Genomic DNA, 207,328 nt, shown 5'->3' with positions numbered 1-207,328 from the left:
GCAAGGCCAGGCACAGCATATCTGTATCACAGCTCAGGCAAGGGCTTAAAAGCTTCCAGGCCACGGAGAGAAAGACGCACCAAAGGGGCCCAACATCTTTCTTAAAACTTAGCTGTTTTCACAGCTGTCTCATCCAGTATTCCATGGCTGTGCCATATCAGAGCTGACCTTGAAGCACAACTAGCCAAATCCCTAGGAGTCAGGGGGGGGAAGAGGTTGCAGAAAATGTGGTTACATGCTAGTTAAGGCAATTAAAGCCTTTTAAGACATAGAGATCTCTGATGGTCATGCAATTAACTGGTTATAGTGTGTTAATAGATGCTAATAGTATATACATGTTTGAAGCAACTTCTGTTCCATTTCAAAGTGCTTTTCATCACAGAGTTATCTTGGTGCACTTATGTCAACAAATCTATAGCATAATCAATGTTTATCATGGTATTTTATGCTCCCGCTTGGCATGTTTCATGGCTGAGGAAGTCACTTCTCATGCACAGCTGTGTTTTAGGATTCATTTCAGCTTTCAGTTAAAAATACGTTATTTCTATTTTTAAAACTTTCAATAGCTGCTACTAGAAATGACTAAGGCTGATTAGATAAACAAAAATGTTGAGTGCAAACCATATATTATTAAGCTGTTGGTTCTGTCCTTTCCTGAACAACTATACAGACCTGGTTAAAACATTTCAAAATGAGTGCAGAAGTAATTTCTGGTTTTTAAACTAAGAAACAGTTTAAGGTTACTTGATACCAAAACAGGAAAACTGCATTGAGAATTGATGTATCCCTGGAGCTGTGATGTCAAGAAGTCTATAGGTGACGGTGGCAGTGACTTGCAATAGCTATATTGGGACATCAGTGGTGGAGTGTATGTTGCCCCTTTTGGAGGTAAAAAATGTGCAGTTGTGCCTTGGAGCCTCTCTGAATTTGAGTGAAAATAAGCGCTTCCTAATCTCCAGATAGTACTTGAGCCAAATCTTCTTGCCTACTATTTTGGAAGTAGTGACTAAGCCCCAGGGGCCCTATGGCAGCATGATCTCCCAGTGTACTTTTATGTTTCTTTTTTAACAGCTGGCAATACAAATAACCAATATACTGTGCAGAGAGTCACCTCAAGCCAGCTCATAGGGAAACCTTAAGATGAAAGGGCTTTAGCCATTTCTTTTCAGAACTTCTCTGCCTTAGAGCTTTTCTTTCTTTGAAAGAGAAGAACCTACCTGCAGAAAATCGGAGGGTGTGTGTGTGGGGGGGAAGGGGAGATCTTTTTTCCTTTTAAAATATGGCTGGTTGAGGTCCTTTTCAGTAGAACACTGAATTCAGCATGAAAAACGCTCAACAAAGATGAGAAATGCAGATGAGAATTCCTTCTACTGTCTAAAAGGATTCAGATTCATACCTACCACTGCCTAGAAGACTTCAGTGACCTTCAGATTGAAGGTAAGGTAGGGGCATGCTTCATTCCTCTTGCTGAATCTGTCACTGTGCAGAAAAGTTGTAAACATTAGGGAAAATGAATCAAAGAATGAACAGCAGAGATTTAAATGGAACACAAGTGTCATCCCTGAGCACACAACAGGGGAAGAACAAGTCTCAGTGATCTCTATCTGAAGAATTACCTTTGTAACAGAGGCACAAAAATACATGATTTCAGAGTATGGAACCTCTTATATCTTCTACTGAACTTATTTCTCAAAAATTGGTCTATACCTTTCATCTGAATCAGCTGCCATCATAAACGAGGAAACAAAACGGGTTCCTCACTGCAGTTATTTTTTAAGGCCCCAAGAGGAGTTAAGTTTGAGACAAAAACCTACATTTGTGTGCCTGCATATGGGATCTGACATGAGGAGCTGTATAAACATGACAGTCAGTAAAGGTCTAGTCAGTACAGTCATTGGGGCCTGAAAAGCTAATCACCTTACCAGGAGCTTGACTCAGTTGTCTACACTTTTGGACGCTCTCAGGCATCCCAGACATCTGTAAGGGTTGACAAAATAAAGGTTATGATCACTCTGTTGCAGAGACTTGGAGAGAGACCATTCAGAGAATGACTATAATTTCATTGACCTGTCCTGATTTGTCACAAGACTGTTCAAAGGTAAAAGGATCTGTTTCCCATTTAACTGTTCATTTTTCTGTGGTCTCTCTTTTCCCCCTTTTTTGTAAAGGGAGATACTTGTTAGCAAGGTTTGCACTGCTCACTTTGCAATTAAAAATGATACGTTTTGAGTTTTGCAAAATAAGTAAACACTAGAACAAGTAGTTTTTCCTCTGATTCAGTCAAGATTTACAGACTTTACTATTTTGTAGTTATTAATTCTAGACTGTCTTTGTGTTACTGAGGAGCACTGTTACTTTACAAGATGCTTTTATAAAGTGCTTGGAATTTTGGGGAAGGGGGATTTCTGCACTTTGAACATTAATCAAGATCAAATTTTAAAGGCAGACTTCATTATTTGGAAATGATTCAAATAGTCATCTGTTGTATTTTTCATGCCTGAGCGAATGCCTCAGAAGCAAGGTTATGTTCTCAGGGGAACAACTTTGGTTTCCAGAGTGAAGAGGAACATAAAAGTTCTTGCAAACAGATTTCTTTAATACCAAGATCATCTCAGTTTAGAATTGCTTGGCTTGCCTGACTCTGACAGTAATAGCTCAAAACTTGCCACTTCTAGATTTTAGCATATTTCAGAGCCCTCTTGGCAGTACAAGGGTACATTTAGTGGGAACAAGCTTTGTCCATTAAATCTGAAACCTTTTGCGCTATGGTTAAAGCTCATTTGGAATACTTAATTTCCAGTCTTTCAGAATTTTTTATTATTGAAATAAGCTGCTAATGCAATGTCCTCCTTAAAGTGCTGCAGCAAAGAATTGTTTCGAAGTAGTTTTTACCACTTTGCACCACATTCCAGTGTGCATTGAAACAACGGAGTTAACTCAGTCATAAGAACAAGCAGATTTTTGAAGTATAATTGCCATACTCCCCAAATTGCATCTATTCCATTTTAGTTCCCTATTCAGTTCTCATTAGCAGGTATATATAACACCCTTAAGTAGGTTTGACTTGTCTTGGGAGGGCCGTATCATGGCTGCCAAGAGTGATTAGTGCTGTAGTACGGCAGGATTCTTGAAGGTGATAAACAGGTGAATGTGAATGTAGAAAAGCCAGCCCATTCCAGGAACTTCTTGAAAATGGTCTAAAAATATTTGTGTTCCAGTGGGTACTTGTTATATGGGGCTGTTCCTGTTTTTAATAAGCCTAAGTGATTTTTAACACCACAGATTCGGTAGTCTGCAACTAGCACTAGAAGAGATATCAATTGTACTGAGTTGCTCTACAAAATCTCTTCTCACACAGAGCAGCCAGCAAAGTGCAATGGCTTTCAGTTGTTCTCAACAGATTTCTTCACATATGTTTTTTCCAAGCCACTTTACTGGTAATTTGTCATTGGAAAAGGAGAGGAATAAAAGGAAATGGATGCACAGACTGAAGAAAGTTAGAGAAAGAAGCATAGGTATTATTTTTACAAGAATGGGCTTACGAGCTTTCTTTCTAGCCTCTTCTTTATACTGTTTTCTGAATGGTCAGTAATTAATACTGACTGCAATGGAGTTCACTTTATTCATGACTTCAGACTTCAGAATGCTCACTTCTAATCACAGTTCAAAATTCTTTGTTCACATTCCTTTGTTCAGACATAGAGCAAACAAAACGTATCACACTCTGTGCTGGTAATTAAATAAGATGCAAAGTCCAACTTTCCAGAAGTCACCTGCACATAATACAAAACAAAACTCCAACATATAGATGTGCATAATACTTTGTATCCTATCATACATTTTATTTGGTTACTTAGTGTATGTGTCAAGCACATACCAAAACTGCAGCTGTTATCAATGCCATAGGTTATTTTCACAGAATCAGTGAATAACAGGATTGTTGGGGTTGGAAGGGACCTCTAGAGATCATCTGCTGCAGCTCCCATGGGGAACCCAAAAAGGGACACGGCACTCCAGCCAAGGCCTTGCCAGGGCTAACTAGAAGGGAAGGATCATCTCCCTTGACCTACTGGCAATGCTCCTCCTAATGCAGCCCAGGATTCCACTGGCCTTCTTGGCCATGAGGACACATTGTTGGCTCTTGCTCAACTTTGTGCCCACCAGGACCCCCAGGACCTTCTCTGCAAAGCTCCTTTCTAGCCATCACACTCCTCCTTCTCCCCCCAGAGTAAGGTTATTCCTGCCTAGTTGAAGGACATTGCATTTCCCATTCCTGAACTTCATGAGGTTCCTCTCTGCCCATCTTTCCAGACTGTCAAGGCCCCTCTGAATGGCAGCACAGCCCTCTGGTGTATCAGCTGCTCCTGTCAGTTTTGTATCATCTGCAAACTTGCTGAAGATGCACTCTGTACCATCATGAATAAAGCTGTTAAACAGGATTGGACATTGTCAGGGTGACATCACTAGTAACTGGCCTCCAGCAGGACTTGGTGTCACTGATCATAACCCTCTGAGCCTGACAAGTTAGCCACTATTCAGTTCCCCTTGCTTTCCATTTATCTAGCCTGTACTTCATCAGCCTGTCTATGAAGATGTTCTGGGAGACAGTGTCAAAAGTCTTACTACAGTCGAGATAACACCTACTGCTCTCTTGTCATCCACTGGGCCAGTCATCTCATCATGGGAGGCTATCAAGTTGATCAGGCATTATTTCTGCTTCCTAAGTCAGCAAAGACTAATCCCAAGTACCTTCTTGTCATTTATATGTTTGGAAATAGTTCCGAGGAGGATTTGTGCCATCATGTTCCCTGCAATCAAGGTGAAGCTGAGTATTCTGTAGTTCCCTGGCTCCTCTTTCTTGAAGATGTGGGTAACATTTGCTTTCCTTCAGGCTTCAGGAACCTCCCCTAATCACCCTGACTTTTCAGAAGTAATTGAGAATGGCCTTTGCAATGACATCAGCCAGCTGTGTCATGTAATTAGCATCAGCATTATGGTAGGTATATCACATCAGGTCCCATGGACTTGTGTATTTCATGCAGTATCTCTTGGAACACCATATAAGGATATTTTGTGGCCTATATGTCCCCCTCATACAGCAACCGAGATGTTCTGCATAGATTTCTACTAGTCATTCGGTGGTTTATAGACCATCATAGTGAATGTAACATTAGTTTATCAGTTATGCAGATAAAGCATAATGTTTCAGTTGCACAGCTATAATATTCCTAGTTCCTATTTTTCAGGCTTGCTGTGTTGCTTTTTAGCCTACACAGTGATCCTTCAACTGCAAGGCCCTCCTCCCACTTTTGGAAATAAGTGTGTGAACAGGTTCCAGCCAACCTTTGCCAATACTTCTTTGTGTTACCAGCATTCAAGCAGCCCAGCATCAGTGGATGTTGGATGAGGGCTGCTTTAAAATGCTAAGACTTCAGTAGACTTTGAATAATCTGAGAAAAACTCAGTATGTACTAAAAACTGAAACACCCCGTATTTTCCAGACTGACCTAACATCATTGTTAACATTCACTAATGTTAAGACTTCAAACAAAAACAAGTTTATTCAAATAACTTCACAGTTAGGAAACTAGCTACTAGATTTAGAAACAGATAACTGCCTGAAACAATAGAGTGGCTCTTAGTTTAGTTTAGCCACAGGTGTTTTCCCTTGCTTCATCCAGGTAACATACTGTGAAGTCATACTAACTACTAGTATGATTCAGCCAGTCAACAGAACTGGGTCCAGTTCTCAGCGAAGGCAATTGCTTCAGACATTGTTTTTCGCATAGAAATAATTACTTACAGCTTATTTCTTTTCTGGGTGTAAATGCATCTTCTGAAATATCCTGAAATTTTAACCAGAATCAAAGATTCTGACTTACATTTTTGTTGACAGTCTGAATGTGCCAATTGCACATTCAGAGGACAGCAATGCCCTTGTGACAGCTGCTGAATTTGAGGATTTTTGTGATAGCACTGATTAAGCATAGTAATGTTTTTCTACTTTTGGCAAATATGCTTGCTGAGAAGGTCTAACAAAATATGAAATAGCCCTTTGTACCTTCAAGCAAATAAGTGATAAAACAAAGAGACAAATATTGATCTAATTTGTACTAGTATAACTCCACTAACGTCAAGCCACTCTAGATTTAGGTGGATAGAAATGCAATAGAATCTTGGCCAAGATAATTTAGAAATGGAGCATCCCACCCACCATTTTGGAAATCCATCACTTTTGTGTAAGCACAATGTGTAAGCAAAGAGACTGCAGGTATGTTTTTAGACAAATAGCTGAAGAACATGCCTGTTACATTCCTTTAGATATTGCTTTAATTTGTTGGAGCTCATCTTTCTGTTGGCATTCAGCTAACCATTGTTTAACATCTTGGAAGGCTCTGCCACTCTCTAATCTGATAAAGAGTAGTTTGATAAAACAAGTATTACAAATGTGAATAGATGTCTTATTTTATAATGCCTTTCTTTTCTACTGGATTAGAGCAACTCAAATGCAGAGATGGAGGAACAAAGAAGACAAACAAAAACTTTTTAAAAAAAATACAGCCTCAGCCTTGGCTGGATATAGCAACAAAACTAAGCAACTGATTTATTGTTCATAATGTGTGAATTAGTGGTAGCCTTGCAATACATAGGCTGGCCATGATGTACATGTGTATATTTTAAATTAATTTGGGAAAACAATTTGTAAATACAGTGTGATTAACACCTTCTTTCTCTCCTTGAGACAATGTGTAAAATAGGAAGGATTGCACAGCCATTTCACGTAAGCATTCTTGGCTTTCTGCTGCAACTTGCTTTTTCCTCATAGGCAGGAAAAGCCAGATTAGAAGCAAATAAAGAAGCTAGAGCTGATGATGGGATGGAAATCCATGTTGTACCTTTCTCACCTTCTGTGTGTGGCTCACCATGGATTCCTTCTAGTATATTACCACACACATAAACACACAAAAACGGATGCTCTATTTCATGCCTTTAAGAAGACTTCATGGCAAAGACACATTTGTGGGTTCCTTAGATGGAGCAAGGATGATTCAGAAAGAGAAATGAGTGGAGGAAAACACACTCTGTTTGCTTTCTGTATTTTCAAATGAAAAAGTGCACAGAAAGTTTTAAAATAGGAATGAAAGTTCTACACTTTTATTTTCTGTTTCTAGCTAATATTTTTTAAATCAAATTAAAAAAAAATTTAGAAATTTACCATAAAAACACCAAATAAGATTTTTTTTACTTAAAATTTCCAACAGAAATATCTTTTGACCAGCTTTGCTGTTTTCAGTCCATATACCTGCTCTGTTCAGTCTGTTGTCCTAGTTTTTTTAACATCCCCCAATGTGCTTGTGTTCCCTGTCAAATGCTTATTATTAAAGCCAAGTGCGTGTTGCAATCCAAATAATTCACTTCACCATTATATTGCTTTCTCCATTTGTACATTAGACTTGTATATTTACACTACAGTACAGCCTCATGCTGTAGTTGCTGGGTGGAAGAAGTATTTATTTGCCTCAGCAGATTTGAATGGAAGAGTATGTTCATGGTGATAGCTGTCATTCAATGAATTTCAGAATTAATATGTCACAGGGAGGGAGTACATTCAGAGTTCTGCTCTGTCTTGACCTGTTGTGTCGTGTTGGGTAAATTAGTTGTTTTGTCCAAATCTCCTTTCAGTGATAGAAAGCTGGCTGCTTATATAGTGACCAATACCAACAACAGAAAGCTCTAGGAAGAATTAATGTTAGCATTAGTGGTAAACAGCTCTTTGATCTGTTTAATATTTTCTGGGTGTTGAAATGAGGCAGTAGAAATATTGGAAAGACCTTTACAAACATGTTGGTGACCAGACAGAAATGCCATAATGCCCCAAGCTTTGGATCTTAGATCCTTCCCATGATTCGTGACGGAAGCTAGGAGAAGGTGATTGAGAACAGTCGGTGTGAATTTACCAACTTTTTGCTTTCTATGATAAAATGTCTACATTTGCAGATAAGGGGAGAGCAGCTCAAATTTAGCAAGGCCTTTGGGCCTGTCTCTTACAATATTCTTTTATCCAAAGTAGGATGTTGGTAAAAAACTGGCTGGATGATTGGGCTCAGATGGATCATGTTTTACCTGGTGCCAGTAAAAAGTGGAATACTGCAGGGGTCTCTGCTGGCACCTGTCCTGTTTAACATCTTCATCAACAATCTGGAGGAGGTGATGAAGTGCTTGGTCTTCAGGTATTCAGGTGACACCAAGATGGCACCAGCTCATGTGCTCAGTGCCAGGGCAGCAATCTAGAGGCACCTGGACAGGCTGGAGGAGTGAGCCAGGGAATGACCTTATGAAATTCAACAGGACCAAATGCAAAGTCCTGTGCCTGGGAAAAAAGAATCCCATGCAAGAGTACAGGCTGGGAACTGAGTGATAGGGGAACAGCTCTGTGGAAATGCATCTGGGGGACCTGGTGGGCAGCAAACTGGACATGAGCCAGAAGCATGCCTTGGCAGCAAGGATGGTCAGACCCTCCCCCTTCCCTCCTGCCTGTTTTGTGTCAGCTCCACAAAAGAAAATGTTGATATTTGGCACCACAATGCTGCTCTCCAGAAGCTTCACACACCACAGTGCTGCTAGCACCCAACTCATTTTAGCCTCTGCAATGAGGCTGGTTCGCCAGTAAAGTACCACCATCTCTTCCTACAAATTGGTGCCAAGTACTACAGAGCATTCCTCTCTGCTGTTTTTGCATCTTTTCAGCTATATTTCAGAAAAGGAAAGCACGAATTAGAAACATACATTAATTTCTAAACACTTTAGGATTTTTCTGGATGAAAATAGAGTGAGAAGCATGTGATGCTCCCAAACCATACATCAAAGAAGTAGTTTAACAGTTTCTCTTTTCCTTTCCAAAAGTTTGAGTCTCATTTGATCTTTTGATACCCTTATCACAGGCACCTCAGCCTCGGAGACACCATCCTGAATTATTCATGGTTATTGACAAGTGGAGAAATTAGCATTCCCTCCGAAGAAGGAGAAGCGGCTCAGTGCAGACCCGTGATAATACCGATCAAAGATTAGCCGAGATTACTGATGGCGCTTTAGGTAACTGGTGGAGGTCGGGGTTTCCCGCCGCCGCCGCCGACCGGCCCCGCCACTCCGGCGCCTGGGGCCCGGCGGAGGCGGGGGGGAGTGGAGGCGGTGGCGGCGGCGGGCCGCCAGGGGGCGCTGCCGCTCTGGCCTTGGCGCCGCGTTCCCGGCGCCCTCAGAAACCAGGCGACATAGTAACTTTTCTGGGGCGTACTCGTTTCCTCAGCGAGTCCAGGATGCCGCCTGCGGTATAACTATGAAGTTGAGCGGGGGCTCCCGGCGGGAGAGGTTCTGGGAAGAAGCGCTGCCCGCCCCAGTCGCCCGCCCCTGCCCTGGCAGCGACCTGCGCCGCTGGGGTGCGGCCCGAGTTGTTCGCCGCGGCTGTGGGGTAAGACTGTGGAAGTTGCTCTGCTCCGGCGTTGTGTGGCTGCTTATTGAATCTGGGCGAAGGAGGGCTGCACTCGCCGCTGGCTGCCCTTGCAGCTGCAGTAAATGTCAGTAAGGATGATGAGAGACTTGTAGGCCACAACATTTTATTTTGCTTCTCCTGGCTGTGTTGTGAACATAGAAGAGTATTTTTATTTAAAAGAGTGGGAATAAAATCAGAACAAAACACACAAGATAATCTGTTTATAAGTTTGCTTTGAGAGTATAGCTGATGAGGATATCTACACTGACATAACTGCCTAATGCCACACTGATTATTTTTGTCAGTTGTTCTCTCATTCAACACAATTGCTGCATGTGAGTTGATATGCTGACAACTCTTTGGGAAGCTAGATGAACTTACCTAACCTTTTTTTAAATAGCCTATTGGATCTAAACTCCACCATGTTCAGATGCAGGGAAAAAATACCCATGAAATATTGATGAGTGAGTGATGAACCTAACTTTTAATGCTGTCAGATATTATTCTTGCATGTTCTTCATTCCTCTCATTGCAATGTCTATTTACTGTAGAATTATGGAATAGAAAGCTCAAACGAGGTAAAACAGTGCAATTCTCATATAAGCCTGGACATTGGTTTGCATTGCAGGTGGCTAGTGAGAAGAACTTCACCCGGGGGCCTGTCAGAAGGCTTCAGGTTAGGTATATGTTAATTTAAGCCACAAGAATCAAAAAACCTTATGGTAGTGAAAATCTCTGATCTGCTTAAATTCTTCTAGATTTTGGTTTGAAGTTGAGTCATCATTATTTCCTGTCAAATGGTTTTGTGAAGTCCCCCAAAATAATGACATGTCACTTACCTGGATACATTAATAATTAGAAGGCTTTATAGCAGTAGGCATTATGGGAAAGTGTAACTTTCCCATTAGATGTCCTTAATTAGAAAAGAGTGTGTCAGATCAATGTAGAGGAACTACAACTATCCATTAAAAAGAGAAGGACAAATAACACGTGACAGCCCTTGCAGAGGTACAAAGATTTACATACTTTATAAATTAAGGTGATTGAAGGTTGCTCCTTTTCATCCCTAAAGGTCTTAGAGCTGTCTTCATCCTCAGAAGGATGCAGCCTTCAAACTGGATTAAAACAGGAAAACAAACCACACAACACAGAATGCTTTATATAATACTGATAAGAGTATATTTCTAGAATCAATGACTTTTTTCTTTTTATGTTATTCAGCAGCATCCCTTTGGAGTGGTACCAACAGCTTTGGAAGTTGTTCAGTTATACTAATAGGAAAATTTGGTAGTGAGAATAACACCCCTTGAACCACAAGAGCCACAGTCAGTGCATTTGTTCAGATGGTGCTGAGAGGTGGGATAAGGAAGTGGTTTGACTGGTCCTTAGATAGAATTTGGAGGTCTATTTAATAATCTAGTAATTGTATTATGTAGGAAGGATCACTGTAAATCCAGACAGAATGAGGTGCCTAACTACTTGGCTACTTATAAAGGGTTAATTTAAGCACCTGGATTTTGTGTCTTCTCTTTGGCTGTGGATAATTCTTCACAGACCAAGGCCAAAGATTTTACTGGATAGCAGAGAAGCTAGAGGAGTAATACTTATATTTACCAAACATTCATGAGTGAAATCAGTTTACACTCATATTTGTGCCTAGTATTTGGTTAACATACAGACATATATTTTATTTATGCAGTCTTAAAATCATGCCATAAATGACATCAAACCAAGAATAATTTAGAGAAGGGAAGAAAGAGTGTAATAAATATGTCTACAATTTACTTCAACTTGCAAGGAGATTGCACTCCAAGATGGGGAGATAAATGTTGAGGAGTATAAGCTGTGTTCTACCTCAGATTTGTTGGGTCTGTTCACCCCATGTCAGTTATATCTGAAAGTTGCTAAAAGCTAATGCCTTTTCTGTGGCCTTTAGGAAACCCATTAGTAGCATTGGACCAGTGCCTAACTGACAGGTGGTCACATTACCAAGTTACCAGCTCATTTGCTGCTCTTGATAAGTGTTTCATTAGAGCTGTTTTTGTAGGAAAGCTGGATTTGTTTCTTAAGGGCAGAGGAAATCCTCTAATAACAAGGTTGAACCACACAAACAGGGCCTTATTTGGTAAACTTTTGAGTTTGAGTGACCATTTTGTGCAGTATTTTGTGTGATAAATATGCTTCTGGTTTTATAACTCTTAGCCTGAAACATAATTGTGAACACTAGGCTTGGATTTACAAAGAAGTATACCTAGTTTACTAGAAGGCCTGGTGGAAATAGGCACTCAAAACTTACGCATGTAGTTCAGTGAAATTGGAAAACTGTGCTTGTATTTCACTCAGAAATTAATTAAAATATAGACTGTAGGTAGAACTTTAGAGGCATGTCATAAATGTTCGTAAGTGCTGGATGGGAGCCTTTCCTTTGCTATTGATTTAGCTTTCTTTTTTTCTAAATTGAACCTGTCATCCCATACTAACTTCTAAGAAGGCTAGGGGACATAGGGTGTATTCCAAGGGGATAGATAAAAATCGCCTGACTTCCATAAGTCATTAGCATCCTGCATTTGTGCTTTAATGAGCTGAAATAAAAAGTCTTGTAAACTAATCTGAACAAACTACAGTGCATCTCAAACGTCAATTAGATTATGAAAGTTTCTTTGCAAGGTACTTCTGTGAGAATCTTTCTTCCTAAAAATGACATTTGAGAACTGTGCAATAGATCTTGACAAGATTCACATGTGAATGCCCAAGAGATAAGTGATGTATTGTTTCACAGTGGAAGGTGGTATAAATATTCTACTTCTGAAGCTAGGTTTAAACAAAGCTTATCTGCTCATTAAAACATAATGGAACCTGACTATCTCGCATACTGCTTTGTAAATGAGATTTTATAACACACACCTTTAATTTCAAATCTCTAAAAAACCTTTAGAGAAAAATCAGGTTCTGTGTGATAAAGAGAATATTTTACGCAGCTTTAAGAGCTAGAATACCTGCCTCAGAAGTGTGTTACGCAGGATGTCCCCATGCCACCATCAGTGGAGTAGACTGTTCTCTTTTATTAGTAGTACTATAGGTTTAAATTAAAATCTGCCTGAAGCCACAGATGAGATCTCAGCTCCATGCAGTCTGAATAAGAATACAAATCAAATCTGGCGTTTTCCTCAGAAAACCACTTTGAAGATTAGCTGTCCACTTGGAGTGAGTGAAGCATCTTTGACTTAAGATTCCCATACTGCAGGCGCTTCCAAGCTTGCAGTACCCTCAAGCACCTCAGATCCGCAGAGTTCCACGATATTAAATGTGAAACAAATTACACTAGAGAAAAAGACAAAAAAAAAAAAAACTGTGTAGGTTGTCCTTTTTCTTTTTTTTTTTTTTTCTTTTGGAAGCAAAGGTCATCTCACATCTGAGGGCTTTCATGTTTTAAGATTAACTCTGTCACGTGAATTCAAACAGATGTAAACAAAACAATATCTGTTTGACTTTTCATGTGTTACTTAATTTTGCCAGTAAAGGCAGCATATTTGAACAGATTATACAATGAAAAAGGTGTCAAAACCAAATAGTTCATTTACCTATATCTACAGACATTGGAAACGCAAGTATTCAAACCATTTAAGATACCAAAATGTGCAGATAGATGTTTCAGGAGATTATGAAATACATCTAATGCCCCTTGAAATCAATGGGTAAGTGAGGAAATGCTGCCTCAGTCTTGCCTGTTTTGGTGGTATCCACAGTACAACAATCATGAATAAGTATATATCATTAGTCATGGATGTATGATTTAGCCAGATAGGGTCATGGCAAAACTAATACCCAGAGACCAAACACTGTACTGGGAGTTTAGGAGCTTGTGTAATATTAACAGTGATAAGAATTATAGTGATTATGCCATGTTATTATTTCAGATATGAAGATAGATTAAATAAAGAATTCTATTCTGTCTTCACAACTGAATAGCTGGATCAATAAGTGTAAAATATGAAGTGAGGAAAAGAACAGCAGAGAGGCAGGAGAACAATTGAAGAGACTACAGCTCTAAGGTAGGCATCCCTTAAAAACTTACCAGTGCTTTTGTTGTCTCATTTTGGACTTGCTTTGAGTAAGATAACTAGAGTATTGAAACAAGAATTAGATATCGAATGTATTTACTACTCTCAGGGTAAGAGGAAAAAGCAAGAGGCAAAAGAAGGGTCAGAGGAAAGAGACGGTTATTTCCAGGGGGTCTTGGCATTGTATCAGGAATATCTTACATGTTGTAGCCAGTTACCAGAACCACTGCAGATCTTTCCTGATATTCTGGTGGAGATGTCCTTAGCTGTTCACGGATGCAAGCGCTCCAGTTCAGCGTTCTTGAGCAACCTGGAGGCAGGACAAAAGTTCATTGGTATACTCCTCCCATTTATATCTTGATACTACTTACAAACAGAACTGTAGTCAATACTTTCATAAAGAAGAAGAGGTATGTAAACTGGCACCAAGAGGGTGTTACTGTAGCCATATTAATACAGGGGCACTAGAGCTACATCAGTTTGCAGTCCATTGTACAGAGGGCCTCTGACTGCAAGCTGAGTGAAATAGTTACGTACATATGGGGGTATATCTGAATTCTGCAGGAACTGAGTTTAAACATCTGTCTCAATTGTGTGGAGCATGGAGTGTAGTAATGAGCTTCCCAGAACGTTGTGGGACAAAGGAAGGGCATAGAAGACGGATTCTGCAAGAAGTACCTCTTCCTCTGCAATGATTTGTAAAGTCAATAGCTCGTTACTCCTCAGTGTGTTGGCCAAGAATGGTCTCTGTTTAGGGGTGGGAAAGTCAATGTAAAGAGTTAACATTATGTGCCTAGGCCCTTTTTATCTCCCTGATTATAAACATCCATGGATATTAGCATGGTTTGTGTATATTTTTCCAGTTACTATTGAAGAGAACATTTCTGCACTGTATTTCCATCCATTTTCCTTTTGTGTAAAACTGAGAAAAATGACCAGTTCCAGAGTATTGAAAATATTGCCAAATCAGTCAGTATTCAATGCAGATAATACAGATGTCCTCTTTGACCTATTGTCATGCCAGAAGTGAGGTTCTCGGAGAGTATTTTGACAGGCTTCATTTACCGAATTTCATTATCACTTTAATTAAGTAAGATTTTGGCTGTGATTTTAATTTATTTTTGTATATATATATTTTTTGCATGTGCAATATGAATCTGATTGGAATTTCTGGTATATCCAGTAAACATGCTATGAATTGTTTTTCTATGTGAAATAGTCCAGATATGATTACAAATATGAACAAAATCACCAAAGCATTTCCTGTTCCTTATGACCAAAAGGACTGAATTGGCTATCACTGCGTCTGATGACTGATGCTTCTGCTTTGCATCTTACATTTTTTCAAAGCGTAATGCAGTTCCTATTTCCCTGTTATGATTGTATGAGACAATTCCTAGCTTCAGAAAACGCAGCAGCAAGTCAGGACATTAAAATTAAAAGGGAAGAAATCTACACAAACCACTTAAGCACATTCATTATTATGGCCCTTGCTACCTCGGGCCACTGGAGAACTTATAATTTAGTCAGCATTATGCAGTTTGAAGTGTTTTATGTTCTGCATGGGAGCAGGCTGCAATTCAAATATCGGTGGCCGTGAAAAATATGCACATACGTTTAGTATGAAAATCTCCAAGGGCAGAACAGAAGAGACAGGCACATGTCGCTGAAGTGTGATGGAGAATTTCTGTGAATTAATCATTTGGACATAGTTTATCACCATTTTATATTATGCCGGAGACATTTCTTCACCATTTGTTGAGAACACTTATTATACATGCACATCTTAGAAATAAGACCAAAGCCTTTGATGCTTAAAGGCAACAGGCTTTGTTAAATTCTATTATGACACCAACAACTTCTCCACTGACAGTGCCATTCAGATAACAAGAGTAATTGCTTATTTTATCGAGTTTAGGGAATTGTGCTCCATTCTCCTTTCTTGCCTATTACATCAGCTATTATGACCTATTTTCTTTCATAATTTAGGGGGAGTGGAGTATGTGAATTTTGAAAGTATTTCTTGAAAGAATCGAGTGCTATATTTACATGTTTCCATCATTCTCCCAAAGTGCAAATACTTTAATGTATTCCTTCCAAAGAAACAGGGCAGCATGTGTGTGCATTTGTGTATCTGTTTATGTGCCTAGGTGTTTGCATATAGTTTACCATCTCTAGCTGGCAGAGGAACAAAAAGGATTTACTTAGTTGTTTCTCTACTATACCCTCTTCTGACTAGAGACAATACCATTGTAATTGGTATTAGCAAAACCACAGACACAGCAATCACTTCTTTCACTTTAAAATAACTTTATTGACATCCCCAAACACATAGGGAATTTTAAAGTAGAACTTCTCCATCTGTAAGACTTGGTATGATCAAAGATCAGATTGCAGCTCCAGATTACTGAAAATGAGGCTACAGAGCAATTTTCTGCTTCTCTTGAAGAGAAAGCTTTAAGTTTGAATCAACCTAATCCTCACAAAACTATGAGAAAAATAGCATCAGAAGGAAAGAATTAAAAAGAAAATATAGGTGCCTTTAAATTTTATGTGCCATCAAAAGATTTTAAAAGGTACAAACCCAAACTGTCAGTAGGATTCAGTATTTTAGAATGTTCCTATGTTGTGTAATTTTATTACATAGAATGACAAATAAACAATTTTCTCCACTTCTGAAATGGCCAGAGGCTGACTTCTTAAATATTCAAAACAATTGTAAGTTAAATGGAAATAAAAGAAAATTATATCTGTTTTACCATTTAAAAATGCAGCCATTTTTCAAAAGAGTAACAAAATATAGTAGCTAGTTCTGAGCAAATTCTGTCAGGTATTTTTTTGAAATTTAAGTTTGTGATTTTTTTCACAAATATGAAAGTGCAGTTTTGCATTCTGGAAGCATTATGCACTAGCAAAAAGGCTGATACTTCAAAAGCTTGAACTTTGTCTTCATTAGGGTTTGTTTTCCTGATTCAGGTGACTGTCCAGATAGAGTACGTGAACTCACTCACCTACTATCACTGCTATCAACTGGGTAGACTGGATGCCAACTTCATTTCCCTGATGCTTATTCTGTCTTCTTTTTTAATGAAAAGGTCTTGTTAATTCATGTTTTTCATATTTAAATAAGCAACCAGATTCTTAGTTTTGCAGAGACTTTTTCATCAGTCTATGAGACTGGTAACAAATGAGAGCTTACCAACTCTCATGAGGTCTGGGGATTGAGAATGAGGATTAACAACAAATTTTCCACAGCAGACATTCATGTGTTTGCTTTGTGGATGGCTGAGAGGACACAACTGTATTCTGCCTCTTTGTGGAGCAGCTGGCAAGATAAGGCAGTGTCTGGATAAATGTGCTCTGCTCAAATTAGCTGCACTAAGAGGCTCTTAACCTGGGCAGGGGCCTGTTACTGTACACTTTTTACACAACTACAATTTTTCTCAGGACCCCAGCTACTATTTTTGCTTAACATTCTTTTTTATAGATGGACCAACTCATTTGGGCCTGCTTGTTTATACTAAAATGCGTTCTATTTTGTTTGCTGCTTTATCATTTCCAACTGCAGAATCAGGAGTAAGATCACATCTTTTTAGACTTTATATTCTTGGCAAAACTAGTAAGATTTAGCCACTATATATTCAAACAGTTTTATGAAAGTGAGGGAAAGAGGACAACAATTTGATATTCCGTTTTTAAGACAGTCCATCTCTATTTTTCTTTATAGGAAAATCACTTTGATTTGTTCCCTGCAATGGCAACTATGACATTCTCCACCTCCATGACCACTTTGGTTGCATGGCTGTTGTGTCAGGAATGTGTTGAAATTGACAGGTAGATTTGTGCTGTCTCCTACAGGCTGTCCTGCTGCTACCCTCAAGTCTGTTGAATGTAGGCTCACAGTCTGTGGTCTTGCTGTAGCTGCAGTGCAGTTAGGACTTCAGATTGCCAGCAGCTTAGCACCCAGCTGTGCACTTGCAATGGTATGCACATATAATGAGTCTGACAAGCAAGTCCAGTCAGGCTTACCATGTGTGCCAGCTCTCTGTGTGCTGCAAATCTGATACAGTGAATTCACTGAGTTTGCAGTATGTGCCTTGAAGTTGTGTAGTAAGTCCAGAACTTGTGTGTGCACTGTGGTTATCTGTGCAGAAGTCCTGGGCATCAAGCAAGTAGTCAAAGCTACAGCTTCTGCCCTGTCCTGAAGTCAAAGACAAATATCCAAATTTCTTTCCGCTGTTCCAAGAACAAGAGGTCATGTCTAGGGAAGCTCAGACACGTGGCAGCTCTATGGGAGATAAGCCGGTAACACAAACGAGGAGTGACTGACAGCCAGTCTCAGAAATGATGGACCTGCCTTTTGATACATCGTACTGAGGCCAAATGGTATTTTACCTAGTTGCTTCTTGACAGCATTCTGAAATATTTTCTGACTGTGGCAAATAATTTGCATTATATCGCTGGCACTGCTCAACTCCTAGGTAGTCCAGTAGTTCTAGTACTAGAAAGAAGAAATGGCATCACTAATTTTTCAAGTTTGCTAAGAGTTCTTCATGGCTGCTTTGTAAGCCTTTTACAGTAGAGCTACTTCAAGATTGTCTGAAGCCTTCGCGGTGCTTTACTGCAGCTACCATTGAGTTGCTTGAATTATATTTGGAATACATGCTTCGCTGGCTGACATGCTCCTCCTTTCCACTTCAGACTCAACTCTGTCTCTCCTCCTTTCATTTTCCTTTTGATCTATACTCCTTTCTGTGTATGATTCTTGCTGCAGTGAGAATAAAAGAACAATAGTAAATGAGTATTAGTTCCAAAGCAAGAAGTATTGGAGCTACTGGAGTTTCCCTTCCCAGAACATGGGCAGGTGAGCTGGACAAAATTTTTGATGAAGAGTTCAGGATGATATTTCCCTTTGCAACAGTGTTTCAGGGAAATCACAGTCTATGATCTTTCTCTTTCTTGTGGTTTAAAAATTCTCATTTTTAGAAGCAGTGTATTTTGAATTCTTCTTTTTAGTGAGTGTGTTTCAAGTGGAAGTCACTGGCAATTTATTGATTTTTGTGGATTGCCACATCGTTTCCAGTTTGTGTCACTGGAACCTCCCTATGTGGAACAGATTCTCACTCATTTAGTTCATTTGTCTCTTCTTTGCTGCCCTGTTTCTCAGTGTTACTTTATTCTGTCTTAGTTTGGATCTGGCTCTAAACTATTTTATCATCTCATATGTTTAGCATTGTATATTGCTGTTTCATCTTGTCTTCAAATTAACAAATTTCTACATTATAGGTGCTCTGAAACGTGGAAAAATCCAGGTCACTTCTTTAGACTAAGCATAAACACTGTGGTCTAACAGCATAAGACCTAATAGAGCAGAAATCCTGTGGCCTGATTCTATTGCTTAATCGAGGTATATTAATAACAGAAAATGCAAAGGCAGCAGAAACTGCAGGTAGGGACAGACAAGATCAAAATGGAGAAGCAAGGCTATGGCAAAAATTATTTTAGACAGATAAGGTGTTTTTATTCCTTGGGACAAAGTATGAATGCAAGCTAAAATTGCAAGAGCAAATAACCCCAGAGCGTGGCAAGTTATACTTAGCTAGCATTAAGGTAATGTCATGTAGAAGCAGGATATTTGTGGTTAGCTAAAGTGACAGAAATACAGCTGCACTGATATTAATCCTGTATTAATCTTGTAAAGAAGTGGGATTTAAAGAAATAGAGGTCTTTAGCAGGGATGTACATGTTTCCCCTGCATAGACCAATTTTTTCTTTTTAGGCACTAAGTGAACTTGTTATTCTGCTTTTGTCATTGATAACTTGGTTAGGTAGAGGCCTAAGCTTTACTGGTCATTTATCTGTGAGTTTTATGATTTTATTTGCAATCCTTACAACAGCCCTTAAATTCTTCTAGTCATTACAGCTCACTGTTTGGGAGGGTTACTGATATTTTAATAGCTGGTCAGTAATTCAGTGTATTTTTTAAAGATGCAACTGCTGGCTGAATACCTTTCCACAGCAATGTGAAAATCTGAAGGGGTGTAATACGATTTCATAAACCATGGTTCTAATTTGGGTAAAGGTGAAGCTTATGCTTAAAGTTATGTGGGTACATTCTTGAGATAGCAGCTGAAGGCCTATGAATCTATTGTACAGATTTAAAAACATACCTTGGCTTGAAAGAGAGCATTACAGATGGTATAATTCCATTCTGCAGAGGGCACATGTATCTAATATTTTAGTATGAACAGAATTAGAATTATTCATTATGAAGTCACTGTCACTTGAAGAAAGAATGTGAGAGGTGAATCATGTAGTAGATGATAGTTGTTATTCAGTATTGCTACAACATTTGTTTCTCCTGAGATATAAGCAGGGAAAATACTAATAATTAAAGTAATTTGCTGTAAAAGTAGGTTTGGTTGAATCTGCCAGTTAGGCAGGCTAATAGTTAGCCCCTACAATTTATGCAATACTGCTGTATGATATACAGATCAGATTAGAAATGTAAGGTATTTGCAAGCTCTAGCTTTTCTTTTGTTGTCAAGGTATAATAAGCTGACCTTGAGAAGGGACCTTATACATTTGAACCAGAACAACAACCAGTATGCTTTTACTCTTTACTAATAGCTAATAAGATTCCATTCTATTTTAATCTCCTAGCATTTATGTTGTTATTTTCCTTTTAAATGCTTGTGTGAGAAATGTTTTTCAATATTGAGACTCTAAAAAGTCATTTTTTTTAATGGATACAGCTTGAGTAGGTCTAAAAACCCCTGAGCTTACATTATTGGACATTTACCTTGCTAACTAAATAACTTCTGAGCAGTATTTCTACTCAGTGAAATCGTTTCCAATGGTGTAAGGGGAAGAATCAACATCCTCGAGGTATTAGTTTAGCTTTGGTTTATGTTCATTTCCCTCTTCCAGTTTCCATTCCTGTCACTGTGCCTTTGGATATTTTACCTCACTCTCCACATTCTCCAGTGTTTAAAAACTGTCTGCTGTTTGCCCCAGATCTCTTCTTATTTTCTGTATTACTGGATTCTTAGTTATTGTGTTACTGGATTACTGTAAGACTATTGATGAATCCTGGGTGTTCATGACTTTTCTGCTCAGGAAAACACAGTGCTAAAGTGTGATTTCCTTTTAGCAAAGCAAAGGTTTCAGGTGACTGGTGAGTTTTCAAAGGGAAAACAAAGAAAGCAGATTTGGGACCACTCATGCTTACACTGTCATTTTAAAAATTGTAACATTGATATTCAACATGGATTTTCAGACTGTATTTAAGGTAGGACTCCTCAAAGATTTAATGTGTTGCAGAGGAAAATTCTGACTGATTTGGAGTTTATTCCTTAGATTGTATCCTCTGTAATTTAAGTGGGTAATTGGTGAGAAAATACTGCATGGCCAATTGTTTCACAATGCTCTGCAGCCTCAGAGCTGCTGCGTACTTAAGGAGAGAGAATTTTCAAGATGATTCTTGCTTTAGCAGGATGGGAACATATTTTAGACAGCTGCAAAAAAGAAAAGTATACAGGAATTTTAGGTGTTGGTGCTCTTACTGCCCCTTTCTGATTGACTAGAAATGTTGGTATTTCCTCAAGTGGAAGCTTTCTGGTAGTAATCTAATTGATTTCTGAATCAGTTTATTGGCTCAAATGTCATTAGCATTTACTTCTGTAAAGGAAAACTTCTATGGTGTGCATGCTCACTTGGTTTTTACGCACAACAGTCTCCAGCACAGTTCATGCACACTCCAGTGAATGGATGGTTTCTGTTAAATAATCTGCAAATTCTGGTCAGTATGGAAATGTGAATCTGTTACTCATTTTCAGTCAGATTTTTTTTTAATTGATGAAAGAGGAAACTGGATTATTCCAGGTGTCTTGAAAAAAAAAACATTTTTAGAACAGTGAGTATCATAGGAGAAGTAGAAAGACTCCGGTAAAACGGGAGAGAATATGCAGACTGTCGTTTGGGCAGCTGTATTCCTCTATTCGCTGCATTTTTAGTAGTTGCCTGCTAGCCACCTGCGTCTGCACAGAATGAGTGAGGGAGTTTCTCTGTTGGCTGTGTAAGCCACCAAGCCAGGAAAAGAGGATATTGAGTGGCTGTACATTAGTCTTGGAGAACAGATAGCTCAGAAGGTTTCCTTCTTGTAGAACCATTCTGTGCTGATTAGGAGAGGCAAGATACTAAGGATCAAAAATCAGCACTCTGCAAACTGACTGGGTCTTCTGGAAGAACCATCCATCTGGAGTGAGAAAATTATACATGTTCCATCTCTTCAGTATAACTCTAAGATAACCCAGCAAGGTGTCACTGGTGCTAGTCTTGCAAAAGAAGCACTTATTTGAAAGCTGAATATTTACATGGTTAGTGAGCAATGATAAGATACTGTTGATTTTTTCCTACAGTTGGTCAGTCTGAGCTAAATTTAAGTTATATGTTTAATGCATGTATCAAAAAAGGAATTTGAAAACCAACTCAGATATTAGAAATAAAAAATATAATTAAAAAAAGGAATCTGCCATTTAATGTTCCTTGGCTTTGTTTATAACACAATATCCCAAGCGTAGAAACAGTGATACAGTGTAATATAATTGTAATAATCAAATATAGTGCATTAGCAACACTTCCAGCTTATCCAGTAAAAACATACCAATATCACATAGACTTCATCCTTCATTATGTGTTACACTTTTAGTTGTTGGCAAACACAGATTAAATCACAATAAATTGCAATGAAAGTAAGGTGAATATAAAGGAATATTATTAAAGAACAAGATAAAGTAGCTTTAGAGTGGATAGCTTAATTGGAGGCCCAAATTGCTCAGTGGTTAAAGTTTACTTGTTCGTGGCAAATTACTCCTTTCCTTGTGCTCAGAGGTACTGATTTATGTTTTTTATATGACATTTTATATTTCAGGGTGAGTGAGTGGGAAAGCCAGTACCTTTCAGACACTAACTACATGCCAACCACTAGAAGCTGCATGCAGTGTAATCCTGTTGCAGCCATCTCATTATTGGAGTTTTTATATGAGAATGAAGCAGAGTATGTAAGGCAGAAAAATTCCTATTGACTTTAGTGGATATTGGCTTATGCATTCAGTGAGAGGTTCACCGTAATAAATGGAGAACAGAATAAAACAGAGAAAACAGAGAAAAACCTGGGAATGAAACGCTAGTCGCCACTTCCCTGACTCCAGATCATATAAAAAACCTATGGAGTGCTGACCTCTCCCTGCATTCAAATTTAATATAAAAGGCTTAGCTGAAGAAACTGAGATTTGTGAGGCTATGGTCCAGCCTGCATCTACTCCGTAGCTAAAAAAAGATGTGCTTTTCTCAGGGCTGTCAAACTGGTGTTGTTCATAAGCAATAAATTCATACAAATTAATTTTAAGAGATGGCAAAAGTGAGTTTGCTGACAGGTCACAGGTGATACATTTGGACTTCAACAATGTGAAAAATTGAGGAGAAAATGAAAGAAAAAAAAAGAGAGAGAGAAAGAGAAAGCAAGCCATATTTTTTTCCTGATATTTAATGAAGCAATGTGAATTTCTCATTCTGGGAAAGGTGTGTTACTAAGAGTCATTAGTGGAACTTGGGCTTAAAATACATTCAGTTGAATTGCTGAGTGAAGAAATGTCTGTGTAAAATTTAATATTTTCCCTTTTGTGAATATTTTAGAATCTTCAAAAAAAATTAGAAGAAATCAGCGTTATGTTTTTTTACCATTTGCTTTAAAAAGGTTTTTCACTTGCTAATTTCCAGAAGGTCATCTCTGCGATGTACAAGATAGCCTTTCATTTAGGTCTCCTCTTACATTCATATTTAACTTTCTTTCATTCTGTGGCCTTTATTAGCTGAGCTCAAGGAGCTTGTAGCACATTTTAAACAGCAACACTGGGAGGATGTAAATGCAGAATAATGTATCAGGACTCAAATTTGCATGGTCAAATGTCAAAAAAATTAGGCCTTCCCCAGAACCATGTCAAGAGAAATAACGTAAGTGGCCAGCTCAACAGCAGGCATGCCATTATCAGTTAGTTCAACCTGTCATCACTGACTGGTAGTGGAGGCAGTGGTCATTAGCTTTAACTCTGCCCGGGAACATTGCATTTCTTTTTATTTTATTATATATATTCTACACCATCTGACAGTGTTTCATAGAGCACCATAATGTTATGGTTTCTTTCTTGTCAGGGGAGGGGGATGTGCAGGTGAGGCAGAAGAGAAGAACACTTACAATCATCTATTGTCAGCTGGAGGGGGCAGGAATTGCATTGCCTATTGGATAAATACTCATTTAGAGTAATCACTTTATTTCAGCCCTATAATGACATTAACAAGCTTGGAATACACAGAATTACATGAGTCAGAACAAATAATTGAATATTCCATTGCTGAGAAATGCAGCCCAAGTCTGACTTAATGTCATGTCATTTCTGAAGCCAGCACAAGCATGCAATTAGATAATAAGCTTAAACAGCATAAAATTGGCACTACTTATACAAAAAATACAGTATTAATTGTTAAATTTTCACCTACTTGTAGCTTTTGTGAAACAAATGTGTCTTATGTGTCTTTTTATTTTAAAAAGAACCCAAGGGAACATTACAGTAAATTTTTAAGAAAATAAGGGTCTCAAGGAAGAAAAAGAGGAAAAATTGGAATTCAGGAACTAGAAGGAAGGATATCAACAAGAAAAAACAGAAAGCTTTTTTTGTAGGAAGGCATTTGTTTGAGAATGGGATGAAAATTCTAAATTATTCAATATATGATATTAAATGCTGTCATATTTTCGTATCCAAAGGGAAAGATCCATTTTTTTCCTATTTTCTTCAGTGTATTTTATTAATTTACTTTTCTTCTGCAGATGTTGTTGCCCCCCCCCCCGACATGTTCAGTTAGATAGGAATCAACCTGTGATCTCCCAGTTCTGAGCATTTTTTCAGTCACTCATTGCTCTTGGGATGTGGTTAATAATGCAAAGGCCTTTTTATAGAAATATGCCAAAACATCCAAAACTGGCAAACCAGAAGAGGGGTGATCTTGAAGTGAATCACTAACATGGAACACCTTGCTATCTGTTGGACTCATAAGCAAACTTGAGGTTTAATTTTTGACACATTGTTATAACAGCGCAAGTCTGTGTTACTTGGCAAGTTCCATCATTTTAAGCATCAATTAACCTGATTTAATTAATCAAATTATACACTCTACTGCAGAATATTAAGACGATTCAGCTGCATTATATATATTGAACAATTTGGTAGCAGCTACTACAAGTAGCAGAGTTCCTTCCAATATGTGCCTTAAGTAGAGACTGATGGCAGAAAAGTGTTGGAGAGAGAAAGTGTAAGCACAAAAGCAGCATCTTCTCCATCATATGCCTAGATTAGCTCTGAAACAAACAGCCTTATCCAAAAGATAGACATTAAATTTCAAACATTTAAACATGGTGGAGAATTCTCATTTATTATAAAGATGAAAGGATTAGGCTACCTTAGACCTAAAAGCCTGTTCTGGATCTTGGCCATGAATTTCAACAGTGTCTGAGCTTACTTAGAGCTAAAATAGTAATTGGTCCTGCAGTTGTCATCTTTTTCTCTTTTTTTCACCAGTCCTATCAGCAGCCCATCATTGACCGTTCTGTTGAGACTTAAGTAAAGTACTTTGGTACTCCACCTCTTGCTTTCCCCAAAATAAGGCATTCTGGGTGATCATGCTTTGGATTATTGCTGACATTTGGAAAACATGACCCATGTGTTTGACAAGTTGGCTTGAAGAAAAGTCGACTATAAATTAGCAAGTGCAAGCTTTAGATTACAAGGCCAGGTGAAATATTTACTATAGAAGGATATAGTATTGACCACTGGATGGAAGCTAGGCTTGTGGCTCCTGTGACAGTGTAACATGTGAATTATGTGAAGCTTTTCTTAAGGAGATATTTGGTGTATTTCTACTAATTTATAATAAGTTTTGATCATATTTATAGTATGACTTTTACTCAACAGCAGACAGGTGCTCAACTACTATTTATTTTGTCAGTAAGAATACCTGCAAACCTCATCTCTTCTCATATTTAGCATGATATTGCAACTAGAGAATGCATTGGAAAGTGACTTATTGAATAATATTAGGTGACTAAAACAACATTAACATTTAAAATGATGGTAGTTAGTAGCAACAGTCCAAAGAATCATACTTATTTGCTATAATTTTTCTACTTTTTGGAGGTGTATTAATTCAAAGAATGCAATATTTTTAGTATATTAGTATTATTATTTTGTCAGGACTTTAATATATTATTATGCTGAATCAGTGGTTTCACATTGGAACTGCGTTAGCTTTGAAGAGGCAACTAAAAGAATTTATACCAGAGCAAGAATTGGCAGCAAATATTTTTAAGTAGCACAAAAATAGTAGGAGTTACACACTGGGAGAAGGTAAATGGATATGAACATTGTTTTCTGTGTCATATTCTAAGTATTTGTTCAGTCTCTGAGTGCAGCCACTCCCCTTTGGAGGTTTGGCAGCCTCAGCTCAAGGTCAGTGTGGATGTGATGCAGCTGCGTGGCCTTGGATCCAGCTGCTGTGAAAGGAGTTGTATGAGAAAGAGCTGTGAGAAGGCTTTTTGAGATTTGCTCCCCTTTTACTTGGGAGCTCTGTTTAAGCTCAGACCCTTGCCCTTGGTTGTTGCCTGATCTTTGTTGCAGCTATGCTTGGCCATGTACATGGCACATAGCCCACTGAGCCAGTCACCGTCTTACGGACTTAATTGCCTGGTTTGGTGGTGGAGCAGCCCCATCATTACAGACTTGTCTGGCAATCTAAACTCTTGCTGAACCTCTCACTGGATCTTCTTTGCTCTTCTTGTTTATGTACTGTGAAGCTGCACTCTTCTTGGTGAGGCCTTTGCCTGCCTTGCTGTCACCTTCATCTCTCAGCTGCCCTCCCCTTATGAAGCAGCCAGCCCTTGCTGCTCTCTGAATATTAGCTTGGACCTTTTTGAGCCCATAGCCAAGTACTGTGGAGCATAGCCTTTTGGCTGTGCAGAACTTTTTCCTCCACCTTGTTGCTTGTGCTCAGGCCCCTGGCAGAATTCCCTAATTCCTTTACAAAGTAGATAATAATTTTCAGAGCAATGTGAGGTCAGGAATGACTTCAGAAGGCCAGCTAGTGCCTCTCCATTCAGCATGGTAAGTTAAATATACCTAGATCATCCCTTATAGATACATGTTTAACATGTTCTTCAAAATCTTCAGTGACTGAGATTCTACAGCCTCCCAGGTAACTTTGTCTACTCTGGAACAATCCTTAAAGCTGCAATGTTTCCCATGAAACCTAACCTAAATTTTTTCTGCTGTCATTGAAGCTGATTAGTTTTTGTGCCCTTGTCACTGAATGAAAGAATATCAGTCATCTTATGTTTCACTATCTTGAAATATTTTTAGAGAGTCTCCACAGCATTTTTTTTTTCTCAGATTAAGTAAACATAACTCCTTCAACCTGTCTTCACAGGCCATATTTCCTAAACATATCATCATTCTTGTTGTTCTTCGCACTTTCTCTCATTTTTCTGCCTTCTTTGAAATATGGTCTGAAACTGGCCACTACATTCCAAGGCTGATTGGACACAGAGTGGAAAGGTCTTTATCACTCAGGGCATATGTAATATGGCATACTAGGATATGTTAAATTACATTTTCTTTTTACAGCAGCAACATCACAATGTTGGTTCAATTTATGGACCATAGCAACTCCTCACTTCTCTAGCTGTGCAGTTATTTTTATGTCATATTATGCAATTAATTTCTTCTTCAGGCCATAGTTTTTTGCATTTGCCTGTTGAAGTTCTTTCTGACTTATTAGGTTTATTTTCAATACTTTTACTATTTTCCTCACTGTTGTGAGGTCTTCCAAATCAACGATATCTGCAAACTCATAAATGTGTCATTTTTTCTACTATTCAGTTTTAAGTGAATATGTTGAATAGAGTTTGGCTAAAGACAACTTCTACTCCATTTGAAATGGATTTCCCATCTGACAAGTACCGCTGCTATTCCTAAAGTGCTTGTTTTCTACCAACTGAGTAGTCAATCTGTGAGAACTTAATCTGCACTGCCTTTCCTAATTCAGTTAAGGAGACTATCATGAGACAGTATCAAAGTTTTAGAAAAACAAGTGTATCATGCTTATCTCTTTCCATTATGCCAGTTATACTGTTAAGGAAAAAAAGTAGATTGATAGATTCTTGACATGTTGGCAAATTCTTTATTTTCCAGGTGCTTAAACATTGATTGTTTTATGTGTAATTCTAGAATCTTAAAATTAGGCTGTTTTGTACTTCCCTTGGTCTTCCTTTTCCTTTCTTTTAGGGACGCTGTTTCCCTTTTGCTGCTTCTCTACCAAGTCTCTCCATTTTCTCAAAAATGAATGGTTTAGTGATCACACGGGCAATTTCTTAAATATTACCAGGCACTGGTTCCTAATCAGAGAAACCAGTCTCACCTGTGAGGTGATATGGACATGTTGATTCCAAGCTAAGAAATCTTTGTCAGGTCTAGTTTTGTGGTATGAGAGCATAGCAACCATAGAAGCATAGAATAGTTGGAGCTGGAAGAGACCTCTGGAGACCATCTGGTGCAACCACCCTGCTGAGGCAGGGTCAGCTAGAGCAGGCTGTTCATGAGCTTGTCCACTCGAGTTTTAAATATATGCAAGGATGGACACTGCACAACCTCTCTGGGCAACCTGTTCCAGTGTTCAACCATTCTAACAGTAAAAAAGTGTTTTCTTATATTCAGATGGAATCTCCTGTGTTTTGTTTTGGTGGTGTCACTGGACACTACTGAGAAGAGTCTCACTCTGTCTTATTTACTTTCTCCTATCAGGTATATGCATTGATAAGATCCACCCCAAGCCTTAGCTTCTGCAAGTGAAACAATGCCAGCTCCCTCAACATCTCTCTATGTGAGAAATGCTCCGGTCCCTGGATCATCCTTGTGGTATTTTGTTGGACTCACTCCAATAAATCCATATCTTTCTTGTACTGGGGAGTTCAGAACTGGACTCACTACTTCAGATGTGGCCTCAGCAAGACATAGTTGTGGGAAGGGATCACCTCCATTGACCTGCTCCTCCTAATGCAGCCCAGGATTCCACTGGCTGCCTTGTCCACTTGGCGCAGGGTGTGTTGCTGGCTCACATTCAATTTTTGGTCCACTGGGACTTCCAGGTCCTTCTCTGCAAATCTCCCTTCTATCCAGTTGGCCCTCAGCATCTTCTTGTGCATGGGGTTATTCTTCCCTATGTGGAGGACTCTGAATTTGCCTTTATTGAACTTCAAGCCAGTCCCCTCTGCCCATTTCTCCAGTCTGTCAAGGTCCCTCGAATGGCAGCACAGCCCTCTGATGTATCAAAACTGGCCTCTCCTGCCAGTTTTGTACTGTCTGCAAACTTACTGAAGATGCATTCTGTACCATCATGAATGAAGACATTAAACAGTATTGGTCTCAGTATTTACCCCCAGCATCTCCCCTCATCGGCTCCTCCATTGTCTGTATTAGGAGGTTGTCAGCAGTGCACTCCAGAAACCTCCTGGATTGCTTGTGCCTTGCTTTGTTGTCCCTCTGGCAGATAGAGGGGTGGTTAAAGTCCTCTAAGAGGGCCAGGGCCTATGAATGTGAAGCTTCTTCCAATTTTCTGAAGAAGGCCTCTTACGGATCAGGTGATCTATAGAAGACACCTACTACAGTATCAGTCATCTTGGTCTGCCTGCTAATCCATGGAGACCTGGCTCTCCGTGCATCCCAAGGCAGAGCTCCTTACATCCTGCAGCTCTCTTGCATAACAGACAACTCCCTGTCTTCATTTTCCCAGCCTGTCCTTCCTAAAGAGTCCATGTCCATCCACTACAGCACTCCAGTTGTGTGAGCTGTCCCTCCATATCTCTATGATGACAATGGTTTGTGGTCCCATGCTGTGAGTGAGGTAGCAAGGGAAGAAAGGGTGAACCTCTCTCCCTGTGGAAGTCCAGAATTTTGCTACATTTCTCAAGTATGGCTTGATTACAGAAAGATTGGCAACCACTTCTCAAATGATTTCTGCACTTGAATGCATCTTCTTAATCTTTTTCTGTTTTTTGGGGTTTGATCTTCTGTAGTTTCATGAGAATTAATTGTGTTTAAGTTCTGGGAATGACTGATGTTATTGTAAAGAGGTAGACCATGCTGCCATTAGAGGAACTCAAGAGAAAATTCTCACAAAGGAAGGTGTATATTTTCTCATCCTTTTTTTCCGCCTTTTTTCAGAGAAGCCACCTGCATGTACAATTGTTGCATGTTCTGATTTCCTTTTACTTCTCCTTCTTCTCCCACTGCAGTAAGCAGTCATAACAGCTTTGCTTCATACCTATCCTCTGATATCTCAGTGTTCAGTGGACTAATAATACAGATACTGAAGAAGCACGGAACAGAAAGTCTGCTTGCTGACAAAGCATAAATAAGTTTTAGCTCAGTGTTTATAGACAGATGTGTATAGCAGCTGGACCTGCTATAGAAAATTTGGAATGCTCAACACTTTGAAGACTTCATACATATTTGGTTTTCATGTCTGGATGAGCAGCATTTTATGTTATCAAATATTGCTTAGAGGAGTGAGGGAGGTACTATGACAACATTTGGTGCTTATTTGTGAGAAAATAGTGATGCTAGAAAATATTTCAGCCTCAGGAATAGCTACATTTCTGTACAGGTTGAAAAGGACCCTAATGTGGTCCCCTCACTGTGATTTGTGGAATAAGTGGAAAAGGAACATCAACAGAAGACCAGAGGATTTTAAATTTATACGGTAAACATTCTCTGTATTGGAAATGACCTGTACCATGTAGTATCAGGCATGATTCATTATGAATCTTCTTTGGCTATTCAGTTGCTGATTATTATAGGTTACTTAATGAGAAGAAACATTTTGTTTACCTACTTTGTTTTTTTTCTAAAGTGTCCATGCCCTCACAAACACAAGTATCTGGACTGATCACATGCTATAGTATGTGCAAGGAGTAAGAAAACTTTATTTCATTTCAGAAGATAAAATGATTTTTGATGCAGTTATGGAGAAGTCTGCAAAAATATCAGCATTTTAAATTGAAAAATATGTTACCTTAGACTATTGTTGCGACTGAAAGAGCCGAGGTTTCTTAACTCCTCTTTTCCTCAGAGGGAGTTGTCAGTAGTCTCTTCCTTCTTCCTTTGCCTTCTGAATGAATGAAAAACCACTACTTCTTTATAACTCTTTCAGATAGTCTTAGCAGACTAGCAGTTTGTTCATCAACTAGCTTTCACAGTGGGAGTGAGATCCACAGACCCACTTTCCATTGCTAATCTCTGAAGTATCATTCTAATGGAGACTGTTGCAAAGTAATTCTGCATATCTGTATCCCCCTACAGTAAGATGGAGATCAGGGGAACATGCAGTCATTCATTGATCTCTATCTGGCATTAGAAATTCTGTGGCAGCTGACTTCCCCTATCAAGAAAATAATTTTATGAATCAGTATTGTTGTCAAATTATGAGGATTACAAGAAGAAAAGAAAAGCTTTTTCAAGAGGTCAAGTACAATGATTCTAGAAGCATGTGAAATATTAAATGAAGAAATTCAAGTGAGTAATCTCTGAATGAAAATGAAGGTACAATAAGTCTCCTATGAAAGCTCACAGCTGCTGTGTTTAATAATGATACACCCAGTGTTTACCTCTTTTGCTGATAATCATATAAAAAAATCCCAATAGAATATAGTTTCCAGGTGGAGGAGGAGTAGATGTGTACATCTACAGTATGTCAACCTAAAAGAAAGAAGTAAGCTTGTTCCATGATACAACCAGTATGCATGATACAAACAGTATATATATAATAAATTTTGAGCTCTCTGTGCTCACAGGGATTTTGGATAAGTTTCTGGATAAAGGCATTTTAATGGAAATGGCAGTTTTTACATCAGTGTCAGGTTGATGGAGGGCTGGGGAGAAAAGAAACCCTCCTGACTGGTTTGCTTAGACAGATGTTTATGAAGAACACATTTCAAAGACATCTGCATCTCCATGGCATTCTGGGAATGTACTGGTTCATGGCTCTCCTCCTGCTAGTTCAAAGGAGGCTGTCAAGGCAGGTAAGTACATTTGGCTTACCTGCTCTTCTATTTTTCCTCACCCTGTAGTTTATTTTAAACATTCCTCTGACCTTGAGAATACTCAGGAGATAGATATTAAATGTTGCAGTCCTCATTCTATCAGGTTGAGTGACCCAGTGTGTATCCCTGCAGATGGCTTTGAAATGTCATCTTTTAAAAATCTGTATATAAATATGTCTTTCATAAGTCAGTACCTTAACTTAGGTGCTATTTCTTCTACTTTGCAGATTTATGCAAAAAATGTAAACAACTTTCTTTTCTTAGTTTTTGTAAATAAAAGAGTTTTATAAAACATACGGCACTCAAAAACTGCAGTTAAGTTGTTACCTATAGAAGAGATAGAATAGTTGTCATTGCCATCATTTTATTAAATATTTTTTAACCATCTTCTCTGGTATAGCTGGAACATCAAAACCCCTATTATGTGAGTCTCTGTTATCCTTGGCACTGCAAGTTTCATTCTATAGCAGTTTTAGCTAGCAAGCTGAGGATTGTTGGTTTAAAGTGTGATGCTGTGCACTTACTAACAGTAACTCTGACAACATCTCGCAGGAGTTCTGGGAAAAAGCAGTTCAGACATAGTGATTTTATTTATTCCTAAAATTCAGATCAGTTTTAAACATGATTAAGATTCAGTGGAGAATTACTGCTGTTCAGTCCTACTGACTTCAGTGTATTTGTGTAATGATTTGTCCCCTTTGAGATCACCATATGTTAACCTAGTAACTGTAGTTACAAATTGTAATCTTTTGTGCTCTACAACATGAATAATCAGATTATGATATGCTAACTTTAAAGAGACTTGCTGTTTAAAACTGAATAAATTTGAGGTAAGAATTTGAGAACAAGTGTCTTTTTATATATATATAACATTGACTGTGTTGGTGAACAGTTATTATGAACAAGGCATAGCTATGGTGCACAAAAGGCATGTAGACCTCAAGAAAAGTTTTGCAGCCTGTAGTGGTTGTCTGTTAAAATAGATATTTTTCCATTTGATTCTAATCCTTTCTCATGTAGAAGTGCTGCTTGGGGCCATCTCTAATAGCTGTAGGATCATTAGAATGATAGTTTGTGATGGACACCTATGCAAAGGCCCCCAAAGAGTCAGTCATTGGTAGGATCCAGCATCTTGAATGTTTAGTGACATCTTCTGAACTTGTAAAATCAAGTATTAATATTGAGACTATAGACTCTTCCATCTGTTACATTTTTTGTTGCAAACAGAAACAGTTTAAACATTGCTAAAATGGATGCCACGCAGCAGATATGTTCATATTAATAAATACCAGACGGCCAGGGTCCCATTCCTTTAAGTGGCATTTTATTCAATTCATACTGCTACAGAAAACTAGAAAACTCTCCTGTTAATGTTTGAGTAAACTAGTTGAAATCTCATAGGAAAAAATATTGTTCAGTATTGGTAGTTTGAAGGCACATTTTTTTAAAGGTCCACAGACAGATTAAACCTTGTAATAAGTTTTGAGATTCTTAGTTACTGTTGAAAGCATATTCTGCACCTTTCTATATTTTTACTATTTGAATTACAGTGCTTTAGAGCTGCACCCTGGTATGTCATCCTTGCAATTACTTTCAGTACAGATACAGACACTCTGAAATAACAACCTCCTTTGCCCCTATTCAGCCTTTCTCATTAGAATATAAGACCTTTTCAGGCCATTATGCTAAAGAAATTCAGAAGCTTATATCCATGAATAGCTTTGGAATGGTGTCCAGTTTTTTGCAAATTAGCTTCTCATCAACTCTATTAATTATTAATTATTGTATTTTATAACAGTTGTAGCTTTTCAAGTTAGCATTAAAATGATCCTTATATCGTCTTCTTACAGTTTAGTTCAGCTGATTAACTCTTAACTGGTTTATCACTCTGCCATCCATTTAAATTAACAATCTGCAAAGAAAGCAGATAAAATGCTCCACATGTCCCATTACTGGGGTAATAATAGTTACTTCATTAGGCACAGCTACTTCAGTTTCCAATCTGTTATTTAATGATCAACACAAGACATTAATTTAAAATATTGTAAACCAACAAATCTATTTAAAGAGAGATATTTTAGCAGGTGAAAACAGAATGAATGGTGAGAAAGAAAACACTGTTTTACTTAGGAAGCATTTGTGCTACAACGTTTGTCTTATCTGAGCAACAGTACAGTGTCAGGGACTTTCTAGTGATGACCTGTGGTTTCAGGAATTGGCCCTATCAGCTGCTCAGTGACTTTCACAGGCGATGAAGGAGGAACATTAACGAATGCTCCTTTTCACCATGTGCAAGCCAGGGTGAGGAAGGGGAGCAGTCCCTGTCTTGCTGTAAAATTTATGTAGCACTTGATACCTGTGGGGAACTGCTGTGAAATAACGATTATAATTAATCTGTAACAGTTATTTGAGCTGCTGTTTTAGCAATCTGATAACAAAACAGTCACAGGGAGTGCATCTCAGAGCAGGGAGACATTAAAAAGACAGTTGGATGACATATGGCAAATTCTGTTCTTAAATATCAGCATTTTTAGTCACTGTAGAAAGATAAAATGGAACTCATGGAAGACTCTTACAGTCTTTCTGTCTCAGGAGCATCACTACTGAGCTGCATTTATACCTTTACACATACCCAGTATCTTCAGTGCTGCATTAGCAAGATGACAATTCTGACTTGGAGAAATGCTGGAATTTTCTGTCTCTAGAATGACTAATAATTGTATTGATTGCACTTGTATTTACTACTCCATGATGAGTAGTAAAGGAAAACAAGTAGCGGTACTTGCTACAGATGTACTACTACCATTCTAAAGCTGACTGTTTCTGTGAACATTGATTAATCATCATACTAACTCTACAGTCACCATTTTACATAGTTTTTGTAGTTAAGCCAGAGCATGGAAAATCTACTTGCCTGAGATTACACAGCTAAGATGGTACCCTTAAAACACCAGAAGAAGGATTAAATAAAGGAAAAATGATTTTGGAGAGTGAAATTACAAAAAAACATTCCCTGAACTATTGACAATTGGAAATCCATTTTGTGGTTTATTGAAGCTGAAAAAAAAAACCTTTTTGTGATAAAATTTAAAAAAAGTTTAAAAGGTTAAAATTCCTTTGAAAAGGCAAATATTGTTAGATAAAATTAGCTCTTGAACTGATCTCCCTTTTTTATCCTTGCAGATGAATTTTCCAAGTATGTTATTTGTCAAACATGCCATAATACTTTAACTGTAAGATTATCAGTAGCATTATTATTCATAATTAAAACTAAACTATGCTTGTCAAAATAAATGAACAAAGTACACTCTTTCGTGCAATATCCTTGACTTTTTTGTCCTGTTTGTTTTTTTACATGCTAATTGCAAAAATCGGTAATCCATATGAGCTCACCTAGGTCCATGCAAATGAGTTTTTGCTGCATGTTCTGATACAGTAAATATTTATTTAGCTGTCCAAGTTATTGAAACTAATCACTGTAATGTTCCTGAAAAGGACAGGTATTGTCTGTAACAGCTTCCTGAAGGGGAAAAGAGAGTAGGAGAAGAATTATTTTTAGTTGGTCTCTTTTTAACTTTTACATGCAATGTTATGTATATTTGTAACTGTACAATTATAAAAAGTTCATGATGTGATTGCATATTATGTTATCTGCATATATCATGATATAATATATCAGGGCATAATCAATCTCATTTGCTGTATTCAGACAGCAAAATGATAAGCCTGAACCGAGTTGCAGGTTCTTGAGATGCTGGAGGAATGGGTGTCGATCATTATATTTCAGTATATTTCTACATTTTCCACAGTATCACACATTAAGTATTACAGAACCATATTTAGGATGGCCTGAGAGAGGTAAGATCACAAACAATGAAGAGTGTCACCTTTTTACCACAAAGTTACTTCAGGTATCACATGTATTTAATGATCGTGCACTGGTATTGTCAATTATTATTATTTTTAATCATAAGTAATGACTTAGAGAAGCCATTAAGCCTGTGTCATGCTTTTTGTCCACATTTGGGCAGGTTGGTGATGTATAGGAGATACAGAAAGATCAAGACTTTTTCAACCAGTTTGCTAATTATCCTTACCACTTGTCTTATCCTTATCACCTGTCTTGTCCTTACCACCATATGTAACAAACATACAACTTAAGTCGTGCTATGCAGTTTACATTAAAATGTATTTATGAATGTCAAATGCTTATTCTTTCTGAAATATTTCAGGCTTCATTGTATGTAACAGTGCAGAACTAAATATGCTTGGACTTAATCTGTGTCTCTGTGTATTCTCCTAAATGAATCCACGAAGGAACTAAAGTTTTCATCTAAAACAGTCTTCCTATAAAAAAGAAGGGTCATTGTCTATTTAGCAGAGGGTATCAACCAGTTTCAATCTATATTTGTTAAATCCCAGGTGAGGTTGCACAAATGATTCGGACAGTAGAACTGTTGTGTAATCATGTTGAATTAAAAGGGGAAAACATTGTAATAGAAATGTATGTGCTCTGTTGTTCCTTGGGAAAATTCAGGATTCTAAATATACTCCTTGTCATAAAATACAAGCATTAATAATTTTATGATTCTGCAATAGAGAATTGCAGGTGCCAGAACAGGTGGAGAGAACAGGGCATAAGACTTTACATATACTGCCTGAAAATCAGTCCTACATACAAATATTTTAATAAGTAATTTTAAGATTAATTTTATTAAAAAACCTTCACTACATCTATATTAAAATACTACATTTATATGCACATACAGGGACTGTCTGCACTCGTATATGCAAGTATGCTCTCATTCTATAAAATAATGGCTGCAAATCTTTGAGTGTTAAGATATTCACTCAGTCCTGTTAAAGAGACAAGGTGCGTGACCTCTTATTTGCTCAATGCCAGGCAAATGGACAGCTATGCAAACACTAATGTTTGAGTGTGATCCTTAACCTCTAAATATTGCAGGATTATTTATGACTACTTTTTGGTCTCAGATGTTTGCTGATAATGGCATTTTGCCTCTTCTCCTTGATTATTAATATGCATTTTGAGGACCAAATACATGCCACCACATTTTCTACTGTTAGAACTTTACAATGTCAGATGAAATGTTCCTGACAGGTTAAGTTCTATATGCAGTGTGCTTAATTTGTGTTGTTGACACAGATTCAAATGCCTGTCTTTACCAAAAATAATTCAATTCTTTTAAAGGTTTTCTGGGGATTTTAAATCACGAATACTCAAGTCACTCTCAGAGGTAATTGGCTATATATTATCTTGTCCCAGCAAGGCATGGAGTATTCTACCTCCAGAAGTGATGTAATCCCTCTGGGTCCTGTAACCTTATGTAGCACAACACAACTCTGGGTCATATTTACATCAGTATAAGCTTGGGACAAGCTAAACAAGAAAGCAGACCCCTTCTTCCTCTTTTCTCCTCTGAGAGCTCCAGAGGGCCAGGAAGACCAAAGGAGAGAAGTTTCCTATTGAAATCTGCTCATGAAAAAGAGAGATAAATGAATAAATAGGCATCAATAACAAGTTGAGACATTGTTCCTTTGCAGGAGGAGTGAAATCATCATCTTTTTTGTTTCTTTTCCTCATTTTGTTGCCTCTCCTGGAAAAGATTTTAATGATTTAACTTGAAGTAGCATGGAATAGTGCTCATGGGAATGAAACTGTAGATATTTCTCTTGCTGTCTCAGTAATATTGTTGTTTGTGACTTTGGTTTGTTTCCTATTTGAAAGCCACTATCAAACTGGAGGTCTGTGTTGATTCCTGATCCTGTGTTGATCTTTGGGCATTTCATACTCTACTTATCAGATGAGTTTTGCTGGCTACCTCAACTGCTCATTGTTTCCCTAGCAGAGATAGCAAGTTACCTAAGAGTGGTTTTGGCTGTTTTGTTGTCCTTTTTCTCCCTAAAGTTTGAATGCAGCAACCACAGCCTGCTTTCTGAAGCTTCTGATGTTTCAAATTCTTGAAAAGCAGTAGTGTGCAAAGGCTGCAGATGCTCATTTCAATTCTGATTATTTAGTAATGTCTTACCTTCAAAATAAAGACTTCTGTTCCTTGTGTGTGAAGATCAGGCTTTCAGACTAATTTATAACATGCAATTCACTCCATTAATTCTGTTTGCAAATTGCTATGAGTGCAATTTGTTTACAAATATGCTTTGTTACATGAGCAATTTTATATGAAATTTATTGAGTGTGAATTGGCTTTGAACTCCACTTCAGCTATTCATTCCATACTATTCATTCTTCATGCCAAGTGAGTGGTCACATCAGTTGCTTGGGACTGAGTTTGCTCCCTCATTGAATGACTGAAACTTTCAAAATAGAATCAGAAATGAATATTATATGATAAATGCTCATGTTAACGCACAATAGCCTGTTTTGCATGCAAATATTGGGATTCATATTGTTCTCTGTGTTTCAGAATATCTTCAGGAATGACCTGAGAACAAGAATTCTTGGGGTACATTATTTTAAGCATTCATACTACATCACTGTTAAGCCTGAGTGCACTCTCTCTCCACCAGACCTTTCATGGTCCTGCAAGTTTTAATGGACTCTTCTTTGTCACCATTGGGGATCCATATCCTCCATCTCTCAGCCCGTTTAATAAGATTGCCTTCAGTTTTGTTTTATACTAGGAGATGGTAGTGTTGTTCCATTGCTGTGTGAATATGTCGGGGTGACAGCAACACCAGGCATCATGACCCTTCTGATTAGTAAATTCAAAGTGTCATTTTGCCTTACCTTCTAGCAAAGAGCCCTTTTTTGGGTATCCTCAAGCAAGAACTTTGGCTATCTAGATGGGTTGATAACATGATAGAAATGAACTAGATCTGCCCATACCTTAAAAAAAAACATAAATAGATAAATAAATAAAAAAAATAAGCAGGTCTCTCTCTAGTTATAGTGTGTGTGTATGTATAGATATATATTTATTCACTTATATGACTCAAGGTGGCAAATATAGCCCAGCCTTCACTGGTAATTTGAAATTCTTCACCTTCTGTACAGACATCCTACTGCACCTTCATGAGTACAGTGAAGCCACTGCTTCTCATAGAAGTGGTAAGTGATATGGAGAGAGGAGAAAAGACAAGAGGAGGTTTTGAAATTCTGATTCAACAGTGTAGCTTTTGCTTTCAGAAGCTGACTATAGAAACTTCTTCATAAAGGAGACTACACTCTCAGTTGAAGGAAATAACTATTCCTGCGTGTTCCATATTGCTTGACAATGAGATATTTTAAGTTGAAAAAGAGTAACTGAGTTCCCCCAGAGCATATGCACGCCACATGGGATTCCTGTGGCCTTACCATCCCTCTTACTGCAGAAATCTACACGATACTTTACCTTATATATACTTGTATATGCATACTGCCAAATAACACTGTTAATTATATCAACATAAAGAGTGATAAAACAGCTATCAAACATCATATGCATTCCTATCACAACTCTGTTGACTTCTCAGACTGTTTTTCCGTAATACAGTATATCTATATTCTACATGCAAATTCCACTATGAGTGATTTGCCTGTTTTGTAAGCTAGACTGCACCTGTAACATGTGAGATTGAGTTAAAAATGACAAGCAGACAAGCACAAGGCACATTATCTTGACAAACTCAGCCTCCGAAAATTAGCCTGTGCCTGAATTATTAAAATAACAAGGAATATTTCACTCAGCTGTGGAGAAATGCTCCTAATTGTCCACTTTAGCCAACTTCTTTCAGACTTCACGATCGGTCAATTTACAGTAGCGGCTTGCAAATTCCTGAACTCCCATTAGAGAAAAGTGCAACAGCAGTCCAACGCACCCTCATTTATTTTAATAACCTGCCAAGCAGACATGAAAATGTTAAAGTTGGAAGGCTATAACATGACAGGAACCTGACTTGTCACAGCCATATTATAATCTAGTTAAACTATTCTCTTTCTGCCTTTCATGTCTTTTCAGGTAAGTGGAAAACTAATTGTCAAATTACTAATTTTGTTGGCATTAATATCAATACTAAGGCTAGAAAAGCACGAACAGATAGGCCTGTGTTTTTTCTTTGTATCTGCTTGCATGCTGGAAAGCATTCTGAGAATATGGAAGGATAAAATCAGAGCTTAGTCTTTCTGTCAATACTGACCTATTTATTTTAAGAGGCAGTTAAGTTCTATAAAAGGGCTAGATGAAATTTCTGGGCTTTTTTTGTTACTGTTTAGTGCCTCGACATCTTGTTTACTTCAGCTTTGTTTCCTTTGGGTGCAGTAGTGTACCTGACCTAACAGGGCTAATATTCACAGCTAAAGTATTAATGGCACAGTCTAATCTTGTAGGAGAATACAAGGAACTCACTAGTGAAAAAAAAATCTTCAACAATGCCAGAGTCACACTATCTTTCAAAACCAAGTATAAGTAGGTCATGCTTTAATTGCGTAGTAGAGTTGAGAAAATTACTGCAAAAAGTATTAGGGGTGTTTGAGGGGCACATTGAGAGAGCTCAGTAGGCTTGGATGACTAGACCTAATTGTGGTGAGACGTGGAGGTATGAATCCACCTGGAGACATATTGCTAGACCATTTTACCCACAGTGAGTCACTTGTTTGGCATGGCATAATGGCTTTCAGGTGCTCTTACAAGGCAGGACCGAGGCTATTACTTACATCCTGTAGTTACTTTCTGCCTTTTTTTTTTTTCTTGCTCATTTGATTATAAACTCTCTGGGCCATGGGGTTTGGCTTCCTTTGTGTTTGCACATACTTTTACTTGCTGTGATACCACAGATAGCTTCCTGTGAATAGTAGGTCTTTCACAAAGAAGAGTGAAATGCCTTAAAAATAACAAAAGAAGCACAGCCTTTTCCAGCAATATATGAAAGTGTTTGCACCAAGTAACTGATTTTGCCTCTATTTGATCTGGAGTGGGCCTCTTATAATGTGTCTAGGGGGAGACAGTGGCAAGTTTTAGTAGCTGTGGTTTCGCAGGAAGCTGTGTCTTCTGACTGTAGAATCATATTGTTATTTTTTGTACAGTTTGGGACAGCAGTTATTTTCCATAGACTCTAACTTGCTCTTTTTTCTCTACTGAAAAAAAAACCACCCCAAAACATGCAGAGGTTTATCCCCACAGTTTCTTAGCATTTTGGTTCTGTCTCACCTGGAAGCAGAAAATGCAGCATCAGAAAAGAAAATTCACAATGTTGCTGATAGGATTATAGGAGTGGAATTGCACTAAAGTGAGCCCTGATGGCTTTGTAGGTATTTCATGTAGGAGAGTATGGTCATGGGTAAACCCATAATAGCACTGAGCAGTGGTAGTTCTGTAATGAGACTGAAAAGTTAAATTTTGAAAGATTCTCTCTGCCTCTGTCTTTCTTCATACCCTCCTCACGTCTCACCTTTCACACACTCCTTCATGGAAAAAGGCTTGGCTGTGCCACAAATACTTGTCTGTGAAAAGTGATACCATTGTAGTGATTAGGAGTTGGAGAAGGGGAATTGGTGTGCTTAACTGGAGCACAAGCAGGAAAGGGTGAAGTAAATGGTACAAGTAAATGGCACAGGTAGCTTTTCAGTGCCAAGAGGATAATAAAGAAACAATGAGATGGTTAGGAAGAAAAGAGACATTAGGAAAGCTGGATGAAAAGAAATAGGAGCTGGGCTGCCAGAAGTTGTGTGCAAGCTTTGGATGGTAAACGAGGCTGATCAGGATAGAGGAGAGCAGTCAAGCAGCACTGAGGCTGGGTCTCACAAATAACTGGTTTGCTGATGTTGTCATAGCAGAGAAAGCTTCTATGGTCTCCTTAGAACTGAGTCACCTGGGAACAGCTGTTACAAGTCTCCAATTGGGTACCAAGGTAACTTTACAAAATGTTAAGATAGCTTTTGAGAAATCTCATTGTTTCTGAGAAAGATTGAGAGTTTTAGTTGGCTGGAATTTTAGCTAAATCAATTTCCTATCTAATAAAGGTTTTTGAATAACTAGAATTTGATACAAATACAGTGATTTTATGTCAGTGACACTGCCTTGGTGTTCACGCATGCATGTGACACATACTCTCCTGTACTTGGTTCTTTCTATCAGCAATCTGCAAAGTACTTATAAATGTGCTTTTTACTTTTACCATTGTCTGTTTTAACAATGTCTCCTTTTTGGGAGGCAGGAAGACAGCCATGAATGCCTAGCTTGCCATTAGCATCTATATTTTATGTTTGAAATATTTAAAATCTTCTGTTTTAAAAGAAGATAAACACATCCCCAAACAGCTGTGCAATGCATGACACAGGACAATTGATTAGGCATCAAAGTGTTTAATAGATAAAACAGTGCTGGATATGGTAAAATAAACAGGACTTAATCCCTTTATAACTTGAGTAAATAAATACAGCTCTAATTCAGATACAGTTTTGCCTTTAGGTTGTTCTGTTCTGTTAACACCTATCTGTCAAAAATAATACCATGTAAATGAGCCACTCTGAGCCTTTCCTCTTGCATCTTGTTTAATCCTCTTCCATTCTTCTAATCATCCTACACAGAGAGGCGAATATCTAGTTTCATCTGGCAAGATAGGATCTCCTAAGGAATTATAGATGGTTTCCACTTAGCTTCACAGTAGGCAAAGGCTGAGCTGTGATCTAGGGCTTTAGGGACTTTTCGTAATGCACTGGTGCTTGCTGGATCGAAGAATTGAGTTCTGGCTACTGGATTTTTAATCCTGCTGTGGCTGATGTTGGGAGCTCCAGTGATTTAAGATATTTGATTACTCAGAGCTTGGCCCTTTGATTGAGTGAACTTCTGAAGACAGCGTGTGACTGTGATTTCAAGTTAGTGGTTTTAAGGAACTACTGGAAAAAATAGGTAGGAAAAGCCCTGTGACTAAGATGCAGTCTCTCATTTTAATTGACTTTCTGAAGCTATCTGATGCCTTATTCTCTATACACAAAAGAAAAACTGTATGGATCAGTATTTGTTCTAATGAAGAACTCAAGTGTCACAATATTTGTCTACTTGTTTTCAATGACATGTCTGTTAACACTGTAGACACTAGATGATACATTTTCAAGAACTATTTTTTACAGTGCATATATTAAAAACAGCAGCAAATACATGCTTACTGCACAGGGTTAAGTTAAGCATTTGATTTCATTTCAGTTCGATATTTTTTGAGATAGTATATATTTGTCAGCAGAAGAACTGCACATGCATAAAGGCAGATAGGAGTCATAGAAAGCTACTTGTTTTGGCAGTATTAAGTGTTAGCAGCCCATAGCAGTGCCTGTTTGTGAAACTGAACATAGATGTTTTTATGCATCTACTCACATTCTTGCAGAAATGTTTCATAGCAGAAGCAAATGTAACCTCTCTGGTTACAAGAAATATTCCAATAACATTTGCCTTTTTGGAAATAAATCAGCATTTTTGTAGTGTAAAACTTTAGTGCAGTAACTTTGTTTCAGAATGATTCTCAAGAAAAGGAATCCAGGCTTTGGATACTCAGATGCCTGTTGAAAGCAGTGATACCCTTATTATCTAAAAGATGAGATAAACTAAGTGATACAGTTTCATATGGGAGTATTGCAGGAAACTGTTCATTGTGTCTCTTGTTTGAGGGTCCAACATCTCTATCTTGCAAAACAGAAGGTAAGGATAAGAAAATTAGCTTAGAAAAAAAGGAAGAGTGAAGATGTGAGAGCCAATTCAGCATGTACACTCATGTTATGAGTGAGCTGCAGAATTATTAGAGGCATCATGAGCTATGGAGAGGTTCTGGATTTATTTTGATGTACCAAATGAGATTTTAAATTTAAATAGAGTGAGAGAGGCCATGTACAGCTTTCTTACATCAGTATTGTATAATAGCATTCAGGTTCATATTCAAGCAAGCCTGAACTCTCTTCACTTTCTAGGAGAAGAAGGAGAGAGATGAAAAGGATATGACTTTCCCACTGGGGCACAGTGAGTGACCACAGGCTTCTCCAGAATACTGTACACCACTCTTTTTTTTGAGAAGTATACCCTGTGGATACGAGACACACATTCAAGAGCAGCTCCTCTGAGCTCATTGTATAACATCTTACAAGTTAAGTGTTGCCCTTGTCAAATGTTTTTTACTAGGACATTTGGATTGTGAAGTGAATCACTTTGGGAGAACCTCAAGTATTCTTTTAATGATATAGCTTCTGAAACTGAATGCGTAGGAACCACTGAACTCCTTTGCTAACTAGATTTTCCTTCTCCTCCTATCTTACTTGAAAATTTTCAAAGAAAGATTCATAAAATACTGTAAGAAAAATGCCACTTTTTCTCAGAGTGAATCAGACGTAGGATATTAGCCATGCTTCAGGACTGCCACAGTAGTTATAGACATCATTCCTATCCACTGTACCTGTAATTTCGTTCCATTCCTTAGACTGCTCTCCAAAATACAACACAACAAGGGCAGGATCTTTGTCTTAAAATGATACATACATTACTATTTCAGGTTTATACTATTGACAACTGGTTGCTTCAAAATGTATAAATAACATTGATTATATGTATTTGAAGGGTTTCTTGTATGTATTTATGTAGGATGTTTTGTACGTGTCTATAAACCATGTGTGTGCATATGCTCTCCTGACTCCCATATATGCAAGTATTTCTTGTGTATTCCCTCTGCTTAGCCATTTGTGCAGAGCAAAGCCTCGGGTTTTCCTCCGTGTTTCAATCCCTCGTTACTTTTGTTTTGTACAGTCTCTGATAACTTACTGCCTCTTGGTTTTATGTCTTTTTTGCCACCATTCTCTTTCTCAAACTATTGTTTCCAGTCTTCCCAAATTTGAGCTTTTGCATGGGAGCTGCGCCAACTGGAGAATGGAAGTGTTTGATACTGAGATGCTTTTGTTGCATATGAATATTCTGTGCAATCTTCCTGAGCAGGCTTTAGGGAATACACAACTTTTCCTTTGCACTTGAAACTGGGCTATGTGAAAATATTAATAAACAACATGTACATTTGTGTAGTGTAGGCCATTCTTCCACATTTCAGGTGGCCACATACCTAGTCATTTGGGCATACTTTTATGTGTGCACATGATGTGGCAAATCTCAACAACCAAATAGCATTATAACATGCCCTGTGTAAGTATTCATTAATTTTATTAAAGGTGGGCTGAGACTAGAATGAAGATTACTTAGAAAAAGTAAAAAGCATAATTAGTAGCATACTTTTCCTTTCACTGCTTTCTTTTTCTCTGGCTTCTTGGTGCCCTAATTATTTCCCATCTTTTAAAATTCACTTTAATTTCAATTTAACTCTCCCTGGGCATGCAAACTTGACAAGTGTTTTTCTTTTTCTTCCCAAAGATTGATTGACAGCAGTTTCCAAACTGTCACAGTGCTAATTAAAACCTTGAATATGTGTCTTTATGAAGCCTGAAACACTGTGCACCACTGCAAAATCCTGGATCTTGCCTTTTGAATGAGTTTTTTTAACAGCTAATATGGAATCATTATAAATTGCCTTTCCTTGGACTTGATAGCCTGCACTCTCCTTCACACTTTATTTATCACAGAATTTACAGCTCCTGGTTACAACAGGAGAAAGAAGCCCTCCAAGGCAATGATATCTGTTCTTTCTAGCCAGTGTCATTTTACTTTGCCTTTTCTGCTTGGCAGAGCTGGTCAGAATTGATTCGTACCAGAATGCAGCATGGGTTGACCACAACCCTTTGGGATACCTGGGGAATTCACATTGGGCATCTGTGCTATGAGGGATCTCCTCTAGTTCTCCTTTCAAATACATCCAGGAGGAGATGTGGTAGAAATATCAGGAAAAGATAATGTAGCCTCGGGTTAGGAAATGATTTCTGCTGAAACTTGCTGGACTGCTATGGTGTGATTCCACCTTTGAGCTGTGCTGAGCCTGCACTCTCCAGTCTGCAGCCTGTTCACACCGTGCTCTTGCACAGTTGTGTGCCATGGAAGTGGCTGACTATATCCATTGTGCAAAAGTGGAGGATAGGTGCATGGAGGACCTTTCTGTGGGCAGTTTAATGGATGCACTAGAGCCCTCAGGCTTTCTCCAACATCACCAATGTGAACTAGTATATTACCCTTAAAAAAGGAATATTGAGGCGCTGATTGTTGAGTGTACCAGACTTGAGTACACTCAAGCCTAGAGTATTCTAGGCTCTTAAGGAAAGCACACATAAGTGAGGCAAATATCTGCCACTTTCTAAGCCATGGTTATAAATTGACAGAATTGTAAATTTCTCTGGAATTTCTCTGGAATACGTGGATGATACATTTCAGCAAGTATGCTGACCTCCCAGTCAGATAGTCTGGAGCAGTTCTTACTCCTTCTGATCATGAGAGCGCTGTTGCACCTCTTTATAAGTACAGTTCATTTTATACAATAATGTTTAGTGTAACAATGTTGATTGCTGATGTAATCAGGACAATGTAAAACAAATGAAACCGGCCAGACTGTTTCACGGTTTAAAAAATGTGCTTAAATATGTTGTAAAGAAGCATTAGACTAAATAATCTATATTTTAAAGTTTCTGTTTTTTTTAAGCAAACAAGACCTGACTATAGGCAAGTGACATGGCTAAATTGTCTGCAGTCTTACACAAACTTTTAAAAATTGGCTCATTTTTTACAGAAGCAAAATCAAAATTTAAACAGTTTGGCTAAAAATTGTTTAATATCTCAAATGCTCCACTTTTCATTCTTTAGATTTAGCAGTCTTGTAATTGTTAGTTCTCCAAACCATCATTCTGCTTAAGCCCTGATGTCCCTAGTCTAAAAGTACTGCAAGATCGTCAGGATTTTCAGCTGAAAATGTTGCTGGCTTTTCAGTTCCTGAGATGTTTCAGAACGTACTGTGCTATCCATCAAACTCAGCTACCTTATCCATGAGCCTGAACACCCAGCATAAATCTTTTAGCGTGAGTGTTCTTGCTCTCTGTTTGCCTAGTTATGTTTTTGTTATCATCATCTTCCTCAGCTGAATCAAGGTCAACAAGTCCATGCAGAGGGAAGGTCAGAAAAACAGCATAACCATGACAATGGTAAGCAGTATTAAATACTTTGTGAAGGATCTCATTTCAAAAGATCTCAGCTGATGAAAAGCCAACCACTGAAAGAACAACATCTGCTCCAGCTGATGATCAGGATGATCCCATTCCTACTTCCCTATTCCCAACCCCTATGTATGGGTATGTGTGTTTGTAATTCCTAAGTCCCTGCCTGGAGCCTCCCTCTATTAGAGTAATTCTCAGGGGAAAATTTGCTTTGTTAGCCATCTAGTTTTGAACTATTGGACTTTTTATTAATGAATGGCAAGCATAGTGGGGTACTGACAAGTGAGGTTAAAATGCATTTAGCCTTGGAGGGCAAAAATGGCAGATGTCAATTATATATATTTCCCCTCCCTACTCAAAACCTTTCTAGCAAAATTATTACAGAGAGCACACACAGTTAATTTTAAATAAAAGTTTTTGCATCATATATTGAGTCTTGGATAGATTATTTACATATCAGATTATAATAAGATTGCTTGCATAAGAAAATGCATGTTTGTGTCTGGTAATAGTAGATAACCTTTCTATGGAAGTGATTGTGACTAATTGCAGATGGGTAATATTAAAGTCTGATTTGCTGTTTTGTCTGTTGGTTGAAATTGGTCAAATAATGCTGGTTTATAGTAAATTGAATACAGTTGTGAAATGGTTAAATACTAGGAGAAGTTAAAAAAAAAGATAGTCTTTTTATTTCTTTCCTTGGAAAATGTCAGCCTCTTGGCAAGAAACAGTCAAACAAAATTGTGAGGACAAATCAGCAATTTCTATTTGATATAGTTGCTGCATTTACTCACTTGAAGATTTAAATAATTTGGCTGACCATATTCACTTTGATTTTTTCACTGAAGTGGCACAATAGTATACGATCAGCTAAACAGAGGAGGATAGTTTGGTAGGACAGCATAATGATCTTATATTGCATAAAAAGCTATAATCTTAGTGGCTCATACTCTCTGATATAGTTCAAAAAAAAAAAAGAATCAGTGTTAAATAAGATAAAAGATGGTTGTTTATTTTTTCTGAGTAGGACTTTCTTATCAATGTGCAGCCACTGTGACTGCTTTCTCCTCTTGATGGGTATCAGAATGCAAAAGGTCTAGCTGATAAAATTCTTTAATGATCTAAAGGTAACTTTGGGAAGTAAAGGATGTCAGATATTGGAAGCTAAATGAACTATGTCTTTTTGCATAGTAGCAATGGCTTATCTTTCACACAAAGTGAAAAAAAGAGGAAATCTGAGGCAGAATGACTGTTTCTTTGGCTTGGTAAATCTAGATTTAAACAGTGTGAGGAATGGAGAGAACAGCAATGGAAACCATTATGGTTCTCATCTTTCCTCAGTGAATTTGTCTCTATTAGTGTTCTTCGACCAAAAAAAAAAAAAAAAAAAAAATCCTGACATTGTTATTAATCATATTTATTATTGCAGTGCTTAAAGATCAGCCAGGCATTGATCCCCATTTTGCTAGGCTCTGTACAAAGACAGTCAAAATAGGCAAAGTGCAAATAACATAGTCCGTAGCCAGAGTAAACTGGTCATAACATGGACCATCTTGTCATTTCCACAAGTAATTTTAATTAGAGACAAACCATATGAAAAGAGAAGCAAAAGAAAGTTGATTAGGAAGGGCAGAAAAGGAAGAATATGGAAAAAAATAAGCATGAGTGGGAGTCACACAGTAAAGTAAAAGCTGATTATTATGAGACAATCAGCTGCTACAGAGTGATCTCTCTCTCCTCCAAAACAGAAAATCAGATCTTGATAATTGACATTAAATATCTGTTCAGAATGTCATTCAGAGAATCACAGAATCATGGAATAGTTGGGCTTGGTGGGGACATCTGGAAATCATCCAGTCCAACACCCCTGCTCAAACAGGGTCATCTAGAGCAAGCTACCCAGGACCATATCCAGTCAGATTAGGAATATCTCCAAGGACGGAGATTCCACCACCTCTGTGGGCAACTCATTCCAGAACTCAGTCACCCTCACGGAAAAGAAATGTTTTCTCATGTGCAAGTGGAATTTCCTATGTTTCAGTTTGTGTCCGTTGCCTCTTGTCCTGTCACTAAGAATCTGGTCCCATCTTATATTTATACACATTGATAAGATCCTCCTGAGCTTTCTCTTCTCCAGGCTAGGCAGTCCCAGCTCTTTCAGCTTCTCCTCATATGAGAGATCCTCCAGTTCCGTAATCATCATTGTGGCCCTTCACTGGACTTGTTCCATGTATTTCTTGTACTGGGAAGCCCAGAATTGGACATAATATTCCAGATATGGAAGGATCACCTCCCTTACTGTGCTGGCAACAGTTTCTAAAGCAATCTGGGATACTTTGGAACTCTTTCGAAAGAATCCACCCAAAAGAAGGGCACTGATTAACTGAAGTAGTTCAGTGGAGGACCACAAGATCATCAGTGGTTAAAGCACTTGTCCTTTGATAAGAGTATGAGGGAATAGGTCTTTTTCCACCTGGAAAAGAGACGGCTTTGGGAACACTTAACAGCAGCCTTCTAATATCTACAAAAAGATTATCAGGAATATGGAGCCAGGCTTCTTAATGGTGTGTGGTAGCAGGACAAGAGACAACAGGCATAAGCTGAAACAAGAGGGTGTCTGTTATAGGGAGAAACCTTTTTTTACTTTTGAGGAAGGTCAAACCGTGGAGCAAGTCACCCAGAGAGGTTGAACTGTCTACATCTTTGGAATTTTTCAAGACCAGACTGGATAAAAGCCATGAGCAACCTGGTCTGATCTTATAACTGATCCTGCCTCAAGCAGAAGGTTGGGCTAGAGACATCTGAATGTCCCTGTCCTAAGAAGGGACATCCCTTTCACATTGGACAATCCCAAATGTGCCCAGTCCTTGTGAACAGGAGTTTACTTGAGGATTTCACCTAATATTTCATAAGGCATATTTCATAGGGAATTTTCTTTCCTGAAAAGATATTAGGATAAGCAACTGTAAAGTACTAGATATTTCTTTGTGAAAGACTAATAATGGCAACAGCAGGTTTCAGAGTTAGGCATCTACTTCATTTAACCATCAGTGAGTGACACTGTTTTCCTTTATAGCAAACAACTAGACCCTTTGAGGAGACCTAAGCTTCAAATACACTTCTTAAAATAGGTAATATAATAGTACTGTATAGTAATATGAGTGTACTAGATACTAAATTACTGTATGCTATTGATCTGTATAGCAAGTCTTAAAAATTGCTATTAATAAAAAGAAGTGTTTGTATGGAGGGGTTCTTTGAAGAGGACATCTTTTTGCCTTTTTTAGTGAACTAGAAGTAAATTCAAAATTTGTTTTCTTATCATGTCCATACTCTGACCCTGTCATAGGTTACTGTATGTTTCAAGTTCTTGTGGTTTGGTGGTAAGGAAAAATGTGTCACTTGTGGAGTGTACAGCAGGTAGTTTATTTTGTAAAAAGCCAATAACTCAGCTTTTTCCTTCTCCCTCCAAAGTATAGGTGACAGATTATTTATAAAAACACATCCTGGGCAGGTAATTCAAACTTCAAATCTTTATATTCCTTTAAGTGTCATTTTTTCCCTGAAGGCTGTTATCAAAACAATCTAATCACTTTCTTTATATTAATCAAAAATTACAGCACTTAAATTTGTAGTTGTCACTCTCATAGTTGTGCCTAAAGCATTTTGAAATTGTTTTGTGTGGTCTTTTCAATCATTGTGAGTTTTTTTCTCAAGACATTGTCAACATGCACAAAGAATGGGATCACAATTGTAATGAATTTCATTCCTTTGGGACTTTGAAACTTAAGGTGTAATCTAATCTCTTTGGGATTTAACAAAACTAGTCATTATTTCAGAAATTCTGTCATTCAGCACAGTCAACAACTGCTCAGTCCTGGAACATTTTTTCCAGCACATTAAAAAATAACAAAATCAGGAATTTCGTACTTATTTCAAAAAAAAAAAAAAAAAAAAAAAAAAAAAAAAGACTCCAATGAAATCTGTAAATTAGCATCTTCACAAAGTAGTTTCTAGTTTTCCTATTGAAAGTTCAAAGAAAGTTATTATCTCATCATTTCTTTGGGTGTTTTGTATAATAGTAAAGTTCCTGTAATGGTATCTTTACTATGACTTAGATTAGGTTAACCGTATTATCATTATTAGGAAGATCTGTTCATGTTGTAGAAACTTGGAAAAGCAGACTATTGCTATATTTGAGAACACATGAGCTTCCTGAAATAACCGATTTTGTTCATAAACAACAGGAACTGAGAAAAAAAGAATAGTTCAGTGCGTTCCTATGTATGCATTTGATTACTGAGCAGTTGTACATAAAATAAATGTGAAAATAATATCTACAATGCAGGCTAATGTAAACAGGTTAGTAAAGTTGGCATTGCTGGGGTCTAACATTTGTCTTTGTGTAGCTTAAGGAGCTCAGATTCAATAACCAAGATTAATCTGTGAAAAGGATGTAGAATTATAAAATAAGCAAGAAAAAGATTTGGCACAGCATCTTGCATACTTTCTGCGGTGATAAAGACCTCTTTTTTACCTCTTTGAGGTAGTGAGTGAGTCTTTGAGTGAATTTGTGAAGTAAACTTTAAAGCACAAAGGAGATGAGTATTAATTAGTAAGTATTAGTACAGTATTATTTAAAGAAATTTCAAATAGGCTTTCACTACTGTCCCACACAGAGGATCTGTTACAAAGTCGCATAGTTCACTTAGCTTACTGTATTTAAAACAGTTAACTGAGACATAATTCATATTAGTAATAGTAACTATTAATATTTAACACTAAGTGCTATATATTTTCATAGAAATAAATATTTATGAATTATTCATTGAAGTTGCCTGCCACTTGTGTAGTCACTCACATCCAGGATATTTTTTTGTGATGCATAATCTCTATAAGTTGCACTACATTCATTTCAAAACTGGGCAATGTAACAGTGGTAGAAAAAAAACAAGAGGGAACTATATTTGGATTTAGACAAGTGCATTGAAAGGAATAAAAATATAAATAAAGGAAATAAATGTGTTCTTTTTTGTTCATTTTATTCAAAGAATGACCAGAACTCTTGTGTAATTTTCTCCACCTTTTTGACAGCTCTGACAGAAATGCATGTTGTGGTTTGATGTCTTTTTTTTTTTTTTTTTTTTTTTTTTTTTTAATCAGTATGACATTGACTAAGAATTTCAGCTAAGGAAGAAAAAGAGACCAAAGAACACAAGAAACGTAAATTTCCGCTGGTTACTTTTCATAAATTTACAAGCAACTCTGCAAAAGTCTGGAAACCATTATTTTGTCTATGATTCTCAAACTGAATAATGTAATATGACTGGGGATTAGAACAATGGAAAATAAATTTCCTAGATAATTTGAACATTTGTTTAAATTCTGTGAATAATTAGATAGTGAAGCTAATTAATTACTCTGTTTTAATTGCTAGGTTTGGAAAACCTTTCTTGATATATTACTGAAGAAGAGCTAGAGCAATCTTCTAGGCTTTAGCTGAATCAGGGACACATAACCACTTCATATAAATAATGCAAAATAATAATAATAATAATAATAATAATAATGTTTCTTTTAAAATTTCTTGTTACTATTTTATTTGCTATATCCTCTTGTTTTAGTAGTTCAATTAACTTTCTTTAACAAGGTGATGTTACTTTTTACTCCATTTCTCTTTTTTGTTTCTATAATGATGCCTTGATATCTGTGGCAGACATAGCAGAGAAAAAGAAAGAGAGAGAAAAATGTGCAAGTGAATATATTAGTAATGAACAGAACAGAGTCCGGCAGAGTACTGAATTTTCTGTATTTAGTAGACTTGCATTTTCCCTACACATAACCATATACTATATGAAAGTATTTTAAGAAAGCTGTCTGAAATCACACAACTGTAAGATTGATAAACTAGCTTATTTACTCAGGTGGCAAAAATCAATTTTATGGTATCTTGTTTTCTAAGCAAAATTTGTGGAATTATACTGTAATTATGGACGAAGTAGGCAAAAAAAATAAGACTGATGCAATTGTCTATTTTTCTTTAACAACCAGTACTAAATTCCATTCCTTAATGTCATTTTCAAACAAAAAAATGGATATAACTTAACTGTCCAGGATATAGAATAAAAAACTTTCTCCAGATATATATTTGCTTTATATTTTGTTTATATAACAATATGCATTCATTTACAACCTTTGCACATATAATATGAAAAAATATTCTCTGTCATTGAATGCAATATTTATTCTGATTTGAAATACACTCTTTCCTATCACATGAATGGAACAGATTTAGTAGGAAGGTCAGTGGCCAATCTCTTCAGTTTTTGTAACTCTAGAACGCATCCATAATGGTGGAAATGAAAGAGAAGGGATGATCAGAACAAAACACTTGGATCGCAGATCTGTTGTATTCTGTGAGAACTGGGCAGGGTCTAGGATATAATTAAAAACTGACTGCAATGAGATTTGCATCAAGAGCCATATTTTCTTGTTTCAGTCTGTCTTGTATAGAAGCAAAATATGAAAGGTATATGTCTTACCTATTTGTAAATTTGAGATCATAGCTGCTAAGTGACAGTGGGGGTTTGAAGGATTCTTGATATAGTCATGGCAGACAAGTGTCAAAGCTTACATCATTTATAAGATCGCTTCACATTAGGCTACCTAGGAGATAAAGGTTCTAGTCCCTAGTCCCTAGACTAGATAATTGAAAAGTTTGCTCAACATCTTTAAGAGATGCCATCCCTCCCCAAGGCTTGTTTTACAGAATAATCCTATGAGAGGTGGGAGAAAGAAAGACTGAATAACCTTACCTCTATGCCAGGCAAATGCTGTATTTACTGGGTAAAATTTAGATATCCTGTATACAGTATTATCACTTTCTAACCATTATATTTTGTTTTAAGTCTGAGGGATAGTAAAAAAAAATCATTGAAATGAACCCTGGGGGGTAAGATCAGCAGAGGTGCAGCTAGTGTGAAATTCTGGCTGAACTGGGCAGAATGGCTGCTGCATGCCATCAGGAGATGGGTAGTTATGCTCATGCTTGGTAACAGGAATTTAGAGAACAGTGTTCATGTTACTGAAAGTGTTTTCAAATTTGCAGCAAAAAGGGAAGGGGGTGTGGAAATTTAATCTTTGAATTTTAGAGTGTAAAATGCAATTAAACACCTAGCTTTCTACATAGATCTTATTCAGGGGGTTTCTGCAGGGATCTTATTCCCTGAAATCATAACTGGAAGTACTGAAAGGCAGACTAAAGTCTGATATGGAGGAGAAAGTCACAGCGCCAGAGAGTTTAATGTCCTTGTCAGGCTTAGTCTTGCTCCCTATAACACTTGCACTGCTGGAGCAAGAACCAGCAAAAAGCTTTGGCCCTGTGTTGGGGATGCAAGCAGGAATTGGAGGTCAAATGGAGGGTCAAAGAGCTCTGCTCTCTTTTCTGGTAAATCTCTTCTGGAACTGGTACAGCATTTCTCTTAGTGCTGTTTTTTTCTCCTCAGAAACCTCTAACCGTATGGTTTAATGGAAGAAAAAGTGCAATAATGGATAAAAGATTCATAGTTTTAGGCAAACATTTGACATATCTAAAGAAGTGGACAAATCTTAGTGATTATAATGTTTTAAAAGTCTTAGTAGGTTTGTTGCTTGTATTTTCAGAACTTATTCCGTTTAAATTAAGTTTCCAAAGGATTTTAACAGAATGAAAGATTCACAAGTGGCATTTTTTGGTGCTTAGAATTTAAGAGACCTGTTCAAGCCAATACATCAATGAAAAAAAAAGCCAAGGTTGCCTTTTAGAGTTCTTTAAGCAGAAAGTCTTGTTCTGATTGTAACAAAAACACCCATAAATCTATGCACATATATATTGATCTTTCTTTCCTCTTAAAAATGACCCTGTTCCAGTAAGTTGGCATATTTCATAAAAAACCCAACAAATTATTGATCCATCATATACTCTAAAAGTCCAGTGAAGAATCTGGGTTGCTTTTAAGTTCATGCTGTACCTAAGGGAATGAAAGACTCTAAAATGAAAAATAGATATTTTTAAAAAAGCACAAACAGTAGATTTATAGCTACTTTTACTTTTACTTAACCTTTTATTGTAATTTATTCTGTATTCATCAAAACTATACTGTATAAGCTAATAAGTTGTGTGGTGTGGTAATATGATTCTTTGTAGTGGCTGTTAGCAATTAAATTAATTACATATCTCTGCAGATAATTGTTTCTTTTTCGCAAATGCTGTGATAGCACCTATTTGCTTTATCAGGGAGAGTGCAAAATTCAAGACATCCTAGCATTCTGTATCCTAGAGTTGCTGAAAGCATTATTATATTTAATTTGGACTAGAGGTGGATTCCAATCATATACCTTTTTGAAAAAAAAAAGTAGATTCAAGATGTATATTGGTACTAAGTTAATGAAAAATGCTAAGAAGTATTAGAACTAGGTAGCATTTCAATTATTCAACTTATCTTCTCTTACATATGTATTAAAGAGCTGACCTGACATACAGAATCTGCAGGGGCTTAACCCTAAATGACTTTCCAGGGAGGACCAGCAGTAGGTTATTATTGCCTTTCAGAAAGGAGAGAGCATTAATGATAGTTCAATTGTTAGTGGCTATTTATTCAGAAAATAAATCCATTAACCAAAAAGATGTCCTTTACCTCTGTTATAGACAGAGTATAATAACAGGGTGGTCCAGAATTGAAATGCAGAAGCTAGGATAGCACCTGCCTTGAAGTAGCTGAAATTCCTGTATGCAGGAAAATTTCAGAAAAAAACGTTGGACACCTCAAAATACTTGGTATAAAACTATGGTCCAAAAAGGACTTCCCTTTCAGCATCTATCTAATGCTAGAAATACTTTCCTGTTTGACCTGAAAGTTCCTGATGTGCTTCTTTTGTGCTTGCCCTTTTCTGGCTTGCCCTTATCTGCCCAGATAGGTTATGTCCCTCTGAGAGGGCAGGAGGCAGGAGCTATGTGAATGGTGTCTAAATCATCTGTGGCAAGTGATGCAGCAGGCAGGCTATAAGCTTACCACTTGGTTCCTCTCTATGCAGTGGCAGAGCTTCTGTAAGAAGGGTAGAAAGTGCATACTTTTCAGTGATTCTCTATCCTCTACTCCTTTAATTTTGCCTCTGTGTAAAGCAAGCAGTGCCTTATTTTAAGATGTTTTTTCTATTTTATATGTTACAAGAATAAGAGGAAGGCCAGACTGATCAATCAAACCTTTGCAATATAGCAGTTGATTAAGGTTGTTTTGAGCGCTGAACTCAGTGCTGAAAAAAAAAGGTCCTTAAAAAAGGATCCTTAAACTAACCGTAGAAATTAAAATAACTAGAAAAATTAAAGCTGCTTCTTTGTACTGATCTAACAGCATGCTGAAATGGACACCTGAAATTGCGGGCATGATTCATGACATTTGGACCATTAAATTTTTTTTTCAGAGCTAAGCAAGGAGGAAGCCTTTAGAAACATTCATTTATGACCATGTGAAATGTGAATGTTTACTGTTTATATGTTACGTTGTACAGCCATATATGTTTTATTGCAAAGATCGAATTAGTACTATGAGTAGGGAAAGTCATCTCCTCTGATTGCCTCTTTAAGGATAAAGGCAAAAAGCCTTCCTAGAGTTCTCTGAATTTTCGTTCATTTTCCGCAACCTGTATACTGAAGGAAATCTCTAGCCTTTGGTGAGCTACACTCAACCACAATGCTACTGATGGGGTTATAGAGGAGTTTTTGAGTTGTGGAACTGGGAAAAGAAATTAGCTTCTTCTAGCGGAAATTTTCAAAAAACTGTAGTGGAAAACTTCTTGTAAGCTGGAAGAAGACTGCCATCTGAAGAGAGAAGCACAAAACCTTCTCTCACTTGCCAGAGTGAGGAAAACACTAGGAACAATGACTAGCAAGAAGTATTACTGGTATTCACTCCGTCAGAGGGATATCTGAATGACCCAAACTGAAGGCTGTTTTGCTTCTCAACCCACCTGGTCTGTGATCAAGTCTTCCCAAATAACAGTACTTTACATGCACGGACTTTACACAATTTATTCTTGCAAAAACATTAAAAAGCCCCGAAAAGATCTTAAGTTAAAAAATAAAAAAACTTTGTGAAGTTATGAATACTGCTACCACTAAAATGCAGAAAGATACATTCGAGGTGTATTTGTGGAATAGTTGTGTGCTCAATCTGATTAGGCTCTAAAGATGATTTTATCCCACATATATATGGGTTACATTATTTATATTTACCATGATGATTTTATGGGGCACAATACTTGGACCAATTGGTCCTGTACTCCACACATCAGGTAATAATGCTGTGAAATTGAAGTATCATTTAGATATTTTGACTTACATGAACTGCAAACACATCATAATTTCAACAATATCTTTAAAAATAATGTTCTATCAGTCTTTCTTCAAATGAAAAAACAAAAGACCTCTTTGCAAACAGATAATTTAAAGCCACAGATACTTCAAAATATAGAAATATCAAATGATTCTAATAATTGTTCAGTATGAGATCGTTAAAAAGTATGAACTCTTGTTTGCTTGATTATTTTTTGAGAAGAATTTTTTCATTTTCCAGAATGAATGGAGGAATTATTTTCCTAGGAGTAATTTCCACAAAATTTATTTCAGAATTAGTTGCTTAATTGTTCATGGTAGACTGTCAGAGACAAGACAGCATAAATGTATGAATTATGAAAGTATTTTTGATACAGTTAAGAGTACAATTACTGAAATACTTTCACTACTAAGAAAATCACAAGATGCATGCTGCAAAAATCATTCCTACAGAGCATTGTGACTACAAATTAGTGAGTGCTATATATCTGGAGTTAAAATGGTATATTTCAGAAGGAGAAAATTCATGTATTGTCAACAAAATACCAATGAGGAAACAAAAAATGATTTGGTTGAAAAGTGAACAATTGAAATATCTGATGTTCTTAAAATATAAGAAAATCAACTCTTTTCAGCATTAGAATTTTTTGAAAAAATAGTAAGTTTAAGTAAATTAGAGGATTTTTGGCAGTTTGTTATTAGTTAGTGCATATCAGTAATATTAATTTGGGCAGAAAACTGATAAATAATGAAAAAAATTACTTCTAGCTAATTACTTGGCTTATATGCTACATAATATGACAAAGTATATTATATATTAGTCATCATTTGATCTTGGAGAAAATGTAAGAAATGTTTTCAATTCATTTAAATACCAATTTTATAGTTACTGGAAATATTTAATTTTCCCAAACTTAAATACATGATATTTACAAGTATGGAGGTATATCTCCATAGAGTTATCTTTGTGAGGCTGTTTGCCAGCTATTAGAAGTTAGATATTGAGCAGATGAGACTGAAATTTTAGTTCTGTGATGATGGAGAAATAGGGATAATGGAGTCACATTCAGTGCCTGAATATTAATGATATATTTTTCAGAGTGAGCCATAAGATAAGCAAAGTTTCTCCATCTAATGATATACATTAGCTCTCAAATATCTGACTTCATTTTGGCAAACAAATCTACCTTTACCTGATCCAGTCAGCTTCTGGGAAAAACAAAAAACAAAATAAAACAAAAAAAAACTTTGAGCCTCCTTGAAGGCTCCGTAATGAAGAAAACTATAGAGTGTTTGTCAGGAATATTGTGTAGTGAGATGCTTAGTAGAGCATTCATATACCTTCAGAAGTGTTGTGTTAGGAAACAATATTTCAATCTTCAAATCCTGAGTCTTTTAATTACTAACAGCCTATGTAATTTATGTTCACTCTAATACAACAGTGAGAATATTTCCCTGAGAAAACAGACTTGCTAAGAATACAGAAATCTGATAAACATTGAATTGTAGAGACTGTGCTTCAGTTTAAAATTTATTTCACTTGTACATGACAAAAGTTTTATGAATTGATTTAGAAAGCCTATCTGTGTGAAATTATATTAAGTAGGTATCATTTTAAATTCAGACTTGCAATACTGAATTGCATGTCTGAAGTCAAAGAAAATGAATATATGTGTACACACACACACATATATACACATATATATGAAAGATATGTTAAACTAAATGATGTTTTCCTAAAATGTTCCTCAAAATGTTTTCAAGGAAAAGTAGTTTTCTTCCTCTTTGGTGTTGCTTGATAAGACACTTTACTGGAGAATGGGAAGCAGGTGTTTCAGCCCCTTCAAGTTGCAGAGGGCATAGAGCCCTCTACCACTTCTTTGGTGTGTGCTGTAATTGCTATGTGAGGAGTTTGTGGCTTCTCTAAGGCCTGAAGAAACCTTTCAAATACCTTTGGTGAGTCACAGCTTAACCTATAGCCCCAGTTCCCTCAGGTCTATCATCCCACAGAGCAGAACCCAGTAATACCAGTGCTCACTTGCCCCACCTGAAACAATTTCCCGTGATGAAGCACTGTGTCTTCATGGCTACCTGCAAGTCTGAGACTTCCTCATATAGTCAGTGTTGTCCTATCCCCTCTCATATGTGGCAAGCAGAATAGGCAAGGACATTGCAATGGAAGAGCACACCACTAAGATGCATCTATTCACAAGCACAGTTTCTGGAGTGAGAAAGAGTAAAGTGTGTGAAGGAGTATGGGCATAGAGCAGGGTGAGGGCTTAAGGCTTGCTGTCCAGGTGTTTCCAATAATAGCTGGTATCTAAAGCAGGAGTCCCACCTCTTACAACTTGTGGAACTGTAAGTACATCTGTGAATAGACTGTTGTATAAAGTACTTTTTTTGAGTACTGCCTTCCATGGCAGAACTAGCCTTTAGATGTTTCTATTAGACTATGCCACAGTCACTACATAGAAGGTATGCCCCCAGTGCTCTCAAGAGGAAAATAAGATGTGCTTAAGGTCTGCAAGGCAAAGCCATAGTTGCATTTCTGAATGGAGGTATAATCTCTACTCCTACCCTAGGCATGCCCCAAAGTATAACTTTACCCATTAACAGCATCTGATATTCCCTGGAAGAGCAAAAATATAGACTTGAACAGAAACTTTTGGAAAATTTGGATCTTGATTTTGACCTCAGTATAGATTTAGTGACAATTTCTTTGTGTCCACTGCTATGATATAGTGCTTCCACAAACTCCCCCCCCAAAAAAACTAATGACCAATATCGCACCAGTGAAGTTCAGAAATTTGCATTTACTAGAAACACTAACACTTTGCCAAATGTGTCTCTGAAAATTTTCCTGTATGGTTTTAAGAACAAATGTTGCCCATCCTTTGTACAGTGTTTTGTAGTTTTTAATGCTATCCTCCTTTCTAGGCTCTTATTTAATATTCTGACCAAGTTTATCTCCCTAACTGTATCTGAAGTATAATGTACACAGTGACTGCTTGCAATGTCAAATTCTTAGCAACGCAATGATACAAAAAGAATCTATAGCCAAATTTTATCACAAAATTTTATCACTTTTCTCACATAGCAGCATTCTTTAGAAACCCTTTTCCTAACACTGTCTCTATACCTTTACTGTTGTGCTCTTGGTGTGTCTTTTGAATACCAATCTTCTTCCTATTATCATTATGTGAACAACAGGATTTTTAGGACTAGACTTTGTCTTAGTTTCTGTAGTTCTCACCTTTCACTTCTCTATTGTTTAGTGGGCATTTTGTCTCTCTCTGGAGCATCCCTTCAGAATTTGATCTCCCAGTGGTTAATCTCATTACAGATAATCCCATGTACTGAAAATCCTTCCAACAGGATAATCTTGTGAACAGCTTCCCTCTGCTGCCTTCCCACCATTCTTTGAAGGGTGAATCATTTTGGTCCATTAAATAAATGCATCTCACTTGTATATATGTAGTTTTCTCCTCAGACTAATCAGTTTTTACTGAAGTACTAGCCTTATGCTTTGCATCCTGTCTAACTTCTTCATTGATTAATAGAAAAACAGGCAGATGTTTTGATCACATATAGGAAAGAACTGCAAGACTGAAAACTGGGTTCATAGTCAAATACTGGTGACAAAATGAGGTATAGTCTTCTGAAAAATGTTAATATGTTACTGCTCAGTTTATTAATATATGTCTATTGGCTCTGGAGTATGGAGATAGCAATTAATATAATCATTTCACTGAAAACTAGCTACATGTAAATTTAAATGTCATCTTTCTATGTGTGTGAACACAAGTATGAATCTATATGTTAATTTATATGTGTATGTACTGCACAGACTATATTTATATTTAAATAGTCTGTCTCACAGTGAAAAAGGGCTTAAGCATGCTACATCACCATGTGATTACTGCTGATGATTAATTACAATCAATTTCCCTAATAATTTGCATGTTTTATTAACGGCCTGAAATATAAAGTTACATAGTTTGATAGAAATCTTAACCAAGATCTACAAGATATATAAATACCTACACGGCCTCTTTCAACATATGCTTTATGTGTCCTAAATAACAATGAAAATAGGAGTTTAAAGCTTTCTGGGCTTCATGAGTCTACTTTCCTGTTTGGGCTATCCAAACTTTATCTAGGAACTGTAGAGTTAGTCAGATGCCATAAAATATATACAACTTACCAAAGAATTTGGCCAATTTCTGTAAAGGGCCCTTTAGTTATTTGTAATTAGGCAATATCTTAGATTTTACTGGAATTTGAAGAAACTTGTCAAATACTTGAGAAAACATTCCTCAAATAAATTATTCAACAAATATTGCCATTATTATGAATTAGTTTATTCAGCGGATAATATTCATTCAAATACAGATTTGGTCAAATGCTGCTAAAAGCTGTTTGCTAAATAATTGTTTTGAACAATTGTTTTATACAGTGGTACTTTTCAAATAATTTGACATTTTTAAAATAATTTGCATTTGACAAAGACTATCTGACCACTTCTGTTTTTAACAGGTTAGAAAATTTGAGTTCTACAACTAAGTAGCTGCAGAAGTTCCCATACACAACAGTCACGTGAAACCCAGTTATTTGAGGAATTCTTGCTAGTACAGTGAACTGGGGAATGGTGATCCTCTTGCAATAGTTCACGTATCATAAATATCTTTTGCAAATCTGGTTTGCAAGTTGTCAGTTAGATGCACACCCCACAGATAAACCATCTGATTTCAACCGAGTGTAATACTCGGTAGACCTTTCCTCTCTGGCCTTTGCTTAGTAACCTGATGACATTCTCAGTCATTTATGGGACCAGTGCTCCACTCTTCTGCCTCCTGTCCAACAGCTCTAAGAAGATGGTGAAAGCTACTGAGTTTGCACTGACTTTTGAAATATACATGCTTTTCTAGTTATTCAAATCCAGACTTAAGCATGAGAGTGACTGTAGGATCTTTAAAGAAATATCTCGACTAAAACTATCAGGGGCAGATTTAGCTCAGTTGGTTAGAGCATGGTGCTGCTAATGCCAAGGTTGTAGGTTAAATCCCTGCACAGGCCATACTGAGGGTTGGGCTAGATGATCTCCAGAGGTCCCTTCCAACCTTACCTTTCTGTGAGTCTATTTAAAAAGATATCTTACAGATGTGGAAAAGTTTGATCATGTTTCATTCACTTATTAAATTCAGAAACAGCAACAAGCAGGCATCAGAGAGAGACACAATCCCTTCAGTCCACTGACCTCTAGATTTAGAGGGATTGAAACTGTGTGAACTAGCAGGTTTAGCACTGGCCTTGTTGAAAGGTAAATGAGTATGATTTGAGAGAACTTTTCCAAATGAAGCAGGAGGTAAAAAGAGATTTGCATGATTTAGCCTAGGAGCTCAAAGCTGTGAGCTTCATTCACTACAATAGCGTATGCACTTTACCTAAACTGCTGCATTCAGAACAGCAGCAGGATTTATTAGTCCAAACCAGTTCAGATTGTGATCACCTCAGCAATGTGTTTTTATTTGAGTTAGAAAACCAGGAATTTCCTGATACTCCACTTCCTACCTGGTGCAGACTGCCAAACATGCTTCATGTCCCTCTTCAGAGAACGACTGATTCTGCTATGTGTTTAGGTGATACTGCACAGTTTGTTTAAACTGCAGTCAGACCTTGTGGACATAACCATGGAAAACAGCTTTAAAATATGATGGGCTGGAAAACCTGTCTGGGAAGTTGTGTAATTAGACTTGTGTCTTGCCTTGCTAAGGTCCAGCTGCCCAGGCTATCCTTTTGTTATACACTGTACTGCACTGCAATAACCTTACAGATCTATGTAGTTTAAAGCTTAGGCACATCAAGATAAACTGTCATCAGAAATTGAGTCTATAGGCACATCTTCTCAGGCTATCTTAACATTAGCAATTAGTCCACTAGCAACAGACTTGTAGAGCTAAAAGACCCAACATCAGTACTCTATGCCTCTCAGGGGGGTTTCTTTTGACTAATTCTACTCCAGCCTCGTGGTCCGAATGCCCATTTTCAGCTGATATGCATTAGGTGGGCTCATTCGGAGCATCTTCTGGTTTACTTTCATCCAGATAGACTCTCTGAGACAGCTATGTAATGCAAACCAAAACAGAGTAAACTGGGTTGATTGAGCAATTTATTGCAAAAGTGCATTCATCATTTGAACAAAACACAAATATAGACACACTTATTATTGCTCATGGAAGTAAGCTATTTGTGTGCTATATTTTAGATAATCATAGAACCAATTAAAATATTATAATCTCTAAATAATATATATAAAATAATATATATATATATATATATATATACTTTCTGATTTAAAAAAAAAGGTAGAGAGAAAAGCAGCTGCAGCTTACAGATACTTATACTTTTCTGAATGAACTTGCCCTGGTGAATGGGTTTGGCAGAAGGGTGAACAGAGGTGTTGGGATTTGAGAAACATATTTATTCCAAAAGTTAATTGAAATTACAAATGCATTAGTATTTGTCAAAGTCCCACAGTGCCACATATGTTGTTAACCATTAAAATGTATTAATATTAGCATCTTTTCTAAGCTGCAAAACAATTTTACTCAACTGAATCAGAAAGACAGAATAAATACAAAATTTAACTCCTCACTCCTACAAGTTTTGGTCTCTTTATCCTCTCTAAGAAAATCCCAAATAGTATGATGAGCAAGGACCTTTAAATCTCCATTCCCTCTAGAGTATAATAGATTCACTATAATTGTGTTCATGAGTTAGAAACATTATAAGTTAAAAACAGGCTTAGAAGACCCTCAAGTCTGACCTAATTATCTACAGTACATTTCCACTTTTTTGCAGATACAATTATATATCTGGAGGCCAATTAATTTTTATGCTATGTACAGCAGAGCATATTTTTGTGTCTCTTCTAGTCACCTGGGACTGGAGAATTCTATAATATTTCATTATAATAACATAATTGAGATATTGTGACTTAGTAATATAATAAAGATCTCAACATCACAGCTAACTGCTGTGTGAACTACAGCAGAAATATATAGCTGTATGCGTAACATTTTAGACACAATTTTAGGTGAGGAATTCTAAATTCGTCTCAAATCTACTTGTCTCCATTTTTGCAGAACGCTGTGTAACACAATAGCCATCATGCAATGTATGAGCCTGCTGGCCGGAAGTCAGTCTATTCTTTAACTGGCTTTGTGGTTAAGCTGCTGTATAAGGTTGGATGAGTCATTTAAACCAGATTTCTTAAGGTTCAGCCCATAAGGCCTGTCCATTTGTATGTGCACCTTGGTTGGCCATCATACTTACTCACAGTGTTATTATTTTGAAATACTGTGAGGAGCAGTGTGATGAACAATTGTTTATTTTGCTTATTGAATATGTACTGTATTCAGTCAAGTATAAGTCAATATACTTTCTTAAGCATGTTGTGGCTGGGCAGCACATTGTTATCAGGGCCAGGAAATCTTTCTAGATGGAGAGGAGATTGTGCTGGAGAATATTCTTGATGTGTGGCTGGGAGAGGCCTCTAGGCTGCAGGACAGTGTGGGTAAGGATGGCTGGAGATCCAAGTGGAGAGGATTTGAGTAGCATGAAAGGAGGGTGCAGCTCAGCATTGGAGTAATGTGGTGAAAAGAGGCTACTGTAGAGTTCTGGCAGGTACTTAGAGGTTTGTGCCCCTTAGGAGTTTCTTTCAGGTCTGAAAATCAGGGCTAAGGGGAAGGTCTTCCCTACAATAGCAAAACAGGTAAAAGTTTCCAAACCTCTGATTTCAAGCTACCTTACCCAGCAGTACAGGGGTGTTTATTAACAGGTTAGAGCTTGTGTTATATTAAGCCCACTTTTAGTGTGTGGCAGCTTTTTGGCATGTTTGCTGCAGGGAGGGAGTGGAGATGGTTTCTCCTCAAAGTGCTGGACTGGGGGTCCTGTTGCAGGCGGATTTAGTTCTATGTGCAAATCTAAAGGGTGCTTTGGGATCCAGTTGCGTGGAGTTGTGAGATTTCATGTTTAGTAGGGGATAAATTGCTTACTATCACTGATTCTTTTACAATATCTATTCCTGTTGGTTTTCTGTTTGCTCTAAGAATAGTGAGTGGCTCTCCACCAACCCTCTTAAAGAGGGGTCAGAGCTCCTCAATATACTGCAGTCATTCCCCTGCACATTCCCCTTGGCACAGCAGAATTTTGTTTTCAGTGCTGTGCCCTGGAGGTGCCAATATTTTAGAGATTTGTTTGATGTTCCTTTTTTTTCAACTTCTGAGTGCCTATCAGAAAAGTCCTTGGTACAATATTAGAAAAAAAAGTAATTAGGAAATAATATATCTTACTATACAAGGAGTAATAACCTTAGTGGGGAAGAAGAACTCAGATTCTTCAAGCAAAAAGCCTGAAAAGTTGAAAAGTGATGGCCAGTGAACTAAGTCAAATGTTTGCTGAAAAGTGAGAGATTAGATATGCAGATGATAGCCCTTCACCTAGAATACTTTATTCTAGCTGTCTGAATCTAATGAAAATAGTAAAATTGACAGCAACAAAAATGAGAACAGTGACCAATATTACACTGTCTGCTAAGATTTTGTAAGATAAAAGTATTACGAAGGAAACTGGGGATGGAATGCTGTAAGAACTTCAAGATGCTAGTTAAAAAGCACTGTGTGTGTAGTGTTGGCAGTACTGATACTGGAAACATATGACAGTCTTATTAGTGCAAACAAATCACAGAATCACAGAATGGGTGAGGTTGGAAGGGACCTCTGGAAATCATCTAGTCCAACCTCCCTGCTCAAGCAGGGTCACCTAGACCATGTTAGACAGGATCGCATCCAGGCAAAATAATAAAACTGAAATAATACTACTGAAGGTAGGCAAGTTCAGCTGAGAAATATAGAACACGTCTTTCAAAGGTGAAACAACTAATTTGCTGAGTGATGTATTCTCCTTCTTATGCATCTTCAAATCAAAACATTTGGAAGATACTTTTTAGACAAATGCAAACTTTTAGCAGTGTAGGACATATCTGAGTAAAAAGTAATACTTTCTGTTTGACTGAATTATTCCTTCTGGCCCTTAAATACAGAAAATCTCTGGTTCTCATCTTTTTTGGCACAAGGTAAAAAAAATCAATGAGTATCCAACAGGAACAGAGAAATAACCCTAGGCACCAGTACAAGCTGGGGGCTGACCTGCTGAAAAGCAGCTCTGCAGAGAAAGACCTGGGACTGCTGGTGGATGACAGATTGACCATGAGCCAGCAATGTGCCCTTGTGGCCGGGAAGGCCAATGGTATCCTGGGGTGCATTAGGAAGAGTGTTGCCAGCAGGACTCAGCCCTAGTGAGGCCTCATCTCAAGTACTGTGTCCAGTTCTGGGCTGCCCATTACAACAGAGAGATGGAGCTACTGGAGAGAGTCCAGCGTAGGGCTACAAAGATGATCAGAGGGCTGGAGCATCTGTCCTCTGAGGAACGGCTGTGAGAGCTGGGCCTCTTTAGCCTGGGGAAGAGAAGACTGAGGGGGGAATCTTATCAATGCGTATAAGCACCTGAAGGGAGAGTGTCAAGGGGACGGGGACAAACTCTTTTCAGTTGTCCCGTGTGACAGGACAAGAGGCAACGGGCAAAAACTGAACCACAGGAAGTTCCGCCTGAACGTGAGGGGGAATTTCTTCACTGTGAGAGTAACGGAGCACTGGAACAGGTTGCCCAGAGAGGTTGTGGAGTCTTCTTCTCTGGAGATATTCAAAACCCACCAGGATGCAACCCTGTCTAACCTGCTCTAGGTGACCCTGCTGAGCGGGGATGTTGGACTAGATGATCTCCAGAGATCCCTTCCAACCTTACTGATTCTGTGATTTTATGATTCTATGAATCTGGAGTATACTGCTAAGCTATAATCTTGATAGGGGAAAAAGTTTTTGCCATGAAAACAACTTACATGGAATGCTCTGTTTTGTCAAATTTCCTTTAAACTTGAATAAAAATGATTTTGACATTTTAGATTCAAGGAGGAATAATGTAGCCAGAGACTTTAATAGAAGACTGAAAACTGAAACAGGCACAAAATGGGAAAAGTCTTCCTTGGAAAAGACTTCAGAACAACTGTTAAGGTATGAACTAGGAGTGGCTGGAGAACATGATATTGCAGGTCAGCACTTTTCCACTTCCAAATAGCTGAATGAGTGTAATGTAGTCTGTAAAGAAGAATAGTTGTCTTAGAGATAGACAGACTGACTTGAGAAGGTGAAATGTGTATTGACAAAATATATAATCCTGTTTATATGATGTGGAGAGGAATATGTAAATCAGAATCACTGAAGATGTGGGTTTCAGGTTTTCCATTATCCCTTCGGAAGAGAAGGTTTTGATCCACTTAGATAAAGCTTATAACTGCATTTTCTCCAAATAGAACAGAACCAACAGTGCTGTATGGGGAATTCAGATAAGAATACCTAACTGGAACATGACTTAATTGGGAGAACAGTGGTCTTTCGGACAGTGAACAAAAAACCAAAACCAAAACAACAACAACAACAACAACAACAAAAAAAAAAAAAAAAAAAAACAAAAACAAAAACCCAAAACATTCAGAGAAGTTATGAATGGGATTTTGCTTCATTTGAAGTCAAAACCCAAAAGTTTTGTTGATTAAATTTATACAGCTTTTTGGTGGATGGCCACAAAAAGAATTGTGACATGATATATTCTGCATTCTCTCCAGCTATGCTTTGCAAGCAATTGAGGAATACCTTGTCCAGCAGCTTACTAACTGTATAAAGCTTTCCAGAGTCTTTACAGGAATAGGTTTCTGTGTGTTTTAGGGGATGGCTTTCTGCTTTACCTAGGGCCTCATGTCTGAGGTTGCTACCTATATAGATGGTAAACCTGGACTGGAAGAGAGAGCTCCTCTCACAGTCTAGATGTACTCATAGGAACAAGATGAAATTTGGATTGGACCTTGGATCTTTTTGAAAGTTCTGAACAATGAACAGTATTGTGCAGGTGGTTGGAGATGATAGACCTAAAATGTGGCGTATTAAGTTCCTTGTTCCTAGCACAGCCATTAGCCATACAGGTTTGTCAGGTTATACACTGTAAGATGTCTCCTGTACTTTGAAGCCATCCTAAAGCTATTTTTTCTCTTCTGGACCCTGAAAGATGATAGTAATATTTTGTCCTATTGATATATACATGCTGCAGAAGCTATAAAAAAGACATTAATGGATGTTGGGAAGAGCTAGGAAAGCAGAATGTGGGGTTTCACATGCTGGAGATGATATTAAATAAAAGAAATATTACTGTGGACACATGGCAGTTACATCTCTGGCGATACATATATTTATATGGCTTCCTTGTAGGGTATATGCTCAACCCATAACTCTCAGGAGTACTAAAATCCACCAAACTTTTGATGTTATTTCTGTCAGAATTCGCTGATCTTTAAGGAATTCTTTTTTGTACTGCTCTTAGCTCTTAGAAAAGGGATAAAGCAGAACTGTTCAAACAGCTCTAAGTGCCTGTCTCAAGAGTGCTGAGCTTAAACCAGCATTTAATCTTTGCCATGCTGAAACTGGAGGTCTAGGAAAGAATTTTTTTTGTGTAAAGCAAAACTGGTGAATTTGGACTTTTGTTCCTTTTCTGAGAGGACAAAATTATTACATGTTTCCAGTGCCATTGTATTAAAAAAAAAGTCACTTACTTTGAGACTTAAAAATTAAGCTGCTGCAGATATGAGGTACAAAAACAGCCTATTCTGGTAATACTGAAAGGAACAATAAAAAAAAAAAGTAGTGTCTCAGGTTCAGGACCACAACCCCTCATCCCCCTCAAGTCCTCATAACCCCTTTCTTTGCTAAATAAGATTTCCTTCTCCCTTCTTGCAAAGGTTGTAGATTCGAGTCTAACACTTCCTTGGATTTATGTCAGTGACTTTTGTATAGTCAGGACCAGCTATTACATATCACAGAACTGGTGTGAAACCCAAAGTGGTGAGCTTTTTATTGTGTCAGGTTAATCAGAACCCAGCTCCCTAGGGAAAACTTCCCAGTTGCAGCTTTTCCTCCCTTCCCTCCCTCCCCTTTCTTTTTCTAAGGCTTTCATAAGCTGACCGAGTATGGTATTTATTAAAACCCTGTTTAGGCACTATGAAAACATAAGTGCTTCAGTATCAGTGTGCTAAATCCCGTCACAAAATGCTGATGACTAGATATGTAGATTTCCCCAACTATATCCAAAAGTATGTATTATCAGAGTGCAGCAATTTGTAGTGCTGAATAGCTACTTGGGTATGTTCTTTAACTGTTACTTCGTTCTTATTGGTGTTTTAAGTTTGCAACCCAATTAATCTTTGAAATTGGAAATTGTGTTTATCTATGTAAATTTAATTCCCTCCATTTCCATTGGGTGACAGTCTAGCAGTCTGGAATGGTTTGCAAGAGTTGTTGCTACCTGTAGAGGAATAGGATTTATTTCTGAAAATTTAACTCCCTTTCTCTAATAGTGCTTGTCTTCCTCTCTTTCTCCACAAAGGCAAAGAAGATGAGGAAAGAAATGCTAATACTCTGTTTACTTTAAGGGGGAGTTTGTCCTGCCACTGTACTTGTCAATGTTCAACAATAGTTGCACCATAGTGGACTGGTGCTTATGAAGCCCTGCAATTCCCCAGTGCCTGACTAATGGCTCCTGGCTCACCATTCCCCTGAATGCTAAAGGCTTCTGTATGGGAAGGCAGCTAGCTCATGGTATGGAGGCAACACACCTATTGCCCCACTACCAGTATAGGTAAGAAGAGGAATCATGAGTGTGTGTGGACGTCAGAACTGGAAAGGGGCTGAAGATGAATGGATGGAGGGGACAGAGACTCAAGTAGACTTGTCAGAGCAAATCACAGTCCTTCAAATGACTGTCTTCCCTGACCTTCTGCATGGCCAGGGCAGATATTTATGGCATATACTCTGAGGAGATGCATTAAGATTGGCCTTTTCTTCAGCCTGCCATGTGTGGGTCAGCTTCTAAACACTTTGATGCAGCTAAGCAAATTTTAATACCATCTCCAAACAGTGAAAGTATGCCACAGAACACTATTTGTAAAGCTCTGTCTGTGCTGCTCGTGTTATAGGCATTGTAGAATATGTGATGTTGTGCTCTATGACCCTTTATTGTCCAGTAGAACATGTATGTGTTGGAGCAATGCTGTGAGAAAAGCCTTGCAAATAGTTAACAAGACTCAAGGACAAGGGAGAGAGAAAAACAGTACTCCAAAGGATAACCAGCTCTGGCCAAATAACCTTGATGAAACCACAGCACTTTGAAGAATGTGAGAGGTAGGCAAGACAAAAACAGCAGAATAACCCGGAAGTGACCTTAGGTTCATTAAGGCTTATTAACATATTAAACTACACACCCCTAAATGAATAATGAGATGGAAATGACATGATAATAATGTTACCGCCTCTTCTTCGCTTCCTATGCTAATTAACAGGAATGTGAAAGCACAAGCAGGAATGTAATGAAACCTGTAACCTGATGTAATGAAACTGTAACCAATAGAAAGATTTCTATAAAGTACTCCCTGAAAAGTGTATATAAATAAAGAATGAGAGGGGGAGTAGGTGTGCTAGCTTTGCGGATTTACCACCTAGCAGCCACAGAATCATAGAATCATAGAATCAGTAAGGTTGGAAGGGATCTCTGGAGATCATCTAGTCCAACATCCCCGCTCAGCAGGGTCACCTAGAGCAGGTTAGACAGGGTTGCATCCTGGTGGGTTTTGAATATCTCCAGAGAAGAAGACTCCACAACCTCTCTGGGCAACCTGTTCCAGTGCTCCGTTACTCTCACAGTGAAGAAGTTCCCCCTCACGTTCAGGCGGAACTTCCTGTGGTTCAGTTTTTGCCCGTTGCCTCTTGTCCTGTCACACGGGACAACTGAAAAGAGTTTGTCCCCATCCCCTTGACACTCTCCCTTCAGGTACTTATACTCATTGATAAGATCCCCCCTCAGTCTTCTCTTCCCCAGGCTAAAGAGGCCCAGCTCTCACAGCCGTTCCTCAGAGGACAGATGCTCCAGCCCTCTGATCATCTTTGTAGCCCTACGCTGGACTCTCTCCAGTAGCTCCATGTCTCTGTTGTAATGGGCAGCCCAGAACTGGACACAGTACTTGAGATGAGGCCTCACCAGGGCTGAGTAGAGGGGCAAGATCACCTCCCCCGACCTGCTGGCAACACTCTTCCTAATGCACCCTAGGAGACCATTGGCCCTGGGTGACTCCACTAGCCACAGGCCTCCAACCTGACTCCATGCCACTGACCATGACTCTCTGAGCTCTGCCATTCAGCCAGTTCTCAATCCACCTCACTGTCTACTCGTCTAACCCACACTTTCTGAGCTTGCCTAGGAGGATGTTATGGAAGACAGTGCCAAAAGCCGTGCTGAAGTCAAGGTAGACAATGTCCACTGCTGTTCCCTCATCTACCCAGCCAGTCATTCCATCATAGAAGGCTATCAGGTTGGTTAAGCAGGATTTGCCCTTGGTGAATCCGTGCTGGCTACTCCTGATTGCCTTCTTTTCCTCCATATTTCTGGAGATGACATCCAGGATGAGCTGTTCCATCACCTTTCCAGGGATGGAGGTGAAGCTGACTGGCCTGTAGTTGCCTGGGTCCTCCTTCTTGCCCTTCTTGAAAATTGGAGTGACCTTGGCTTTCTTCCAGTCCTCAGGCACGTCTCCAGTTCTCCAGGACCTTTCAAAGATGATGGAGAGCAGCTTGGCAACAACATCCGCCAGCGCCCTCACTATCTGTGGGTGCATCCCATCTGGGCCCATGGATTTGTGGATGTCTAGCCTGCCCACAAGGTCTCTAATCCTATCCTCCCCAACCAAAGGAAAGTCTTCCCTTCTCTGGGCTTTCTCCCTCACATCCAGGCTGCAGGATTCATGAGGGCTGCCCTTAGCAGTGAAGACTGCAGGAAAGATGGCATTCAGTAATTCTGCCTTCTCTGTATCCCTTGTCACCAGGGCCCATGCCCCATTCAGCAGTGGGCCCACATTTTCCCTAGTCCTCCTCTTGCTGCTGATATATTTGAAGAAGCCCTTCCTATTGTCCCTGACATCTCTTGCAAGATTCAATTCCAACTGGGCCTTAGCCTTCCTCGCTGCATCTCTTCATACTCTGACTACATTCCTATAATTCTCCCAAGTAGCCTGTCCCCTCTTCCACAGTCTGTGTATTTTCTTCTTCTGTCTGAATTTGGCCAAGAGCTCCTTGCTCACCCGTGCAGGTCTCCTGCCCCTTTTCCTGCACTTCTTACTCATAGAGATGCACCGCTCTAGAGCTTGGAGGAAGTGATGCTTGAATACTAGCCAGCTCTCGTGGACCCCCTTCCTTCTAGGGCATTAACCCATGAGACTCCACCAGTTAGGTCTCTGAAGAGCCCCAAGTCTGCTCTCCTGAAGTCCAGTGTTGCAATCCTGCTTGTTGCCTTAGTTCTTCCCTGCCGAATCCTGAACTCCACTATCTCGTGGTCACTGCAGCCTAGGCTGCCCCCAACCTTCACATCTCTAACCATTCCCTCTCTGTTGGTAAGGACAAGGTCCAGCAGGACACCCTTCCTTGTAGGCTCCTCCACTCTTTGTGACAAGAAGTTATCATCAATGCATTGCAGGAGCCTCCTGGACTGTTTGTGCCTTGCTGTGTTGTCCCTCCAGCAGATGTCAGGGTGGTTGTAGTCCCCCATGAGAACCAGGGCCTGTGATCGTGAGGCTACCTCCAGCTGCCTGTAGAAGGCCTCATCAACATCTCTGTGCAGAAATGAAATAAACAAATATCTGGACCCTGTGTGTCTATTGGTTGCTTGCACACTGGGTAACAGAACCCAGATTTTGGACAACATATGCATGTGTGGTGCAGGACTGCTGCGAATAGTCTAACCAACTGGACTACCCTTGAACTGTTCTCAGGCTCCATTCTTCTTAACCTGCTCTGAAGCTCCTTGTGACTCGGTCACTTTTTTTCAAGCATGGGATTTGTCACAACCACATCCACACACAAAATAAAAATAAAAGATTGTCCTCTATAGAATTTTTAAAGCACTGTGGAATCTCCACAACTTAGTTTTGCTATTGCGTATGTAGCTTCTCCTGTGAAAACATGTTATGTGCCAGTTGATGTACAGTGTATATAAACACATACATATAAAATAAAGAGTATGTTAATGTATTATCCTGTGGTAGATTATAGCAGCTCCTGGAATGTCAGAGTTAGTTCTTTCAAAATCTGTTTTCTTGCAAGAGAGCCTTGTAGAGGATTGGCTGGATGAGCATGGATATCAGGCTGTGCAAATGAGCAACCCTGACTTGCTGATATGGAGTAACCTTGGAGACACCTTGAAGGACAAGTAACGAGGGAGTAAGAATGAATGCTATGTAAAAAGAGGATGAAGGGGTTGGCGAGACAGGACAGTGAATATGTGGATAGCCAATAGCACAGAGCTTTGCGGCCTGAACTATAGTAGTAAGCCAATTAGATATAGCCAGCAGGATGCTTGAGTGTGTGAACAGCATATGATGGTATATAAGCAGGTTAAGTTGCTGAAATAAACGGATCATATTGCTAGCTCATGTTGAGTCGTCTTATGATTCCGCAAGCCCCCCTCCGACAAGCCTGAGTAAGGCACATCCTGTGAAATTCTAATTTAAAAGTTTATTATTGGTCTCTTTGTAATTGAATTAGTCAAAACATTCCTTTGGGGGACTATTTTAGGAAATTTTACTTAAGTAAAAAAATTTTTTTTTTCCTGAAACCTTTTCAGGCTTTTCTAGTATATTCTTTTCTTTGATCTTCTTTTGTAGTAATGTGATAGTCTCATATTTTAATAGAGAAACTGGAACTGAAGTGTACATAAAATAGCCCATAACAGCTCTCTTACTGTTTATTTCAACAATCTTAATTAAAGGAAAACCTAATCCTACAACAGACTTGTGATTTGCCTTTTCTTTGAAGCACAATTAACTTTCAATCATATCCCTTGATATAGTGAGAAAACATTATTGGTGGGCACATCGCTGTTGATGGGGTTCAATTAAAACATTTTTTTTCTGAAACATATCTGACAATAAAACCGTATGTACAACGTACAGGCATACACACACGTGAAAGTAAGCTTTGCATTCACTCTCCCTACACAGCTCCATCTAAGTCTTACTTGGCCGCTAGCCAAGGTCTCGACAAAAACCCCATTAAGGCTATTAGAGAAATTATTTCTCTTCCTTAGTGAGCTGGGTAAATTTCACAGTTATCATTACAGGAGGAAATGAATTGGGAATATATCTGTCTGGGGATAGTTGGCCCTTCAGTAGGAATTAAGCCAACTCAGCATAAAACACCAGCTGTGTCTGTGCACGAACTTGCAGGGGAGAGTCAGTGGATGGCACTGTAATATAACTATTGTGCCAAAAATATCTTGAGAAATTCTAAGTGCTATCTGGCAGCTGTGAGTAAATTCATATCTTCTTGCAATTACAGTGTTTATTGGAAATCAGCTTTTACTTCAAAATTATATGTAAACCAATATTTTCCATGTGCTGTGCTTTTTCAGATGCAGGAGAACTAAGCAATTCATTTCCAGAAAGGTGCTGCAGCAGGATGTACAGCACCATGTGGTGACCTTGTCAGACCATTTAACAATATAAAAACATACAGTCTAAATTCAAGAAAGCTGCAGAGATGTCTGGATTTGGCCTGTGTGTTAATACTTCCTAGCTTTACAGTTTTTGCATTTGGAATTGTCAGTTCTGGGAAAGTTTTAGATCAGAGTGGAAGTCTGAAACTGCAGAATTATTATTATTATTGATCTGTGAGCTGTGGTGAGTACAACTTATGTAGTCTGCCATGTAAAAGCTCACAAAAGAACAGAATATTTTTCTTGTTGTAAAACCTCGCCTCTACAAATATTGTGAGTTAAAACTTCAAGCTGCTGAAACTTTGAGTTACTGGAACCTGTAGCCCAAATACCTTGTTGAACAATTACAGTGATACAAGATAAAGCTTTAACTTTGTATTTAGTCACACAAAAGATTTTTTATCTATCAAATGAGACAAGTAAGCTATGTTTTCTGACTTCTTGCCAATATTTGAATTAGTGATTTGGGAAAGGAACTGCATTTCCTTCCCACATGACATACTCTGTGTGAGAACGTTTATTTTTATTTTATTTTTTCTTTTTTTAAATTCTAGTCTACTTTTCCTATGTTTATCTTGCTGGTTGCTAGCAACTAGCAATGTCTGTGTAGAACATTTAAAGATATGATCTTAGGTATGCACACGAGCTCAAGTTATGTCCTGCATATCCCCTGATCCTATAGGATTTTTCAATTCTCAGGTATATTATTTTCTTACAGAGATTTAGTTGTTTTCCAAGTTCTGTCAGATCCACAAGTGAATAAGGTTCAAAGAAGCAGGAGAGTGGCAACTGAAGAAGAACAAAGTCCTTGCAGTTTACATTTTAAATTGTAAACTCATATGGGTCTTTTCAAAAAGTGCATAGTTTTTGTAAGCTGTTATAAAACTACTTATTTCATCTAGGTCTGATAGCATGATGTTATCTCAGTATGATACCTCTCTTTTTCTCCAACAGGGTAGACTTAATAGGTGGAGGAAATGAAATAAAATGTGTGAAGCACTTTTTTTTTTTTGGGGGGGGGGGAGGGAAGAAGCAATAGGTACGTTTTTTGCAATTACTAGGTAGAATTCTTGGCCCTGAATGTCTTGTCATTTTTTCTCTGCTCCTCCATTGTCTTTCCTTCATATTTGAAGTTTATCAGTAAAATCATTCCAGAAAGCCTTTTTTATACAAATGTCATGTGTCTTTGCAGATAGAATATTTGATTAAACTTTTACACTTATTTTTCTCTCAGCGGTTCATTTTTCTATAACTGTACAGACTGGTTTTGCAACTTATGCTTTTGTAAAAGATTCAGTAAACCAGTGACAATTTCAAGAGAGGTCACCATGCTCAAATGATACATGTCTAAGAGTTCTGAAGAAATTTTAAGTATGAATTGGCTGAATTGCTTACAAAATCAACAGTTTGGTTAAAAAATGACTAATTGGCCTCGTGACTGGTGGTAATGGTGACCATATATTATAAAAAGGCTCTAGAGGAGCTCTGTGGACTACATGGTGGCAAACCTTAATAGGTACTCCGAAACACTGGCTGTAATAACATTATCTTCCAACTCCTTTTTCTATTTTAATAATTTACAGCTAACCATGTAGTTCCACAGAGAAAACTTTGGCCCACTAAAATGTCTTAAATTCTTTGATTACGTCAGCAAATAGATAGAGGAAATGTTCAGTCTGTCTTTCAAAATGCATCTGGTAGGGTCTTAGGTGGGAGACTACTCACCATCACCATCAACTCCCATGTTTTTCTCTGAATTCTCGTATTACATTTTTTAAATTTCTCTGAAATGAGAATTCATTTTTTTTTTGTCAAAAAGTTATTAAAAATACAGAAATTAATGAATCAATCTAGGTCAGAAATCAGATATCAGGAGAAACATAATTATTGTTATTTCTTAATATGTTGTGATTTGTAAACTATTGTGTGATTCTGTGGGTAATGAAGCATAGTTTTTCAAAGGTTGGGGATTGACAATATCTCTGCTAAAAGAAACCATGTAGCTGTAAGGCGGTGTAATATCATGGATCAAAAAGTAGCTGAGAGGCAGGAGACAAAGTAGGAACAAATGGTCCATTTTCATCATGGCAAAAGGTTAATAGCTGCACGTTTCTGTACTATAGCTGTTGCTGTTTAATATATTTCTTAGTTATCTGGAAAGAGAAAGGAGAAATGAAGTTATTTGTAAATAACCTCATTGTAGGTTACTTGTGAATCAAGTCTAGAGAAGCCTTAAGGAATTTCACATGACCTCAGTCAAACTAGGTAGCTGTGAAGTACTACATGAAATTAAGATCCTTTCAGAAACAATATAGATAATTTCAAAGTAATTGCCCACCCAGTCATTATATAAGCCAGCAGTGCAGTGTTATATCAAATTTATTGGCTATTAATGGACAATCCATCTTGGAAAAAAATAAGGTGGAGTTGGACAAGGATCAGATAAAAGTAGGGAGAATGACTAGTGACATAAAAATATCAGCTATGTAGAGCTGTTGAAGTGAGTGTTTACCTGAAGAGTTGGAGGAGAGTGGCAATAACGAAGTATGTGGTATACAAAAACTAAAAATAACAAAGTGATGCAGAGAGCAAAGATGAGGAGACTACAGTTTTACCTGTCTCTTAAGAATGAAGAAGCACTTAATACAAAATGCCTAAGTAAACTGTGGAACTCGTTGACTCTGGATGAAGATGAAATCAAGAATTTTGCAAGCTTTGGAAGAGAGGGCATATGGATAACAGGAATATCTAGAGTTATGGTAGTAATGCTAAAAAAGAGTATTTGACAGGATAAAAACCCTTATGCATCAGGGTTTAAGAGAATCTATAGCTAAAGGGATTAGAATGAAACCTGCAAGGGAGGCAGATTATCCTGCATCTTTCTACTGTGGGAGTTTCTTGTGTCCAAAGCTCCAAAGCGTCTGATGCTGGCTACTGCTGGAGACAGTATATTTGACTTTAGGAGGAATTGAGGAGGATGTCGGGTTTGAACCAGAATGGCAAGTGGTTCAGACAGTACAGTATACACCTGCAATCAGTGCAGAGAAGAGCCTGCACGAGCTACACGGATTCTGAAAACTATTAATGTGACCTACAGCTGGAAGGAAGCCACTCAGTCTTTTTCTCTATTTTCCTAGCTGTAACGTTGAAAACAGTAACATTTACTTCAGGGGAATTATTGAGGAGCTAATTGTCAGTTGTTCTTTGAAAAGTATGGTGAAGTGGTATAGCCAGTGCCATAATGTCCTGGTTTCTCTTTCTTAGGACAGTGTTTTGATTGTATTTATTTTTTGGATGTACTGAGAAAAACATTTAAAGAACAAGAGAAGGAAACGTATGCTGCTTTTTTCAATATATAAAAATATTGAACAAAAAATTGTCAGAGTGGATATTTTTAGTTATACCTTAGATGACTGTGCCCAGCCCTGGCACTTGAGAACTGTTTAGCTTTTGCTAGCTTCTGTTTTCCCAGTTTCTTCTCAGTGTCTTAAAGGAAGACTAGGAAAACTTTTATCATTTGCCAAATGTCAAAACCCAGTAGCAAAAAAAAAAAAAAAAAAAAAAAAAAAAAAAAATGTTCTAAAACTTTGTCTGTGAAAAATCTCTGATTTGTTTCATTGTTTTTTGACAACAAAATGTACCTACCAGAGTTCTGGGGCTATACCCAGATTTCTATCATAAAATTCTACCCTTACAGAATACTAAGAAATTTCTGAAATTCAGTGTAAGACCTAAACAAGTGTGCAGCCATTTATTACATTTTTAATGCAGTCTTATAGGAAGGTAAGCTGGTGTTGACCAAATATTTTTTCTGCTTACTGTCTCCAGCATTAGCCAGAAGACACAAGAAACTGGATTTCTTAAGATTATTGGAGGTCTCATCCACTACTTGTGAAAATTTAGAACTGATTCTTATCCTAGTTGCACAATATGATTGAATTAATTAGTTTTTTTTATGAATTACAGAAAACATCCTATCCTTCTTAAATAAACTCTGCATATACTATAGTGTTCTGTGAATTTAGGAGCTGCATCCATATCCGAAGTTTCAAGGTCCTCAGTATGCACTTTTGTCCTGTTTGCTTTAAAACTTTGTAGCGCAGATATTCAGTATTAACCATTGCTGACTTAACTTTTATTTTAACTCTCTGCCTCCTGCTCCCCAAAGCTACAATGGTTTCTGCCCTAAACAGAAAAAAGTTGCCTTATTTTTGTTTAAATCAAACAGACCAATGTGAATATTATTTATATAAATGTGTGTTACCATGCCTACAGTTTATTTTTGTAAAATAGTTTGTAAATTAAACTGCCTTGCCTGTGAAGCAGTAGTGAGCTTTGGCAATTGCAAATCTTTTGCAAAGAATGAAAGAAGTTCAGCTTCTATGAAGCAAACTGTTTAATAGTGGCAACAGATAGTAAATCTGGAGTTTGTTTCACTTTTAAATGTATTTTGACTCAGTGGTAAATTCAAGCATCACTGTCTGTCTGGCAAAAATTGTAGTCTGAGCTATTTCACGGGGATATATAGTCTCTAAATTTCAGTTCTTATTTTAATAAAACTGAGTTGATGGCTCAACTCAGTAGCTGGTGGCTTCCCACCCATGTAGAAATGTAATGTACAACCCAGTTTAGGGTTCTACAAGCTGATTTGCAACCACTTGGCTTAAATAGTCATTGTTACTCATGTTACTGGCACAAATAGTCTTTGGAGGTACTTGGCTCTACTTGAGAGAACCTTGTAAAACCTCTTCTTTTTTTAGGTCTTTCATACATTTGATGAAGCCAGAGAGCACACAGGTAGACTGTGGAGAAAAATGGCAGAACTATTTCACCAAAATAGAAATAACTTAAAAATTTTTACTTCTAGAATTAAAAGAAATAGAGAAGCTTTTATCTTTTTTTTTTTTTTTCATTTGTGAAAAGCAGTATAGATGTCAATGAAATGGCAACATTAAAATGATGCAGGCCTAAAGTATCCTTTTCTCATTCTTATCTTTCCTCTTGCAATGAAATTGATAATATCTGTGATTTTTCAGAGCCTCTTGTGGTTTGAAGGAATTGCAGAATAACAATAAAAAAACTCTCAGTAAAAACACTATTTTTCTCCTCTTATTATATTATGCCAAATAAGGAAAGAAAGTGTATGTAGGGGGAAGAATTGCAAACTTTATTTTTTCTTCTTTTCATCTGTGACATAATTTCAAAGTGAAGCTTTTAAAAATTACATTTGAAAAGCTGAAACATTTTTCCCTCTGGAAAAATAAGAAAAAAAAAATAAAAGAACTTGTCAGTAGAAAAGTGTTGAACGCAGCTCAAAAACAGGCTTCTTGGAGGACATTCTGCCAAGAGAGTTCTTCTATATATATGCTACGTGTAGGGCAGTAGCTTGATGCACCACTTTTCCCCTTTAAACATTTGCCATGCTTTGTGCAGTCCCTTCTGTATTATTTGTACAGTGGATAGTAGGATTCCCATGTAATTCCTGTAAAAAATACTCTACCATTGCAGCAGTCACACTCATCTCACAATGTAGTTCTTTGACTGCTAGTCAACAGCTTTGTAGTCAAAATGAAACTGATTCTAACCACTTCTGTGGAAACAAACCAAATTATGCTTTCATGCAGCAGCATCTCATATTTATTTTTAAAGATCATACAAGAAAATACCTAACCTGGAAGTACTGAGAATCAAAAGGAAAAAATGGAAACACTTCCTCCATAACTAAAGGTTAGGTAAGGAATAACAGCTCTTTCTAACTTAAAATATGGGGCTGGTGGGAGTGTATAGAAAGTGACATATGGTGTGTTAGATGTTGTTTGCTTGTTAGATGTGGTAACATGCCTGATACTAAAGAGCAATTGGCTGGCATTTCATGCAGCACATTATCCTGGTTTATAGAGTTAGAAGAGGCTTATAGTACAAATTCCATCATCATTCTTCTTCTCACTGGGACCATGTTCCGACTCATGGAGAAACCTTGTGATAGCAGGGGCTGGGTTGTTTCAATTAAGATGTGCCTCTCCATGTTCCCTGAGAGAGGCAAGCTCACCTGTCAGCAACAATAGGATCTGCTTCACTAAACACCAGCTTGGAATATACACCACCAGCTTGGAAAAATCATGGCTACTTGAGAAAATGCAGGTCAGAAATTCCTCTGCCCAGAGATGCCAATACAACAGTACTGCTGTTGGCAGACATGGTACAGTTATTTTGAAAATAACCTCGCATCATCTCTGTCATCCTGGCCTCTGTGGACTCCAGGAGTTCTGGGCATTTGCTGCTGCCATGCCTACTTTTCCCTGGTGATGAATGGTGGATTTTGCCACTTACAGTAATCCTATCAGTTCAGTCTTGTCCTCGTTGCTTTTTAGGTAAGTGCCAGTTATCAATGTGTTGCTGCCATAAATTTCTCTCCCTTGGTTCTTCTGGACATTGGAAAAAAACAGGAATCACTTTCTTCCTTGGAACCAATTGGATCTTCTTGGAAAGACCTTCTTGGAAAGATACAGCCTCAGGGAAGTTTTGTTGCAGATCATGAACTACTTTTTGCTCTGAGGAGCATGTTTAAATCATGTCATGTGGCGCATGGCATGACATTGCCAGTTTCAAATGAACTGGCTGCAGATCCTCTCGCTAGGAATAACTAGCTTGCACAGGTAGCCACGCTAACTCTTCTCTTGTGCTTGGCAGGTCAGTATTTTCTTCATTGCACCAGATGCAACTGATCTGGAGCTTGCACAGTGTTCTCCGACATAGCACTGAATTGTGGTGTGTAGACAGGCTTTTCATCACTTTGGAAATGATTTCTCTTTATGAACTGTGTCTCCTTTTGTTCTGTATAGATATCTTTTCTTCTGTTATGTACAGAATTGCTCTGATTTGCCCATGAAGTGGAAAAGACTTATGATTTTTCTTGAGGTGTGATGCTCCAATTATTAGACCATAAGCCAAATGAGAGCCTCAATTATAATGGAACACAGATTAGAATATTGTCAATTCACTTGCTGGGGGAGTCAAGGGAAGATTAAAAAGCCGGTGGCCTAAATTTGTTATTTGTATTTCTGTGAGTTCAATCTTAATCATGTAAAACAGCCAGTAGGTCTGTATTAATGGGAGAAGCCAAGGGAGCTGAATCTCAAAGGGCTGTTGCCCTTAAGACATGATACATTATGATAATATCATGAAGAATAATTACCAAATAGGAAATACATATTGTCAAACATAGGACCAAGCTATTCCTGACTGAAGATGAGGATATGAACAAGGTAGTGAATGCCAGTCAGCTAGGGCTAGGTATTTAAAGTTATCTCCATAAAAACTGGCTGTTGAGGTGCTGAATTGACCTGTAGTTCTTACAGGTTTAGGTGGATCAGTGCATGAGTGTAAGTTTTCATTGTTTGTATTTAAGCCAGATTTTAAATCTTGCAGCAGATTGTTGGTTTATGTTTATGGCAAAGATAATGAAATAGTATTCCTAATGATGGCCATTATTAAGATAAAGCCCACTGAAATACAGTGATGACAAAAGTGTGAGACTTTGCTACATATTAAAAGATGATATGAAAATGGAATGGGAGTATTTGTATACATAGCTGCTGTTAGCATTTGTTATTTCTGAAAAAATACATGAGTGCTTTCTTCTTAAGTGTGGCAAGTTTTTCAGTAGCTCTTTTCACGGCCCTTGTGCATGACACTATCTGCTCCCAGGACGTGTATTTTGTAATATTCACATTTAGATATCATGTCTGTGACATGCAGGGTTGGATGTGGATGTGTGAGCAGTCCTGTAGCAGCCTTTCTCCAACATCTGTAAGTGGTGCTAGACAGCAGTATGTTCTTCTTCATCTTCACAATACTTTTTCCTACTGTCTGTCTTCAGGAAAACCATTTTGTCTTTGCTGAAAGACTTGCTCTTGGTCTTTTAGTAAAAATAGTAGCTATATTCACAGTTTGGAGTAACTAGATTAAAGCAAAGAGCAACCTTGTGATTTCCATCAAATGGCATATATATTGGTGTAGACATAGCATAGCTAGTAGAAATGAGTTCAGTGATGCTAAAGTTGCATGCTAAAGTTCTGCATGCATTTAAGTATTTTGCAGGCTGCTTTGCCTATCTGACAAATATGTCATGCATATGCTTTTGCCAAACTCAATACTTTTGAAATAACTTCCCCTGAGCATATTGCCTGTTAGCTGTTGCATTTTTGGTATTCTCTCACAGGTCTCAAAGCTGCTTGCACTGCACCTCACCTTCTTTGTATCTTCACAATGCTACTGCATCATAGAGTGCAACTATTAACCCATTTTAAAGATGGAGAGCTAGTGTTCACAGCAGCTTGCCCTAGGCCAAATAGGAAATTTCTGATAGAGAAGAAATCTGTAAGCTTTAGAATAGCATGCAAACTGCTTGCTTTGCCACTTTGCCTATCTGGCAAATATGTCCTCCATAAATCACTATAAAGGTGGTCTTTATGTTGTTAACCTAAACAGCTTCTTACTGGCACTGATGAAAGTTTTACCTTACAATGGAAAATTGTAATAACTAGGAGTTTGCACTGTGTAGAAATTTTTGCATGTTACCGTTGGAAACATTTTAGTAGCTTGAGAAGCTTGCTACTTAAGAACAAACACACAAAATGCATATCAGTGTTTTTAAACTCTAACACAGCTGTTATTATAGAAAACCTAGGCAAACCTATATTAAAGTTTTCTTTTAGTACAAACTCATTTCAATGGACGTGCCAAAACTTCAAAAGTGGTTAGTGATCTTGGCTCGCGCAGACACATGGGTCATAGGATACGATATGTAAAAAAATGAAGCAATCAAAGTAAATGGACATTTTTGAAGAATGTTGTTCCAAAGTCTCCCAAATTTTACCATATAGCTGAGAGAGGTAGATGGTCAATAAAGAGATCAGGAATCATGAAAATGCTGTCCACCTCTTCCTCTTCCTCTACAAGGAAGAACAGTAAAGCAACAGCTGTAGTTTATGTTCTGGTCTGAAACCATCTCTCTCTCAATTTGCCCTCAGGCCGATGTTAATTGCTGAAAAGCCAAACAGTATGAGCAGGTTTTCAGAGTGCAGTACTGCTGAAAAATAGATGCAACAAGAGAACAAGATAAATACCCAGTTCTAAGAAATGATGATTCTCTAGATTTCCTCAGTCAAGCAATATTTATCAGGTGCATTCGTTTAACTAGTGGCTATTGGCAGTTACAAATGGATGATGACAGGAAACAAAAAACCACCTTCATTTGCCATAAGGGGCTTTTCACTTTAATGTAGTGCCTCCTGGAATTACTAGTATCCTGACTACATTTCAAAGATTAATGAACATCATCCTGTCAGGTTTAATATATCACACTTCTCTAGTACACTTGGACAGCATACTGTTGTCATAGATTCCCAGTTTTCAACTACCTTAGGAGATCTTTCTTTACTCCTGAAGTTAAACACAACTTCTGAGAGAAACTGAATATTTAGGAGTTTAAAAGAGCTTTTATTCCAATCTGGATATGAAGTAAAGACTACAAAATTAAATTGCCTGTTGAAAATAAGTCTCTTAAATTGCTGCACGATTATGTAGGAAGTTGTTTATCACTATGTCCTGGCCTCATGGAAGTAGACCTCTATCGTGTAACTGGAAAGAAGCAAAAAAACTGACTGTCAGACATGAAGAACTTACCTCATTAAGTCTCACAGATCTCTCTCAAAAACATGACATTGAATAAAGGAAATGTGTTTTTTTTTAAATTTGAAGAGTGTATCACAGAATATTCACAAGCTAATATTAAAGCTGATATTAATAAACTGATGTTGAAGTTGATGTTAATAGACAAATTCCAGTTGGAAAGTTAGTATTCTAGAGTTATTAGGTTATTTATGTTCAATAAATTTACTTTATTGTCCCATAAACTCTGAGAGCACACAATGATAATCTTCTAATAGAAACTAGATCATCTATACTGGTATGATGAAAAAACATCTAGTACACCTTCTTGTAAAAGAGAAAAACTTTCTTGAAACTTTCTAATCTAAATGCCATTAACCTTTATTTGTTTTTTGACACATATGAAAGTATATTCCAAAAAAGCAAAAGGTAAATCAAACAATATTCATTATAGTTCACAATTAAATATTTTTTTCATCTAGTACACCAAGGAATATCTTCCTTGGTGCACATCTTAAAGAAAAACTAGGCACTGGCAAATACTCCCAATAAATGTAGACTTTTTGTCAACAAGTCTTGATTTAAAGATCAAATACCATAGTAAAAACCAGCTTTCGCTCAAACACAAGTTACCAATCTTCATACAGAAATTATTCTGTGGCATCGCATGGCCTGTCTCACACAGGAAACTCGATTAGGGTATCATAATGACTCTTTAGCTTAAACCTAACTAACTGTTTGCTCCAATTAGCAGAATAAAATGCCTGTATGGACAAATAGTCTGCCTTTCTAGATTTGTGTGGGTTTTAGGGGGAACAGTTCCATGAAAAAAGGGATCATACTGATTGGTTAACTTTGGCATTTGAGAGTTTTTATTTTATTTATTTTTTTTAAGAGAAATAAAAATTCAATGATCATCTAACTTATTTATCAACCGGCAGTAAACTTTTGGCAAAGTCTTTAAAGTGTGCTTTTTGTGTGAAAAGTAATATTGCTTGTATCATCAGTAAAAAGAATCTATGATCAGAACATCTGTATACAGCTGCAACTAAACAGTCCAAGCATAGTGTCCTTTGACCACAGCATCCTCTCTTAAATGTGCAGCAACATTTATTGCAATAAACTTAGATCTGTAGGTGTGCTGAGTGGCTAGCAACATTGTGCTGGGCAAAAACACTTAGTCCTTATTCCTCTCTGCAAGCACCAATTTTCATGAGTCTTTGGAGAATTTTCAGATTTTAAATATTGCTTTCCCCTTCCAGACTGGCCAATAAGTTTGAAAATTAATGAGGGAGGATGGGTAGGAAAGGGAGGCCTGACAGCAAGAACTAGTAAATTGAGTTTCTTTGGGTTTGGGAAAGGCCTGATCCTTCAAAATTTGCTTTTATTTGTGTTATAATTCTTGGGAAAATAGCCCAACTCTTTATCAGACTTTGCCTGATCTGTGGGTTCCTCATTTCAGTCTGTCACATTCTTGACCTGACAAATTGCTGGGAGTAGCTCTGAAATACTTTTTATTGTTTCTCTAGTGTGTAGGATTTGCTTTGTCCTTCAAACAGAGATTCTGATCCCGTCCGCCATTTAAGAGTTGTCCAGGAAATTCTCCACAACCTCCCACTCACTGCAAAGCACATTGCCTCTGTTGGCCTTCTTCCTTTGGCATACCTCATCTACTTCTATTCTTCATTTTAGTTCAACTAAATGTGATGCCACCTCTTCTTCGAACATGCTTCCTATGCTATGTTGCTGTGGCATTTCTCAGTCTTGAGAATGGCATTTCAGCGTGCCAGCCTAAGAAATCTCTGCATACCATGATGGTATCACATTGCCTCCAGGAGGCTCAAGTCCTTACTTTCAGCCCTTCCTTAGTTTTCCTATATGACCACAGGCAAATCTGTATGTTGTTTCTGTAGCTTTATCATTTACTAGTAAAGCCAGTAGTTTGGACTGAGGAGTGACCCAGTTTCAAACCCTTTTCTTGATACTACCATGCAAGTGTAGCAGAAGAAGAAGAATAAGAAGAATACCTCTTTGTGTTGTCTGTTTGCTGGAGCTGTTGCACTCTGTCTATGCAATTAAGCAGTGTCTAGAACAAGGACTTTCACTGGATGATGGATTAGAGGCAACAGATATAGGTTAAAACAAGAGAGGGTCCGACTGGATATAAGAAAACATTCTCACCATGAGGACATTGAAACAAGTTGCTCAGACAGATTGTGCAGACTCCGTGAGCCAACTGGATAAAGCCCTGAGTAGTCTGGTCTGACCTCGGAGCTGACCCTGCTTTGAGCAGAAGGTTGGACTACAGACCTCCTGAAGTCCCTTCTGACCTGAACTATCCTGGGATCCCATGCAAATATTGTCAGGGTTTTGAGATGGCCAGTTCATGCATAGCAGCAGGAGCTACTCACAGTCCTTTAACTCCTCATACTGTCTCATCATATAGCTATTAATTTAAACATTTAACTACTCAATTTCTGAGAAGATTTGAAAACATATAAAGTATATATATATTTGAAAACATATAAAGCCTTTCCTCTGAACTGCTTTTCGTACAGAAGGTTATATTAAAAAACAAACCAGAACTAGTCATCACATGAGATATTTTGCTTGAGATCTTGGTCCATATACGATAAACTCAATGTTCATAGATATAGTTCAGAATACTTTTATGCAAGTTTAGACATTCCAGAAAACAATCCATGGTAAGAAGTATGTATATCAATTACTTATAGCTATACTGTGCATACTGTGCATTCTTAATATTAACAGCGATTGGAATGTATACATGTATGTTTCCCACATAGCTGTAATTATTTTGGAATGTCTAACTCTTGTCCTGTACGCCTGTCTTGCAAGCAGTCTCATTTGCTCATGAAAATGACATTACAGCATTCTGCTTTCAAATACATTATCCACCCTGAGCATAACAGGAACAACATAAAAAAATGATTCTTCCCTGAAAGATAATGCCACATAATTGAGTCTCTGTATATGTTGTTTGGAGACAGTAACAAAGAAATGTAAAACAGGATCCCTGAAACTGGTACAGCTTGTAAAATCTTGTTAAGACACGTTAAAAAAATACTCTAATGCCCCCATTAGAACCTGCAGTTTATTTATTGTTTCCCATTCTTTAGCCCTTGTAGGCATAGGCTTTTTTTAATCTTCCATCCATCCTCCCCCCTCCTGTCTTCAAGTGCACTCATTGAACTCTTGGCAATTAGTGTAATTGAAATTTATTGACAATGCAGCCGTCTGCTGAAGCTTCATTGTTCGGAGTGCTTAGTGCACAGCACTATTGAGCAGTGCCATGGCAGTGTCAGACAGCTCATACCTTGCTCAATTATATCAATGGACCAGTGACTGCCAAAGGTTCCTTTGAGGGTACGAATGTTACTTAGTGATAAGAGCCTTTCGAAACAGAATCCCTGGGCCCCATCTCTAGTGGGAGATGGAAATGAAATATGTATTTCTCTGCTGTGGAAAATTAATGTAATTGGCTCCCTTAAAAAGCTTTGACAAGTTGACCTGTTTGAAATCTGAGGAGGGCTTATACTACGGTATCATATTATCGCCAACATAAAATCCCTCCTTTGGTGGTAGTGACAGTGGAATAAAATGGAATTTGGATAGCAGTATTAAACTTCAGTGCCACTGAACACATTTATATGTTTTTCCATTTATAGCAGCAAAATGGGGTCTTAGAGAAATCCTACCTTTTCTGTATTAACATCTAGTCTTTTGTTTTGTTTTGATTTATACTAATGTAAGAGAAACATAGTGTGTGTGAGTAAGATCTCTATATTTAGTTTTTCTTCTAAAATGTGTATTGGTAGAAATTTAGATTGTATGGGAAATTATGAGATTTGATTAAAATTAATTTAAAATCAGAGGTAAACTCTCAGACAAATTAATTGGTATACTTTTTACATACTGAAAGGTTTGCACACAAATAAATAAAAGATAGCTTGGTAAAACAGTCCAAGAAAAAAGCTGATTACTCACATGTGCATTTTAGCTTGTATTAGAATATAGATGCATGCAACATCTTTGTTTTTTTTTATTGGAACTAAATTACCATGACAAAAACTGTGGTTATTTACAATAGACAATATTCTACCTAGCCTTAAATCTCATGCATTTCTACTGAATTCATTGGGATTGTGTATTTGAAAATTAACTGAGGTTGAACCAATGTCTTTTTATTTCAGATAGTATAATGACTTGAAGATTTATTTAGTAGAATATTAAAACAGGAAGGAATTTGAATGGGAAGCCTCTTTATACAGGTGTAGGATTTTATTAAATTCTTATTTATTTGCCTTCCTGTTCCCCTTCTTTTCAAAATCAGACTAAGATCTTCCCTTGGTAACATGGGGGAGTAATTATTCATATAGCAATTTTTTTCATCAGAATTGTATTTGACCTTCAGCACATGGAGACAGATCTACTTCTCTTATTCATGGGAATTCAAGGAATTCCAGTATATAGGATTCTGGCTTTCATGTGTGGTTTTGTTGGGCTGTATCCTCTTTTGTTATCTAAAATGATTTGCAAATAATGTGAAGAGATATCTCCTGAAGGCTGGGAAACCTGCAGTGGCATAATGCTGGGTGAGGAAGGGATGTGAGGGCAATTCACTTTATTTGAGGCAAAGAAGAGAAAGAGATAAGAAGGTAAATGAGTGGCTATTGCTTTGTTTCTGAAAACAAACAAACCAACCAACTCCAAAGTGAGAAGATCTTCTTTGCCCAGTGTGGAGGTAGAACTTGGCATCTGATTCTCCCCCTGTTTCTATGCCTACACTGGTCTCCTAAATCGGAATAGCCTGTCTCCTGGTTCCCATTTGGGTATAGCCAAGATAATGCCCTTGAGAATATCTTTCAAGGTGTAAAGTACAGTTAAATCACAATTAAAACTATAGCCAGAATTTGGCCTTAGGCCTCAAATAATCCTGCTTTGCTTTTCTTCCAAATGATGTTTCCTCAGCTTGTCACTGCTTGGAGCTCAGCAGAATGTGAACTCACTGATACATTTCTTGTGCTAAAAGCTTTATAAAGAATTTTAGACCTAAGCAGCCTAAAATTTATCTTACCTGATAGAAAATACTTCAATAAACACCCTTCAGTGTCCAGAATCAGCTATCTCTCCATTCCCTTGGAGAAGGAATGGGAAAATTTAAAGAATTAAAGTGTATTTGTTAATGAAATATGATGTTAATTAAATTATTTTAAATGAAGAAATAATCATTTAATTAATTTAACCAATTACTATTATTATTATTTGTATTTAGTTAGTTGGAAGTCTACCTTGAAAAGCATATAGAGTTTTGTACAGAATCTCTGAATTTTCCACTTTTATAACCCCTCAATCACTGGATGGTAAACTAGTTAGTAAAGGACTAAATTTTTATCTCTCAAACACATTAACTATCCATGTGTAATCACCAAACCTATACCCCCAGAGATCTTCTAACTGCATCACATTTCTTTTTCTCTAAGGCTCTGTAAGAACAGAAGACAAACAAATATACTATTGGATTATTCATACCACTTTAAATATTCTTTAATTGCATTAAACTTCAGTGGATGTTATACATGGATGGGTTTAAAGCTTTTCTTATAAAAAAAAAAACGTTCTTTCAGAGCTTGTGCTAGATCATTCTGCAGAATTCAGAATGATCCTTCTGAATTGCTACTAACTAATGTAAGCATGCAGTTATTTTAGATGTTCATCTCAGGGGTTCCCTTTGAAAAGTATTTTACATTCATATATAAAAAATTAACAACATTGTGAATTTAACTTCCTCTGAATCTACAATGACTGTAGTCATGAACCACAGGATGTTCCGCCTGAATATGAGGAGGAATTTCTTCACTGTGAGAGTGACGGAGCACTGGACCAGGATGCCCAGAGAGGTTGTGGAGTCTCCTTCTCTGAAGATATTCAAAGCCCACCTGGATGCAACCCTGTCTAACATGCTCTAGGTGACTGTGCTTGAGCAGGGGGGTTGGACTAGATGATCTCCAGAGGTCCTTTCGAATCTTACCGATTCTATGATTCTATGATTACATACAGAATGTTAGCCAAATATCTTTATTAAAAGTGTAGGAGTGAGAGCCATGTTTTTTTTTGCCTAATAAATTGCTCTTCTAGACTAAGCAATATTGCTATACAGTAAAATGTACTTTACAATGTAAATCAATAAGTTACCTAATAATTTGGTTGAATAATCTGTATTTGGATTTAGGACTGTGTGGTGTTGCTTTCTATCCATCAGTTCTGCATACAAATAGCTATAAAGATTAGAATGTTGCTAACAGCCTTAGACAATAAGTAGCACTTGTCTGAAACCATATGTAGTAGGGCTGAAATGTATTTTAATACACTATTGATTTTTTTAACATTAGCCCTTGCCTGAACATATGTATATGACTTCAAATAATATATTAAGTTATGGCTTAATTAAAATGTCCATGGCATTATCATCTCAAGGGATGTGTGTGGGTGAGAGAGAGAGGGCAGGAGAGAGAGAGAGATAAAACTAAATACGAAACTCTTGTACATGAGTACATGTATGTCTTGAGGAAAAAAAGGATCACCAAAGCTCTAAACCTGGCTACATCTATTCTAAAACCTCATAAATTTCTACTTAACAGCCCAGCTGTGACAAATCTCAAAAGAACATCAAATAGACACTCATCTTGATAAAGCAATTATGTTGTCAGTTCTCTTGATCACCGTGAGCTTGACAAAGTATGCTCCAAACTTGTAATTTCAGCCTAGAGCTTGCAAAACTTGAAGAGATGGTCTGTGGAAAGGGATGAATTATCTGAAGATATGGCTTTGCGAGTTGTTCCTTAAGGGCCAAATCCTGGCCTGTAGTTATTCAAAAGTTAGGCAGGACCAACCCTGGGGTGGAGAGAGAGAGAAAGAAAGAAGAATATTTAGGCAATTAATGCATTGTCACTTCCAGCTAACAGCTCCAAACTGTTAGCTGTGACATCTATCTTAAGACCAAGGCACTTTTCTCTTTGTGTCTGTTATTCAACTATGGATGCAGTCTGTGAAAACCTGGCCTCGTGGGCAGAACTCCTCCTGACTGCCCAGATTTCCTGCCCTCTGTGCGGAGTCAGAGCAGTACCATGTGTGCAGTGTGTATCATCCCATCCCTCAGGTTGCACCCTGGTCCTGAAATGTCCATGACAAAGACTCCAACAAAAATGAATGGGGACAAGATTGACATAAATATGCAGTGCAGACAGGAGCACATCGTACAAGCCTGCTTTTTCCAGTGTGGAAGGAGGCAGCTATGCAGTGTCAATGTAAGAGAAAAGGTAACTATAAGGAACAGTGCACTGTGTAACTTGTATTTATGAAATGCTTATGCAAAATAGGAAGAATCTGAGGGGAGTAACTAGACTCTCCAGTCTTCAAAAAGGGCAAGAAGGAGGACCCAGGCAACTACAGGCCAGTCAGCTTCACCTCCATCCCTGGAAAGGTGATGGAACAGCTCATTCTGGATGTCATCTCCAAGCACATGCAGGAAAAGAAGGTGATCAGGAGGAGTCAGCATGGATTCACCAAGGAGAAATCCTGCTTAACCAACCTGATAGCCTTCTATGATGGCATGACTGGCTGGGTAGATGAGCAGTGGACATTGTGTACCTTGACTTCATCACGGCTTTTGGCACTGTCTCCCATAACATCCTCCTAGGCAAGCTCAGGAAGTGTGGGTTAGATGAGTGGACAGTGAGGTGGATGAACGGCAGAACTCAGAGGGTTGTCGTCAGTGGCGTGGAGTCTAGTTGGAGGCCTGTAGCTAGTGGAGTCACCCAGGGCTCAGTGCTAGGTCCCATCCTCTTCAACTTTTTCATCAGTGACCTGGATGAGGGGACAGAGTGCGTCCTCAGCAAGTTTGCTGATGATACCAAGCTGGGAGGAGTGGCTGATACACCTGTGGGCTGTGCTGCCATTCAGAGAGACCTGGACAGTCTGGAGAGCTGGGTGGAGAGGAACCTCGTGTTGTTCAATAGGACCACCCCTGTGGTCCTGCACCTAGGCAGGAGTAACACTTTGCACCAGTACAAGCTGGGGGCTGACCTGCTGGAGAGCAGCTCTGCAGAAAAGGACCTGGGAGTGCTGGTGGACAACAATCTGACCATGAGCCACCAATGTGCCCTCATAGCCAAAAAGGGGCTGCATTAGGAAGAATGTTGCCAGCAGGTCGAGGGAGGTGATCCTGCCCCTCTACGCAGCCCTGGTGAGGCCTCATCTCAAGTACTGTGTCCAGTTCTGGGCTGCCCATTACAACAGAGACATGGAGCTACTGGAGAGAGTCCAGCGTAGGGCTATGAGGATGATCAGAGGGCTGGAGCATCTGCCTTCTGAGGAACGACTGTGAGAGCTGGGCAAGTTTAGCCTGGGGAAGAGAAGACTGAGGGAGGATCTTATCAATGTGTGTAAGTATCTTAAGGGAGGATGTCAAGGGGATGGAGCTAAACTCTTTTCAGTTGTCCCGTGTGACAGGACAAGGGGCAATGGGCAGAAACTGAAGCACAGGAAGTTCCGCCTGAACATGAGGGGGAATTTCTTCACTGTGAGAGTGATGGAGCACTGGAACAGGTTGCCCAGAGAGGTTGTGGAGTCTCTTTCTCTGGAGATCTTCAAGGCCCGCCTGGATGCAACCCTGTCTAACATGCTCTAGGTGACCCGGCTTAAGCGGGGATGTTGGACTAGATGATCTCCAGAGGTCCCTTCCAACCTTACCAATTCTGTGATTCTGTGGCTGCTAGGCTAGATTTTGTATTTCAAAGAGTCCATGACAATGTTACTATTGTGGAGTTTTTATTCTTTTGTTTGGCTCACCTTCCTTCTAGAACTACAAAATGAATTCCTAACAGATTTTGATTTAAAAACAAACAAACCAACCTCCCAAATTCTGTTTTTTAAGGCAAGGTAATTGACGTATAAGCTTCCAATATTATGTATGTCATCTTTAAACATCATGAAGTTAATAATGTTTATAGAACCAAGTGACTATGTTTTGGGTTTTGTGACATATAATGTTCTGTTGAATCAATAAAAGATAAGTGCTTAAGAGAGATCCATGTATTAAATCAGAACAATACAGAGTGTTTTCCTTGAAGTTTTACTAATTCACTGCCTGCTGGTTTTTCATTCCTGCCTATATATAAATTTGACATGTGGAAGTATTGAGAGTTCAACATTAGGTTTCTGACAGACCAAATGCAGTTCCTTGGCTGTCCAAGAGAATAAGTGGTTTGAAACATGATCATAACAGCTGGGAGATATCCTTCCGATAGGCACTAAAGAGGGCAGATATTTTTAAAAGATAAAACCATATAGTAGTTATACAAGAAGTTGCTCTTTTGAGACAGAATGAACATGAGCTATTGATAGTAGTTCTTTCAGATTAACATGTTGCAAGTCATTACTAGTTTCATTTCCTTTTACTTAATGCATTTCTTCCAAGGAACTTACTAGAAATAACCTGTTGAAAGATTAAAAAGCCTGCAGAGTTCATTGGAGGCATATTTGTGAAACTGCGCAGTAATGCTGAATAATCACTTTTATAAGAACTCTTCTCTTTTGGCCTCCCGTCTTTAGAGTAGATTTTAAATGTTTGCAACTTTGCAGGCTTCCTTGGAACATTGAGTAATCTTTGGGGTAAAGAAAGTGAGAAAAAGATGTGCAAACATATCATCAGTTTTACAAGAAAATAAGTGTTTTGATTAAGAAAAAGTAGATAGTGTTTGTTAAGCAACTAGTTCTGTCTTCTGGAGTCTAAGACAAAATTTGCCAATTAAAATTGATTTGTATGTGTTTGAAAATCTAAGCTGTGAGGCTTATTCGCTTTCCATACATGTTAAAACCTGAACTAAACCATTTCCAGTAGCTTTAGTTGCTAAAGATTTGTAAAGACCATTGACCCTGTTTCATTGAGTTTGGTATGAAGCCTTTGCTCTCATAGTATTACAGTGTAACTCTGGATTTCTAAAGCAAATTAAGCTCGCATAATTTCTTTTCATTTAGTCTTTAATTTTAGTTGTGAGTAACATAGCTTGAAAAGGATTAATCAAAAAAATATTGAAAACTTGTCTCTGGTAAAATCAGTTTTATATGGTTGCCTTGCAAATTAGATAATTATGTTAAGGATATTTAACTTCAGAGTGCATAATCAAACTCACACAAGACAGGTTGTCACTAAATTTGATTCTCAGTAAGGTTTAATGTAGCTCTGCTATAAGTCAGACCTTATTCTTTGCACAGCTCTTTAAGAAGTATTGAAGAAGCCTGAAAACACATAGATGGTAGCATGAAAAAGTAGAAATGGCAAAGATGTACCTAAGTGAATTTCAACAATGTTTCACAAGTAAGGATTGAAGTACTACTGCAGAGCTGGGCAATATTCCAGGTTCATCAAAATAGACATCCTACAGCAGATGCTTAAGGTTTTCAACAAAACAGTTGTCCAAGAGCCTCATAAATGTTCAGGAAAAAGACATTAGATTTAGGGGCCTAGCTATTAAAAAATGTGTTGTTAGCATGAAATCAAGTCAGCAATTTTAATCTGAAATGTTTGTTTAGCTGAAATGGAATAAATACTCCGTATCTCCTTTGCTAGTAAGGTGTTTGTGGTGTGGGTTGTGTTCTTTTTCTTTTTTTCCCCCCTTTGGCCTTAAACTACATGTCCTTTGCTGGTCTATGTCCTAGGTTCCTGTATTCTGCCCTTTGTTTCACACAGATGGACAATCAATCCTAAATGCTATTAGCGTTGTATCTTGAACCCTAATTTCTTTCTGTAGGGCAAAAGGAATAGGAATTTTGTTCCAGATAGGAAGTCTCAAGCATTATGCTTAAAATTGGAAGGACAATCTTAAAAACTATCCCCCCCCCCCCCAAACTAGTGCTCATAAATCCTTCTAAAACCAAGCCAAAACAGAACATACCTAAAATCAGCTGGCCAAATAAAAATTAACATAAAGCAAGACAAACTACAAGAAAAAAGTCTTTGGCGTGTTTCCTTTTTATGTTGTCTAGGGAAGGTCTTCTATAGCTGAAATACTGGTTAATCACCATCTGTGTCAAATAAATCTCATGTGAAAAATAATTGTTTTGTTTTGCTAATTCCCTGATGGATGCTGAAATGGTTTTCTTCCTAGTGTTGTGCTGAAAACAGGAAAACTGTTTAGATTTACCAGACACCTATGCCATCTCTATAACTTTTTCTCGTAATCTGAAGAAATATATAGGGTGTGTTGCATGCCATAAGGCAGGTAATAAAGCCTGTGGGTATTTTTAGTGGTGTGTCTGCTTTTGCATGTTATACAAGAGATATTGTTAGAATAAGCCATTTGTATGTTTTCTACTATATCTGAGGCAACTAATGGCATTCTTTGCTGTTGTTCTAATGTAAGAAAAAGGAAAATGTAGCTTGTATTTGGATTTCTGTCCTCCAGGTGCTTGTAGAGTCTTTTTTTATGTTTTGTAGTGGAAGATAGAAGAATGTGTAAATTGGTTAGTGTCAATTTTTAAATTTCACTTAGTTAAAAAGATCTTACCTAGTCCTTCTCTCACCAAAGTAAGTCACAAAATGCTGATTGCTTTGAGGGATGCAGAAATAGTTCATAATATTTTTGTGTGTTCTTCAGAGTTGCTAGAGAAACAGGAATAGTTTTGAAAGGAGGTAGGTGTATTTAGAAATCCCAAGAATTAGTATTTATAGATTTTAAAGGGAATTAATACAAACAGTGCTGGCTTGCTGAGATGTGCATTACAATATATATATATATTTTAAAAAACATGTGTGCCCACTTATGTAGGAAAACAAATGTGACTAATCTACTCTGAAATTTCTCCATGTCATTCTATAGGAACCATAAATATGAAGCAGAATGACGTTAACGTGCTTTTTTTTTTTTTTTAATACCAAAGGCAGCAAGTGGGAAAATGTCATAAAATCAGATTTTGCATGACTGTCACAACGTGTCACCTAGGTAATTTATGCTGTAAAAATATGAATACCACAGTATGCTATGCATGATTTATAAAGATATAAGTGGTAAACAGTGCTTGAAATGTATATATATTTTTATTGTTAGCTGTTCTCTAGCCCCTTTGTGTAACATTGAAAAATTGAACTTATTTTACAAATTTTAACATTTTTTCCTCCAACAAATCATTCCCATTGGAGAGGGGCATATGGAACTGACTACCAACTATCGGACCAGCCACATTTCTGAACTTAACTATTGGAAATATAGTTAAGTAAATACAGCCTTAGACTATTAGTAGATGACATTGTTGTCATATTTTAAACCATGGAAATCTAGAAAATATAGGAGCAATATTTTGTGTTGAAGAACTCTCTGGCTCTATTTTGGAGCAGTGTGGAAGTCCAGGGTTTTGAGAGGAAATACGAAAGGTGTATTTAAGGGCTGGGGGAGGCAGCTAGGACAGAAGACCACAGCTGTTATTTTTAGGGATGCAAAACTTTATGTGCATCCTGTGAATGTCATCTGTGAGTTGTGCACTCTTTTTTTTTTTTGTTTGTTTGGATGTTAATTGAGGTGATACAATTGAGACTATACTGGCAAACACAATACTAGATTGTGTCTCATACTGATACTAACTATCCTACTGGTCATGAGACTTCTCTTATCAGGATGAGTAGATATCTCAGTAAGCAGAGTTCATTCACAATAGCTCTGGTGTGGGTCCCATTACAGATTTACACCCAATCTTGGCTTCGTTATGGCTTCGCTAGCTGTAAAGACAAGATCTGATCCAGATCCTAATGGTATCCCACTGAACCCTTTCCTTTAGTTTGACATGAAGATGCTAGGATTTTTTCCATACTTTTTTTTTTTTCTTAACCAGGCTGCCTGTGCTGCTTCCCAAGCCAGTTTGAATTACCATTTTTAGAGCAGATTTTTTGAGCTAGAGTATCAAATGCTTTATGTCTTGGAGAATATTTTAATGTCACATTATTTCCATCTCTGAATAATCATCTGTCACTTTAAATACCAGTGTCAAGTAAAGACTCCAAGTCCCTGAGGCCAAAAAGCTCGTGTTTTCCTCCCCTATAAATTAGGGCACATTAGGACTTATCTTCTCTTGTTTTTTATCTCATTCTTGCTGATGATGACCACCTGAAAAGAAGTTCTTCCTTGAAATACTTCTTATTTAGTGATTGCCTAATTTGGGGAGAAAAAGGAATCTTGGATGATACCCTGATATTTGGATAAGGACTTAACAAAACATCTTTATGTCTGTCCCATGACAGCTTTTGAAGTTGCAGGTGGCTAAATTGCCACACTCCTTGTGAATTGCTTGTCTGTTCAAAAAAGAACTTTCCAAACACAGATGGGCTTAGAGGCAAATGTCTACAAAAAGGCGTACTGCTATGGAGATTGCCCAGCTGAGTAGAGGACACTTGCTTTATGAGTAGGATCCCGTGGTCTCTCTTTTCAGAATTCTCTCTCATTTTCATAGTCTCATGTTATGACACATGTAGTGGTGATTGTGAAGGCAGGCTGCAGCTGTTACTAGATGATCAGTGCTAGGATCAATCAGTTATTGCAGATAAGTGAAGATACTGAAACATTGTCTAGTGTATAGATCTTATTCAAAGCTACCAATAGAGGACACCTTATCACAGCAGAACAAATCCATCACTGCAAAGTACAAATAAGGAGAAGGCAATGATTTGAAAAGCTGTGTAAACTACTCAGTCCTTGGAGATGCACCCTCTGTGCTTACTAGCATAAGAACTTCTTTCTCTCTTGCCTCACAAAAAGTCTGTCAGAGCTGACATGTTACATAACGTCGATTTTGGCCTCTGCTGCAGGCACTTTCTGAGAGAAGTGCCAGCTCTATGCCCATAAAAAAAAGTCTTCTTCTAATTGTCTGACATTTCAAGTTCACCTGTTCACCTTGTGGAAGAGACAGGCAGTCCAAGGTCCTTGCAAAATGAAAATAGAGGTCTTGGTCTCTTTCCCTTTAACACCAAGCCAAGCCTGAGAAGGAAAAGAAGAGAATGGAGAAACCCTGAAAGCTCAGAAGTGCATTGCTCTCAGGGGAGGAGTATGAATTGATGCAGGGTTGTAGTGAGCATGGATTTCCAAAGGGGAAATTATCCTTAACCAAGCTGATAACCTATGATGAGATGACTGTTTGGTGGATGAAGGAAGAACAGTGTGTTGTTTAACTTGACTTTAGTAAGGCTTTCTACACTGTCTCCTGTAACATCGTTATTAAAAAACTGATGAAATATAGGCTAGATAAGTGGTCAGTGAAATGGACTGAAAACTGTCTGAACAGCTGGACTAACACGGTTGTGCTCAGTGGCATGAGGTCCAGCTTGAGACCGGTCACTGGGCCCAGTATTGTTTAACATCTTCCATTAATGACTTAGCGGAAGGGACTGAATGCTCCCTCAGCAAGTTTGCAGAGGATACAAAACTGGGAAGGAGCAGCTGATACACCAGAGGGCTGTGCTGCCATTCCAAGGGACCTCAACAGGCTTGAGAAATGGGCAAGGAGGAACCTCATGAAGTTCAGGAAAGGGAAATGTGAAGTCCTGCACCTGGGGAGGCATAACCCTATATATCCTGGGGGTTAACTATATGGAGAGCAGCTTTGCAGCAAAAGACCTTGGTCCTGGTGTGCTATGAATTGACCATAAGCCAGCAATGTGCCCTCATGGAGAGAAAGTCGGTGGTATCCTGGCTGCTGTAGAAAATGTGTTGCCAGCAGGTCAAGGGAGGTAATCTTTCCCCTCTACTCAGCACTAGTGAGGCCACATCTGAAGTGCTGTGTCCATTGCTGGGCTTCCCAGTATGACAGAGACATGGACATGCTGAAGGAAGTTTAGTGAAGGGCCACAAAGATGGTAAGGGGGTTGGAGCATCTCATATAAAGAGAGGTTGGGGGTGGTTGGGACTATTTAGTCAGTAGAAGATAATCAAAATTTGACTGGACCGGATTCTGCTTAACCTGCTCTACCTGATGCTGTTGGTCAGGAGGATTGGATCAGCTGATCTCCAGAAATCCCTTCCAACTCCAGTTATTCTGTGATTCTATAAAGCATGTGGCAGGATCCTGTGGCTGGAAAGAAAAAAGGGGAAAATGGTATACAAAAGAAGATGCAAAAGGCCATTTCATCTAATTCCATGGCTGTTCTAAGGCAGAAGATGCTGTACCTGTTTTGTCACACTTTTTCCGTTTTTATTTTAGATATGTAAAATTCACATTATTGGGTAATTTTATATAAAAAATAAAGTTATTTCAGTCATCTTATGATTATTAATAAATGTAGGTAAGATTTGTCAAATAACTTTTGCCAAATAGAAAATGCAGAAAAAAATAGTTTATTTCAGCATTTCCAAGGCTAAAACTGTGACTTATAAAAAGTAGATTAAGGTTCTTTCCAAAAGCCACTGCATTCATCCTTTCTCACCTGTTTCCTTTTAGTTTGCCCTTTGCTGCTCATTGGTTAAGTGTTTGTTCAAATTTGTTCTCTGATGGCTTCAAGTCAGTATTCCAGCTGGAAGTCCTCTACCTTTCAAAAGGGTTTTGTGATAATTTTTTCACTTTAATTTTTCTGTTAGAGCTGTTCCCTTTTGTTTAAACAGGATAATTTTTATGGGATTTCTCTTGTTGGATGTCTGAAGCAGTGGCACTATTTTTAGGCCTTGCTTTGTTAAACACAGAATTGCAAAATCACAGAATGGTTGAGCATGGAAAGGACCTCTGGAGATCATCTAGTCCAACATCCCTGCTTAAGCTGGGTCACCTAGAGCATGTTAGACAGGGTTGCATCCTGAATATCCTGCAGGCCTTGAATATCTCCAGAGAAGGAGACTCCACAACCTCTCTGGGCAACCTGTTCCAGTGCTCCATCACTCTCAGAGTGAAGAAAATCCTCCTCACATTCAGGTGGAACTTCCTGTGCTTCAGTTTTTACCCATTGACTAGAGTCCTGTTGCATGACACCACTGAAAAGAGTTTGTCCCCATCTCCTTGACACCCCCTTTAAAGGTATCATAGAATCAGTAAGGTTGGAAGGGACCTCTGGAGATCATCTAGTACAACCTCCCTGCTCAGCAGGACCACCTAGAGCATGTTAGACAGGGTTGCATCCAGGCGGGCCTTGAAGATCTCCAGAGAAAGAGACTCCACAACCTCTCTGGGCAACCTGTTCCAGTGCTCCATCACTCTCACAGTGAAGAAATTCCCCCTCATGTTCAGGCGGAACTTCCTGTGCTTCAGTTTCTGCCCATTGCCTCTTGTCCTGTCACACGGGACAACTGAAAAGAGTTTGTCCCCATCCCCTTGACACCCTCTGTTAAGATACTTCTACACATTGATAAGATCTCCCCTCAGTCTTCTCTTCCCCAGGTTGAAGAGGCCCAGCTCTCACAGTCGTTCCTCACAGGGCAGATGCTCCAGTCTTCTGATCATCTTTGCAGCCCTACGCTGGACTCTCTCCAGTAGCTCCATGTCTCTATTGTAATGGGCAGCCCAGAACTGGACACAGTACTTGAGATGAGGCCTCACCAGGGCTGCGTAGAGGGGCAGGATCACCTCCCTCGACCTGCTGGCAACATTCTTCCTAATGCAGCCCAGGATACCATTGGCCTTCCTGGCCACAAGGGCACATTGGTGGCTCATGGTCAGATTGTTGTCCACCAGCACTCCCAGGTCCTTTTCTGCAGAGCTGCTCTCCAGCAGGTCAGCCCCCAGCTTGTACTGGTGCAAAGTGTTACTCCTGCCTAGGTGCAGGACCCTGTACGTGCCCCTATTGAACAACACGAGGTTCCTCTCCACCCAGCTCTCCAGACTGTCCAGGTCTCTCTGAATGGCAGCACAACCACTACTCCAGACAAATACTTTTGTCCTTAGGCGAAATTAACTGCTCTAAAGAATTCGACTTCACTTCACTGCAGAGTAAACCAAAAGCTTGATTATTAGCAAGTGTAGGAATTGGGCTCCCCAATGCTTGCCCACTTCCCTGCTTGGCCATTTGGCTCCTCCATAGTAAAGAGCCCTGAGTCTGGTATTGCTGGAGTGCTGGTTAGTTAGAGGAACAGGATGTGGCAAAAAGATCAGCGTTGTTGCAGTATACTTTTCATGTTACTAGACAAAATGAATTGTTGATGTGTAAGAGTAGTTTTATGTCAGTGTATTTAGAATGTAATCCATTGTGGTGATGAGGGGATAGTGTGTGTAGAATTATATAACATGACATTTATATTTCTCATAGCAACATATTGCATATGTGTGAATGACTTTTGTTGTTGTATGAATATAATAATGTGCAAGTTCTGAGGTGCCACATTTTTTTCAGCATGGTGCTGCGCCTAAGGCTGCCTTTTTTTCATGCTGTCTTTACTGGGATTGTGACTCTTCTGTGGAAACTCATCTGGGCTTACAACTTGGGCTCCTGGTGCTTTCATTAATACTGTCTGGAGAAAACACAAGACAAATATTATATTTATTTTCACAAAATCACAGAATCACAGAATTGGTAAGGTTGGAAGGGACCTCTGGAGATCATCTAGTCCAACCTCCCCGCTTAAGCTGGGTCACCTAGAACATGTTAGACAGGGTTGCATCCAGGCGGGCCTTGAAGATCTCCAGAGAAAGAGACTCCACAACCTCTCTGGGCAACCTGTTTCAGTGCTCCATCACTCTCACAGTGAAGAAATTCCTCCTTATATTCAGGTGGAACTTCCTGTGGTTCAGTTTTTTCTGATTGCCTCTAGTCCTTTTGCATGGGACATCTGAAGAGTTTGTACCCATCCCCTTGACACCCTCCCTTAAGATACTTACACACATTGATAACAACCCCATCTCTATCTTCTCCAGGTTGAAGAGGCCCAGCTCTCACAGTCGTTCCTCACAGGGCAGATGCTCCAGTCCTCTGATCATCTTTGCAGCCCTACGCTGGACTCTCTCCAGTAGCTCCATGTCTCTATTGTACTGAGGAGCCAAGAACTGGATGCAATGTTAAATATATATGTATATTTTGTCTCCAGACAGTATTTATATTGCTGTTTTGTTGTCCAGAGAGGTGGACTTCACTTTCAAAAGCAGTACTGTGTCCAGAGCAATCTGTCCAGGTGGCAATTTACTAGACACTCTTCTTCATAAGTTTACAGCTCAATTATTGAAAGAGATTGATAAAAATTCACTTTTCAGGTAAACTATGGGATTGGTCAGGATACTTTGCAAACCTTTGGGCTGAAGCCAGATCTTGGCGCCACCGTATAAAATTGCAGTAATGTGTCAGAGATGCATACTCTATCACTGCAAGCAGCAATAGCAACTAGAGTGAAGAGATCCTGAACTGGTGTTATTGGTGTTATTTTGGTCTCCTACAGATCAAAAGGATGTGTTTTCTCCACAGACATATGATATGGGGTATTTAGTACAGGAAGACAAAATTAGTCTCTGGCATTAGTGATGGCAGAGGAGCTGGACAGGACTTTAATTCCTTGCTTGCATTTTGTAGCTGTCAGTAGACACATGGTTATTTAGTCCATTAATTACCTTCAGAGGCCAGTTGGCTGAGGAAAAAAAAGCTTACCTCCATGTAGGAAGGTTGTAAAGTCCACTACATTTACAACAGCAGGAGATGTTGTATGTACAAATGCCAATGTTTTTGTGTATTGTCTCTTCCAGAACTTTAGAAAAGTACAATACACTATAATAAAAATGTGCTTTGTCTAGGACAAAGGTGATCTTGGAAAGACATAAAAGTGCTCAGGATTCAGGATTTCTCTAAGTGTCTGTGGCTAATGAGTAAAGATGTGAAACAGGTACTGAGAACTCAGTTTTTGGTAAGTGTTCAGCCCATTTATTGGTCCATCACTTTTACAGCACACTAGATTTAAAATATGTGTTTGTGTGTGTGTTTAAAATAGATTAAACATAGAAGATTTTTGGAGATCTTCAGGATTAAATGATTAAATATATATTTAAATGATTTTCTCCCAATATCTGTGTGATTTTTAGAGAACTAGTTGTGTTTAGTACATAATTTTAGGCCAGTTTGAATTATTCCCTTGAGAGGTTTAAAAATGCTAACACCTACTGAAACTGTATTAATGGCCATTGTCTTCATTGTTTGAACATTTTGTAATCTGTCTGAGCCAATCTTCAACTTAACGGTGGTTTATTTTGTACACCCAACATTGACACAGTGTTTTGTATGCTAAAGTTATTTCAAGGGAAGATATTCCCTTTAAAAGCTGACTTTTCATACATATACTTAAAATCAAGAGAAGCATCCTGGTGTTTTTCCATTAGATCATGCAGCCAATTAATCAAAATTTGAATGAATATCAAGACATAGCCTTCATTTTGTCTGCTTATTGACTTTCATTATGTTTAAATCTAAGGTGTAATTGTTAACAGGATGGATTATGCTGTAAATTTTTTTTTCCCTATTACATCACCCCTTCCAGGTCCTCTTATTAAAGCATACCCAGGGTGATATACTATGTTAAGAAGGTTTAAAACGTAAGGTGACAATGACCTTCCCTTTAATTAACTATGATGGAAATAAAGGTGAGAACAATGATGATGAAGCTCTGCTGGAGACCATAAATCATTTACTGCTCTGGTTAGACAGGACACAGCTACAAAAATAACCTTGCAATTTACAGGTTAAATGGCTCTTTCATTGTACTGCATTCACTATTTTTTTAAATTTACATATGTACAGACAATTTCCATTGTGTGGCAATGCAAAAATTGTCTTGGATCAAACAATGAGACTGTTACCCTCTGTGGAATTTTAGAATATTTGATAAGTATTTTATTTGTTAGATTATTATTAAATATTCCATCTTTTAAATAGCAAAAGTGGCATGTGCATCAGTGGAAACTTAAGATATTCCTATGTTTTTACTCTAGAATCCTGTGCTGTGAAGGACAAAAGGTAGTCTAATGTTTTATTGTAAAGTAATTCTTTATTTCTCCTAGTCATTTCTGAGCTTGCCAATTACATTTTTCAGCATCTGAAAATGGTTTCTAATTTATTTACCTGATTTTAAGAACATATCACATTCTTCACAATGAGTGCTTTTTTAAAATACATCACATTATTTGAGGGAGTTATAGTCTTATAGCGTTTAGTGTACCAAACAGAGTTTGCAATATAATAGGAACATTTAAATTTGAATTACATTTCAAGAAGTCACAAATATATTGAGTGGTGTCAACTGCTGCACAATAAAGTAGGCAAGATTTTTGTCCCCTTCATCTATCAACATTGCAGAAAGGGCATTAAAGATTTCCTGGTTAGATTGGTATGTGTTGGATTATGCTGTAAGATAGGGACAGATTTAGAAGCATTCCTATTAGATTAAAAAAAAGAGAGAAAGAAAGTAGTGAAAGAACTATAGAATATTTTATACTCCCCTTATGTTTTAGATCTCTTAATTTATCCATGAAGATGTGCTCTCGGTCTTTGAGACTGATAAATCTAAACTTGGAAAACAGAAGGTCTGTTGGAGAAAAAAAAAGCTAAGTGATTTCTGAGTGAATGTTAGCAGACATTAAGGAATAGAATTTGGAGACCTGCTGAGATATTTTTGTAACTAGTAAAAAAAAAGAGGTAAGTCTTGAAGAGTCAAAAATGCCTGGAAGGATTGAGCAGAAATAGCAGAAAGCCCAGAAAACTTGTTTTTAGGTGGAACACTTTGTTCATTTCTGCGTTGTAATGCTAGTAGGTGTTTCAAGGATAATTTTTAGGTGGTACATTTAAAAAAACATTTCCATTTAGGAGCATGGAGATTTATCTTAGGCTATTCCTCACCTGTCTGAAATTAGCATGTTAAGATAAACCAATAAGGCAGTTTTGTCATTTTGAAGTGTTGACTCGTAAAGGAAGGGATCTTGAGTGACGAACTGGCTATCTGGGAAGTACTTCTGTTGTGAGTAGCAGGACTTCCTAGGTCAGTGATATTTTATATAGTAGAATAGTTTTGAAACATTTGGTTGTCCCTTAGTATGTTTGGTAGGAAGGGGAACAGCAGTTTTTACTGCTTCAGTATATTCTGTATGTAACCCTTCAGTAATTTTTTTAAGGATATGGCATAATTCTGTATAATCCTTTGCTCTGTGTTTGTATGTGATTGGCAGTGTGAATACGTCTTGACATATAGAAGATGATATAACTGAGCTTGAAATGGCATTTGTTTGTGCCTCTCTAAGCAACCTGTTCCAGTGCTCTGTCGCCTTCACAGTGAAGAACTTTTTCCCCCATGTTCAGACAGAACTTCCTGTGTTTCAGTTTGGTCTGTTGCTTCTTGCGCTGTCACTGAGCACCACTGAAAAAGGTCTAACCCCATCCTCTTGACACCCTCCCTTCAGATATTTAAATGCACTGATAAGATCCCTCCTCAGACTCGTTTTCTACAGTGTGAACAAGCCCAGCTTGCTCACTCTTTCTTCATAGGAGAGATGCTCCAGTCCCTTCAGCATCTTGGTAGCCCTTTACTGGACTCGCTCCAATAGCTCGATGTCTCTCTTGAACTGGGGAGCCCAGCACTGGACACAGCACTCCAGATGCAGCCTCACCAGTGCTGAGTAGAGAGGAAGAATCATCTCCTTCGAGGATCACCTGCCTTGCTGGCAATTTCTTCCTAATGCAGCCCAGGATACCATTGCCCACCTTTGCTGCAAGGGCATATTGCTGGTTAATGTTCACCCTGGTGTCTACCAGGACTCCAAGGTCCTTCTCTGCAGGGCTGCTCTCCAGCAGGTCAGCTCTCAGCCTGTGATGGTAAACGGGGTTGACAGGTGCCAAACAGGCAAGTGTGCGACTTATTGCACAGGATTGCACAGGATATTGCAGCCTGTGGAAGAGGGGTTTGCTCTGGAGTGCTCCTCAAGAGTTACAAACTCCGGGTACATCACAGCCAGGGCTGCCACACCAGGTAGCCTGGGGGGCACACCTTCTAAGGATCCCATGATGGACCAGTCCAGAAAAAGGAGAAATGACATGACAGACCCACACCATAGATATTTCTGTGCTATGGAGCCATTCCCCACAGAACAACCTGTTGATGGTGTGCTGTTACACACTGAGCAGTGTTTTGGCTGAGGTTACCTGATGATGTGCGCACTGTTATTGACTAGAGCCATGTGGCCTTGGTATGGTTGTGGGCTGACACTGTTCTGACTGGATATAAAAGAGAGTAAACCACATATGCTTGTGTGGACCTGGGCACACGTGAACTGGCCTGCAGACTCAAAGACTTCAGCGGGGATACCCCTGGTATCAACAGCATAGTGTGGAGAAACAAGGGAAAAACTGTATTGGAGGTGCTGCCCATAAATGGCGAGAGCAGTTGTATTGTGCACTTGTGATTGAACTGTAGAGCTCTGATACGTATATATTTTCAGTACTGTTATATTTCTAGCTTTGCTATACTGTTAGCTTTGTTATAACCTCTAAGCTCTAATAAATTCTTACACTTGACAAATGATGATCTCTTGAGTTCAGTGCAACTAACCTGGGAATCCAAAAGAATCCTGGATGCCCCACCAGTGGCATGTCACAGGGGTTGTTCCTGCCTAGGTGCATGGCTGTGCACTTCATTGTATTGAAATTCCTGAGATTCCTGTCTGCCCATTTGCTTTATTGTTTTTGCTATCACCTCCTCTTCCTCTTGGGATCTGTAAGCCTTTTGGCTGTTGTAGTCTGGTCTGACCTGATTTTTTCTTTATAGTAAAGAATAAATTTTTTTACTATTGCTCTTAATTCATATTAAGAATGGTAGGTGATATTCCCTCTTACTACTTGTCTTCTTGATGGCCCTTTCTATTAGAAGGAATAGCATTCTTAATAACCTGTTTTTCATAACCCTGTGTTCATGCCCTGACCTAATTAAGTGATAACTGTCACCACACTTGCCCAGTCTCTCGCAATTACTAATTACTAATTTTTCTTGTCTGTACATCATTGTCTCCTCCTTGGCTTCCAACTTTTTCTCACTATGTTATTTTCCCACGTTAGTAAGTGCTCCAAGACTCACACTCATATTGGAGCTGTAAGTCATTTGCAATTAATACGGTAAAGACGAAAACTTTTTTTCTCAGCCCTTATTTTGAATTTAATGCTTTTAATATAAAGAAAGCTTATTGTTTTCTGCTTATTTAGATATTTGGAAGGCACATGGAAAGTACTGAACAAATTATAAATAAGGCAAAGCAGAGACATAAACAAGGGACAAAGAAGAGAAATGAGGGACTTAGTACAAAACAGGTTACATTTTTAAGTAACAGGTTGGCTTCCCATGTAGATATACAAGCACACAATGAAAATATGTGGATAAGCTTTTTAAATCTAAAATAATCATCGCTCCTCTGTCAAAGGAGAAAAATTCCACTTTGACCACTGGCTTTTTGTATATTAAGCTTCTGATTTTTTAAATTGATTGATAAATTATGTTGCTTTACACTGGAATCCCAATTTTTTAAGACACTTTAAGTTTTGGGCAGCCCAATTAGTTACGTATTTATAGGAACATTTAACTTTGAGAATATCATAATGAAAAAACCTTGATTGAGAGTCTGATTTCGATTATATTGTAATTTCATTCCTGTATCTGTGAAGATACAAAAACTGCATTCACAGCTTAATGGTGGAAAGTCTGTTTTTATGTTAGTATTAATGCCAGCAGTAGCATCTTTCACATTTTCAGAGGGTGTAGAAATCGTAACCAAACTTTTCAATGCTTGTGAGGGACAGAGTTGCAGTATTGCTGTGCAGTATATCTCAGTGCAGTGGTTCCCTCTGTAAAGGGCTTCTCAGCCTTGGAGCTGAGGACCTAGCACAGAGCATGCTGGATGCACTGTGCATGCGTAGCATGCTTGATCTGCCCATCTGCAGGGGACCATATGCTGCATACCCATTGAGACTAGATTCTCAGCGTATGATGTGCACATACTGTATTAATACAATATCCTCCTGCTTGCTTCAGGTGAATTCAATGCAACCACAATTTTAATGTTGGACTGCCATCAGGCACGTTTATTTGGGTGAAATGTTATTATATGAGTAATACTGTTCACAGAATTCTGTAAGGTAAACTCATATTTAAGATTCCTGATGAAATGAAAAGTTGATTCTTAGTACTGTAGGGAGATAGCTATGAAGGCTCTGTGCTGGGTTTATTTGGCTCAACTTTGTCAAATACATTTTAGGACAAGGGGAAAAGGAGTTGATTCCATAGTTTAAGTACTATATATTACTGTAAGAACTCTTCTAGCTAATGCTGATATTTTAAGACAACTTTTTTTAGGTTGTACTTAAAAATAAAATATTGTGCATCAGTATTTATGTCAACAGAAACATCTAGTCCTTTGACCTGTCTGGAATATGATTGTATTTGTTGCAACTTTTTGATTTCATTCCACACTAGGATGAGAAGAAAAGTTTATGAAAATTTTAATAAAATGGAAGTGTATTGAAATCATTGACTTTGGATCAATCTGGGCTTTTAAAATCAGGAATTTTAGGAAGAGGTGGATAACAATTCTTTAGTGAAGAAAGTATGAATGTGAGAAAGACCCGCTGTCTAGTACACTCTAGGAAAAGGTTCCCCTTACAAGGGATTTCAAAGTTTCATTTAATTTCCTGGTTTGGGATGAAAAAATATTGTTCTATACCATCTCCCCCAAAGAATTTGCAAAAGTTATAGAGTTTCTGGAGTATTTTTAAGATTTTCTTGAGAACACTCTGAGCAAGCCTAGTTGCCATCTAATGGCTGAAAATTTTGCATAACATGCTCTTTCTTTTGGATATAGGGTAGTAAGAAGATTGGTCAGGTGGCTTAGAATGAGAATAGCAAATGATATAATAACAGCATAATTACAGGGGCCAGTAAATCAAATCCTCCTACCTGAATATTCAGTAAATCTATCTGTACTACAGTATCAATAGCTGTAATGGTACCAGTGTGATGGCAAGAAATTTTCTTCTGAATCATTAATTAAAAAAAAAAAAAACAACTGAAAGGAACTACAGTTTGTAATTGAGCAAGTAAAAATCAAATTAATTTAATTGGATCTTTTTAAAGATTTTGTTTGTTTTATTACCATTTTAATTTTTTGCTATACTTAGTGCTAATCAGCCATGACAGATAGGTGCACCTTTGAACACACTTTGCACTAATAATATCGAAAAGTAACTCACTTAATTTGTACCTCAGGCCACAGTCATCAAACAAGCTCATAAAAAGAAACTAGTGACAGATTTCACTTGTGCTGGATTTATGCAAGATTTCTTACCTATGCCCATCCAGTGTGTGTTTACATTGCTATTCTAGGTTTGATCTTTGATCAAAATATATTATGCTTTCCATAACCAGCTCACACCATTGCTTCAACGCACACATGTATTCTTGCAGCGCGTGACCACTGTGAAAACCTTGTGCTTTGAAAGATGAAACCCAGTCAGCTTACAGTCAGGCTTCCTATTCACTGTGATGTAGTAAATATGTTTTGGAGCCTGATACATCGTTTAAAATTAATAATTTATTTAACAATAGAAAGTTTTTTTCTTCACAATTGGGATAAGCAGAGACTCTCACATGGGCTCGTTAGTCAAGACTATTCACCTGATAACTTCTGTGAATAATTCTTAGTCTTGGTCTGTAGCTCATTCTCAAGGATCATATTGTGAATATTTGATCATCGAAATTCCAGCTCAGTGACTTATCACCTAAATCATATGCTATGCTTCTGCCAAGGTGCAGGAATACAGCCCTTAATTTCCTACCTAATGGCTCAGAAAGTGCTGAGCACTTGTCCTCTGAAAGTCAAGGCCCTTTATCAAACATCCAAAACTCGAGACCTTATCTTAGTCATTAGTTTTAGATATTGGTGGTAATAAGTACAGAATGTGGATGCTAAATTCTCTTTTCTTAAATATTGAAATTCAAGTGAGATGCTTTGATGAATGGTCCATATATTATGTTCTTTTTTTTCCTGCAAGTATTCAAAGCAATTAACAGAATAGGCTTGAAAGTGTTCAAAGTGCTTTTCTGCAAAACTTAGGATTTATATTGGCAGAAATTGTTGGTAGTGTTCAGTAATATATAATCACAGAATTGTGTTATGAAAGGAAGTATTTATACTAAGATTTACAATATGATTCTGTCTCTTTTCATTTGTGATAGTCTAAGAATAGAATTTCTGATTTTGATTCATATTAAAGTTTGGAGAAGATCTAGACTTGAAATTCTGGGTCCAACAGGCACATGTCAGGGTTTCTGATTACTTTTATTTTATGGTCAAGCCAGAAAAAATAAAGGATTTTTATTGCAATTCTAGTTGATCTGTGGTTTTCCTCTTCAGAGAACTATAATTCTTTTAAGATATAGTCTTAAAATGAAACTTCTAATGAATTATATGTTGTATGATATAAAATTTGCAGGAACTGCATTTTGGCTGCTCAGATGCTTTTTCTTAATATTGAATCTTTGACAGTAGAAAAAGATTTAGGTTTAAATAAAGGTGATCTATTTGTCCTGTTCGTAATGTCTTGGGATGGGATTGATTTACCCTCGTATGAACAACTTAATTTCAGAGATTTTCAGTTTAACATAGTGTTCAAAATGAACAAAATCAGCAATTGATGATATTTCTGATTCATAGAAATGTGCATTAATAACTAACAGTGTGTTTGGAGTATAACTTTCCATCCATATATAATCTACTCTAAAACCAAATTGTTCCAGTTGACTTCCAGTGGTTTTTCAGGCTCTCAGGATTGACAGGGAGAGCCTAATTTAATACACGATAAGCAGTATCAGAAAGGAATTATGATTCTGAGAATCACAGTTCTTCCTCTTCCTCCACCTTGGTAGGGTGGGTAGGAAGTTATTTCAGTATTTTTTAATTTCCTCATCTAGTCGGCCTTCTCCTGACAGTCTCTATAGACTAATTCAACTTTAGCAATACATAAGTTGCCATTCTATTAAATCCTTTAAGAGAAGACAATCCCTATCATATATATAAATGTACTTTCAAAGTGACAGCGTGGATACGGTGCTGAATGTTGTTTACTGCATTTCATTCACCATCAGTGACTTCTGTTTTTATAAATGACCTGTGGTGCTGTATATTTTTATTTACTGTATAGGTAAGCTGTACATCCATGAAACTTAGACCCAATTTCAGTAGAATATGTGTCTCTCATGAAACTATGCTACTGAATTAAAACATTTCAGACATGTTTTACAATGTAAGAACATTTATCTGCTTTTTACAGAAAAAATATATTTTTGAATAGATATATATGGAACATTCTGCAGTCCACAGTGTTCAGGGACAATATTATTAAAAGATTTTGTTCTCATTTGAGGTATTTCTACTTGGATTTTAATGGTGTTTGGAGAAAGGGTGACATAGTGACTTTAAATGAATGCAGTAAAAATAGCTTGTAAGCTACTAGATATTCAGTAATAATGTAAGTTTGATTGTTCTTTCCTCCTTCCCCTCCCCCCCACCCTGTGGATAGAAAATTTATGTAAAATTCTGTCACTTACATAGTTTATGCTTGATAAGAGTTTCAAGCAGTACTTCTCTATTTTTGGACTGCGTGTAAATATTCGCAAACTAGTCAGGTACTGATACCAGATATGGCAGTAGACACATTTGGGAAAAAGCCCTCTCAATAATACCACAAAATATTATTTCCTAATGTGCTCTGAGGTTTCAAAATTCAGCCTTCCAGTATGGAATAGAAATACTTAATTTTTCATATCTGAAAAATTCAAAATATGCAGTTAAATAAAAGTTGCCTTTAGCTAGATGAATTCATTTGAATAAGTTCTTTCGCAGATCCAGTAATTCCCCAGCTGGATTTTTGGTTGGCTTGATTTATCATCAATTTAGAAAAAAAGACTGGAACAGCTTAAGAAATTCTGTCTTATTTTGATAAATTTCCTTGTTCAGTGTTAGAAGATGGTGACTATTTTTCTGTTGTTCACCACTATATTCAAATAGGAAGCCTGTCTTCACCTTCTAGAAAATAGCTAAAAGCCAGTGTGGGAAGGACGGTGCAAAGCTTCTGCCTTAACCTAGGGGAGAGGAAGACCGAAATGAGCAAAGTTTGAATATGTTTAAATTCTTGCCATGTGAAACAATAACCATGCATATCAATATAGAAGCTGTATGATGAGTGGCTTAAATGTGACCTCCATGGTTACTTCCATTTGCAAAGTTTATTCATGTCACAGGTCTAGAGAAAGAGAGAAGGAACTGCTAAACACGAAGAAAAAGACGCTAACTTCCTGCAAAGCCAACAGACTGGAAAAAAAAAAAAAAAGTAATTTTGCCTGGAGTGATCCTTCTTCACTAAACCTAATCCAAATGCCTTGAAAAGGTACTTCGTATGCTGATGTTTTCTTGTTGTAATTTATTCCTTTGCCATTGGAATTATGATAAAGGAACCAGTCAAGTATACCTCTCTTTGTAAACAGTACAATAATAAAATACCATTACAAATTTGGAATTGGAAGGAAGTAAAGTTGCTCCTTGTCTCAGTTTACACTCAGAGTTCATTTGCTCAACTCTGAGTCTTTATTGGATATACAATCAACTAAATCTATGCTAGTTTAAAGTGTTTCTCTGAATTGCTCCAGGTGAAAAGTGATATTCTAAACTTAATATCTTAAAATACATGGTTTTTGGTATAGTTCAATATAGATTGATGATGAATGTAGGATATTTTGGGTTTTGAAGTTAAATCAAGATAAAACCTCCTCCATTCCCTCCCCTTATTGAATCTTTCTACAATCAGTTTTTCCCTTTATCCTACTGGGGCAGATGGCTTCTTAACTGCAGGACTGATGCAGCTTCGGGTCACAGGGAGGAAAGATATTTGGAGGAAAAAACACCAAACAGATGGTGAGCATTTTTGTTTTCAAGCATCCTGACATGTCTGCAGGAGAGCAACAGAAAAAGGGGGTGGGTATGGCTGGGGTTGGCCCACTAAGGAGTAAAAAGTTGATAAAATGTTTCATGGATTTCCATCTGTGCATTTTTTATAGTAGTATGCAACTACAGGTGTGGTTTGCACAGCTTTAGTAGGTGCAAAAACTACCTGAAGGAAAAATTCTTTTCTTCTAAACTAGAACTAGTTTTCAAGTGGTGACCAGGCCCTTTGATGTTTTTAATTACAGGCACTTAACAGTAATGCTTTCAAACTCCTTCATTGTCAGAATTCCTGCCTTAAGTATCTAAAAATTGTTTGCCTTTGATGAATACAAATATGATAAAACATTTAAAGCATGTTAACTTTCAGAGCTGCCATAAACTTGCTTAAAAGCTGCGTTTGCAGTGAATGGAAATCACTTTGGATATATACAAATATATAATGGACTTTAAAAAAATTTGGACTCAGTTATATTCATATAATAGTTTAAGCACATTCTGCATTCTCATACTTGTTCATACAAGTGGTAGAGATTACACAAGTACTCCCATTTATTCCAGTATAGTACTGCACAGTACTTGGGTTTTTTTCGGAAAAGCATTCTGTGACAGTTTTATACTTATATATATGATGTATACTTTACGTATACATATTCATGATGCTATGTACATTTTTACTGTTTTTTAATACTGGTACTGTATCATAAGGAGACTCAAAAGACAGCTCTAAGTGCACATCATTAAATTAAACACAAAATTTGACTGTTATTAAAATTTTTAATTTTTTTCTTATTTTCCCTCTTGGTGAAAAGCAATCCAATGTGTCATTATGCTTTACATCTCTGGTTGTCTGCGTATGCCGAAGATAGTGCTTTTGTCCGAAATTTAATTCTTTTCTTTCTGAGTTTTTGAATCTTGTTCTTGGATAATGAAATGTACATATTAAAAAAAAAAAATCACCAAAACCCTTCAGAGTAAGCAAAATAATCACCAGTAACCTGTCAGGGTTTTTGGAAATCTGCAATTCCAAACATCAGGAATAAAGGAACAGTTTTAAGTTAGGTTAGTGTTTTTACCTGAAGCTTGTAGAAATTATCATCTTCATCTCTTAAAGTGTCAAAACATTGATTTGTGTCAACGAACATATGCTTTCAGTACTTAAAACAAGATTGTTGTTGTGCTGTTGCTCTGTCTTGTTAGTTCTTACACTTCAGTTGTCCAGAAAGGTTGCCCCTCTCTACTATGCAAAAAAAAAAAAAAAAAAAAAAAAAAAAAAAAAAAAGGCATAATTTTACTGCTGATTGAATGACTGTAGCTAACAGTCATCCCTAGCTAAGAAAGGCTGCATCTCCTTGCATTGTTCCCTTGACAAACAGTGAATGTCCTCCCTTTGCCGTGCCTGACCTTGACTAATTGTGTGGAATTGGTGCAGCTGTCCCAGGCTCATTCAGTGTTGCAACACAAGTGCATGTAAGAAACTTTAAGCTGCCATCATAAAACTCCAGTTTGAGGACTTCATCCCAATGCATAGTGCTTGCTTTCTTTGTAGCTACTAGTTAGTCTGTTGCTATTTATTTCCTCTGAGAGGAAATTTTGTAATTTGTAATCACACTGTTTTTACTTCTGATTGCTTTTGTGTCCATTTCAGAAATCTTAAGATAACAGACTTCTTTCAAAAACAGCTAGATAAAATCACATGGAAAAATACTCGTGTTATAAACCCATCAACTACAAAGTGATGTGAGAAATTAACACTAGCTAGAAAGGGAGTGGAAAAGTATCCTTATCTACAGAATCTACTCTTAGAAATTCTTTTTGTGGAAGGTTTCAGTATATTAATTTTGAAATTGGAGAGTGTAATCAGAAAAAAAAAAAAAAGAAGTACTGCGTACATATTAACACACAGATACGATTTTCTGGTACTACTTCCAAATATTAAACCTATCTGAATATTGTAACTATTGTATGTCTGTACCAGAGCAAGTTTAAAGTACTTTTTCTATAAATATGGGTCATGGTTAAATACATATTAATGATAATACCATGTATGATACCATGTAACCTGGAAATTTTACTGTGAATATCTTGAAATTTTTGTTCTTATATTTGCTCAGTTACAATGAAAATTGCCTTGTGAAGAGGGAGAATTCAGTTTGTCTGCACCACACATTAAATCACAGCTTTTAATATTAGGATTATATGGGATTTGTGTTTGAGAGGTAAAAAGGTCTTAAGTTAGGGTAAATTCTATTCATATAGAAAAAGCAATTGCCTCTATTTTGGGTTGAACCTAGAGTTCCATAAAGTTAGTTTTGTCAGGCACTGTGCTTTCCCCAGTCACATTGCTTCTCAACAATGGGTGCTTTTGACAGAATAAACAGTATCTTAGAAAATCATCACGCAAAAGTGAAACACTTTATTTGTCTTCTCTACCTGTATGGCAAGTCTCTAGAGAACAGAGAGAATTTCTGGGACCTTGGATTGTGTTCTTGCCAAAGGGATGAGTGTTCAAGGTAGGCACATCAAATAAAATAATAAAAAGAAAACAAACAAAAATACCTCTGCAGGAAACATGCAGAAACAGAAGCCTCAGGTTAGGTCCTAAAATCCATGCTGAAGAAACAGAAGTAGACTGTTTTTCAAGTGATGAGTATTTGGTGGCTTATTTTGACCTGACCCTGTCTGATGCCAGACAAGACTCGGCAATATAACACATCACCCTGCGGAGTACTTTTTCTGGATCTGCTCCAATGAGTGTGACTTGTCACACTGAGTAAGGTGATTATATAATTTTGTTCATAAGATCTTTTTTTTTCCCACAAATATCTGCCATTGCTATCTGTGTTGATAGAAGAGTTGGATGTTCTGTGAGGCATGTTGTTTACCAAATGTAGACCTACCTAGATCACACTGACAGTCTGGTACTTGAATGGACACTACTGGGGTACGTGTGTTGCAAGTGGCTAGTAATTGGTGGTGAGATGGAGTTTTTGAAAGCGAAACCTTTAATCTGACCCTGATGCCAAGCATTTCATTTGTGGAAATGTGGCATATTTTCTGGATGATTTAACTGATGGTGTTTTAAATTTTCTTCTGTCAAATGAGTTTGAGATAAAGAAGAAGCAGGAAAGTGAGTATTTCATGACTGGGTTTAGATGTGCCTTGGCAGGCCTAGGCACCAGCTGGGCCTGGCTGTGTAGCACTGGCTGAGCAGTATCTGATTAAGGCTCTCCTACTTCGTTGCACAACAGCCTTAGAGATATAAACCATCAAATGGGGATTGCTCTGTTTGGGCTGTGAGCTAGGACTGCTTGAGATGTTCACCTCTTCCTTTCTGCTCCAGAGAACAGAGGGAAACTCAGTAGTGCTTCTAAGAAACTCGGAGGCCTGAAATAGATGGGGCACAAACACAAAAGAAGAGACCGGGCCGCATTATTCAAGAGAATATGGGATAGAGGTTGCTTTTGAACAGCTGCTGCTAGTACATTTTTTTTTTTCAAATGAATGCTTTTTGGAAAGTAAAAACTATTTTAAAGACAGGTTTTCTCTTGCATGATGCAGAGAAGCTTGCTTAGTGTACTGGTGAGTTTGTCAAGTCTGAATTCTGGTGAAGCAGCTTCACTCCTCAGGAATTTGGAGCAGGGTTGCAATTTTCATACAGCTGGGCTTCAGATTAGCTCCACAAACTCTCTAATTATCCTTGGAAAAGTTTGTGAACAATATTTTGTAGCTGAATTCTGATGCATACTCAGTAAGTTGAATAACCTACCTGAATGTTGACTGGCTGCTGTGCGTATGTCTTGTTTGTGGTTGAAAGGAAACCCAACCAGAAAGGCTACAGCACAGAATTTGCATGCTGAAGAGCTTATTCTTTTATTTGTGAACAACACTGGCATTAGTTAGGCACTTCCTAAAATAACAGGTTTTGTGAGCTCATTGTGCAGGTTGGCATGTCCAGACTCTGCTATCCTAAACATTTTAAAGAAGCTGTATTTATCAAGTAATAATCAGAAAGGTTACAGTTTCTCCTAACATTATGCTGCTTGCAGTATTTGTGGGGTACCATGCACAAAACCAGATATACAAACAAAAGGACAGATAACATGCAAAGGATTATAGAAGCTGTAGCTAAACTATTTGCTTTTCATATGTACAAGCACACAACACGACATGGCTTTAGTACAATGAATTTGTTTCTTAAAATCCTATACACCATATTTACCAGAAATTCAAATACAGTTTTGTCTTTGCTTCCATATATACAAAGAATTGGCAAATTTAGATTTAATACTTGTCTAAGCTCTCTTCAGGAAAATAAAGCATCAAACAAGGTTGGAGTGCAGCTTTCTGAGTAGGAAGACAACATTGTTCAGAGAGAGAAGACATTATTATGTGTCTGATTTCTACAGTTCTTGCCTCACAGGAACTGTAAAAGCCAAGTGCTGAGGAGGACATGCAAGGGTTAATACGATTTCCATTCCAGCGAGTTTTGCTTGCTATTATTTTCTTTTTCTTTTCTCCCTTTTAACTGATTCATAGCATAAAATCTTCCTGGACACCTAATTATCAAGCCAGCTCACAGTCACAGCTGTCTGCTTGGAGAACCCATTAGATGCAGCAGTTGAAGCCTCCATAATTCCCCAAACTTCCCAGTTGTGAATATTAAGAAAAGATTTTTACATGTCATATGCAATTCTGAGGTGGTGTGAATGGCGTTGGAAATGACGAGCTCTGAATGCTTGTCCATCACTCCATTCACTGGTTACAGGTGGTCTCATTTTCCACTTTCAGATATCGGCTAGCTATGACAGCAGGCACTTAATTTGCATGTTCGACAGACAACAAACGGCCCTGTGCATGTCAAAATAGGTGGTGATGCGTGACAGTTCCTGCACAATACTGTCTCCTCTTTGCCCAACCTTTGACCTCCCTGCATGTCTTCTTTCACAATCGGAAAAAAATGCACTTTTTGGCTTCGGAATAAATTTGATACCAAATTGATTTTTTTCCTTTCTTCTTTTTATTCTTCTTAGGCCTTCTTCTTCACTTTTAAAGTAGGCATGCATCCAGGCTTTCATCTTAATAGCTACAAAAATCTGCCAAAAGAGTGTCATAAAATTAAAAATAGGTAAGTAGTGTGGACAGGAGGCTGTCTTGTTAAAATTCATTGTAGTTAAATTGCTTGAAAGTTCTTTGTAAATGCTAAAGTAACCTTTAACAAAAGACCTTAAATTGGGTTAATATTTGTTAAAAATAAAATTAAGTTTGTAAAAAAAAAAAAAGGCTTTATGTTCATTTTTCCTTGTGCAGTATTATCTACCTTTATATTTTCAAGTTTACTAGTTTAGTACACTTTTCTCCAGCGTTTTTGTGGCTGCTTTGATTTGTACTAATGTTCAGTAAGGAGAATCAGTTTACTGGGTTACTCAGAGCTTTGTTTCTGAAGATTTCAGCTTTTTGTGTGTACAGCCTCTTGGTTATATCATATCAAAAGGAAAACTAAGAAGAGCTGGATTCTCACATAGCTCAGCATTACAGAGTTTACCCAAGCAACGGAATTTTAATTCTAGAGACACACATGCTTGTCTAACCAAGAATGACCATAATCCTCTCACAGATCTTATCTAAGCTGCAGCTCTTGTTTCAATTAAGAATTAAAGCATGACAGCAAATCATCACACCTCTGGAGTGTTGCAAGATTTGAGATATGGTTGCATATCCAATATCTGAGGGTGTGATTATTCCAAGAAAACTCCACCCCTACTGAGTGCCCCTGTCCAGGGCTTCAGTAAGGGCAAAATGTGATGCTGTTGGCTTCAAACATTAAGCAAGATCAGCAATGTGCAGTGGGCTAATCATATGCAATAATGCATTTTTTCTTAATACACCTCATCTTTTTCTTAGGGCTTTTTAGATCATTAGAAGATTTGGAAAGTTGTAAGATTTTTTTTTTCTAAAGTAAAATATCCTTCATATAGCATCAGCTGGTGAAATGTAACTGATCTGTAATTTCGGTGTTAGTTTAAAATAGGAGATAGTCTCTTTGATGTATAGCTGAAGTGCTCACAGGGTTACCCTGGTGAGCTTAGTCTAACTTTTTTGTCATTTGACAACATCTACCTGTCAATTTGAATAGTGACTTAAGTCAGATGACCAAAGTCTTGCAATAGATCTGACTGTTAAGGAATGCTGAAATACTTGAGCAGAACTGATCAGTTTAAGAATGCATATTCATATCCATAACTTACATATGAATTTAGTTTTATAATGGAACCAGGCAATTCTCATATCAAAATCTGTTCCTACTACTGACATGCTGTTGACAGATGGACTCTCAGAGCCACATTTTAGGAGTTTATTCACCCCAAAGCTGGTTTTGTAAATTAGGAAAAGAAAGAATTGCTGCTGCAAATGAAGCAGTCCCAGTTTGTTCTTAATTCCTGGTGCTGTTGTGACAGAACTGCAATAGAGTGACTATTTTGTGTGGTTTGTTTGGTATATACAGATGCTGGTCCATTTGGAAAATTTGTCAGGAATTCTTGCCTCACCTCTCTCCTTTGGCTTTAGCAAAGATACCAACTGACAACCTCCTTGAGGGAAACAGTTGTTTAAGGTGAGGTATTCAACAACACTGAAGAGTTATCTCCAATTTAGTGAATGTAGAGTCCGATTTCCAAGGATAGATACTAGACTTGAAGCTAGATGACCAAAAGGACTTCAATGATTTATGAAGGCGGAAGTGTTGGGGAGCTATTTGCAGGCATCATCCGAGGCACCCAAAGAAGCTTGCTCTGTTATTTGCTTTAAGAATAGGATCATAGAATCATAGAATCAGTAAGGTTGGAAGGGACCTCTGGAGATCATCTAGTCCAACATCCTCTACTCAGTAGGGTCACCTAGAGCATGTTAGACAGGGTTGCATCCAGGCGGGCCTTGAAGCTATCCAGAGAAAGAGACTCCACAACCTCTCTGGGCAACCTGTTCCAGTGCTCCGTCACTCTCACAGTGAAGAAATTCCCCCTCACGTTCAGACAGAACTTCCTGTGCTTCAGTTTCTGCCCATTGCCTCTTGTCCTGTCACATGGGACAACTGAAAAGAGTTTGTCCCCTTCCCCTTGACACCCTCCCTTCAGGTACTTGTACACATTCATAAGATCCCCCCTCTGTTAGAGGACAGATGCTCCAGTCCTCTGATCATCTTTGTAGCCCTACACTGGACTCTCTCCAGGAGCTCCTTGTCTCTGTTGTACCAGGCAGCCTGGAACTGGACACAGTACTCGAGATGAGGCCTCACCAGGGCTGAGTAAAGGGGCAATATCACCTCCCTCGACTTGCTGGCAACACTCTTCCTAATGCACCCCAGGAGACCATTGGCCTTCTTAGCTACAAGGGCACATTGCTGGCTCATGGTCAATCTGTCATCTACCAGCAGTCCCAGGTCTTTCTCTGCAGAGCTGCTCTCTAGCAGGTCAGCCCCCAGCTTGTACTGGTGCCTAGGGCTACTTTTCCCTGGGTGCAGGACCCTGCACTTGCCCATGTTGAACCTCATGGGGTTCCTCTCCGCCCAACTCCAGCCTGTCCAGGTCTCTCTGAATGGCAGCACGGCCCTCAGGTGTATCAGCCACTCCTCCCATCTTGGTATCATCAGCAAACTTGCTGAGGATGCACTCTGTCTCCTCATCCAGGTCATTGATGAAAACGTTGAAGAGGATGGGAAGAGGATGGGTGCTGAGCCCTGGGTGACTCCACTAGCCACAGGCCTCCAACTAGACTCCACGCCACTGACCATGACCCTGAGTTCTGCTGTTCGGCCAGTTCTCAATCCACCTCACTATCCACTCATCTAACCCACACTTCCTGAGCTTGCCTAGGAGGATGTTATGGAAGACAGTGTCTAAAGCCTTGCTGAAGTCAAGGTAGACAATGTCCACTGCTGTTCCCTCATCTACCCAGCCAGTCATTCCATCATAGAAGGCTATCAGGTTGGTTAAGCAGGATTTGCCCTTGGTGAATCCGTGCTGGCTATTCCTGATCACCTTCTTTTCCTCCATATTTCTGGAGATGACATCCAGGATGAGCTGTTCCATCACCTTACCAGGGATGGAGGTGAGGCTGAAGGGCCTATAATTGCCTGGGTCCTCCTTCTTGCCGTTCTTGAAGACTGGAGTGACCTTGCCTTCTTCCAGTCCTCAGGCACGTCTCCAGTTCTCCAGGACCTTTCAAAGATGATGGAGAGAGGCTTGGCAACAACATCCGCCAGCTCCCTCACTACCTGTGGGTGCATCCCATCTGGGCCCATGGATTTGTGGATGTCTAGCCTGCCCACAAGGTCTCTAATCCTATCCTCCCCAACCAAAGGAAAGTCTTCCCTTCTCTGGGCTTTCTCCCTCACATCCAGGCTGCAGGATTCATGAGGGCTGCCCTTAGCAGTGAAGACTGCAGGAAAGATGGCATTCAGTAATTCTGCCTTCTCTGTATCCCTTGTCACCAGGGCCCATGCCCCATTCAGCAGTGGGCCCACATTTTCCCTAGTCCTCCTCTTGCTGCTGATATATTTGAAGAAGCCCTTCCTATTGTCCCTGACATCTCTTGCAAGATTCAATTCCAACTGGGCCTTAGCCTTCCTCGTAGCATCTCTACATACTGTGCCTGCAATAGCTTGATTCATGGTAGAATTGAATGTAATCTCTCACTTTCATACCTTGTATATAAAACTTTACCCTTCTTATGTCCGAATATTATTACATAATAAGATAATATAGCTGATGTATTTACTGCTGGTCACGAATGTCTGAACAGAAATATTGTAGGTGCCAATATCAATGTAACAGGCTGTGTGAAAGTAGCTGGTGCACAGAATATTGTAGACTAAGGCAGAGCCAAAGTGTGTGCATGCAAGATAGACTAGAGGGTATCCTTGGAGAGGGCAAGGTGTAGTCATAGATACGAGGAAGAGAAAAAAGAGGCAGCTAATCCCATAGCCATGATGGATCACATTTCTCTCTCCACCCCCCCACCCGCTATGTAGTAATCCTGCTAAAGGTGAATTAGAGGCACATCAATAATGAAATAAAACTTTTGGTGATATACAGAGCGCCTATGTTCTGTCAATTCTCTTTTCTGAGGTACTTGCTTTGACACATGTTCTGAGGTGCTCTGGACGGGCAGTCTGCTTATGGTAGAGATTTACAGCTACATTAAGTAAGAGTTCATAATAAACTGTCAAAGCCTTGGTGAAGTCCCCAAGAATCACTTTTTTTTCTAGTAATGCTTTCAAAAGTGATATGTCAACCAACTTCTTTATTTATGAATTTGTATTTCTTGCTTGATTTTTTTTTCTGAATAAAAAGCATGCATCCCAACACTCAGTTCTCCAGTCCTCGCTGAAGTGACCATTGCTTGAAACTCTGCCTATACTTACAATTTCTAGGCTTGTTGTTTCTAATATGAAGGCAGGTTTCTCAGCCTTGCTTGGGAATAACTCATTTGTGAAGGCTCAGGGTTTTTAAAGAGTTTTAGTCTTGGAGTAGTGATGAGTTCTGCAAGACTTTCTGGATGTCTCAGGTTGTAAGGTAATGAATTTTTCAAAATTGTGAAGGACTGAGGTTTTATAACTTTGAATGTAAAAAAGCAGAGAAGATAAACTTTGAGAAGATAAACTTTGGTTTTAACTCAATTAGTAGAAAGTGATACATTAAAGTAATAGAAATCAAGATTAGTCTAGTTTATTTTCTCCTCGTGTCTCAGGACTATGGATAGAAGGCTTAAAAGTTCTTGGTAATCTGTTCCTTCAAAAAGAGACCATATATAGTACTGAAAAACTAAATTTGTTAATATGTATTCCACTAAAATACAATATTTACTAATGCTCCATTGCTCCTGGATATGTTTGTACATGATTTGGAGATTCATGGTGTAGTTTTGATGTTCATGAAAGAGGGTAAAGTTTAAGATTTACTAGAAAAAAAATCAAATCAGTAAATACTTTGTAAGCACAAACATGCTATAGAAACAAAACACAGAAACATGCATGGGAAAAAAGAGTGCTTATGTATTAGAGCATTCATTTTGTCTATGTGAGTGACAAAGTAGTTGGATATTTGTATCCAAGAGTTTGGGACATGTGATTTCCTTTAGCTGCAGAGATGGCTTATCTATTATTAAAGGATATTTTATCTCAGCAAGTAAGAAAAAAGGTCACACCAAAAATGATCATTCGAGTTTCGATGTATTACTAACAGCACAGCTTCTCAACTGGCAAAAAGTTCTTAGTCCAACGTCCAGAGTTCACTTTCTGATGCATCATATCTGATTCTTTTGAACTTTCCAGTGAATAGTGACTGAACGTGAGAGAGAAGGTGAGCCTTCTCCACACCAAACCTAAGCTTTCATTTTAAAAACAAACACTGCTCATCTTAATTAACCTGATGGTTATACTGGAAAGTGTCACTGGTTATTTAGGAGTTTATCTTAGGGTGCCTTGGTCCCCACCTTAGTTGGAGGAACCTTTTAATTTTTTTCTAAGCATTCTTCAGCTTAGAAAAGTATCAGTATCGTTGAATACACTTTGTAGTGAAAACACTTTGCATTTGTACCTTACATAACTAGAAGAGTGGGTTTTTTTGTGCTATTTGTTATATTGATTATCCACAAAGAATATTTTTGTTGAACTCTCACTGGGTGCAAATATTACTATTGTAAGGCCATCTCCTTTCTTTGGCTATCCTGGGGGCTTTATTACTTCAGGCCCTCACTAATTGCTACTCTGGGAAACAAGCAGTTTCCATTCAATTTCTTAAGGAAAGGGAGATTTATTCTTCTCCCTTTTCGGTCAGCTCTGTTGAACAACCAGATTGTTCAAGTGTAGGTGCTCAGATATGGTGAGTTGGGGTTTTTTTGAGTGGTGGCTTTTTGTGAGTCCTGTGTAGTGTTATTATGTACTTTGAATAGGCAGGTATTTACCTGTCATCAAATATCAGACACCATCTCCAGTAACAATATGCTAATAAATGCTTTTTAGTCCCATAAAATTAGTAAGTCATCTTTGCAACCTCTTTGTGATATATTCCTTAAGAATTTAAAACATGTAAGATTGATCCTGAGCTGCAAACTAACTCTGAACTATACTTATTTTTTACTGAGTATAGTTGTCAGTTATCTGACAACTGATATTAAGTAGGATCTAATTGTAAGTAGGACAGATCTGTGTATCACTTCAAGAGTTTATTTTTTAAAAGTTGTCTCTAATCCTAAATCACATTTTTTAACATATAATACACAACTTTAACAAGATACAAAGCCTGTTGAAGGAGTGAACAGGAAGTGTCAACACCTTTGTCCTGTGTTCAAACTCTGTTTTTGCATGAAGTCTCTAAAAGCTTTGAAAAAAATTTGTAATTTAAGATAACCACTGCCTGACCAACCAGGACATATTTCAGTATAGATTGCAGAGTTTCTAAATACTGAGACTTGTTTTGACTTTGTTTTTTATTGCAAAACAAAAGTTATCATTGTCACCAAGAAAAAAAAGTATATCCAAGGCGTTTTGCTTTGGACCCTCAGATGCTGGAAGCCAGGAGATCTCAGGGTGAGAAACCTGCCAGATTCTTGTCCTTTGGGCCTTCATCAACATGGCAGCTCATGCCCTGGGGTTATGTAGGCTACAGCAGCCACATCTATCACGTTGTTTCTCTGTTTCCCTACAGCTTACATCAGATCCCAGGTTTCTGGTGTAAAATATTCAGTATTGGGTCTGGAAGGCTGCCCAAAGCTTTTGGGAAAAAATGTAACAGAAATCTTGGCCCCTTAGGTACATGTGAACTAACTGTCGCCCTTATGGATGATATCATTCAGACCGGAGATGGGATTTTCTTGGATGATAGTCCACAAAGTAGTTCATACTGTACAATGCTTTTTTCTATTCAGTCTGAAAGTCTTTATCTTTTATTAATTTAAAACTATAGTCACATAGATATGGATTACACAGCCTTTTTTACAGCAGAAATTAAGAAGTAAATCCACGATTTATCCAACTAGAGAGGTAGGAGTAAAAGACATGAAACAATGGTCACACCAAGCACAATAATAGTTCTGATTTTTAGTGTACTTTTTGGGTTATATATGGATGGTGATGGCGTTAAAAGAACTTGAAACTTTTCATGTACAACTGTAGTACAATTACATCTAGTTTCAGGTTAGACTATATGTTCCCTTTTCTGAGATGTGGAATAGGCAATGTTTGTGTAGCACCTAGTTCAGAGGAGTCAAAGATCTTGAAAAGATTTTCTTCAGTGAGAACAGTTTCAAACTCTCCGACATACTCTATTTAGGACTTTTTTGCTGTAGTCTCAACTTGCCCTCAGAAACTGGCCCAAAGCATATTGCCATTTAAAAAGGAAAGATTCTTAATTTGCTTTAGCGTAGTGGAGGTCTGTTCTCACTTGTTAAAATGATAAGATCACCTCCACTTCTCTTTATATGTATATTTGCTGTGAATGAAGGAAGTACTCTTGTTGCTCTTTCTTCTCTTCTCAAGGTGTTTGATATTGAAGCCCTGAAGCATTATGCTCAAGATATCTACTGCCTTGGGAAACTGCCTCTAGAACAAGGTCAGAATTCACATAGGAAAGCTGTACTGTGCATAGGTGAGACCTATCTAATGCGTCTTAGTCTTGTGTCAATTTTAAGTTCATTAAGTTTCCTCTGTAATCAGGAGTGTGATTCATTCCAGGAGAGGGTCAAAGACGTGTGGGATATATCTTCTACCGTTGCCTAGTGAAGGAGCTTAGACTACTATCTCAGACTAAATACAAAACATTCAGATGTATATTAGATGATATAAATGCTCTCTTTCACAGATTCATTTTCAGTGTAAATATTTGGTACTACTCTACAGCAAAAAAGTCCTAAATAGAGTATGTCGGAGAGTTTATGATCATTAAATGTCACTAATTTGCTGAGTTCCTATGACATAGGTGAGGGGCATAGATGATGCAATCACAAAATGTCTCGGAAGGTGAAAGTAACAGACTGTTCTAAGTTGCTTGTTTCAGCAGTTCTCCTAGTGTTTTAAGGTGCCAAAAAGGCTAAGAACGTCCTTTGTGCAATTCTCAAAGCAGATGGAAATAAGGTACTTTCTCTTCCTTAATTCATGAATGGAAAAAGATAAAGTTTTGCAGGTTGCTCTTTCCAACTTGAGGCATAGCCTGATCCATCCTGAAGAGCAGTGGTTGGGTAACTGAATTAACAGTATGTAATTATAACAGCCTTCCTTCTGGGTAATAGTGCACTGAAGTTTTCAGTGAAGCAGTTTTGAACCTTCACTGGAAAAGCACCATTTCACTGGTGGCTTTGTTAGTTCAAGTTTTTTTTTCTTTTTTTTTTGGTTTTGTTTTGTGTTTTTGAAGCAGAGCCTCCCACTCATTTTGGCAGTACTTTTAAATTACAGTAGTTCTAGAGCTTGTCTAAACTTATTTTCAGGTATTTTGCTTTTTCTTTGTTTACTGTTTCTTGGCTGTTTCTTGGTGTTTCAGCTGTCAGCATGCACATAGCATAAAAGGATTTTTGTTTCTAAAAATTTTAAGAAGTAGACAGAAGCCTACTTCTGACATTTTTTTTTCCTCAAGTATGATATCTGATGACAAGTAGATCATGTAAAAGTCAATCTGTGGTCAGCCACGTCTAAAACTCAAAACCTCATGGCTTCACATTTCAGGAGACCATGATAATTCCCTAGAAATAATCTTTAAATGCATATGGTGTATCCCAGTAGGAGTCCTTTTCTGTGAGGATAAAATTGCAATATATTCTCTGTTTGCATGTGGTCATAGAATAAGTCAAAAATGTTGTATATAAGCAAATGCAGTTTAGATACCCGCTCTTAATCCTTTTGCATGACACATACATCTTTGTGCTTCATGAACAGCGGTAACTCTAGTTACACTCCATTGCTGCATGAGGTCTCAAGAATGGTTTAGTGAAGGGGAGCTTGGCCTAGACTGTTGTCTTCTTTGTTCAGGGTAAGATGATAGGTCATAACTGAGCTGTTTTAATGGAAAAGAAACTAGAACACCTCATTTCTCCCATTTGATCCTTAAATCTATTTGAAAGGGAGATAGATAGAAAAAAAATCTGTTCAGTCTGTGAACAGCTACTTCTGATTAAAGCTGTAATACGGAACAGCTAAGTTCTGTACTAACTTATATCACATCAGTACAGTTGGTTTTGCTTACAGTTTGTTTGAGCTGAGGTATACCTTACAGGGAAGTTGAAAATATTTAAGTCTCTTCTTTTCTACCTTTCCTTTCCACCTTCCTTTCTACCTTTTCTACCTATTCTTTGCTTCCATGAATTTAAATATGACTAGTGATTCTAGACTCCTTAAATTTGGTCATCTGTCTGAAATGCATTACTTGGAAATTGGGAGCATGTACTGTTAAAAAAACCAATGCCCTCTGTTTCTCTGATTCAGTGTTTTAAAATGTAGGCTTGGAAATTACCAGGTATCTTTGAAAAGAAAAAAAAAATCTTGCTGCTATTATCTTGCCTGATGTGTTTCATTATGGAATGTTACTGAATGAATATAGTTTTTTGGGGGGGTTTTTTGTTTTTTTTTTTTTTTTTTTACACTTTAAAATACGATCTAAAAGAAAGAGAAGATTCTTAAAAAAAAATCTTGCAATTTGACCAATTCTTTCCTAAATTTATAACTTTTTCTTTTTAAAAAGGATGTACACGTTCTCACATCTTTTAGTGGAAAAAAGGGGAGACCTGAGAAATTTTCCATTTTCCTTCTTGAGAGAGAAGGGTTTTTGGACACACATATGGACTACTTTGAATAAATCAAAGCCCACCTTATTACTTCATTCTCATCTTTTATTTCTTGTCTTCAGTCTAGCCCAGAACCAGTGAGAACAATCACAAGCAGCATAAAAACTGTTTACCTTCTGTCCTGATAACAGAGAACATGAAGAAATGAATTTTCCAAAAGGGGCATATTGATATAAAAACCCAATCTGTATTTGCAACTTATGAGTGTTCTTTCCAAAGAAACCACTTCCTTTCACGCCAAGTTCAGACAAAAGTCAAACTTTTAAGAATTAATCTCTAGTTCAGTGATTTCAAGTAACCAGCCATATTTGTGCATTCATTTAAAAACTTACCTGAAATATAGTTTGTCATAGCTGAGCTCTGACTTTAGAAGAGAGTTTCTATGATTAGTAGAATCACAGAATCATAGAATCATAGAATCGGTAAGGTTGGAAGGGACCTCTGGAGATCATCTAGTCCAACATCCCTGATCAAGCACAGTCACCTAGAGCATGTTAGAAAGAGCTGCATCCAGGTGGGGCTTGAATGTCTCTGGAGAAGGAAACTCCACAACCTCTCTGGGCAGCCTCTTCCAGAGCTCTGTCACACTCACCGTGAAGAAATTCCCCCTCATGTTCAGGTGGAACTTCCTGTGGTTCACTTTATGCCTATTACCTCTTGTCCTGTCACATGGGACAATTGAAAAGAGTTTAGCCCCATCCCCTTGACATCCCCTCTTCAGGTACTTGTACATATTGATAAGATCCTCCCTCAGTCTTCCCTTCCCCAGGCTAAACCGGCTATTCCAACCGGGCAGATGCTCCAGTCCTCTGATCATCCTCATAGCCCAATGCTGGACTCTCTTCAGTAGCTCCTTGTCTCTGTTGTACCAGGCAGCCCGGAACTGGACACAGTACTCGAGATGAGGCCTCACCAGGGCTGAGTAGAGGGGCAGGATCACCTCCCTTCACCTCCTGGCAACACTCTTCCTAATGCACCCCAGGACACCGTTGGCCTTCTTGGTCACAAGGGCACATTGCTGGCTCATGGTCAATCTGTCATCTACCAGCAGTCCCAGGTCTTTCTCTGCAGAGCTGCTCTCTAGCAGGTCAGCCCCCAGCTTGTACTGGTGCCTAGGGCTACTTTTCCCTGGGTGCAGGACTCTGCACTTGCCCATGTTGAACCTCATGGGGTTCCTCTCCACCCAACTCTCCAGCCTGTCCAGGTCTCTCTGAATGGCAACACAGCACTCAGGTGTGTCAGCCACTCCTCCCATCTTGGTATCATCAGCAAACTTGCTGAGGATGCACTCTGTCTCCTCATCCAGGTCATTGATGAAAAAATTGAAGAGGAATGGGACCCAGTGCTGAGCCCTGGGGGACACCACTAGCCACAGGCCTCCAACTAGACTCCATGCCACTGACCACGACCCTGAGCTCTGCCGTTCAGCCAGTTCTCAATCCACCTCACTGTCCACTTCCTGAGCTTGCCTAGGAGGATGTTATGGAAGACAGTGTCTAAAGCCTTGCTGAAGTCAAGGTAGACAATGTCCACTGCTGTTCCCTCATCTACCCAGCCAGTCATTCCATCACAGAAGGCAATCAGATTGGTAATTCAAGATGCTGCCAGTATCAAGCTGTGAGTTCTGATTCTCAACTTTGAAACATCAAAGTCTACTAGAGCCAAATCTGCATTTCATCAGATCATGCCATAGAATTAACTTTCTTATACCAAGATGTTAAGTGATAGTTATTCAAAATTCTTTTTTTTATGTTGGTTTATATTTTTAATATATATTATAAGTTTCCTTCATACGTTACGTCAACTAAGTTTGAATGAAGTTCTTCTGTCCATAATATATCAGGCTTTGTATATGACCCAGGTCAGAATTTAAGCACCTGAGAACCGATCTATATAGAAACTGTCTACAGCACCATGTCATCTGAGATTTAGGTTCTCTGTGCTATGAGTTCCTATATTTGATAAAAATAATTTATTATTTAACGATCTTCCTCTTATAATCTCTAATTATAGAAAATCTGAGAGGAATATTCGTTGGTTGTAGAGAGTGAAACAGAATCAGAGGCATCCCCCAGCTGTCCTCTAGGACTTCTAATGTGATTTGTTATTCTTCTACTGTTTGAGAACTGTATCACCATGACAAATGATCAACAACTAGTTCTTTCATGTCTATTTCCATCTCTCACTTTTACTACCAGTCCAGTAGTAGAAGTTCCAGTAGTAGTTTTGACTCAGAAACTAATGCTATAGAATTATTTTTAGTCATATTCACTTTTCTTGACATCCTTCCTTCAGATATTTAAATGCACTGATAAGATCCTCAGTCTCCTCTTCTACAGGCTGAACAGGCCCAGCTCTCTCAGTTTTTCCTCATAGGAAAGGTGCTCCAGTCCCCTTCCCAAGAAAGGCAAAGGAGAAAGAAGCCAGGGAGGCCAAGGCCTTGCACAGCCCTGGCCTTGCTAGGTGATGGGCAGGGCTGGAGCTGCTGCAAAGGTGCTCTTTGGCTTGGAGACAATGGGGGCATTGACAGCAGGCTTGGGCACCCCTTGCTGAGGAGAGGACAGGCTCTGCAGCAGGGCATTTGGGGAGCCCCCGCCTCGCCCTGCCACCTCTCACAGACTGTGGGGAGCAGTGGGGATGGATGCATTGCCCTCACTCTTCTCCATAGAGCTGGGAGCCTTGTGTTTCACTGCGAATGCAGGACCAGTTGACTGAGCACTCCAGAGAGCCCCAGCCACTGTAGCCCAGGTTTCTCTTCTACATGCTGCTCTGCTGACCCTGAGGGGGTCCACTGATTTTTTTTAATTACAATCCAAGCTGAAAAAAGTGTCTTTGGAAATAGAAGCGTTCGCACCTAGAGTATGGGTATGGACTAGATGAAATTTGAAATTGTTTCCAAGGTGAGATTTTGGGGAAAAGAGCAAGGAAAATATATATATTTTCCAGCAAGCTCATGCGTCCACGTGCCTCGCAAAGCATTTCTATTGGTTGTCTAGCATTGTCCACGCGCATCTGCTCAGTTTCTAAGAGGCTGCTGTGTCGACTCCCTTCCCAGGTGCACATACTTCTGCTTATCTTGGTTTCTCACTCTTCTTGCCTTCAAGGACTTCTTCTTCGGTGACCTTGAACAGCCTGTTGCTTATTTCAGCTCTTCATACTCCTGTAAAATAGCCAGGGCCCCGACACAGGGCCCCAACAACAGAATTATAGGATGAATCTCAATATTAGGTTTTGGATCTCAGCATAACTAAATGAACATTTGAATTAGTTATATGCATAAATAACAAATTAGAAGAATCTGCTATAATGCCATGCCTCCCCCCCCACCAAAATCACTTAACAAGTAGCTTGATCTAATCTGAGATCACAAATAGTGGTAGGAATTGGTCTAAGTAAAATTTAATAACTTGTATGACACAAGAATAGGGCAGAGATCATCGGGATCTTAAATAGCAATGACCATGGCATCATAAATCTGCTGTCTGTGATGTTGTTGCCATGTAAACGCTTGAGCTTGATGTTCAACAGGTATTACCATGATGGCCAGATTCCAGTGTCCAGTTTTTAGGCTTCTCATTCAAGATTTATTCTTCTGGTCCCGCTTATCCTCATTTTTTCCATTTAAGGCTTGCTGCTTGAGCCCTGATATATCTTCTTACAGCTGTTCCTGATGGCTCTGACCAGCTAACCCTGCTCTTGCCCTCTATCAGTGATAACACTGCCATTCTCCTCACTTGATTGAGAGTTCTTGTCTTTCTCATTGACACTTATTGAATGTCACCTCTTCATGCCTTTTCTGTCTTGTATCGTTGTTGTTTTGCCTGACTGGTTTGCTGCTTACTCTCCACACATTCAGCTCTTTCTCAGAGCTATTTTTGACACACATCTTCTACCTCTCCAATAAAAAAAATCATCCTTTTTGTTTGACTAGTTGAACATATAAACATACATATGGATATAAATATGTATAGTTATAATATGTAATAAGTAAAAGCATTATATGCTTTATAGGTATTTCATATATACCATATATACATGGGATTATATATATATATATTATATATATATGTGTGTATGTATATATATATTTGTGTATGTATGTGTATTATGTATGTGTATGTGTATACATATATTTCTTTTTTTTCACCTAATTGTTCTATTTGTTTAGGCATCTTCATTTTTTCATGTTATCTGTCTCACTGCTGAAAGGGGAAAATCTCATTCCCTCCTCTTCTTTTCTTCTTGGCTGAATGTTCTCAGTGTACCTGTACCAGCTCCAGCAGTCACTGGATGTGTGGGGTATATCAATTCCCTGAAAAAGCATAAAAATGCCCATTTAAAAATAGATAGTTTTGTGGTGGGATAGTGAGTTAAATCCATTCACAGGTGGTTTTGATGAATGTGAGCATAAGAAAGAAGAAGGTTGGCAGAAGAAAGGGGGCTGATCATGCCCCCTGATACGAGACTGATACGAGAAAGAAGAGTGTGGAGACAGGACAAGGAGGAACGGGGAACAAGTAAAAAGGAGCTTCCGAATAACCGTGTAGGTGAGGTTATTGCAGATGTTCACATGATGGAAATCCATTCCTTAAGCACTGATACAACTAGATTTTGAAAAGCACCTACTATTAGTAAATCTTTAAGCACTTCACAAAACATGCCAGTGAGTTCAATGGGAATACTTTTATATTAGAAATTAAGCTGTTAATTAAGAAATTAACAACACGACTGAATCAACCTTGACAGTTGAAAATGTGGATGAGCTTTTATTGAGAATATTTTGTAACGTTACCGGATAATGCAGCGGTACTCTACAATGTATACCATATGAAAAGGTGAAATTAAGTAAAAAATTTACCACACACTGATATCTCATCAGCAGTACTCTTACTAACAAGGGAGATGAACTGGACAGATTTTTGTCTGTCCTTAAAAAAAAATTTTTACTTTTTTTCAGACAAGTGAAGTATCAGCTGGGGAGTGTGTGTGGGAGGGAAGCTCTTTCAATAGTTACATGGATATGAAAACAAGAAGTTACCAAATGTTTGCTACTTTGACTTTGTTAGGTACTTTCATATACCAGGTAGGATCCTGAGTTATTTTATTTTTCTTACTGGCTGCTGGAGAGAAAGGAGGCCAGAAAAACTCTGGAGGCCAAATAGCTCTCAGCAATTAACATGCTGGCAGCTCCTGTGTTTCAGATGAAAATAGCCTCAAGCTTACTTTCTATTTCTGCATGTTATTACCCGCATTTTGATAACAGTAAACCATGACAAGGCTGAAATCTGAAGTATCAGAAGAAACAACATGTTAGGACTTTGCTCTTCACAATATCTCTTTATCAACTGATCTTATCTTCTCATGTGCTGAACCACCCCTGCACAGGTGCCGATTACCCTCTGTTGCTTCCCAGGAGTAGTTGTGGTTTTCATTACCCTTTGCTGAATCTGTCAAAACTACATTAACTTAATTTGTTGTTCAACTCACCTCTTAATGTACCCTTTCATAAACCCAGTTAAACAAACATAATCTCATTCTTTTGATCTTTTGTCTTCTCTAAACCTAATGCTTTGTCTTCACATAGATTTGGCTAAAAATGGGAAGGATTTCTTTCAGTGTCTTAGTCTTGAATATCCCACTTTTTGATGCTGTTGTCATTCACTGTGAATGTTTTTATTTTTTTTATACACTATTTCATGACCACCTTGTTCTTTCTTGTTTTCCTATTTGTACTTCTGTGTGCATAAATATTTAGTCTTGGGTTCTGAGATAGCCATACCTCTTAGGAACTTGACTTTCATATTGCATGAAACTCTGCAATGCAGCACCCTTAAGGAGGGATTGTTTTCGTGTCTACCCATGTTCTGTAACACATTTTTTTTCTTACTTTTTTTTTTTTATTTCTCATATTTTGTATGGGATTAGAATAGTAGGTTGAGAATATGTAGGTAGTCATCAGATCTGCTTTGTAAGAAGCTTATTTCCCGTTCACCATAAATTATATGAATGGCCCAATCCTGTACTAGATGAATGGTGAAGTTAATACAAAACTAGAGATGGTTCTTAGAGACAGAAAAAAAAACCCTTTTATTTTAAAGATTTAGTGATTGTCTTTACTTAGCTTCACTCGGTAAGATATACTTAGTGATTCTCACCCATAATTGCTAACTGCCTAATGTACAAAGCTGTTTTTACAAAGAGGTGGAGCTTGATTTCAGCACGGAAGGTTTATCCTACAAGACCTATTTTGTGGTAAATCTGACCTCCTTATCTTTAAACTGTGAATTTATTATTTACTACAGTAAGAGGAAAAGGTTTATTGTCCCTAGAGCTAGGCTGTCATGATATCAAACTGAGAGCCATCCTTAGCTATTGGCTGCTTTGAACTGTTTGTACTAACAAATGTCTGCACATGATCATAGTTCTGCCAAAATAGGACTGCTAAAGCAAAGCAAAGTGAAACAGAAATATTTCAGCTATCTCTTTTTTATTGTTAATTCGTCAACACTGGGCTGTGGCTTCCTTCTGCTCCAAACAAGGCTAGGCAGCATTGCAGCTATGTTCCTCTGTTGGCTAAAAGTATCTTGCTGGGAGGTGGTCTCTTGTGAAGTTGTTTCTCCCACTCTTCTGAGTCTATCATCATTGCATCTTGCCAGCTGCATATTGCTGTAGCCATATGTAAACCTAGGCTCTTCGGGAGGTAAGGCTGATTTATAATCATGTCTTGGCTGCACATTCAGTGAAGTGGCGGAGGAGAAGCATACACAGCAAACTCTTGCTGTAGCCTTGCAGTTTATTTCACTGGACCCTGTGCACTCAGATTCAGGACTGGCTTTTGCCTGACTCAAGGTCCTGCTGCTTAATTTGGAGCTTTTCTGCTCTTTGGAAAAGTCCAGTGAGATGCATTTAGGGGGAGACTTACAATACAAAAACAAACTCCTAAAGAATTTGTTGCATGTGGATGTTGTTTATCAAAGAGGTTCAATGCAGAAAGATTTTTCTGCAAAGATGCAGAAGTAATCATGGTTGTGCAGAGCTCTGATAATGATTTTGTACACTGTGGTCCAGTATGAAAAACAAAGTATTAGGCAGCTCTTCTGAGATGCCCTGAAGCATATGAATGTTGCCTTACCAGTTCTTTGCCCTTTTGCTAATTAAGAAGTTACTGAAGAAATTATAGAGAAATATCTATTTGCAAAAAGTTCTGTTCCCAATATGATCATTCTAAACCAAAAGTGGCTTTATATATATATATATTACATCTGCAGAAATCAGCAATAAATCAGAGGGTAAAACAAATAAACATGGAAAAAATAGAGAAGTTACTTGAAAAAGGCTAGGAGATTGGGAACTTAAAGAGGAGAAAGAAAGAAAGAGGTTTTGGAAGATGAGAATTTGTAATTACAATCCCTGCCTTAATTATTTCTTCTGCTAACAAGAATTTCAGAAGAAATAGTATGTATTGCTCAATGATCAGATTAGGTTAGACTTAGAAGTTAGTATATGAATCATCCTTCTCCCATTTTTCTTGCAAAAAAAAAAAAAAAATGGTTCTTTCAGATTCCACCATGTCAGCATTGCAAAAGTTGTGCCAGAAGTAGGAGGTATGTTTCTGTGAAAAATAAAGAAACAATTCAGGGATAATTTTCTAATCATTATAATTCTAGGAAAATTTATTTAGAAAAAATAACTTAAACACTGAATGCTGACAGCAAAAATATTGTTACCTACTTTCTAACCTGTTATGCTGGGGATGAATACAAAGAGATGAAGCTCCATTGTAAAATGATGAATGTGTGAAACATTTAACCCCTCTTCTGAAGTTTCAAAGGAAAGGTTTTGTTGCCATAAGTTAAAACTGGTGTAAGGATATTTTGGTTAAAGATGAGGCAGTGGGAGTTGTTCACTTGGATATGTCAAATACCTCCTATAGTGTTGATTCTTTTTATATTTATGTTACAAATTGAGTCATATTTTGCACTATGATTGTGGCTCTGCAAAAGAAAAATATTTGATCCTTTCTGCAAAATTCTTGATTTACCAATAATTGTGTGTGTATTCCTTGAAAAAATATTTTTGTCTTTACATATGTTTTATGCCTTTTCCTCCTTTGATATTTTGTAGAACCTCTGTCTTCATTTTTTTAAGCATTAGAATTTGCTTTGTGACTGGATTTTAAATTTTAAAACCTCTCCTAATAGTAATTACTTTGCCCTATTTTCCTTTTTTCGTTAATACTTTACATATTATTTTGGAAGACACTCAAGAAATGTTCCTAGCAACTAGTTTGAATGCAATGTTACCCAAATAAATTAATGTCATTGTATTTACTTAACAATCTTATTTGTATGTATGCAGTATCTATATATGGCTTGTGTGCTTAAAGTTTTATTGCTTCGATGTCAAACCTGAAGATGGGCTTGTTTGCTTGAAAATCTATTTCTTCCACTGCATCAGGTAGAGTAATAAAAGATATTAGCTTTCCCCACAAATCTTGGTTCAGTTATAACTCATCTATTAAAATAGAGGTTTCCACTTTGATTACTATATTCTTTATTGCTGATGTTACAGAAGTAGTGAAAACTACATAGGATAATTTGTTTAAAAGGAAGGCAATAGAACAAAATCAGTGTATATACTCCTAGCTCATTTTTACAGTTTGAAACAGTAGGAACAAGGAAGAGTCCAGCATGATTTAATCATAAAACACCAGTAAGTGTTTCATAGACTAACAATTGTTGAAAGACAATACTTTGGGAATACTTGGGAAGGTTATGCAAGACGCATTACAAGAATAAAGGCAGTTTGTAATTTCCCAGTTTAAGCTTATTTAAGGAATAGTTCGTTATAAAGTTTGAGACCTTTCTTTTAAACTTTACCCATTTTATAGGAGAATTATAGCCTGAACTCTGTACTGTTTAGAAATTTTCTGTATGCACTGCCTGTTGAATTAAAGGGTCTTGTCTAATCAACTTGGAAAATAAAACAAATTAGTGAGATCTCTGCAGATATAAAACCTTACTGAAAAAATTCCTGTGGCTAGTGTGCTTTCCATAACAGTATCTGTAAATATGTTGCACATTGTAAATCTCTTGCAAGTATCAAACACTTGTAATAGATATTCTAATGGGTGCAATGGACATCAGAAGCAACAACACACCAGTTTTCCTCAAAGCAAAATACTCAGAACTTTATATCTTCAAGGCAAGTGATTTTACCTAACTCTGTATGGACAATGTCCAACCCTGATCTCACTAGAGCTTTGTCAGTGGTCTGAACAGACAAATCATAAATAAAATGTCATTATCTCTTTAAGAAAGATGTAGATTCCACCTTGCAAATATATACAGCAAGTTGTAGATGTCACAGAAAACAGATTTTCTGCAGCTTCTAGCATGTAGAAGTCTGGATTTTTTTTTTCATTGAACTGGCTGTTAGCTAGTAAAGAAAAGCAGTTTCAAATGTACTTGGGCAGCTTTAGTATGCTCAAAATGTACCATTATTGCTATATCATATCAAACACATTTGTAGCCTCTTTCACGCTAAACTTCTCTTAATGTGCTTTACAGAAACAGATCAGCATATTAAAGGGACACTGTCAAGGTTGTTAGTCCTAAAAATTGACCTAGTTTGACACTGGTCCTATACTGATGCTTTTACCTCTGAGGTTTGTTCTATATACAGTTTCCTGATAACTGTTCTACATAGCTGCCAGATATATAAATATATACTCAAATTAATGTAATAAAAGGGAAAGTTGAGAAAAGACAGAAAAGGTTTTACAGTAAAAAGTTTAATTTGGAGATCTGCAGCAGTGGTTTCTCTCCAGGTTCAGATGTAACCACTGTTGCCATCAGATTGAGACTTCCGCAGCAGTCCCAGGGCAGGTGTGGTATGTGCCTCAGAGGGTCAAATGCTGCTGTGGTGCCTACTTGATAACACAGGAATAGCTATGATTTCCTGAGTGGCTGCATCGAACAAGATGTCCATTCAGACAAAAACCTTTTTCTGGCTTTTTAAACTTACTAGCTATCTTCCAAAAAATGACATGAATATAATTGGAGCAGGTATTCACTGCTTTCCCACAGAATAAGCACAATATTAGAAATGTGATGTTAATTAATCACTTAAAGGCTTGGACCTGCCGGAAAGCTGAGCTCGTGGTCCTGATTTAGCAAGCTTTTCTGCTGCTCATTGCTTGTCAAATTGGTAAAAAAGACATCACAGACTACTAAATTTATTTCCATGACTATCCTGTTCAAATTTTAACTTTTTTCTCATGCTTTATATTCTTAGGGCTTATTAATTTTTTAAAAATGATTCATACTCTATGTAGACAATTATCTGTACGTAACACGAGAGTGATCCCCAGCAGCTCTGGACTGAACATGAGTACCTAGGGTGTACTAAAGATGCAGTGAGATTGCTATTTCCCTCCTGAGTTGTTAGTTATTTCATAATGGTAGGAATTATAAAGTATAGGTCGGATAGATTTTTAAGTACAACACATAATGATCCAAAATACAGACATCCATTTTAAAAACAGATATTCACATTTCCATTCTGCACACTTATATTACAAAAGATCCAGTTCTGAGCACATGGCTGTACACAACTGGCATCTCATCCCTTCTTTTTTTGTATTCGTTAGTGATATTCACAGAAATTACTCATAACTGATGCTTTCATGACAACAGCTGATATTTGTAAAGTCTCATGCCAAGTCCCATATTTCCCAAGAGATGTGACCTAACAGTAGTTTTGCTGGATCCATACTAAAGAGGAAAGAAAATTTTAGCCTCCTCCTATAAATAATTAAGTTGCAAGCCAAAGCTATTGGAAAGTGAGTGAGCAGCACCTACTCTTCTGCATAAACTGGTTTAATGTATTTAATTAGGAGACATTTTATTTCATTATTCAATCATACTTTTTCTCTATCACACCTGTGTAGGTAGCAGAAAGTCCCATGCTTTGTTTCAAAAGTCTAATTCAAAGGAATAGAACAGCATTATGATTTATTTTGCCACTATATTTCTACTGTGGTTTGATACCTAATAAGACTTCACGGTACTAATATTTGGGGATTTGGCTGTCATCAGAAATGAACTGCCAAGGAAGTAGTTATTTTAACTGAGATGGTATATGGAGAAGGGTGTAGAATTACACTTCATTTTGTAATGTCAGAAAAAATTGCTATGTTTGATTCTTTCTTTTGCTCTCTTCTTTGGGGAATTATATTTTACAACAAATGGACATTACAATTGGATTTTAGAATGAGTTTTGTGGAGTTTGCATGGATGCCTCTGGCTAGCTGAAGGCTGCCATCATTTAACTGTAGCTACGAGGCAGGCTACTTGCTTGGTCTTAACTCCTCTTCTTCCCCCCTTCCCCTCAGGAAGTTTGTATCCCTCCTGGCTAACCCTATAGCTGTCTTAATAACATGAAGCCTGTCCCCTGGCTAGCTGTACCAAGAGGTACTACCTCCTCCTCCATCTTGCAAACCCTGGCATAGTTAATGGGATGTCAGCAGAGGGTCAGCATTACCCTGGACCTGCTCCAGACTCCGAGCTGAGACAAACTCCTGAGTTTCCAGGCTGCTTTGCATCCCTGCACAGAGGTTCAGCAAAGGGCACAACTAATTCATGCTACCCTCTGCTGACAACACTGCTAGCTCCTCTGTGTTCATCTGGGGTGCCATATATATATATATATTTAACTGAGGGGCATTTTTTGAGATCTGTTTTCAGTTCTCTTTGTTCCTTATCCTTTATTTCCTTTATCTCTGTCAAGTGTTTTGGCCACTGTTGCTTATATCTGTAAGTCTTCACATTCTGATCCTTCTGCTTTTTCACAGCATTTGCCAAAGAAAAGCTCTCTTCAGAAATCCAAATCCCATATTTCTCACAAGCTTTACGTCATATCCGCAGCCTATACTACCGTCTTTTTTTATCCTGAATATTTTAATTATATATTAATTGAAAGAGCTGTCCTTTATGAAAAACACATTATTTCTAAGAAAGTTGTGATTGGGCAAAAGGCAAAATGTGCTTGAGTTTCTGCTGCTAGGTATTTAGGATAACATTACTGTTAATCTGTCTCACAGCTGCTAGACTGTGTGAGATGCTTTTATGGTGTTGCACCAGCTTCTGCAATTCATGGATCCGAAAGCTGCTGACCGCTGGTAAACCACAAAATGCTCCATGGGGCAGAGTGTTTGCATCCAGTTCATAGAACAGACATTGCAGAATCATGGAATAATCAAGATTAGAAGGCATCTTGGAAATTTGTCTAGTATAACTTGCTCAAAGTAGGTCTAACTTCAAAGTTGTCATGTCATTCTTATATTTATATATGTTCTTTATATAATGTTTATGGGTATATTATTTTACAGACATAATGTATGTTACATAAATACTTGGTCCATAAAAATGTAAGAATGTTGCCTTACATGTGTAGTGTATACACCTACACTGACACACTTTTCAAACTGTGGTGTATCTCTGTAAAACTTTGCTGTATCATATAAATGATTGGATTAGTAGGGCTGTGAAAAATGAATATGGTAATAATACTGGACATTACTGCTTTAACTTAGGCTTCTCAGCTTATTCAGGTCATTCGCTTTCCAATTCATAGCCTTGATGGCTGAGATCAATGGCCTTCATGTAAAGGGATTTACAAAAACTCTTTACAGGGAGCTGCTTTTTATTACTTGCATGATATTTTTTCCTAGAGCTTTCTGAAGTTCATCAGTTATTATTGATATTTTTGTTATAGTCTGAGATTAATTTCTTATTTTAATTTTTATTTGAGCTCCAAGTTAACCTCTGTCTTGCTATTGAAATATATACCTGCTAGCTGAGAAATCAGAGCATTAGCTGTCTTCTTTGTGTCTTCATTCGCTATTCTTGGTTTACGGAATGTCCAAGTTTCCCCAGAGTTTTTCTCTTAACACTTTGCTGATTTTTTTTTAATTTGGCTATCTTTTATTTAATTATTCACTTGCTTCAGTTTTAACACACTTCTAAAGCAGATTGGCACAATTGAAACAATCAGAGTATGCAGTGCTGTGTCTCCAGTCCAGCACCAACATATCTAGGATTGCTAGAAACAGGGAAAACATTCTCAGTGACAACCCCCACCCCCCATAATTTATTTACTGTGACCCTAGCTGAAGTACATTTGTCTCAAGTATTTCCAGCAGAGAGAATTATTGGAGAGATAGTTCTAAGCATGCCACTCAAAGATAGATGTTTCTCTTTCATCTTAGTAAAAGCAAGCTAGTGGCCCTCTGTGACAGTGATGATATGAAAATGCCATTTACTTGATTTTTAATGAAAGCATCAAGTACATGTTTCATATCCACTCAAAGAGAAGAGCTGTCTTGATTTTTCTAGCCTATATATTCACAAGAAAATACCACTGCATTGTTCTGAGGTCTGACTCTGCACTTCTGCCTAATCAGAGCAATTTTCCTGCTTGTCATGCATAACATTACTACAGCTTTAAGCAATTAATTGGATAGTTCTGTACCAAGATATCAACAAACTGAAAACTTGTGGAACATAATAGATGAGCTGTCTACATCAGAACTGCAGCATTAAAAATGACAACCTGCAACGTCCTGCAAAACTTTTGTCTTGAGTGGCAGTGCCTATTAGTAATATACATTTGATGTATGCTAAGCACTATCTATTGAGTGTCAGTTTATAGACCTTTAAATCTGCATACTTTCAAAATTTGTTTTGAAATCCTCAGCAAAATAGAATAAAGCCTCATAGACTGAGATTCTGCCAGCTCTGCTTTGAAAGTTACAAACCTCATTACAAATCTCATTTTACAAAAAGTAGAATCAGGGTATCTTTGACCAAGTTTCTGTGTCTTGTCATGAAATGCACTGACTGACTGTCATTTTCTACCCTAGAAGCAGCTGAGTTTTTTTAATACACACTATAAGTATTTAGGTAGGGGGAGATCACAGATAAGAAACATAGCAGAAAATGATCCAAAGGGTTAATTTCTTCAATAGCTCAGATATTCTGTGTGCACGGCTTAAGCCAACAAATTATTTTTAATACTTTCCACAACTATTGAAGGCGAACCCTCCATCACTGTAGTGTCTGTTCGTATTTTGTTGGCCTTTCCACAATGGACGAGAATAAAAAGCAGTCAGAAAATAACGTTAACAAAGCTCTCAAATTCAGTTGGTGAGTAAACATCTTTGAAGCTGCCAAAAACAAGTGCAGGGCAAGTTTGCCCTTGGATAATTAAAGTACTAATACATAATATGCACAATTGTTACTATATAATTAAATTTTGTTCACTGAAACTGTTTTTGTAAGTCAGCTAGTCTTACTAATTTAATGAGAAATTACACATTCTGAAGGCAATTAAGAAGTGTGGTGACCAACCTAAACATCAGAGAAGGCCAAAATTAGCTTTTTTTAAACTCTCCTTGTATGTGTTACTTCTCAGTCTTTAATTAAATTTGATTAATAAATTAAATTTCTTTTATTCCTATTACAATAAGTGGTAGATTTCTCCATGTAGTCACATGAGTTAAACAATATGGTAAGAGTGGCAGAATAGCTATAACTTTCCTACTACAAAATCCTAAGCCTGTTTACAGGCTTAGATATTCATGTATGCATGATCACGTTGATGTTCTCCAACAAACTTTTTGTCACAATATGTTTTTATTATTTTTAAGCCATTTGTATGGCTACTGCTGTGTTTTTCTTAATACAGTGATTTGATACCATCTTTTGCATGTACTAGCTATTTAAGAACTTCTTGTTTCAAATAGGATAAAATAGTTCATTAGTGGCAAATACGTTTTGAATCCAGGCACCAGGATTTTCTCTCTTAATTTTCAGATCTGCAGTATGTTGTACATTTGTAGATTACTGTTAACTTTTTGTCGATGATTCACATATTTGATTTATATAATGTTCAGGCCAATCTACAGCAACAGCAGGAGTCACATGTAATCGGATCACTATTTTCTCCCCTTTGGTCTGGGCTGTGCCTGGCTTACACTGGTGCTGGTGTTCCATGATAAGTGGAATTACATTGTGACCAAGTAGATGCTGAGAGTAGAGCAAAAGCTCTAGCTGGACTGCTGAAGTCTTGCCCGAGGAACTTAAAGCTTGCCAAAATCTCACTGCCATTTCTGAGCAAGATAATATCCTTTCCAAAGTAGTCATTTAGTAACACAAAATCTTTCAAATTTTTTGACTAGAGTAATCAAGTTCCTCTGACTAATTAACAAATTGACTGGTTTCAGTGGAGCTCAGATATCATCTCAGGCTTGGAAGTCCTAGTTTTAGGAGTTACAATGGTGCTTGCTGCCAGCCAAGATACATGAGCTATGAGTAGAGGAGCAACAAATAGAAAGAGTTAAAAAACTGCTTGTTCTGTGGATTAGGAAAGTGGTTAGAAAAAAAAGTACAAAAAAAGTAAAAAGTAATACAAGTTAAAAATCTATTTGGGTGTGTTACCTGTCTTGGAATATTAATTCTTATTAAAATAACTTTATAATTCAAGCCTAGTAACTATGGGGAGAAAGTCCTTTGGGGGTGTCTGAAATAAAATATACTAGTTTTCTTCAAATTAATGGATTTGTTTTGTTTGGCAGCTCACCTGGAATTTGTGCCCCCTGTGCCTTCGTGGTATTTCTAGAGATTGTGGTTCAGGTTCTTCCTGCCATGTCTTTCGCTTGGTAGGAGTTTCTTGTTCAAGCTGCATATACACACCATCATACATTACAGTATATCCTGCTTCTTGTTAGAAATCGCTGAATAATTCTCTGACTCTTTCTCTGCAGACTAGCAGGGAAGATAAAACAAGTAGTATAAAACACTGTTGCACTCAGTTAGGAGTTTTGGTGTGATCCTCTCATCATCTAGAGAGACCAGATGGCAGACCATCCATGAGGAAAAAGACTTATTTACATATATGAATGAAATGTGGGCAACCAATGCCATCATTACCTAAGTGAGTACCCTCTTAGGCAGAAATCCCCATGGATGGAGGAGCTCTCTGCTCTTGCATGGATGCAAATTGCAAATTCTTTTCTTGCATCATCTTTGTACTGCAGGTCATGCTACTCCAAAAGTCCTAAATGGTACTTCTCCTCTTAGAAACTCTACTACACAGCCAGACTAATGCACTTACCTTCTTCATCTATCTAGTCACTGACCATTTTTTTGTTAATTTGGCTAAAAATATGGGTTAAGCATAAGGTGGAACATTGTAACTGCTAAACTCCGTAACTCCCCCAATATGTAATTTATCTCTCCTTATTGCATATCCTAATGGACAAAAACAACACTTGTCCATTTTATGTATGTGTCATTTATGACTTTCGGTGACTGAGAGAAATCAATATGCTAGCAGAACTAAAGATTAGGCCTACAGTGACATCATTTTTCTTCTGTTGGGAAGAATTTAATTTACAAGGTCACTAGGTACCCCGTACAACCTGTTCACAAGTGGATGGGAGAGGGCCAATAATGGCAGGAAATGAACAGAATCCTTCCCTAGCAATTAGCTAAGCCAGCAAATGAATGAGTGTACCTACCTGTATTTATTCCTTTCCTAGATCAGCAGGAAAGGTGAAAGACAATCTAGAGAGAATGTGTGTGCGCAGGTGATTACTTACATACTAGCTTATTTAAGTAACTACTCAGATGACTGAGCAAAAGTGGTCACAAGAGAGAAAGAGAAGAAATAAAAGAGCAGAACATAAAAGTAAATTAGCTACATCTTTGCAGAAGGTACAAGTGAAATCAGTTTTATATGAACTTAATGCAAATGAAGGCTGCCATGAACTGTTTAGCTCTGATTAATCATACTTTCTTGTGACCAAACTTTTCACTGCAAAAATCTAGAGGAAAATCTTACTATGGTGATGAAAAGTCCATGATTTTTTTCTATATGTAAATGTAATATAAAGTAGATAGTATGTTTCAGTGTTTTATGGTGAAACTATTAGTGCCAAATTATAACCAAGTTTTGATTTGCATCTGTGTATCACGCACAGTGCTGTATATATTAGTTATATATTAGTATATATTTCAAATACCCAATGAAATTACAAATTAGTTTGATCTATTAATGGATTGAACGCTCATTCCTCAGAGCAAATAGTTAAAATGAGTCAGATTCACCAGCAGATTGGTGGCTTGTGAAACAGAATAGAAGAAAATCTTCAAGTCCCACATGCAATGGCTTTTGTTGCAGTGGAGAGGGAAAGGTATGGATAGCCTGAATATTTGAATGGATTTCCTGACATACAGTTTAGGAAAGATAAAAGATCAAAAAAGGAGGAAAGAAATTTAGCAGGCTTTGCTAGTACAATAATAAGCAGAATTTGTTGTCATTACTGTGAATTTTTGCAGTTAATGTGGTCCTGGTAAAGCAGAAGTTTCTGGATTCTCTATTAAATAATTACAAAACTAGTGATTTTTTCCCTGACATGGAACATATGATTTTCTCTGTAGGAGTGACTTCTCTCTTGGTGATATTAGCTAATCCTCTACCTTCATATATTGCTGTAATCTACTTTTGCTTCTCTTGCTTTTTTTGGCAGTAATATTTGTCAAATATCATTCCTTGCTGCTCCTACATCATGGGAACAGGAGCTCCCTCAATTTGCTTTTTTTCTTTGTATAAATTGTTCTTGTCCAGTTGCTCTGGAGCTCCTGACGCTTTGCCTTTCCCCTTCCCCTTCCCTATCTCTCTTTTATCAAGGATTGAGTTGTGTTTTATCCCCTAGTGCTTTCAAAATACCGCATACTTTTCTAAATGATGGCAACTTTCAGACAAAGTAAAAGATGAGAAAGTTGGAAATCACATCAGAAAGACCTGATAAGCCTGTTGTGACAACAGGACAGGAATGCTCCAACTTGCTCCATTTAGGTCTGAAAGTACCTACCTGTGTTTCTGACAGAAAGGCAGAGAGGTGGAGACCTGCGAGTGCTGGTCCTCTGCTGTCAGTCAGTCGAGCATGCAGATCTGTCTCTCTGCCTTCCTTCCTTCTTTGCTCTTTTCCCTGCCTTCATAACCATTGAAGAAAGGGCAGAATAGCAAATATCAGATATTTTACCACACCATACACAAGTTGAAATTGGTGAATTACTGTCCCCGGAAAAAAAAAAAAAAAAAAAAAAAAGAGAGAAAAAAAAGAAAAGGAAAGCAGAGAGCGTGAGAGAGTGAGAGAAACTAATTTGTGCTTGTGTGTGTCACATGCATTGAACTGTTAGATTTCAGCCTGGACCAGTAGTTATTTTAGTTCTTAATTCACTTTAAAGAAAAAAATGCATTCTTTCTTTTCTTTTTTGCTTAGTAAGGTCCTCATTTACATGAAGCTGTCAAGTGTTATGACATTTAATGTTAATACTGCCACTTTCATTATTTTACTGTCTCTGCTACACTCTTATATGAGCCACAGGTATGAAATGTAAATGTTTCTGAAGGTATTGTCACATAACCAGAGACACTGCAAAAAAACTCAGCTAAGGTGCTTGTTACAGGTAGCACAAGAAGGGCTTGCTATCACTGTCATCCCATTCTTGTGGGGCAATATATCATTTGTTCTTGCATTGCAATAACATTCTTTAATGCTATTCTCAGGTTCCTACTTTTGCCAAAGGTAATAACTAGAGAAATGATAGCCTAAACTGAAGTGTTCAACCATTCTGTAGCTGCTGGTTGCTGAGGAATAGGAGGATATCTTCTTAGAACTAAAAGGCATAATAATCTCAAAGATTTTGTTTAACACGTAAAGTCTTTTAGACTGTATAGACTTTGAAATGACCTGAATGTCGTTTAATGATGTTGGAACTTAAATGACAAGCTGAATGGAATGAAATATATGCAAGCCTAAATGCTGACACACTGAGAATTTTTGCTTCTGTTAACATAATCAGAAAAAGTTTACTTAACTCTTTACATTGTATTTCTTTTTTATACACTGTCCAGTCTGGAACTTTTGGTGCTGAAATGCACTAAGTGGTAACAGCAATCTTATTTTCCATCAGTAAAGTAATGTATATGCAATTGGTTATTGATTAAAAATCCCAACAGTTTTTTTTTCAATAGTTAGTTAATTTTATTTGTTTCATATTACAGAATGAGAAAGTGAGGTAGGATGATGGTCACTAAAGTTTTCTGAATAAAACGGCAATGAATCCAGCATTAGAAATCAGTGCTTTTCTATTCCTCTTTCTGTGTGTACAAGTACATACAATGGTCTGCAAGAGAGAGGCTTTCCTCATAAAATTCTAGGTCAGGTTGGAAAATCCAGGTGTCCAGAATAAGCATAAAATTTTATGTGCTCCTTTCTATGAGAAAGTTCAAAAGACTTAGAGGTTTTGTGTAATTTGGACAAGCAACTAGAATTTCATGCTTATCTGGACAGCACTAAACCTCTTAGTCTTTGAACTTTTGCTTGGGAGGGAAGACCAGAACAAAGTTAAAAGTCTGGGAAGGGGAGTACGTAAAGGAGTTCATGGAAAGAGAAAGAACAGAAAAAGAGAAGTAACCATCTGGCTTTGTGTGTGTGAGTATGGAAGTGTATTTTGCAGTGGTAAGGGAGAATTGTTTTGAAGGCAGCAGAAGAGAAAAAGAACATGGAAATATCGTACATGTAACGTGTAATCCGGCACTGTGCAGGATCAAGATTTTAGGTCTAAACTTTTAAAAGAGCTGAGCTTGTATTTAAGCATATAAGCGTAGCTAGTATGTTTATCAAAATGTTTGAAAAACAGCCCATGTATCATACAGGAGACTGAAACTAGGCTTTACATTCTGCTCTGAAAACAGAGATAATAATTATGAAGTAGTAACCTAATTTTCCTTCTTGTGCTGGAAACAGCAAAGTAATTATGGTAAGACATGCATTAGTAAAATAACTGTAATTAATAATTACTTATCCTTTAGCATGTTTCCTACAAATGCAGGTTGTTTGCATTGAAATATGTGCTTGATGATTATTAATCAGAACAGAAATTCTAACAAAGTGATTATATATAGTCTTGTTTACAATGGCTATGAAATGTGAATGATTTCAAGTCAGGATGTAATAAAAACAATAAATCAAAGTAATAAAGTCAAAATAACTTTTAAAAGGAAAATATACCTAAATCCCATATCAAAATGAAACCGTGGTGCTTGACTGAGCTTGTTATTAGTTTGCAAGTCAAGCTGGAAAGTCTAATTGAAACTGTATCTTCTGCTAGCTGAATGGAAATAATTCAGAAGTTTGAAACTATGATTTAACAGAACACCTGTTTAATTGAAACCAACCTAATTTAGTTGAAAACTGTTCTCCCAGGTAGTGTTTGTTCACAGCTCATGCTATAAGTGCCATCTATTAAATATTCACTAAAGACTAGGTGGTATTTCCTTTCATGTCAATGGCAAGGTTTTTATTAATTCAATGATAAAAAACCTGTGCATCCTTAATGTTCAGAACAGTTTATAACTCCTAGAAATTAAGCAGTTTGAAATCAGCACAAAATTCGTAGCTTGCATTTTTGAGGATATATAAAGTGTATTAGATGTTGTTAAGTAAGTCCAGCTGCATGTTAAATCAGTGGACTCTTAAGTTAAAAATCACAAATGTGAACTTACATGTCATCTCATCTCTGGCACTTATTGATTAAAAAATGTCAAGGTCTGTAAGTTGAAACTTGTTACTGATGTTTAAAAGTGGAACTAGTGGCAATACATGCGATGTATATGGAATATGTAAGATAACTGTGGAATCAACTGTGGAAGATAACTATGGCATAATGCAGCAAATTAAGCTGAGTAACAGCATAACCTTAGTCACCTTGAGGAGACTCAAAACCTGCCTAAGAAGTTCAGAAAATCAGTGGCAAACAACTTCAGGATGCTGTGTCTAGACTGGTTCCAGTGCTGGTGTTACCTAGTGAAACATCTTTCTAGATATGTCAGTAGCTGCTATAATCTCAGTGGAGATGCTTAGTATATGCTTATTATGCTTATTAAGATATTTGGGGATCTTTGCTGATATCATTTGGTGGGGTCCTTGTTGGTCAGCCAAAGTATCCCATTTTCAGTCTCTTCCTGTCTGTCATGTCCTGTTCATCACAATGCTTATTTGAAAAGTGAAATGATAAAAGTCAGTCAGACCATCAGTTAAGATTCACATGAAGTGAATGGACAACAGTGTCTATACCTGTAGCAATTTGTGTTCCACCTTCTCAGGACAAAACTGGAAATTTGTCATCCTTTTTCTCACTGTACAGTATTCTTATGGATTTTACCCCAAATCCTGTAAAAATTGCCTGTCATTTCACACATGACTTTACTCTCAAAATTTCAGCAAGTAAGAAAGTGAGAAAATCATTCTGAATATTCTCTACTGGTATCTTGCATTTTACACCAGTGGCTTTGTACTTTTCACAAAACTTAAATGATTTATACTGGACCAGTGATGTAAACTTGCTATGTATTCCCTATAATTTGATAGGTTCTGTTTCTCCTCTCTCTGCCTTTCCACATACACAGGGTAAGGTCTTTTATACATACAATATCAACAAAGTCTCGATGATCACATTTTGTGAGTTGTGAAGCAGTACAGAATTTGAGTCAACTGACTCTTAAAGTTGGTTCAATAGTGATAATATATTTGACCTGTGTACATGTTTTTCTTTTCAATGTACATATTAGATATGTCACTTGCTCTTTAAGACAGTGATTTTGCCAGTTATTTGTAACACGCATTCATTAACTGTTTTAACAGTTGCAGCAAACAGTCATCACCAAGACGTTCTGGGTGGGCTTTGTCAATTTGAATTTAGATGTTTCCATATAAGAGTCTACAAGTGGAGATCTTTGGCTCATTTCAGTTGTCTAGACATGGGCATCTAGTGCTAGATCAGTTACATCAGTTACTGTGAAATGAATATCATTCCTTATGCAAGGAAGGCAGGATAAGACAAATCAGGGGAAGAAGCATTGTACACCCACTTGTGTGGTGGTATTTGAGGATCACTCCTGCTCCACAATAAAGAAAAGAAGCCATATCTTCTTTTGTTTTATTTTGGGGGATGCTTTGCTGAAGGGAAAAAGTGAGCAAAGAAAGGAGACAAGGAAGGGAAGAGGGCAGAAGGGAGAGGAGGTTTCATTGCAGTTCCTTGCAGGCTATTCTGGAGTCTTTATTTTTTTGCAAATTTTACACTGAAGTAAAAAGTACAGGAGTGTGCTTGCTTCATAATAGTATCAGGGAACCTTGAACATCTCTGTCCCTCAGTTTGCCCATGGCTCCTCACACTTCTCTGTAGTTGTTTGCCTGAGCATCAAAGACGTGGTTTTAGCATTGCTTACACTTTTCATCATAGTGCTTCAGAGAGAAATCATTTGGCTTTCTGCCGATCTCATCTTGGGAAGGAGTGTGGGAGTGGGACAAAGGTTCCTAGCGGGAACAGTGCAACGGTCTATTTTTCTCAGGGAATCTTTTGTCCTCTTGTTTTCAAAAGCTTGAAGACCATGCTAAGTTACTGCAATGTCTGGACTCCTATAGTGTGCAACTTTACTACTGAATATTTGCATCCTTGTGAGGTAGCACCTCACTATATTTCAGTGTAGGTCTGGTCCCTAACAAGACAACATATGACTGGTAGGTTGCTGTGAGACACCTGCTGTGATTTCTGAATCCAATTGGCTAGCAATACTATACTTCCATGGCTAAATTACAGATCTTCCAATAAGATAGCCACATCAAATTGCACTATTTTATTGAAAATATATTCCTACAATACTAGCAGTTCTTTGCAATACTTGTAGCAATAGACAACTTACTTAACTGAATTTCATATTTTAGAGTTTGCAGCCAACATTATTAGTGACAGTCTAGTTAGAGAAAAAGCTAATCTAGAGAGTGATAAGTTGTAGGAAGGGTAAATTTATAGTCAGATTACGGTTTTCAGTGTTGGCAAGAGTCTAGTCCACTGAGAAACACAAATTTACTTCTATGTTACTAAGTTGTATTGGACATATTGACATACTTTTGTTTCACTTCTATTTCATTGCTTTTTTTCTGTCTGGATGTGTGAGGGTACTTACTGTGAAATGGTAAAAAAATTGATGCATGAATCTCCTGTCATTGTTTGTCTTCTGTGAATTTTATCAATCTTACGATTTTTCCCTCAGTAAAAGGATATTGAAATATAACATATTTTGCTTAGAGGAGGCTGCATTGTATATGCTGATGGAGGGGGTGGTATCTAGCTATACCTGAAGAATGTTAAAAAAGGAAGATTCTCACCTGATAAATTAATATTTAAACCTATGAATATATGCAGGATATTTAATTTACTGCTAGTGCTTGCTAATACCTAAAAACTTTTGCATTTCTCATGTATTGAAGAAGTTATTGCACACATACTGAACAGGACATGAAGATATTGAAACAAGGAGATGAAAAGCTAAGTTATCTCCAGGACTACACACAAAAAAAATGTATTTTACATCTATTGTATTATGTATTTATGTATATGCCCCACACTATGACCTTTGGACTCTAGGAACAACACTCTTCAACTCAGCACTCTTACTCAGCTACTTATGCATTCCATTTTATGTAGTTATTTATAACTGTTTTCCATTTCTGTATTACCTAACTGGTTACTCATCCTTTTTGACTCCAGGGAATGCTTTTGTGATGCCATTTTTATTACTATTTCTCTTGCTCTCATATTCCCATTTTATTTTATTTTATTTTTTTTTTAATTTTCACTTTTGCTGCCAGAAATTAACTCCCAAGACAAGTAAACAAATGTAATAAACAAAAGTATCAACCAAAAATGCTCTCCTTTTTTTTTTTTTTTTTTCTCTGATGAAATTGGCTCCACTGACATTTTTATCTGTGTGGTCCAGATTTAGAGGTTCCCGAACAGTTCCTATTGCACCCAGACTGCGTACTTCAAGTTGATTAAAACTGCATACTTCAAGTTGATTAAAACTGAAGCAGCTCACTGTTTGCAAAGACACTGTCATTAAAATGAAATGTTTCTTACTTTAAAAAATGCATAAAAATAATGGTAGTTTGCTTCATTTAATTAAGTCCAAAAGTTTAATTTCATAAACAGCTCAGCTTTTTTAAAGCAGCAAAATGAGGGCTGTAAGGAGGTATGACTGATCATCCTCTGCTGTTCATTAAAGATGAAGGGAAGAGGAGGGAACAACTTAGGGGGCGAAACTGTAGTGGCTGAGAAAACAGTGGTTATAAACTTTCTTGGGAACACTGAAAATGAAGTTTGTAACCTTAGGACAACTGAGAGTACAGGAAAATTCTACTTGTTCTGCTTTTTCAAGGAATTGTATGCATTTCTCTGGATGTGTGCATTTCAGGTATGTATTCATTTTAGTGGATTTGAAAGACTTGATAGCCAAAGCTGGTTCCTTTAAGTCCTGTATTTCACTTTAGCTCTATGGTTTTGTACATTTTGTTTTAATTTGAGAATGTAACTCCACAATAGATCAAGCATAAGTAAGAAAGCATGTGATATTGCTTGTTAAGTATATTCTTCCAGCATCCAGCAAGTTACAGTGCAGGAGCTTCTTAAATACACAAATGATGGTGGTGGCCTTATCTTCCATGAATTTGACTAATTTTTTTTTTTTTTTTTTTTTCATCCATGTGAATTTTAGCAGCTACCAAATCTTCTGGCAAAAAGCCACACAACCTAATTTTGGATAGTTTGAAGAAATCTCTCTTTTTTGATGTTGTTTTGAATTTGTAATCTATTAATCTCACTTTCTGCTCCTAGTTCCTATATTTATGAGCAGTGATGAACAACTCCTCAGTTCACTATCTTCTCTCACTTTTGATTTTATAGAGATTTCTTTATATATTTCTTATTTCTTTTTATAGAGATATCTCCTTCAGTCTTCTCTTTTTAAAGCGGAGGAGTCCTACTCTGTTTATTTTTTTTTACCTATTCACAAACTGTTTTTACCTCTGAGTTGACTTTTCCCTGGAATTTCTGATACAACCTCAAGTTTTTGTATCTAGGTGGTAGCAGGAAGTCAAGAGACCATCCCTGTGTGCATATGCACAACATCCCACAAGGGATATTATGGAAGGTTCTCCTCCTCCTTTTTTGTGTTAATCTATATTGAATTTATCTGCCATTCTATCACTCAGTATAATTAGGTTTGTCTGCAGTCATTAGCAGTCAGTCTTGATGAGGAACAATAAATTTTATCACCTCATCCCTTTTCCAGAATTTTTACATTGTATGACACAGTTCCTGGCATAGCTGTCTGTGAGACATCATTTCCAACCACTCGAGACAGTGAAATCTGCTCAGTTTCCTGTTTTTAATCAGTTGCTCAGCTCTGTGTGCATATGCATAACATCCCACAGTATTTTAGAGTCTTTAAAAGCCTTTTCAATGAACTTATGTAACTATCTACAAATCTGTATACTCTATTAACTTATTCTCCTTCATTTATAGGTCTATTCTAATCATAAATTTTATTTTGTATGGACTGTATACCTGTTACAATGTTTAATTTATCACAATATTATAAAAATTAATAATTGCTGCTATATGGAAATGAGATAGTTTACATTATTATAAATGCATGCTTCCATAAATATGAATTGAAGAATTCAGGATTTCGTACATACAGGATCTTTTTTTCTCTGATTAGGAAGATAATTTTTAAAAAATTCCAAGGGATAAATCTTTGAATTTCTAAGTGTAGATGTGTGGATTTTTTGTTGTTTTCTTTGTTTCCTTTCTTTTTTATTTATAAATTCTATAAGAAGGTATCTATTGAACAGTAAGCATAGCAACATAATGGAAAAACAGATCCTTTTCATAAACTGAATAATAACAATCAGTGAAATTCAGTCTTCAACAAAAATCCCACCAAACTCTCTAGACAGTCTCTTAAGATCACACAGATCTTGACCTTATTGCTGTTACATAAATCTATAGGCATAGACTATTGAGATTATGGTGGGAGGAGATGATTTTGAATTTAAAAAATCTCTCTTAAATAGACTTCTGGTATTGCTCTTTTTTTCTTTTTTTTTTTTAGATCTTAGTGAGTTGAATTTTTGTACTCCTTTTTTCTGTAGCTGTGATAGAATAAACCTATGCGCGCAGCTTAGGCAGATAGCTATTTCAACGTGATTATAGCCTCATAGCCCAACGTACACAACTGAAATTCAGAAGTTAATAAGACATTTTCCATTTTAATTAATAGCCTTATTTCAGTTGGTTATTTTTGTAAGTACTAAGATATACAATATGCAAAGTATAATGATGTTACTGCAAAATCTGTTTTAATTCTTGATCTGCAGTTTAATTTTTTCTCTTTAATATTTTCTGGAATATGTATTTTGTATATGGATATATGTATGTGTGTTTTGAATCTCCTGACTCCCAGGTACATGGTGGTTAGAGACCTAGCCTTACAAATTTATGCTCCTATAAGAGCACTTCCAGTAACACAGACCTTTTACTTTCTAGTAAGTATGCAAATTTTAATGAAGTCTAAAGCCCCAAATCTAAAATTCTTTACTTCTATTTTGTTTTGAGTATGAATCTCCGTAGAGAATAATTCTTTTGTTTGCATCATTGGCAGATGAGCTAATATCCCTTCAAAGCAAGAAAAGCACATAATTACTGACATGAAAAGCAGACTTTTTGGGAGAATGCTCAACTAAACCCACCCCTTAGAGGAAAATAGGAAGTGAACTGGCAATTAGATAAGCTGCACTTCAAACATGAACAAACATATTTATCAGATAATTATTAGATATTTTCTAGGTATTTCTGGTGTGGATATCCAAAAGCAGTGCTAACGCAGGTAAGCTCATCTGATGAGAAAAGCCCTGTGGCTGCAACAGTGTTAACTTGAGAGGGAGAAATCCATGTATTTTAACTCCATGCATGTTTCAGATATTTAGTGCTCTTTGTCTTGAGTCTTCAGCCCCTTGTTATCTGTTCTTTTTTTCGTGAGCTGGAAGGCAAGAAATGTCACATTCAGAGGAGCCTTCTGTGAACTATTTGATTCTTGCTGTGGAAGTCCCCCTCCCTAAAAACTCTGAGAGGTATCTTGGGCAGAGAGGTGAGGAAGCAGACACATGAAACAAAATTATCCAGAAGCAGTTCCTAGTCCACAGTTTTTTGTTGGAGAAGGGCATTGAGGACACCATGTTTATAAACACATCCCATAGTATTGCACTGGTACTAACTAGCCTGCCAGAAGTTTGCTGCTGAGATAGGTGGCCTCTAAGCAATGGATATTGATCTTTGGAGGACCCTGGATCTCTGTCTGGACCACAAAGGATCTTTAGAAGCACATCTTTGAATGTTTTTTAGGGAGGAGAGACAGATAACATATTTGTAAAGGTGGGAATGTTGTAACAGTGAATTGAAAATGATAAAGTTATTTATAATCTACTCTTTGATTAAAAGATTGAAAAATACTGCAGAGAGGCAATCATTTCTTTGTGTATGTGCATATGTGTGCATAAAGATATATATAGGTATATATAATGATATATATATATATATGTATATACAATGAATATCCATTAAAAATGAACGGTAGGATAGAAAACAAACTTTAATGTTTTTATCGTGAGAAGGATTAAACAGCTAAATGACTGAATGTTTTTGTGTTTTTATTCAATGACTAAAGCATTGCAGGCTAGTCAATATTACTGTGATTAAATCTCTTTTTCAAAATACAAGACACTTTTAAAACCTGTAAGCACAAGTTCACAAAATAGTCTTTGAAATGTTCTGTTCCTGGTGAGTTATGTGCTTGTAGAAAGTTACTAGTGACATTTCTCAATGATCAAAATAATAAAAGACAATCTTCTGAAAATTTCAATGCACATTTCACGCTACTGGCTTTTTCCTCTGTACATCTCTGTGTGTATATATATGTATTTATATACACGCACATCATATAATGAATAAAATACATGTCTATCTAATACTATACAAGTATAAATTTTTTTTCACACCTTTGAAAGGGCATTTTCTAATGAGTGCAAGTAGACTATTGAAAAATGTTGATTTCAGGAATAATTTTGAATTTTATTCTAATAAACACTATGCTCAGGAAATAAAGTTTGGTAAAAGATTGGGAAATCGTGTTTCCAGAAAGAATTTCCAGTTTTATGACATATATTCAACATACTATACATACTGTACTATGATGAAAAAGACAATGTAGTGTATTAAGTTGCAAACTTAAATACTTCAAACTACCTTAGAAATGTGTTTCTTCATTTGATATATTTTAAAACATGTTAGTATGTCTGATTTTAATCTCTTACTATATGATACTTGTCATGTCTCACAGGCTGCACAAAACAGAGATTGTTATAATTTTGGCACTGCTGCTCAAGCACTATTTCTGTCAGAAAACATCTTTCAAAATTCTTTGTTTTGTACTCACATTCATAGGTTGAATATTGAATGAATATTTGTAGTTCTCAAGTATTAGATTCTATTCCATATGTACTGCTGTAGTTTCAACAGCTATTCAGGAAATAATAATATTATTATGCTCACAGAGAAGTGAAATTCAGTAATGTTTGTAAGGCATTATGAGATTTAAACACAGAAAATTCAATAAAAGTGCCTATATATGAAGGCTCTAAACATTCCTGCAACTATTGTGGTGCTGTAGATGCATAACAGAAATGTTGTACTTGGACTGACTGACAAAGTAAGCGATGTCTAGCATATTAATGAAAAGTTAATGGCTTTAGGAGAGACTCATTGCTACCTTTTCATGTGCCAATGTAGTGGTTTTAATATAGAACTTGTTTATTATACATTTTTATTTTTATTTTGGAAATGACATCAGAAGACTTTATAAAATATCTACCTCCAAATATCTATTTAAAATCAGCTCTCTGAAAGCTGGGAATCTAAACACACCAGTCATTTGTATTCTCTCTATAATCAGCATGGCAAAACATGCATCTCCCAAGGGCAGTTCTTTCTTGGTGTACATCTAAAACAGGTGGGATGAAACACCCTCTGGAGATGTCTATCTCCATCCATTAACTGTAGAGGCATCCTACCTTAGATTAGCTTTAGGTGTCTAGAAGTTAAAGATCTAATGGAGCTGAGACTCTCCCATACTATTCTATTATTGAAAGATGCTTCCAGCCCTCTCAGTTATTTGCTAAAATACAAGGAATCACTCCCTGGCTCTACTAAAATCAGTAATTACCTTAGCAGTGCCAGCCAGGTTCAAGTCTTCTTATGTGCCTGCAAAATACCCAGTTTCAGCTGATGCTTCTTTCTTCTTGAATAAAAGTTGTGACTGTGCAAAGTTATTTTACAAGCACAGCAAGCTTCTGCAGCTGCAACATACTGAAAATATAACCGAAAACAACATAATCTAGGAAGAGCTAAAGTCTGTGTAGTGCTTTGGTTTACTGAAGTAAATGTTTATTTACTGTATTTAATTCTTTGGTTATATAATTCAAGTAAATTTCTAAATGTTTACTACCTTTGTTCAGCTATTTAAAATAGCTAGAGACTGTGAACTAAGAAAAAAGTGGAAATGGTAGACAAAAGTAACCGGGGCCAGCTTTAAGCAGAGACTCAGCAAGAGTAGAAGATGGCACTGGCTTTGCTGAAAAAAAAAAAATGCCATCCCATGCATGAAAACAAAATAAGTTACTTTTTCGTTATCTTAAATTCAATTTTGTGTATGCTACTGAAAAACTTTGGGCAGGCCCACAGATCAATGGCTTCCTTTTTGGTATCTAAAACTTTTACTGTGTCTGAAAACTGCTGATCGCTATGAGCAGGGTCAGACACTTCACCTGTCTTATGCTGTCACAGACAATAGTCAAATTTTTTACAGTAGTAGGTGTTCTATCTTGTTATTAGCAAAATGCTTATGCCTTTACACATTCAGCTAGAATTGAGTATTCCTTATTTCAAATAGGAATATGTCTTAAAAACCAGAAGATGGCAATGATGTCAGTTGAAACAAGAATTGCTAAGAAGTTTAGCCTTTTCACACAAGGAATTGAGCAGGTAGTACATACTAACCTAAACAAAATGTTTCCAACAGGAAGATGTGTATTCAATATTTCCTGAAGAAAGAAATCATCCAGTACTGTATACTGAATTTGATAGTTCCCTAAGTGTGCAATAGCTATCAGAATACATGTAATATTGAACACCAATGATCCAGATTTCATTTGCTTCCATTGAAATTGCTTTAGCAGAAATATCAAGGGAGCATTAAAAAGCTGTTATTAATAAACTCTTCTGGAGTCTGTCACCAGTGTTTGTTCCTGGCTAGTTAATTCACTTTTTTCAGCCCCAGGACATGTGAGTGAAAATCTTCAGGACATGTATCTATCTTAATCTAGCATGTCTCTCATTGTATTGTTATCCTTATTCAGTCAATAATCCTGTATTTAGTGTGTTTAGAGGTTACTTAAGTTACTTGAACTGGCTGCTTTGGTGAGCTTTCAAAGAAATGCATGTCATATCATCAAAGCAAGCTGTTTAGAAATTTCAAGTAGCTGCTTGAAAAGCATACATATACTCATGATGTAAGCAGCTAGTCTTGTAAGAGGAAGTACCTGACAACCTTAAGGTGATGATGCCAGGTCCATCTATCTTTAAGGTCACTGAGATTCATAAGAACACTCAGTATATTTTTGATTTCTGCTTCCTAAAACAGTGAGACTCTTACTATCTTAATCTGTACGCTTTAAGAACAAACTTGATAACTGGCAGAACATATGCAGGAAACATACAGTTAACGTAACTTCCATGGGTGTCTTATTATGTAGAAGGAATGACTATAAACTCACTTGTATTTGGAACTGGTAGGAAATCTCCATAGCAGGGAGTTCATACCATGTTTTTTAGCTGACTTACCTCCCTTTTTTTTTCCCCTAAAAGCAGCCTGTCTGATCTTTAAGTAATATTAATACTCCCTTTCTAGTTTGGTGGTATTTTTTACCTTCTATCCTCCTGCCAAGTATGATGCTCTGAGAAATTCAGAGCAGTTCTAATAATCCTCTTTTGCTCCTTTTGTGTGGACCTTTCAAAGCAACTTGATATTCTGTACTCCTCAGCAACAAATTGCATGGAGTCAGGAAGGTCAGGATGATTTGTGAGTTCTTCCTTGTGCTACAAGTTAGTTTTAGCCAGAAATACACTCAAACACTGCATTATGTGCTGATGGCTTTCTGGAGGAGTGCTGCCCCCATGTCCTGGAGAAGATGGATTGCTAAGGAGCTGCTTGAGATGCCTTGGCTACAGCCTGCCTTCAGTTCCAGCTCATAGATCTCACCTCTGGGCAACAGCACTGTGTAATTGATGTTCAGTGTGCCTCAAGGGGTAAAAAGATTAATGCACTACAAAAGTACTGTTCAAGGTGCAGTTTTAAGGAGCTAGATAGTGATCTGCAGTATTACATTTCTTTAAGAGGTTAAGAAAGAAGTCATACCAGAGTATATATTAAGCCAGCTGCTGTAAATAATTGAATGGAGCCATAACTTTCTGAAAAGTTTTTGTTGCTTGGATATATGATTTCGTCATAAATACTGAGTAGGATTATGTTTGATAGGGATATTTGCATTAATGTAGGTAGCAAAAGACTATACAACAATGGTTTTTATAATTTTAAGAGTTTCAGAACAATTCGTACAGCTGTAAGAATTTCAGAGCATAACTGAATCTGGAAACCTTGAGGTCCCTGCCTAGGTTATAATAACTTCCTATGACTGCAAAGAGAAGTTGCAAATGTCTGGACTAGAAAATACTCAACTTGAAGTGTGTATCTGTTTGTGTGTACACATACACACATTAATATATGTATATATATGTATATGTATATATATATACACACCTACCATCCCATCCCCCATCTCTGATTTTTTTCTGTAAATGATTTACTTCATAAACATTCTGTCAAGGACACTCATAATAAGCAGATAAAGCATTATTGAAGTCATTGTATGGAAAGCTGAGTAACATTAAACTTCGAATGTGAGAGGATTTTTGTTTCAGTAACAAGCATATATTTCCTATCTGATTCAGGCTTAAGAGTAGTGGTATAAGGCAAAAGAGAGAGGGAAAAAAAAAACTTTTATGTATATTCTGTTTAAATTAGGTGTTCTACTTTTTAAATTGTATGTGTAGATGTTATTCACTGAAGCTGGAAATTAGGTTCACTGAAAGCACTTGGCAATTAGCATAAATATCACAGAGGATGATACCAAAAAATGCTAAGAAATGGTCTGACCTGAATAATCCATTAATATCAAAGCTGCAGTTTGGCAGATATTAAAATAATAGTGAACATCACCTTCCTGGCCTGTGGAGAACTCTTCAATGGGAAAAGTACTTTCAGTCTCATCTGAATCTAGACACAATTCTAACATATTACATATAACAATAATGTAGTCAGAGCCAGTGTCATTCATTCTGGATTCTCAAAGAAGTTCAAAAGGCTAGGTTAGACTAGGTAATCCTTGCTTTCAGCCCAGGAAGTTAAAGCAAAGACTGTATTGCATACTGGCATGATAATCAAAGCAGAATAATTCCCATATGCCCCAGCAGATCTGGCCTGCCTCTGCCCCTGCTAATAATGTGCAGATACCACCACCATTTGTTTCAATGTTTGGTCTGCTTATAGGCAATTAAATGCTTGTACCATGTAGACACTAAGAAAATTTGTCAGCTTTAACTTAAATGAGTTCCTGGTTCCTTTAAGCGTTTAGCAAAATTGAACAGAGCTGGAACAAAGTTATGCAATTGGTCTAAGAAAAATGAAGAAAATACTATTTGTTCTCACTGAGAGCAACTGAAGTTTAAAATGTACTGGCTTTGTAGTTAATTAGTGATGACACCTTTTTTTTAATAGTTTCTGTAAAAGAGCATGGGATAGGAAGATCAGGTTTGTCTCATCTTGAATTGTCTTGAAAATCCTGTGTTTGAAAATCCTTCTCAAAATCTTAATGATGAATGAAACAACATCATCAGAGAAATGAAGGAGGTACCTTCAAAAGGAGGAAGTGGATTGAAAAGAAGAGACAATGTGAAACAGATGTGGAAACTGCAGTACATAGAAAAGAAACATCTAGATCAGAGAAATTAAAGTAGTAGTGAGCTGTGGACATATGTAATGTTTAGTACATCTTGATGTGTAGTTTTCTTAACTGATAGAAGCTTCCATGTATCTAGAATTTATTTGTTTACTTATAAGAACTTATTATTTTTTCACAGACTTATTCTGATGTGGAGGTTAGAGATATTGCAATCATCCATTTATGTATGGTGGTCGTTTCAGGTTGACTCAACTCATATCTCAGTCTCCCAGCTATGATGAAAAGACTTGCAAGCCCTCCAGACAATGTAAAGACCACAAACCTTCAAACACTGTATAGTTTGACCATGTGAAACAACACATGCTACTTTGCAGTATCCAGGTGGGAATCATATAGCAAGGTACTGGAAACAATGATAATTATGCAATAAGTTAATTACACAGTTATCAGGAGATAACTTGCCAGTGGTAATGTGAATCATAATACCATCATAGTGCCAAGGGATACTACACTCTGGAGTCAATAGGTGTTAGCATTAAAAAAGCACCAGAATACAAAAGCTTGCAAAAACAAATTAAATAAATTGAAAAGATGGGGGCCATGACATTAGAACAACTGCAAATCACTGTGTTGTCACAAGTCTCACCTAATGTTGTCACACAGTTTGCAAAAGGGATTTTAAAGACTTCTTTATTTTGGCTTTTTTGTTGCACTTTTTGAATGATGGGCTACAAGCTGCTGAGAAAATGTAAAATTGAACCTCATTGTTTGCCAAAGGTCAGTGCCTGCTTTTTTTTAGTTTTATTTAATTTTCTTTGTTCTCGGTCTAAGCTGGCCTGTAAAATTACGCATTCATGTGACATTACACAAGGGATTAAAACGTAATCTTTACAGTTTTTCTTTAAAAAAATCCCCAAACTTAGCTTTACCACAGTTCATTTGAATGAAATATGCAGGGATGTGTTAATAGATCCTTTGTTAATTCATAAGGTGCTGTAGCAGGAACAAATAAAGACTATAATTCTATGAAAAACAGGAAGTAAAATACTGGAAATGATACAAACTTATTTTGCCGTATGTGCTGCATCAGGCTCATAGTACTGCCTGAAAACTTTGCTGCATTTGCCAATGATCTTAAACATATTTAGCTGCAGCTTGGAAATAAACGAAATAGTAAGATTTATGGTATCTACTTCCTTCATCTTTGGACTGACATACCTATTTATGTTGTAAACTCTGCATTTGGGGCAGTTAATTACCATGACTAGAGACAATGCTCAATCTCAGCTGTGGCTTATAGGTGTGATTATAGGTCAACAATAATTATAAGCAAATAAAAATATATATTTTTTAATTTGAAAATGTAATCTGGCAGATATTTTGGGGGCCATTTCATAGACATGCCTTGTGAGGACTGGCAAACCTTGTAACTCTGCTGCTGGATGGGGGAGTGAGTTGGCTTATCTGGAAAGCATCACTGGAGGCACTGTGAATCCTGGTAAGCTGTAAGGATAGAGTATGAATGGAGATCAGGGAGGAAAAGTAGGTATGCTACTAGGATGCTCCCAGTAACTTCTGGGAACATCAGAGAGGAAGCAGGAAAAGCTGGAGAAAGCTGGAGAATTTTGAGCAGTTTGAGTTGGGAAAGATGAGCCAGTACAGGAAAACAAATTCTCTCTTGGTTGATGAGAACATACTGGCCTGTTTCTCACACTGGTGAGGAATATGGTGCCACTACTGTCACTGATGCTCTCATGAACCAAAATGATATGGTAGTAATGGGAACAAAAGTAGATATCATGGGCTTGAAATAAAACAAAGAACACAACAACAGGTTTCATTCCTCTCTTTAGAGCTGCCACCAAGCAGAACTGTTTTGTTAATATTTTATTGTCATTAGTCATAAGTTCAGTGAGGGAGCTATTACAAGTGAAACTGGAACAGACTGAGCTGACAGTAAGCTAAAATAAGCCTAGGGCAACAAACTTTTTTTGTGCTATGACTTTCTAGTTTCTGATTGTGATGAATAATGTGTCAGAAGAATTGCTAAACTCTGTTACTTATTACTGAGGTCACGGAGTAAATGATCTGGAAAATAATCCAACTTTGGGGGAACTATTTGGAAATAACCACTTACATTTTGTTAGAATATCCATGTTAGGCTGATTTTTCAGAACCTTAACTCAGTTCCAGCCTATATATTTCCTTTTCTGAAGGAGGCTGAGCTCCCACCAGACAAGTGTGTGCATTTGGGAAGCTCAGTGCTGAGAATTCTATCAAAACTCTCTCATTTTTTTTCCATGTTCTTTATTCTGTATTATGAGCTGAGTAAACTTTGGATTCTTGCTGTTAATGAAAAAAAGTGCAATGCCTCACTGACCTCCAGTTTAGATATTGTTGGAAGATCTATGTAAAGAGCTGTACTTACTTCATATTTACAGGAGTGCTAGTCTGAGATGCACCCTGTTGAGTGAAGACCTGGTATCTGAAACTAGAAGCAAATCAAAACTTCATTTTGGGTACAGCTCAGATTACGGTTGGGCCTTCAGCCCACATAGCTACATGACCTGTAAACTTTCAGGTCTCTGAAATTGCTAAGACCCAGATTTTTATATTTCTGTGTTGATTGGAGGTATAGTTACATAGGCTGACAGTATGCTTTAAAACAAAGAGCTACTGTATTTTTTGTTTCTGTCTTCTGGTTATATGCGCTCATGCAATAAAATATATTCTTTTTTCTTACAAATATTGCCTTACTGATTTCTACTGACATGATACATTGTCTTAAACTTATTTCATAAAGTCCCTACAAGGTTTCATTTAACATCTTTATTTTAATATTGTGAGAATAGGCCACAGCTCCTGCATGCTTCTGGTGCCCCTGCATAAAATAAAGGGAATTACAACTGCTTTCCCCTTCCTTTGGGGGAAGAAGGGTGGTAATGCATATATTTTCACTAGTGTGAATATTTTTTCCAATACTAGAGGTCAAAGCTCTTGCAGGGCAGAAAAATGGCTTCTTCAGGTGCAGTGAAGTTGCTGCCTGCATTCCATAGCAGCATGGTTAGGGAGAAGAAGAAACTGTCACTCAGAAACTGAAGCCATTCAAAGTAGAGGCATTTTCCATTTGTCACTGCAAATAATGAGCTATTTTTGTGAAATGAAATAAGGAAAACACTACTTGTTAACTTGGGACAGGATCAAAAATAGAAAAATGAAAAATCTTTTGAGCTCAGTTTTGCACAGTATATTCTTTCAAAGGAAATTTTCTGTGAATTCTTTTTCCAGGTGAACTATTATGAAAGCCATTTCAAAATTTTATGAAGAATGCAAATTCCAAATCAGAAGAATGCAAATTCCAAATCACTCAAAACCTGAAAAGAAACTGTTGATGGAAAATGTTTACCAAGTGAAGTAGCTTTCACTCATTTCTCTGGTTACCCAAACATGCAGGAAAATTCATAGTTACAGAATTGAGTCAGATTTTGTTACCAAGTTCAGTTAGGAGCAGGGGAGATGCATAAACCTTTAGGGAACAAAGTACAGTAGGCATAACAATCTTAAATCTACTTCATGTGACTCAGCAGAGAAACAGGTAGAGACAGCTTCTTGATTCCTACACTGGTTCTTACGGCTTTAGTAGACTGACAGAGTCAAAAAAATGAGACAGTGTTTACCATTTAAAAACATATTGCTCGTCCTTCTGTTTTAGAAATGGTTTGCTTACATTTAATCCTTCAAATCTCTTGATTGTACAAAATTCTTCCAAGGCATGTTGTCTTCCTCCCCAATGAACTCAGCCAACATGACACTATCTTGTTTTTCCTGTAATCAGAAGCTAATGGGGACTAAACAAACTGCTCCCATTCTTCTACCCCATTCTTCTCCACCTCCCTCTGAGGCAATCAAACTGTGTAATCATTAGAAAGAGACTAATCAAGGCAACAGGATTAAGATCCGGAAACTCACTGAAACCCTCCACTGAATAGTTATCTCTAAATAGGCCAAGAGTTCTCTAAGAAAATCATAGTTCAAGTACAAACAAAGAATATAAATTTCATTTTGGTGACTACATTAGCTTGTGGGTAAAGCTATGGCTACTATGCAGGGAGTGTGTGCAGTACTTTTTAATAGGATATAAGTTTATTTTAAAACCTACCATCATTAAGACTTGATTGCTGTTTGTGCTGTGTTTCTTAGCTGCATTCATTGCTAGGTAATAATTCTTTTTGAATGTATATTGTAGATGGTCTGGCAGTAGGCTTTTATGTATAGGAATATTTATTCAGCAGTTGTCTCAGAACCTGAAGTATAAAGTGTCTTAGAAATACTCAAAAACTCTGTGATATGTAAGAAATAATGCACATAGAGCACAACTTGAGAAGAAAAGGAAACTCAACTCCTAGTTCTTTGTGTGTCTGAGAGAGTGCACCCATGTAGGAATGTTAGTTTTTCATATAAATATTGTTTAAGAGTTGAGCTTTGTGAAAGAACTAGAGGAATAAAAAGAAACTAAGTACCTACAGAGGCTGGGGAAAAATAACTTTCAGCTGTTCATTGCTGAAGATATTAGAACTAAATAGCAGTCTGGATTGTCAGAAATTCTTTATAAATCCTTTTTTAAAAAATAAGGAAAAGTACATTTATAGTTGCCACTACTTCTAAAATAAAATAAATGACTAACAAAATCTTTGAAAGAAGAGCAACCAAAGATCTAGTATTCATCAATAATCTTATTTTACTAGGCCATACTTTGATGCATATATATATATATATATATATATAAAATCTATATATAATCTATATATAATCTATATATATATATATAAAAGTATGTCTATATATGAGGAAGGAGAGAAAGTGAGTGTGTATGTCTATTTGTGTGAGAATATCTACAAATGTGTGCTATATGAATGGAATATATACCCATATATATATGGGTATACAGCATCTCGGAATGGGCAGTGATAAATATACTGGCCAGGCACTAATAAAAACCACAAACTTTTATTTTTGTAATTAGTGCTTACAAAGTAGTAAGTAAGTAGTAGGTAGTAATTAACTAGTGATTTATTCTAGAAATGTATTGTGGTAAACTGGTAAGTATGCTAATTTAGTTTTAGGCTTTTTCATCTGTAAGCCATCAAATGTTTTACCGTAAACATTTGTGTCATGGAGAATTTTGCCAATATGTTATTATTTCATTCTTTTCAATAAATTTGTTACACAGATATCAAGAGGAAAGACTATCTGGCATGTTAGCAAACTACAGAGTTGCTGTACTAACATGCATAGATGTGAGAGAGTATTATAGGCTCTACTGAGCATTCTTTAGAGGTGTTAATGACTTTAAGCCTGTCAAGAATGTCTCCATTTTGTATAGCAAAGACAATTCAACAGTTTAATAAAAAGGTGTAACATTTCCTATAGGTGAGCTCAAGTGATCAAAGGATATAATAGAGCTTTTGTTACTTCATTCAAAGAATACCTTCTGGAGTTTAACCTTTGCTTTTGATGTAATGTCATCTTTGAATGCTAACAGCCCTTTCTAGGAAGGATTAAGTTGTTTGAAGTGTTTTTTTTTGGCCTTTATTTAGGATCTTGCTTTAGAAACCAAAGAAAGTGTGGAGTAATGTGCTATGAATCACAGAAGGGGTTTAAATAATATCTAGAAGAATAACTTAAAAGTGGTAAAGTCCAGGCTAAAAGGTTAAGTTAGATCATACTAAGTTTAGGTTCAACACAGATGACTGAAGTTTAATTGTAAAAAGACTGGTAACACTTTTGGAAGATAGTATTTGTGAAATGCCACCAAATGGGTCATTTTTGTAGTTACAGAATACTTGCATTGCCACTCTGGGGTAAAAATCATGGCACTGGACTCAGATAAACAACCAGGAGTGGATAATAATAGGAAAGTTGAAGCTATATGGGCCCGTCAGCTTCTCCGCTTGTCTGACAGATGTTGCTGTTCTTGTGGCAGAGAAGTTTGATTTTCTGCTGGACCACCACATTTCTACTAATATTGCCAGGCCTAAAGCTGTGGCTGCTGATGGGCCACACAAGAAACCCTTGCATTAGGTGAATGTGCCATGGATAGCAAGGAATGGTGATTTCCACTATCTTATTTTAATCCAGTATCAAATGTCTGTTAGAGCCTATGGTAACACTTTCAGCATACTTGCAGATACAAAGGTAGAGTAAATTGCAAAAGCTTCACTGGATCTGCCCAGAATTTTTGCTAATATACACTCTCACTTACTCTTTCCACTCACAAACATACTGACCCACCAGAGGAGCACCTTGTTTCCTTCTGCTGTGTCAGTACATGGTAAAGCACAGATATTTAAAGGTAATACAAGATATGATTTTTAACTAAATTCAGACTTACACCATCTGGAATTAAGGAAAATATATACCAAAATTGAACAGAAGTGACAGTAGGAGAGAGATGCTGAGTGCCTTGTTTCTGAGTAATGAAGCCTGATAAGTAAGGATGATTATTGTTGCTAGGATTTATTACCAGTTAATTGTTTGACTGAGACTGAAGTATTAATATATCTCCATCAGGTAGCATGAAGAGATTCAAACTGTCTTTCAGGAGTAGCCTTGAAAAAGAGAGCAAAAGATTATTGAAGGTTACTCAATGGCTTTAAGCAAGTGTGAAAGTTGTGGGAAAAATTCAGAAATGGTTTTGAAACAACTAGTTGGGCCTGGGCCAAGCAACTGTCCCAAGTTGTTGAATAGGAAGTAGGTTACACCTTAAATCTGAAATGGGATGTCATGGGAAGAGGTAGGTGAGTTGTCTTTAAGAAAGTCCCCTTATTTGGTTTTCGGTTCTAGCATCCTCTCCCTTTCCAGAGCATTGACCACATGCTGTGGTTTTACTTTGTGGAAGCATGTTTCAGGGCCTTTTCAGACAACCACAGACTCTAAACAAGAGTCAGGAGAGATTGTAAAAGGAAAGGAGAGCACTATATGACTCCTCCAGCTATAGAAGAAGCATGAGCCTGATAGGTGGACTTAATTCAGTTGCATGTGTTAGGCATTTTCTCTCTTGCACAAAGGACGTGAAGAACAATGAAGTGTAGGGATCCAAAGGAATTCTATTGTGCATCCAGATGTTGCTCTCACTTCCTTACCCCATTTACTCTGAACATGAAACAGTCTACTGTAGTCTTTCTTAAACCAGAACAACAATGGCACATATCTTTTGTGTAATATTTGTAACTAGTGACATATCAGAAAAAAATATTCCTAGGGTAATTTTTTTTTCAGGAAATCAGATAGTTTGACACAGTGGCCATTTTATAACTGAATATAATCATTATATATCATACTTAAAACGCGCATATATACCTGTTACAGGTGTAGAAATCATTCAACAATCTGTTCAATACAACTTTAGGCAGCATGTATTTTTTATATTACATTTCACTAAATTTTTGCAAATCCTGTGACATTTCATTCCTATTCCTCCATTATTTTAGATTGAAATTTGCCTTCCTCAGATTGGATACAGAATATGTCTTGGGTTCAGTCATGCAGACGAGAGCATAGTAATAGCATTTGGGAGAGTGAGGGAGTTAAGGCATTTAAGGAAAAAAAATCCCCAAATTTATCATATGGGCATGTGTCGACAGGTATCAACACGTGAGGTGGATTATTTTGTATCTCTAGCCTTTTCAATAAAAGTTATATTTGGAGAACTATATTATCACTAACGTAAAATCAAAGGAATTAACAATGTTGATTCAAACAGCAGTGATCTGTTAGGGTTAGGGTTAAAAAACTACGATTATTCCTGACTAAAAAAATCTCATAGAACTGGATAGAAAATTCTTAGCTTTTCAGACTTTTACCCTTCTTTACAACTTGATAAATCAAAATGTCTTTAAAATATAATTCAGTAGAATATTTCATAACACTATGAACTGTTACTATTCCCTTTAAAATCTTATTAATTCCAGACCTGCCTCCATGGAACTGTACCAGTTTGATCACTAATAGATGGGAGACATGTGAAATCTCATCTCTCCTGAAGCTAAAGAATGCAAGATTTCACTCTAGCAATTTTGTCAATGTCAAATGGATTGCCTGACAGTCCAGTCATGCTGAACACTGGAAAATAAGTATAATACTTATGTATGCATATATGAAAGATCAGAATGTATGTAATCCCAAATCAATGGTCAAAGGAAACAGACATCTTATTCAGCCATTCTCAAGGAATGTCTGCTCTTTTGACTTTTATGGCCTCCAAGGTATTCCTTAGGATTTTAGCTGTTTTGTCCAAAATATGTGTTGCCCAAAATATGTTGAACAACTTATCCAGAACAACTGAGTTCAAATTCTTGGTCCCCGAAGAAGAAAAATGTAGTATGTTAACATTAGACATAATTTCATTTCTGTTTCCATAACTCTTAGAGAAAGTAGTCCACTATAGCATTAGAAGTAGTAGCATTTGTATTGCTGCTGGCTATAGTTCTAGTTTTTGGGTAGTACATGCTTGCATGTACGTTGTAGAACCACAGAGTAATACATGTCTGTTTTCTTCTGGTAATACTGATAAATCCATATAAATGCTGCTCGTATGAAACAAATGATTTATGATGCACAATTTTCAGGAATTATATTGATCTGAATTGAGGCATTATTAACCAGTGTACAATGATTCATCTTAATTAACTGTGTTTTTTTTTTCCTCACCAGCATATATGTTTTTCCATTGTATTAAAAATTGAAGGTTTTTTATGAGAAGAAACTCCTACTTTTGCAAACTTATTTGAAGGTATAAAATGAACACATATCTTGAGTGAATTTGTTCTTTATTTTATGGCTATAACTCTATCTGTTCTATAATTTTACTTCTAGAACCATCAGTGAACATTAGTCAAGTTGTACTTCTTTGCTGATAATTTATTAGAGAAGTGCCTGATGTTTGGACCAGACAATGAGAAGTCCTGGTAAGAACTGAAAAAACTTTCTTGCAGTCATGCTGAGGTCAAAATTTGCTATGTTTACTGCTGCTGCTGATGGAAATGGTGCCATTTTATATCCCTTTTTTTAACTTAATTTAAATAGAGAAAAGGAATATTTTACCATAGAAATTGTCTTTAAACTATGCCACAGGGATATTGTGATGAGAAATTCCTACTCAGTGGAAGAGTAAATGGTTTTACATTGTGGAAATTCACAAAGCTGAACTTACTGTGGAAAGAAAATTAACTGACTGGAATGTCCCAACTGGTGCACCAAATCATCATTTTAATTGTCCTTTTTGTTAGTTCTGCTGGCAACAATAAAGAAGCAGTTAGAATAAATACATTCTTTTTCATTATATAATAGAAATAAAATTTAAGACGTGCTTGATTACCATACAAATCTGCATATCTCAAAGTGAATAACACAAGAGCAACACTTAAAAAACTTACTTAGTATCATGTAGTGCCTTATGGGAAATCTAAGACAGAGGCTGGCTATTGCCCTTAGAGCCATGAGGGGTTTTTGTTTGTTTGGTTTGTTTTTGTCTTACTTATAAAGTGGAAAAAAAGACTGGCGAAAACAATTTTTTTTTTTTCCGTGAAAGAGAAGAGTGGTTTTGTGGCTGCTTTTGTGCTATACTTGCAGAGATTGACAGATGTATATGCAGAGGTGTAGCCAAAAAGTGTGTCCAAGGACTGAGTTGCACATGTCCTGCGTTACACTGCATGTAGTAAGGTGACTAACTTGGGGGTTCTGTCGCTCTTTCAGATTTGCTTGAATCTGGCCAGTGTCCAAATGGAGAGAGAAATAGTGAAAGCTGCAGTCTCAGATCCTTATTTTCATAGGAAACAAAACTAAAATTTTAGTGCAAATGTGAAATTAGAGTTTAGATTTTGCTTCATTTTCATAGCTTTAGAAAAAAAAATTCTCTACACATTTAGAACGTTAGAAACTTTCTGTTAATGGATATTATTAAGGTGTGCACGATCACATCTAAAGTGAAGTAGCACTAGTGGTTTTCTTCATACGTTCCAGCTTTCTGTAGATTTTTCAGATGGATTCTTCCAAGTCTGAAAAAAACATATGAAGAAAACCCTAGCATCATCTTCATTTAGTCTCTTCAATCAGATTTATAAGTCTAATACACTTACTGCTCTACAGGTGGCAACTTGGGTCTTTTTCTCTTGCAGGAGGACTTTCTTTTGTATCCTACCCGTCTTTTCCAACTGAGCATCTTACATAGGAAGTTTAGTAAAATTTAAAAAGAATTTTAAAAAAACTTATCTGCTTAGACAGTTTCTAAACATTGCCAATTATGTTTCATATTTGATTTTGTGATTAAATATTCAAAATTCATCAGTACAAAATTCAGTGGTCTGCTTGAGACAAAAAAGTGTGCCCTGTACATTTGGCATTGTGCAATATTTACTTGGTACTACGAGTTTGTTTTCAATGTGATGAGTAACAGTTATGTAGCTGTTTCCAAACCTTTCTCTTTCTTGACAGCCAAACTTCTGTCAGTGTCTGCTTCCAGTCTGGCCTGAGGTTTTGTGTCAAAAGGAATGTAGTAAAAGAAACATATGATGATTCTGGATGACTTTTTTTGGCTTCTGATATTTCTGTATGTAGGAAGAAAACTGACCAAATTATCAGGGACTATTAACAGCATTCAGTTCTCTCTCTAGCTCATCTCTTCTGTTTGTCTTGAAGATCATGTGATTGGTCTTTGCCTTCTGTCCTTGTTTTCAATCATTGCACATACAACAGCCCTGCTGGGTCTCATTAGCGTTCATTTTACAGCAGGAACAGTCACTGTCTTTCTTTTAACCGTGTGCCATCAAAACTATGTTTAGGAATGTAAATGATTAATCTTACATGTATTATAAGATGAACTCTGAGGAGAAGATGAGATTTAGCACTTTTGTCATTAAGCACTCTGAATGCTGTTATCTACTTGTTAGGAGATGAGACATTTCCAATTTTTCTCTTGAAGAAGAAATATCTACAATATAAAGATATATGTTATGGCCTTACTTTTGAATCTCAGAGGTTCAGAGGAAAGACTGCAGGCTGAGGGAATATAGACAATAGATTATTTTTCTCTTCCTAAAATTGACTCTCCATGTCAGAGCTATCACAGGAGGGCTCATATGCTTCTTGTCCAAACTTGTGCTATTGCTATGCAAATTCTATCATTAAATTTCTATTTAGATTTAATATTTAACACACTTTGGGTATGGGGTAAATTTTCTTTTCCTCATGTGCATTTCTGGAATTAAAAGTATTAGTCACTCAGTTTCTGTTAAATCATAATCTTATCTCACTGTTGGTTGTATAAAAACATCATTTAATTTCAGTGTAGCTACAGCACTATAAAACTAAATAACTAGAGGGAAGTCTGACCAGATTCTGCCAAGGAGGAGAGAAGAAAGAGGTTATTAAAATGGAAGTGGGATGGGGAAATACACACACACACACACACAGGTATGTAATAGTATAAAGTAGAAGTCAGGGAGATGAAAATTAGAACAACTTTAGTGAGATACCTTCCTGGGAAATGACTTAGCCTAAAGAATTTAAATGGGAAACACTGGAAGAGCAGCAAAAGAAGAGCATTTAGCTTTTGGCACAACGTGTAATAGTTATTAAACAGCGTCTGGTCTGAGGCTGGATGTTTGAATGTACAGGCTTCTCCAAGCTTCTTCAAGAAAGGTGAAAAGAGGAACGCTTTTCTTAGTACTCAGAAACTCAGGTCTATGACATTTTTTATCCCTTTGCCATTTTTTCTGAAACAAATGGAGATAGAAAAGCAAGCAAGAAAAGACTTGATTTTAAATCTTGTACTTTAACAGCACTGTTAAGATGTTTTGTTTGCACTGATGTTATTATATTTCTTCCTACTGTTAGTTCTGGGCAGTCCGTGACAAGTAAATGTTTCTAGTTTCAAATAGTGACTTTAATCTGATGTGTATCATCACTGTACTTCTTTTTAGTAAAAAAATGCTTTAGAAGGCATAATGGTGCAGAAATATCAACATTTTATCAATGGCCAGAGAAAATAAAAACTGTTATGTACAGGAGTCTGATTTGTGGTATGTCCCATGGCTGACTGATGAGTTGTAGTTGAGGCCTTTTTCCTAAGAAGGAGACACCTCATCTTATCTTGCCTATATTGAGGGTTAGAAAGGATTTACTGATTTGTTTTCAGAGTATTATCATGTTATGGAGCAAACTAGTCAAGAACTGTTGAACTGATGCTGTTTTTCCTAAAAAAAGTAATAAAAAAAAAAGAAATAAACCCAATATATTTCAAATAACAGCATCAACTTAAAATCTCTTGTGAAGAACAAATTTTTTTCCAAGAAAGAAATATTTTTTAGACAAACTGATTTGCTGACTGGGTGGCAGTTCTTTCATCTTGAAGGCCCCAAGCTCGTCATCATCCTGTGGAGAGCCATGGTTAGGTCAGGGTCTAAGAACTTGAAGCCTGGACACAGCAGGCAGGAAAATGGTTCATGGAAGTTTATTGAAACTGGCATATATCCCTGAATATGCTGTTTTTGAGCAAATTTTTCTTTTCTGACAAAAGCGTCCTCCCACTGAATGACAAATACATCAGATAATTTGGGGTGAGGTGCATTTTCCTCTTGCTTCCTAGTACACTTGAGGAGGGAGGATGTTGCCTTACAGTCTCCCCATCTGCAGATGTTAAGTAGGACAAAAATATAATCTTACTGAAACAATGAGGAAACAAAATACAGGATCAGTGCAGATTGCTTGGGACTCCTGCTGCAGATTTGATTTTTGCCAAGTGTAAGCCTAAGATGTTGCACCTCTCTCTCTGTGTGCAAAAGTCAATTCTTACATGCAATGTAGGTTCACAGGCCATGGTTGTTTCCAGTGGTCAGACATAGGCTTTACTAGAGCCTGCAATGTATCCATAACGTCAGCACAGGCATAATGTGGCAGGCAGCAACACTTAGGGATGCAGCTTCCTGGCTGCCCACTAGAGCTCTGGAGAACGCTCTAGTGGACTCTGGAGTTCTTCATTTCTATCTCTTCCTCAGTCAGTCTGTATTCTGGGATTCCAACTAATTTGCAGGAGGAAAAGGTCTTCAAAAAATATTTTATGGTACACACATTAACAAAGTAGGATAAACAAATTTTCATACTATTATTTGTTTTCCTTAAGAGATTTTTTAGTGGCCTAAAGCCTCTGAATATCTTTCGTTAGCAAAACATGTCATTGAAATGTCATTACATGAATATAGTGAATTTCTTTTCTCCCATCTCTCAAGCAAGGCTGAAGTGTTGCTTGGTAAAGTGCATTTTTTATTTTTATCACGGGAGCTAAGTAGCAAACCCAGATTTTAACATGATGATGCTAGGAAATGTTGTGTACCACAACTACAATCTATTAGCTCAATTCCAAAAACTAAGGCTATGCTACTATCGCTCATAAAGTGAAAGAAGAAATCAAACACTATCATAATAAAAATACAGGGCTTCGTGCTCGTTCCGCCTGCTAAATAGAGAGGCCTGTAGAGCATGAGAGTAGCTAGAGGTTGCTTGTCCTGTGACACAGGGTTTCCATGAATCCTGATATAGAATCTGTTTTTAAAAAGATTGTAAGTAATTAGAATTGTAATCTAACAATTACATTACATTTGTAACTGATTAAAGGTTTTTGCCGAGTGTAAGCATAAGATGTTGCATCTCTTTCTCTGTGTGCAAAAGTCAATTCTTACATGCAAGTAGGTTCTACATTGCTAACTGATTGTAATCTTGAGATGTTACAGATTTCAAAAAATGTAATGTTTTGGCTTAAGTCCATTTTAGGTCATTGAAAGAATATGTCAAGAGGGCAGAATATATGACCATTTATTTGCTGTCCTAAATTGCTATGTAATATTCTTTTACATAGTAAAACAGCTGTTCCACTGTACTCAAAGGTACTTCCCTTAAACAAACAGCCTGCTATTTTTTCAAATGATGTTGCTGACTAAAATCCTACTAGCATTAATGGGAACAGGACAGGAGATAAAGTTAAAATGTTTGGGACTTTCTGTACTACAAAATAAATGCTGCAACAGATTCACAGGCTTTGCTTAGTCAGATCTAGTATCTTTTTCTAACTATCTAGTGTACCTTTTGAGAAATATAATTTAAAAGCAGCTACAAATATATTATCTTATTCGTTAGGAAAATTGAAGTGGGAAGTATTCCTTCAGGTTGGATTGTTCTAAGGAGTTTTTCATCATAGCTTCTTTCTAACGGAGTGTGGCGATTCTGGGCAATGTGAGAAAATGGGCGAAGAAGATGAGAGAGACTATAAAGCTCCTCACTTGGGATTTTTTTTTCTTTTCTTTTTTTTTTCTTTTCTTTTTTTTTTTTTTTTTTGCATAGTTGAGTTAAAATATATTTTCAGCTTCTTCTGTGAATTTTCTAATCCTGGATATTCCTTTCACGTGTTTCAGCATGCAGAACACGTTTACAGACAAGATAATGTGGGCCATGTCACTAACTGGTTATAAGAGTTATTCATAGATCCATGCATAAGCAAGGATGCTTAGAAAAGGTTATTTTCCTGACAAGATTTACTGTGTTATAGTTAAATGGAGTAGGTTTAGTGTGTTGTCTTAATCTAACTCTTTCAGATAAGATATTGTTTATTCAGTAAATCACTAGTAGTGGATGAAAAATCTTAACCTTTTTAATACCTAAGAGTGGAGATAAAACCACAAATGAAGGTAGCCTTGAAAATATTTTTGTAGTATGTAACCTTTGAAAGGATGTTGCCCTTTTTGCTAAGGGCTGCCCTCATGAATCCTGCAGCCTGGATGTGAGGGAGGTCTTGAGAAGGGAAGACTTTCCTTTGGTTGAGGAGGATAGGATTAGAGACCTTGTGGGCAGGCTAGACATCCACAAATCCATGGGCCCAGATGGGATGCACCCACAGGTAGTGAGGGAGCTGGCGGATGTTGTTGCCAAGCCTCTCTCCATCATCTTTGAAAGGTCCTGGAGAACTGGAGACATGCCTGAGGACTGGAAGAAGGCAAGGTCACTCCAGTCTTCAAGAACGGCAAGAAGGAGGACCCAGGCAATTATAGGCCCTTCAGCCTCACCTCCATCCCTGGTAAGGTGATGGAACAGCTCATTCTGGATGTCATCTCCAGACATATGGAGGAAAAGAAGGTGATCAGGAATAGCCAGTGTGGATTCACCAAGGAGAAATCCTGCTTAACCAACCTGATAGCCTTCTATGATGGAATGACTGGCTGGGTAGATAAGGGAACAGCAGTGGACATTGTCTACCTTGACTTCAGCACGGCTTTTAGCACTATCTCCCATAACATCCTCCTAGGCAAGCTCAGGAAGTGTGGGTTAGATGAGTGGACAGTAAGGTGGATTGAGAACTGGCTGAATGGCAGAGCTCAGAGGGTTGTCATCAGTGGTGCAGAGTCTAGTTGGAGGCCTGTGGCTAGTGGAGTTCTCCAGGGCTCAGTACTGGGTCCCATCCTCTTCAACTTTTTCATCAATGACCTGGATGGGGGGACAGAGTGCGTCCTCAGTAAGTTTGCCGATGATACCAAGCTGGGAGGAGTGGCTGATACACCTGAAGGCTGTGCTGCCATTCAGAGAGACCTGGACAGTCTGGAGAGTTGGGCAGAGAGGAACCCCATGAGGTTCAACAAGGGCAAGTGCAGAGTCCTGCACCTAGGGAAAAGTAGCCCTAGGCACCAGTACAAGCTGGGGGCTGACCTTGTGGAGAGCAGCTCTGCAGAGAAGGACCTGGGAGTGCTGGTGGACAACAGGTTGACCGTGAGCCAACAATGTGCCCTTGTGGCTGGGAAGGCCAATGGTCTCCTGGGGTGCATTAGGAAGAGTGTTGCCAGCAGGTCAAGGGAGGTGATCCTGCCCCTCTACGCAGCCCTGGTGAGGCCTCATCTCAAGTACTGTGTCCAGTTCTGGGCTGCCCATTACAAGAGGGACATGCAGCTACTGGAGAGTGTCCAGCATAGGGCTACGAGGATGATCAGAGGGCTGGAGCATCTGCCCTGTGAGGAACGGCTGTGAGAGCTGGGCCTCTTCAACCTGAGAAAGAGAAGACTGAGGGGGGATCTTATCAATGTGTAGAAGTATTGGAAGGGAGGGTGTCAAGGGGACGGGTACAAACTCTTTTCAGTTGTCCCATGTGACAGGACAAGAGGCAATGGGCAGAAACTGAAGCACAGGAAGTTCTGTCTGAACGTGAGGGGGAATTTCTTCACTGTGAGAGTGATGGAGCACTGGAACAGGTTGCCCAGAGAGGTTGTGGAGTCTCCTTCTCCAGAGATCTTCAAGGCCCGCCTGGATGCAACCCTGTCTAATGTGCTCTAGGTGACCCTAGACTGGGTCTAGGTGTTGGACTAGATGATCTCCAGAGGTCCCTTCCAACCTTACTGATTCTATGATCCTATGTATTTTAAATCAAAATAATTGTACTCTGTATTATACTATAAAAATTTGGACATAATGCCAGAAACCATTTATTAATTTGACTTAACTGGTAAAAATAGATCATAATTAATTATTCTCATAAATAGGAATATTAATATAGTCTTTCCAAATGAGATCTACAAAAGAATACTCACTTAGACTTAGATCAGCTACTGAGAATTCAGGGTAGCATTTTCTTGTATAGACAAATTATTGACCTAGCCCTTCAATCAATATAATCTTTTTACTCCAAAATTAGACTCACCTCTTCTTTTACCTCGCTATTCTTTAATAATTAGGTTCACTCCTGGTGAAATTTCTTCTGAAGTTGTTTTCTTTCTCCTTTTGTGCTATTCTGCCATTCTGCTAGTTAGAAATACAGTATTGTTTTATACTTAGGACTTTTTCTATAGGACCTTATCACAATGAATGACATTTGACAGCTTATGTCCTTTTTTAAAGGCATATATTTTAGAGTTTCAGCCCTGTTAATTAACACATATATTTCCCTTTCAGAGTAAGTGAATAATTTTCTCTTAATACCAATCAGAATTGTGCACACAGTGAAGAGTGAAGTGCAGGCAGATAAGATATAACTAGAAGTATCAATTCAGATGTGGAGTCAAAAGTCTGAGATGCTAAGCCATACAGCAGACAGAAGCAAAGCTACCATAAAAAATGTACTGCTGTACATAAAAATGAGATGCTATCAGATTTCAGGAAGTAATCCACAATTCCAGAAATTATTTAGACTTTTCTTGGCGCTAAGTTTCAAGCATGCTAAGAGGTTTTATAACACTGTTCCTGGTAAAGTTTGTAGTAAAAACACCACTCCACAAACTCCAGCCAGTTTTTGGTGTTTCAGAAACCCTTCTTTCCAAAGGTAAACTATATTTTTTTAGATTTGAACCTTGTGCATGTTACAAAAGCTCTTGGTTTCCTTGTACAAATTCTGATTTCTGCCTGTTGTTCTCTTATTTTCTTGTCCGAAAAATGAAAACCTCTTGGTTTACAGTCAGCTATCTAGTATGTGATACAGCACAGATTACGTGAGAGCGGCAAACCACGGCTTCAAAGATGGCATGTGAACAATCACTGTTGAGCTGTTGGAGATGCCGGTCTGGCACACAGGATGGTGCCCGCTGAAGACAGCAGTCATCATCCCCTTAGTCCTTTTTTCGTATGCTGGGCAGGAAGATTCCCATACCCATTAGACTTTTTGTTCACTATCACTATCACTCATAAGCAGCTGTCACATATCATGTTTCCCACCCTTTCAAGCATCAGATGTGGTACTACTGAATAGCTGCAGCACATTGATGCTGGAATTGTGGTTACACTGGGTTGCTGAGTGACTATTAGCTGCGGCAGGTCAACAGAATTCTTCCTGTAGTACTCCTACAGGGGTCCTCAGAAGAGAAGCAGAATGATTTTTGAAGTTTCTTTTTCTATCTCACGGCCAAGAGCTTCCAAATATAACCCCCATTGCTCTTGCTATTAGAGTGGAGGCTTGAGCTGTGAGCTTGTAGAGTTTTCACTGAACTCAGCATGGATTCTGGCATTTCAAAGCTAGCACAATTCCACTCATAATTCAAACAGAAAACTACTTACACCCATTGCCTTGCAGTGGGCTAGGCCAACTGTCCTGAAGAATTTACAGGTTTTAACAACTCATGCTTAGCATCAAGCATGACTCATTTTGATTCCCAGACCTCCCAGAGTGGGAATAACGGACCATTCAGTACCTTACCTAATTGGTAATGCAAGATAATAATGAGAATAAAAAAGACACAAAGACATATGTCTAAATGAACACAGGAGAGAAAAAATCAGCAGGCATAAGAATAACTAAGACCATGTGTCTATTGTTTGTATAGCATCCTATTTTTTCAAAAATGCAGCTTCCTATCAATGCTTCAGTCGCACATATTTACACAGAAAAGGACAAATGTAGAAATGACACAGGATGACCACACAACATAAAATATGTTCCTGTATATCTTCTCAGAACAAGAAAAAAAACCCAAAACTATATACTCTTTTTTTTGCTAAAGGCCCCAGTATAGAACTGCTCATATTTTAAAAGTGGTCAATTTAACAATAAAAAGGAAATAAAAAAATCATCTTTGTATATCTAAATTTTAAACTGACTCTGCAGAGTCAAGGTCTCTATAACTCTTAGAAAAGCAATATTCTAGCCTTTTTTGGATTCCTTAAAAGTGCTTATCAAGATGAATGAGAACAGTGATGTGTCATTTCAAAAATATAATTGCTTTTCTCTCTAACTTTCTCTAAGCATTTTCAAGGTCACCCATATAAAGGGACAGATAAACCTATAATACAAGTCTTCTCCTGGTGTTCCATGTCAGTGCATATTATGTCCTGAATAAAGAGTCTTAAAATTTGATTTGTTCAGTTCTATTTTTTCCTTTCCCAAAAGCAAATACAAAATCCCTAAAAATTTGCATATCCAATCATAAAATTAAAACTCTTGGAGACCACAAAGAAAAATGTGCTTCCATGTATTTTGAAGAACTGGCACTAATGGATAAGGAAAAATTATTTCCTTGGTATCTATAGGCTGTATTAACTGCATTTTGCTTGCTTCTTCAAGCTCATGTGTAAACAGCAGGCTTCCCTGAGAAAGGCTGCAGAGTTCCAGCTTATATTGTGTCCCTATGTAATATCTGCAAGTCAGCTTGAGCAGGCTGTTGAGTTCTCGTGAGCTTGTCCTTCCCTATTATCAGGCCATGTTTGTGCAGCAGCTGTGCTTTTTTTTTCTCACAGAAGGATTCTTCTCTAGGAGGTCTCAGGAAGGGGGAGCCCAGCTTGCTGCACTAGCCCTGTGAGTAAAGAGCTGAGCGGCCTCTGGGGACAACATCTCTTAGCATGCTACCAAACTGGACTCCTGTGGATTCTTATGGGATACAGACTGTCACAATGGAGATGAGATGTGAAGGCAGGCATTGATAATGCTTGTAAAAAATGTGACTAACATATACTACAGTTTATAAATATTTATATATCTTTATACCACTTCTGCAGTGGAGGTTGCAGTTCTAGATCCTGGTTTATTTCAAGCACCATCAGAGGAAATGGTGAAGCTCTTTATAGGAAGAATGCAGTTAGTATAAGCCTGTCATTTTCAAGAAGATCCTCTTAAAATTGTGACTGCTTCAGTATTAGGCCCAAACAGCATTAATTGCCTGGACTCAAGAGGATTTGTAGTATCTTGACAAGGACCTGACAGCTAAAATTCCAATTTTTCTATTGTATCCTCTTATCTACAAATTAATGTTCACCATGTTCTGACACTTTGGGTTAACCTTGGTAGTCCTTGGAGTGAGTGACTGATTATTTATCTTCTGCTGATTGATGACAATTGCTGTGTGCTCATACAAGGAAGTAGGAAGCAGAATATTTATCTGCTGCACTTAGCATTGCAGGGGAACAGCTGTTACAACAGCGTTACTCTTCACATCGCATAGATACAGGCTGGGCAAAGCTTGGCCGACTCGTTAGTCTCTAAGCAGCATTTAAGCCTTCTGTTTGCCTTAGTGGCAGAGATTTATGGACCCTTGTTCAGGTCATTTACAAGGTGCTGGCCTGTTCTCTTACTATAGTATATAGGTATATTATATAGGTATATAGGTATATTTCAAGAGATGATAAAGCTGGGAGACATTATCACCATAGAGTTAACCTGGGATTTTCTTCTTTTCCTGTAATCACCTATCAGACAGGAAAATCTACTTCTTGGAAGGTGTACTAGATGCAATCACCTCTCTGCAGAGGTTCCCACCTCACTCCCCATTTCTCCTTGATTCTCTTGTTCTGAGGCAGTATGGCTTTAATGAAGCTGGCCTTTCTTCCTAGCTGTTGTACTCCTTTCCTGAAACATGAACAGATTCACCTATCCTCAGTGGGGAAAGGGTTAGCCACCTAATTATCAAACTGATTTGGAAAGGAAAGCATGTACTCATTGCTGCAATTCCCTCATGCCCAGTAGCCCTCTTTCCTGAAAACAAGTGAGGGGAAGGCAGGAACAGTGTTCTGCTGTTGACTCTTTTAGGATTTGTTGAAATATTCAAGGAGAGATTTTATTTCCTTCAAGGGCAGAAGAGATGTTTAGCATAGTAATTTTCTAAATATTCGGTAGTGTTGCTGTGTCAGGCTATTTATGAATAAACACTTGAGATAAATACAGCTGTTTGTAGTCTTCAGTTTCTTTGATAAGGCTATGTAGGAAACCCAAAGAATTAGCTAGGAATGCCAACCAAATAAAATTAGAGAAGCTGCATGAAAAAAGTAGATTATGTGAGGGTTCTAATAAAAGGAAGTGTATCATTATTGTCACAACTGAGGGTAAAAGAAAGTATAACAACCTACATCATTTCATCTCAGGTACCCCAGGCTATGTTTGCTGATTGTGTAGAATGTACTGTGCTGTTACCAGCTTTTGTACTGATGATCCTTCTCCTTCTTGTCTCTTTATTTTGGATTTGCATGTGAGCTGTTATTTTCATTGTGTTACTGTGCAACAGAGCAAGGCACACACACTTTTGTATAAAAATATATGTACAGAGCAAGGCACACACACTTTTGTATAAAAATATATGTACAATGGAATGTATGTACTTTTTTGTGGGGAGAGAGGTGAGGCTTCCCCCCAAAGAGTATAAGTTAAACAGTATTGCCTGAAAAGATTCTGGGCTTCCAGTAGTCTTGTAGAGATGCATGCAGCCCAGGGATCTCCTAATAGCTCAGGATTCTTTTGCTGTCACAGTGAATTAAATGTGCCTCATCCTCCTGGTGTACTATAGATGTTCTGTCTAGGACTACAGGGCACATACATTTTCTGTTCAGCAGTCCTACAGCTGATTAAAAGCCTACCCAAGTAATAATCACTCATCAATTCTAACAACAAAAATAACGATAATTAAAAAAAAATGTATTTCATAAAGACCAACATTCTAGGATGCTACTGGATATATTTTTTCCTCTTGCAGTGCAACTGTAGGCACAGTTCTGTAGGAATTGCAAAAGTGCTAAATATTCTGCAGCTTGGAGACATGCTTCTATTATTGTGATCAACAAAGTTATTCCAAATGGCACTCCACTGACAAAAAGTGTGCAAGGGGAAAGGCTATTGGTGGGGATTCTTCTTAAGAGCTACTTGTTCCTAATCTGGTTTCCTGCTTTGATCTACCAGAACTCTGATTCATTAATCTTCTAGACACACTGAAAAATTCCATCTGTTTTAATAACCACAGGAGAATAGAAATGGTTGAGTGTCCTGTGATTATGATTGATCTTTGTTAGGTAATCTATGGAGGACACTCTATTAGATTATGTTGATTGACTGTATTTGAGTTTGTGATGTTCAATTTATTTTAAGGGTTCCAAACTCTGGATTGCTGTCAATTATCATTGTTACAAATTGATATAAATATGTTCCACAAACCATAGAAAATTGAACTTGGAGACTTTTGTCAGTGAAATTATTCCTAAATCAATTATTCATAAGTAGTTCAAATGATGATCAAATTTAATACAATGCCTACTCAACAGAATTAGGAGAGCTATTCAGAAGGCCTTCTTTGAAGAGCCGGTTTGCCCTGTTTCATGACAATAGTTAGTTGATTACTAGGCAAATTGCTCCATTTTTTTTCCTTTTTTTTTTCCCACTGTTTTTTCTTATATGCATTTTATTTCATTTCCTGGTATAGATTTCAAATTGTGGATTTTCTTGAGTTTGACAAGGAAACTGAAATGATTCTCTTTGCTCTGTCTGTAATCAAAGGTATCCGTACAAACTGAATCTGTCAATAATTTTAAGTATTGTTTTCTGCTTCCCTGGAAAGCTATTAATGCTTCTAAACAGGAGAGGTTTAGGAATCCTTAAAAGCCAAAACCTTCATGGCTTGCTTTAAGAGTGAATGAAGCCATATAGGAAGTCAGATACCTTTCACAAAACTGTCCTGCCTTCGGTCTCAGTCTTAATTTTTAAGTCTAGGAAATGATAACTAGAAGAATCTACGTTAAATCTTCTGTTGTCCCTTCTGTCTCCCTAAACAAGAACCATAATGACAAAATAATTCTAGTAGATCTCTGAGGACAGGGGACAGAAAGATCAACAGTTTTGTGAGATAGAGAAAGGCATCATTGCGGGCACCATCTGCATGATCCCTAGCCATGCAGGATTGAGAACTTCGTATGTTTTTGCTGAATCCTTATTATGAGGAGATTTTTAAAAAACAGTGGGGTGTCCAGAGAATGTCTTCAGGCCAAATAGGGACCAAACTGTTTGCATTTCATATATTTGAGAAGATTCAAAGCTATTTCTGGTTCTTTCCTGTCTGGGATTGGAGAAAATTGAAATTTACAACTCTGTTCAATTAACTCAACTGAAAAGGAACTTTTGTTTGAGATATTTCCAGCATTAGCTGGTAGTACATTTCCCCTAAGGAAAGAAGGGACAAGAAGAAGATGATGTCCCATCTCTGATATTTGCCTGCCTTCAGAATCAAATGACACTGTGCACCTTCACAATCAATTTAATTATGAATATCTTAAGGGGTTTCATTCCATTAGAAAGAGTCTACTTACATCATGCTTTTCCAAAATAATCTTATCAGTGCATTTAGGCAAGCAGAATCTTGAGCTGTCTTCTGGGCTTCAGAAAATATGTAATAACTTGCTGTAATAGTATTAACAGAGAAGCAGGGAATGATTCACTTACTAATGCTACACAATCCACCTCAAATCTTGTTGTTGGTGGTTTTTTTAAATATTTTTTTCAAAACAGAAGCATCATTTAAGGGTAAGACATTTACATTCTGCCTTGCCTGGGGCTTTGCTGCAGAGTGACAGGTCTTTCTTCCTCTGTAGAGTGAGTGCTCTAATTATACCTACTGTAAGTCAGAGCTACACTACTACAGCATCAATGCAAATGTCATATGTCTTTTTGCTTTAGACTGTCTAATCTCTAATAAAAACTCTTCCTGAAGATGAGACACTGTTAGGAAATTTCTTAATATTTAGATACCCTTTATTTGTCTCCTTCATCTTTATGTCACTAATTGTGTTCCATATTATATTTCTTTTCTGAGGTCTGAGAGTAGTGCTTTGAAAGTTTATATGTTAATTACCAAGGTCAAAAGAAAGAGAAAACATGTCCTGATTGTTTAATGGCAAGTAGTATGATTCAAAGCAGAAAATTAATGGAATGGTGGAATGTTCTTCATCTATTAATAAAAAGCGTGAATTCAAGGATATCAAATGACTGCACTTTAATTCAGACCTAATCAGTATACTGCAACAGGTTTAAAAATACTTCTTTTAATACCATTTCTCCCCCTTTTTTCTGTACATTTTGAAAGCTTGGTGAAAGCCTCACAAGCAATTTGGCCTGATCCTGCCAGTGTTTGTACAAAAAAGTCATCTATTATACTGCTCTTGCATGTGATTGTAAAGCTGGCTCTTTGATATCTTTTTTTCTACTGCAAAAAGCCACTATCTAAAGCACATGAATAGATTTTCTTGCGATTTCTGCATCTCTGTCAAAGATGACAACTATCTTTGGCAAGTATAAGAGCATTCAGAATTGCCTCATTATCATAACTAAGAACCTGCTCCTACTTCCACTGAAATCAATAGCGATTTCCAATACCTAAAGTGGAAGCAGATCTGCAGTACTACCTTATATTATGTTATATTTTACCTGAACAAACTTTAAAATATTGCACAGAATCACAGTGTACCTTGCAGAGCAAAAACATGTTTGATCATAGCTAATTCTCCCTAGATTTGATTCCTGCAAAACGACTTAATCATTTTTTGCTATGTTTGTATTTTGTTTTCAAATATATAAATACATTTAAGTATAAATATATCAAATATAATTACTTATACTCAAGTATAATAAGCCCATTTTGATCAGTACATAGTACATAAGATATGATTAACTTTTTTTAAATAGACATACCTCCAATCTGTCTTCCCCAGTAGGGATGGATATGGTTCAATTAGAATAAATAGCATTCAAATGTCCCTCTTAAAATACTTTCTTTTTTTCAGTATGCTAAATATGTATGCAGCCCTTTTTCTTGTATACATACCTATGTAAGTGTATTAAGGACTGTATCTGGTTCTTTCCGTGATCATGGCATCCAACTCTAGTTTGCAGAAAATAAAATATTTTTCATATCAGCTAGAGGTATTTTGCTTCCTAACACAATGTCTGTCCTCATCAGAGCTATTGGACAATGTTGTTTTACTGTTCTCTGTAACTGTTCTGTTATTTGTTTTTTTGTCTCAAATATTAATGTCTAGGGTAGAATTAAAGAAAATTGTATTTTTTAAAGGAAAATAGAGCATTAACTTGCTTTTCAACTCAAGCAAATATAAAATGTGAGATGAAATTATGTAAAACATATTTTGTTCATACTTAAAAGATCTTGTTGATCTGGTCTCTCTCCTTCCCTAACTAGTTGCAGTAGCATAAGCAATTACAAACCTCAAACAGCCAAAAATCACATGCCATTTAAGTACAGTAGTTGTTATCAAGCAGTCAAGATAACATCTCTCCCTGATTTATGCTATGGATGTTGCAAGTCACTACAATTTTCCTATAGCACAGAAGCATTGTGCCTGACTGTGAAGTTCTCATCCATTTCTGGCAAAGTAATGCAACATCTTTGGTCAGACCTTTATAATCAGCCTCCACTAAGTCCTGTTACTGAGCTACTTCAACAAAAAAGAAGCGTCACACTCCAGTGGACTTACCCTCCTCAGTTAAACTTTGTGTGGCACCTTAAGGAGGGGCAGTGATCCAAAGGCCATGTAAGAATGAGCCCTATATTGCTGATATGTCATTGGCATAATACGCTCATAGAGCTCTGAAAGAGTTAAACTGTCCTGTAACTTGCTACCCACAGGCATTCCCAAGTATTGGGAAGCAGGCAGAGACTCTGGTATGCCCAGGTGACCTTAAATCCTGCATACACCTCTGGGAGTTTGAGAAGTTGGTAATGAACGAGAAACAGATGAAGTCTGTCAGCATATATTGTTCTTTAACTTGGCCACAGCATAAATATAAGTTGTATGCTGAAAGACTATAAACAAATTACTCTTTTATTTTGTGTGACATCACCCAGCTCAAGGGGCTCTTTCAGCTGTGATGTTGCAGCAGCCTTACCTGCTTCTTAGGATATGGTCATTTCCTCTGAATGGAAGTAGTGTGAAAAGTAAAAGATCAATTATGCTATGGCTAAAACACAAGAGGAGTCAGGATACTTCAGCTTCCACAGATACCTAATGGCAAAGGATGTGAAGCCAAGGGAAGTGCTCAAGAATAGGTTGAATAAAAAAAGTCAGAGAAGAGGCAAATGTATGCATTCTCCTCAGCCATCTTAGAATTCACAGGGATTAATTTGCTCCCAAAATATTTTAGATTTTCAATGTACCTTTTTGCAGAAAAGAGTCCTATTGACATTGTGAAAAAAATCCAAGATCTACTCACAGTTCCCTAAATAAAAACTTGTTCTTATAAATTACTGTAGTGTAGTACTACGGTAGTTGTGACATAGTTATAATATATTTCGATTTGCTGGGGTTTATACAAGTTCAAATGCTTCTCTTCTGTGTTGCTCTCTATCTGCAGCTTTGTATTTCATGTAAAATGTCTGCTCACCTGCTGTTGGTGTCATTAGACTTATTTTGTATATTCATTCTACTGAAAATGATGGGTTTTCGACAGTTCAAGTTGAGAGAAAGGGTTATTTCCACATAACTTCTTCCCATTATTATCAAAGTAGATCTAATTATTGTCTTATATAGCAAAGAAAGTAAATAATGTAACACTGGTAATAAGGTGAAGGCATGACTCTCTCTGGGCTGCCCAGTACAAGAGGGACATGCAGCTACTGGAGAGTGTCCAGCATAGGGCTACGAGGATGATCAGAGGGCTGGAGCATCTGCCCTGTGAGGAACGGCTGTGAGAGCTGGGCCTCTTCAACCTGAGAAAGAGAAGACTGAGGGGGGATCTTATCAATGTGTAGAAGTATTGGAAGGGAGGGTGTCAAGGGAACGGGTACAAACTCTTTTCAGTTGTCCCATGTGACAGGACAAGAGGCAATGGGCAGAAACTGAAGCACAGGAAGTTCTGTCTGAACGTGAGGGGGAATTTCTTCACTGTGAGAGTGATGGAGCACTGGAACAGGTTGCCCAGAGAGGTTGTGGAGTCTCCTTCTCCAGAGATCTTCAAGGCCCGCCTGGATGCAACCCTGTCTAATGTGCTCTAGGTGACCCTAGACTGGGTCTAGGTGTTGGACTAGATGATCTCCAGAGGTCCCTTCCAACCTTACTGATTCTATGATTCTATGATGACAGTGTCAATAAATACTGTCTTCTTTTTCTTGGCTATTGTGTTTTTAATGTATTTCTTAGTGCTGAGGAAGAATCCTTGTTTCCTAAATGATTTTTAAATATAATTTGTATTTTTTCATCCTTTTTGCTTCTTTAAAACAATAATGTATTTATGGAAAGAGAAAATCCCCCCCCCCCGCCTTTTTTTAGCTTCAGGAATTTCTTCTGAGTACGTTGTGTGTAAGACTTTTCTTGCATCTCAGAGAAGATGCATTCTTTTCGTAGCAAAAGTAAAAGGATTCTTCTCATTCAATTTGCTGGTTCACTGGAAAAACATCAATTTCAAAACTAAATGAGGACTTTCATATAACAATAACCCTGGCAGCAGCTCAGAATTCATGGTAGCAAGTTCTTTTTGAAAAATGATATCAGGAAATTAAGCACTTTTTGTTCACAAAACAATTGTTCATTTATTCAATTCGTCATGTTTTTGCAGTTTTTTTTTTGTTAAAGAATTCCAATAGTTAGTAATTTCTTGAAATATTGTTCATTATCATTTGTCATTTTGCTTGCATAACTTAATTGATGGCAGGAAACCAAGTGTTTAAAGTTAAGCAGGCCTCTCAGGGATCTATATCATCAACTATCTGAGCCACAAACAGGAGACTATATTTGACCTTCCTCTAATATTTTTCCTAGCAAATATCAATAATCAAAAATGAGTACATCAAACCATTAAGAATTCCATACAGTGTTCAGATTAGTTTTGTTCTTAAATTTCCATTTTTAGAAAAGTGAAATGTTATTACAATTCAGTATAGATTGGACTTCCATTGTCCTTCATGTTCCTCTGAATGCCACTTCATGTCTTGAACTGAGATAAGGCCAAGTCACAAAATTCAGACTCCGTGTTGATCCTATAGATCAGTTTTCTCTGAATAGAGGAGTGTTCAGATCTGGACTTTTGGTCTGAGTCCTGTGTAAATCTTGAGAATCGGACACAAAGGAAGTAATGTTTTTCCATTTTGTGTCATAATTGTTAAAGTAGATAAGACTTGTGCTGGCTCTGAGTGACTCAATTATAAAATTTGACAAGTTTCTTAATACATCAAAAAAAAAAAATATGAACACATTCTTCAACACTTTTGGATGTCAAAGTTGAATGGTATTTAAATACAGATTCTAAATAATACATAGTGGTGCCACAGCTGAAGTGTAGGGACTTACATTTCTGGTAACAAGTTTTCAAAAGTCTGATCCATAATTTGGACTATGACTCATAATATATTATTATGAGTTTGATTTTTTTTTAAAGCGAACTGGTCCACACAGTCTGTAGGATCATATACATAAGGAAACAATATTTTGGTCCACACCTTAATAAGAGCAGATAAAGGTGAGGGCAGCACAATGTAAATTAGAGACCTGTAAGTCCTGGTATTGTTTTGGTGGTGATAGTTAAGATAATAATAGATATTATAGGTGTATATATTTTAGGATCCTATATATTTAGGATCACATCAGCAAACCCAGGTAACAGCTGAGCTATGCTATTTTCTGGCATTTGAATAGTACTGTTCTGTAATATTTAAACAGCCTCAGCATTATACACTTTTTTTTTTAATGCACACTATTAGACACCTTAGCTAACCATCAGGGCTTGTCCACTGTTAATTGTTACCTTTAGTCTATCTGTGTTATAATAATTAAGAATTATTTTCCCTGAAATATGTGAGAAAGTTAGGGATGTAGGCCAAAATATTGCTACAGAAAGTCCTCTAAGAGCACAAATAAAGAATGCCTTCTCTGTTTTTTGCACTGTCTTGGACACACTTTTCTCATAAATAAAACACAGACGCAGACACCTTAATCAAGTACAACAAAACAAAAATTACACTTGTACTGGGCTGGCTGCTTGCTAGAGATGGTGGTTTCACTCAGAACAGATGCCACTACCACATGCTTTCTGTAGGGTCTGGCCAAGGGCTGACCACTGTAGGTTGATGCCTAGTTTCAGGATAGAGCAAGCATTTGACTGCATAGTGAAAAAGAGCATTCGCTACCTGACTTGGTCATCTGAAGATGGATTGCCTTCTGCAAGTCTTGGAAGTATAAAATGGTCTGCAGCTCTGCTCTAGCCTAGTTGTAATGGCAGCACAAACAAGCATGATGATGATGACATATTTAACGTATGAACATTAAAATTCAGAAACGCAGGAAAATGCAGAAAGAAAACTTGTGATGCAAACATGACAAATAGTTTCACATATACATGCACAAAATCAGGATTTTAATGGAGAAAGGTCAAGATATTTCCTCCAAAATACCTTGTGACAGTTTTCAATGGCTACTGGAAAATGTGTGTGTGCGTGTTGAGAAGAAGCATTATTTGTTTAAGGACACATTCCATCAGATACCTGCTGCAGCCAAAGTTACAACTGACAAGACGCTGTGTACTTCATGGGACTCCAAAAAAGCTCAGTATCAGCATTTTCTTAGTTGATGAGGTAATTTTGAGAGTCTTACTGTAGATTATCCTACTCAAATAGCTCTTTAGAAGGCATTTTGCTTCTTTCTTCTTCAAGAGGCCACAAGATGATATGGACAGGCATGTGCAATGGCAGTGAACGTGGAAACAACATGAGCTAGGCATTGCAGAGTCTGCTGCAAAACCATCCCTCTGGAGCGAGGCAAGGCTCCTAGCCATAGAGAGACAGTGGAAGGCCTATCCTAGGGTCTACTGAATAGAGAGCTATTGCTGTGGTTTAGTGATGCTTCTCACTCTCCAGCTGCATGGGCACAGCTGTAGGCTGGCTCTGAGGGACACACACTGCTGTAACAGACATTGGGCTGCTTTTTGCACTTCCACATATTTGAGCAGCAGGAGGTGATGCCAAAGCAGCTCATTCCTGAATTCAGCTCTTCTTCGCTTGTTGCTTGACTAGTATGCCAGATACCCAAAGATAAAGAGCAATTGACAGGCTGCAGTGGGAATGCTGATGCAGTGTTCCCCCCTGTCCCCACTTTCTAGACTGAACTAGATGTATTCTCTGAAGATTGCAGAAGAAGAATATATACAGGCAGAATATGGTTAAGTTATATTCCTCTTTTGGTACTTTTGCCTTATTTATTCTTTCACTAATCCTGCTTTCCTGTATGTGTGCTTATGTGTGCATTTGTATACATTTATACATTTGTCTCTGTGTAAATTCTATAAATAAGATTTATTACAATTACAAGAGTTTTGGTTAAGAAAGCTTGATTTTTTTTTTTTTAATCTATGGGAGAGTGGGAGAGGTACTTTTAAAAGAAATCCATTTCAGTAGTCTGACAATTAAGCAGTAAGGGGCACACTGAAAAGGGATGTCCTCAACTCTGTAAATGTTAGCAATGAAAGCTTTGTTTAAAAGAGGAGGCTATATTTAACAAGGACAAGTGATAGCTGTCTAATATTTACGTTCGGCTTTCCCATGAGTGATATTGCTGTCGCATGCAGGATAAGGGATTCTCAGCAGAGTAGAAAATGCCACAACAGCCCGAGTAGATCTGAGACATTAAGTGTTATAATCCCAATGAGTAACTCAAAATTCTTTCAGCTGATGAAAACAAAACAGCTTAAGCTATTTTTGGAAATTCTAAGAATGGAAAAGCAAAACATAGCTCTGCACTAAATTTTGGAGAATTGTAATACATCAGCAGATGGCAGCATTGTCCAAGACCTAGCGGCTTTGGCTGGGTGACAGATGCTCGTCATTCCCGCTGGAAGTTTTACGTACGGAAAGTCCCTCAACCTTTCATAATTTATTGTCACCCTCATCGAGTGACACTGGGTGCAAATAGTCCATCCCTCCATCAGTGTTTGTCTGTGCCTGGGTCTGGCAATCAGAGATTTCCAGCTCTCTGAGCTGCCTGGCTCATTTGTTCCATTCCTTGTTTTTGGTACGTGACACAACTCAAATTCTTCAGCTTATGTTTGCCTGAGACAGTTCTCAGTCCCACACAGAAGGGCACTGGGCTACAGTTCACTGCAAAAGCCTAGAGATGGGTTCATACGAGGGAATGTGGGGTGACAGGGAGGAGGTTTGACCTTGTTCATGGCAGCCCATTCTGAGTGAATTTGATCATCAAACTTAGTCTTGATGTTAAAGTCAGTAACTCCATGAAGAATTTTAAGGTCAGTCTTTCAGTGGGCTTCCTAAAAGCAGAGTATTCTATTTCTATTAACATTTGTTGTCTGTTAAGTGTATGCATGAATGCAGGCATCCCTTTGAGGTAACTTTAAATCCAGATCCTTATGAGTGAGCAGTCTTGACCTAGGGCTTGTAATAAGCAACTTAGTTCTGATGTCAAATAACAGCTTTAACAGAGTATTTTCTTTTTTAATCCCCCCCCACCCCACTGTGAAATACGTGCTGTGAACAAGGATTCTGCTTCTTAGGTTTTATCAGACTCAGTAATCAAAGGTCAAACGCCAAGAAAATGAATCCCTCAAAATTTCAACTACTCCATAGCAAAGTTAGTTCATCTTCAACTATTAACCAATTAGACTTTGATTTTTCTTTCACCTCCAACATACTTGTGAAGTAATAATATTTTTTCTTTTGATTGTAGTCTAGCTGCTATCATAGACACAGAATTATTCAGTCCTGATTAAACATTTTCAAGCTGTCTAGCCAAGTCAATCATGTGCACATATATTTTCACACATAGCTCTCACAGTAAATTAGTAACAATTGCTTATATGGTTAATAGTTCAGAAAATGAAGTTTCCCTTCAGAATTGTATTGTACTGCCCTAAAGCAGGCCCCAAATTGACACTACACAGTTGTATTTGCAAGTTCTACTTAAAACAATGCTAGACTGAAGCACTAGAATTCATTAAATTGAGCAGAGTTTCTCATTAAATGTGTAGATTGACAGTTAGAACTGACTGTCATTTGTTTTTTTGCAGCTGTTTTTTCATACCATCAAGGCTTTATTTAGAGCAAAACTTTACCACCTGGTGGCTGAGAGGTAGCTAGTTTGTGGAAAAAAACAAGTAGAACAAATATTTTGCGTTATTATTTTTCTGGAAAAACAAAAAGACTGGAAGCTTTTTAGATTTAAGTTCTTGATCTTCTCCTTATTTTTTTCCCTCCATCTAATTTAGACCCTAAGCAATACATGCTGTCTAGTTTTCAATGTGCAATGTATACTGGTACATTTGTTTCCTAAAAGGAACCTAGCTAGTCCTCATCTTTTTTTTTTTTTTTTTTTTTTTTTTTCCTCTAGTATAAACTCCTCTGCAGAGGTGTTAGCAAGTATATTTCGTATTAACTGTACCCTATAAATCCTTCATGGAAAATTCCAATTAATCTGGCTGTGCAGCAAGCTGGGCCAAAAAATTAACTGATCTGTTCTTGCTCAGCAAAGCGACTTGATATAGGAATGGAACAGACTCAATACAAAAACACTGCTTCTCTTCAAGGAACTGGAGTCACCAGCTGCCACTGTTTTGCATCTTAACATAAAAATCTATAAGACCGCATTTTCTGGTATTGACAGATAACACAAAAATGCTCTACCTCATGGCAATTTGCAAAGATGCAAGGTATCAGTGCCCTGAGACTCTCAAAGACTTTTTTTCTTTCCATAAACATGGGACTTCAGTCACTGAAGAGCAGAACTTGAGGAAGACTCTCTCTCTGTGAATGAACCTTCAGGTAAAATGCTGACTCCAGGAAGAGAAATTATTCATGGGGGACACTCATGAGATGAAAAACTGTGGAAGGGAAAACCTTCTGCAATATACAGATATCTTCAGCAACAGATATCTTCAGATATAGTTAAAGGCATAGAAAATATGAACTCTGTGGAACACATTGAGCAAAGGCATAGCATTGTGAGGAAGTCTTGATGGCAGGGGGAAGCAAGAACATACCTCCCCCCTACTCCCTTGAGAGTGTACAGCTGCTTGCAAAAGCACAATCTTTGTTTACACCAATAAAAATCTACTCTAACATCATGGCCTCCTGCGTAAGTCCAGGAGAGGTAAATATGATGTTTGGCTTTTGTTGCATTTGCATCCTTCTGTCCCTATTTATATTTAACAATCAGCATCACCAAATTGACTCAGAGGAGCACATTGCAATACATAAGTGTAACTGAGCTACTGTTCATGTTTCAGGTGAAGCATTAGGAGCCTTCTTTCTTCGTACTTTGGCATAGCTAGTGCCCTGAGCAATACTTTCTTCCCTAAAGTGTTGTAAGAGCAGCAAAAGAAGCTTTTCCACACGCAAAAGTGCTTTGAGACCATATGGAGGGCAGGAGCTGAAATCTGAGGCAGATGGGTACAGCAGATATGTGGAAGGGAGAGTAAGAACTGCTCGCATGCTTCGTTTCCATACAGCACACCTATAGGCAGGACTCCTGATTTGATTTCCAACAGAACATAATCTTTTCCTTAGTTTTTACAAAACATTTGTCTTTGGAACATTCTAAAAAGGAAGTATGAAGCTTCTGCATTGGACAAAATGCCCCCAGGCTACTACATTCCTAAGTGGCCTTATGTCCTGGACTGGACAAAGTGCCTGCATCATGTTTTGGTGAAAGAAGCAAGTTGTAAAGCTTGTTATTTGTCTAGGATTATTGATTATGCTTTTTTTTTAAATCAAAATATTTGCAATCTCTTTCAACTCCTTAACAAAGGGAAAAAAAGATTCATTTCAAAACCATTCACATACAAAAAAAAAAAAAAGAAAAAAAGAAAAAGCCAAGTTAAAAAGCAGTAACTCAGGAACATAGAGAGCCAATTTCCATTGGAAAATGGTCCTATTCTAAAAGGTGAGTTCTATGAAAAGTTTTAAGAAACTTGAAAGATATAATTTGAGTTTATTTAGCTCTCTTTCCCAGTACAGACCTGTCAGAGTGTTATAAGTTGGAGAGAAGCTCTGCAGAGAAAGACCTGAGAGTGCTGGTGGATAACAAATTGACCGTGAGCCAGCAGTGTGCCCTTGTGGCTGGGAAGGCCAATGGTCTCCTGGGGTGCATTAGGAAGAGTGTTGCCAGCAGGTCGAAGAGCTGCCCCTCTACGCAGCCCTGATGAGGCCTCATCTCAAGTACTGTGTCCAGTTCTAGGCTGCCCAGTACAAGAGGACTGGAGAGTGTCCAGCATAGGGCTACGAGGATGATCAGAGGGCTGGAGCATCTGCCCTGTGAGGAACGGCTGTGAGAGCTGGGCCTCTTCAACCTGAGAAAGAGAAGACTGAGGAGGGATCTTATCAATGTGTAGAAGTATTGGAAGGGAGGGTGTCAAGGGGATGGGGACAAACTCTTTTCAGTTGTCCCGTGTGACAGGACAAGAGGCAATGGGCAGAAACTGAAGCACAGGAAGTTCTGTCTGAACGTGAGGGGGAACGTTCTGTCTGAACGTGAGAGTGATGGAGCACTGGAACAGGTTGCCCAGAGAGGTTGTGGAGTCTCCTTCTCCAGAGATCTTCAAGCCCCGCCTGGATGCAACTCTGTCTAATGTACTGTAGGTGACCCTGCTGAGCAGGGATGTTGGACTAGATGATCTCCGGAGGTCCCTTCCAACCTTACTGATTCTATGATTCTATGATTCTATGATTCTAAGTCAAGCTTAGCTGTATTTTGAGAGGTTAGACTAATCTTTAAAACTTCCATTGATATTGGTCATGCTTTCACCTTCCAAGATTTACATCTGAATAAAACTTAATGCTTCTTATGTGTGTTTATAATTTTAGGCAAATAAAATAATAACACACTAAACAAAATGTGAGGAAGTGAGAAAATAGTCCTTTGGAACAAGATCCTGGATGGGTGCAGATCTTAGCAAAAAAAAACCCACCACCACCACCAAAACCCAGAAAAGATTACTTTGCATTAGAACACCTAGAACTTAAATAAAGGCTTACAGGAAGAAATTTCAGTGTGTTGAATCAGGTGCCTTTGTCTCTTTTCTGACAACTTTTATATTATCTAAGATTAAGTATCTTGACTGAGCTTCACCATAATATTGGGAATTCTTGGACCAAAAAGTGTCTCAGCCTGAGTCGGGTTCAAACTTACAGCTCTCATATCACGTAAAGTCAAAGCATAATCAGCATACTCTATGAGGCTGGCTGGAAAGGATTGAGTCTCCATTTTCTTATTGAAGTAGGTCACAAATCAGTCATAAATTCTTGGGTTCAAAGATAGTGAAACAAAAGCTTATATAACTTGGTGGCCAAAATGTCCAAGAACTATATCGGTGGAGGAAAACTGCTAGGAATTGCTCACCATTTTTTACTGGCTAGTTCAGACTTTTCCTTGTTCTGTTAGTGGCATGTGTGAATTCGTTTTTATGTATTTGTTACGATATTTTGACATATACTCAATATATATAAACCACTCTTTTAATTTTGTGTCTTTGTTTTATATTTGCAAAACTACATTTAAAATAGTTGTAGAGCCCCCTTTTTCTCCTCACTGTAAAATAAAAGTGACATTCATGTCCTGGACTGTTTACTGAAAACTTGAAAAGCGCTGATACTTTTAAGAGTAAAAATAATTTCATAGTTCATTCTAGGTATAGGGCTTGCTGTAGTAACAAATCTGAGAATAAATACGAATGACAGAATTATCACTGCATTTGTACATTAACTGAACAATTCAGAAATATCTTTCTAATATACTTTCAAATATGCTGATGGCAATTTGTTATAGCTTTTTAGGGTCCTAATTAATTAGATCTAGTTAGAGCACCATTATCACGTCTTCATGTCTGAAAATGACATCTGTAAGTTATATACATATTTGCAAGTATACTACTGTGCACAGTATTGTTCATCTCTGTAAATGGTTTTATATCTTCAAGTAATTAGCCTACACTGATCACTGTTTTAGAAATCAGTATGTACAACTAACATATGACAGAAGATGAGGTACTCCAGGCATCTCTAGTAAGAAACACTGTTATATGCACACAACTGCAAATACTGAGCATGTGTTTTGTGGTTTAGAGATTTTTTTTCAAAACTAATTAAAAAAAAACTAATTTGGTCTAAATTTTTTGTTTTTTTTTTCAGTTCTATTAACCTGCTTCCTTTGTAAAAGGTGGTTCACTGTGTACTTTGTGGTTGTTGGTCTTTGGAATGCCGAAAGGATGATAGAGCACTGGAGAGCCGTGGTAAGAAGTCAACATTTATTTAATGTTTTACTAACAGTTCTCTATTTGGATAATTTTTCTTTAAAGTGCAGAATGTGGTAATGAGACTTACTTGGAAAAAGGTGACGGGTCATTGGTTAGTGGAGCTGAAACAAGGGTTACATTCTAACTTCTGCCTACTAGAAGTTCTAATGCTACTAACAAAGGGACATTGCACCTGAAAAAATTCTGGTAAAGATTATTTGGCATCCACAACCCAGAAACATATAGAACTTGGTGGGGGCAGGTCACACAAATAACTGTTTCTCTATCCATATCTGAATGTGTGGCACTCTGCATCATTCTCCAAGGCTGAAATCCCTGGCATCAATGCAAGTGCTGTTTTCAGGGTTTCTGTCTTTGCCTGCCTGTCTGTCTTTGCCATGTCTTCTGCCTCTGTCTACGTAATATAGAAGAGCAGACTGTATTATGGCAGTTGCTAGTTTATTTCAGAACTAAGCATGAGTACCTTGTCTCCAAAACTAGCATAGCTAGTTTATTTTATTCCGAAGACTTATGTCTACACAGAGATTGATGGAATATATTTGGTGAGTTATGCTATTATCACACTTTCCTTAAGGGTTGTTAAACTATGCAGCTTGCACAAAGCATGGACAATTTACAGCCTGCCAATATCACTATATTTGTAAAGTATCCTGGAAGCATGATTTGCTTTTTAGTCTTTAGCACATATCAGCAACTCACGTCATGATCTGGCTCTCTAAAGCTTATGGCAGTGACTACAGCTCTTAAGTAAATGATCTCACACTTATATTTCTAGATGCAAGCTCCAATTTTGTGATAAATCAAAGCAGTTCATGCCTGGTTCATGGAGGTCACAGCAAAGCTGAGGTAGATTTTCTTCATTTATAGTTATTGAGGTACCTATTTTCTAAGTCTCTGTATTTTCTTCTATCCCCTTGGTTCACCAACACAATCAGTGGATGCATTACTCATAAGAAAGCGCTTGCATGCAAGTATGCCAAGAGGGATCCCATATTGCAGTAAGTCAGATTTTGTAAGTACTGCAGTTTTCCAAGTTGCCTCTTTCCATATTTGAAAAGATAAAATCAATTCCTTTGTCATCTCCATGAACATATAGAGATTCTCTTGAGCTTTGGATGGCAAACAGGAGAGAAAGGAAAGTGTATAGCATCAGTGATATTTTATTCCCCTTTTCTTTCTTCAACTGCTCTTCTGTCCTATCCGTTGCCCAGAGAAATGTAGGTCTAGTCATGTGCTTCAGATCAGAAAAACACCATTTGAGAAGGAAGGATTATGCCTAAGCTTGTATTTTAATTAAAACAGGGGCAAAAAGACTCAGAGGCAGAAAAAAAGCCAAATCTTTCTTTTAACAGGCCAGAAATATATTTCCTCAACAGATACAGGCTATATGTGAATTACATAAATACCTATTTCTTATTACTGAAGAATTTATACAAGGTACATGAATGATTCTCTCTAAGGCACTTTTTTCTTTCAGGTTGAAACACTATATGGCTTCTCTGTGGGAAAATTAACCTGCGTTTTTCTGTAGAGTACTATGGGATAAAGTAAACAGTGCTTTAATATCTCTTCTGAAGGACATACTATAAAAATAAAAGTGACACTTTTTTTACTTGTTTTGAGTGAACAATTTTTTACACCATAAGTAACTATGTAATTTATTGGAAATTACACATTTACTTTATTCATTAGTACTTGTAAAAAATAATTGAATTACTTTTAGCCTATTCTAGTTTTATAGAAAATGAAGAATGACTGGATTCAAACATTATTAACTAAATTAAGTAATTCTTTATGAGGCATTTATTTCTAGACTGCCAGGACTTTCAGCTGCAAACAACCCCCTTTGACCAGGGTAGAAATTAGTTCAGTGAAAGCACAGTGCTTCCCATTCTCACTTTATAACATTCATCTCATTAGATCATGCAGGATCTGTAATTCCCAATAATGGGCAGGGAACAAGAAGTAGAGGAGGAAGACAGGCATGTGGAAAGAGGCAGAGAGAGTTTGCTTTTATCAGTAAGAAATATATCAGGCCAAAGCTAGGAAACAATAATGTAAGACGGTATCAGTGTCAATTAGAGAAGATGAACATATTTTACCAGTGTGATAACAACTCACTCTACTGCTCTTCTTTCACTTCGTATTTATTGATGTGCTGTAACACAAAGGCTACTGGAAAGTACAGCAGTAAACCACAAGGCAATATGCTTCAACCTTTCCTAAAAAGATTGACTGAGATACACAGTTAAGGCAACCCAGTGTTGAGGGGAAAAATCAGACTACATTATGGAATGAACAGGTGAGAGAGCATTTCCATAGGTGCTGTAAATCATGTGAGACAGAAGAAATGATGCTTACAGAGCTGGCTAAAGCAGTTGCAGATCAGTAACCTTTTTCTCTCAGACTTTGTGGAAGTTTCACGGAATGAGAAATTGGCAAAACAGATCTTTAGATACAAATAGGAGAAAGGGGAAGAACTGGGATATATAAGCTGCTTATACCAACTTCAGTTCCTAGAAAAAACATTCAACAAATGAACTTGCTTAAGACACGTCCTCTGATAAAACTAAATCCTATAAATAAGTCAAAGTTGGACATGTAAGATTAACAGCCTGTGATTTCCTCCTATCCAGATCTGATAGACCTTGATGAAATTTTCTCTTAAAGTCCTACCCATCTCCAATCCCTACCGTTATACAGTTGTTTTTGCAGAGTGCCTAGCATAACTTGGTTTCCCATCTAGAAGGAACAGAATCTTAAACACCTGCTGGATGCCTGGAGGCAAAGACATGGTTCCATAGATTACTTTTTTCTCTGTCTTTTCTTGCCCTCCTGTCAATCTTATTTTCAAACATTTTGGGAATCAACAGTAAGATGTGTTTTTTTTTTTTTTTTGGTTCACACAGGGTTTATATTTCTGCAATTGGAGGACCATGGACCATCTGGACCATAACTAGACTTTATGATCAGATCCAGTGTGTAGATGAATTTCATGTTATTGACACAAATGTAGTCATTAGAATGTTTTCTGAGAGTGGGCTGTGTTTTATCAGAAATGTTTTATCTAAATCTAAGAACTGGCTATAAGCTAAGGTAATAGAGATCTGGTAAAAGATATTGTAGCATTTAATTGAAATAAACCACTGGGATATATGGACATGATTGTACATAACAAATGTCATATGACAGTAGTATGCCCTCACTCTTCCTAATTTTCTCATCTCTGAGTTGCTATGGAAGAATCAGATTTGTCTTTGTTGTATACATTTTACAACCATAAAAGTTCAGCCTTGTATCTTTTCCCCGTATTGCTAAAAACAAGGAAAATGCTGCAATGAATGGAAATATGACAGGAAAAAAAGGCTATTAAATATCTTTCCTTCTTCCTTGTTTTCACTTTATTGAGTGTTGAGAGGAGACATTAAGGCAGATAAAAGTGGAAAATAGTTAGAATATCATAGAATATCATAGATGTAAAAGAGACGCCGCCTGTATTTTTCTGCCCCATACACATTTTCTCTGCAGATTTACCCAACAGTGTCACATAAGTGAAAGAAACAAATCTGCTGGAATTCTGCAGGTGAGGGCTATGAAGATAAAGGCACGGTTATCTTTAGTAACCTATTTGAACCCCCTCATTTCTGTGTTTGTCCATCAACAGTATGTGTGTCTAAGAAAGCTTAACACAGTGAATAGAGGTGGGTCTCTTTGTCTAGGTGCACCAGATGTTGTCCAAGGGACCTGATATCCTGTATTTGTCTCATATTATGGCCAGGCTTCCAAGCAGTCCAATCAATCTGCTCTCACGTGCCCTTCCTTATGCATTTTCCAATGGCAAAATGAATAGTATTACCTAATGATTGTGTCTGTACCATTTTAATGATATCATAACACTTCTTGTTCAATACAAAAGATCACTTTGTGATGAGCTCATCAATGGAAGTAGAATATTAAAAAATAATAATTATGCATATTAGTCTGTAGAAATATTGTTCTGAGAGTATTAGACAGATTCTGCATGCCAAAGATTGTATTAAATGATAACTAGCAGGGAGTTCCCAAACATCATCAAATTTTCATCTTTGTTAATATTGTGGGAATCAGAAGGATCTTGTCCCATCTTCATGGGCCCGTGTTAAATGCCGTAAGTATAAATTAGACCTGACCAGCCATCCAAAACCTCACAATTTCTTGTCTCAGGCATTAACATTTCACTGATAATACTCTTTTCATAAATCTTGGCAGTACTATTAAATTATTCATATGGTGTTATATGAAAACACACGACAATTTTTAAAAATGTATTTGTAAAGCAGCATCTTGCAATGAGCTAAGATGCCATTCTGCTGGTTATTTTTCTGAATCTGGCCATCTGAACGCACTGAATAAATTTTATTTTATTCAATAAGTTTTAGTCTTGTTTCTGAGCATTTCTTTTATGATTTCTACAGTTTCGCTTATATGTATTACCCTTCTATTTTATTTTTTCCTTGTCTTGATTTCTCTTTCTATCTGCCATGTACTCTATTTTACCATTCTTGCAATCTATCATTTTAGTTTCGAAAAAGATATTCCATATTATCTGATCTTCTGTGGATGTACTTAACTTTGTGACATTCTTCTTCTCTGAGTGACCTTTGTTATATAAACTTTCACTGATGCCTACTGAAAGTGTATTTTGACAGCAATAGTTGGCACACTTTTAGTTCTTAAATACAGGAACTATGCTTCTTGACATCGCCATATTCATCTCTAATGCTTACATTTCAGCAATATGATAATTACATAATATTGCTAAATTACAGTATGCATTTTCTTTCTTTCTCTCTTTTTTAAATCATACATTATTTGTTTCATGCTGATCTAGAATGTGATGAAATATAGAGTGGATTTTCAACCGGGAAAGTATTTCAAGGCCAGTAAAACAAACAAAAAATAAATTCAGTAATAGTAAGAATGTTAATTTCAATAGGAAGAATGTTAATGATATAATTGACATTATATCTTGCAAATATCTTTGGTTATTTTCAACACAGATCTCTTAAGCGTGTACTTAAGCTATTCTCAAAAATCAGAAATAATATAAAACATGAAAATGATATGGACATTGAGAGGGACAATTAAGGTGCCCCAAATAATCTTAACTCTGTCATCATATCGCTTTGAAAATAGTAGTGAAACTTGAGAGAATTCTCACAGAGTGCTACTAGTATACATCCCATTAGTGATCACAGTACTGTGTTACTCCTTATATTAAACCTCTCTAAGACTATATAAAATACGAGCTTGCTATAGTTCCTGCTTATACTTTTGGTTAAGCCTTTTTGTGTGACCTTAAGTGTGATTTCCACACTTCTGAATATGTTATTTTTCTGTAAGGTGAAAATCAGTTGTGGAATTTATATTCTTTTGAAATGTTTGCAATATAAAACATTTTAATTTAAAAAGGTATTTGGCTGGAGAAGATGCTTTCAACTTGTATTTAGATTTTGGTATATTTTTTGCACTAGGATGTCGTTAGGAGTGAATATTTCATAATTTTGGTCTGGACTGTTCTATAATTTTTGAAAGTTAAAAAAGTGAATTCACTGAATTCACTAAAGTTTGAAATAGTACACATGTTGGTAAAAAGAAAACATACATAAAACTCAAGGTATGTCAAGGTGCACTTTAATCTCTTTTATGATTTTTTTTTTCTGAAAGAACAGAAATTTCACCTGAACTTCCAGATGCTAATAGAGGCATAATAAATTGGTGCCTTAGCTCTGAAAATCCCCAGTGATGATTCTTACTTTGCAATTTATTATGATTTCGTTAAGTACGAAGTTAACGTGAATGAGACATAGGTTTATCGATTTTATTAAAAAGGATAACTGGGAAAAGAAAAGAAAGATGCAAACAAATATAACTGAAATTATTTTATTTTGCTATGATCTGAGCCTTCTGTGAAAGTCCTAGTCATATTTCAGTAATTTTCTTTAACTAAATCGTACAAAATTCAACATTCAGCAAAACAATTTTAAGGGATAGTTTTCAGAAAATGCTTTGGCTGTCCAATTCATGTGGTATTCAAAGACCTGGATTTTAAAAAGTACTCAGAACCTCAGAACTGATCCACTGAACTAATGCTCTAACTTTCTTTAAGATCTCTCTGTGTTGACATAAGAAAACATAAGATATTCAAAATATCAAGTCAGAATAGAAATACTGGCAATATGTATGTCTATTATTTTTTTCACCAGTACCACTAAATTCAGCTGGAGTTCTCCCTTTTACTTCAACTGACCCAGAAGGCCTCTTATTATTCCTGCAAACTCTTCCAGCAGGTTATATAAATGAAGAAGTGAAACTCAATATAAATGTATCCACTCCTCAATTTTTATTATTTCTTTGTGACAGGATTATCAGATTTAAATTTGATGTACTTATTTATTCAAATAACATAATTTAGTGAAACAGTGCTATCTACCTAAAAAATCTACAGAACATGCCATAGAAAAGGCTACTCCTTTTTTCATAAAACAGAGGTCTTGATTAATAGTTAGTTTAAATAATTGTTTCTTAATCACTAAGAAAGCACTTAAAAATAGGAAATTCAGGAAATTTTTAGAAAATGCAAAACACAAATGAAAAATCTATTTTAACTAAAAAACCCCAGCAACATCCATTTCTCAGAAAAGCCATTTTAGAGAAAAGACTCTTCTGAATCAAAACATTGCAATCTGTTATATTGAAATGACATAACTAACATGCATATAATTTATTTTATCTTGACTATTTTCTTGACTACTAAAAACAAAGCAACAAATTTGAGCTGATAAATAGTGGAAATATTACACTCCTTGAAATGTCATTCAGCTGGACAGTTTATGATAACAAGGAGCACGTTTGAAAATCTTACCCTAAAATTTTCATATTGGAATCAATGCGCATGAGATAAATTGGAAGGCAATATTCCATGCAAAGTTCTTATTTTTATAATTGAATTGCCACTAAACAAATTATAAAAGTATAAAAGTATGCCAAGTTAAAAAAAACCCACATTCCATTACTCCTTTCTGAACCTAAACAAACTCTCTTCTTAATAGAAAAGAATGATTTCATCTATTTCAGAAACTACTTGGGGGAAAAGTGCTGTAACTGATAGCAAAGGAAATTACTCTGGGCAAATGAAATGGCCCTTTTTGGCCTTTTAAATTAAAAATGCCTTATAATCCAGCTCCTAACCAACCTTTTTTTCAAGTCTATGGGCAAAATATGATGCTTCAGCTTCCCCAGAAGCTAAGAAATCCTGCTTTAGGTATTCAAGGAAATCAGGTAAAAGCTAGAAAGAGCACTCTGACAGCAGAAGTTTCATTTTATAACTTAAGAAATGAGAACATAAGAATTACCCTATTAGGTCAGACCAAATGTCCATGTAGCTCAGTACTACATCTTCAGCAGTGGCTACCATAGGGCATTTAAGCTCTCTTTTTAAGCTTTGACCCTTTGTTCACTTTATAGATTACACATCAAGTGTCATGTTTCTGTTCCCTTTGGAAAAGAGACTTTTTATTTTGTTTTAATTTGTATCTTCTTACTACTTTTATGCTTTCAGTAAGTTATTCTCAAAAATCTTTTGATGTATCTTATTGTGATTTTATATTTAATCTGTCACAATTTATGCTTTTAAAATTTTTCCTCACTTGGATATGACTAAAAAGGATACAATTTTTTTTAGACTTGCCATTGTCTCGTTTACCCTTTCTACTCAACTGTACTATTTGTGGTACTGTCAGAGAACTGGAGAAATATGTTTTAAGGTAAAAGTCTAATTGTATTTACTGTAATGTATAATACATCAATTTTAAAAATTCTTCAGTCCACTTGCAGACATTTTATCCTTTTTCCTATTTCTTTTAATTCCTTTTTAACTAGCTGCCTTGTTTTTGGTGAGCTGAAATTCTTCTGCTGGCCTTATATGCAGCAGGAGAAGGACTTGGGCACATGTCCCCCAAACAGTGCAATGCTGTTAAGCTAATATCATCACTTCTAAGTATTCCCAGAAAAATATCACCAGAAATCCTCACTTTTAATTGTTCCCAGGAGACTATTGGCATCACTGTGATGTGCAGGACATGAAGGTGCTTTTTTTGTGACACACTGAAAAGCAGACAACCTTATTACACATTTGTTTCAGTTTCCAATTGGTCTCAGCATAAGGCCTAAGTGACCATTAAAAATGTTGCAAAAACTCAACCTTTACTTATTTACTGTTTTTTTTTTTTTTTTTTTTTTTTTTTTTTTTTTTTTTTACTTTAAAATCACTTTACTTAGTCCTCAGAAGGATGACAAAGGAATTTTACGGATTTATGATTATGATAGCAGATTTCTGAAAGTGGAAAGAAAAAGCCAGGCCAAGGGTAGGGTTAGGTCTTGCCTCTGATGCTTTGCTCCAAAGGGTATGCTCTGTGAGCCATGTGAAAAAAAGATACATGTGATTCATCCAGGATTCCCTGAGGAATGGTATCAACCTCAGTTATAATATAAGCTGAAGACCAGAGATTACCCTTAAAAACAAAAGCCTCTGCTCTGTGTAACACACTGCTAAAGGTAAACACATATTAAGATGGGATGTACCAAAATGTTACGAGACAGAATAAAAAAGAGTGAGCCTTCCCTAGTTTTCAGTCTTTCTAATAATTTTATAGATGCCAGCATTTTCAATTAAAGTTTTGAAATTGTGCTCCTTCAGCATGCAACCCTACAGGCAGCTATGGCTTTATATAAAGATACAGGGAAGAAGCTGATCTGCCTGGTTTTGACTTGAGGTGAGCTGGGAGTTGAGTGTTTCAGTGATTTCCACTCCTATATCCCTTTCTATCATCTGAAGCGTTAAAATGGGAAAAAAAGAATCAGAACAAGTAAGTTCATAGCGATCAAAATAAAACAGAATATGTGTGAATATTCCTATTTACTCTGTTTTGATGCATTTAATTAAGAGCTTAGTTTAAGAAAATTCTAAAGGAAACTGCAGGGCTGCGGCTATTAAGGTTTCTTGTATGTTCCCTTTCAACTTCTAAGTCAGTAGAATTTTGTGCTACTTCATTGTGTTGATGACTAGCTGTTGTAGAAAATTTAATGGTGATATCTTATGCAAATAGTGTACTGTACAAGTAAAATAAATAAAAATGAGGAAATGTACACATTGTACCTTTGGAAGGTTGCAAGCAGTGGCACAGAAGACTTGGGTTACAATAACATCTGAAATGAGCCTGGGAGTGGGAACTCAGCAAGGCTTATTTCAAAGGGGAGCCAGTTCACTAAACACTAGAATGATTTAATGCACCATCAATTATTTCCTGCTTGTCAGTTAAACAGGCTTCACATATGCATGGCAGGTCTGTGAGTGCAAAGAGATGGTAGAAAGCATGATTTATTGGCTAGGGCAAACACCTGCGAATTAAGCAGCTCAGAAATTAGCCACAAGTAGCATATTAGTGCAGCTAATCAGGCATAGTTCAGTATTTCTGTTTCTTGCTTTGCCCATAAATAAGGCTGTATGTGGCTGCCCTAGGGCATTCTGGTAATTAACAGCCCTGACCCACAGTAAAGTGTGCAATCCAAACAATTTAGTGGGGTCTGCAGGTGTACGTTTTAAGCTTGTTGCTTATAAGGCTGGTACATTCAGTAGGTAAAAGTTCCTGGTGTCTGGATGTCTTGTTCATATGTTTATCACACCATTTAATGGTCAATTTGCTTTTCATTCATTTACCACAGCCTGGTAACATTAATGAGTTTTACACTATCAGGCACTGATGTACGTCTGTGAAACCCAATTG

At 37.4% G+C, this 207,328-nt stretch overlaps 1 long non-coding RNA gene across 3 annotated transcripts; it reads left to right on the top strand.

The window, feature by feature from the left end:
• Positions 1-9,260: 9,260 nt before the first annotated feature.
• LOC134136205 (uncharacterized) lies at positions 9,261-201,879 on the top strand. Of its 3 annotated transcripts, XR_009957455.1 has the most exons (6): positions 9,261-9,466; positions 13,405-13,539; positions 170,357-170,448; positions 197,380-197,480; positions 198,440-198,502; positions 200,414-201,879. It is a non-coding gene; the product is annotated as an uncharacterized LOC134136205 (long non-coding RNA). The 3 variants fall into 3 exon arrangements; XR_009957454.1 differs by lacking the exon at positions 198,440-198,502; XR_009957456.1 differs by lacking the exons at positions 170,357-170,448; positions 197,380-197,480; positions 198,440-198,502; positions 200,414-201,879 and adding an exon at positions 100,993-101,103.
• Positions 201,880-207,328: the final 5,449 nt, after the last annotated feature.

The sequence above is a fragment of the Rhea pennata genome, chromosome 2, assembly GCF_028389875.1.
Source record: "Rhea pennata isolate bPtePen1 chromosome 2, bPtePen1.pri, whole genome shotgun sequence".
Lineage (NCBI taxonomy): Eukaryota > Metazoa > Chordata > Aves > Rheiformes > Rheidae > Rhea > Rhea pennata.
This window is presented reverse-complemented; position numbering and strand designations above follow the sequence as displayed.